Below are 260,241 nucleotides of genomic sequence, written 5' to 3' on the forward strand. Positions count from 1 at the left end.
AAAGAAGTAAGCAGCTCTGCATGTCACAAACTGCTTGACTTAGAGAGGGAAACAATACGCCCAGTCCTGCACATACAGAGGCGAGCTGTATGTCAGGGCTGAGGCTGGAAACAGGTCAGGACAAGGCACTGAAGGGTGCTGGGAAGTGTGTATATTTGGAATTTTGGGGGTGTGGATATATGCACTCCTTGCAGCAGAGAGGACAGCAGCTCAGAGCGAGGAGGCAGGGATAGACGGTGATTGCGTTTCGAAGGAGACAAAGGTGTAAAGTACCTGTCTTCCTGAGAGAAAGGAGAAGCATGTTGAGCTGCTGAGATGTTCTGGAGGCTGCTGTGCTTGTGTGGTGTGTTGCTAAAAAAGATCACACTCTGTCTCAGTATCACCTTGCCGGAGGACCGCCTCCGTATCTGAGAGCCAGCTGGATGTAGCATCATTAGAGTTTCACCCAGACAAACACAAAAAGTGTGTGCATATCAAACTGTTTTAGCTGTGTCTGCCATCACGGCTCTGTGAAGCCTCTTAGAAATACCCGGATTCATGTTCACATCTCAGCTGATAAAGGCTCGTTGTATCACAAAATCCCATTAACAGCACAAGGAACAAGCATTCTGCGGCTCAACAGCAGACCAAAAAAAAATCAAGATATTTTTCTGTCTGACTGTAAAACTAATACCCCAGTGATACAGTTCCTGCTAGCTCTGTCTATGGTCTTCTCCAATGGAGACAGACAAGTTAAGTATGACAAACCGATGGCATGGTCTCTTTCCCCCTGAGTCCCCCAGTGATGATAAATGCAGCTCCAGTGATGATAAATGCAGCTCACAGCTGCTTTTCAGGCGACTTCATGACAATGGACAGTCTAAAGGCTTTCAAGCACTGTCACAATACCACTCTTCTCTCCAGTGATTTAGTACTCAATTTGTCTCAATATTTTACTCAATAGGAGAAGATAGCAGAAGTGGGTGCCCTTCTGTACTGTTAATTCATGGTGTTAAGCTTTTCCTCAGATAGACATATATTACTGTGGGGGTTGCCCAAAGAGACAGTTCCTTCCCTCGGTGGTGGTGGTGGTGGTGGGGGTGGTGGGGGTGGCATCCTGTGCAGTCGGGGCAGTGTGGAGCAGAGCCTCCCTGTGTCCTCTATGAGCCTGTCACTCAGCTGAGCCATCACAGCTCCCTGGGTCAGGGCGGGTTAAGCAGCATCTGTCATCCAGAGAAGCGCCATTGTACTAAGGGCAGGGATGCGACAGACCCCCCCCCCCCCCCCCCCACCCCCCTTGCTCCTCCTCTCCTCCCCTGTTTGGTTGGCTCCACACCTCTTCCACCTCTCTCAGAACAACAGGAAAGACTCGGGAGAATCTCTGGGGCTGAACTTGACCCGAGCCCGGAGGATGAGGAAACACTCTTGACATCACTGCCAACCCATGAAAGCCAGAAATAACTTTCCTCTCCAAGAAAACCTGCAGCCCCTGAGCAAACCTGGCCCCAGGGGAAGGTCACATATACAAACATGGTAGGGCTGGACCAAACTGCGAGTTTAATCTTCACTGTGCCACTTCCTCTGAAAACAGAAGCTCTCACCCCAGTGTGTTGTCTTGGGGCAGGAAATGCAGCCATGTGGTGCAACAAACACTGGTACAGCTCTTTTCTGTGCAGTCTAGAGCTTTATAATCCATCTTGACACATTTAGGAATATTGCGAATTCTGCTTAGGATTTGAAGCTATGAAGCTGGCCGTTCTGGCTTTCACATCGTTTTTAGCCACGAACATCAAGTCTTTCTTCGGCAACGTGCCTGGGTGTCCTGCTGTGTCAAGTCTTGAGCCTTCCTTTGAGATTCATTTCTCCTCTTCATCTGTTGCCTCATCTATTTAAACGACAGGGGCTCACTCATGACATGTCCCTTCATCTTCTCTGCGAGCGAGACACATGGATGGATGGATACATGCCTACTGTAGACTAGTGTGAGCTGCCACTTAACAGGAGGTGTGTGGGCGAGTCTGCCCATCTCCCCTTTTAGAAACAGCATTATTTGCTTGTTCTGGGGCAGATATGACTGGTTTCCTTGCAGCAGGCACATGTGACCATTCCTCCTCGAACAATAAAAAAAGGCGGATATCTCAGCCGGCAGACTGGCGGCTCTTCCTGCTCTTTAGCACGGATTCCGCTGTTATTGTGTGACTCTTCTGACCTGCGGGTCACTGAAAGTCTAGTCCACGCTGGAGTCACCAACGACTGTGCTGCAGGAATGTTTACCTTATCCGATGTGCATTTTACAGTACAGAATTAATACTTTCAATCATCAGCCCTTCAGATGAATTCAAGCTCAAACAACATCTTCAATCAAAACCTGTTGTGTGTTACTCAAAAGACAGTGACTTATACTGAGCAGACGGTTGTTTAAAAGCTGGATTTGTTGTGAGGACCGCTATCTATGGACTTGCAGCTGCCATTAGCAACGTGGAACACAGACACATCTCTTCAGCCAATCTATAAGCACATGCACTGGTCTGGAAATACGAACGCAAATGGAGAAAACACACATTTCCCCCATCAGGCCCCTAAGTCTCCAACACACAAACTTTATTTTCAAGACAAATTTTATTTGATATTTAGATACAATATGAAGACTTAATGGCACAAAAGGACCTACAGAAAGGAAAGGCACAAAAATATCATACATTCACTACCGTGTCCCCTGAATTTCAAAAGCTGATCCGATCAGAAACGTTTAAAAGCAAGCAGGTCAGAAATTAAACAGTTGTAGATTTCATAAATTAGGATAAGACTGTACAGTTGCTTTGTGAAAACTTCCTCTCCCCTATGTCATTGTCTTGACAGATGGCAAAACATTGGTTTAAGTTATTGTCTTTAGCCGCTGGGTTCTCTTTTCAACAGACAGCAGGAATCATTAAGATAGACTTGGAAACATTGATTATACTGAAGACAATTTTTTTTCCACGCTTTTTTTCGCTCTTTGAAACATGCATACAATCCCAGTACAGCTACAAAGACCAACTGGCTGTCTCACATACTGCAATAAAATGGAGCAGACTGCATCACAACCACCACCCCATCACACTGAAACTGTAACACCATATTTTCCCACAGAAAAGGACATGGTTAGGTGAAAGGATGTCGGTGGCATAGGGCAACCAATGAGCAACAATATCTCAAAAAAAAAAAACAAAACCTTGTGTCATATTCACCTGAGAAGATTTTGTGTTTTGAAAAAAAAAAATAAAAAAAGTTGCCTCAGACATTAGCTTCCAAGTTTTCCTATTTAAAAACAGCCTACAACTGCTGAACACATGTAAACATCCATTTATGCTCTTTGGACAAGCCAATAACCCAGTACTGAGGAAGTGATCACAATCCCTCATTAGACTGACACAGATAATAAAAACATGAGAATCTTTGAACCCAGAATATTTCATCATATCAGTGTCTTAAAAATGTGGAAAACAGATCTCTAAAAACAAATCCCCACTTCCTGTTGCACAATTTAAGACACTGACGCACACAAAAACAAAACACCGTTAAAGAATCAGATGAGGAAACCACTTCTACTGTATACATATGTAACACTGGGAGTGGAGAAAGCAGAGAAAGTGCACAATGGAGTTGAAAAGTCGAGTGTCATTAAAATGGCATATCCATCACACAGCTAGTCAGAGGCGGCAATGTAAATCTGCAGCCCTTTGCAGCAACGACAGTGCACACCAAGGTTTAGCACTTGCTCAGGCACTGTGACACATCAGGAAACATGAAAGGGAATCGCATGCAACTCTACACCCTGAAGAAAACAAAGAGTCATCACAAAAGACAACTTCGTTCAAAAAGCTCTGTCTGCCACGATTTACTCCTAACAGGTAGCAGCTAATAGCTAGCGCTAACATTTAGGTGTCAGGAAAATTGCCAGTCAAAAACAAGGGAGGTAGCTAGAGCAGCAGCTGGCAGCAGAGGTATGAAAGGTATAACAGGTCTGATAGATATAAATATCTGGAGATTAAGGCAAGCAGTGTGTGGTGCTGGTGTTGACAGGACACTGATAAGGTGGTTATGAATATGTAAACACACCTAAGAATGAAGCAGAGGAAGAGATGGAGACGGTCTACCTCTGAGAACCAGATGAGTGAGATGGGCCTCTGGGGCGGGCTGGGTAAGGTGGGACGAGCAGCGCGGTGCAGTTTGGCTTGTGACAGCGGCCGGAGGGGTGTAGCACCATCTGTGGCTGTTTTTCAGTGCAGTTTTTCTCTGGGGACATCTGTTAAGGGAGGTGAATGCTGTGTTGTATGTTGTGTGTAAATGTCTTCAGAATAGGGAGTGTGCGGTTAGAGGAAAAAAAACAAAAAAACATTGAGAGCTGTAAACACTTCCAAAGTAACATCCTTTAGCTGAACAAGCTTGCATGGATCTGCCCAGCTTGAGCTTTTAAGAGATCAGTCACCGCAAAGGCATCCACACCTGCAAGTGTGTGTGTATGTGTGAGAATGGATTCACATGTTTATCCTCATGTGTGCAATGCCTATACCATATGCATGTGTGGGCTTCTATTAAATCTGTATGGGAGTGAGAGCGAATACCTGTACGGACATGATTGTCAGTGCTAATAAGATGCAGTGCTTTGGGTAAGGTGGGGTGATGGAGGGGGAGGATTACAATGGGCCAAGGCGCCAAGGGTGTTAGTAATCTCTTAATGGAGGCTGTGGCAGGAAGGAACATGAGTACGACAAACAGACAGACTCATGCCAGGGAATGTAAACCAATGAGACACAGTGTGTACAGTTAAAACCAAGGAGACAAAGAGAGGTCAGACAGGGCATCATCATCTTCAGAGGAATGATTTGGAGGGTAACATTAACAAAATGATAATAATAATAATAATAATACAGAGGAAACATTTGGTCAAACACCTGCCACTGTGCAATCAAGGAATCATACCAATGAAATTGATTTTCTTAAAAAAAAAAAAAAAAATCTCTCTCTCGCTCCCTCTCTTCCTCCCCCCTCCCCTGCAAGTAGCTCCTCTTCATAACTCTCCAGAAGGCTAGGTCTTGTCAATAACATGATGGTGATACCCAGCCTTTCTCTGGCCAGGAAATCAAAATTAGCCGGAGTCTTATCAGCTAGGATTGTGTTGGTTTCTAGAAATCAATTCCTCAATGAATAGAATATCTATGATTGGGTGAAAGTCAGGGATCTGCTCTACTGATTGCAGGTAGCAGCGCCCCCTCCTCCACAGCCGGAATCAGTTAAGGTAAAAAGTGGCACCAAAGGACCATCGCTGCCGTCATCGTGGGTGTTTGAAATCCTTTGCGTTTTCATTCGTCTGCAGCACTGGTTCCTCGTACTTCACCCTTTTTGCGAAGCTGTGGGGGATATGATATGCATTAGGTTTATGCAAGGTAAACAGGCGAGGGCAAGTTCAGCTTTCAGCAGAATCCTTAATGAATGTTTGCTACAGTGCTTTCACACATGCAACGCAACCCTGGATTTTGACATTGAACATTACCCAGAGGAGCTGTATGTGTGAACCCAAATCCCTGTATCAGTTGGACCGGATGTTAAGTGGACTTTACCCCTTCAGCTCCCTGGTATGAAGTCTGTGTAGAGCCTGTCAGTGTCCAGAGAATTCGCTTCATTTATGAAGCCAATGGGCGCATAAATGACATTTCTATCATTTCTTTCTACCTCTTGCATGATCTACCCAGGCATCACAGCTCGCTGCCACCTCTCGCCTAAACCAAACTGGGTATTTCCAGTAGGTGAGAATATGTCCGACGCAGACAATCCCCTGTTGTGTGCTACATTTGTGAAAGGGCAGCTCTGGACAATACCCAGACCAGTTTCTGTGTTCCCAGTTCTGTCCTGTCCTGAGTTCATATGAGAAAATAGAGTTAACACTATTTTCTATTCATTACACGACAAAGTTTTACTTCTTGCATCACAAACCATTAAAAATAAAACAAATTTCTTTTTACAAGCTAAAATCTTTATCCTTTCCTTTAAAAAATCTGCTCCAACAGTCCTTATCAAGCCCCTTGTTTGTCCTCCAGGTAGATAAAAGCATCACTTTCAGATTCTCCCACCCTGAGGCTGATGGCTTTGGAAAGTCAATTAGTGTTAGAATCTGATAGCCGAACACCTTAATGGAACAGTTCAAACTAACAGTGGCTCTAAACAGAGGAATAGACAGATCTGATGAAATGGCATGAGGATTCACCCTCCCACTTCTCCATCCTTTTTCCCCATCCTCCCTCCCTTTTTTCTCAATCACAGCACAGACTCCTTCTCAACTGCAGAATTCCATTTGTATGTTAATGAGGAAAAAAAGGAGCCATCTTGAAGTCACCCCCCTTTCTTGCCCTTTCTTTCTCTCATGCTTCCCCCTTCTACACCAACAGCACCAGACAAATATACACACCAAAAAAAAAAAAAACAAAAAGGCATCCAGGACTGCTGGAGCATCGTCTCCATGACCTGGAGTTTCTCTTTCACCCACTGCAGTCTTCTCTAGAACCTGAATCGGTATGGGATCGGTATGTAAGCTTTGGCCACAACCACACAGTGCCGTCCCGTACAGTGACCCTGCTAACCCTTGAGCCCAGAGGTTCAGGCGCTGTCGGCCTCCTCACCACAGCCTTCTTTGATGGCACCCGTCTGTTTACTTACTCCAAGGGAAAATGGGAAACACATGCTGAATTGGGCGAGATGTGTATGTGGGGGGGGCTAAGCACAAAATGCTGTATGTTGGTAGTAAGCCAGGAATGTTTCAGCCTGGCCCGCTTTGGCCAGTCCAGCCCGGATTCCTCCCTTTTTCTCCTTGTACGGCCAAAAACTCCCAGACTGATATTTGGAGTAGTTCCAAGAGCAAACCAGTGGTAAGGTTTTACAGAGAATGTGATTCACAGAAATTAAAGCCTGTGATTTAAACAAGGGCTGTTTTTCTTCTCTGCCTTGTATTCCTCTTTGGGGAAGCTCTGGATTGCAGGTAGTAGTCTCGAGCAGGCCTTCTGTGTATGTTTTTAGCTGCTGGTCACCTCTTAAAAAAAATCAGCATGTGTGATTGCCATAAAAGTTTGCCCACATGTCTGGATACATCCAGAGGACAAGGTACTTGCATACACAAATGTGGACACATCCACCCAACATGCACTCATGTAAAACATTTTACTGGGTCAGCAAAACGCCTAACGACCTAGCACATTCAGTATGTCATATTTCTCTGCGATCCGGTGTTATTGATTAACTAATTCAGAGTGAGCTATGGAGTTGCATGTGAAAGCATACACGCACATACAAGTGCACATGAAGACACGGTGGATTAAAAGCCCTTTCACAACACCGAAGAGTGCAGAGTGAAAGCAGCACAGGCGTGCAGCAACACAGAAACCCCACAGGAAGCAAAGAAAGCATCTAAGACACTGGCCTTTACCAGCGAGAACTTACACAACAACACTCAGACCTACACCTGGCCTGGCTACTCGTCTGCAGCCTTTGTACCTCGCACAGAGCCCTTCTTACGCATCTGGACAAAAATAAAATACAGTAGATCACAGAGAAAGGGATGAGGAAGCCTGTGGGGGCAGCTGGGACCAGGTAACAGCGGAAAAGCTTTTATAAAATGTTGAGTTCGTTTTGTTTTTCCCACTTGTTAGTTATGCATCTCAAAATATATTCTGAAATACAAAGTGGGGGTCAAGAAAGTGATGTTTGTAGTGTAAAATTATAACTGAGAAAATCATGCTAAATTGTTATGTTAAGCTTTGGGAAACCAGTGATACAGTGGATTTTTTTTTTTTTTTTTTAATGATAATGTGAATGTTCCTTTTATTCATCAAATGTGTTTGAACAAAAATCCAGAGAAAAGTGCAGAGCAGAAAGTGCAAAGCATAACACAAAAAACATCCATAAGAAATATTAGTAGTTATTATTGGCAGTATAAAAATAATAAATGCAAAGTTTTGGTTTATCACATAAATTCCAAATATTTTAGAAGGATTATAAGATTTATTTTACAGCAGACAGCAAATCATGTGCAAACACATGCAGTGATTAAAATGGCAACAGGAATATTTATTCTATAAAATGGCAAATGCATGTGCTAAGAAAGATACACAATGACTTCCAGCAGGTTTCCTGTTTCAACACACTACATTCTCCTCGTCTATGTAACTATATGTCTTCCAATATCTAGATGTTTGAGCAGATTCAGCAGGATAGAAAACCAGACTGATGTCACACGGGTTCATCTACAGATCTGGGAAAATATCAGAACGCTGATGCCAGAGCCTGCACACTCCTGAGGTTGGAGACAGTTCCTTACAAGAAGCCCAATAACGACCAATATATATAAGGTCCATCTTTAATTATGGGTATTTTTTATTCATGTACTCACCTCATCCAACTCCCTCTGCGTCTCTGCCTCCATCTGCCGGATATCATCCATAGTCAGCTCCACCCACTTATCAATCCAGCAGAAGAGTTGGCGATGAAAGTTGGTGAAGATCCTCTTCTCTTGCTGCGGGAAACAATGGTAGTCTTGGTTAGGGTTGGGTGGTATGGCTGAAATCAACATCACATTTGATAGAAATTTTGAAAGACAGTGAATGTAAAATTGCATTACAATAATCACTGATGTTTAATGCATTTAAGTTTGTTCTTCAGGCATAAATTACATACAACTAAAATGTTCAGCACAAAAAAAAAAAACTGGTAACTCATTCTGTAATTACAACTTGCTTGTGGTCATTTAACATCTGTAAAACAAAAAGACTGTACCATCATATCATCATGATACATTTGCACTGGACGTCAAATAACAAGTAACACTGTATTACCTCCCGGCAGGAGTATTCTGGAGTCAAGAGGCAGAGTATCGCTTTTGCAAAGGGGAGCTCTCAGAGCCTGAATACAACTCATGAGCCAAAATAAACGCACTGGGTGAAGTGTAAACATGTCACTCTAACCTCATGGATGAAGTTCTCCACTTTGGTCTGCAGGCCCCACCACTTGAACTTGACTGTGACCAGCTTGTAGGCACACATCCTTGGGCAGTCAGTCTTACTAACCAGCTCTTTCTGTTGGGAGAAGAAAAGACTCACAAGCCATCACTTTTTAAAGCACAGTATCAGAATAAATAACAGCAAAAACTTGACAGAAACTTTCCAATGAGAGAATAATCGTAAAAACAGCAGAAGGCTGAGAGAATATTATTTTAGACTAATCGTGGCTGCATTCAAAGCTAAAAATCATTAATACATAATGCTTTGGGTATGGAGCTTGCTGAAATAATTATCAATATGAAGATGTGCTCTGCACAGATAAAAGTACCCTAATCTACAACACACTTTCTAAATCCATCTGCTGCTTGCACTCTGCCTCCCTCTGAAGAGAAGAAAAGGAGGAGGAGGGGGGGGGGGGGGGATTCGGGCAGAGCAAAGTGGATAAACTCCAGATGAAGGGACCATTTCTCTGCCTCCGCCCTGACAGCGACACCGTTCCCGACAGGCATGCCTTTGTGGCCACGGAAGGCAGATAAAACGGTGCTCGCGAAGCGATAAGGGCGTCGCGGTGCAAAGCTGGTTACATTATTAACACCTAGGACCTGCTTGCCCCCAGAACACACATACTCTCCCTCCGAGAACACCTGTTTAATTAATCACTTCATTCTGGCTCGGCATTCCAAGAGAAAATGCCACAGACCCGCCTCAATCACCCTCATCCCACTGCCGTTTGATGCCACGATCATGGAGGAGAGCGAGTGAGGGGAAATGAGAAACATTTCTAAATTTGCAGTGGGTTTAGAAAAGTTGTCATCGCTAAAGGAGAACTTCACATGAAACGGATTCTACATCAAAACATTTACGGTGACATTTCTTCTCTCCCTCTCTGTGCCCCACTCAAAGGAGCAGAAGTTTTCAGAAATACAAAGGGTACTGATATGCAAGCATGTGTGCATGCAGAGATAGACAAGAGTTTTATTGCTCTGAGAAGCTGGCAGAAATTGTGCCTCTGTTGTCACATAACTACTTTTTTTTTTTACCTTTTCAAAAACAGTCTTTTTCCCATGTCCACAGTGGATGGGAAAGTGATCTAATTAAAAACACAAAATAAAAAGTTGTGCTTCTTTATTCATACTTTTTAAAAGCTGTTTGGCTGCCTTTGTTCTGTGAAAATTCTTGAAGCAGAGGAAAGTTTCCCATGGTGAACTTTGAGGGCTCCACTGCAGAACAGAAATTCTCAGTGCTCGAACAGTGAGCAGGACCCGTTTGTGACGCTGTGGGTTACGACAGGGTTTAGCGGGGAAAGCAACAAAACTCCTGACAAAGTTTCTCTGTGTGGATGAGCTACGTCTTATTGACTTATTTCTATCAAAACTGCATCAGTCTTTTAGGCAGAATTGCTTCTTGTCAAATTTAGAATCAATGTCCATTCACTGTCTCTTCCCCATTTCTGTCTTCATCTTCTGTCTGGCAGACAGAGCTCAGAGTAAAACCTTTATCTGACCCGGTGACTTGAAATTTCTATTACGTCCAATTAGAGCTGAGAAAGAGGTGATTTGTCTTCATCAAATTGCAGCCTTACAGTGCTGCAGACACCACTCCAGCCTTCCACCAACTCTGTGCTCTCAGAGCTATTCGGACCATTGCAGGCGATGGTGATCGTGTCTACGTGAAGACAAATCTACAATCAGACTGAAATAAATAAAAATATGAGACAGAAAATAAATAATTGTGCAAGTTCAAGTCTACAGCCTTGGGTCTATGTGAATAGGTTTGCATGAGCTTTGCACATCTGGACACTGTAATTTATCTCCTTTCTTCTTTGAATAACTGCTCAAGTTCTGTCAAGTTACATAGGGACCACAAGTGAAAAGCATTTTTCAAGTCCAGCCACAAATTCTTGATTGGATTGAGGTCTGGACTCTGACTGTGTAACTCCAGGACATGAACATTATTGTTTTTAGGCATTTCCTGAGTAGCTTTGGCTTTGTTTTTTGGGCTTGTTGTCTTGCTGGAAAATAAATCTTCTCCCAAGAAGCTGTTCTCTTGCAGACTGCAGCAGGCTTTCCTCAAGGATTTCCCTGGCGTTAGCTACATTCATTTTACCGGCTATGTACATAAACCATCCGAGGCCTGGTGCAGGGGAGCACCCCCATGGCAAGATGCTGCCACGAGCAAAAACCGCACACAAAGCTCAATTTTTGGTCTCAGACCACTGAAATTTCTTCTACTGCGTTTGAGACCTTCCCACATACCTTCTGGAGTCACTCGCCAAAATCTCCAGTTTTTTCTTTTTGTTTTCAACGGTGTGTTTTTTTCTTGATGTTGTTGTGGTTTTCTCCAACAATTGTTGTATGCATGGTGTCCCATCCCAGCCACTGAACCCTGAAGCTTTTTCAGAGTTGACTTAAGCCTCTCTGTGGGGAGGACAGTCTGCTCTGGCCAGATTTACAGATGTTCCATATCTTTCCATTTTACTATGATCAACCTTAGTTTATTCAGTGCCTTGGAAATTCTCTGTAAAGTTACACCATACTCGCTAAACTTTCAAGAACAAAGCAGCAACCATTTTTAATAATGAGGCACTGCACAGAAATATCCAAGGTCAGACCCGGGTCTTGTGTGAATGACAATGACCAGATGTACACCCTCTTCAAATAGTCCGGTATACAGGGTCAAACAGGGGTTGAATTGTGAGACATTAATTGCCATTTGTGTGTGAATGTGATAAATCTTATTTCCACAGCTCACAAGAGCATTACCTTCCAGGTGGGCCCAAGAGGTCCTCTGCCGGTCTTAACTGACTTGAACTTGGCAGGATCCTCGTCTGGCTTGTAGTCCTAAAGTGAGAACAATTTATATAATGAAACACAATTAAACACAAAGAGCATTATATTCAGCTGAAAAACTGTTGGACAAATGAATCTGATACTGATATAAATATCCATTCTCTTTTTTTTTTTTTAAACTTGGAAAAAAATCTGAAAGTTTTCAGCTTCATTTCCTCACAGCCTTCAGTAGGTCACACAATTTGTGACTCAGAACTTTGATGCCACCGGCAATATCCAGTACATCTAAGTGAATGTGCTTCCATATACCTGCATGTGTGCTGATAAGTGCTTGTGTTGCTGCACATCCAAGTATTTGTGTGTTTATAGCTGCTCTAACTGCAACAGTACACCTTATCCTATATATCAAGTACATACAGTAATGTTCTGTCAGACCCATTTTCGTGAACCAAACACTTATTCCCTATTGCACAGGAGGACCTTGATACCATGGCAAAAAGATTTTTAAAAGCATCTAGAAAAATACAGAGCGGTACTGAGCGCATCTGCCAAGTGCATGAGCAAATGACAAATATGCCAAAGTTGACTTCATAAAACAGGCAAGAGAAATAGTAATACAAATAAATGAAATGGCTTTCAAATTATCAACAGCTCAAGGGCCCAGCAATTTCAAATAAATCATGATGCGCCTGCAGCTAAAAGCTACTTTTCAGGGCTATCGGCCAACAGGAGGGTGCCCAACGTGTGGAAAGCGATAGAAACCCGCCCCTATGCACATACACACACACACAGAAACACACTAATTTGGCTGTTTTAATGCTGAGAGTTCCATCACTATAACAATACAGTGTGCTGCACTAATGAGGCCTGTGAATCGATGTGCCGTGGTAGACGAAAAGGAGCTACTCCTCAAGTAAAACAGTGTGTGTTAGAACGAGAGTGTGTTTGTGTGTTTGTCTAGTTCCGGCATACGAAGCACTGTGAGCCTTAATTACACTAACAAACTCATCTGTGCTGGCGGTACGCCCCAGGCCCTGCAGCCATGCCTGAGGCTGAGGGCTGATAGGGCCCTCAGACACAACACACTGCTCCAGCAAGGCAAACACGTCCGCCTCGTTAACTACCCACCGCAAACAAACACGTACACACACAGAAACTAATGCTCCTCAGTCAAACAGCCACACATATGCACGCAAGCACACACAGAGCTGCACTGAAATGAGGCAATGTGATGTCAAATAACAGCAATAACGTGAAACATCTTCAAATAAGATTTCAGAGATTCCAAATGGAGGACTGAAAATTCATATTTATATTTTGAAATATTATTGAGGCAATCTTCGAATGCTCAGATGGTGTATATAATTTATAAATACAGAGATTTCAAGAAGCTGAAACTTGCGTCAAATGTCGACCAAATGCTAGATAATTCACACATACTTAAAACATAATGAAATGGTTACTTATGATGTCCTGAGCAGATCCAGGGGGTCGTATTGGGCTGATCGGGACATATTTTAATGGATTACAACTGCAAGTGAACTAAGTGTTTCTTTATTTCCAAGAAATCCAACAGTCAGACCTCTTTCTAGTGAGCACAGGATGTTACTGTTGGCGTCCTCCCAACTGATCATTTCAGTGATATAAATGTAAGTATTGTGTCTGTCTCTGCAGATACCCAATATTAAAAGGACTCAAATCAGGGGCAACAAAAAACCTGAGAGTGACAACTCTAATAGTTACATCATCCTGCTCCAACCATCTCATGTGATTTTCTGTTAGAAACATGCCAGTTCCTGCCATCCACTGTTTTGATAGAGCCTGAAAGGCATGTGTTTCATTGTGCTTAATCTTCTGTTAATACAAAGACTTTACTAAAACACATTTACAGCCTTGGATTCACTAGGTCCACTTAAACAGTACCACTAGATACAGGAAATAATTAGAGGAACTCCAGTAGTTTTCAATGCATGGGTTCAAATGAGAAACTATTTTGCACTTCTAAAGTTCATTTTGGTCAGTTCTTTTTTATTTTAGTGAAGCAAAAGGGGAAACATGGGGCTGGAACAATTAGTCAGTAAAGTAAAAGCATGTTAACAATTTAGAACAATTTAAAAGTTGCAGGCTAGAAGGTACTTATCAAATAAAAATGTCAAACATTTGCAGATTCTAGTTCCTTCAGTGCGATGATTTGTAGGTTTTTCCATTTCAAATCAATGTAAAATCCCTTATTATTTTGGAAATGAAGAAATTCCCATGACTGTAAAGACAGTTATTGTTTTTAGATAAGCTCAAAGGTAAATTAAATTACTTGTCAAAAAAAAAATCCTTATGTAAGGTGGACTGGGTTTGGAATATAGATGGTAATGCTCAGGCTTGTCCACATGAAGGCGCCAAACTGTGCGTTTCTCTCGCACTGGAAATGTGCCAGAAGAGAGTTTGTACTTACAGCAGGGGACACTTGACTTCTGTCTGCGATGTCAATAGGCACAACAGTTACATTCTGCCATGTGGAATTGTCTAGTTTGTGCACCTGAAAAACCAAACAAAAAAGAAGATCAAACAAATTTAAATTTGCTGTTCAAACTGGAAACTGGCTTGATAAGAGGCAGAGGTGCTCACATTTTCTTGCGTTCCAAGGTCTGGTTTGTGCCACGTCTCAATCTTAATGAAGAAATTATCTTTCATATACTCGTTCTAGAAGGAACAGTCAGGATGTCAAAAAACTGAATGTATAATAAAAGCAGACTGAGTAATCTGAATAACCTTCAACTTAGTTACAACTAGAATATTTTGACAATTTAAGAAATGCAAATAACAAAGGCCATTTAAAGCTACTTACCGTCACAACTGGATCAAGGTTGGACATGAGGAGAAAGGGGGGAAAAAAAACAAATTACATATACATATAAAATAAAACAAACACTATAAATAGAAAATACATGGTTATAATACAAGTAATTGGTGTATTTAACCATGGAGAGGACTAAGGGTTTCAGGGTAAAGCAAAGGTAAAGTGATATGGGGAGGGGGACTCACTGGTTCTGCAGTAGGGGTAGGCATTCCAAGCTTTTTCATGGAATATCAGGGAGCCTTCAGGGGCTAACAGCTTGACAAACCCTGGGACTTTACTGTAGGGTGGGAAAAGAGGATGGGAATGGGTAAATGTAGGCAGAGAAAGGGGGAAAGGAAGACGCACTGTTTCACTTATCAGTGGTTCTAGAGGAAAGACTGGGCAGGAGGAAGGAAAAATGGCCAACTTGGAAAGTCTCACAACAAAGATTAGACAACACTGCCACTGCCTGGTAGCACAGTGCTATTACACTGAGAGGGGGGAGTTATGAGATCAAATAATCTGATCTTAAAAAGGTAAAGGTGCATACCTCTTTAAGTGGTAGATTTTATGTGTATACTGTCCTTTCTCTCCATCTTTTTCATAGGGCTCATTCTTGAGTACCTCAATGCCCTCACCACCACCCGTCTCATTTTTACTCGCTTCAGCCACAGAGAACAGCTGTCCAACTTGATACTGTAACACAAAAGTCATAGCATTAACACAAAAATACATCAGTGATTTGCTGTATGCACATAAATAAAAGCTGTTCTAAAGTAACTTGGAGATGATCCAGGTTCAATGAGGCAAACACTATGTGCTTAAACAGGGCTTAGCTATCAGCAGTATTTGCTCACCAAATTATTATTATTTTTTAAATAATACTAGCTGTATGTGGACCATGAATCATAATTGCTGTCCATGTCAACTGGCCAAGTTTTTCCTCTTCTTTGCTTTTGATCTTTGTTTTTCTGTGTTTCAGGCCAACAGTTTCCAACTTTTTTTGGCTTATGACTCCATGAAATAAAAAAGTCTCCCTCATCAGGCTACAGTCTTACTTCAAGCAGTTCAACCCATAAAAAAAAGTAAAAGAAGTAAAAGGGAAAAAAAGTAAAGTAAAAAATTTATGTAATTTTGTTTATCTGTATGGTACGTGCCTCTGGTTGGATACAAAAGCCCAGTTTGGGAACCACTATTAGGCCCTGTGCTGCCTGTTTATGTTGTTATTACAGGGACAAAGCATTTATTACTTGATTAGTGTTTTAAAATAGAGCCAAGAAACAAGCCAAAATAAACTTAGTAAGATGTTACTGTCCTGATGTCACTCCAGTGGATTGCGTATTTACATAATGTGCCAAGAAAGATTACTGCTGTCAATAGTCAAAAAAAGCTGGAAAACTGTGGCGTGGGAGCAAAGGTCTTTTTTTTTTAATTATAGTGCTGTCTTTCCAAAACAAAATACAATAAAGGGCAGATCTAATCTGGACAGTCTCTTTGCATTTCAGACTCTAAGTCTGTCACACAATGTGCAGACCAAATTAACTATGACGTTTGAACAATATACAGTGGATGTTTGCTTATATTTCATAGTTCTTATTGGTCTTTATCCCCTAAAGAGAACACTTAGTTTTCATTTATTTGGAACAAGCTTTAAAATGCATCACTCATTTCCAAGAGATTTTAATCACCATATAAGGCAGCAGAGTGAGTCTGGGATTCATGACATAAACCTCTATAAACACAGGGAACAATTGCCTGCTGATGTAAAACAATCACCAGAATTACAAATTATGCCTTTTTGGATACAAGTGTGTTGCCTTACCTTGCAACCAACAGCCAATTCACTGCCTTTTGTTCTTTGTGAGGATAAAGTAATTATTTTAAAGAAAGGTGCATTACAGAGACTTATTGAAATTCCAATTAACCACCACCCTATGACACATTTTCAACCTAAAATAAGGGATTAATTAAGGCTCCACAGCATGTCAGACTAACAGAAACAAATGAACCGGTCAGTTAATACTATAGTAGAACTGAAATTAACAGACTAGTTAAAAATCACGATTTTTGCACTCAGATTTCTTTATTCAAAAGTAGCTATAAACCAGTTTTAGGGCCACAATAAAAAAAACATGTTCCTCCTCGGCACTCTCTGGCATAGGCGGCTCCTGTCACTACACAAGATTAACGTGATGCCATTTATAATCAGGAAAAACAGTGATGTAAAGTACAACAGATTACGTAGTATGCAGAGGGTCTAAAATAAAAATAAAATCACAACATTACTCATTTTATCAATAAGACAGTAATAATCATAAGGGAGACAAAAATTGATAACTCACCTCCTCAACACTACAGGGTAAAACCACACGGCTGCAAAAAAGAAAGAAGTCTGGTATCATTCACACGTCACTGGTGTCTTACAGAGACTGTTCGATATCAAGCAATTCTGCCAGGAGCATTACAATTTTACATTTTTTCCCCAATGTGAACAACAAGCTTAAAGGTGAAATTACCATCAAAAATAGCTTCACACTCAAGGAAGGTGCAGAGAAACATAACTCAGTTCACTGTACAAAGTAATCAATACAATAAAAACACATTTATCCTGCAGATGCATAAACATTCCACATACAATAAGCAGTTTATTCATTGTCAAAATATAAAAAGTCTCCATGTCAAGAAAGATGAAACTTTGATAGGCTTTTCCATGCTTAAAGTCATCTATATGCACCAACATTTATACAGAAAATTCCTTATAAATGCCTTATATTAACTATTATATTCATAATTAATGTGGCGTATCATCTGTATCTCTCCACACAGTACAAAGCAAAAATAACCCAGTGCAAAAGAAGCGGTATTGATGCCATGTGCAGTCCTTCATGGTATTAGAAAAAAACTCCCACATCACACACAATCTTTCTCATTGCTTAGGAACAGGAAGCTGGTTGTGGTCACTCTTCCTGGGGAAAAAACTACTACTGCCCAGTCTGACACACTGCTGACTTCAGCAAAAGGAGAGGAAACCATCACCACACCAGAGTGGAAAACTTAGAGCTGAGTGATGCCAAGATTTTATATAGCTATGAGATCAAGAAAAGTTCAAATACAAGAGGCAGGCGAGGAAGAGGAGGATAGGAAGATATGTGAGTCATCTTGGACCAAAATCATTGTTTAAAAAACAACAAATATGCTGTGGCAGAAGGTGCAGCTGTTTGAACAAGTAAAACTTATATCTGAATCTTTCTTACATAAGATACTTCAAAATTTAAGTTTTTCATATATGTTATCATATACGTAAGCATTTACTCAACACACAACAAAAGTACACTACAACTTTTTCTTCATATCTAAATGTAATTCTACTTCAGGGTGTGGTACGCTACTCAAAGCAATTGCAACATTTACCCTGATGAATATGAAGCTTCTCTCTGTGACCACTAACCACACAGTGCAAGAAAAAAAAAAAAAAAAAAGACAGGCAGTGGAAGTTTGCTCAAAGCATAAATCTAAAGCAAGGCTGTGTCATACCTGACAGATAAACTTTGAGCAGCATTTTTTGTTTTCTACATTTTTGACTGCACTTTTCCAATCTATGCGATCTCTGTGGATGATGAGCTGTGACAAACCATGACAATGAGAATCTACCTTTTGTCCAGGATTAACACTACTCCATTAGCTTGTGTTAAGGTTGTTCTTCACATTGACACTCAGTGACATACATGATGTTTTACCACTCTAAGCTGCTACAACATGACCAATGACAAATGTAAAGCTAGGATTCCTAACGTGTGATGTTGACTTTCAATGAAAGGGGCACATGGGTGTATAATGATGGTGCTCAAGTTTGAACCTGGACAGGAGCATACAGAGTAAGTGTGGAGTAATGGATGCATGTAGTTTGCTGCAGCACTTTAGAGGAACACTACATGGATGTGGGTACATGTAGACACAACCTGTTGTCACTAAATTATAGTTTGTGGCCCCTTACACTAGTTATGCCAATTCCAGAAATTTCAGTGTCCTTTCCGGCATACCACAAAGGTACTTTAATGGCATTAAGTCCATGCAGTGCAGGAGTGCAAGTGTTTTTCTAAATATGTTAAAAGTAATACTGTGTAATATTTAGGAAATAAGACACTCTGGTAATATGATTTTTTACATAACACTGATTTGCTTCTTGACAGTGTTTCTGTATTTCTGTAGAATGCAGGATGAATCCCAGACTCCCCATGACAACATCCAAATGAACAACAGGGTGTGAAAAAGAAATTCATGGAAAAAAAAAAGTAAGAAATAACAGTTAGGCCTAAAACAATGTCACCTGAGAGCAAATGACTGGTTGCAATATGCAAAAATACAAGGAAAGTTTTAACTCACATGTGTAAAACACAAAAAACAAGACAAAGTACACAATGACACTACTCTAGCTGTCAAATAAAAATCTTGCTGATATGTTTAATAACGCTTATTGGTGTACATCTATATTACATTCATGTTTTCTTAGGATATTAAGTTCTGTTTGTGTTGCACTCATAAGCTCTAATTTGATTTGTTAGACTGGTGTCACGTTCCTGTTCGACGGGACTTTTTAAGTCTGACGGTAAAAGAGGGCAATTTAGTCAGATAAACATAAACACCTTTTCATCCATATAAAAAGACAAATTTGACAACTTAACAGCTGTTACGAAAAAAAATTATAACAGACTTCCTGCTTCACTGGTGGAACCAAAACTAGCAAACCTTGTATTTCCCGGACCAGCAGGCGCAAGTTTGTCAAAAGTTTTCAAAAGCGGAAAGCTAACATTACATAAACATGTTTCTCTGTGTTTCTGTGTAGGATAATGGGTCGTTTACTGCTGTGGTTTGATGATATTAGAACTAATAAAAGCTTTAATGTCAACATGAGCATCTTTTGATCCAACTTCATGACTCAGACACCTAACAGCTAAATTAGCTAACCTAACCTAAATATTACTACCGTTAGTAAGCTAGCTAATTAAAATAGCTTCGTTTAACACAAGAGGACAACAAGCGAATTATTCAGAGTCTATTATCTTGGGTAAGATTAGCTGGCGCCGGCACAGGTTTATGTGTAAATGTTGCTAAGATAACGTTAGCAGCGCTAGGTCAAATCCCATTCATGTTATACCGTTAGGTTAGCTAGCATTAGCAAATCGTGAGCTAGTTGGTAGCTCAAGTAAGATAAAGTTTTGTAGCTTGAATGCACAAATGTCAGTACTCTTATCTTTTAAATTCGTAACACAAACCATAGTCTGAAGTGTTCTAAAGCAAGTAAGATAACAGTAACTGTCACGCAGTGCCGTGCCGCTGTCAAAGCCGGTAGGCCACGGCAGCTCTTGAGCAATCCCACCCTTCCCTCGTGTGCCTGACACAGAGTCAAGATGAAAAGTTTTCACCAGAGTCCAACCACCGAGGGAAAAAAAAAAGCCCTGCCTAGGCGAATCCCTTATTAAACGACGCCGAGGTTTCAAAATTATTATGAAACACTGGACAGTTTAGGCAAAAACATCGCACTTACTACTCCTTGATGAGGACCATCGTAGCTCGCTCCTCTCGACACTACTGACGCTACCCAGCTACCGACCGCTGATTGCTGCTGACGTCATGAGCTGCTGAGAGCGGCGGCCGGTCCCTCCCTCTTGAGCGGTGATTTGCAGAAGCATGCACGGGACTGAACTCACTAATTAGTTTCAACCAATAAAGTCTCTTTCTGCTGGCTTTTAACCCGCCTGTTGTACAGCTGCTCGGATCAATCACTTATTCAGTCCATCTCATTAAAACCACTTAAGTTATTAAGGCATTATCTGGATTATTTAAGATTCATTTACGAAGCGATAGGTGCATTTCTCATCTCTCATAGCAGTGGTTCCAAATATTTTGCTTGTGACCCATTAAAACGAAGCTAGATCTACTTACGGACATACATTGTGAATAGTTTAATTAGAATTTCAATTGTGAATTGTTTCATTTGCACGGATTTTTTTTAAACATAAAGAAGTGAACAAAACTGTAGATTAGACAGAAAAAGTAAAGTTACTTCTGTGTGACTTATGTTTTTTGTTTGTTTGGTTTTTTTTTTTTTTTTTTACTAATTCTCTTGTGAACCTTTATTTATCTTGGGACCTACTGGTATATCTGTCCCAGATAGATGAACAGACAGACAGACAGACAGATAGATAATAGTAATAGAATAATGTAACCTCAGGGATACAAGAAAGCAAACATGATGTTTTTATTGAAACTGTTTACTGATAAATGACAGATGGTTGTCATGAAACTTTCATGATTAATCTCAAAAAATCATGGGCTAAAAAGTCATACATGGTACTTAACATTGAATAGCAAGAGAATCCATGCTTCAGAGCAGACAGTCAATTCACAAAGAAATCAGGCAAAATGCCCTTTTGATTTCAATAAAAAATATTAAATCTTTTTTTTCCCCCACTCTATCCATCTTTACATGGTACAGGTTTGTTCACTTTTTAATAATATAAAAACGCTTAATACTGATTGTGAAACACTGGAATTAATTTACAAAACATAATAATAATTATTATAATATTAATAACAATAACAAACAATAATAACAATAACCATTAAATTTAGAGAAAATCAGTCAAAGCTGTTGCATCTTGGCCCACACAAACAGCAACGTTTTGGGGGAAAAATACCAAATGGCATTTACATCTACCTGACACACAGTTACACACAAACACAGTATCAGGTCGTTGAGTATTTCTCATTGCCATTTACAGTGTTATGGGCACAAAGACAAGACACTCTCTAACGCATTCATGTGCCTCTGTAGGATCACGCTCACTGACCAATCAAATTCTTCTCACTGTCAGTCAAACTTGCTGGACCAACATTGGTCCTCAAAAAGTGCCCTACTCCTCCAGCACCCAGGATAGTAAATGATAGATAAAAGTATAGGAGTGTTTTAAATGTCTCAGCATTTAGAGGAAGGGAAAAATCTTCCAGGCGACAGGAACTTGTATCCATTGCCAGCAGGTAGTCGGATAGAACGAGCACCAGGGCTACTGCTTGTGGAAATAGTAGGAGATGGGGCCACTTTTCTAGGGTTGGAGCAGTGGTGTCCATTGGAAGAGTTCTTGCTGCCCCTATCCAGTGACTGCAGCCCAAGCTCCCGCAGCTCCAGGCTGTCTTGGGTATCATTAGGGGAGCAATGGCGTGGGGAGAGGTTCAGAAGGCTCAGTACATCCCTACTGGCAGAAGCAAGGGGTCCAGGAGCACCGTGGACAGCTTTGACAGGACCTAGATGTTGCTGTTGCTGGGCTGCAGCATTAGCCCAAAAGGTTTTCAAATTGTGGATAGCTTGGACTTTTTCATCAATGACCCCTCTTCTAAGCCGGTCCAAGTCTGGGGCATCAGCTGATGTAGAGCAGGTAGAACCTGTAGAGGAGTACGACAGGGCAGGAGAAGGAGCACTACCAGCCGGGGACTGATGACCAGAACTGGGAGACACATTACTCGGGGAACGAGATATGTGGCCGCTGTATGGGGAGCTTGGGTACTTCAATTTGAACTGCGCATGGCTGTCCAGAGTGGGCGAAGGATGGCTGCCCTCCTTTTGGGAAGACTCAGAGACTGCAGGACTATTATAGCCAGAGCTTATCTTCTGCAGTGAAGAGGAACGCGAGGGAGGTTTGGGTCTTGGGGAAGACTGTGCTCGGCCACTAGCACTGCTGTTAGGACGACTGAAAGCACTAGTTTCAGAGGAGCGGAAGGCGCTGCTCCGAGCTGAGGTTCCTCCAGCTGTCCCACCCTCTGCACCACCTCGCTGAAGACTCCCCACAGCCCGCAGATGGCTCTGAGTCTCCTCTAAAATCTTCTGGGCCAGCTCCTGAGGATCCAGAGGGACAGTTTTTTCTTCCTGAGACTTGACAGTGCTGTCAGTCTCGGTACTAGACTGGTCAGATTCACCTGTATCTGAACTGCTCACCTTACCCACCTTCTGGAAGGGTGAGTTTGGGCTGGGTACCAGGCATGTTTTGACAGGGGACGTGGGGGTGCTGACACTGCCCCTTGATGATACTGATACAGTGTAGCCTCTCCCTGCTCCTGTACTAGACCCACCAACAACCCCCCTGCCTCCACGGTGGTGGCGTTGGCTGTGGCCTGGAGGCAGAGGCAGAGAGTCACAGTGACTTCCCAGCGGCTCGCTGCTGATAATGGAAAAACCCTCATATTCCTCCTCATCGCCACGGGCTCCTGCCACTGCAGCAGCTGCCCCATGAGGAGAGGAGCGACTGCGGGGAACGTGAGGGTGTTTGTGGATGGAGTAGTGTGCCGTGGCCCCGCTGCGTTGCCGATGACCAAGGAAATCACACTCTGACTTGGAGGCAAAGCTCATGGAGGAGGCTACAGAGCTGAGGCTATAGACAGAGATGGCATCTGATGCCTGATTGTCCAGGCAAGGAGGAGAGAAGGGAAGGCTTGAGTATCCCATGGGCAGGGGGTTGGACACAGACTGGGCAGAAGCTAGAGACTCTAGGGAAGATGAACTGTCCAGGCTCAGACGCTTGGGCAGCTCTGTGGAGTCTGTGGAAAGAGGAGCACAGAAATGGAAAAATGAGACACTTTAGTAAAACAACAGGATCACTAAAAGGGTAAAGTGCACAATCTCAATTATTTTTATGTGAGACTATCAATATTAAGGTGAAGAGAAATGATAGAATGAACATGAGAAAAATCTGTATACTTACCAAATAGGGCCAGCAGAGACTGGAGAGCAAAGTGCAAGGTGCGACGGTTGGCTAGCTTGCCTGTCTTCAGCACCACTTCTTCTTGGCCTACCTCACATAAGTCAAATCCTGCACAAACCCAGAAAGATAACAGTTGTAACTTAGAAATTTGTCAATGTGTCATTGTGTCTGCGAGTCTACAGGGACACATGGATGCATGGTGGGTGGGAAGTTGGAAGGGACAGGAATCAGAAGTTTCTTTAGCCAACAGGTGACTCACCAAGAGCAGCCAGAAATTCATGGCATCCGGGCAGCCTCCATAGCTGCACACTAATGGACACCTGAATAGGCAGGAGGGAGAAATCCTGTTCTTTCTCTCCCGTCTGGAGTTGGACTAGCACCTGGTGGAGCTGGACAAGAAGAGGGAGAACACAAATAGGGAAAAGATGCAGTTGTTAGAAATGACAAAAATATAACAAAGTGAAGAATTCTACTGGAAATGAGAAAGTTTCTGGAGTAGGTATAAATCTGTTTGTTAACATGTCTGAGGGCTATTCATGAGTACTCAGGGCAACAGAACATCAAGCAGAGCTGAAAGGGCTTCAGCTTTTTGGGGGTTTACACGTGCCCTGTGAGCACATTTGCCTGTTTTGTTTGGGGATTAGTTGGACTGGAACAGAGACACCTTTGTCAACATGACGTAACTGTGCAGAAAGTAGAAACATGCTTCTTCACCTCACTTCACTCTTCGTGATTTTGAGAGGTTTTTACATCTTTATCCCTTCAACCACCCTGAAACATTCCCCTGACCTGCAATGAACCAGGGTTTTAAATCCTGAAATACTCAAAATCCCCAAGATCTGACTACAGGAACCAGCAATGGAAAAATAATGACGACAAACTAAATGTTTGTTCAGTTACGCGTTATGCAAGCTAAATATGCTGAACAACATGAAACCACCAAAACTGATCATTAAGTTGTCACGCAGCTTCTACACAGGATGAGGATGGTGTTCTAGAAAGACTGGCAGGACGGACAGTGGAGAGAGGAGGAACAGGGTAGAATGGGACAGAGAGCAGGTAGGTGAAGGCACACTTACCATTGCCACCATATTTTTAACAGCCTTCAGACCGCACGTTAGGGACAGGGGAGAGAGAATAAGCTTTTAGTTGCATGCATACAGGCCATTCACCAACGGTTCAAGGGTTCAGGTTAACAAGAAGGATAACAGCAACAAGTAACATACATTTTTAATACATTATAGAGTCTGATGAAATCAGCATTCATAGATTAGGTTAAGCATGCTTCCTGTTCAACACTGAGACAAGTATTTGCAGAATGAGGCAACAACTGCTAATCACCAAATAACTGGATGGCCTTTCACTTTATGCATGTGACAGCCACATGTTACACGTAAACAGGGATAAACCTCTGCAGTGTAAGATTAATTCTCAGCTGTCACGAGTCTGGGCACAAGGGAACAGGACAGGAGATTGTAGTTAAGACTTTGTACTTGAAGGACTGCTAGTTAGGCTTCCATGCAGCATTTCAATGCAGATTAAGCTGCAGCTTGAGTTGCTAGTGATTTAGTGTGTATCCATTCTTGACATAACAAAGTTATGTAATGACATATCCCTGATATTAACTTCCAGCAAGACCCTCATGGTACAAAGAGAATGTGTGAGAGACAGCCTCAGTAGTGTTTAGCATTAAATAATAACAATGGTGTTTGTGGTTTGAGCCAAAAAAAATTAAGCAGCATTTGGTCGGAGCTGCAGGGGGCCTACCCGGTTGATGAGCTGTTCTCCTGCCTCTGAAGCTGTGATGAGTTTGCACAAAGCCTGGAGAGCTGGCGGCGGCAGACCTAAGGGATGGGATCAAAGGAAGTTCTTCATTATCCATACTCAGGGCACGTTCTTTATAGCCCAGACTAGAAAGCACTGTAACTAAACAGGTGATATCATACGGAGAAATATGAAACGTGATTAGTAACAAGACTAAACTTGTTATATGTGGAAATCAGTGAAAAATGAATTGCAAAAAATCACATAAAATGAACAAATAAAATAAAATGTGATGTCTCAGGTGCATACCCAGTAGTGATTGTAAAGTGGTGCTGCACTGCTGAAGCCTGTCTCCTGGGTCAGCGGTGGGAAAAAAGACAGCAGCAGGGATACCGGTGCCTGCAGAGTCAAGACGGAAGCCCACAGCTGTCAGCAGGGCCTGCCAGCCAGGGACACCCCCCACCTTGTTCTCCACACTCTGCTGGGATGTGTACATGGAGTTCCGCTGGCCGTTCTGTATCCTCTGAAGAGACTTCTCCACCTGCAAGAAGTAATAACAGTGCAGCATCAGTATTTTTGTATTTTTGTGTGTCGCCTGGTGTGACATTTTGTATAGAAAGTAAGTCCTTGTCTGCATGTGTGTGTGTCCATGTCTCACCAGGTGGAGCAAAACTCTCAGAGCATCACGCACTCGATCTGGGTACTGCAGAATCTCTGCCAAAGCTTGGCCAATAAGGGAAGATGGGCTGTTAAGCTTCACATCGTTGCCAATCAGCATATATCCTGGACAGAAGGAAAAATACAACACATAAGATCTCCAATAAATAGTACTCTTTCTTATTGTATTTTTTTCTTATGTAGAATTAACACATAAGTGAATGATATCTCTAACCTGCCCAGTTGGAAGGGTGTGAGTACTGCTTGCTGCTCTGAACAGTCTTCATGGCATCTGCCAGTGCGGCACTAGCCTTGGTCCCATTAAGCAGGGCAGTGTAGAAGGCATGGACAAAAACCTTGGAGGCTGCGACAGGGACGGGCCACAAGGACACGAGAACACACTGAGCGCCAGCAGCCAGGAAAGCCCTGGTCAATCCCACAACACCATCTGCTGTGACCTTGCTGCTGGACTCCTGGTATGAACTGTAACCACAATGACACACACAACATGGATAATTGAATAAAAAAGCTATAAAACTTACTTACATTAACATGTAGCACTGTATACTATTAGTATCTTCCTAGCATGTGTTGTCTTATTTTTATGAATTACACTAGTGTCTTTTATAAAGTGTATAAAACCTTTCATGTCAGTTAATCAATTCTAAATCTGTATCTATAGCATGATTAATTTGATCCTAGTTTTTTACTTTTATTTTGTAAAATAAGCAATTCACTGCCACAGAACTATAATATCTTAGGACCAAAATAAAGACAGATTTAAATTAGTTCCTCCAGCCAGTCCACCTACCCGAGCACCACCAGCTTGACAGGCAATCTCAGGTCTAATATATCTGCAGCTGTAAGGAGAAACTCCTGGAGGGGCGGACTGTCACAGATACTCTCCACGTCACTGCTGTCATCCTGCATGTGGAGAGACTCTGGGATGGTGTAGCCGCTTCCGATGGATCCCTTTCTCCCTCGACCGCTGCTGCCTCTCCTTCCTCCTGCACCTCTGCCCACTGTTCCCACTCCCACACTGGCACTTGCCCCACCAGGCACACCCTCAGGGTTTGGGGTGAGCACCAGAGCTGCCAATTTCCAGGAAATGTGGGTTGCAAAGTGGGCACACTCAGCTTGTGTGAGGGCACTCATCACCCTCTCCTTGGTAGCAGAAGAGCCAGCCAGAGGTTGGCATCCCAGCAGTTCAGCCACCATCAGAGCCTCCTCCTCTGCAGAAGGCATGGGTCCCCACAGCCAGCGGTCCATCACAGGTGAGGGCAGTCGAGGGTTCCCCACCACTGCTGCCATTGATACACCACCACATGGAGCTGGGCCCGGGCGCCGAGAGTGAGCCTAAGAGCACAGCAACATGGGTTAAAATCTAATTCTATAATCTAAGAAGAGCAGTGCAGTTATTCATTGAAGGAGCTTGAAAAAGCATTTGAGGCCAGAAAAGTCTTCATCAGTTTTAATGATGAAGGAGTTCAAATAAAATTTGGAAGCTCAACCTTTGCACTGGATCCAAGGCCATGGATGGAGGGAACAGCGATGAGGCTGAAGCGCTCATACAGGTACTCATTAGAAGAGCTTCCTTTTAGCAGGGCAAAGGGGATGAGGTACAGTTCTCCCTCCAACACCATCACTAGTTGTCTGTGTCTGCCAACAGGCCCACTGGAGTGCATCAAGCCCTGCCAGATAAAAGGATTAGGATGAAAATACACATATACAAAATAGCATTCAATATGTGGTGCTTTTTGATTTCTATCTCATAACTGCATTTTGCCTTGTGATCTTCTCTCTGCCACACGACTATATCGATAGACAGGCAATGACCCATAGAGATAGTACTCACCCCCTCCATAGGTGCGATGAGCAAATCATAAAGTGCCCGGAGTGGAGGCTTGCCGAGGTTGCTGGAGCGGCGAGGCAGGGAAGAGTTCCCATCTTTGGTGGGAGACATGGTGTTACTGAAGAGGCTGGTCATACTCTGGCAACTCCTGTATAGACACAACACAAAAATAATGCATGTGAAAACAATGTCTTTTGCTCAGGCTACATTTAAGCTACAGACACAATACATTTTTAGGCAGCCACCTCATGCACTTACAGCAATAGCTCCAAAAAAAATATATGCAAGGACAACAACTCCTTTTTTTCTGTTTTAAGATACAAAATGACCTTCCATCATCCAAATGGATGCTTTTGTCCCCATTAGGCTCCTTGAGTCAATACAAGTGTCTGGTCTGCGCTAACAAACCCTAAACAGCCCTACATTCAAATTAAGAAACTGACCCCAGGATGTACAGAAGGTTGCTAACTGAAAATCCTGCATAATAATAAGTTGGAAGTAAAAAAAAAATCCCCATTGCTGAGACTACACCATATGACATTGTAATGGATTTTGTATAGCAATTTTTTTCCCTAATTGCTCAAATAAAAGCATTTCAAGTCTTGTCAATTCTAAACTAGAATCACAATATCTTAACATATTCATTGGGTTCTTTTTTCTTCCAATCATCCCATCTTTGTAAAAAAAAAAAAAAAAAATCCTGCATGTAAACAGGGATCTTCTGCATCAAACTGTCCTTTAACATCAAATCGTTCTGCTGGTCTTAATGGGCTTTCCAAATGTGCTGGGAACGTGGTTGACGAGGTCCATGTCTAACTTGCTGCATATGGTTACATCAGACATGGCTCTAGCAAGATGCAAACTCTGCCACTGTAGCTTCTGTGAGTTTGTGTGTGGTCGCAGCTCAAGACTACAGCAGAATAGAGTGATCCAACTCTCTCAATCACAGAGGCTCATCTTTCTTTTTCTGACATGTTTCCTTTCAAATCTAAGCACCAAGAAAGAGTGAGATAAAGGCAGGCCATACTGGAGCTCCATCATTATATGTTGCAATACATCTGTGAACACATATATATAATTTCACATGGCATGAGGCAATTTCACTAAGAATATTGGGTCAATATATAAAGCTCCACAAGATGGCAGTATTACACTGTGGTAGTGATGAACTTGCGCCTTCTTTACAGGGACCTACTCTACATAAAACGAAAGCCTCCAGTTGATGGAAGATGTGTTTGTGAGTGTCCTCAATGCACTGCCAATAACATCACAGTATCCTCTGTTTGTGAAACAAACCAAAAGGAGGTAACAGCCCAGTGCGTTTGAGGCATGTCTGCTGTGTGACGGGCGTGACAGCTCCCTGCTCAGGCAGAGACACACAACATACTGAGAACTGTGCTAATGGTGGCTGTGGGGTTAGAAGCCTTTGGTGCTGTAGGCACACTGGGCCAAGCTTTACGGCAGCACTTGTCACTGCTCTCCATCTGTTCCAACAGCCAGAGTTTCTTCCGGGGCCCCAACCACCAGACATCTATCCTGCCCTTCTGGTAGCCCCAGGCCACTGGCTTCCCTCCAGCCTCCCAACACTGTCTCTCTCCCAAGCCTTGGCATGAGCCTCCATGGGAAAGCAAACAATCGTTTGTTAGCCTGACATGAAGAATGAAAGAGGAGGCAAGGGATAAGCCAAGAGAAGGTGAGTGTCAAGTGTAGAAGGAAACAGTGAAAAGAAAAGACTGAGAGCAGAGAGTGTGAAAGTGAAGAAAGCTGAGGGCCTAGTTTGGTTTGCAGTTGAAAGACTTGCTTTAAGTGTGAACTGAGGGGTTATTCAGAGGTAGACAAGTTAGCCTCTATTACACACTTAATCTTTTTGTCCAGGCCTAATTTCTAGCTATGATTTAAATTATTGCTTAAGCTGGTGGTCACTCTGCTCTTTGGATGCTGGCGTCCTGTTCTATCGGTGTTCACTGCTTCTTTACTGACTGACAACTTCATCAAGATCATCAAACAATCTCATTATGCCACCATTGTGCATAAAAACGTTTTCAATTAAACACTGAGGGGATTAGACAGCGAGGAGACTTTCATTATCACCTTCTCATAGTAATCCTTCCAAGCTCCCCGGTGAAGATTAAGTCTCAGTGTTAAAACAGGGCAATCAATGATAACACCATATGATGATATCACACCATGACGCACATACCTTTTAATGCTGAGTATATTGTTCTCGTACCTATTTTGATTTAAATGTCATTCAATTAGATTTTATTATATTCCCCTCCCTTCTCTTAATTATGAGTAATCGTGGAAATACTGCAGTCCTCAAGCCACTAAACTTAACATGTTGAGCTTAAATCTCAACCTGTTGAGGAAAAATGATCGGTGGAAGTGGAGTCAAAGAGAGGCCCTGAAAAGCACATACATGTACATTATCTGAAATCAAATCCCAAGATGTATGACTCGGAATGACAATGAGTTTTTCCTTCCTTTTTGTCTTGCTTTAGCATTGTGATAGACGATAGGCTCCTAAGCATGAGAAGCGTTCTAATTCACAGTTTTTTGAGGTCCAAAAGAATGAGTGGATTACCACCAGCAACCCATTAAAGGGGCTTAATGAGCACCAAGACTCAATTAAAGCTGGAATTACCCTCTCATCAAAGAGCAGCTCAACTGTGGACGAGGACAGGGAAATATGACCCAGACACACACATATGCACACACGTGCACACGTTCCATTGGTATACATTACCAATCAGCACAATGTAAATGAATACTTTGCTCAGTACTATTAAATAATACTCTGAACAAGCCACTGGCAGACTCACTGAAATCTCCACAGTCGTAAATCTGCACAACAAACACAGACAGGGTAAACATCTTAAAACCACATGGGTCTCAATGTCTGCATTTGGCAAGAGTGCGCACACACACACACACACACACACACACACACACACACACACACACACACACACACACACACACACACACACACACACACACACACACACACACACACACACACAAGGCCCCATCAGAGTAGGCAGTTGATAGGGGCTTTAGCAGCTTGGCTCTACACAGTCTATTTAATAAGGAGGATTCACATGCTGCCTCTGCGCTGGCTAAACAATGGAGAAAAGACTCCTTTCACAGATGAGCCACAATACCAGCGAATCTCCTTACCCAAGCAGATATTTTTAATCTTTTTTTTTAAGGGGGATGGGTGAGGGGAGAATAGGTCTGAGTAGCGCTGGTTGATTAAGTCTGTCTGTGGGAACATTCATTCAGGTGTTTGCAACAATCTCCTACCTGTTGAACAGGTTGTTTCTGGACACCATGCGAAGGAAGCCTGTTGGATCAGTGACTGAGTTAAGCTTGTTGTTGAGCTCCTCAAATTGTTGGTCCAACAAATCTCCTGCCTCACTCTCTGTCTCACTGCTCGAACACCCTCTGGAATAGAGAGAGACGGAGAGACGGAGAGAGAGATGGAGTTACAGACATGCTCAGCCACTGAACTGTTGGCAAGAAAAGGGCTCTTCACCAAAGCAGACAATACACAGACTTAGATTGTTTCGCTGCAGATAAATCAACTACACACACCCCTGATCTGCCCGACATACACACTGTTCAACCCACACACACTTGGCCTAATTTTCCAGGCTTGGTCCAACACCATGATGGTAAGCAGAGTTAAATCCTTTCATTATATTGCTGGTGATGTTGATCCAGTCAGTGGGGAGTCAACCACTCCCACCCCATATTCACTACCTCACCACCACTCTCCCCCATCTCTTTCTCTTCATGCCTAAACCACTCTCCCGATGTACCCATATCATATAAGCCTTATGTCAGCTTCTTGCTCTAATGGTAGTTGAGTGTGAACTCACACCATGGGATCTCTCATCACCTTATGCTCCCACTACCTCCACCAGCATTTTCTTTTTAAATCTGTGCTGTATGTGTCTCATTGGAAATTCATTCTGCTATGGTTTTCACACTGACAGACCTATCTGGACTGAAGAAATGTTGAAACAGTACATAAAATCCATATATTATTACATACATTTCAACTGTCACCCCTCCCTCTCTATAACATCCTTTCTTTTACATGCATATATTCTCCCCATTTTTCTCCATCCCATTCATTTTCTCTCGCCCCACACATTTCAGTGTGCTGTCTCCCATTCTCTGCACACTGGAGAATGAATGGGCTGGTAAGTGGTGCCATATTGTGCCCATTCAGGCGCAATGGCGTGTGTGCAGCTTCCTATTGGAGTAGTAAATGAGCTGGTAATGGGGCAGGAGGGCCAGGCTGCTTGGGTGGCAGAGGCTAGCACTGGGCGGACCAGCTGGGCACTATGGATCAAACACCAACTAGAGAAAAGAAGCTAACGTCAAACATGGTGTAGACCCATGGGTGTCAATGGGTGATCTTCACTGTCAATATATCTCGCCCCATTTTCTGTCTTCTCCTGCAGAGTCCCTCTGGCTACGTTCCCTGTTGTCTGTTCGGTCTTTATTCATCAGCTTCTGCTTCTTAGACTTTTACCTCATTGATTTTACCACCTCATTTCAACCTTCTTCCCATCCTTGCTTAGACTCTCAGTAAACCCAATTCTCTCTTCCTTTACTTGTCAGGTTTGCTGTTTGTTAGGTGGGTTCAACTGTCTGGCTATCCAAAGAGCCATTATTCCGTCTCATTTATTCCCACTGGGGAGAGAGAGGAGTACTTTAGGCAGGTAGTGTAGGCCTGTCATCACAGGCAATGGGGCAGAATAACACTCTTTTACACACAGACTCTGAATAATAAAATAACCCTTCTTCAGCTAACTCTGGGATATAAAAGTGTCAAGTTTTGATTTAAGTGTTAATCTTTTTTCTTTGTTTGGGCTACATTTTTGATGATAAAATGTTGTTTGTTGTTTTTACAGTACCTTCTGATGATTGCTTAAGAGTACTTGTTAAACAGTGTGGTCTGTATTGCCGTTCCTTCAAATTTCTGTCAATAAACTTTATGTGTGTGCTTTTCTTTTTTTTCTTGGCAGCTATCCCTGCTCAGTAAACTGGAATTACCGCCTCGCGGCTGTATGCCTGCGCCACACAGTCAAGTTGCAGGAAATATGGTCACAGTCTCCCCTTCTGTTCCTGAGTTACGGCATTGAAAAATGGCCAGAAAGGTGCTTTGGCTGATCATTATGATGTCACTGTCAAGCTGACCTTTGACCTTTTGGATATAAAATATTGACACGTCATCATTTTATCCTATTACACATTTGTGTTGTTTTGTCTTAATTTACTAATGAAATCTTGAGTTATGGCTGAAAAGGTGTTTGAGGTCACAGTGACCTAATCAGTTCATCCTCCAGGAGTCCAAGTGAACATTTGTGCCAAATTTGAAGAAAGTCCCGCAAGCCTTTCCTGACATATCGTGTTTATGAGAATGAGACGGACGGATGGACGGACAACCCGAAAACATAATCCCTCCGGCCACGGCTGTCGCCTGCACAGAGGCATAAATGAGAGGGGGTAATTACAACAAATTCTCAATGCATGAAATAAGAAATGGGGCTTTGTAATGACTGTCCACCCCAAATTTTGCCATTTGAATAATGCTGATTTCCATCACATTACATGAGTGAGAGAGGAGGGATTGTTAAAAATCAGAGGTGACACTATTGCTTCGAAATCCTGTGTATGCTATAACATAAGTCACTTGTTTGAAAGTGATACATTTCTGTGCATGTTCTAGTAATTACTGTTACATCAGTATGTTTTGATATGGATAATGAGTTCATGAACAGCTGCAAACATCTCACCGGCTGTAATAAGACTCTACTCCGAGGGCCTCACGGGCACTGGCAATATGCTGCTCCAATGACGAGCCACTGACCACTCCACCGCCGCCTCCCTCCTGGAAGTCTGACCCTCCTTCTGATACGCCCTCGCCCAGGTACACCTCATGAAACTTCAGGATACCTGTAGAGAAAGAAGGGAATCATGGGTAAACGTGACTGGCTTTTTTCAAGTATTTATGAAATTAAAGTTCAATTTAAAAATGATACATATATATATGTGTATAATTGGAAGCATTTTCCATGCGTCTTTTTCTAATACGTTTGTATCAGTCGCTCATGATGGAGGGAATATTGGATCATTTCAGCTGAAAGCTGTGAGTGAGGCCACGTGCAGTACTGCATCTGTGGAGCAAAATGAATAAAACAAATAATGTTCAATAAAAGATAAGAGTAGGCTGCCTGTGCCATCTGCTGCTCGCCATGAGAGCTCAGCTGAGTTTCGAGCAGGAACATCAGAGGGGGGTGGGGGCGGAGAAGAGCACACCGGGGGATGGCATACAGGCTGTGTATGTGTGTTTGTGTGCATGTGGGTATGGGTGTGAGTTTGTGGGTGTATCAGTGCTGTATAAGTGTAAATGTATTCACATGTATGTTCTGTATTTAATGCATTTGAGTGGAAATTATATGCGATTCAGATTCAGGTGATTATGTGCGCGTGTTCACATTCAAGTCTATGAAATGTCACCGGATTTACACAACTGAACTAATTAAGACTTCAGTAGCCCTTTGTACTGATTGTAGGCTGGTTAGAGCAGGCCATGTTCATGTGCCAGCTGGATATCAGGGAATGCCAGGAAGTGACAGACAGACGATTAGTGAGCAAGTGGCTCCCTCTTAGCCCGGGGCAATATTCAGCGCTTTGAAGATCTTCACTGGTCCCTGTAGTGTTCCTCCCCTCCGTATGACTAGTGCTGGGGGGGTCAAGTTCATCTGGTTGCCTGGGAGCTGGATTTGATCAAATGTTCAGGCCTGGTGGCATGGGACATGGGTCACAGCGCTCATTTCCCCTCTTTACAGCAGAGAGCAGAAGAGAGCCAAAGAACAACGAACAGTGTGGTAGGAGTGGTGTGACATGCACTGTAGCTCACCCGCCGCTCTGCCTTTTCTCTTTGTGAAACTGAAATTTTAGGAGTCATATAAATAAATAGCATCTTGCTCTCTTTGTCTGTGTTGGTCTGAATGTGTCAACAAAAGAGGAAAAAAATGGAGAGTAAAGAAGTTAAAAAGTATAGCATAACCAAAAGAAAATGAAAAGCTAAGAAGCAGAGAGAAATTAGGTTTTAACTTGGTGTAACAGCAAAGTGTTTTCCTGTTGGCGTGTGTGAAGATGTTGCCTGTGTTGTTTGGCTGTGTCACTATCAATTAGCATGGTTCATTGGCAGATGCCTTCTGGGGTGAGGAGCGAGGCAGGGGGCAAATCCTAACAGTGGAGTGGCAGGTGGCACCGCCACTTGGTGTTAAAGCTGGCCTTCTTACCCCTACAGCTCAGAACAAGCTATAGCCTCTGGGCCTTTTATCCGCTTTGATTCAAACAAGAAAATTGTGTGTGTGCGTGTGTGTGTGTGAATGTACTTTCATCTTCTTAGTTGTTACGGCTTTAAACAAGAAAGCTGCGTCAATACACAGAGAAAATATTTAGCTATTTATATCCATATATTCATGTGTTAAATTCTTGTAAATATTTTGTTCCATAACTACAGTTACACAGCATTTGACTACATTTGCATCCAGCATCCAATAAGAATTTGTGTCTAATTTTGTGTCTATCTTTAAGAATTTTGAGAAAGACAAGTAGGTTCAGAAGTTCAGTAGTAGTTAATGGCAAAAGTGTAAAGTTGCCAGTCATAGTGTCCCCATATGGTCAACTGTTATAATTTATTTTTTACCAGAATAAAAGCAGAAATTTGAAACCTATCCACCAAATTTGATTGTTCAAGTACATATGGTCTCTGACAGAGGAGAAATTTCTTAAGGCAGAAAAGAATAACAAGAAGACAACCAGACATGACAATAGGACAATTCATAGTCTGAGAGTCAAATCTCACCTGCTCCTGGAGCCAGCAGCCAGCTGTACAGGTAACCAGCAGCCATGGAGAAATAAAGCACCAAGGCCCTCTGGCTGTTGACGGTGTCCAGAATGTGCTCCACCGTCACTGGGGTGTAAGGGTCTGAGTCCTGCTGGCCCGTCTGCCTCTCCACCAGGAGGTCAGCAAAGGCCCGCGTCCGACCTCGCTCTGCCACTGCCAGGGCCTCATCATGGTGGCCTGTAGTGTTCAGTGGTCAGTGATGACTAATTTGTCAGTTCTAAAATATAGTCTTTCACTGACACAAAACAAACCAGAACATGAAATAGTACAGACATGAGAAGTGTGTGTGGACATACCTAGGCTGACAAGGACCCGCTGGAGTGCCTGGTAGCAGGAAGTTTGCAGGTCGAACAGGGAAAGTTTATAGTCTGTGCTGTGCTGGGCTTCGTGGCGAATGGTCTCAAACAGTGCAGATGCTCGGTAGAGCTGAGAATAAACAACAAGATATTTTCAGATATCCTTGGCTTGTTTGTTTACACAGTAAAATTAACAAGACACTGTGACTAAGGTTTTATTATTGAGGATCAAGGGTGGGTCCTGTGTACCTCAAAAAGTAGGGAATGACACTGGCACTCTCTCTGTTATAGGTCTGATTCAAAGTGAGGTAAATCATGCTAAATTGTAATGATGCTTTAGGAAAGGTAGATAAAAATATCCACAAATGTATTTATGAATTATTATTGAACCTTTGAAGCTGGGCAATGATTTTGGCCACTAGATGGTAGCATCTCACCTCACTGGTGATCATTGATCAGACCCGCTGTCTTCCAATTATGCTTCTCTCTCAACAGAGGAAAGTATTGTAATATAGCTTGATGAATCAACATCAAACACGAGCAAACCTCTTATTTGCCTGGACGTGGGAAAGGGCAATGAGAAGCTAAACCATTACCTGGGCATCTTGGAGAGGCAGCATCCAAGGAAATAAATGCTTTGTGAACTCAATAGGCCCGTGTGTGTTATTGGACCTTTCTATTCAGTGCCAGACATTGGATTGAGAGAAGGAGAGAGACAATGGAGAGGTGGGGCGGCAGTCAGTGTTGCACATTGGCCAAGCGAAGCTGGCCAGGAGCGCTGATTCATGGGAGCCTTTATTGATTTCCTATTTCTGCACCTATGGCAGCCCGGTAGGATGACTGGGACTGCTATAGAGCCACTCTCCAGGAGTCCGGGGCCAGCACAGAGGGTAAAACACTGTGCTCATACTGCTTGACCATAGTTCATAAAAGACAAAGAACTGCAGAGGAGAAAAGGTTGCTGGTATGGATGAAAGGAATTGTATCAGCACTGTGGGTCTGCTAAGAGAAAGAAAGACAGAAAGAGTGTGGGCGCTTCTTCTGAACACATATATGCATACCATGTAGCTCGTCTCGCGTATCCCAAGGTCATGCAGGAAAAGTGTGTCAGAGAGAGTGAAGGGGGAGAGTAGAGATCAGCAGAGAATCTGTGAGCTCTGCTGCATTAGTGCTAGTAGACGGAGCTGCTAGTCTCAGGCTGATTTTGCTGATAGGGCTGTGGGCTGATTGCTGCACTGCTAGTTTAATCTGTTAGGCTTGCAGGCATCCCTTTAAGATTGAAACTAATTTCTCACAGCGCCTTTCCTTTTGGCCTGACCCCTACTGGCACAGATGAAAGGGAAACAATCCCAAATGTGCTGCGTCCGCAGTGACTTGCTTGGCAGTGGGACAGGTAAAATCTGCTACATTCTTCAGCTGCTATGAATACAGATAGCACTCTCATGTTTTACCGTCACTGACACTAACATGGCTTTTATCTGACATGTTAAGTGAATGTCAATGTCACACTGAATCGGTAACGTGAGCGGAGCTTGGTACACACATATCTCTAATGATTTTTGTAAAATAACCTCCCGGGGGAACTCTAATCCTTGGTGACAGATGATATCAGAGGTTAAAAAAAAACTTACTGCAGGGCTCAGATATTTAAGTAAACATGAATTTATCGATTAACGTTCTCCGCAGATATGAATGTGAGCTCTGCTGAAATGGCTGATTAGAATCAGGGCACGTCAGTCGGTGTGTCACGGTGAACATCAGGATCACATACAGGTTGTTAAACTACAATTGGGTTTAAATATATAGAGAATGAGGAACATGAGGTCAAGTACTCTCATTCCACATGTATGCATGCTTTATGAATTTCATTACACGCCAATATAAATGAGGTTTGAAGTGGGTGGGGGTATTTACCAAGGTCAAGTGTAGCAACAGGCCAGCTCATGCATAACCATTTGATCTATACTCTGAGGACAACAGTGTCCTTTCCCACCTCCAAATCACCCTGGGAGCTACAAGCTGACACAGGGGACAAAAAAAAACTAAACACTGCTGTGGTATATGTGGGCAAAGGCACTGGATCACTGTAAGTTGCAATAAGGACAACACAATGTTAGCACGCACTACTGAGCCCTTATGGTCAAGTGTTAAACTGGAAAGCAAACATACAGTGGAAAATATGTTGCATTGGCTTTTTAGAATAATATTTTGGTTTAATTGAACACATTCCTCAATATGACTCATGAGCCTCTGCACTAGCCACCACCTTGGTTCAGTCTTTCTCTCCCAACTCTTGTTACAGATAATTGCAAACAGACAAAGTTACTTTTTGAAAACTATGATGCAGGACCGAAAAACAAAGCTATCTGGGTCACATAGATGTACGTAGTGCGCGTGGATCATAACAGAGCTGTTTTGGACTAGATTTTGGAAATGAAAGCAGCTGAATAACATCCCTACAGACACACGTGACAGCCACTGCTGTTGGCTGACTGTTCACAGACTTGCATGTGGATATACAAGTTAAGGGAAAAAAAAAATCAAATCTTGAGCTGTGGTGTGTGGACAGATAGTAAAGAGAGATGTTAAGGGGATATTCCATGCTTGCCAGGTGGGCAGTGGACTGAAGAGGAGTGAATGTGTGTGTGATGCTGAGGCTTGGGGCTTCTGAGACCATGCACACAGATACAAAAAAAAAATCTTCAGTCATCTGTTGCCTGTCTGCTGAGATGACAGCATTCACCAGCTCAACAGACTCCCCAGCATATTGCCAGAAGCCTTGTTCAAGCTCTATAGCCACATTTTCTGTTGTTCTCTCTTCCTGTGGGCACTTTCCTTCACCGTAAGGGCATTACTAAAAACTTAAATTCCACACTTCATGTCTCTGGACATCTACTTCCCCGCTCATTTGTAATCTATGCCGACCAACAGATGTGTGCTTATTAGAGGGTCAGTTTTAACTACAAGAGGTGGATTTGCTGGAAGGAGTCCAGATGGAGAAGAGAAGAGAGGAGAAAAGAGAAGAGGAGAGGAAAGGAGAACTGAGTCAAGGTGAGTTGAGGCAAGAACGGGAAGGAACAGGAGATACTTTACCTGATGTTGGGCTTCCTCCAGATTTCCGCTGGCCCATAGAGAGAGCCCCAGACGATGGCGGATCTTCGCCTCGTCCTCACGCCGTGCCAGCTGCTCTGCAAGCCGTAGGCCTGTCAGGAGGGGAGGAAACAGGAGCAGATGAGAGAGAGAGAGGAGAGGGAGAGAAGAGTAAAAATTATTCAGAGCAGGCAGACTCTTAGGTATCTTTCAGAGTAACAGATGTAAGCATAGCGTGGTACTGATGTTCTGACAGCGAACAGGTTTGGATATTTGGCCTCAGTTGTAAGATACTGCTCACACTGGGACTAAAACACACACGCACACACACACACTTCTGCCATAGAGGGAGGCTGTTAGAGCACTAATCGGACTGCATAGTAATCAATGCTAAGGATCGACTGGCTGAGCAAACACAAACACAAGCGTAATGCTTGCATAAAAGAAGCCACACAATATCATGAGGGCGTCCACAAATATTTGCAAACACACTGATGAGCTAATAATAGACTGTATGCAAACTCACAGCACAGAGACTACTTTGTGATATTGTGTCTGAGAGACTTTCAGTGTTGTTTGAGACGCCAAGGGAGCTTGAATGTGCATGTACAAGTGTGTATGTGTGTGCATATCTAGGTGTGTATGTTCACTAAATGTGCCGGTGTCAGATCACCTGGCGAGCGTGCAGTTTTGTTTTTCACTTCCAATCCCTCAAGCAGTGAGGCGCATGTCACATCTTTGCATGTGTCCTCAGTCTGCCTGCCGAGTGCTTGGTTCTGCCCAATTACTGAGATGAAAATGCCACTCCACAGAGGACAATGATGAAAAAAAAACGAGAGCCGCTGGGCCACATATCACCCACAAGGTGCTAAATGCACAGCAAGCATTCTGCAACGTGCAATAGGCTATTCCTCACGCACGATCTCACTTAAAACGGGCTCGTCTTTACAAGTCTGTTCTCTGCACTCACTTGCGTGTTAGATGGGGTCTAAACATGCTTTTGGTCAAAGAGAGGAGGAAATGGGCCAAGCCACCCTGGTCCGAGTTTGCTTTTCTCGGCATTCCTGGAAAACAGTCTGTGGCTGGACCAGATAAGCCAAGAACAGAGAGCGTGACCCGAAACAGCCAGCCTATTCCGCAAGACCCGGCACACCACGCAACCGTAGACTTCATGGCTCCTCCATGGCCACGCTAGTCAGCAGCCTTTGAAGCTTGCAACAGTCTCCCCTCTCTCCTTATCTTTCCGCACACCCTCCCTCTGTCTGCCTGCCTGCCCTCTTCCCCCATGCATCTACTGTGCTCCTCTCTGCCTCTACCTCCCGTATTCGTTTTCTCATCTCTGCGCCTGTGTCTCCGGCCCCCCTCTGCTCTCTCTACCTGTTTCATCTTGACTGTGGTGGCACTGCTTGCAGGGACTCGGCACTGCTTAGGGCTCATTAGGCGCTGGAGAAAGAGAGAGGAAACAGATCTAAATGATCCTTTTCATTCTATGACAGCCTCACCCCTCACTCATCTCAACTCCAGCTCTGAGCCTTTCATCTGCACGTACGCACACGCACACACACGCGTGTACGCACGCGCACACACTGACTCATGTCTTTCTCTGAGCTGCTCTGTGATAGTTCTTTATGATCAAGCCTGAATGTCAACCAGCTCTATGTTTTCTTTATTCTCCAGTTGACAGTGAAATAATACATGTGAATTATGACTCATGCCGATCTCTCTTTCCCCTCCGTTCGCCTGCCATCCTCTTTCTTTCTCTCCATCCCTCCTTCCCTCCCTAACTCTCTCATTCCCTCTGTTCTCCCGCTCTGTATCATTCAGTGTCTGTCACTGTCACCACGCGTGCCTTTGGTGCGCCCCGCAGGCACAGTCACGTAGCAGCGGCTGACATGAGGATGTGGCCGTGGCTGGCTGCACCCTGAAGAGCAACTAGAGAACACTTTAAAGGCTGCTTGACAGCTGGGTGAGAGATTCTGTGCAGCCCCTGAGGCCCACGCACCTCTGCCTTCAGACACAAGCTTTACGTGCAGACAACACATACGCACGCGTTCGAACGAGGGCACGAAATCTCATGCAGTGTAGAACCGCAAGTGAGTGGTGCCACGAAAAAAAAATACCCTTGCACGTGCGCACACTTGAAACAGTGCCCTTTGATCATGACCACATGTGGAAAAGAAAAGTGTGTTGTAGACAGTAAGTGCTTACCATAAAATTTTTTGACATTTTCATGATAAAAGAAATCTTCCTCAGACCTCTGCTATATTGTGAAAATACTGAAGATGATAATAGTTGTATTGTGTTGTATATTATTGAAGAAACATCCCCGTCAACTTTAAATTCATCCTGCATAAACACATTTCTACAATGATGTGCACTGGCGCTAAGACAGTATCGACATTTGCATTGAATCGAGAACTAAATGCTATTTGTGAAAGCTGGATAAATCATTTATGAGATAATGGAAAGCTAGTCTGTTCATTTTTCAGTTTTTCAAACGTTAATCACTAAAATATATATCCTTGAGGTAAAAGAAGTAGACAAAATAAAATATACCACACTGATCCAGCTACGTATAACAGTGGCTCATTCTGCCATCAGAGCAACGCCTACTGTTTATTGTGAGGTGGATCCACATATGATGATGAAAGACAGACACTTCACACTGAGGTTCATGTCATCTAACTGCATGCAGCTTTACATGTCTCCTGAAAGGCTCCTCTAAGGCCTTTCAACGTGAATGTGTTTTATTTGAATTCCCAGCTCTATTAATGTGTTTAACATAAAGCAAGAATTTATAACATTGTAAAAAAAAAAATCATTAAGGAGTGCTTAATGTGTAAGCCACATTACAAAAACATATAAATATAGAAATGATATAATGTAAATTATTAAAAATATATGACTCTATTGAATTTCCTCCACAAAGATATATATCCATTTTATATTTTTGATTTACAACATGTTTATATAAATATGTCACCTATTTATCTCTGGTTCACATATGAGGTACATTCCTAACATACACTGTAGCATACATCCTTTGTAAGCTAATATTGCTACTCCGTTAGTTGTTCCATAAAGTAAGCGCAGAGAAGCTATAATACCTCCATTAATCGCTACAATGGCAACATTGATTTAATGACACTATTGTGTTAATTGTTGAAAAGTGCATCTTGGTGCAAAATGCCTCTTCGGTTTAAGATTGAGACATTGCTGTGCAGTGCCCTTTAATGTAAAATTACAGGCAGATAACTTTGTGTAGTGTGAACATTTGAAGTGACAGAAATTATGTCTGCTTATCGGCAGTTAATTGGTATTTCCATGTGTCTTCCACTGCAGCCTTATCATTCTTTATTACTGTGCAACACAGAATAACCATCTCATATATGAATACACATGCACTGAGCTGGAGGTCACATGTTGTCAACAATATCTACTCCAGTTTGGAGCTGCCTTTCTATCCCTCATTCCAATTAATCTTTTTCAGGAAACAAAAAAAAAAAAAGCAGTGCAGCATGAAGAATGAAAAAAACCCACAAAACTAGCAGTAGGAGGAGAAAAAATAGAAAAACTGAAGGGAAAAAACCTTGCCAACTTTTTGGTCTGGGTAGGTTGGCCAGAAATAATTGGCTGTCAACGACAGTGAAGGCACTGTTCTTTTTCACAGGCAGACCGAGGAACAATACAAGGACAGTGCAGGGGACAACAGGAGGACAGGGTGGAGACAGAATGGCCTGTCGCCTTTGTTTCCATTAAAGCTCAACAAGCAGGCCTGCAGTGGCCCATACACCCACTGCAGGCCTCGCTAACTCTAATAAAGCGGACGGGGGAGAGATAGAGGGTATATTCGTGTTCCTTTGCATTCACTCCCTGCTGGGTGAAATATACGACTGTCCTCTTACTCAAGCTGCAATCTGCTTAGATTCAAACAGGGTTTGGGTCGTAACACGGTGGGTGTGCCTGAGCAATGGCGTCTGTCATTGGGCACACGCAAGGCTGGTGGCGTGGACATCCAGCTCACTAACGTGGACGGTTCCACTTATCACTTCCTCGGTGACAAACACTTCCTACACTGTCACTGACATAATGAATTTTTGAGGGGCCAAGATGCAGGTTTTTATTTCACCATAATCTGCAGGGGACAATGAAGCGTGAGAGGCAGGAGTCTGTCAGCCACTGTGTGAAAAGATCCTTTGGCAGCTCACTGCAAAGAACCCTCTGAGAAAAGTAGATACAGAGGTGTGAAGAACAGCTAGCAGTAAACAGGAAAAAATGCCTTGGCGTGCATCCTGAGAGGTTTGCACAGACATACACACACAAATGCTGGTATACCTTTACAGCACAGAAGACAACACAGACACATAATACGCACACAAAATCCCCCTGTGCACTTATAACACATAAGCACAAAAGCCCAAACACGCACACAGGCACGCACACATGCACATAGCCTAATAAAAATGTGGCGAAGGCTTAGCAACAAATAGGCTCTGAATTTCATATTCATGAATTCACAAACTCTAAGCCTATCAGCTCAGGCAACAAAGGCAATCCTCTCTCCTGTTCCCCCTGACTCACTCACCTTCCTGCAGGTACATGACAGCCTGTGAGTAGTTTTGCAGTGCGTGGTGTGTTCTCCCCAAACTGCCATAGGCCAGTGTCTTGGCAGCCAAGTCATTAGTCTGAGCCGCCACACTTAGGTGCTGTTCTTGGAACACAACCGCCCGCTCGTAGTTTCCTAGCGACTCATAGGTAAGGCCCAAGTTGCCGTAGGCGCGTGCCTGACGTGTGGGGCTTCCCGCTTCTTCTGCAATCTCCAGGTCACTTTGATGGCATCGCAGGGCTGTCTCATACTCTCCCATAGCTTGATATACAGCACCCAGACCGCAGCTGGCATCTCCCTCCAGTAGTCTGTCCTGGGTGTCACGGGCAATGGCCAGCTGACGCTCCAGACAGGAGATAGCCTGCTCATAATTGCCCAGTTGGCTGTGGAGAGCACCCAATTCACCGTAGGCCTGAGCCTTGCCTCCACACTCCCCTAGCTCGTGAGCCACTACTAGTCGCTTCTCAAAACACACCAGTGACTGCTGTAGGTTTCCCATGGCTCTGCAAATGAAGACAGAAAACCAGTGAGTGTCAGAGTGGAGCAGGTTAGGAGTGAGATATGTGAGATAACAACAACAACAACAAGACAAGCATAAGAGAATCTGTCTTTGGCATTTTCTGTTCAGATGAACAAATACCGAGAGGTCTTTCAAGCCTACAATATTCAAAATAAATCTATTTATCTCCCTGCTTATCTCTTATCTAAAAGAAGCTACAGACACATATCTGTTCTGCCATGTTGCTGTTAAAACGGATATTGCAGGAATACATTCATTGGCAAAGCTTCAAATAATTTCAGTTTGGGTGTAAATGAAATAAAGACAGATGCCCAGCACAGTGCTGATAGATGCTGAAGTTCACAGACTGAAGTGTGTGTGGAAGGCTATATTAGAAATGCTTGAGCCGTGATATGAAATTTTAAATTTAGGCTGTTTTGGATGGGTAACGCTGTTACCAGTCCTCTAATACGAGATGGGTCATCGCTCAGAGGATCCCTGCTTCCATCCTCTTGTGTATGTGTTGACAGAACGGCATTCATCCTGTCTCGACATTTTATTTGCCTCCACAGCCTTCTGACACGTTTTATTCACAGTCTCAGGCACACCAACAATTGGCGGATGCCGGTTCAAATGGAGCATTAAAAGAATAAAAGCCTTCAGCTTAATTAATGTTGTGTGATATGTGCTTGACTAAGAGCTGTTAGAGGACGAGAAAGGTTTGTGTGTGATGTCTATTATTCCCCTCTGAACTCATGCATGGCTAATACTGCTGTGTGTGATTGCCGTGGTGCCATGCTGATGACGCACAATAAGAAGAAAATCATCTCTGGAATGAGGATTTCAACAAGCCTTTCGCGTTTTATTTTGCAGTGCAGTCTCCTAGGATGCTATCAGCTCTTTGACGCATAGGGAGAAATAGAAAGGAGAATAGACAGAAGATGTAAGAGGCTGCCTTGAAATAACTTTGCTTCCCCCCCAGTTTCAGACATCTGTGTGCCAAAGCCTCTTTGCATACAGATAAGGCCAGTGCCACTTGGCTGCTGCTGAGACAGCTAGCACCTGGCTCACATGCGAGCCTTGCTCACCAGCAAGGTGTCTCTAAACCATGGTGGTCCTTGATAGTGAGTGCAAGGAGAAGAATAATATGCCAAGTAGCATTATTGTGATTATTAGTAAATCCCAGTCAGTACAATTATCTGCTGCTGCAACAGCTGAAGGAAAGTGAAACTGATGTTACACAAAGCCTGAGAGTTCTTTTTTTAGCAACATGAAATAGTGAATTTGAAACACAATGCCAGACTCACCTGTGCCCATTGCCTAATCCTCTGTAGGCCTTCTCCTGGTCCTGCATGCGGTTGAGGCTCTGGGCCACTGAGAGATACTGGTCATAGTACTTGATGGCTTCCTCAAAGTCTCCCAGAGCCTCATAACAGTCTCCCAGGTTTCCATAGGCCCTGCCCCTGTCCATTACTGCCTCGTTGCCATTCAGCTGCTGTAAAGTGGCCAGCTGCTGCTCCAGGTAGCCAATAGCTTCCTCCATCACCCCTACATTCATTTTAGTGATGCCCATGTTTCCATACACCTGAGCTTCCACGACAGGATCTTTCAGCCGTCGACCTAGCTCCAGCTGCTCTTCATAGCTCTTGAAGGCCATGGCGTACTTCCCCAGGGCCATGTAGACGGCTGCCAGGTGACCATGGGCTTTGCACTCTCCTGATACATCGCCCAGCTCTTGGTACACCTCCAGCTCCTGGGTGTGGTAACCCAGAGCTTTGTCATATTTCTGCACAAGTCTGTAGGTGGCCCCGAGGGCAGCATAGGCACAGGCCTCCATCCTACGCTCCTTAACCTGCAACAAGAAAGAATTTCACAATATTCGCAAGAGACGCATGAGTGAATGATATCAAAATTACATTCCACGTGACATTTCCTATTTATATGATGAATTGTTCTAGTATACACATTCAATATGTGTGGCCATACCTGGTGAGCTAAGGCCAGTTGCTGCTCATAAAACTGAATGGCTCCGGCCACATCTTTTTTACAGACAAATATGTCTCCCAGGTTCCCCAAAGCTCTGAAGCGAGCCTGTGCATTGTTCAGAGACTGGGCCAGAGACAGCAGGTATTTCTGACACTCCTCTGCCTTAGTGAAGTCTCCCAGGGCCTTGAATGCCAAACCAAGGTTACAGTATGCCTTCGCCTGACTCAATTTGTCATGAAGGTCCTTGGCCAGAGCTAGGTCCTGTTCATAGTATTTGACGGCATCCTGATAGTTGCCCAGACAGTAATGGGCATAACCCAGATTGTGACAAACTTTCCCTTCACTCTCCATGTCTTGGAGGTCAGGGGACAGCCGGAGGTACTGCTCATAGTAGGGCACGGCCTGAGGGAACTCTCCTCGAGAGCAGTGGAAGTTGCCGAGGTTGCCCAGAGCCCGCGCCTCGCTCTGGACATCTCTGAGCTCACGAGCTATGTTGAGGTGGTTCTGGTAATGCTGCAGCGCACGGTCGTGGGCTCCCAGGGCTTGATAAGCCACGGCCAGGTTACCGTGGGTGGAAGCCTGAGAGGCCCGGTCATTGACCTCCATGGAGATCTGCAGCTCCTGGCGGTGGTAGCGAACTGCCTGGTCAAAGGCCCCCAGGGCATTGTAGGCATTACCCATGTTACCATAGGCCCGGCCCTGAGCAGCATAGTCATTCAGCTCCTGAGCAATGGCCAGGTGTGTTTTGTGGAGTTTCAGTGCAGTCTCATAGTCCCCCTTCATCTGATGGATGATGCCTGTGGAGAGAGGAGAGAGAGCGAGAGGATGAAGTTAAAGACCCATTGAGGGAAAAATTGTAATTGAGTAAAATTCAAGTGCCTCGTCAGCTCTTCACGTACAAAACAAGTCATTTGGTTGTTAAAATATGCTCTCTAAGCCATCTGTTCTCTGCTTACACAACACACTCTCCCACAAAATTATGGTAATTAAAATGTAGTGCCATCAAACAGACTTATTATAACACCAAAATAGAATCTTTTGAGTGTCTAAGCTGTCTTTGATGATTGTGTCTTAGAGGGATTTTACCAAAATCAACAACTTTTCCACAGGGTTGGAAATAGTTATGTGAGAACAAGAAAGAAAGACAGAGGAAGTAAAAGTGGGGGAGACTGTGAAGTGCTGATGGAAAGCTCAGCAAACAACTTTAGAAAAATGAGATAAGTGTGGAGAAACAATAAATAATGGAGAACTCCGTGCATTGAGCGTATTATCTCTGATAAAATACCATCCTCTGAAAAATAATAGCTTTACCCCACAGCCAGGCTGCCATCTGGCACACACACACACACACACTTGCACACAGACATACATACACACAACACCCAAACAAATATGCACCCACACCCACATACTCATACACACTGGCAAATACACAGCAGAGAGTAAAGAGACATCACAGCATTTCTACCATATATCTCCTGCCTCCCTCTGAGACTCACTACTAATCTCTGGGTCTCTCTTTTTGCATTGTCACCCAGCTTTCAAAGATAATAATTGCACTGATAATATTAAATCTCACTGAGAGAGAAGACAGGATGGCTGCAGGCTCGCGGATGGAGACAGAGAAACCGGCTGCAAGGCAAATAATTCAGTTCTTCCTTCACCACACAGCCAGGCCATCACTGCTTTGCTGCATCAGCATGGAGACTAATGGGCTACTAGGACTGGGGTATAGCCAGTGATGGGACACCAGGGATGGAAATGGCTCTGGAGCCAGAGTGGGTGGGAACCAGGGACGGAGAGGGGCTCTGTGGCTTGTGGTGAGTATGTGATGGTGCCGCCGGGATTAGTTACCACCATGTGTGTTTTCCCATTTATTTCATCCGAAACCTGCCACATTATGGGCCTGAACACAAGCTACATAAACAGTGGGACTAAAACTAAACAGACGGCTCAAACGACTGCAGATGTAGTACAGTGATGTGGATGTGCATTCAAATGTTGGCTCAATTAAAAGTAGAACATTATGCCAATGAGAAAGGAAAAAGCTTTGGAGTATCTACAGTATGAGCCACCGTGCTGCTTGCTGGTTTTACACATTACCAGGTATGTATAACAACATACCGAGCATACGTACTATTCTAGGTTGGTGGACATGGAAGAAATTCACGACACATGCCTGAAAAGTCAATCACCAATATTTTGTTCTATCTCAAGTCTAAATGAGGAGATTAGTTTCAGACTAAACCTGCCTGAATTGGGCATCTGAAAATTAAACACACACACAAAAAAACCCCAACAGCTTTTCTGCAGACTGATTGGATTTTGCTGGGAAAACAACATCAAAGATCCTCTGCCTACTTAATTCAGACCATGATTCAGCGTGCAGCAGAGACCTACTGACAAATCAGACCAGATTTGCTGTTTGTTTGCTTGCTTGTGTTCTCAGGTTAAAGTGATACGACCTGAACTGACCTTGTAATCATCAGGTCACTGCCCTGTGGAATTGGTATGCTAGGAGCCACACAGGGCAGAACACAGACAGAAGCAGTGCTGCTAAATAATACAGAAGGAATTCCGATTGTAAGTGACATAACTTCACAATGAAGACTTTCACGATGAGTGAAATCCATGGGGTACTTTGGACTGTGTGCAGTACAAATACAAGGAAAGTGTTATTTTCTCAAGCCAAAATAAACGAATGGGCCATAGATGATGAGGCTTTTGGGTTTTAAGGTTCCGATGGCAGAGAGGTTTCCAATACCCCTCAGCTTTGCTTTTCCTGGGAGTCTTTCATCAGTGTGGAAGCATGTTAAGATTCACAGCAGCCTAGTTGGAGTAGCAATGACAGCTCTCACCACAAAGTCACTCCCAAGGTTATGCTTTCCCCAATGGAGGCTGATCTTACTGAAGATATAATGCCTACTGATGTATTACTAGAAAACATGTTCCATGCTGCAGGATAGAAATGGATCTGGGGCTCGGCGATGGACGGAGGGGTACAGGAGCCAGCCAGGACAGAGGCTGGGGTGTATGGCTAGGTTTGAGGTTGGGTTTGGAAGCTGAAGCCAAAATTGCCATAAGCCTTAGGCTATGCCTAGAGGCACACTTGAAGTAAGAAAACATTTTCTGTGCCCCCCTCACATATGGTAAGAGGATTATGGAATCCTCTGGGAATAGTATCCAGCAGGATAGTAAATAAAACCCAACCAAACATCCTGGTAAATACTTGTGGAACAGAAACATTGGAAGTTATTGGGGGGGGGGGTGTCTAGCTGAAGAGGCCATTGTGGCATGTCGTTCAAATCAAAATGACCTCAACAAAGAATCAGTCTTGGCATTCAATTTAAACTCCAGTTTAAATTGTAAGTGCACTTGACTGTAAAGTATTAAATAATATGGCTCAATTATTTTTCTTTTGTGCACAGCTTGAGACAAAGACAGTGAAAAACCAGGATAAAGCACACACCACATCATTCAGATACTTTTATACAAGGCCCTATCCATCCAGAGCCCTATCCATCCCCCCATAACAAAAGACATTAAAAGCATGGCAATGTGTTGTCACTTTTCATTACACAGCTGGCTGTACATAGAGGGATATGCTGCAGTGATGACTTTGAGGGATGGTGCCGTGTTCTGAGTAAATCACTGTGTCATTCTTCCAGGAGCTATGGAGGTCCAGAGCGCTGCTGCCTAGAGTTAGCTAAGAGGATTTCACCAACAATGGCGCTGCTGCCACTGAGCCGGAGTGATACTAGAAATAGAGAGAGAGAGATGACTGGACTGAGCCCGAAATAATGAGTTGGGTGTGTTCCTCATTTATATTTTAGAATGAGGTCAACATTACAATTTCCAGTTATGTTTGGGAAGTAAAATCAAGAGCACGACGCTGGAATTGTGGCGATTGTGGACATTTGGATGCTAATTCGAGTCTCAACTGAAGGACACTGGCATGTGGAAAATATCAAAATAGAGAGCATCAATCTTTGAAGGACATTCCAAAAAGGTTTGACGGTATTCATAAAACATTTTATCATACCAGAGCTGAAAAAAGTAGTTCAGTACCTCTGAATGCCTTTATACGTTTTTATAGATAATATTGTCACAGTTACAAGCATTTACAAAAATGCTTGACCCAACTTTTGCTGAAGGAAATAAGGGTTATTATTAAAATGTGCCTGACTGAGAAATAATCAATACTATATCACACAACCTAATGGTGTCTCGGTGAATGGAAGTTGAAAGACTGCATTATTATATAAAGCGTCCTAACTGATTTGCATGATAGTACAATATACAATAGAATCTGTTAAGATCTGTTGGGGGTCTGCAGCAGTAGGGAAGAGGTGGAGCTGGAGGTATGGGCTGAAGGGACCAAATCCTGACTCGCAGACATAGACATCTCCTACAGTCTGACTGACAGAGAGAAAGGAAGAAGGAAAGAAGATTTTTTTAAAAAAAAAGAAGAAGCACACAGTATGGATAGATGGACGCGTGCTGCACTTGTCCTCCTGTAGCACCAGCTGAGCTGCTTTCCTCTCTGCTCCAGCTGACCCTCACCCCTCCTTCAGCTCACTAAACCAACTGTCGCTGCACTGTGCACACACACGACATCTGATTCCTCCTACCACTTAAACCAACAGTGTTCAGTCTCAATGTCTCAACTTTCTTTTTTTTTTGCACGGCACAATCGTCTCTCCATTTAGGAGCAGATCGCATTTCATGCTGAACTCGCAGATCTGCTAAAAAAACAAAAAAAAGGGGGCACGGTTCCATAATGCAGGAGACTGCCACATCTCTGCTGTTTCATTTAATAGCTCTGCAGTGGATAGAATAACTGCACACAGTGAGCTAAACTTAATTGTAAGCACAAGGACCAGGAGAGTGTTTTTCACAGGGCCTCTAGTCCAGTCTGTGGGGGCCATACTGGGGGAGGCAGGGACCGTCTGCTGCTCTTCCAAAAACCTGAAATTTGGGGCTAAGATACAAAGATTAGCTAGCTAGCAATAATCTCTCCAGGAGGGTAATGTAAGACTGCCATGCTAATAACCCCACCACCACTTCACCTCCTTTCCAACCATTGTTCCCGTTGCCCCCCTCTCTCCTTTTGTAAGCCTGCCGCTATTTACTGATGGTATTTACCCAGTAATTAATGGACAGTTGAAGATGTCACCGATCGCTGATAAATGTGCTTTTTCTGTATTTGTTCAGTTCCTTCTCTGTCTTCCTCCTTACAGCGTTCTTTCATTCATCCTGTCTGGGCCATTAGGCTCGCTAAATTCCTCTGTAAATTCAGCACTCTCCTGCTCCCCTTTCCTGGACAGACTAATAATATATCTACAATCGCTGCTGTTTCCAAAGGCTTAGGTACAAAACGGAATAATCTCTATGCATCATGGCCTCTGGCAAGTCTGGTCCCTGTCTTTAGTTTGTTCCTGCTGTGGGCAGTCTGAAAACATAAAGGGAAAACTGAAAGAATGCTGTATATATGTCAATGTAACCATTGTTGTTGTCAATAATGATGCTGTTGTGGTTAAAACGTGTCATGATCACGGATATTTATTGTATCTGCTAATTACTTAATTATTAGCCTATTTATATGCCGTTCACTTAAAAGGCTATTCTCCCATAATTCTCAGAGCTCTCAATCTCCGGGTCAGTGTTACAATACTTCCACACGACTGACGACAAACATAGGCAATTAAAAACACAATCTGGAAGCTTAATCTACTGATGTGATACTGTTACTGCCAGACATGTTATAAAACCTAGTAATCAGATGTCTGGACGAAGCAGATTTTCACAAGTGATTTTCTGGAATGTAGATTCCAGCGATCATTCTCACATGACCTGTAAATGGAAAAAAGCTGTAATCATAAAAGGTCTGGAACTAAATCAATACAGAAGTTATGGGCTGTGTTTTTTTGACACCAGTGATGAGATTTGAATTAAGAGCATCACAGTGCACACTGTCTGATTCTGTGTTGTTATGTGAACTCTTCTTCCTGTTGTTTTCCTCTTTCTGTTGCTTTACTTCTGTGAACATCAGCAGAAAGCCTTCCCTGGGGATGCTGGATAAAAAGAAGGGAGGGAAAGGAAAAAAAATGCTTAATTAGGACTTTTACCTCCAGCTCTTACAACTGATGTAGCCCACGATTCCAATGACTTCTTTGAGGCATGCGGTCAAAACGCGGAGGTGTGAATCAAACAAAAGAGAGCACAAGAACGACCAGGCTAAAACACAAACCCTTCAAAACAAACTTATTTAAAGTCTCTTTGAAGTGAAATGCAAAGGAAAATAATACAATTTGGATTCTGTTTCATGAATACCAGAAATGTGAACTACATGGGAACCTACCGCTCCAGTCCTCTCGCAGATATTAAATATTGCTGACTAGGGGGTAAGTTAGCCAATTAATGAATAATAAATGGGGCTGGAATGCAACATTCTCATATCCTTTATAGGTCAGAGTGTGCTGAGCCAGGGCTGCTGGTACCGCTGGGCATCATGGTTAGATATTAAAGCATGGTGATCTCTATACAACTGTACCTCACAGCCATGTCAGCTGCTGCTCCACCCGCACTACACGCAACATTAACAACAAGCTGAGAGGGCATAATAAAAGTTTGTTCTTTCCTGTTTCTGCAACTTTTTCTTCCCATCTCTCGCACAGTGGTTTTTGCTTTTATCGCTGCTCGTTAATCTTCACTCCATCATCCTTCCCCTCTTTGTGCACAGTGTACAAGGCAGCATTTTTTGAAGTCTTAAACAACATCCTGTTAGTTTTAGCCCATATCTTCTTCTGCTGCGCGGGCTTGGGGGAGACGGCGACGGAATAACAACGCACGACCCACGGCCGCAAACAAAAACAACAACAACAACAACAACAACAATGGGGCAATTACAGACTGATGCTTCACAACCTCCACTTCATTCCGCGTTATCTTCATTATTCAGCTCCTCTTGAATCAGCTATTAAAGGTAATTAAGCGATTCATCAAGTCAGTTTCAATTACTGGGAGCTTGACAGCTGCAGATTACAATCAGTAGGGGTGAGGGGAGAGATGGCGAGAGTGAGAGAGGGAGGCGTCAAAAAGTGAAAAAAGAGGAGAGAAAGAAAACAAGACAAGAAGTACCAACAGAGCAGGCAGCATTGAGATCGGAAGCAAAGCTCCCCTGGGTGTCGAGAGTTACTGTATCCACATGATGGTCCAGCTTGTCCGGGTAGTCTCCATGGAGCAACAGGCTTCATCGCTACCACCCCCTCATTTAGCTTCTTGGTCTGTCACCAGCTGGAGGTCTCTGACACTGCATCAGCTACACTATCATTACTCTGTCATGGTCTAGAAAACTGTACTGTCACAACTAATAATGAATAAAAGCTCTCTAGCCGTGGTAATGGAAATCAGATTACAGATAGAAATAAATTTGCTGCCTGACATATAGTGACCACTTGAAATAAAGCCCTCATGCACTGTAGCATCTTAAAATGTTCTCACCAGAGCCCTTAATTTACGACAACCAGTTACCAGCTCCCTTCAAAAATCAGGTGTGTGTTGGAGCAACACAGAAAGCGCAACCATTAGGGTGGTCAAAGGACGACTTCAATTTATGTTTGGCTGATTAACCCCACTTTCAGCCTGCACTCTTTTACACATTAGGTTAAAGAATAATTCATCTGGGAGAAACTATTATGCCTCTTAGTTGTCCATTAGAGTCAGGTTTACTACTGTCTTGATGGCCATCATAAGTCATCCAGGGTAGGTTGTAACTGCTGGACTAAATACAGGAGAATTGGCCCTACCATATATCTCATGAGGTCTTGAATATCCAGGGACAACTTTATCCCTAAGGTACCTTTTATCATTATATTAGCAGAGTCCCCAAGGTTACCTTGATAATAATTTCATTTTAGGAGGATTTGGCTGTAAAACGCTGGTTTATAAAGGGGACAATAATTACCTTTTAAGTTTCAATAAAGAGACCTGGTTGTATATTTAATTTCTCCCAGCTCGTTTTTTATTTAACTTCACGCCACTTTTCATTTCGAGATGTGATTAAGTCCAAGCCAGTGCGAAGGTGAGAAGTACAGCAGCTTAATGTGGAAATATTTCCCATGAAAAAATTAGATATTTTTTATGGGGTTTATTTACACTTTACATTTGCAGCGTCTTCTTCCATGTACTCCATGTACCGTTCATAATCTGTAGAACCTAATGCAACTCTTTATTACTGTATCTAAACATAACTTCACATAAAATAGTGTTGATAGAGTAATATACTGCTGGCCTCTGCCTAAAAGTAACAAAACTAACTGTATATATGAGAGAAAACAACCACAAGTACACAGCTCATTTAAATGAAGACAAACAAAAGAATGCAGCCAGCAGCACAGTGGAAAAAAAAACTAGCAGGAAATGGAAGTTCTTATTCTGTATCCCCAAAAATATGAAAGGGCAAGCAGGACTTTACATTTGTAGCATAACCAACCTAAGAACACACACATAGCACTGTTATTGAACCATGATATTCACTCTCATTGCCTCATTTCACCTCCCTAGTTCTGTCTTATTGTAGCAGGCTAAATCCAATGTAACTAAAATAGCACTTAAAATCCCACTGTGAAGCAAACAATCACTTTACCTACCTACAGTCTGCAAGATTTCTTACTGTCTGACCACCAGGTGCTTCCTTATCTCTGAGGATGTGCTAAGACATAGATTTATCATTTGTGCTGCTGGACACTAACCTTCACATTGTCCTCAGCCACAGGGGTCAAAGAGGGATCTCAAAGGAAGACTTACAACGACTACACACTGTAAATGCTATGAGTGGATTTCGATCCGAGGGGGCGAGATGACACCTGGGTCCATGTAGAAGGGATTACAGTATTTTGGTGGATCTCGCTAATCAATTGTGCGGGGAACACGAATACTAAATTCAAGCACGTGTCCCTGTGAGATTCACTGCAGTGATCAATGCTCACACTTAAACATAGACAGTATTGACTAACAGTGTTCAACTAACACACTAAGACCATGTTGAGACAAACAATAGAAGGCTCCAGCAACAAAACAAAACAAAACAAAAAGGGATATCAGTAAAAGAAAGTTGAACCTGGCTTAACTTTTGCCACAACACAAAGAGACACATCCAGCAAGGTGCTGGCCTTGGCACGTCAAATGTATGCAAGGTAAGATTCCTGGTAGATTACTTAGTATCATGGACGGCATAAGACTACAATTTACCTCTTTATTTTTGAGATGGATGATAAAAAGATTGTTGCTGTAATAACTTTCCAGAGCTCATGGATATTTTACTTAAACTGGACTTTTTTTGATTTCACCTAACTGGCAAATGTACTCATCTCACCTCATCATGTTGAGGTGAGTTTTATGTTTTTTCCTACGATAGACATATTCAAAAAACATGTATTTTGGATACATATTTAGAATTTATCTTAGAAACTACTTGAGATAACAATAGTTATATATTATTATTTAGCATATTATTCAGCAAACTTATGTTATAAGTCTCTTCTGATTTGGATACATACCCAGATTGGAGGAGGCCCTTCCCTCTGCGGCCCTGTCCTTCAAACCCTCAGCTATAGACAGCTGCTGTTCATGGTACTGCTTGGCCCTCTCCAAGTCCTGCATGCAGCGGGCAGCATGACCCAGTCCTGCGTAGGCTCTCATCTCAATGGATTTTTCTTCCAGCTCCTGGGCAAGCTCCAGAACATGGGTGTGGTAAGACATGGCCTTGTCAAAGTTGCGGTGGTAGTGGTAGGCACTGCCGAGGTTACTATAGGCCCGAGCTTCCTCTCGTTTATTTTCCAGGGCCTTGGCAATGCCTAGGTGCTGCTCATGGCACTGAACAGCATTGTCAAAGTCTCCCATGGCAATGTAGACGGCCCCCATGTTTCCCAGCTCGCGAGCCTCAGACAGCTGATCCTTGGACTGCTTGGCCAGCAGCACGCATTGCTTGTGGCTGGCTAGAGCGTTTGGATAGTCTCCTATGGCTGTATATACATGGCCCAAACTGCTCAGCGCCATTGAAGCAGCCTATGAAAAGAGAGACAGGGAGAAAGACAGACAGCAAGTAAGAAAACAGCAAGGTAATCAAGTGAAAAAAAAGTCAAATAGCCCCATTAATTATACCCACAATCCATCAACAGTGAGTAATTTTGTTGCCTTTGCATCATAGATTCCCCACCCACACTTTAAAGTCCCTTTAGCCAGAAGTACTGTACATCAAATGGAAAAAAAAAAGAAAAGAAAAAAATCGAAATTCCCAAATCTCTGAGGAGGCTTACAGCTCAGAGACCAAAAAACAAACGAAACCTGATTTGATTCTGTCTTTGCTAAGTAAGGAGGGGGGTAAAGTCTGATGCAGATCAACGCAGCAGCAGGCTTTCTTTAAAGCCGTCAGTTTGCCCACTGCAATCACGCTTCATGTCGAGCCACCACCAACGGAACAAAGACACTGCTGCTTAGGAGGGAGAGGAGAGGGGTTTTAGCTTCACACCAGAGCTGTGGGGGGCCAACTGGCTGACTGACTGACTGCTGGCAAGATCCTTCACGTTAAAAACATAGAGAACAATATTCTGTGTACTCTCATCCACTCTGCCTTCCATTTTTCTCGAGAAGTGTCCACCTGTGAAAATGAAACTACAGAGCGATGCCTACGACTGTGAAAGGAGAGGGTGAGCAGAGAAATGGAGAGGTCTCACAAAATGAATTCATGACCTCCTATGTGACACATTCAGTGCAGGCTTATTAACTGTTTATACAGAGGGTAAACAGCTGGGAATTGGGGTCAGCTGTCTTTCTGTGAACAGATGTTCAATTAATCATGCAGGGGCAGCTAATAAAGCATCTCCTTCCTGAGGTCCCACTCTACATCCTCCATCCAGGAAGGGTGGGGGGAGGGCGGGGAGGGGGGGGGGGGGTGTTAGGGTTGGATGAAGGCCAGAAGAGAGGACAGATACCCTGACAGTGAAGGCCACAGTGATGCCCATGTTGTCTAGCTTGGAGCCTTAGCAGCAGGAGTGACCCGGGTCATCTTGGGGGCAAAGTCAACAGTCAGCAAAGTGTGTAGTTTCACTGTAGTTTCTGCTGATGAAGATGTTCATGAAAGTAGTTTTCATAGCCATATGTTACAAAACTGGCCACTGATACTTGCATACAGCGGCATTAGCATTAGCCTCACCGTATTGAAATTTACATAGATATTATTCCACAAATACATCAAGATGTAATTTGAAGAAATGTGCCCGCAGTGAGAGGGAGATATTTTTACTTTGCTCTAGCGCCACATAATGAAAATACTGAGCCCTCTGAATAAATGAAAAGCAAAGCATGTTGTTGAGAAAAAAATCAATACAACAGAACGCTCCCACAGACGCTTATAAAGACAAACACTTTTCTTTGAATCTTTCATACATTCTTTTTCTAAACGCACACATACACACCACCTACCTATCTTTCCTTCATTTCACATAGCTGCTGATGCCTGGAACCAATTACCTGCTGACATAAGGACTTCCAGCAGTTTGCTCAAGTTTAAAGACTCGACAAGGCATTATACGGGCCCAGGGAGGCAATTACCCTCCGTCACAACTGTTGCTGTTTCATGTTCCCAGATAGCCTATCTAGGGCTGCTCAATTACATGTGCCTTTTGAAGCTTTGCTCCATCTCCCCGACTCAAACTTCCACTTTTCTGAGCAGAAAACAGAGAGGATTCCTCATCCCTGTCTGTTTTCAACAGAGTGCAGTAGGAGACATGGGGAGAGAAAGCTGGGGGGAGGGGGGAGGGGGGAGAGAACAGCGCAATCTTTCTCCAGTTGAGATGAGTTGCTCTTGTGATCAGTGTCCCTCTAAAGTGAGACTGCAACGCTGCATTTTCTCCTCAGATGGAAGCCAAGATAGGCAGATAATGAGGAGCCAGCCTTGCCAGTCACAGAGGATGCACTGTGTTTGGCTCAGGGACAGACACTGGGACCATATCTCTCTCACTTCTGACTGCAGCCCTCTCACCACCACTGCTCATTTTGACTCCCCAGCAGTATCGCAAAATAACATTCTGTCTGGGCGAGAAATAATTGCCCGAAATACATAATTTCTGCCAAATTGACTTCTTTCTAATTTGATTCCATTTCTTTTCTGCACTTATCTTTCCTCCCTCCCTGTTCTTACTCTCTCTTTCTCTCTCTCTCTCTCTCCCACTTCACTCAATCCGTCTGCAGTCAGATCTGATTGTGTTTACAGAGTCCAGCCCTTCTCCGGATGTGTGCTGATTTGATTAATCCTAATGCCGTCCTTTATAAACTGTTGATAAACCGCTGGCTCTTATCAGCAAACACATTTTGCACCAAGGGTCTCCTAATGAAAGGTAAACTAGTTCTGCCTAGGAGAGAGGAGAAAAGGCGAGGGGAGGCGGCAGGGGAGGGCTGAGATGACATGTTAATCAGAAATGCTTGGCTCCAACAACATTATTCCATCTCTTTCCTCTGACAAGGACAGTGGTTTAGGATTTCATACTGATTCTCCTCTATCAGCTTCCTCCACTAAGTATGTTTATATTCTGCAGCACATTAGAGAAATGGCTGCTTTCATAGCACATGCTAGAGGTAATGTATTGTACTTAGCATAATTAGCCCCTTATGTCATGCAGCAGAGCTGCTCTTGATGGCTGGGCTTGGTGGTGTGTGAGTTTTGTGACTCTGAGCCCCTGGTGTGTGTTTTATTTCTTGCCCTAGAACAGCAGCATGCTGCCCAGCACTTTGCTGCTGTGTTGAGCTATGTGGTTATGCCTCGCCTTGCAGCTGTGTGAATATGCCTTTTGAAAATCCTCCTTATTTCACTCCGGACTGATCAGCTGTGATCTACTCCAAACAACCGAGGCTATCATCACACACTGGCAGGGCTTATAGAACAAGCATGGTTGTCATGGAGATGTAAACACTTGGATTATGGACTACCAGGCCTCGTAGATGAGACTACCATATTATGCTCATAAACGTGGGTGTGCGTAGCCTCCTTCTGAGTGGACAGAAAAAAAGCAGACAAAGACATGGTCAAGCATCCACTGCTTAGACACCAAGCACTTTTATACAATCGTTCCTGTCTGCCAGTTCTTCAACTGCAGTTGGGGTTGAGAAAGAAAGAGAGCAATACTAGATGAGTGAGCATGGGAGAGATGGAAACAGGCTGGGTTGGAATGTGTGAGGTGTTAAAGAGCCCACAGTTTGCCCTCTGTCCAAACGGCATGTCCTGCAGGGAAGCCACCACTTCAGTAAAGTGCTGTTAATGGGATTATACAGGAGACGAGAGGAGAGGAGTCACTCTCTCTTGACAAGAGGGGATGAAGAACAGGTTTGATTCAATTACCACAGAGGTGGGAACAACCCTGTCTTCCACTGTACCAATACAGATGTTATGCTTTCAGCTTGGAAAAGGCACTGCATGCACGAATGCAGACACACGCACTGGCTAAAATCTATGAAATGCCCTTATTATCATGGTTAAAAACACAAATATTCAAGAGGCGCATTAAAATTAACCATGTGAAATTAATTTGACAGTGGCAAAAAAATGCTGACAACTTTAATTTGCTTGTTTTGTCTGACAATCTGTCTACAATCCCAAATAAATTCAATTTACCCCTGTATAAAACAGAGGAAAGCAGCAAATTGTCATTTTAAGAAGCTAGAACATGAAAATGTTTGTCAATTTTTGCTTGATAAAAAACTAAGACACTTGATCAGTTATCTACATTGTTTTTCGGTCCATCGACTAATTCATTACTCAACTGTTTTGGCATTAAACAACATCTAAATTGATAAAATATGATTTGTGTGTCCAAAAACTACACAGTGCTTTTTGAGTGTAACGCTGCTACGTAATGCTTGGAACATCAGAGCAACAAAACAGGCCACTGTGATATCAATCACTTCAAAAAGATGACTCATGTGACTGAAAACACTCCAGGCCTCTATACAAACACTGCACACACAAACACACACACACACACATACTGTCGTTGTACTCCTTCGTACACACACGCACACACAAACAGCTGTCTAATTAAAAGGCGGTGCAGAGGGAAGGTGTGGAGGACCATGCACCAGTGTTTCCCTTAACGAGCTGGGCTCAGGCAGCAACAGGAGCTGGCTGGCAGGGAACAGAACCGCACACCGGAGGGAGCTGGGTGCGGGGGCTGAGGAGGGGGTGGGGGGGCAGAGTGGGAGGAGGGGGGCAGATAAAAGGCTACGGGAGAGATTGTGTTTGAAGGATGAGAGAAGAGAACGCCGGAGACATCCCCAGGGCGAGGATGTCTTTAGATCTGAATTCACCTGCAGAGATGCATTTTGACAAAAAAGGAAACATCTCAACTGTAATAAACTGAGAGACAGAACAGACCAGTCAGAGGTGCTCTCAAAGAAACTTGAATGATGCTTTCTAAAGGTGCGTGTTCCTGTCTGTGTGTGCATGTGCAAAAAAAAAGAAACAAAAAACATCTATGTGTAAATGAGAGCAAAAAGGGGGGGAGTATAAGAGGGGGGCATGCTGGTGATGTCAGTGTGGAGGCTGGGGGCGGGGATGGATATGATAAAATATTCAGCTGGTTTTATGGGTGTATACTCCATTCTCTTTTCTCGCTCGGTGTTTGCACACAGATATGGATCCTGTGGGAGCCGGCATTAGATCGGCCAAATGACTGCCTCTCTGCCATATCAAAACCTTCTGTTTTTTTGAGCAGGCAAATGCTGTGCTCTGCCAAGCGAGGGCAGGTACAGCTGTGCCTGATTGCTCTCTTTCATACATACACACTCACGGGCATACATGAACACACACATGCACACACACACACGCATACACAAAAACACACAGAGGGATTCTGTAGTCCACTGTGTCTGATAAGCCAAGTTAAGGCCTAGTTAAATTAAACTTTGCTTTGTCTGGAGCCAAATTACAGGCCTCTTTTTCTTTACCTTTCCAAGTTTTGAAATATTATTCAATAAACTCATAACTCAGGTGTTTCCAGAATTACAAATCAATGTGAAACAGGTTGCGTCCTAAACTATACCTTACTTTGGAAGGCTATTTATGAAAAGGCTGTTTTTGTCTCAGAAGTAAACAAACACAGATACCATAAGTTACTTGGCTGTTAACCAATTTCTTTAATCAATCATCAGAGCTAATCTGATCTATTAACAGCGATGAGACACCACTGGAGCCACTTCTCTATGACCCGTATGACCTCCAGCTTGTAGGTAAATGACGCCAGAGGGCCTGTGGCTTGATAATTCCTTTAGCCTTCACAGGACACGTTCACAAAGGATTGATTGTCACTAAAGGTCAAGCTACGGGTAAGGGCACTCGTGACAGTTCCTACGCTGTCTGTCAGACTGTCTGCTGCCCAAACGGTCACACACTCACACATCCACGCATAATGTACGATCACAAACAGGCACGTAGACACATAAAAACACCCATGCAGCATCGCATGAAGTGAACTAATGATACAGACAAGCAGTGCAGGCAAATGCTTTTGCAAGTGAAAACCCCCCTTTTTTTTTTGGTCTGAGCTGTGGGTAGTCTGTGCAGTGGTGCCAGGCAAATGGTGGATCATTTGTGGTTACTCCAGAGACCTAGTGTATATCCACTCACACATCCTTACACAGAGACACAAAGAAACACACAAATATACCAAATGTATTCCAGAGCTTTGTGGGTTCTGTTTTTGTGTGTGTGTGCACTTCTGTGTGTGGCCACATTTTTGCATTTGCGTGTATTTGTGCATTTACCCTGGGGGCATCCATGCTGTAGTATGTGCTCGTGTGTTTGTTTGAGGCTATACAGAGCGAGTTGGTGGCAAATGGGCTGCCGAGAGGAAGAAACACGAGATGCACAGAGAAAAATTGGACCTGACAGTTTCTATTGGTGTTGGTGGAAAATTTGACTGTTCCCTACAAGTGGTGTGGGGGTTTTGATATTTTAAACTCCCTCTCTCTGTCAATACACTCGACAAAACCAGGTTTACAGAAGTGGTCAAATGTTAAGTGAGGAAAAGAGAGGGAGGGCAGCACGGCAACTGAGCTGCAGCTCGACTCCACCTTTCGAGACACCCCCCCCCCCCCCCCCCACACCCCAGCCTCCACCTCAGTCCCTGCGCCTGTCCCTTGTGACAGGATGTCAGCATTGTTCAAATGGAAAAACAGCCCTCCTGCCTTCTGATATAAACACATGAATCTAAAGTCTGGTTGAGGAGGAAATTGAAGAGGTGGCACACAAGGGAAGCGGGGCACTGTGAATGAATCTTAATGTACTCTAAATCAGAGCAAAGCCTTCAAGGGCTGCATGGGGCTGCTGTTTATTTCTGTACTAAAGTCAAATCTCCATGGGCATAGCTGTGTGATGCCTGCTGGTGCAGGGAATCAATTCTTGAGAGACCTTGTGGTGACAGAAGGGGAAATCACAGTGGTGTTTGAAAGTCATTCCGGGGGGGTTGAGGTAAACATCAAGGTTTGCCAATTTGCAAGGCCTCAAGTGAGGGTCAAAGCAGAAAAGAGGGAGAGGGATGCTGTCTAAAGTGGGAGACAGCATTTATTTAAACGCTAATAGCAGTTAGGGGCAGCCATAGTAACACTGTTGAATACGATCAGAAATCATTGTACTGATCCAAAACGTGCTACCTGTTGGCAGCACAAATTTTTGGGCACAATAGCAAAAACAAATCCACACCAAGACTTTAAAGTTAGATTAAAAGAGATGTGCAACATCTGATGATACAACATCATTTTCAAAGTCTATCCATTAAAAGATAATTAGCTGTTGTTATGGCTTCCTGCTGTGTCTGAGGACACAGTGCCAAATATAGCATAGCTTGCAGGGCCCCACTTGCATCTGAGAGCATTCAGCAGGAAGTCGGGCAGTCAATCCAAGGACGCAGGAGTCGAGGGTTATTCAAGGGCGTTTTAGAGGCCCAGGGATGGGAGGCACTGTCCCCTGTCAGCCCACACAGCTGGACAAATCAGGCCTGACATATAGGACGACACAGTCCAACCCTTTTCAATGGTACACAAAAAATTCCATTTGTTAGGTGGCAGAGGAGAGCAGAGGAGGAGAGGAGAGGAGAGGAGAGGAGCGATAAGAGAACACAGGTTAAGGTCTGAGGACCCAGATCAATATGAGCTTGCCAGAGCTGTTGCCTGGAGCAGCCTGACACAATGAAAGAAATAAAGAGTGACAACCAAATGTCCAGACTCTCAGCACCTCGCGGTTCTCTTTCAGAAAGAAGACAGAGCTTTTGTGCTGCTCTCCTCTGATCTATCTGTAACAGCAAGTAACTCATGCCTAATGGGTTTAGACTGCATCAGATTTCAGTGAAATAGAGGGATGCATGGCTGCTTTCAGTTGCCTGGTTTTCAAATGTTTTTTGTCTTTTGTGATATGAAAAGGTGAGATCCACAAAATTACTGTGAATCTAAAGAAGATCAACGTTGAAAGTAGTAAAGAGAAAGCATTGGAATAAAACAAGTTCTATAGTTCTTGAGTATTGAATAGTTTATCACATCTTTACAATGACCTGTTCCCATCTCATCTCAGTATCAGGTCTACAGTGGTGAAACAGAGGTGATGTTGCTTTGCTAGTTCCTGGTTAACACAATAAACTGGTAACTGCCACAGGCCCGAAGGCTTTTGCTTCAATTATGAATTAGAAACAGTTGTTCTCCTGCGAGTGCACTGAATAAAGAGTTTAACAGTCTTTGTACTCAATGTGAGAGAAGGAGACAAAATCTGCACAATATCCAACTTTCATCAAGATACCTCCAGCTGCACTAATCAGTGATCTTTATATGGATCAAGTGAATATGTGTGAAGGGCTTTGCTTGCAGTGATGAACACACACTGTTATCACCAAACTCTGCAGCTCTACAAAGCTTTTTAGCCTCTTTTAGCTTTTTTTTTGTCTTCTGGCCCAAAAAATCTGCTTTCATCAGTCCTGTTTCCAGCAGCAGCAAGTACCCATTATCAACAACTACAACCAAAAAAAACCCACTAATAAACTCACTGTATGCTACCTGCCCAGGATTTTCCAGGAATTGGTTTTGAGCATCTCAGATTTAAAAGGAGAGTGAATTTTTGACTTCTATTTGTCAGGCAGCCAGAAACACAACCCCAAGTGAATGCTAACATTGCTTTGTGTCAGATGGATGTGTCCATCCACAACTATTTGATAACACGTTCACCATAAAAAAAAATGTTATATCGTGTTTTCAGCTTCTCAAATAGGGAAACTAAATGTCATAGCCTTCATGTGGGTAGTTTACAAATATATATTCTGTATGCTGACTAAACCCAAAGGTGGCCCTGTTGAAAAATCACAGTACACTAGATGTAATGTGTGTTGTACCCCACCAACTGCAGCTTAATATTTTCTCCCATTCAATCCTCTGAACAAAAAAAGGAAAGTCAACATCTATAACAAAACAATCTCCATCTGAACAACCGCCCATCTCTCAGCTGTGAGTTAAATAGCCAGCTCAATTATGCCTTATACTGACTCTTGTCACCATACACTGAAGTGGTGGGGCGATTAAATCCACAATGACATGCAGCTGAGAGAGCGAAAGCACCTCCTTCTACCTCCAGCCCAGCACACAAACCATTTAAATCCCTTCCTCCCTCTGTGCTTTTATTCCCCAAATGTAATTACAAGCCTGGTGAGGGTGGCTACTGTGGCCTGGGCAGCCTGCAGAACACAGCATCAACACCAACACTTTGTGGGATCAAAAGAAGGGACTGTCCCTCCAAAGCAGCTCCGCACCTCACTGCTCCGTAGACTGTGGCTGCTCCGAGCTACACCAGACTAACCCCATGCTTTCAGCACCACTGGGCCTTTCGCTTTAGCCGCAGGCAGACAGAACTGCTGCACCTGATAAAGACTAAAAAGAGGATCTTGCTACTGGGCTGTATTATCAGGTCCATAAACACATTATGCGCATATGCACACATACACACACACTCAAAAACGTGTGCACATACTACCTCCCACTGTGACAGAGATTTAAGACCATAAGGATGGTAAGCTCCCTTAGTGCAGCGTGATGGAAACCAAATCCCAGGAACATTCCTTTCCATGTCCCATCCGAGACACATCTGCCTCCCGGGGAGACTGTGTCCCTATTTTGAACGTGTGTGTGTCTGTGTGTGTAAAGGCAGAGAGATCAAAACCAGAATTGCCTAATTAAGTTTCCTTAAGTCCAAAATTTCCCTGGACAGTACAGCAGAGCCGAACTGATGCCTTTCATTTGCAGGTAATATGGACTACCGACAACCAGGCAGACAGAAAGATAAAGATGACGGCAGATGAGAGATCAAGGACGTGCCAAATTGCAGCGTGCAACGTGCTGCATACGACACAGGAAGGGACGATTGGGGAAATAATCGTTGCTTTTGAGGCATGTTTTCCAGGAGATGCTGGGCCACCCGCCAGTGATGCCTCCAGCTGTGAGCACACGCCACAGGACCCTGATTGACAGGGAGGGTAAATAGTTGCTAGCAGGGGCCCTGATTGTATCTTTCACCTCTGGCAGAATAGAAGCAAGAGTGGAAGGGTGACTGGCTTTTGTTACAGCCCCTTCAGCCACAAATTAAGTTGGCATTTCAGCTGAACCAACCGAAACGCACATTTGCTTAGAGCTGATTTCTGCTTCTATAAACCCGCCCTGTGCATACAAAAACCACATATCTCTCTCTGCTACTTCAACAAAACCCTTTGGAGGAAAAAGGATCAACACATCCTAATGGACAACGAGACACAGGGAAAAGGGGTGTCCAGGGAATAAGGAGGCAGAGAGAGAAAGAGACAGAGAGCAGGGAAGGGAATATGTTTACCAAACACTCTGCAGGGACTGTGTTGGAATTTGGAGGCCTGATTTTTCTGGAATGCCTGTTGTGTTGAGGTCACGCAATGTAAGAAGTGGGGGATTTGCCAGCGTAGGAGGAACACTTGGCTCTGCTTAACTCTCCCCACTGAGGACAAGCTGAAGCTAAAAGAAGGTGCTCCAGGTGGAGGAAACTTTGTCAGAAGAGCTGAACATCGTCAACCGACTCAAAGCAGACACATAAGCACCAAATCAAATTCTACTTCCACAGGTCAAGTGCAAGAGCGATCGGAAAAACACCCGTGTAGCTTCAAACAAAGTGGATTTCTGTCTGCGTTAGACTGGCCTCTTCACACTAGAGTGATGGCGTAATCACAGGCCACCTTTGCACTGTCATTAAGTGACAGGATGCAGTCTTCGCAGCCATAACATATGCCGAACTGCTGCTTAACAAAGGCGAGCAGGCCAGTTTAGAGGACCTAAGAAAAAGAGAGCAAGGAAAGGGGGCGGAAATGAGAAAGGAGGGGTGGGAAGGAGGAGGAGGGGGGTTAGTAGTACAGCTGAGCCAACACAAACAACTATTACATGACTCATCCCACATCTGCAGCAACGAATGGCTCAGGCCTAAACCTAGGTGGACTGTAACCAGAGCCTAGCAAGAGTCCGCTGAGCAGCACAGCCAATGGACACACTACTATGTACACTGGAGATGAAATAAGACTTGACTCTTTACATAAAACTTCCCGTACAATGTATTACTCTTATACATGTTCAATAAGGCTCTGACAATGTTCTGTTTAAATTTTGTTTCTGTTCATTATAAGTCTTTTAAATTTTGAGCACAACACAAAGGCAAGCTGGTTTAATGTCACACTGACCCAGACATAAAATCCTGTTTGTGCAGTCTTCTCTGTTCAGTGTCTGCCTTAAAGTACAGCAGTGTGTATATATGGTGTGTAATAAACAAGCGGAGTACACACTAGAGACAAGCCCATACAAAACTCATCATCTCTGGAAACGCGAGATTCCGACACAGCCCGGATAACAACCGTAAAGCGATTTTTCTCTTGTGCATGTCTTCAGAGCTGCAGGCGTACATGTGCAAACACACAAACTGCACACACATACAAAGACAACACTGAAAAGGTCCCTTTTGTCTGCTCAACACTGATGAAAAGCTACCCACTGCGAACTTCAATCACATTCGAAAATGAGTTGGAGACGTGCTGTAACCCCGACAGTGTCATTAAGCCTGTCAGTCAGTCCCCTGTAGTGTGGGGAGGGGGAAACAGCCATTGGCCGTCTTCAGTGTGCCATGTAGCCCTGAACTACACCCGAAGGTACCAAGAGCCCCTCCTGTGCTAGATCTATGTCTGACATTGGCATAATGAAGCTATGTGATTACAGATTCTACTTTGTATGTCCATAAACCCCCAAATGTCACACAAGCAGACAAAGGAATCATACATATTCTAATGGTGTTCAGGATAGATGATAACAAACACTATCATGTGAGAAATGATAGCTGAAATCCCATCATATATGTTCCCACGCATTAAAACTCATCCACTGAACACACAGCCACACACACAGACACACACACAGAGACACACACAGAGACACACACACAATACATAGAGCAAGATAAGCCTCTGCATGCTGTCAGAGGCTGGTGTGTGATTGGCCTCTGTGGAGCTACTGCTTCTCTCATCATTAACTCTTCAGAGGATCACACTACTCTAATCACGCTAAGCCTTTCTGAATGGTGATGAAGTCAAAAACGTGCCCATGCACATATTCACAAATGCCCAACTCATTAGACACACGCAAGCACACGCACACGAGCACACACACACTCACAACAGCACTTTCTTCATCAGAGGCACAAAAAGTACACACACACACAAGCAGCTGTGGGCACTCTGTAGAAGCAAATTTGATAGCAAACACTGTATGAACCAATTATGGCCATTTTGCAGGAACATTACAAAACTAAGGATCACTTCAACAGTCAAGGGTATAATTTTTACTGTGTGTGAAAAGAACATGCCCCCCCCCCCCCCCCCCCCCCCCCCACACACACACACACACACACTATCTTCCCTAAATTCTATTTTTGCTATCCCACTTCTAAATTTTAGTTTAATTTACCCACTAAGATCTCTCAAACATCTCACCCAACTGTCCAGCTGCCAAAATCCACTTGATCACAATGTTTGTACTCATCTGAGTCACCTCCAGTTATTAAAATGCACTCATACCAATAAGCCTTATGAGCAGCAGTGACTAGTATGATGCTATTTTGAACAGTAATCAAAGAGAAGACAGCAAAGTGCAGTGCTCTTTGTAGTAAAGATGAAAATACATTATTTATGATAATGTATTAGGTCTCAATCAAGAAAAGTAAAGATGATTTTACAAAGAGTTAGAGCATTAATAATGCAGTGATTTACACAGAATTTTTATTTATTAGGAAACCTAAGTCCTTGTCCATGGTCAGTAAACTGCACTATTCTTCCTCCGGTTTTGCAGTATGTGTACAATTTTGCATGTGCGTGTGTGCATGTGGCACCACAACCTGTGAGGACCACACCTTACCAATAGCTACTAACTTTTCAAAATTGAGTCTGGCTACAATAAAATTCCAGAGCAGTCTTTACCTCTGGGCCCTCTACTGAATATTTTACAACCTGGATTCCACTTGGTCCCTTTCACTATCTAAGACAGCACATTCAAGAGCTCTTTCTGAGGTTGATGTGTAGCCAACTAAGGCCTGTCTCGACTGTTATTTAGAGACCATACTGTGTGTGCTGCAAGGTCAAGTATAAACAGAACCCGTAGGCCTCTGTCCCCTCCTAAGATGGAGTACTTTCATTTCACTCACTTGGGGCCTCGTATTTTCTCTCCATTTTATTGCTTTCTCTGAGCGCTTTCCACAAAGACACATTCCACCTCCTCATACAGACACAGGGCTCCTGTCCAAGAAAGAGTGGGGAAGGTCTGGATACTGTGCCACAGGGACAAGAATGCTGACACTGCTGTAACTCGGGACAAAAGCTAAAGATGAGACTGGAGAGAGACAGAGCGAAGAAGAGAAAGAGAGCAAGTCTCAGCATATAGGAGTTGTTTGGAGGCTTGAGCCAAGCCAAACTGAGGAGCTATAATCCCTGTCTTTGGCGTGATGTCAAGGAGTCTTGCAGAAGACCATTTCCTCACCCTGCAAAAATGCTGTCTCCTATATCCCAGTGTGTGCCGCGGCTATATATAATGCAAACATCAAACGCTTGTAGCTACGCTGACCTCTCACTCCCTGGTAGACCCCTTGTTCTCTCATAATACAGAAACCATTCCCCAAACACACACACACACACACACACACACACACACACACACAGACTGGTCCGAAACTCCACCGCACCATCTGAATTTCACCTTATCTCTAAGGACAAGCTCATCACTATTTTACAGATGGGTGAATGGTGAGGACTGATCTGGTTCCTATCTTTGACTTCACTCTTTAAAGATCTGACAAAGGGAAGAGCACAGAATGAGGAGGGGCATTTCTTCACAATGCATCCTCTCCCAGGGGCAAGAGAAAGACGAACAAAATATACTGCAGCATGAGAGTGAACTCATGGTTGTTCCTTTCTTTGTCTGTGTTTTTAATGTGAATATCTCATGTATTGGTTCCAGGAATCAAGATAAATGCCAACCAATTATTATTAATATAATGGCCACTCACTCAGGAAACATAGTGAAGAAGGGAAGCCATTAAATGTTGACTGTTTCAAAAACACTCCTCTTTATACCTTTTCCTTTACAGCTTCTGTTTCGGGGCCCTGCATCACTTTCATCTTTTTCTCTGTTTGGATGTCAGTGATTTCATCAGAGTACTAAGCATTATGGGTAGAGCTCCGGCTGGCTAGAGTAGGTATTTGGCTATATGCATAAATCGACAACCATTTCCACAGTCACACTGACTAATCAGGGCCAGTAATTGCTCTGGTGAGTGAAAGAAGGTTTCAGCCAGGCCACTGCCCTGAGGATATTGTTGGTCTACACTACTGGTTGCGAATAACCTCTGACCTCAGCTCCTAATCACCAATTAGCATGCAGCCTTTTCTGCATATTGACGTAAAGGCAAAGGCTATCAGCTCTGAATGCCTATTAAACAGGCTGAGAACAAACAAACTACAACATCAACAAAATCCCTTGTTAAATGTCCGCTCCAGAGGACATCTTCGAAATGCAAAAGTACACAAGTCTTTTTGATGCACGCCAATGTGTTGTTGAGGGCAGTTGTGGAGGGAGTTGCCTTGGATTTGTAACTCTCCCTTGTCACAACAATATCTTTTTACCACAGAGCTGCTGACATGATTCATGAGCCAGAGGACCTGATGTGGTGCTGGTGTGCAGGCCAGATGAAATCCCCTCAGTCCACTAATATAGGTTTCTGTGTTGGGGTGTGCTTTACAAGTTACTGTAGCTAAGGAGCCATTTCACACTGCTGAGCTAGAAATAGGTCTTACTGTAGCTAAATCAACCCAGTCCACCCCTCCTCAACCCTTGTCACTGGGGACAGCATTACACAGTACACACATAATTCTACACACACGTTCAATAAACACATACACACATTCCTTCTCTGCCTCTCTCTTTCCTTTTCTCTCTCCCTTTTCCTTCCTTCCCTCCATAACTACCTTCGTTGGCCCTCCCTTTTTCTAAGTACCTCTCTTTCCCTTGCTCCTTCTCCGTCTCCTTCATTAAAATGGACTTCCTAAAGCCTCCATTCGTCTTGCTGACAGCTCCACTATCGATCGGGCTGGAGAAAGGGATGCAGTTCCAGAGCTTTAAATGGCTCTCTGGCCAGCCTGGATGAGGGCTGGACTGGACCCGAGGCCGGAGGGAAGGAGAAGGAGGAGGGAGTGCCAGGTTTAGCCGGGAGGTCTGCCCTGAGTCTGGACTCTGATGCATTTCTGGTCACCAGTGAATAACACTTAGATTTCCCTGATGGTAGGGATCAGAATTTTAATGAAAATGAGTCACCAACTCTGTAATACGGACTGCATTGATGAGATCAGATAATGAATTAATCACACACGTTGAAAGCCAGCCTCTTTGGACCAATTGCAAGCTTTCCTGAAAGTGAGAACTATATTGGGGCCTCTCAAAACAGTGGGATGAAATGGAGGTGGGAATGTTTCCGTTCGGCCACGCAGACGTGCAATTCATTTCAATCAAAGCCATGCGAACTAACGTTCTGCTGGGTGACGTCTTCAGCTGGGCTCAATCCCTTATCATCAGCCGTTATCAAGGGAGGATGAGTTGGCACATTCCGTCTTCATCCCTCTCGCCGTGTGACATGAAGCCCCTCTGCCAAGATTAATGATTGGACGTTTGATTTTCCTAATGATTACAATCTCTATGGCGTACTCAGGGTCCCGTGGTGCAACGGGAACCCCGAGGAGCCTGCTGAACCCCCTCCTCCCTCTGATGAGAACTATCTACGTGTCAGTTGGTTGTCATCTATAATCATATAGTGCGCCACAACAGCGTATCAGAAAGCGAAGGAGTCTCCTGTGACCATGTCACTGTTTATTTGTTATCTAATCTGTCCCTCTGTATTGCCATTGATTGGAGGAGCAAGGGAGAAAAAGATAGACAAGGTGTAATATTCAAGACAAATTACTCAAATTCCCAACTGTGAGCAGTTCAATCTACACAAGGCACTGCAGTGTTTAGATTAAGGATTTGTTAGAGTAGCATTAGCAGCAGGGCTTGTGATGCTTGGAGTCCATACAGCATTCAGCTTTGTAGAGCCAATTTAAAAACCCAAGCCCCTGATGGCAAATAATCCTTTAAAACTGGATTGTGTCTGTTCTTTCTAAAAGCCACTCTCCCACAAAATATGGTGACATGGCCTGAGATTCTGTAAAAACGGAGAAAGGATAAGACAAACATGGATGGAGAGGAGAAAAATCAGATGAAGGGGGGGCGGGTGTGGAGAAGGGGTAAGGTGGGAGAGAAGAAAAGAAAGGAAGCAGAGGTGATGTGGAAGGGCAGAGGAAAGGAGAAATGGAGCATGGGGCACTGAGGAAAGAGAGAGAGAGAGAGAGAGAGAGAGAGAGAGAGAGGAGGCAGCATAGAGGCAGAGCAGTAGTCGATATAACGGCAGTCATTCATCTCCCTGACAGCCTTCCAAACGCTCCACTGGGGGAGACACAAAGCTGCGTCACCTCGAATGCAGCAAATGCACAGCGCACACACAGGTTAGCATACATGTGCATACACACACACACACAGGGGAAATACAGTGTTTTTGATCCTTTGCTGCGCATACACACACAGCTCCATGTTCTGGGTCACTGGTATGTTGCGGGACATGGTAAGCCAGTACATACACCATTACACTGCAACCTGTACAAGCACAAATCATAGCCACAGGCGTCCGTTAGACATTCACACATGCTACACACATAAGCACATCTGCTGATTTGTTAAAACGATGTGTATGTGCCGCCGCAATCAAATCAAGCGCAATAAATCTGAAGGGCAGTTCAAACAAACCTATAAGGTGGAAAACCATCTCAAATTTTACACACAGGTCTTTTACAATCCTACATTCCTCTGAGGAATGTGCTTAATATTTCTTTGCAAACACACTGAAATGTTCCAAGACAAACACATGTACATGGACATGAAACATTCACGTGATAAGGGAATTCGGGAACACAGATGTGCTCTCCCATTAACACGCACACGCACACACACACACACACACACACACACACACACACACACAAATACTTCTTTCCCAGTTCTGGTCATGGCCCATTGGCTGATGCCTGCCGTTCATCTCTCATGATTCATGGCTAAGCGAGCTGCTGTAGAGCAGTTCTAAACCACTGGGCCGAGGAGAGCCTGTGTGTCATTAAGGCACAGCGGGCTGGACATGCTGTTAGAGTCGCTGCACCATGGACAGCTCTGTGCCCCGGTCTAGCACAACAGGAGACGGGGAAGCAGGTACTCCTGTATGTGGTAGCGCTGCTCATTGTGGTTTTAGTAGAAAAGTAGCGTCAACAGCTGAGTGCACTCTCAGACTATCTTGCCCTATGAAGTGTGCACAGTGAGCAAGAGAAGTGTTGCCTTTTATTTAGTCGGACACTGTTCTCCTACTGCCCCCACCCAGCATTTCAGCTAAATTAGCCCCTCTAATCATCCTCAAATCCTCCTCCTTAATCAGCAAAGCAGTGGAGGCTAAAGAAAAGAGACAAGGGTGCCAAGTCCCGCCCTCTGCCATCCTCCATTAGCATGAGCCCCATGAAAGGCTGTGGAGGCACACGTCCATACCCTAATGACTCCTTAATGATCCCCTCCTCTGCTAGAGTGCTGACAAACACTGACAAACTCTGACCCTGACAAGAGGAACACCCACACTTAGACCTCTTCCTCACCCCTTATTTAGAGGCTCATCTCTCAGCCCTCAGCCTCATTATACCAGCTAGGGTCCAGCAGGATCCATACAGCCCCAAACTAGCAGCAAGATAAACACCCATGATGGAATAGTCTGTGTCAATTTCAGAGTGAGGGGGCAAAGTTTGAGCAAATTCCTTTCGGCAGATGGAGCGAGAGGGAGAAAGAGCATAGATAAACAAAGCCAAAGTTAAAAAGAAGAATGGCGGTAAAAGACAGAGTAGAACTGCAGAGCCTATGGAAAAAAAAACAAAACATTGTTTGTATCCTTTTTACTTTTCCCTGATCGTGATTTCCACTTCAACTTGGGGTTGGGGGAGTCAGCAGCGGAGACTCTTTTTAACATCACACAAGACATAATTACAGAGTGCACCGCTGCCAGTCCGCCTCAGTTTCTCCTAAATACTCACACCCCAAATTAGGGGTTACCTCCCTCTAGTTAAACCTACTATTTAAGATGAAAACGTCACAGACAAACAGAGGGGACAGGAAAGGGAGTATGGAGAGGAAAGTCCTAGTTTAACAGCTTTGTTTCAAAATGACAGAGAAGGCTTTCGTTAAAGATGGTTACTGGCAGGCCTCAGATAAAGCCAGGTGTGGAAACTGGGACAAAAACAAAGCCTGGAAAAGGCACACACAGCTAGAAAGACTAGAGAGAGTGTTTATGTTCTATCTGCACTACGTATGACAGCTGAAAATCTGCTAAGGATATTTCCAAAAGGCAGCGAGCTAAAGAAAAACACTAACTTCACGCTAGCCTATGACCTCACTGGTTTGGACCGCAGCTCCCAGTCCCAGTCGAGGATGACAGAGCACTCACTCTTTGAGCCTTTCCCCAACTCTGCCTTCTCTTCTGTTTTGTTTTCTTTCTTTTTTTCAGTTCTTTGTCTTTATAGACGAGTGTCCTGCTCAGATTCATGACAATTTATTAGTGTCACAGAGTCCACTGGTCAGCCACAGGCAAGGAGCCAACACTATGCCTGCCTTTTTCTTTTTTTTGCTGCGCTGTGCTGTAAAGAGAGATTATTAGCGGATGAAAAAAGATCCCATACATAGCTCCTTTACTGATATAACAGGAACCAGGTACTGTGCTGCCTCTTGATTTATGGAGAACACTCATCTCTGTTTTTTGTCTCTCTCTGCTCCTTCGTCACACATGGGCCACTGTTCACCCTGTGGTAGTGACTAGTAGCTGAACTGCTGCGGTAAACCAGAGCTTTGATTTACACTAAGGTATATGTTGCCGACTGACAAACAGTATATTATACTGGTGCCTATATATCAGTTACTCATTAACGTAATTACTGTGATCTGAAAACATGGTGACATTCAGCGAAGTCAAAACACGAGCAACCAAATCATCCTAAAATGTTAGTAACAAATCTTCATTGCAGCTATGAAAACTAAGAACAGTACAGGTCAAAGTTGAACCTGGAAGTTGGTGTGTAAAATACGATGGAGGTTTACAATAGACAGTTTGGGAAATTTAACCATTTAACTAACCCAGATGTCAGCAATTATGAAGAGTACAAGCTTAATTGAACTGATAGGAATGATGGTCTAAAAACTAAAATAAGACTAGCAATAAAATGAATTTTCTTTTAAAGGGGGCAATATTATCTAATGTGAGGCTACGGCTGACTAGGACTGGTTAAACACACACACACACACACACATACACACTGTATCAAGTTCACAGAGTTCATTTAAATGTGTCTGTTATCTTTTTCCAAGCTTTTTTACCCACACGATCAAAACGTGAAGCTCAACAGAATCAAAACCCACAACCCACGTCATATCAAAGCCACATGGTCCACCAGGTCCTTTTATTGAATCAAACATTTCACTATGTATATAATTTCATTAAAGTCTCAAGGAAATTCTCAGTAACTGCAGGGTTACTGATTACAATATCAAAGCTGTTTCAATTCACATATGGGGAGGAGTGGAATGAATGCTACTTCTTCTGTCTCAGTCTCTTCCCTGTCTTGTCCACGCTTCTGGACCGTAGGCAGCACACTGGAAATCCAGTCAGAAACAACATCCTGTCCGTGGCCTCTAGGAAGTGACCTCAGCTTCAGAAAGGCCAGATAAAAAGTCCACATCAGAAACAAAAACACCAGGCTAGCCGTAATGAGCTATCCGCCAGGCTCCAGTGTGTTCTGAAGGAGACCAGGTGGTGTGACACACATATGACTCTGATTAGGGGGCCTTCAGAGGAACAAGAGGAGACCAAGTTGGGGGGGTGGGGGTTGCAGTAGGGTGGGCCGTGCAGGGCCAATCAGGACATTTCAAATATGATGCAACTATTAGTGGTGCTCAATGACCTCCATTGGGCACTCGGATGCTTTGGCACTCAGGAGCGGTCCATTTGCCATGTGTGTGAGAGCATGGGGGTGCAGTTTGGGTACTGTTTTCCTCTAAGAAACAACATGTAAGCAGGATGAGGCCTTGGTGGCTGAAAATGCGATGTACTATGTATTACAGCAGCTTGATACTGACATACTGATACTGCTCTGAAAGGTCTTTAAATGTCATTAAGTGCAGAAAACTCATAAAAGTATTGGATATGGTAGCGGGCATGCAGTAGACACACTTGCACGCATACTCGCAAGTTAAAACATTCAATCAGACATTTGGTCGGCCAATTACTGCTCCAGCCAACCATGAGCAGAGCAGTCAAACCCTCAGAGCAGACTCTAAGGACCTTGTCTGTGTCCTCTATGTCTCTCGCCCCATCTCTCTCTCTAACCTCATTACATGACAGAGGTTTTTGGCACTGGCGTCTGTAGACTCATAATCATACTTCTGCTCTGCACATATCCTCAAACTGTGGGAGGGAGAGATGTCAAGGGGACCTCTGGCCTCATTCTTCAACTGTTAGTCTCATCCTGGTGCATTGTGCTGCGTTTGACTGGACTGTTTAAACATCTCCTGATATCAGGCAACACAAACAAGCCGGCCCGTCGGCCTGGTGGGGAGGATAAGGAATGAAGGGGAAACGGAGGCCATTCTTCTCCCTGCGTGACGGGAATTGTGTTGGAACAAGCACCTGTCACCCCCCAACAATGACCGCAGAGGTCAGGCAGAGAGAGGGGCAGAAACGTAGGAGACAGAGTGAGGGAGAGAAAGAGTGCACCAAACAGTAAGGAAAAGTGGATCAATCTGTCTAACTCATTTTTCTTCCTCTCCTTCATGTTCTTCTTTCCCTCCCACTCCTCCTTTCTCTCTCTGCCCCATATTCAAACAACTTAATCTGTGTAAATTACATTCCACAACAGGCATATGTTACAAAGCCCCAGACTTACTGCTACATGAACCAGATAAACATCTGCATAATATCTGTATAACTGGTTTGCATTGATAATAAGGTGAGCCAGATGCTAAAGGCTATCCTATTGGCCTTTCCTTCAACAGCCCCACTCTCTCTCCTCCCCCATCACCTTCATCTGTTCCCTGCACCAACTTGACGCCCATTTTTTAAATAGACAAAGAACAGCAGCATCTCTGTGTCCTTCACACTCCTCCTTCAGATACCCTCTAAACAGCCAGGACTGAAGAATGCTGGGCACAGCACAATCCCACACCTACAACATGATAAGATACACGCAAAAAGAAAAACAGAACTTTGCAACCTCAATCCATTGTCCTCTGCAACACTGAGACTGCTGTAACTGCTTTCAAATCCACCACGTGCATGCCTCTTACCTCTCTGTCCTTTAGCTTCATGGCCAGAACCAGCTGGTTGCGATGGTTGGTCAGCGCTTCACGGTAGTTTCCCTTGGAGAAGAATGCAGAGCCCAGATTCCCATGAGCACGGCATTCCCCTGTTTGGTCACCTGGAGAGGAAAAACCATAGAAGAATATTTACAGTACATGATTACAAAGCAACTGGTGTTTATTTCACATCATCCCACCGTCACTGTTGAACAGTGATGTGATGAACCACATCTATGCCACCGACATGCCACTGCACCCTTAAAAGGGAAAGTGGCCGTTATATGTTCTCCACAGTAGACCGGCTTCCCTGACAGCTGGTAGTGTTGATCTCAATGCTCCAGAGGGTGAGAGGGGAAAGCCTTATTATTTCTGCCTGACAGAGAGGCCCCACAGACAGGGCCAAAGCAAAGCACAAGTCTCTGTGCTCCACCTGAAAACCATAGCTCCTTATCTCGAGCTTCTTTGCCCAGTCATGTGTCAAACTGTGTGGGGGTGAGAAGAGTGGAGCCAGTCAGTGCTACTCTCTGTGTTCATTTTCTTCCTATATTACTTAAGTTTTTTCTTCCCTTTACTGTCTCTCTCTCAAACCTTCCCTACTCTTCTTATATTAACACCCACACAGCATATCCATATGAAGAAAAAAAAAGAGTCAACTCCTGTCAATTTCTTGCAGATTTAAACTACCCTACTGTTTGGTGCAAGGGGCAGAAATAGGGAAAAAAGTAAATAAATTAAAAATTAAATACTTTTCATTCCCTCTTACCCAGTTCAGACCTCTTACCTAAGGTCTTGGCCACCTCTAAGTCCTGCTGCATGTAGCTGGTGCTCTTCTCGGTGTTTCCCAGGGACCAGTGGGCGCTGCTGAGGGCCGAGAAGACGGAGCCGCGTAGCTTGAGGCTGCATGTGCCAATCTTCAAAGCGGCTTCCAGCACCACAACAGAGGCTGTGTGGTGGCCTGCTGTCAGCAGCTCCTGGCCAATCACAGACACCACCACAAAGGGACTTTTGTCCAGCTTCATCTTTTGCAGCTGCTGATAGGTGGGCTCGAGAGACTCTGTACAGGAAGGACATGGGTAAAATAGAGATTAAAAACAGACTCTAAAATATGCCATAAAAACAACCTTGTGCCTGACATGGTAGCTGACAACAATATCTGACGTTGATTGCGGTAACTGTGTTACGTGTTTACCAACCCTGACAAAAATGACTGCTGTCTGAATTCAGATTCTACTTTTCTCCAGTAATGAGTGTGTTTTGTCTGTCTGGATAAGCATAGCCTGTAGCTTGGCTGAGTGACGGCTTTCACTGACAATAACTCAACATATGAGCCATTTTTCTGTTCCATCCACTCTGACAGGGGTAATCTCAGGCAATTTCCAACAGCGCTGCATAAAAATGGCACAAGTTTAGACCATTGTGGGCAACTGTCTTTACAAACCACAGAGCGAAATTATATTTCTGCCTTCCCTTCGTGTCAGTTGATATGGTCGTTTCAATGAACAGAGAAGGCTGAGTGGGTTTTGAGATAAAGTTTAAAGAGTGATGGGGAAACTAATGCAGCTAATGCACAACAGTAGCAGCAAGCAGAGGAATGCAGAGTGAAGGAGACACACAAGGTGACCTTTGAAGAGGCTGAAAATGCACACAATGACATAAATCAATGGTGGGCCGCGCGGGATTCAGGATCCACAGCCCCTCCAGATTACAAAGCCCTCTGGCAGACACCAGCATCGAACAAGTGAAAGGGGGTGGGGGGGGCAAGGGAGGCACGCCCAAGTGTGTGTGTGTGTGTGTGTGTCTTTTGATGCATTTTTATGTGTCAGTATGCGTATATTTGCATTCATGTATAGGAGTGTATCTGGGGGATGCTTAATTCTCGTGGCCCTGTATTTGCAAATATTTTGAGCAGAGTTTCTACTAATTAGGTCAAAGCGCTTCACAGGAGACTGCATGGTGTTAGTGTGTCTGCACAAACTGGCTATGTGTGGCAGCGTGTGTAGTCTCCGGTTTTATCAAGAGGCCCAAGTTTTCATAAACTGTTACTTTCATTTGTTTAGACAAACATTTAGGCACATCGAGTACACAGTAACAATATCTGAACAAAAAACTCAGTAGATCTTCGAAACACACACACAGATGCTAATTCACCTAGACACACGCGTGCACAATATGAGACGCTTCCCCGCACAAGCACTCAAAAGCATAACTGATGATGCTCTTTCAAGAGCATCGCTTGTGTTCCAGCACTTGGCAGAATGTTGTGCTTACAGAGACAGTGCGTGCATATAATATCCATTCATAGCTTGTAATTGCCTTCAGAGTGACAACGAGCGCTGAGTCATAAATCAAACACTGAGAGAATGCTTTTTAAAAAAGGTGTCATGGCTGCTGCATTCATAAACAGGTAGTTATGACAACATCTGCGTGTGTTGTTTCACACTCACACACACAGAGTCTCTCACACACATACACACACACAAATGCTTTAGCTAGTGCTTACCGGGCTTTGTATCAAGAGATGAAGCAAGAATCACAACCTCTACCTCAATGACATGCATACAGCTAACAGCAAGTCATAACAGACAATCATTTCACCTCAATCTTTCTCCCCTTTTGTCTGGTAAGAGAAACTGTTTTAATGTTGCTTTCATAGCTCGGGCTACACCACACTGTAATGAATGTATACTTGTGGGCAAAAAACAAAACAAAACGTACCTGCTGCGTACTAGAGTAATTCTGCCCTTCCATTTTAATGTGAATAAAGGCATAAGTCATGCACTCTGCTTCCTGTATACAAGGACACATCATCAGTAAAACTGGTAAAGCCATGAAATACAGCAAAACATTTTCTTTAAATTGAATTTCTTGTATTTATGTTAATACTATAAAATGCCAGTGAATTTGATGAAAATTACTCTCCATCCTTATTAGGATTATTCTAAATTTCTGTAACCAGGATGGTGTGTGGTATCAGCGGTATCAGTGGTTATGATGAGATAAACACAGGATCTTTTTAAAGAGATCAGTCTGGTGATATGTTGACAATAAAAATACAGAATATAATCTTAACCTGGTCATCACACAACAATGTAAATTGATCTCTGCAGAAAAGTTTTCCACTTTTTCAATTCTCTCCAGGTAGATCAGATGTCAGGGTTACCTAGCAGCCCATATGATGTGTTTAAGAGTCAGAGGTATTTTGCTCAAAGGCACTTCAGCAGGACAGACTCTAATGAACACAGGGTCCAGATCCTCCAGCTAAAGCAGAATCTTTTCAACTGCAAATGATCCAGCCTGGGTCAATAACTGCCACACCGTGAAGCCGTCTCCTCTATGGTTTATCTGACGGGATCTTCAAGTGAAAAACCCTTTTTAGTTAGCATACGCAGAAAACAATCCAATAATTAACAGCTAATGGACCCTTTGCACTCTCTCTTTGGCCCCAAGCAGCTGAATGAAAGACAGAACCAGAGCAGGATGAATAGTAAGAATATTACCCCTGTGAATACGTACATACTAAAACACAGCTTCCGATATATAAAACTGTGAGAGACTGATTTCCCACAGCTCGTTCAATGACACAGATGGAGAATGCTGATATCGGAGGAAAAACTGCTGCCAGGATGATCGGAAGTGGCAGATGGAGAGGCACAGATACAGTAAGGAGAGGGAGGTGAGATTGCACCAGTTTCCACTTGTGTGAAAGCCCTTTGTAGTGGGGAAATACAGTATAAGTCACAGGAGAGCACAACAGCTGTTTAAATCTGCATTAATGAGAAGAAACCTTGATTTCTATGCAAGGAGGAGTGGGAGTGTGTGAGTCAGAGAGTAAGGGTTGAATTGTACATGACAAGGTAAGATTCAGGGAATAATACATTTAATATTAAATTAACCGTATAAACAAAGCAAGTTCTGATGAACTCACAACACACTGGGTCCTTGAAGACACAAACCTTGGAATTGTTCTCTCAGGTTCATTATTTGTCTGCCTCTATCTTAATTTATTTATTCTATCTATCTATTTTGGTAGGAAAGTCATCAGCTGGATCTCTTTGCTCAGTGGCAAAAAAAATAAACATAAGGTGCTTTGGGAGGACTGGAAACATCACAGTGCGTCGAGATGTTTGTGGTAAGATAAATGACTGAGATAAGTGAACACTGCAATCACAGCTAGATACAATCAGCTCTTTTATGGCAGCAGCATTGAGTTTATACACAGAAGGGAATACTGCAGTGTTTACAGAACCGGTCTAAGAGATTTAAGTGTAATTACAAAAGGATTACAGATTTTTAGTGTAATTACAATGTCTTTACAAACCTAAAACAAGCAGGTGGAAAACCCGTTTCGTGCAATGATATAATGTACACGTAGGCTTTTAATGACTCCATAAGCCACATTTTTGGTTCAAAGTGAAACCACTTGTTTCTTTGGCATTGCTTAACTCCAATTAACATTGGTGGGAGAGGTAGTCAACAAGTCCCGGGATGAGTGTGCTGGGTGGCCGATAAACACAGATGGCAGGAATGGGATGTTCTTCCGCTTTGAAGGAGAGAAAGCAACGCTCGCCTACCTTTCACTTATCAGGGGATTTTGGCTGAGTAACACTGATTATCCTCCCTGTTTGCTGGCGTAACATTGATTATCGTCCCCCTGTGCCAGCAGCCCCTCTGAGAGGATCATTGCTCTTAATCCTTTGACCTAGCTACCTCTCCTCAACACACCTTGGATTAGGTCCTCTGATGGTTGCCTGGCACGGTGGGAAATAGGGTAAACAATTAAGAGATTAAATGGCTTGGGCTAAATGTTGGTCTTCCCCTACTGAGAGGACCCATTTTGGTCCATGATGCACAGGTCTGGGCTCACACCCAAACCCTTTTCTTGTTTTGGTTCCAGTGACAGGCTTACATATGCTGTGTCGCTCAGATGGGCCTGCCATTCTTTATTTGCTTTGCAATATTTTTCTTTCTTCTTTCGCATTTGTACAAGAATATTCAGAGGAGCACTGTATTCAATCAAAGAAAAACAGATTCCTCACAGAACAAAGCCCCTCAGAGCTGCTGATCTCACTGTACAGTGCAGTAAATTTTGGATTATAAAAACAAGGGCACATTGATTCACAGGCGCAGGTTTCAGCACAGTTTGGAAAAGAGGTGATGACAAAGCAAGACAGCAGGATGACTCAGTCTACGCTGGCAGCCGCTGCCATCCAGATCTGAAGCATATTAAATCCTCCGCAGTGGTCATCTGAAGTAAAATTGTTGCCAGGTTTGTTTTGAGGCTCATTAGGCTGGCCCACACTGATTACTCACGGACAATCGGGTCACTGCAGTTGGCTGATACAACAGATAATAATGCATAACAGAAAAAAAACCCTGCACATTTTAGTAACAATGTTGGCCTGATTGTGCGACTTATAAATCCACTCAGCTTTAGGAAAAAGGCTTACACAGGGGCAGACGCAGACAATGGCATTAGTGTTGGATGCTCATTAAGATAAGGGGATATCTGTGTGTGTGATCAGCCCGACTGACAATAAGATACGCTGAAGCTGCAGGCGTCAGGCCTCAGAGTCCGGAGGTAAGTACTTGACACCAAACAGTCAGTCACGAAGACAGAAAGACAGACAGATAGAGAGATGGCCTGTCTGCCAAACGGGTAAAAAAAAAACTGACAGGTAAAGTCACCCCAACATGCTAACTGACTGACAGAGTGCGAGGATTATCTCTGGGACAGGCTTTAAGGCAGGTATAGGACAATACATGCTGAGATGGCAACGCAGAAAGACAGTGACACCCATACATACAAACGTGCTGTCACCACACAAATGCAAACGTATACAGCTTCTAACTTTCTTACCTCGTAGCGGAGATTTCATGGCGGCTTCTACCATGCCCACCAGTAGCTGTAGGCTCTTGGGGTCTTGGGCCAGCCCAGAGGCGAAGGCGGCCAGTGCGTCGGCATGGCGACCAAGGTACTGAAGGGCAACACCCTGTCGGAAGTATGCCTATAGAGGGAGAGAGGTAACAGACAGAGTCATCAGGGCTCCAGTCTAGTGCCACAGCATGGGGCTTTATGCAAACACATTACCAGACACACTCATTTCACGCCATTTGCATTTTTTCCACATGAGTAGTTTTCGGAACATGGCACCTCTCTCCTTTGTATTCCCATAATAGAGTGATCACTGGGTTTTTTGTACTTGTTAATTGGATTATAAGTTTTACATAAATGCACATGTTACACTCTGGCTGACTGCCTTCTCAGGAGCAACTATTGTTTTTCTATTCAATATATTTTTTTCTTCTTCTTCTGTTTGCTGTGGGAGTGAACTGCACACAAGTAGAGCACTGGGATTTCTCTTTGGCTGTGTTTGGAAAAAAGTAAAGAGAAAGAAAAAGGAGAATGAGAGCGAGCTACTTACTCAAGTCGGTCTGTAGCTCAATAAAAGAACACCCATAAATTCTTCAGATTGTGCATTCCCTTTGTCAGGATGCAGTTGTAAAATAATAACACAACTGGCCAGAGTCTGTTTTTGCCATATTTTTACATGAGATGTGTGCTTGTGTCATGTTTTGGATACGTGGACGGCTCTTCAAGCATAGGAGAATTAAATACATTTGTCATCCAGTCATTTATTCACAGAGCAGAGAAAGTCACATTGTTGCTGGCATAATAATTCAGTACCACTGAGACATAGACTGCATGCGACTGCTGACATACTGTATCTTTCTGTGAGAGACTAAAATGTTTTGGAACATTCTTCAAATTGAAAACTAAAACAGACGCTGTCTCTGGGATCCAAAGCTCCATCAATAAGTGTCTTTTTTTTTCTTTCTTCAGAATGTCTGTTTGGACACTCCAAAAAAAATGTTTTATCCAGGCAAGTTTGTGACTCAATATGTTTGTGTCTAAATCCTGATCAGACAATAATCCTGGTGAGTTGTTAAACCTGACTCTGGTCCAGTCTAACAACAGCAGCAAAGAGAAATGGAACTAGATCCAGCTCATTAGTCATGATCCAAACCACTAAATCCCCCCAAGAGAAAGCAAACTGTCTCTCAGAGTAGTCATATCTGGACTCGTGTGTCAGAAACACACAATTACAGCAACAAAACATGGGGAAAAAATGAGATATAAACATTGTGTGAAGTGAAGAAACAACAGACTCTGGTCTAAAATTTTAACTGTCTGTCATGTTAAGAGTCCTGACCTTTTCTACTCTGGTGGTTTTGTGTGTTTATGTTTGTGTGTGTGTGTGTGTGTGTGTTGTGTGTGTCCTGTGTGTCGCGGGGCAGTAGCAGTCCAGGCTGCCGTCTGGCCACCTCCTCACTGAGTCACTCCACTCACTGCTTCCAAAAGTGACACGAAGGCTAATTTGCCATTAGCATCTAAGAGGCCTTTTCATTAGCCTTCCCAAGCTTCTCTGTTAGCACGGCTAGGAAGTGAGAAAGGAGGGGAGGATTAGAGAAAATGAGACATGACATCGAATTTATAGAGACCAGTAATTAATTTTGCTTCCGTCCGAGCCCCCCCCCCGCTGACTACCAGTCTCTTCAGTCCTCCTGCCCTCCTCAACATTTCTACCTCCCTTCGCTTTCATCGCAACTCCATTGAAAATGACGAGGACAGAGATTAGATTCAAAGCATTAACCTTTGTTCTAACACTGTTATTATATGAGGGGAGTGCAGGCCAGGGTATCCGCTCAATAATAATTGCATCTAGTGGCGGTGGAGTTTGGGCAGGACGCACTGGCAAGAGCGGAGAGGCCCACAAACGTTTCGCCCAGGGGAACAAAAGACATTTAAAAGCATTTCTCCCTTTGATTAGATTTAGCCTACAATATGACTACTCTCCCAGAGATCTTTCTTTCATTGTCTTGACTGAGATGGCCAAGGAAAGAGGATGAGAAAAAAAGAAAAGATGAATAAAATAAGGCTCCCTTCAAACAAAAATTGGCATCTTCTTGAAGCCTTTGCTTTTACCCTATCCTGTCCTACATAAGGTTGAAAGACTAGACTGTGCGGAGAGAGTGAATTAAAATACTGCAAACACAAGCACGAGAATAAATGCATAAATGAAAGAGCCACGGCAAAAATGACAGAATCGATGTGCCGTACAACGTTATAGGATTTTTTTTTCTACCATTAATCTCCCACTGCCTTCAAAACACATCATGTGGCTGCACAAAGACATACACACACACGCGCACAATATAACCTCAGTTTTTGCATAATCCAACAAGTCAATTCAACCAGTGCTGCTCATAAAACAGAGGGTTCACTTGAATTTACGTTATAGTAGCTGAATACTAATTCAGGACAACAGTGACACTGATGAGAGGCTCAAGATAAACTGAGACTGACATATTTCAGTAAAAGCCTGTATAGCATAGTGGAGCACCAAATAGTGCATCCAGGGACTAAAAATAACCCCAACAGGTCGGCTATGCTGTTGGCATGAAGCATTTTGGGTGAAGGAAAAGCAAGATTTTACACAACATTTTCTTTTTTTTGATTCACGCTTAACAGGATCTTTTCTAAAAACACAGCAGCATCTGCTTAGAGCTGCTGCTACAGTGATTAGCACAGCCACTAGCTTAGCCACACAGAAAGAAACACTGAGAGAGAGAAAGAGATAGAGAGAGGTACAGTACAGGGGGAAAGAGACAGGGAGAAAGAGAGAGCATTACAGGGAAAGAGAGGGCTCCACAGATTAACTTTGCCCTGTCAACAAATACACAACTGGATGGTACAAGTCAGTGCTTAATCTTTCAGCCAAAAACCATCTCCCTAAACAGGATGCACATTAGAGAATAACTCCTCCGAAGGCAAAGTTCTCACTGAACACAGGCCCTCCTGATTTGTGACGCATCTGTTAGGCATCTTGTACAACATGACATCCACAAACCAAGACTTTTAATAATGTGTTTTGCCTGAAATTCTATCCGGGGTAAATTATTGAACCTTCCTGCATCTTTGCCTCCCCTGTTTAATGCAGCAATATGCTGATACCACAGAAGAGTGGATCGAGAGGGAAGGTGTGTCGTTTTTACCCGTGGGTAAATTCTGGGAGTGCTAATACGCATGCGTGTCGGCACATGTGTGTTTATGTGCGCGTGTGTGAGAGCACAAAAGAGAGGGAGCAAAAGAGAGAGGGTAGAAAAGACATAGGAATAAGAGAGAGGATAAAAGCTTTTCTTGTTTCTCAAGCATTTTAATATTTCATGAATGCTTGTTTGATGTAGTTTTAAATATTCATGTTTTTATGCTTAGGAGGAAGAGGGAAATGATGCAAAAAAAAAAAAAGTTATTCACTCTGGTACGCTGTGCTATACACTGTGGGGACCCAACACTCTCTGCACACATATGCACAAACAAGCTCATGCACAAGCACAGTTGCACACGCTCTCTTTCTCTCTAACAAGACACTTACAATGAAACATGGACAATTTTCTTCCACTGACAGCTCTGTTGTTCACAATAAGGGCCCACAGTCAGAGCAGCTGAACAGGAAGTTGACAAGATTAAGATTGGGAGTTTGGCGCAAGACCAGCTGTTGCAGGCTCCTTTCCTATTAGCAGATTAATGCTTCAGCATATGTCCTTGCCCCCTCTTCAGTACACTGTAACCCCAGGGGTGTCCTCAGCCCCTGGGAGCACGTCTGTGCTTGCACTTGTCTATCCCTGTTCAAGATCTGGGCTTAACAGGTTTAAAGGAATAATTCACTGAAAATACATTTTGACTAGATGTGCTGTTACACCAAAAGGTTAGTGAGGGACAGGACTATGATTTGGCATACAGCAATGAAGATGTGCTGTATGTCCACACTCACACAGCTTCCTGCTTGATACAACTCAATGTACAAAGTTTCTAATCTAGCATTTTATAATAGAATGAATGCTGACAAAAAAGTACTATCTCCAAACAAAAAACAAAACCTTGACTGGACAACAGGTTGTTGAATATTTTCAAGAACCTACACATGAATCCAACATCTAGGTTCATTCCTTCAGATGTATGTAGTGCTTTCAAGGCAAAATGCTTACTTAAAGACTGCAAAATCTATTTGTTTACCGTGTCCTGAATCTGTCATTTCCAGAAAGAAATCAAATTGCCAAGGAAATTTGCAAATGCTTTGTAGCAAGGGCACCAGAGCTGGAAACCCATCCATGTAGTCAGGTTATTTACAGTTGAAGCTGTTTTCTGCCACACGTTCAGTTGTAAAATCTCAACCACAATGATGTCTCTCTAAACAAACAGCATAACTCCTCGCCCACAATGCAGGCAGTCTGTCATTGAACTGACTGCTCCAGCTGTGCTCCAGTAGCTCAAGGCCTTGCGCGCGCTTGCTGTGCCCTGATCGGTGATCAGCAATAATAGAGATGCTCTCAAATGTGAAAATCAATAGAAGCAGCCTAAGCACCGTGTGGACCGTGCCACACCCTCCACTGCTATAGCGTTCTTAGGATACGCCTTCTGCAGATGGTTTCTGATCACCCACAGGGCAGTCTGTGCCAGTGCAACAACTCTGAACTGAACCCCTGCTGGCGACATAATGGAACCCAAATCAGACCATCAAACAGGGACAGCAGGCTGCAAATACACTGCACACACACACACACACACACTCACACACAAATACAAACTGAAGAAAAATACATCAATAACTCCTCAAGAAAACTGCCCATCTGTCTCCAACAAACATGTATTATTTGAAATCAGCTTTCCACACAGGCCTGGACACTGGGATCAGATTAACACTAATGGTGTGACAGAAACAAAGGAATTGCTGCCTTTCTTCCCTCTGTTTCTTGGCTCTTTAACTATAGGTGTCGTTGCCGGGTTTCCAGTGTGACCCAGAAATGTCATGTGTCGACCAGGGTTTAAGACATGCGCCTCTGCCATCCCTTGCACATCTCTGCCACTACACTTTCAAGGTGACACAGTCGATTCGGAAGGTACACAAAATGTCAACTGCTTAATTTAATATCCAGGGATAACTGTCGGCCATGACAAATTAGCTGGAAGAACAGCTAAAAAAAAAAAAGAAAAAGTGAAATGGAATGACTGCTGCTTTGGGCCTTCTGCCCTTCAACTTGACAAGCTGAAAGCCACAGAACAGCAACATAACGCCTGTACTTAATTAAATCTATTTCTGAAGCCAAATCCATGAGTTTCTATCCATCTTCCTGCGTCGTCTTGCAGGTTCAGCTCCTTCCCCCAGGACTGAAGAGGTCTGAGGTCGGTCCTCACAGGGGTAGCAGCGGGGGTATTACAGCAGTTGCCTCAGGCCAAACATAAACCTCTGGCCCCGGGGTCACAGGCATAGAATCATGACACAGCTGCCTGTCTATTACCATCTCACCAATCTAATAAGACCAAACCCTAAACCAGCAAATAACCCTGACCTACATCGATCAACTGTGAGTTTATCTGCGTGTATATATTGTGTCAGTAAGAAAAAACAGTGACATCCTCATTTTTCCTCAGAGTGAGAGAAGGATTGCTGCATTAATCAAGTTAATCAATGAAAAATGTTGCTTTTTCAGGATTTTGTTTCATCCTATGTGCTGACTTGGAGGCCTTTTCTAGAACAAGCCCGGTCAGGTGTACAGTGATTTTATGTTAACAAGAAAAAACAGTCAAAGGTGCATGTTAAGCACTTATGCAAGTCAAATTGAGGCAACTTACAATCTGCATGTAGGTAGATGCAGTAAAATATTTATGATCCATTGATGTATTCCTCCCTAAGGGCGTTGTAGACTCTGGTGATTGCTGTTCTACCCAAAGCCCTTAATTAGCCCATTAGATTAGGTGCCTTTAATGAGAGCAAATTAAACTGATCATTCTTTGTGGAGCCGGCAATTAAAGGGTAAATGTTTCATTATTCAGTGAGTGACGACAATAAGACCCAGGTAAAATCCAGGTTGCCTGGTAGAGACTTCAGTGTGATAGACGTTGTAGTACTCTCTCATGGCTGCAAGGAATCGATTAGCTGGCTCACATCAAACTGGCAGCAAGCGCAGGACTTCAGATTGGAAAAGGTCATAGTCAGGTATGTGGAATCAATGCTGATCACTCTGTATTCACTGTGTCTCGCATTATCTGACTGGGGGATGGTTTAACGTTTTCTAAAAACAATTACCAAAAGACAAAGAGAACCTTCGATAAAAAAGGTCAGGGCTCATGATCGGGGAAGTGTCGTGTGTTGCACATCCATTGTGACAGTCAGCGAAACAGAAGGGAAAAACTGATATTGCTCATTTATCACAAACAGATGAAACAGCACAATAGTGGCAAGCTGTGGGGTTGTGCAGTGACATGCTGTCACAATACACTGTTTGGCAGGGGGAATTCAATTTTCTTTCCGCTACGTGCATGTCCACCATAACTGACGTTTCTCACAAAGGAAACAGACCAATGGTAAGTGATAAACCAGCAGATAAAATGGCATTATGCCCGTAGCTCATTCCAAGCACATTAATTCCAACGTTAGAAAAACCATGTCACACTCTACTGCTATGATTTATAGCACGATTTGTCACATGGATGCAGCTAGCTTTCTCACATTCTTATTAGCATCTTAAGAGTCCTGAGATGTGAGGCTGAGAGGGTCAGGGTGCTAAACAGATTTCCGTGCCCCTCTCAACTAGATCCTTGGCTCTGCTCTGCCTGAGCATTGCGCACGCACCCTACAGCCACAGGGGCTGACTCTCAATTAAAGTAGGCATTAATTACTTAAAGGAGCTTTAATCAATCAAGGCCAGATGGTGAACCTGAAAAAGAGAGCAAACTCTAGGCTGCAGAACGGCTTTCCATCCAGACTAGACTAGAGGTGGCCATAAAAGGCTTTATTAGAAAATACCTACAAGGCTTACATTTTATAGAGTATACTTTTTGCAGCCAAAACGGATTATCAAGCAAAGAGCTGCAATCTCTGTTGGATCTTTCACGTGTTGATTGTTATAACTAAACTTTTTAACCATATATTAAAACACCTATTTAGCTCAAAGGTTCAACAAATCAACTCTCACTGGAAGTAAAACTCACTATTTATTATAAATTTTAGGTTCTGAGTATTTATAGCCAATGCCAACTGAATAAGCAGCCCGGACCATATGTGTCCCTGATGCGTGTATAGCCCCACAGTGATGACAGAAGAGGCTACTTGGCCCTGGTGCTGTACTCTCCTGGCCTGAGGCACCACATCCTCCATCTTCATTTGTACTCCCTTAATTGGCTTTGACAGTGAACTCAAGCATGGCTGAAAAATACCCTCCTCTTAGTAAACACTGGCTGAGAGACACATGTTTGCAACACAGGAAACCAAGCATCTCCATTAACCATTACTATGGGTAGTCATGTCCAACTGACCCTCTCTCAGTGCCCCGTCAAAGCATGAGACTCTGAGCTTCACGTCTCACATGTTGCTCCCATCTCAAATGATGTATTGAGTTTCTAGCAGGAGACAAAGGCTGTTAACCTGTGCAAAACGAAAAGCTGTTCAAACTGGCATGTTCTCTGTTCTGAAGTGTTTTTTGAGTGTTGGCTATCAATGCTTGCTGAGTTTGAGGATCCCAGAGACAAAGTCCACCAAGTCATTACTCCATAACACTGTCACACAGTAGGCACAGCTCCTTGTCAGTGTCAGCACTTGTGTTGGGTTCATTAGGTTGCTCTGGGCTTAGTGGGAAGTTGCTTCATCAAATAAGAGTCAGCAGCACAGGCTGCCTGACAGTGTGGCTTCTCCAGAGCTGCCCCGCAATACTTCAAAAGACGCACAGTCAGCCTTTATGGAGAGCTCTAATGAAAAGCATGGCTTGAGCCCCACTGCTTTTGATTCTGCTGGTAAGGAGTCATACATGATTGAGTAAAGGCAAGTTGAATCACAGATAAGGCGCTGAGAGGCTGAGAGGACTGAAGAGAGATGAGGACAGGGTGAGGAAAGACAATGGTAATGTAGCCAAAAGGCTTTGGCATATACTTAAAACAAGGAGTAGGTGGAAAGACAGAAGAAGAGGGTGCAAGAGAGAGAGGGAGAGAGAGATAAAGGTTAGCACATGAAGGAGACACGGAGATGCCTCTTGTTATTCCTTCCTTGTGTACTGTAAATGCCTGCTGCCATCCAGGCTATCAGAGCTCTTTATTGCATATGACCTGTTTCTCCTTCCCTTCTCCCAGTGCGGCAGCTGCATCAGTACACAGGGCCGATGCTGTGGCTGCAGTGCCACTGCTTTGCCATGCTTGTGCATGAGGAGATCTCCCCAGCGATTACCAGATAAATGCACTTTAATTCACAACACATGCGGCAGGGGTTTATATATAGACTCGCTAATTCCCCCTCGGCCACACTGCAATATGAACTCCATGCCGCACCAATTTAAGTGTGTGATGAGTCCCACGCGGACAGGCTCCTCTACTTATCATATATATGACATGCTCCAGCACATTGCTGGGGCCAGGGAGAAAATATCGCAGACTGAAAAAAAAGTAAGATTATGGGTGGACCAGTGTGGATTTTTCATTATTAATGAGGAGAGTACTTTTCAGGGCTGCTTTCCTATTGAGAATTATCGGTCAATCCTGGATGTAGTTGAGCTGAACAGTAGTACCATTTTCACGGGAGATATGTCACAGCCACAGAGGAAAAATACATGCACCGTACTGCACACTTTAACAAGCGCAGAACTGCTGATGCATATGTTAGCAACAAGTCCTCACTAAAAAACTGAAATCCTGACAGTCAACTCCCGTAATAGGGCTAATTGGCAGAGCTCTGCTGAAAGGAGGTGTCTGCCTCTGATAACACTGAGTGGTCCTGTAACACATCTGCACTGTCTCTGTGTTAGCTCATTAAACATCAAGTTCCCTTAGCGTTCTTTGTCCATCACCATGCATCATTAATTGTGTCCGCCCGCTAATCACGTTAGCTGTATTTCCGTGGCTTTGATTTTTATCTCTGTGAATGACTCAATGGCCACAGTGGCCTGTAATGAGATGGAGTGAACAGGTTTCCTCACCACCTGTGGACGGTTTATATGTTCAGAAAAAAAAAAAAAAGAAACAACTAAATATGTTAACTGAAACTCCTCTGGCAACTGGTAGCAACATAAAAGCAATCCACTCATACAAACAGGCACACACACACACACAGTAAGGCAAATAAAGACACTTGCTCAGAGCTATGAGTCATACTGTGGGTGCCAACAATCAATGGGGCTCACCGCACCCAGCTGGCTGTAGTGGCGGAATGTATTAATTTTCTCATTTAGAAACAAACATATACTACAAATAGATTAATGCTGTTTGATCAGCTTGGCAGAGCGATGCCAATTAGCATGCATGGGTAGCAAGAGGCATGATGCTTGATTTTTGTATGTGCTGTTCCTTAGCTGCTAAAAACGAGTTAAACTGGCATGACATGACAACCCATCTCACAGCTAAACTGAAAAGCACTATAGCTCCTGAGGAAAGGGTCGCATTACAAAGGAAAAAGGAAGGGGACAGTGGAGCCATGGGGGCTAAGAGAGTGCAAGCACAAGCATAGAAAATTAAAGCTATGGTTAGCCTAGGACCAGGGAGAGGTGAAAGTGGCCCTCATTTCATACTACACGGAGTTTGGCAATTACTGGTGACAGCAGCTCGCACCAAGACGGGGAAAAGATTGATCCGGACAAGCAAGACTCTGTTTGCTTTGTTAAAAGTAATTAATCACTGTGGCCACAGAGGAAAAGTGCCCTGAGTGCTGTGCAGTTCTGCTGAGTGTGTCGACATGTCCTCGTGTTTAGCCATATGTGAATATAAGTACATATGCGTGTCCCAGCATAGATTTCTGCACACGTCTGAAACAGCTGAAGCGAGAGAAAAGTATGGACCAAAGCAACAAGGAAGGAGAACTTTGGGAAAAAAAGAGGAAAAAAAAAAACAGGCAGATGGAGGAAAGAGGGAAGGAAGCGAGGGACATGCGCACACTGCGCCCATTTATTCACATGCATGCACTCAAGAGGACCAGTAGAGCAATCCATCATAAGAGTGCTATCCACACCCACTGAGCAGAGAACTACAGTAAAGGAGAAGTGTGGATAAAGGAGGTAGAAGTGTGGGGGGGGGGGGGGGTAAGGCAGAATTCTCCTTCTTTCACCTTCACTTTGCTCTCAGTGAAATGAAGGAGTTACATCTTCTGCGGCTGGTAACTTACACTTCCCTAATAAGAAACAAACAACATTTGCTCTGTTCCTTTGTCTCCCTCTCTCTAAATCACTTTTTTTCTTACTGCAAAGAGAAACTGAGTATTTTAGCAACGTCCTTAAAACTAATTTTGTATTCATCATAGCTTAATTACTCATAAAAGAGTTTTTTTTTTTGTTGAAAGACAAATCTTGGGGGTCTTGTTTTTATCACCTTCCTACTTGTGATTACAGTGATTCTATGGATTCTATGTGTAGTCACTGTTAATACCTCCTGCAGTCTCTTGTTACCTTTCTCCTGGTGGACAATGATCTACATGTCCAACCCAACACAGCCTAATTATGATTTAATTGTGTAAATTGTTGTTCTTGTAAGAAAGCTATGAGAAAAAAATTGTGCACACTGTAAATCCCTTTAGATCTCACACATACACACACATGCACACTGCCCTTAAGCTCTCAGTGCTGTGAACCACACTCCCTCCTCCCCACCCTCTACACTGCAGTGATAACAGCAGCAGGAGCCCACAACCACAGAAACACAACCCTGATCAATAACAGTGTACACACACACACACACACACACACACACACACACATACATACACTCACAGGGGAATCCAGTGATCCCGCAGTAGCTGGGGGGTCTTAGGGGAATGGGCGTCATTGGGCGGTGGGAAAATTGGATGTGAAATTGTGAGTGGAGGAGAGAGGGAAAAAAAAAAGACAGTGGGATAGGGCATGAGAATACTATGGGTGTTCCCTAGTGTCATATTTCTATCCCTAAGCTAGAGAGTTAGAAGAGCAGCAGCTGCAGCAGAGAAATGGTCATGCGTCAAGAAAGCGCTCATTGAAGTGTTGGCTGTGCAGCCGCGGGCCTGGACACTAATAGAAACAGAAGCCAGGGACCTATCTATGTCAGTGCCTCTGCTGAGCAGAATACTAAATCCTCCTCTCGTGCTAATGATTACCCCGAGCAAGGTGCAGGTCTGCAACACCACTTTGCAAATGAACATAACCAAACCTGCAAATTCAAATTAGCACACTGTCCGGACGCTGCACTCACAGCTCAGTGGTGCTATACCTGGAGGACACAGTTTGGCTAATAAGAGGAATGATTCTCTGGCTACAGCTTAACACTGAGGGGTTTGTATCTTCCCTGACACTACAATCCTTGCCTCTGTGTATTGATGCAACAGTTTGCCTGAGCACAAGCCAGTAGAGTTAGGGGGGGTTTGAGGAATACACATGGCATGATAAATGGTGAAAAGCCACTGACCCCCTGTATATAGCCAGGGTGTATGAATTACCTATCAGGCTGCCCAGGGAGTGATGACCCCAGTCGATGTAGCCAACCCTGCCGCCATCATTTACTGAGCGACTAGCCCCTGTTTGAGACCCTGCCATAACTTAAACACACACACACACACACACACACACACTCATCCTCTGGACCATTTAAGGAGGACTCACACTCATAACTTATCATTAGATGGCACTGTGTGTGAGTGATGTTCTATTACTTAACTACAATACAGATATTGAAGCATATTATATCATGCTTACTGAGGTAATTATAAAAGATGAGCCAAGGGTCCTATGCTATCACATCAGCTACATTTAATCCTCTGATTACCTGCAGTTTGTATGACCATATTACTCTTTATATGTCCACACACAACAAAAGCACAGTTTCACAGTTGTTTTTTTTGTTTGTTTTTTCTTTGCTTATATACTCTTTTCTGCAAAATCTGCTACTCCTCTGTGTGCTGGGAAATATGTTACTACATATTTCCAAACTATTTCCTAACACTATCCTTCCTGTATCATTTATCATGTTGTGGCATTAAGATAACATCCTGCACTAAGCCATCTTCTAGTGCTACTCTATGAATAAACTTTCTAATATCAGCCAGTGATGGCTCATTATGCTGGCCTATCAAGCCGGGCCTCTTTTAAAGTGTTTTCTCTCTTGGGTGAAAAAAAAAAAAAAACTCCATGCGCTACTATGCTTTTTCCATGCTGCTGGATTAAGCATCCTGTTTTAAACATTTTTCTGCAGCTTTTTCCCCAGAGCCTGTGGAGATGAAGAGAGCTTTGGAGTGTTCAGAGAGAATTTCATTCAACCTGTAGTGCTTCATGTTCCCCCAAGGGAGTTTCCTTTCCTCTGTCAGGGGTCTGAAAGCTAAATAACCCTGAGGAGAGGGCCAGGGAACCACTCATCTACTGTACAAACATGGTAAGCTCAGACATAGTGGAGCGGCAGGCTGTTTACAAGGCTAACCAAGCAGATATATCAATTCTGATCACCCTCAGAGAGTCATATAAAGATATGTTCACATGCAGCAATAACAGTGCATAGCAGATTCATAGATGCTAAGAACTTAAAGTCATACAGACAAGAATAAATGTTAGCTTGGGATCACAGCTTAAAACACTGCAATTGTGACAAATAGCTGCTTAAACATACATTACTTAACATAAAGTTTTATGTTGTTTTTTTTACTTGGTGGAAATGAAAACCAAACCATGGGTGACAGGAGGACATTAAAAATCATATCTCTGACCACTGACAGCGAACAAAACGTATCCTCTGCATCAAACACAAAAACACAAAAAGCACACAGGCATAAACAAACAAAATATATACCACAACGATCTATGTAACTTGTGGACATCATTAAGTGTGTGTGTGTGTGTGTGTGCTCCCCCTTCTATCACCGAGTCGTCTTATTACCCGTTGCCTGGAGAGACCAGAGTAATTACTCAGTCCCTCAGAACACCTTTTGGACTTTGGGCCAGATTCGATGTGCTGCTCCAAATGTCACACACCTTAGCTGGCAATTAAGCACCATTCTCCCTCATTCCCTGTTTTAATGGGCTTCCTCTCAACTAAAAATAAAAAGCTGCGAGGTATTCTCATATCATATTACAAAAAAATGAAGGGTATTGTGATTTTATAGAGCATAATTTATATTATTTGCAAGCTATTAAGTTCAACTCGAGCAGCATGATGTCTTTGTATTGCATCAGTGATAATGAAAACATTTACCAGGAGATACGATAAATGTACATTTGTAAGCTGCAGCACTTTTTGTTATTAAAAGAAAGGATTAGGTTTTGTTCTAAGTGGCCTTCATTTTATGTCATATCCAATTAATTTCACCCAGAAAAGTGATTTAATCTTTTAAATTTTATCTGGTCACATTATGAAATGGCTTAAATTTCAAAGATTTCATAAATCTTTCAAAAGGTTATTATATCGATTAGGACATTACTTTAAAATTTCCACCCCTGCTTTGCATTTCCTGTTTGTCGCCAGTGCAGAAACATTAGGTGATAATTGCCTACAGCAAATCAAAATGCAAGGTCATAGAGCAGCAACAATTAATGCCTACACAAGCCAGAGAAAAGTTTGGCACCACTCTACTGTCAATGCTCATTCAGTGAGACCGAGTCACATCCGCTGTTCTCTATCGAGGCTGTTCACCCCAGTGTCACTCTGCAATGCGTAAAGTCTAATTAATAGACCAGTATCTGTGCATGCGTGTCACAATGGCAGCTGCCGTACCCCCGCCTTCTTCTCGGGCATGGCTACAACGAGTGCTCAGTGTTTATGTCACCTCTTAATTGCATTTTTCCCCCATGGTAGAGGTATGGCTTTGTGCAGACGCCCCGAGGAAGAAAAAGAAGGTCAGGCTGCCAATTTGGAGCTGGCAGGTCGAGAGCAGCGGCAGCACTTAGTTTCGCTTGAGAAGAGAATGGAGGGCTGCTGCTCATCTATGGAAACCAGGACAAACAAAAGAGATAAGTGAAGGAGAAAGGAAGACAAAACCCCCTCCTCTCTTCTGTTTTGAGGTTCTGGGAGAGTGACACCAGGCTTACAGAGAAGCCCCAAGTTGCTCAGCTACCTGTGAATGAACAGGGACAACATGGAACAGGAGGGAAGGATTTTCAGAAGGACATTTTAATGTCTTGTACCACTGAGAATATACAAAGCAAATGCACCAGAACATCTCTAATATCTATTTACTCAAAGTGTTTGTCACAGAGGACTGCCTGTGTCTCTCCAAATATGAACACAATTAAGTCAATACACTGAATCACTACCTATAAAACCAATGAACTGTCAAAGCTCTGACCTCTTCAAACATTTAAACTGACGAACAAAAAAAGTAAAGTATCAAATGAGAGTTGGTACTAAATCACAAGCTCTTATTCTATGACCTTGACTTATCTGGGGAGGTCCTACAACTTAAATATACCTTCAAAGCCGCTTAAAAGAACAAACAGTGGAGCTGAGGTAGATCATAAAGGCACATAAAGCCTTGTGTAGCCCTGAGACATTCTGATCTGCCCCTGGTGATTAATGGATTTCAGTGATCTGTTCCTGTTCAATATGATGATGCTCTGTAACCTTCACTGGATTGTTTGCAGAGGAAATAAATTCCTCAAAAATCCCAAAGTCAGAGGGACGCTTCAAATAAACTAAAATAAGGAATAAAGAATATGAACTCAGTGCACTGGCCCTCATTGTTAGTGGGGAAGAAAGTGCTATAGTCATAAAAGACTCCGCTGCAAGCAAAAGAAATACAGTGCTTACATTGCCTAAATAACAAATGGTCTTTCAGCAAAGTTAAGAGATGTATGCCCCAGTTGCTACTATGCCTTCTCTGACTTGAACAGATATGGTTTGACAAAGAGCCAGTGAACCCTGGACTTTTTCATTTCTTTCCATCTCAGAATAATTTCCATTAAACCATCTCATTGAGGCAGTAGGGGAGGTGAGGGAGAGGGGAGGAAAGAGAGAGAGAGAGAGAGGGTGAGAGAGAATGAAAGGATAAGGGGCAAAGGTAGTTAAGAGGCAGCCGGTTTGGGACTGCATACACACAAAAGAAAGGATAAGATTAGGGCCAACAGTATATCTTTCACCACTGCACTCTGTTTGAGCACAGCCAAAAGTAGAACCTAAAAAATATATATATATGTGTGTGTGTGTGTGAAAAAAGGAAAGAAAATAATTTGCTTGTGACGACAGATCAGTTCCAGTGAAACTACATTTTGCAACATGAAAAGAAAAAAGGCACCTATCTCTTTGACCAGGCCTCTCTAGCTGGGGGTGACTTGCACACTAAAGGACCGAGGCTATTTAAAAAAGCAGGCAGTATAATCCCCCCCCACCCCGCGCCTCCTTGTTTGCATTCCAGTGTGTCTGGGTCAAACTGTCAGTCTGTCTCTCGCTCTCGCTGTCTGTCGGTCACAATCCAGAGTGTCACTGCACCAAGTCAGGAGGACATGGCAGCTCTGGTCGGGAGTTCATCATGGGTCAACAACTGGGTCCCACCCGAGGGGACGCCAGCTATTGTTTATGGAAAGAGATCTTTTCTGCAGGCAGTCAGCTATGAAGTTCTAGTCTTACTAATGCAAATATATCTGTATTACACAGGGCGGAGGTGGTGGACTAATTGCCAGCTGATACAATTAGACCATAATATTTCTTCTCTTGGGGTATACAGCGATACATCATGATCAGTGGAGAAAGAGAGTGAAGGATGGAAGAGGGAGGCGGCAGGAGAAGGGTGAGGAAGTTAGGTCACCCATCAAAAACACACCCATCACTCCAGTGGTGACCCATCTGACCTGGATAACGCGCGACCCACACCACCACACAATCACATACACACACACACACACACACACAGGCACAGTTATACAACAGCAGATGCTGCCACGCAGTTTCTGCAGCTGTCTCTACCCTTCAGTCATAAACCAACGTTTGCTGAATTCAGGCAAACAAAAATGGGTGCTTTCTGACACCCCGGTCAATTACAGAGGTATATTTATCACAGCCCCCCAGACAAACCTCACACAGAAAGGCTCAATCCAGGTGCTACACCACAGCTACTATCTCCTAGCAGCAGATGTGAATATGGCTATTACAGGCTAGTTATCCTCAAACAGCACCATCCAAAAAACCTCTCGTCCGCCTGTGACCCAAGCCACTCTCCTGACCCAGCACAGCGAAGGATACGGCCATTACTGTGAATCACCCTAAACACTTAGCTTTCAACTGGGCTGAAAACCGGAGGAGCCTTTGAACATCATGCCACATGCTGAAAGAAAGACTCAGTGCTGGCCCCTGGGGAACCCCGAGGCTTGGCCCCGCTCTCTCATGTTTTTCAAAACAGAACCATTGACACAAATGAAAAGAAAATAAATTTGAAGGAAGAAAAAAGATTACTGAGAGGAAAAGGACGTGGCAGTAAAGGGGCAAGAGATTTCAGTGCCCCACAGGACCTAAGGAAGACATCTGAGATAATTTCTCCACAGTTATAAAAGTTATTAACACAAAATGAATAAATGTCTTTTCCTGATTCGGTCTCTTAAGGGTTCCCTCCTCCCATGCAGCATTTCTTCCCTTCTGGGGGTGAATCCCTTTCAGAAGTGCTCGTTTTGATGATGCTGACTCTTCCTGGTCTCTGAGGAGCAATTACAGCTGCCCTGTCAAATACCACAATGCTCCAAAGGACCAGTTCACCGCCTGAGGGGCCCTCTCATACCCCTTGAAACCCCCAATTTCAACCTCTGTGAAAGTTGGTGCACACCAGCCCTTGAACTCTAATGAACACAGCCAAAGACAAGACCAGGACAATAATGAAAATAGCATCCTAGTCAACAGTGGGATCAACCTCCATACCTCAACCTATCAACCCCTAACCCTAACCCAGAACCCCTACAGGCACACCTTTCAAACACAACCTCTATCCATTTTAATTCCCTGGTGAAGAAATCCTTATTAGTGGGGGGAATCCAATTCTCTTTCCAAGGCGGACCTTGAGGTTCCCAGCAGCCCACCCACATCTGTGGAAGAGGCTGCCATCATTGATGACTCTATTCAATCACCTCCATGGCCGGGAGGTGAGAGAGGGCGGCGTGCTGGACGGGGGGTATCTAAACGCTTCTCATCATCACCACTGCATGTGGTTTTTTGTAGGTGTGATCATCTGGCTGGCCCTCAGCCTTAATTAATCACCTCCTGAGGTCAGAGTGGTGCAACAGCAGAGGGCCCAAACTCAGCCCACCTAACACCACATCTCCCTGAAGGAGGTGAGACGTGACAAATGTAAAGAAGGACAGCTTCCATGCTAATGGCTGTGTAAGCAGTTGGCAGGCTGCGAGACCTGAACCCTCAGCCAATTAAATGCACCCGCAGAGGGGGTGGCAGTGTAATACCAGTCGCATGAATATCACATCACCGTTGCCTGTCTGCTGCGTGTCGTTAGAGGTGATTGGCATGTGGGCCATCACCTGCCTAGCCCAGGAGTTCATGAGACAGGCTGCCTGATAACATGTGGGTGTTATAGCATCATTCCAGAAGTGATATCGTCATTCTTTTTTTTTTCTTCTTCTTTTTTTTTTGCAGCACCGCAGTGATGGAGCTAATTATCAGGGCTGAAGAAAGAGCAGGCTGGATAATGTAAATGTCAGTAGTATGGGAGAGAGGCTCTGAGCTCTCATCAGAATTGCTTTGAATCTTGCTTCAGTGATCAAAGGCATGCAGAGAGAGGAGCACAGAGCCAGGCCCTGTTAAGAGAAGGTTAGATTACTTCTTACACTGAGAGAGCTAAAACATTTATACCACCGTCATCTGCAATAATGACCTGTTGTCCAGTTTCCGCAGCTTTTTAAGACTCCGCCCCTAATTTGGGGCTCTTACACCCATGTGCCAAGCCTAAAACAGAAAATAATAAAGCCAAACAGAGATTTACCGATATGATAAATCAGCATGTCATGTACTATGAGCACAATAGATGAGGAATGTCTGTGTTGCTATTATCCCCTCTATTCTCTTTCCTTATAAATTAATAAACAGTCCTGATCAATGTCTTATAAGAAGCCAAACCCATTTTTAATGGCATCCTAATGCTTTTTTAATTGCATGCCTTGCAATTCACTCACCATATCACTGTACTTTAATGTTTCTTGGCCTTGGCAAAGCAGCTCTACACAGCAACATGTAGCTAGTTGACACACACAACGCAGCAGACCATCCTCCCACCATGATGGAAAACCCAAGTGTCTGTTTTCTGTTTCTGTTTTCAGGGATTATCTAGGAGAATATACAGGCCGAGACTAGATTTATAAAGTGTGCTTGCGGGGGGTGAGTAAATGTAGCCCCTGTGCTGTGTGTTTCAATCAGATTGAGCGGGTGCAAGCGCAGCACATTATTCTCCTCCTGCTCTGCATAGCGCTGTGCTAGGCTATGTCCTCCTGCTGTATTAGTGTGATGTATGACCCAAACGCGGTGCTGCGCCACACCACACCGCACACACTCCTCACTCGCTGCTCCAAACACCCTCTGCGGCTTTTTCATTCCACCTGTCAAACAGTTATTCATCTCTCCCTCTCTCCCCCTCTCTCAGTCCCTCCCTCCCTCACACTTGCTTTATCTTTTCACCCACCCCTACATCTCTCTGCCTTATTGTATCCATCACTTTACTTTGTCTTCATGAACAGTCCCACAGCTTTGTTTTCCTCAAAAAGAACACAGTATTGCATGTAGCTTACTGTGAATCCTGCACCTGCATCAATTTATGATATTCTAGCTGCATCAATGCCAACCAAGACTTTAAATGCACAGTATAAATTACTATTTGAGGTGAAGTGGCAGAGATGTGCAATTCAAAAGGGATCAAAGCACCAAAGGTGTTTGTCACATTTGTCCACTGTGCAGAGCTGCTGTGACAGCGAGTGACGACTTTTTCCATCAGCGGCGCTGGAGTGTATGACAACCAGTCAAAGAAATAGGAGAGAGAGCGCCTTACAAGTCCCACAAAGTAACCGTGTATCTGAATAAAGCAACTTGTCAGTTCAATGCTGTTGTGCTTGAGAGAACTGAGGCGTCCTGAGAGGAGGAAGAAACGAGGTGCAAAGGTGAGAAATGTAATCTGAGAAAGACAATTACCGTCACTTATGGTGTCTTTTGCGAAACAGGCCTGACGCTAATTTATCTCAATGGTATTTACAGAGGACCAAGAGGACGATGCTGTGGGAGGGAGAAACACAGAGAAAAGGCTGTCAAACCAATTCCCACCAACCCCGCTTTCTTCATTATCTATGGCTGTTGGCTACAGAAATACTTAATTAGGTCGCTGGTTGTATGGTACTGCTACGTATGTCTCCTTTGTTCTTTTTATGTATATATGCTTTATCATTAAAACACAATAAGATGAGAGCTGATGGCTCCTTTTATACACATGACGTGTGAATGAAAAAAAACTGGTTATTAATTCTGACTTCTATTGATGTATATGTGAAAAATACATATTGCCCATGTGAAAGATTGATGTTTTATATTATAAATTCCCTCAAAAGACAATATGAGTGTAATTACTTCATTACTCAAATGGTAGAGTCACTGGTTCAAAGACTCTTTCCATATTAAAAAGACTGAATACCAAAAGTATTTCCCTCCAAACTCTACTAAACCTGTAGCAGTCAGGTCTCACACTGAGCAGCTTTGATCATGTGTGTTTGAGCAGAGGCAGGTGCTTCAGGCATCCAGTGAGCATGGGCAAAGACCTCTCCCCTGAACTCCTCTAAACTTGGACGGCTCTGCCAAAGCTAGAGCACGAGCACAGCCCTGCGCAAGACACCCGGGCCACCAGCCCCACATTCCTAATCACACTGTGGAACTGATTCAATTCATTTGGCCTGGGAGCAGATATGGAGCCATTACGTCCTTATTAACAGAGTGCGGAGGTGGAGCCACACCTGAATGCTCTGGAAATGGGCAGAGCGCTCAGCTGATTCCGTTGCAGGAGGGACGCTGTGGAGGAGGCAGGCAGGGAGGGGAGGAGGGACGGCTATTTAAAGACGAGGGGGCTAAATTTGATTAATCCATAAACTGATTTACTGCGTCTGATAATGTGCTAGTAACACATCCACACAGGGACTGCTATGATTATATCAGTTATGGTTCATGGCCATCTAAGATAAGGTTAAGCTTGGGGCTCAGAAGAAGGAAGAGGCATAATTGAGTTAACATTAGGGCAATACCATGCTATGATTTCAACCAATGTATATAAAGTGTGACATGTAGCTTGAGGACAATTGGCAGTGGTCAGTTAGCACGTGACTGGATTTCAAAACCCAGTTAGTCCAGGAAGCCCAGTTATCATTTAATTAGCAAAAACTTGATTGTGTAATATGCTCCTTTAATTTAATGTTTTTCCTCTAGAAACTGCCATTCTTGATTTAGTCATTTTTAGTTCCTTACATCCTAGCCAGACACATTTTTCACTGTTATATTATTTGGCTTTCCAGTAAATAAAAGTCACATATTAGACCAAAACTGTTTGTTGGATATAACAAATGTTAATCTGTGCTACAATGCAAAATGTAAGAAACAGCTTACTTTGCATTTGGTGCTGGACTACCATAAAGCTATTCAGCCTCCATATTATTACATCCAGCTTTAATGAAATTGAGTGCGCCCCCCCAAAAAATAGCATCTATAATCAGAACATTTCCAAGTCAATCTTAACCGCCAGTGTCACAATACGATAAAACACTAACTGGTACTCAACTGTTCCCTCCACAGAAAGAGAAACATGGCAGCTATAAATAAGACAAGAGAAGAAAAAGTGCGAGCAGATGGATAGAGCACAACGTGCCAGCTGATCTGAGAGCTCCACGAGGGAACTGTACACACATCACTGGACCACAAGAGGAGGAGGAGCAGGAAGCCACTCCTTGGCTTGGTGGCCAAAGACGGATCGCCAGGATGGTATTTCCGGAATGTTTAACCAAAGCCTCTGGGAAGCTCGAGGGATGCTGAAACTCTACACCCCCGCTCGCAGGCTGTGTGAGTCTGCGAGTTGTTACTCACAGCTCAGAAGAATGCAATTTATGCGTCTGTTTACTAACACAAGCACTTTGTTCTAAACCCCGGGAGGGTCATGTTCTTCCATCAAGTCAGTTTCAATTCCCCATCAAGGTAAATACCGCGTGAAAGTGTTCCCACACACTGGCACAGTATGATGGAGGCTGGTTTGCGTTTTCCGGATTGATCAAAGAGAGAGTTTGAGAATGGAGGCTCTTCTGTTCCTACACTCACATGACACGTGGGGCTTCACGGTTCACGGCGCGCCACATGCTGACGTCAGAGAAGCGCAACACATGGATCAGAGGGGGACTCATAAAACAACACAGGCATTACATCAACAGCTACAGCGCAGATGCACACTCTTGGGCACATATGCAAATGTTTACCTGACTTTCAGAAGTAATACAAAACCAGGGGGACACTGTTGTGTGTTCTGTTGCATGGCAAATATTGTGGATGTGTGCAAGTCCAAAAGTCCTCTTAACTCTCAAAAATCTTTTTTAGAACTGCTTTTTATAAGAGGAACCAAAGAGAGTGAGCTTAGATTTTCAAGCAAGATCCATGCAAGCAACTAATAATTAAAAGTTGTGAGTTAAGAAGAGAGAACAAAGAGAACACAAATACATCTCAGAAAGGCAGCTACCCCACCACCATCACCACCCACCTCCCCCCCTGGGCCTCCCTCTCAGACACATGTGTCATTAGCCATCCTTTCTCTCAGGCTTGATTGATGTTCCCTCTCCTCACACAGCCATGCGTCACTAATCATTTCATATGAGACTACACGCAAAAGTGGGAAAATTGACTAACCATTAAGAAACCATTTATTGCCAAAGGACGGCATTAACTGGCTGACATTGACTGGTGCTTTCATTTAAAGTTCACCCTCATCAATGGCCAGGGAGCAATAAGAATGTTAACATGTACTCTGTTTACGTAGGAGAAGTATACAGAGATATCTCAATCTATTTCTCTCCTTGCTGCAGCTGCCTTTTCACTGCTGCCGAGCCTTTTCAGGTGCTTGACGTACTGGTGGTGAATGCATTTTCCTCCGCGTTTTGTTGCCCATACTATTCGATGTTTGGTCAACTGGCAGGCGTAACGCACGCTCGCACTAAGACAGTGCCCTCGCTTTCCAGTGGAGTTGCTGAATGTGTGGGAGAATGATAAGCTGAGACTAGGGGAATCCTGGGAAGGCTATGAGGCATTTTGTGAGTAATCTGACCCAGAGGGCAGGCTTAGGCCGAGCCATGTAGTAAAGGACAATGAGCCAGAGCAGTGGAGAAATTCATACACAGCGGCTTCCCCCCCAAATGACTTTAGACACGCTTCCGTCCGCAGAAACAGATTATTGCTGTTTATCCTCTTTTCATTCTGAATTTTTACATGTGTGAATTGGAGTCTTTGGCCTGATAATGGCAGTTCTCCACACCTCCCTCTCAGCTATCGGCGGCCCAGGCGCTCCAATGTGTACTTTTAAAAAATCAATTGCTACAGCTGTGAGATGAGAGTGTTATACTGAATACATTTTGTGTTTCCCCCTCTAATCTTCTCCCTCAACATGTCAGACAAATTGTGCTGCCTCTGCCAAATCTAATAGAACTGGTCCCCTTCTCCCCACAATGTGTGCATATATGCGCACACAAACAAGCCCAACACACACACACACACACACACACGTATATATAGAAGGGGACAGACTGGAAGTGGAGAAAGATGGAGATTGACAATGTGGTGAGTGGTAATCACAGCCAGGAGAGGATCAAATATGTATGAAAATACCGTGTTATAGAAAAAAGCGTATTCTTCCCGCCTTGGAGGATAGACCACGCATGTAATCTGTCTGCTGTCTGTCCCCCAGGCCCCTGTGTTCCTGCTCTTCAAACTCATTCACCCAGACCTGAATTATTTGTGTTTTTGTATTGAAAGATAACAACCGCCCACAATGCATTCAGGATTCAACCATTCAAAACCCTGCTTCCCCTGTGTCATGGTTAAGTCCCCTCTACCACTTCCCATCACATTTCGCATCCAGTTGCTTATCACCTCTCCCCCCTGAAATGCCTGCACTTCCCTTTTTCAGCAAAACTGCAATTCCACCACTCCACCGGATAATTTATGCAGCGATTTATCCCACCACATCTCGTGACCACCTGTCATGTGGAGATAGCATTCTTGGAACTATTAAGCCGATGCAATTACCAGACAGGGGGTCTCTGGTTCAGTCAGCATCTTAACACATAGCAGATTTCCACCTTATGACTGTGGAAGCTGATATTGTAAGCAGGTCTGCTGGAGCCCAAACCTCTGGTATAAGAGCCTGTGCTTCTGAGATGCACAGACGCAGATGTGGAGCTCGAGTGTCTCAGACAGGATCGGGGAGAAAGGGGACCAACGCTGGGGAAAATGAGCCATCATCAAAGCATGTGTGCAGGCTGCCCGTGCTGCAGACAGCCCTGGAACGGCAGAGTGTCGCCATCTTTCTAATGACAGCCAATTTAATTGAAAATCCACTTCTTTGTCTGAGAGCAAACAATCCAGTGTAGAGGAGCTGGGGCACTGCTCTGTGGCTCACTAGTTAATAGTGAAATACCAGAGAGAGAAGGAGACAAGGAGAAGAGAGGGAAAGAAAGGCTGAAAGGGGGGAGAAAAGAGAGAGAGAGAGCAGGAGGAATGAAAAGAAAGTGGAGAGGAGGAAAGCAATAAAAGTGGGCACAGATATGGAGGGAGGAAGGGGGGAATTAAAGATTGGACTGAGATAAAGAGGCAAAAGGATGTGAGGGTGTGAGAAAGAAGGGGGAGAGATAGAGGGAAAGAGTGAAGAAAAGGAGGAGGGGAAGGGGAGCCGAGCAAAATCCAAGCTCAGCAGTCTTCCTCAGGCTCAATTTCCAGGACATGATTAGTTTGGAGTGATGACATGTAATGGGTGCAATAAAAAAAAAAGCTGCTTCTCTGACTCTCCCTCCCTAACTCTCTTGTTCTCTCAAAGAATCATCCTTCCCAAAATAGAAGCCTGCACTAAAGCTTAAAAACTCTGGGGACTAGTAGCCTTCATCTCTCCTTTTGTTCCACAACTGCCATGCTTGTAAACCGCTACTAAAACAACCCACTAAGTATCTGTCAGCATCTCTGTGTCTTTCACTGCAAAGCACCCTTGGGTAGTTCCAGCCAAGTTGCTATCACTTCTTAATTCTTAACTTGAGAGCTGCTCCTTAAAAAAGCATCCTCACTGTCTGCCTTTGGCAGGAAACGCTGGCCGCTTATTTTCACCCTGCACAGCCATGTGGCTGCTGGTGGCACCAGCTCAGCGACAACCTCATGCCTCTCATTTGCTCTTTTCCACCAAGGAAAGCTAGTTCACATTGATCTGCACGGATCCTGATTAGTGATAATCACAGCAGTCTGGCTCGCCTGGTTCATTTGTTAGCATTTAGACAACAATAACAGAACTTGTTATAGTAAAGGGCAGGCTTTAGTGACAGAATACATATTTATAGCCCTCTACAGGAATAGGGATTTGCAAACAGGACAAACATTAATAACAGTGATTTTTTAAAGAAAGAAAAAATAAATAAATCAGAAAAATGGTGTAGTCACAACTTTTGCCTGGATTTTGCATCTGTAATGGTTCAAAATGCTGCATTGAAAGCATGCTGTATCCATTTTCAAAGGAAGATGTAGAGAGGAATAGATATCTGAGAAACGCAGAGAGAAAAAGAAAGATTTGGCCATTTCTGCAGGGAATGTGATGGTTGGTTGACACAAACACAAGCCTCGCCTAGCAAAACACTGCACCCAGCCCCCTGCGGAGAGCTTGGAACTGCGATAACCAAGCAAGAGAACGGAGAACAAAGAGAGACGAAAAAGCATGAATATATCAGGAAGAAAGCTAATTGACTTCAAAACACTTGCAAGGGGTTTCGGGTTCATGAGCTCCCCTCACATGCCCTCCCTCCTCTCAATGTGCTTGCTTTCTTCAACTTATAACCTCATGCTCTTCCTCTCCTTTTATGTTTTAGTCATATTCCCTTTCTTCACCTCTCCAGAGTTACATCATGGTTCAGTGTCCAACTTGTGCAGACTTCTACCTTTATCAAACGCTTAACATCAGATAGCCACTGAACCTGAAGTTTCCACTTAGTCCACCTGTGCTCCTGATCTCCTTAACCTTAGACAGACTGGACTGTGGCCCCACTCAGACCCCCTGCTGCTGCTGAAGAGTCCCAGACAGGGTGTCCTGGCTTGGCTCTACCCAAGTGAGCAACAACCTGGTCTCAGCCCTGCACACCAGATTGGCTCCGTCTGTGTTAGCACCCTGTGGCTAATGCAAATACAGTCCATCTGCTAATTTTAATCCATCCACCCTCAGCTGATGTACAGGCACAGACACACATGCATTTGCTTATGTGTGGCATAAACACAGTTCTGAGGGATGAGATCACATGTTATCTGATAGAGCACAATGCTGTAAATGTGATTAATTGATACCATCATCATCTTCTTCTGTTATGAAGCCTTTGTGCTTCCTATCACCTGATGATCAATGATAATAAAATAAATGGCAAGCTGCTGTTGCAGAATGTCTAAACATATTCTTGTCCCGCAGGGCAGACACACACAGCAACATCCTCTGAGATAACAGCATCCACAGGAATTAAAACTGCATCACAGAGCGCGCTGTGCACACACACAAACACACACACACACATACGTGCACAGGTAGACAAACGTGTAACAGTGCACGTGCACTCAGTCACCACAGTAACACACACGCTACAACGTGAACGTGCAAAAACATCCACACATGCACGCACACAGAGCCTGAGGAAAAACATGAAAAGAGATAGAGTTAAAGTGTAAACATGGAGAGGGAGGATCATGAGAACTCAGCAGTTTGGGGATGCTAGGAGATTAGCTGCGGTTAAACAGAGCAGATACATGTACTAAATATGCTGCAGAGTTGTTAAGCTAATCGCACACATCCTGGGGATTAGCCCATATACTCATGTTAGGGGAACCCTAGCAAGCCAACGCTGTAAACACATTAGTGGGCCGAAAACAGAGTCACAGACAGAGGCTGCACTGTCACCACAAAAAAGGAAAGAAAATCAGCATCTCTGTTTATGAGAATGCAGCAAAACGTGGGGGAATGAGCCCCAATGCAATGAGACCTATGACTGTGGTCCAAGTGTACATGTGTGCACATGTGCATTTGCATGTGTAAGTGTGTGTGGTTTGTTTGAATCCTTTTGTTTTGGTTTTTAACTATTTCCAAAATAGCTCACACTGCATGAGCACATGTGCAGGGAGTTTGAGTGTGTGAAACAGAGTGTAGTCGGTGTGTGCAGAGCCCCTGACTTTGCACATCTCACGCATGCTGGATGAGTTCTTTCCCTATAATCTCATTTAAATCCCCTTCACACACCATAATTCAATTCTCTCTTCTAGACAATGACCATGTCATCTTAATCTGGCAGGTAGATTATACAGCATCCCACACAAGACTGCTAATGCTGAGGAAACGGCTCTGGCTATTGTACGCTCTTTCAAGGTTGGATGGGCTGCTATAGATTGCTTTAGAGGATTGCTTCTGCCACTCATGTTTTCCACCACTGGTTCCGTGCGTTTAATCTGAAGAAGTACTTTCCCTCTTTTCACCATTTGGAAATCTTGTTTTCTGTGGGTTTGATTGGTTAAACTTCAACAACCCCAATGCTCTGAATACTTTTTAGGTTCCCGCTCATCTGTTTCCTTGCATGTAATGTAGCTTCTGAATATTCATTAGCGCCAGTGTGTGGGCCTCCCATCACAGGAAGGTATCTTGTTCTAACGCTACAACATTACACAATACAACTGACCAAAAGGCGGACCTGTCGTAAACACTTGCAGGTGCTGAGGCGGGGAGCGGTGGTGAGCGGCTGGAGATATCGAGCTGGCAGAGCTCATTTCTAGCTTACGAGCTACAGCTCCCATGAGAGGTAAGTGGGTAATTGAGCCAAAACAAAACCAACTAAAAATCTGTATTTCTACAAATCCTGCTTGATAGTGAATCAGATATAATTAGAAATTTTAATTACTGCCAGTAATCAGCTAGAACATTGAGATGAAATGGAGTGGCAGGTGTGAGCACACTGGTTGTCTGGCTGCGAGGACCTGATGCCGCCCCCATCAAGTCTCCCCAGCCTGCTCAATCAGATTATGGCTAAACCATCCAGCCATAACAGGGCCTATAAGGCCTCCTTCATACCTTAACCACTTATCCAGCCTTGATCCACCCAGCAAGATTCCCTAAACCCTGAGCCAACATCCCAAATTTTAAGAAAAATAAAGCCAACTCTGCAATGTATCACACAAAAATTAGAGAAATTAAGAGATTATTATCCTGTGTGTAAACCTCTCAGTTGTGTGGACACATTAGCATATTAACAAGCAGCCCTTGAGTGAGCCTGCTCCTGCCATTCAGTCCAGCCTGCTGCTGCTGACCTCAGTCTAAATGCTGGAACGAGAGCCTCGGGATCACAGGAACACTAATGAAATGTGATGCAGGCCAGTGTTAAGAGAAAGATACACGACAGCATTACAAGAGCCTACATGATTTTCCCCCTCCCAACCCCTCCTTAGATCATGGGTCAGAATTTCCTCATGCAGTCCAGCAAATGAGAAGCAGAGACCCAACAACATTCCTAACAAGAATGGTACAACAAACAGATACCAGTGAAAACAATGAACCACAGAATGAAAATAGCATTACTGTCCAACCACAAACCTCTGGAATATTGTAAAGAAAAGACAGTGGGTGCAGACAGTCATGAAATTTGCTTATTTTGTGCGAGACCACAACAAGTCACACTTTAAATCATTAGTTTAGCTCTCACAGAGTTCTGAAGCTTTTTTTTCTATCAACACATAAAAGCCACATCTGCTCTATGCTCGTCACAGAGTTTGGCTGGTTTGACTGTTGACATACAGCATTGAGAGCCTCTCAACTGCTCCATGAACTGGAGTTATCTGGTGAGTAATCATTTAAGGTGAGGCCAGCAAATACGAGCACCAGGCAAGCGCCACTGAAGCAGAGAGTGCTGGAGCGTGGGCCAAACGGTGATCCAAGCATCTACGTTATATCATGTGGCATTACTGAGCTGAGGCAGTGATTACATCAATAGTCTACTTTCATCCTTGGAGCGTTTGTCTCTTCTGAAGTAGATTTGACTGTGAAGCAGAAGGATCCTCCTGCCTCCAGGCTGTTCCTGTGGAGGTCTTCTCCTCCTCTGATCAATCCCCTGTGTCCCTTTGTGGGTCGTCCAACAGGCCAGCCAAGCAGACAGGCTCAGTCAGACATGCTTTTTGCTTACTTTCGTCTTCCTCTGTTGACCAGAGGGAATGCTCTCCAGCTGGACTAAGTTTGCCTCCCTTCTCTTTATCTCCCCACTTGCAGACTGCAGTTGTTTAGGGTGACACACTGTGCGAATTGTCTTCGGCGTGTGGATGTGAATATGGATGTGTGCACTGGGGAAAGCGCCAGGGTGTTCAGTACATCGTAACCTCAGAGGAATGCATCATGTCTCTCTGCAGAATATACGTGTCTGCGTTCATGTCTCCATTGTGAGCTTCTCAGAACAATGCAGCCAGTGTGAGCCAGCGCTGTAAAGAGGTCTGTGGTGCGACCAGGTGTCTCCTGAGTGGATCCCAGGGGTCTCATGTCAAGATATGCTTCTGATACCCTAACACCTCTCGATGTTTCCGAGGAAGGAGAATATGGAAAGCAGGGGACGGATCAGGCAACTCGAGAGGCCCCTGAAGATCACATCCCACCACAGGAGAATGTTCAGACACTGAAGAGACTGACATGGTCTTATGCCAGACAACATACTATTTCTGGACACATCTTCATTTATTCGAATTATCTACTGTGATTTATTCAATGGATTTGCATCAATGTACCTGTAAAGTTAATTCATTTAATGATTACAAGATTGCTCTGCTCAATCTATGACTGCAGCTTAGTGAATCTGTGTCTTGCACATGCTATTTCATGTTGTGTTCCCAATGCTAGAAAGCCTGATAGTGTAACATCACTGTAATCTCCACAGAAGAAATGAAGGCACTTGATCTACCAAGCAGTCAAAGAACTTAAAATGGATATGAATAAATTTCACATTAATTTATTTATTCACTGAAAAGTTTCTGTCAGCAACCACTATAAAGCATTTATCAGCAGCCCCCCAAAAATACTGCTGCTTTGCCAGTCTTTTCCACTTTGAGTGTGGACAAAGATGTCAGGTAAAGAGATCATGGAATTTAGTGTGCGAGCAACTCTTTTTAAGATACATCTTTGTACTTGCACCTCGCTGTTTTTTCCTGATGGAAACTGAAATAACCTCAATCTTTTTCCTTTGGAGAATTTTTACTGCAGTCAGAAACCCTTTATTTGTGTTAATGTATAGTCTATTTCGCTGTGTTCTTAAATTGGCAGCATTTGCAAGTCTCCATGAAGTTAAACCAAGAAATACAAGACTCTCAGATGTCTGCAGACATCTAAATTAGGTCTGTATGCCAGCCCAAGTTGCCAGGTTTTATCCTCGTGAGGTCTGCTGTATAGAGAGGAAACAGGGCTTTGTTTGGAAGGACACTGCTAAATATAATGTCCCCTCTCACCTCCCATTCTGTGTCTGCCACCAGTTTTACTCAGCTGAGGTCTCAGTTGCACCCTAGTCACAATCAAATAGACAGCTGGCAGTCAGTTATGTTCCCTCACTTCACACTGCGAACAGGGTCCCTAAGCACCTAGCAATGTCAAATGCACCATTCAGACACCCCTAAATATTTAATCAGGACAAGTAGAAGGCAATCTTCTACATCCACTAGCATTAAACATTTAATACCCAGCTGACATGATATCTAGTCAGCCGGGACTTAGTCGAGAGGCACATGCAACGGAGAGCTGCAGACACTTGTTCTTTCCTAGTTAAATTACTCAAAGACAAATCCAAAAGCAAAAGATACTGAACACAACACTCGTAGGTCAAAGTCATCAAAATAACACACCCACACACACACACACACACACAAAAAAAATACGCCCACATACACACACACAAACTGGAAAAGGTAAATTTCTGTACAAACATATATCATCTCTGAAAGGAGAAGCAGGTAGGAGGCTTGTGAATCCCATCAGTCATGGCTTTAGAGTAAGGTTAAAAGCAGGACGGGGCAGTCACTGTCAGTGCACACAAACCAACCAAGGACAGAGAGGGAGGTGCTGAGAGCAATATGGTGTACACAGTAAAGATGTAACATCACAAATCCACACAAGGACAGAGTTTGTTATGACGTTGCTACATTATAGACCGTGCATGGAGTTAGTCCTCCCACTTAAAAGGAAATTCCAGCAATTTGACACATCAAAGCCTGTTTACAGCTCTTGGGTAGTACTACTGCATATGTGGAAAAAAAAAAAGTTTGGTGACTCCAGAGAGAGCTACGCAAAATGGGTTGGGTCTCAAGACTAGAGGTTTGACACTGAAGAGAATCTGGGTGTCTGGAGTGAGAAAGAAGTGAGCTCACTAGACCTCTGTGGCCTGCTCCTCATTTCTGCTTGAGGCTATAGCAGCTCAAGGCTACATTAACAGCAATAGTACATCAGAATCTCTGACCAAACTGTCACTAGTCAAGTTGCATTGTGGGTAGGAACAGAATGTGTAGATTTAAAAAAAAGATATCTCTGGTTCTGCTGCATCAATTTTGAGCCATTTTTTAACTGTCCATCCACAACATGAGTCCCACACTGTTGGAAGCTGTATTTTTAATGAATGCTAAGTAAAGGATTCTAAATGAATGGATAATATTTAAATTACACCACTGTCTGCATAAAACTGAATATTGGAAACATAAATTTAGATCCAGACGAGCAGAAAATTTGAATGTGTTGCAGTGACTGTAAATTTGTCCAGCGATAGATCATCTTTCGGGAACTTGGTGAATATATCAAGCTCATCGAGTCAATGAATCACCGGGGCTCTAATTCTTAACCTGAACATGAGAGTAACATGCGAGTTTGGTTGCTGGTTCTACACGTGTCGTCAGTTTCCGGAAGAAGGTGGCGTGTGTGGTCCAAGTCAATAGTATCAAGTGGCTTCAAGTACATACACATATATACACAGTATATACTATACATACTAGCACAAACACACATACACACACGCAGATACAGATGCAGATACTGGAGGTGACCCAGCACAGTGACAGGATGGGACGTGACTTGATTAAGAATGGCGAGGTAAGAGTGATAAAGTACCACCTAAATCCACCCACATCCTGTGACCCTGCAATAAGTCAAACACCAACGACAGGCACACACACCATAAATAATCCTGTCTGAAGTCAGGCTGGAGCAGTCCTCCCTCTGCTCAAGTTTAGATTCATTGTTTGACTAAATATAAGACTAAAAGAGGAAAATTTTGCTTTCGGGAAAACAAACACAAAGCAGACGTAACCCATATAACAACTAATAAGTTGCTAAAGGCGGCTAAATCTAACTTTCTGTTCTCTATTTTCATGCTCTCCTGGGTCACACGCACAGACACTCTGGCAAACACAAATAGCACACAGTGAATTCCATCTCGTACTTGTGATAATTCATGCAATCACACCCGAACACATGAACGCATCATGTGGGGTTAATAGAGCAGGTGTCCACTGCAGAGGTCTCTCTGCACCCTTGGCTCTCGAGCTGCTATTCTGGGCTAATTTGAATAAAAAAATCTGCAAACATTTGCCGGACCATTCAGGCTAATGTTCAATCTGCTGCTCTTTGACACAGTGCCACCATGCATCTCATTTCCATTCCTAAAGCCCTACCACAAACCTGCCAGCAACTGCAGTGTCATGTGGAGGAAACAGGGAAGGGAAATTGGGGGGGGTGAGGAAAAGGAAGGAGGAAGGGCATGACGTGTTTTTAGTTGTGCAGAAGAAAACGCTCGAGTATTCAGCTTGAAAAAAATAATGTGACTCGTACACACACAAATGTGTCAGCAGAACATCATCAAGGTCAAGGTAGAAAATAGAATAGTGTTTCTGTTTTTAAACAAACCAGGACACAGGAGCAGGAAAGTGATGAAAAAAAGCACAGACATATTTGACAGAGAAATATTGGTGTGGAAAATGCATGAAATTGTAGGGAGAGTCTTGAGATTCGGGTAAACACTCACCACACGTACGGATACTGTCAAGATGCTCTTAGAGAAACACGTACACACACATAAATATATATATTTATATATTTATACATATATGTATCCATCTCAGCTGGTGTGTAAATGTCTTACATACAAACTCATAGCTCACAACCTCCCAGAACATAAAAAGTGAAACAGAGAGGCAAACTGACAACAGCAGAGTAGTCTCTTCTGGAAAATAATAAATGAGGAAAGAGGATGGAAGGCAGGAAAACATGCTCCCATGATGATATACCGCTTGCTTTTATGCATAGCAAGAGTTTCCACTCAATTTCCTCCTCTTATTTCGGCACCATCCCGAAGATAATATCTCTCTCTGTCTCTTTCTCTGTTCCAAAGGCATGATGAGGGTTGCATAAAATTAGCTGCTTGATAGGGGGGAACATGTCCAGGGGCAACATGGAGGACCTTGTTTCCAGAGAGTCTCGACACACTCCGCTCAGCCCCCCATATCCCCGAGTAACAACACAAGATCAGATAGAGAAGGGAGAGGCCTGTTTAAAATAGCACCCCACAGACACTCTTCTGAAGATTTGAACTGCCAGCAAAAAAAAAAAAAAAAAAAAAAAATACAGAGCATAAAATTATAAACTCGGCGCTGACATTTTCTACATGCTCGGTCTGTTGCGGAGGCTTCTACCATCCAAAATGATTAAGGATTAAGTGTCTGTATTGTGAATGTTGTGTTGTTTATTGTGGTCAAAAGCAAACTGAAGCTCTCGTCAAAAAACCACAGAGGTGAATCTGTCATCTCATACCCTTCATGCACTGAAAATAGACAGGTCGGAGCCTTAAATGCTTCATCTACTCTCTGGTATCCCAGTCCAATTACAACTCGTCCCACCAAGCCCTTCCTTTCCACACTCTCACGGGCTGTCAGATTCTGATATGGAGGGCATTGCAATATTGAAGGTCGGTCAGTCCGCGCACTTAACCTCATTTCCCAACACTCTGCTCTGCCTCTCCCAGAAGAGCCTTTTGATTGGTGTCCATTTGAAAAGCGGGCTTTGGGTTTGACGGGAAGGGTACGGGAGGGTGGGGTGGGGTGGTGGGGGATCAGAGCAGACTCGGCGCAGCCTGAGAAAGGAGCTTTTTTGGAGCATGACTCTTGACTGCAGTCAGTTATAATGGTTTTCAATTAACCAGGGGAAAAGACTGAAAACTAATCTGGGTTAGAACAGGAGAACCAGTCATGCAATATTCATGTACACAAACTAATGAAAGCCCAGATTAGCCTACATATTTACATGGGGTCGGTGCTGTGTTGTCCACACATTAAAAGGAGTCTGCTGCCAGAGAAGAAAAAGAAAGAGGACCAAAAGAAACAGAGAGATAAAAAAGGGAGGATGGTACATTGGGAAAAGGAATCAGAAAGAGAAGAGATAATGAAGGGTAGGAAGGAGATCAAGGGAGAAAGAAATCAAGGAGGAAAAATGAGAGGTCAACGGGACACCGGGAAGACCTTGAACGAAAAGGAAATGGGATCATGAGATAAAGAGGTGAAGAAAAGCAAGAGGAGGTACGACTCCTCAAAAGAGATTAAGGATCATCTGCATTTTGCCTTTTCATCTGCCTTTGCCGTAATCATTCCACTCTAAAGGCAGACACCAGCCGCCTGCGCCCCCCCCCCCCCCCCACTCAAAATGACACCAATCTGAATGAGTGATCTTGACAAATTGGGCTGCTGGAGAAAAGAGGGTGCTCTTTTGACTGAGGAGAGGGCTGCAGACAGTGGGGTGTCTACGGCAGGACAAAGATATAACTGTAATTGGCTGCTACACTCTCCTTCCCCTAATCTTCAACCACAGAAAGTGGCGTCTGGAAAAAAATGGGCCAGCGAGCACGAACCGATTTGCTCCAACAGCAACCACGAATTTCAATAATGCCTCAAATGTTATGTACATGCATCAGAACAATATGGGAAATTCAGCCATAATCCTTAGTAGGTCACAAAAGACTTAAAAGACTTCAAAGCGGGATTAATGTGTGTCTGGACATACCAATTCCACACTGGGTAACTTCTTACCAAGCATTAACATTGTATGTCAAACAAGAAGCTAATCATGGGTTTAGTTTGAAAATATCCTTTGACCTTTTGTAGAGGTCTCAGAATTAATTTTATGCTCCACAGATATCTAATTTTATGCTTTTACGGACTTACACATTTGCGGAATAATGGAAATGTCCTGATATTTTTCTTCACTTAGGAAAGCAGTGAGCCTGGTGTGCTGCAAAATGTTCTGTTCTAACTGTCTGCTCCTGTTTCATTTCATGACCAGTGTATAAGATGCTTGTGTACATACGCTGCCGGGTCGACAGTGAAATGCAATACCGAAAGAAACAACATTTCTGACTGATTTGAGAAAAACCCTCATCTTCTTGTTTCAAGGACCCAAGGAGTCTAATGAATTCTGTGGCTAGCAGCCCCTCCCTCCCCCAACCCCCCCACCCCTCCCTCATCTCTACCTGCCTCAACTTTTGGAAATGAAATGTGAGAAATGGGCCAATTTACAGCTAAGGGCTGTTTCTTCCTAAGAGACACCGACATAAAGATGGAGTACAGAGAATATGCGGAGGTAGATGGGGAGAAATGAGGGGTTTGAATTTAGACAGAGAGAGAAAAAAAAAGAAAGAAAAAGATGTGAGACAGGAAAGCAAGACGTTGGCACTAATATGAGTGTCATCTCTGAGGGTAGACAGAAGTGCTTGAATTGCATTTTTGGCCTTTAACTTCTCTCGTACAAAGAGACTGGAGTTGAAGAGCGCCTCTTGATCTTTCCAATCAGCTACCATGACAAGAGCTGCTCAGATATTCAACAAGCAGAAACAAAAGAGAATGTCAGCATGAAGAAGTTCACTACACTCTGAGAAGTTTGAAAGAAAGACATGAAGATGTTGGGAAAAAAGCAGGCAGAACAAAAGCGGTGGAAGGAAGGACAACAGAAACGAATATGAGAGGTCCTCCACCATCTGTTCATAATTATGTCTGGAGTCCATACTGCAGCTGAAATACTTTATGGTCCACCATTTCCTAAGGCAGTACCATAGCTCTGTTTCAATATCTAATCACAATGCTCTCATCATTCTCTTTCATAACAAAAGCTGATGCAATTCATCTTCAACTATGTGAGTGAATTGTTGCTTTAGAGACAGCAATGTAACATCTGGAGGCGTTAACAATCTGAAGACACACAGAGAAACCAGGTCGATGTTTCTTTAACACATAACTGTGTTTTTCTTTTTTCTTCTTCGAAATTTATTAAAAGATGAGACTCCTACAGCGTCTTTGACAGACATAGCGGCAGTCTCATGACACTTAGAATAACATAAGGACTGCAGAATGATGGAGACAAAGCTTTCTTATTGCCCTGACATCACATCTGTTAACTCCTCAGCACAGCTTTGAGAGGGTGAGACCAGGAGGTGGAGGAGAAGGTGGGTGGGCAGCTGGGAGGAGTATCACCCCCCCCCCCCCACACACACACCCCCTCACCCCTACCTCATGGGACCAGTTACATTTTCATTTGATAGGAACTGGAAAACCACCATCTGTAATTAGATTACACATAGATAGACGGAATGAGGAAAAAAAAAAAAATCTTAGTTAATTAACTCAAACCATATTCTAATCAGGTTTCATAACTACCCCTCCTCTCAACAACCCCCGATCTGAATCCTCTCACAAATCCCCCGGGACTCACCATCACACAAGCCAAGAAGAGACGGGCACTCAAACAAGATCATTTGACGCTAATTTCCTGAACAGGAAAGCACTTAAAGACGCACTCTGATTGAGACAACTAAGCACGTGCATCAATAGCTAATGAGAAGAAAAAACGGAAGTCACAGAATGCGTGCTCAGATGAAAGGTAGAAAAACATCTTTCTGTCTTGTGTTGTTTTGTGTACGTTTCCTGAGATGAGCAGTTCCTGTTCCAAGGAGACAGTTTCCGTCATCGCAGGAAACGAGGACAGGGAATTAAATGAGTCTCTCTTTATGGGAATGAGGACAAGTGGCTGTGATAGCAGTCAAAGAGGTGTCTCAGAAGGAGTGTCGCCCGCCACATTCGCATCGCCATTATCTGTCAACCTGCCAGTCCATCTGTCTGTTTGCCACACAGTGCTCAGAAGACTGACAAACTCCATTTACAAAGGAAACATGTGTGACATGTGCTGTGCAACGAGGAAGAGCTGCGCCCTAAATGTGGCGCGCCGATCTGCACTTTCGCTATTGTTCAACATTTTCCAGCCGTTTCTAATTGACTAATCCCAAATAGTCCTGTAGTAGAAATAAAGAATTCCAAAGTATTTTATCAAAGCTGTCTCGCAGACAGTCGTCAGACTGACAGCTCAATCACGCAGCCATTACATTTGTCTCTCACTTTGATTAGAAATCCATTTCAAATGTCAAGTCAATTTTTATTTTTCAGAACAAAGCACAACATGAACAAAAAAAAAAAAGAGAGGACAGACGCCACTGAAATAAAAAAGAGCAAGAGATTAGATGTCAAACTGTTTCTTCACTGTTACGTAGACATTAAGGGACATTAAGGTATCCAGCGCATGAAACATCTATTAATTCAGAGCTTCTTCCAATATGTTTGTACAGTTTTTGACAATATGCTTTCTTATGGAACAAAGTTATTGTGTAGCTCGCCAAAAACAATGCATCTATGCCGAGAGATGTGGTCAATATCTATTGATTAAGGCCTTGAACCATGCAATTCATCAACTGCAGCAACAGGGACAAACCAACTTATTAAATTACATTTTCAACACTGCGCCAAAAAGAAACACTTCAAAAACACCAATTGGCAGAGAAACAGCCGGCATTGTCAACAGATTTGCAGCGAACAGGATTTTACCAGATCAAAATTGTTCCTTTGGGGACCAAGAGCACGTTGGCACATGGAGGACTGCTTTAATTTCTAAACACCTGCTCACTCTCTACTTAGACCACAAAATACAACCAGCTTTTTCTCCTTTCCAACAAACAATCCTGGTCTGCCATTTCACTGAGAGTGGCACCACAGCCAACCCATCTCCCCCGAGTGTACCCATGTATGTGTGTGTGTGTGTGTGTGTCAGAAGAGCCACCATCACAGCAGCCTGCACCTGCTCTGCCTGAGGGCCTACTCTGCTAGCTAGGAGCAGCAGCACAATGCAGAGATGGAGGAATGAGGGGGTGGAGTGATAGAAAGCTGGGGAAAATAGATCTGTTGGAGTAAATGTCAACAGCTTAGCTCAAACCAACTATAGAGCATTTGAGGGCCTAATATGAATTCATATGAGTTTCAAGCTCATAGATGGTGAGCTTGTGTGATCTGCAAAGCTATAAATAATACAATGTCCCAGTTGTCTGGAGGAAAATGAAACCCAAGGCTTCCAGGTAAGAACTGTTGTGTTGCAAGTTCAGCTGTGCATACAGGGACCTGCTACAGGCAAGAGGCTTAGCCTGTTTGAAGGTTGTTGCTGCTGCTGCTGCTGCTGCTAGTGCTGCTGCTGCTGGTGCTGCCGGTCAAAGCCTGATGGACACCTGCAGTCGTGTTCACTGACAGACTCAGGCATGGATAATTTCACATGTCCAAATGCCAGCCAGCATGGCTATGTTACGATAATGTCCCCTGGGGCTCTGTTGTAAAACTGTGAACTGCCCAGCAGCAACAAATAAGAAGCACTCGGTGTCTGTGGAGTATAATATATCAATTCATTATACCACAAGGTTCAGCAGTTTGAGTCAGCACCTCAGTACCTGAGCTGCACCTTAGTTTCATCCAGTCCTAATGGGGCAGCTGAACTACACTATTCTGTCAAAGGTACTACTGCAGTGTTATGCCTGGAAAATACTAGTTTTACAGTAGTTGCAGCTTTTTCTGCAACTGGAAAAAAAAGACAACATTGTTCCTAATAAGATGAAGAGAAGAGGGCTAATACATACTCCCAAATGTAAATTGGGACAGTAATTTCACACCTGAAGCGTTTCACCAACTGTTGTGTGCCAGGTTATGGTCTTTTGTTCCAATGAGTGATTATTTATCTTTTTTTTTTTAAAGCCCTCACTGGAGCCACTGGAACGAGTGCATATGCCAGGTTTTACTGCAGGAGACAAAGTAGCATTCATTGTGCTAAATATGTTCTGTTCAGCATGATTTCAGCATGCAGAACACCCAGACAGGTGGCAAAGGGAGCAAACATATTTTACATGGCTATAAAAGCAGGCAATACCGAAAATAATCTAACGTAGACACCACAGACATTGTGTAGCGTCTGGCCGGCCCTTGTAGCAGTGTTCAGCCTCCTACGGTATATTTAAACAGCTAAGAAGCCGCTGATGCTTGAGATTTCACAGTGGTAACTGGAGCACTCTCCAGACTGCTGAACAATACGTGCTCTAATGTGGCCTCTGACCCCCAGTCACAGGAATATAGATCAAGAGAGAGGACTGGACTGGAGGAGGGGAACCACAGGCTGGAAGAGAGAAGGAGAACGTACAGTATTTCAGTATCTCTGATGGATGATAATATTTCACAGATTCCATCCATCATGTCCTATCTGACTCAAGGAAATCGCTCACCTGTCAAGGCAGCCATTTTTCCAGAGACTTCAAAGACAAGAAAACAAAAAGAAGACATTTTAACATGCACAAACACACACAGTGTGTGGGATAAACAAATTGACACATGTTTTCATGGACAGACAAACACATTTTTCACATTTTTTTTCCACAGCTCCCTTAAAGGGAAGCAGCAATGCAATTTACTGGAGCCAGAAGGGTGGGGTAGGAATTAAGGTTCAAGTCACATCCACAGACATAGTCCACAGACATCTGCAGTCACAAACAAACAAAGGACCATAAGGTTTGAGACATAGAAAACCACAAGAACATGCACAACAGGAGGTAACACTGTTGGGGTGAACACAGAGGGGGCAGAGGGAAGCCACAGGAAGGGGAGGAGGCAAAGACAGCATTTTACTGTAAGGAGCTATGGCTCTATTAGACTGCAACAGAACCCCTAGTTAAATATATAAAATCTATGAGGCATGAGATCATTTGAGACGGTGAAGCACGGGGGGTGGACCACAGACGTTTGTTCTGTGGTCCTCATTACTGAATCTATCTCAGCGTGCCTGTCAGTCACCACCTGTCTGTCTGCCTTGTTAAGGGAGCTGGAATCATGAATCTCCCTTAGGAGACAAGCCCACGGAGGATATGGAAGCGCTCCTGGCCCACATATCTTAGCAACTATAAACATATGCCTGACATAAGTATCCCTGTATAAGCCTCATATAAATAAATCCAAACTTACGAGAGGGAGCAGCAGCTAAACCGAGCCCTGAGAGACGGAGGGGGAAAAGGCTCGGTGGGTCGTACTCGGCACCATTTCTCCTTCCTTCCTGCAGGATTTTACAGCCAGCAGTAAAAAAAAACTTTCTTAGCTACCCTCACCACATTCAGCATGGCAGGAAAAGTAAGGAGAGGCAGGGCCAGATAGGCCAGAGCGACGGTGAGGGTAACTAAAACAATCTGCTCTGGGGTTGGTTGTTACTGTGACCCTTGGAGGAGCCGTCTGTGCATATGTGTTTGTGTGTGTGTGTGTGTGTGTCTGCTACACTGTTTGACTGCAAAAACACTGCACAGCACCTATTGCTTTTCAAAACCTGAATGGGGGAGAGAGGCTCAGACTAATCTTGTTTGCTTCTCTCTAGCACTACGTGCCATTTGTGCAAGTGGGCAGTACTCATGAAGATTCAGAGGTTAATTGACTCCCCCCCCCCCCCCCCCCCCCCCCACCACTCAATAATCATCAATAATCTACTCAAGAACAAGAAACTGACCACTCAGGTGCCAGACCTGAACGTCAATCCAAGGAATGGAATGTCTAGTCCTGGATACATGAAGGCTACAGCTAAGCTATGGACACACTCCTGGAAAATTGAGCCTTCAAAGAAGGGCTTATGAATCCCATCTCTGACAAAAGAAGAGATGGAATTACTGGGATTTAGGGGCGTCAGTATGAGGCAGGGTGGTATTAGTGGTGCTCTTCACACGTCTCCATCCAGGCTGCATCACAGGCTCTCTTTAGAACACACTAGCAGCAAATGTCTGTCACAACATACAGCACTGCGTTGGATGGAGACAGCTGCAAGGCCTGAAGACTGAGCTGATACTATGTCTGGCCCACTGGAACCAGTCCAGCACAGAGTTATAAAGGAATGTAGGAACTGCGGTTTTGGCAGCTGTGCTCTGATAAATGTTGTGAAACACAGAAAAGTATGCATGTTTTTCAGGCCATATGCTGAAGGGATGTGTCTCTGGTGCCATCAGCAGCCCTTATTCAAAACATGTTTTGACCAGATTATGTCTGAAACACTGGCTCTCTACAGTATATGCAAGACTGAGTACATAATACAGAAGCTTAACCAGTGAAAAGAATGAAAAGAATAGAGCTTAAGTCCTGCAGAGGACGGTTCCACCTCATAGAACAAGGAAATGTGTTCCTATTGATGTGGTCCATCAAGTCAAGTCCGCTTTATTCCCTGTGGAGACACCCAGAGGCAGGCACCCCCTGAGCCCTGAGAGCAGCTGACCACACCCCTGGAACAATGACCTCAATAAAATCCAACATAGCTCCATTTGCTCAAACAGAAGCACTGGGGGGTAGAAGGAAAGCTGTAGCAAATCAGAAATGAGTGCTGTGAGGCTTGCAAGTAAACATTACAAATGGACTCTTTTACACATAAATCAATCTTTGCATTTGCCACTTGCTATCCAAAAATCCATCTCCACATTCAGAGTGGAATGTGCAGGTCCCAGGAATGAGGATTAATGAGAGCAGGATAGCCCAGTCACCATAGTCTCCATTGTTTCTCTTGTTGTATTTTGACAGCGGGCTCCCAAGAGTGCGTTACCAGGAATATGCCTGCCGCTCGTGCATACTGCAGACCACTGCGTCACAATAAGGGAGGCCTGGCATTCCAGGAAGCTCTTCTTTCTGTCCTCCATCTCTGTCCAGCGCTCCCAATGGGAAGCAGCGGACTGGGATTAACCGAGCAAGTGCAGCACATAAATTTTAGCTGTATTTGCTGAGTCGCTGTTCCCCACGCATCCCCCCCTCCTTACCTGACCCAATCCCCCGCTCCCCCCGCCCTATCTTTTCACGCCCCAGGAGGATGGGCCAGGGGGCCGGCCATGCAGCCGCATCCCGTTCCACTCGGCATGCTGGGCCGTAAATACTGCACAGCATCAGGAACAGCAGGTGCTATCACTCCCTATCATTAATTATCCCTGCTGCATCACTCTGGGGCCTCTCACTCCTAAACTCCAAATCAACTATCTCCTGCACCATCTTATTCTCTAGCCTCCAGCCCCTCCCCATTTTCTTTCACTTTCAAATTCCAGCCATCTCAAATTTCTATCAGTGCGTACAGCTCTACAGCAATTTCATTTCTTCTCCTCAATATCCACCCACCTATCACCTTACTTCCTACAATCCTACAATCCGGCCCCCGTTCATTTGTCCCCCTGATGTGTCTCAATCTTTGTCCAGCAATCTCAGCTTCTCCCAAGTGATTACTCCTTCCCCCTACTGACAGCCTTGCCCACTTTCTTCTCTCCTCAGATGTGTGTCTTCCAGCACTTCTCTTCACATTCTGACGGGTTTTCCCCTGCTGCAAATGTATTCCAAAACTGCTATGCTGCTGCCAGCCAGGAGACGTCATAGGGACTGATGGGGTGGGGTTTGCGGGTGAGAGATAGCCCTTTCGCCCCCAACAGAGGGCTCATAAATAATACTGAATCAAAGAGGAAAAGCAGCATGAGAAACTCCCTGAGGTGAGGCCAATGAACACGGTCTGAGATGTAAGAGTGTGCCTGCTGATGGTAAAAGTCTGAGCTCCCAGTGAGACTGGCCACAGAAACATGAGCAGGGCATCCTGTCCCTCTCAGGTGAGAAGGCTTTATGTCAACTGTGTGGAACCCACAGAAACATCTGGCACAACCACAAAAACAAACAGTGGCTTCCTTCTGGCTTGGTCACACTGCCACAAGGCACGATGTGAGCTCTAAACACACAGCCTGGATTCGTAACTTGAGACCACCCAACATATTAACAGAAGAGTGAGTACTCCGGCTCAAGATAACATGGGGTGATGATGATGACTTAAAAACACATCTGGCAGCAAAAAAAGTATGGAATGTTTTTCAGCTGGAAAAACCGCCGCTGAATTCTCTGTCTGATGCACACAGGTATAAGTCACAAAGAAACTTGCCAAGCCACAGGAGTCCATAACTCATGTCCAAACCACTTTGGACTTGCACCTGTGTACACACATACACAAACACATGAAGACACACACACAAGAAAACAGTTTTTCTTTTACCTAGTGCCTTAAAACCAACAATCCCCCCCCCCAGGTTCTTCATTGTCTGAGTACAACCTGGCAGCTTTTGTTCATTTCAGTACACTTTTAGGCACGCTGCCATCTCTTACCTGAGTCACTGAGCTAGCTTTCCCCCAGGACAGGTACTGTCCATATTTCCTAATGCTTTTACCTTCCTCTAAAACACGACCAGAGAGGACCGCAGTGATCGCTGCTGTACGACCGCCCTACCCCACTTAGGCTATCAGGCAAAGGAAGAGCCATGTTAGAATTCCTAAGCCTCACAAACACAAAACATAAGAGTATCTTTACTTTAAAAGGGAAGGAGCCAGCTGCACATTGTTGTACTTGGCTTTTAAGGCCATCCAAAAAAAAAAAAAAAAGACGTGTGCAGAAAAGTTCACGGGGCTGACAGTCTTATCTAACCATTATCAGAAACCCTGGTCTGTGGCAGCCTTTAGTCACATGCATCCCCTTCCACATTTTAACATTGTGTCATAGACACTCCTTTCTAATCAGCTCAGGTGCTCAGAGTATCTCCACCAAATTGTGGGAAGAGAAAGTTAATCACCCAAATCCCCTGGAGAAAAAAACTTTACTCTCTTTCTCTCTGTTTCCAAAGCAGATAAGCTATCTGCCCGCAACAATTAAGGGAATTGCTCTCTCATCTCTTCATTGTCACAGATCTGGAATTTTGACTCATTAGTGTAATCCATTATGAAGAGGTGGACTGGACATTGGGCACAATATAATTCTCCTACATTTTCTATTGATTCCCATCAAACTACAAGTGGAGTGAAGAGGCAGATTGAGAAGCCGATAAACAAGAAGCGCGAATGGGGAAATTCAAGGACCTTTTGTGACATTATTGTGTGTGCATTTTCTAAAGAGAGCGCTGCAATCTGAAGAAATCAATTTCTTTACAAGCACAATAGCTGTTTTTTTCCTATTCCAATGTCCTGCTTGTTATTTGAAGTATCTTAGTCAGAGGACTTCCTTGGCGACGAACCACAGTTCAGGGTATACGGACAATGTCGGACACGCACACACAAAAACACATGCACACACTTATGTGGGTGGCAAGTAATTCAACACATTGAACACTGCTCATGTGGGGTCTGTGTTTTCTGCTCTAAGTGCTAGTGTTCATACATATGTATCTAGCATCCAACATCGCCAACAGGTTAATAAATCAACATCACACAAATCAGAGTAACCGTTTTGCTCCTTGATGAGAGGCCCCACTATGACTGATCTGGTTTGCTCACCTCAGTAAACCCTCTGATGGAAAGAGAATCTACACATGAAGGACAGAGTTACTTTTAGGATATTTTCAGGTTGAGCACATATGACTGCAGTGTGGCTGGGAATCAATTCCTGCAGTGAGGAAAGGCTTTTAGTCCTCAAAGGGGGGTCTCGTGGATGATTCTGGCAGATACACTGCACAGCTGTAGAAATCATTAGGCGTGCTCACAGTTTTTATTTTCTCTGTTGATAATTCGACATTAAGGAGCTTGGTTTTTGATCATTTACTTTCATCTTTCATCTTTCAGGATGAGATTATCCACATTAATGACACTTGATGTGGAACAAACGGCACACAGAAATTAATTTAGGCAAAGAGGGGCACAGGTTGCTGAAATCATGAATAATGAAGTGGGTTTTAATCTACTACCAGCACCAGTAGTTGCGGTTACACTACCTCTGGTACTGGTTATTTGTGCTGCTTATACTGGCTAGTTATAAAGACAAAACATCATCATCCTGTCTCAGCTGAGAAGGCAAAAATATGTGGGCCAGGATGAAAAAAAAATCCTGCCTTTATGCAACTGTTGAACACAGCCTTTTGGGAGAAAAAAAAGAAAGTTTAAGATGATGCAAACAGTTGATAGAGGGAAGAAAAGAGTTGAACATCCTTTCATTTTTCTTTCCTTTACTCTAGACCAGAGTGAAGCCCACTCCTGCAAAAGAAGGACTGCTCCTTGTCAGACAAGTGCCCCCTGCTGGTAAAAATCCTAACCATAGGCATTTTAGTGCTACCAATTTTTTATGGACCCCAGATGATTTTCAGATATTTTCCATGTTGTAATACTCTCATGCTCTCAAGGCTATGAAAATGGAGCAATAACAGAAACCAAAAAGAGTCACATTTAAAGAGAAAAGGTATGTGCAATCATGGAAGCAAGAAATTAAGACACTTTTTTTTCTGTCTTCTCAGAAAAACCTCTAAACCATGCAGGTATTGAAGGAGGGGTGCCAGTTCATTCTTAAAGTTTTAGCTGCAAATCTTGCCAAGGTGCAATGCTCCACTTTCTGCTTTTCATTATCAAAAGCTTATTTTCTGTTCGGTCACAGGACTCAACATTGCATTTGCTCACAGCTCCAGAGAATCACTGCAGGATACATTAATCACCGGTGTCTTGATTAGTCCAGATTAGCAACATCGGCCTGGTCTGATGTTGTAAAGAGGTGCAGAACACACAAAGCACAAGTCAGAGAATGGAAAATTTAACATAGCAACATAATTCTAAATGCCTTGGGTTTGTATTATTAATGTGCAAGCATAGTATAGGAGTACACAGTGCAGTGCACAACAGCTGATTGCTGTGTCTCCTAATCCTTTAGATGGGCTGGGAGAGAAAATGCATAAATAGCGAGAAAGATCAAAGTGGAAAGAGAACAGCAACTTGTTTATCATTATAAACTCTGCTTTGGTTACAGTTCAGTATAACAGAGTACAGTGTCACTGTGGTTATTACTACAGTATCTATAGTCTAGCCTAGCCTGTGACCGAGCCCCCTCTTTCCAACTTGGGATCTAACAGAGAACCCTTATTTATCGTCATAACTGCAAATATATATGTGTATATCAGACACACTCACCTTCTTCCGGGGCTGCCATTTCATCATATTTGTAAACCAAAATTGAACAGCATTAAGATATTATATGAGAATGGAATGTAGATTCAAAGAAATCCAGAGCGCAAGTCATGCTGCTTCTCGACTTCCCTCATTTTTGCAGCAGATTTTCTCCAAGAAGCGATGCATGATGATGTGCGAGTCTCAGCTTTGCGGCAATTTTGTGGTGGTGGGGGGAGACAGAAAGCACAGTCAACACAAATCATACACCGGTTAAATCCACAGTTGAGCTCGGAGAATAAATCAGAGACACATGGTGGTCGACTGACAGTGTTTAGGGTAAAGGTTCCTGCGCGTAAATCCAAAGTATGAGTCCGTTATGAACCCACTCCCTCCTCACTCGGCACGCAGGATCGGCGCCTCCAGGACCAATCCAGACTGTGTTAGGGAAAATTAATTCTTAAACTTTTTTTTTTCCGAAACGAAGTCGTCCCTGTTAAGTAGGCTAGACCGTTAGTGGAGCGCCGCACGGATAGACCATGTCCAGTCTGTTCTCTTCGATCCAGATGAAACGATAGGAAGGCGAAATGTGTGCCAAAATACAGGAATATTCATCACAGTGGTCAAATCCCGTTTTCCGAGCGGCCGAAACACACTTTTGTAAGTATTCGTGGAAAAAAACAGTCAAACAGAGCCCGGCGGAGACAGCGCGACAAGCAAAGGAGATTACTTTCAGGAGAGGAGGAGGGGGTACAACAACCCGGAAAAAAAAAATCCCTGGAATTTCTGTAAGGAGCTGGAAGGATATCCTGATTCCTGCAACAGCAACAAACTGGACTACAGCTCTCTGATGACTTCCTTCCCTGCGCTCCTCCAGCTTTGCAGTTTACAGACTTGGAGCTGTGGAGCTGGGAAAGGCAGGAGGTAGCAGGGTCATAGCGCCGCCGGTCACGGGTTTGCCAAAGAGTGCGCTTGACGTTTACGCACTGAGCTGACGCTGCTGTCCAGACAGGAGGCGGGCTGTGGTCTGTCTCTGGTGATCAAGGACACCTTTTCCAGGTCCTAAACCTCTGAACGTTCTCTGAAGCCAGTCCACCATCCTGTGAATGTAAGATACTAAACTATGATGAAAACTAAATGTACTTACAAACTGAAAGTTGTTTGTATACTTTAAATATAATTGTAGTTTCTACTATAAAGTGTATATTATATTGTATACTATAAGGACCTAAAATAGACCTGCTATAGTTCAAATATAATCACCCCAAGGCTTTTTTTAAATGCTCATATTTACTTGGTTTAGAGCTGTTGCCACTCACGCGTTACAAAATTCCTGTGACATCCCCTGTAACAAATGAAAGTTTTGCTAAAACTACTGTCTATTGTCCTTCTAAAATCTCTTTACAGGAACACTACAGATCTTCACTGAGGTCCATTACATCAGAAACCTATCTGACAAGAGAAATGGACAAGGTCCATTTCCTCAGTAGCTCTGTGTCAACCCTGCAATGCTACACCAGCTCATCATACTTTAAACTGGTGTAAATGACCTAAGCAGAGTGAAATAACATCACACTCCACTGCAGTCACTTTGTCAATAGAGGCTACTATCTATGATCATTTCTGTGGGAATTATAAATTGAATTCTTCCATAAAAGACACGAAGGACAGAGAGCCTTGGACGATGGAGACAAATAAAGCCCTGTTTATGTACACTTTCCCTCCTTTCCTCCTTCAGAGAGCAGCTGTCACATATAGTAAACCGTGCAATATTTTACCGCACACAGCCATCAGATGCATAACACTGCCAAAGAGTTTTCGGTTGGCATTATTTGACTGGAATGAGAAAATATATGCAGCTTTTCCATGCCTAGAAACTGACTTTTCATCATTAATTGTGGAAGTGGGCTGAATCAAATTCAAAACAGAGGACATGGTTATTCTGGCGAGAACCCACTCACCACAATCGCTGCCACAGTCACAGAATGAAAACAGTTTCAAAACAGACCAGCTATCAACAGGAAAAAAAAAATCCACACAGATCCACGGGTGTTCAACCCAGTTGCTGCAGCACAAAACCAGTGAGTATCCAATTTGTCACTGGAACACGTGACAGCATTAATACAGTAACTACATCATCGTTTATTCAGGAGGAATTAGCTCAAAGTAAAAGAAAGGTGAATTAAAAAAATGGTCGATACTGACGTGAGGTGAAATCAGTTTAAACAATACCCGGGTGATTTAAATTGGTTTAGGTAATGGACTCTATAGAGCTGTGATTTGGTCAATACGCTGGTGTGTCTTCAGGGTCAGCGGGGTGCGCAGGGTCACCTAGATAACAAAAGACAAGTAGGAGGAGGGGGGGACATGCTGACATATGGCCCTATGGACAAACTCCTGCTGTGCACAGGGAGTCCATGAGACACTTGGTAATCCACATGGATGAACATGAACAAAAATGCTCGACACTACCTCCGCAGCTGGCACCCGAGCAGAATGACACTCTGGTGGTCAAGCACTGCGATCAAAGGGCACTTTTTTAATCAAAGAAGAAGAGGTTATTGGGTGCTTATGTGTAACAGTATCTATGTTTTGTTTCACTTGATAAAAGATTACACATTGTCACTTTTTTTTTGTTTTTCCTGTGGTCACTTGACTCCTGTTGGCTCTGAGCTACGTACAGTTCTCTTTCAAGCACAAGCTCACACTCAAGACACTGAAGTCCCACCATCTAAAACAGCTTTTTTGCACAAGAGATTGTTTCATAAAAGTCACGTATGATGATCAATCAAAGGCCACCTCAGTGCGCTTGTTCAGCAACGGTCTGTTCGTAGTGAAGCCTGTCATCTGGCATCTCCATACAGAAGCAGGCTCCCTGTGCGTGCCTCTGCTTTCCCAATCAGAGCCGCACAGGAAATCGGACTCCAGCCTACAGAGGGAAACAAAAACCCCCTCTTTCGTTTTCCACAACTTGGAGCTGTTTAAAAGTTTGTGCTTCCTTTTCTTGTTCTTGCCAATCATGCCCTCAAAAATGTCCCCACTGTACGTTCTGATCAGGGGCTGGTTTCACAAAAGATAGGTTAACACAAGACTATAGAGTTAGTTTTGCTCTTAGAGGAGTTTAAGTTTTACAGCCACACAAAAATGCAGACTGAATTCTGTTGAGCCACAAGCTATCTCAGAACTAAGAGCTGTGTTTCCAGTGTTTTCAGTGTCACTGAATGTCCCTTACAACTGACAGAAAGATGAAAACATGGCTTATTTTGTGGTTTGCTATAAATACTGCAGACCAGGCAATGACAAGGGAAATAGTTTTCAGAGGTACCAGTAACGTGTTAGGAATGCTACTGCCACTGCTTCGCTTAATCGCAAAATTTCTCTGCTAAACTGTCCTTGTAACTGTTAAAATTTTCCACAAGGCACTCATTCTCCGCTGGAATGAACAGAGGTTAGTAGCTTTAACTTTCAGCTCTGTCAGCCGCACTTTCAGTTCAAAGAGTCTTAATTTGCAGACACGTAGCAAAGCGGTTCCGCTTTAGGTAGCTGAGAATTAGGACCCTTTGTGGAACCGGTGAAGTTTAATGTCTATCTAAAATCTATCTTCATAAAGCCATCCCATCTGATGCAGGCTGATGCTGTTTGGTGCACAGCTGCTCATTTACTTGCTTGTATCTGTCTGCTTGCCTGTTTATTAGCGCACATGATGTAAAAAGTGCATCACCCACATGACAGTAACGGAGGCTGTTTAGAAAAAAAAAAAAAAACGAGAACTGTCAGAAAGGCTTTGAAAAAAAAAACCCTCACAGAGGAGCTACACTCCAAAAGCTCTCCTGACTGTCTGAGGGTAATTTATTTTCACACAGACTCTCGCTCTTAAGTCACGACACTGGAGCATCTCTGTGCGCTATCTGCCCCCCCTCCCATCCCGTCTGAATAAACAGCGGCCTTTTAATTACAAGAGCTGGAGTTTCAAGGCAATAAATTCCACAGCAAGAGCACAGAGATGTGCACCCTAATGTCACTCGCACAAACACATGTACGCAGCGATGTGCAAGAACCTGTGAGAGTATACACACACACACACACACAACAGTCATCGGTCTGTCCACACATTTAAAGGTCTCAGCTCTGCATGCTCCTGTGGAAGATAGTAGACAATTAAAGAACAGATATTACAAAAACCACCACAGAAATCCAACATTCATGAAGGAGCGGACCTTTAAAACTCATTTGTTATATTTCCAGCATGTAAATTTCAAAGAATAAGAAAATAATTTGCAGCGTTTGACAGATTGCTCGCGCAGTTAGACATGGCAGATGGATGAATCGGTTTTGAAATGCTTAGGCGCGTTATAATAATAAAAGTGTTAAACAGCAATGACACCCACCCTCTCTGTTGTCCCGTACATCATTGAAAACAAATAGCCCTCATCAGCATTCATTCATTCACCTCTTTTACAGTGCTCTATTCTTGGATGATGTTGTGTCAGAATTTAGCCTGCTGTGGACTATGTGAGATGGGCGTGCACGAGGATGTGTGTGTGTGTGTGTATGTGTTTGTGTGTGTGTGTAAGTACATGCATGTGTGTGTCTTAGTTGGAGCTTGGTGTTGATTAAGTGTCTGGAGCCTGAGGGGGGATAATGAGAGCCTCTAATTAATGAGCCTGTGCATATCTCAGAGTCACAGGGTCCTATCTGCAGAGAACAACTCCACACACTCATACACACACACACACACACACAGATACACACACTCACATGCACCTCACTGCACCGTGGGGATCTTTCCCTGCACTGCACAGCATTTTCTCCAGGGAAACCCAGCTAGGAGTGTGTCACTCTGGCTGCTGTCCCTGATAAGTGTCCTCTAATCGGGATGGATGGGGGTTAGGGAGCCCCGCTATGAGAAGGTTACATGCACTGACCACCCAACGTGCCCCGAGCAAAGGCTGATGTTTACGGGCCCTGAAAACCATTCCAAATCTTGTTTGTTTGCTGGGTCCTGTCCACGGGGAGCAGAACGGTTCATCATGAGCGCAGTTTCCTGGCAGAAGAGAGTGAAGGCAAAACACTTGCTCGCTCACTCACACCAGGATGAATCAGTCGGGTCGGTGTTCAGCTGGAGGCATCACTTCTCACTATGCAGTTTAATAAACAGTTCAAACACTGTGGTGATTTGGTTTTGAATGGCAAAAAGTGTTTTCTAAAGTGTAAAGAATATACAGTATTTTTTTTCCAAATTTCTTTCTGCAGTGCGGTCAGTTCAGCCTCTGCTGGTCAGCGGGTAGCATGCTCCGCAATGTGCGCCGCAGGCAGTGTGGCATTTCAATGCCACACTGCACTCAACAACCCTGAGACTGTCTAGGAGCACATGAAGTCACATAAAGTCAGGCTGCAGTGGGGGGCACAGGAGGACCGGGGGCAAAACATTCACTCACCAACACAGGGACCTGGGTTTAGTCCTGGTGGTGCAAATACGAATGGAAGTTTTTCCTGAGTGGGAAGTTGCTGCACTAGCAATTTCTTTCTGATAGAAGATTCCCAGTAAAAGACGTGGCTGAATGTGTATCAAAGGAGGAACATGGAAAAGGTCCTCTAAAAACATACGAGGGCATCAGTCATTTTAGTAAGTGAAAAAGCCCCCTACTGGCTGGAGTAATTGTGATTTTGTTCGCTGGGACAAAGGAAAGGAAGCTGTATGATGTTGTTACAAAGCAACAAAGTCTCTAGAGAGAGTCGTTGGGGTTGGATGGATGGGTCAACAAAACGTTGGACTTGAACACGGGAAACAGCTGTTTGTTTCTTTTTTCCTACTGAGAGTGAACGTTGGTTTCTATAAGCCATGATGGCGGTTTGTTCCCTAACCTTATCCAAGTGGCTATTATTGTAACCATGACAACAAAGGTCCCCCTAACTCAAACTATAATCTTTCACTAACTCTAACCAAGATGTTTTTCTGCCTTAACCATACTGGTGTAAGATAAGAAAATAGTTTTATTCCTTAACAGTAATGTCTTCCCGACAATGGTGGCATCAGATCAGAAAGCAGCTTCTGTGTGTCATTCTGAAGAGCATGGACCAACAATATCATTTAATTTACCTGTAATCCTTGGATCCAACAGGTACCGCTCAATACTGACCACACCCACTTCCAGCAGTACAGAGTCAGGGCTATGAATTTATTGCAAAACCGTTTTCTTCCACTATTCTTATAAATTTCATTCACACACATTTCAGTCTTTGCTACATGCTTCATACTGTGACACATTCAGATTAGCCTGGCAACAAGTAAGAAGTAAAATCAAGCATTAATGGTACAAAACAAAGGGATGGTATTGTAATTGTATGAAAAATAAAAAGAAATTCATGTTTTTTGGCTCCTACAACCCTAACTGAGTGTGAATCACAGGATGAAACTGTCAGGCTTTATGTGTGAATTGCAGTTCATTTGTGATTAGCAGGTTGAGAGTATAAAAATTGCTTTCACCTACTTTTCACCAACGTCCATGCATCCGTCCAAAAATTCATAAACAATTTTACTGAGGCCCCTGGAGAGTAAATGTTTCCATTGTGTCCAGATGCATGCTAAAGCCCATGCTTAGTGCCACAGAGAAAGCATAAACACCCTTATCTGTATTCTATAAAGTGTTATAATGAAAACGCCGTTGAAAGCTCTCTTTCTTTTAAAGTATTATAGCGTTTAATCAGTAATTCTTCACACAGCATGATTAAAACATATGATTATGATCTTTTTATTGTCTTTAAGTCCCATCCCCTAATTTTCTCTTTTTTCTTTTTCTTCTCCCAATTACACTAATGAAGAAGGGCTTGTTTATCCCCTGGAGTTGCTCAACAGTAGATTTGTGTGAAGACATTATGCAAAGAGAGGGACCTTTGCTTTAGAGATGTGTTTAATAATTCAGTGGTCTTGGACATGGATGAAACAGGCTCCAGCATATTGTTTAAATCAGGCCGGCAGTTAAATCGGCGCTAGGGTTTGACGTCTGTGGCAGGATCAATAATAACAGCGTTGCCACATACTCCGACGCATGAGACAGAGATCCTGTGTGGTCCTCCACAGTCTATGTACTAAACATAGAGGTGGAGCAGGACAATGTATTCAAATGTGTTTGTGTCTATCTGCTTCCACGAATACAAACACACAAAAACATGCACGCACACACACATAAAGACACACAAAACCATGCTGCGGTCAGACCCACCCATCTCCAGTCCCTCATTTAGAAAACCCCAAAACCAAACTCATGCCTCTCTTTTTCAATTACCTTTCTTCCCACCATCGTCACCACACCAAATCTATCTACATTCTCCCACAGTCTCCTTTTTTTTTCCCTTTCCCTCTCATATCAAATGTATCCATGTGTTACCATCACAAACACACACCCACACACACATGCACACACTCAGTCACACACCACAATCTGGTAATCATAATAAGCACATTAAAGCATTAAAGCCGCAGTTTATGACTGATGATCTCTTGAACAGAGTACAATTAATTGCAAATAACTGCGCAAATATTTAACTACTTCTAAGATCCTCTGTAGCGTCTCGTTTGGTCGCTGTGGTTGCAGATACTGTGGCATTTGCTTCAACAAAACATTTTTTTTCTTCAAATGATCAGGCTATAATACCTTAATACTCAAGGATTTATTATGCCAATGGCATCTCTTACTAATCTAACCCTGTGCGAGCGCATCAAATGTGAATTAACCCTTCTGAAGTGGAGAAGGAGGAGCAATGCACAAAGGGATTCAGCCATGACTCCAACCCTTTGCAGAGTAACAAAGGTAAAAGAACACAAAGTTGTGATATTGAGCACAGTAAATACTGTAGCATGAGGCCAGCTGCTCTGTCAGGTACCTGTAGTTTCTGGTCACTGTTGTGAAGGGATTAGCCCAGTCCACTCCTTAAACCACTCTGACTTCAGATCAAAGGGGTTAAAGCAGGATTAGGATTAATCTGTCTTGGTAGAACAGGTGTTAATCCCTTAAATTAGCCATGTAGCACAAGCAGGCCTCTCTTTCATCTCAACACCTGACTTATGGGTTTGGAATACAGAGAGCTCAGTTACAGGAAAGTAGCGCTGTTGTTACTCCACCAGAATTAGTTGTCCTTCCTCACCCTGACCACTCAGATAACAGGCCCTGCTCTAATGTATCAGCAAGATTACTTCATTTGCATGCAGTTCGTGTTTTGAGAGCGGCTGAGTCAAACAGCTGTGCTCTCTTCTCCCTTTGAAACAAGGGTTACGTAAAGCACATTTTATGATTTGTGATCCTTCATTAACGGCTAGCTTACAGGATACCCTCGGGCAAGGTGCGGCGAATGCTTCATGAGAAATAAAACAGGCCTGTGCTATTGATACACGTCCTGTAGTGGCTCAGGAGCTGATGTAGTAGAGGAAAAAAAATTGTGGGGGGGGGGGGTTAACTCCACTCCAAGGACAGGAACACTCCAGTCCTTTCCTATCAAACTCTTCAACACATGCTGCCTCTCAGCCTCACCAGCTTCCTCCCCTGCTGTCAAACCTCCTTGTCATCGACGTGACTTTTCTGCTCAAATCATCTTCATCCCACTCCAGCTCAGCCTCCTGTCAGCTAAGAATCCGCAATGAAACTGTGTGAGTGCTGGGACAAAACCTACACTCGCGACAAACTGACTCCAAATCTGCAGTAAAGCTACAGCATGAAATCAGGACTGTCAGTCCACCTGTCTAAAGACGGATAATTAGCATTTCTGACCACGGGGGGAGTTACAGGGGTGGTGAAGCTGCTTCCCACAGCGCTCCTGTCTGCTGCCGCAGTCACCAGTTTGGCCAGTGGGTTTGCCCCAGTCCGAGTCTCCAGTCCCAGGCTAGACCCTGCCATCTGGCTGGTCTGGTAACAGCCGGCCCCTCTCCCCCTGCTGGCCTGCTGAAGACAGGAGAACGACCCAAGGAAGGTCAGGCCACAGTAAGATAGCCAGGAAGAGAGAGAGAGAGGGACCAGTGGATGTACTACTGAGGAGGGACGAGAAGTGACAGATAAACTAATGGATGAGAGAGAAAATAAGAGAGGGACTGTAAGAGACAGAAAGGACACGGCTTCCTTTAAGCTGCCACCCTCAGCGTGACTCAGTGACTGATGAATCCTTCTGTCTTTGCCGCCATACAGTGTGTATGTGCATGTGTGTGTGTGTGTGTGTAAGAGAAAGTGTGCGCACCGTATGTGAGCATGTGTGCACGCATGAACACAATCCCGCTTTTCTCAAACAGATCATGACAGCTCACAGCCGGAACGAAAGCTTCATTTACCCACAATTCAGCAGTAATTCGCAGATCCACAGCAGGACTTCCAGTATAGATGACCATTTGGAAGGTCATTAGAAATGCAGTTAGAAAAGCAGGCAGGAGAGGCTTCTTCTTCAGGCTACGACAGGAACGCTGCAGTAATTGTGTGTCCATTGCTATGACACTGTAAAGAATATGAATTTGTTTAATCTTGGATCATCCTCGAAATAAGGTGGAGAAAAAAATGGTGAATTAAACCACCCATGGAGTTTGTTCCATAACCAGTATGATATTATTCTCTTCATCTTGAATCCTAGTTCTCCTGCTCATTTGAGCACACCGGAGAGCACATAGAAGTTATTTGGTGCAGATAAGTACAGCTCACAAAGCAGTACTTCCTGGCTTTTTAAACTGCATATACTACATTTCCTCTGGTGTTTCTTTGCAAATAAAAGGCCCTCCCCCCAAAAAACATTATATAATGTTCAACATGTCTACACCCCAGTTCTTTGATATTTCTGCACAAAATATTTGTTATATTTTGATAGAGAACAAAGGGTTAATATGCACTGCAATACTAAAAAGAGGTCTCTGACGTAGCAAACCAAATGCACCCTTGAATCAAGTTTTAAAAATCTATAAAGAAACCACAATCTGAATGAGACATTTTGCTCAAATGGAACTAAAATTCGCCAAAACTGTATTTAAAAAAAAAAATGCTTTACTAATGTTATAAATGGTCTGCATTTACTTTTTCAAAGTGCGTCCTAACCATCTTCTTAACCACTCTTACTAATCTAATAAAGGCTTTAATGTTTTTACTCTTGTTAAATCGCAGGGCATTTCAAATCGTCACTGAAGTTCAACTAAATTTTATGGCCGGATTGATACAGTTCTGGTGGTAGTCTGGCCATGGTATTTTTATTATTAGAATAATGTGTTTTTTTTCAGTCATATGCGTCCAAATGTTTGGGGAATGTGGTCAGTGTCAGAAGAATAAAAAAGTGAAAGGTTATTAATAGTGTTAGCAGAGATTTTTGCCTTTCCAGTGTCTTCTTCATTGACATGTTGACCTTCACAGGCCTGACAGCTGAGATAGAATACTTACCTGATACACTCACCTGATATTGTCTGAGTAAATGCAAATTTAAGTGTGAAGCCACAGCACAGAGGAGCAAACATCAGCAATTTTGAGAGTCGGTTAGTCTTTCTCTGACCCTCATTCTTTCTTGACTCTCAGTCTCTCCATCTCTGTCTCACACTCTCCTTCCCCCTCCCTGGGCCGACCAGGACTTCTCTGTCCTTCATCCTCATTCTATTTCATGCCTCGTCCTTCTCTTGCTCAGTCCTCATCCATCACCACCCGCACCCTGTGCTGCAGACCCCCTCACACACACACACACACACACACCCTGCTGTATCCAGCCTGGCCAGATACAAATACAGCCTTCATTGGGGCTCACCGCTGACACACTCCTCTGTGACTCATCACTTCGTCGGACTCCATTTGGCATTCATCACATCACAACATCTCTATCACCATCCGACTGAAACGCATCAGAAAAACAGTGACTCAAATCGGCCGTATTTTATTTCATAACTATGTCATGGCCCCTTTGTCAGAACACTTAATATAAATTTGTGGCGACTCATAACTAAAGGCTACGCGCTGTTAAAATGCATGCAGTGGGGCTTAATGTGACAATGGCCTATTTGCTTTCATTAGCTGAATTGAATGACTTCGTGGGACAGGGAGTTGAATCATGATCAAGTGCTACTCAAAGTGCAAGAGTTTAACAGTGGCCATTAACATCTTAGCAGGCGTTTAGAATTTTTAACAAAAAAGCCGCGTTAAAGAAACACAAGAGGCTGCACAAAGGGCTCAGTATACTTGTAATGTATGGGGTCATAAGAAGTGTCGCCGAGCCGCGTTTAAAGGTTAAACTCGGAGACAGGCCGAAAAGCCCCGCCATCATAGCTCCTTCATTACACTACATCTGTGATCTTACACATGTGGAAAAGAGCAAGACATTTCAGGCAGTCTCTTCTTCATGGCATTCACTGTGTTGCAATAGATGATCCAACAGACATTTTGTTTGATGGCCCGAGAAGGCCTTTAGAATTATATAAAGTAAAACTGCATGATTATGCTGAAAAGTAATGTGGAACGTGTGTTTATTTGATTGGACAACTCAGTGCCCAGCAGGATGACACTGCATTGCCAAAGTCGAGCCAGCTTCAGTTGTGTTTTGTGCTACAGCCCTCTGTGTCTGGACTCCCGCTCTGCCAACACAGTGGCATCACTGAAATGAAGACGTATGCAGTATTTTTTCACGCAATGCTATTGTCAATGTGTGTTCTTATTATGTATAAATAACTGTGTCATCACTGAACATCTCTTAAACTTTATTCATCACGTCCATGTTGGATCAGATTTTGTGTTCACAGGTGCCAGAAAACATGAATGCGAGGAAGTCAGGTCTCAGGGCGTCCAAAAGCCCGGTGGAGCCCATCTACTGCCCTTCCCTGTAAACAGGCCTCGCCTCAGGACTGTTTGATGTGGTTGGAGAAAAAGGCCAACAGATGATGTAATGCTGGTGAAAGCTGAGTTTGAGAGTTGCAGAGTTTCCAAGCCGTGTCCCAACTGCAGCTTCCCACACCCCAGCACCTCTCAAAGGGGCTGGGCATCCCTCAAAACTCCCCCCTGAGGAGCACAACAGATGTGTAGATGCTCTGTGTGCATCAATCATCCATTGTCTTTCATCACGCTCACTTACACACAGTGTGTGGTCCGTGTGGAGATAAGCAAAATGATGTAATGCACAAGAGCAAACAACCATAATCCCATACTTTGTAAACTACATGCAAGCTATACATAGTGAGAACACTGTCACGCAAAAACACAAAATCATCAAGACCATTCTATCTGTGGAAGTTTCAAGTGTGTTTCCCTTATGGTAGAATACATAAATAATGAATACAACAGAAAAAAATCCATGTGATCATAAAATCTACCTCCCTAGGAAACAGACTAGATGTGATAATGCATGGGAAATTTTAGTTTCGCATCAGGATTAGAGCAACTTTGATCAATTACACTGCCTGGCTAAAACTGCCAACTTTACAACAGAGTGTGAATCACCATCTGGGCTTCACAACCCACACTGACTAAAAAAAAAAAAAAAAAAACACAGGCAAGCAGACTGCATTAAGAGTGGATTATGTGCTCATTAACATTGACACAAAATTTATTAACACTCTGGGATGAAATCGAAGGTATGATAACTGGCATCACAGCTTTAATTGAGAGGTGCGATGTTCATTTTCACCTTCCACTTACTAAGAGTGCTCCACAACAGGCTGAGCAGAAGTGGTGCTTGAGGAGCGATTACTACAGTAAATGGCATCTCAACAAGAAGTGGATTTAGGGATAAAAAAGGGGATTTTCTCATCAACTGTATTCACTACTCAGGCATTTCTGTTCACTCGGCTTTATCAGAAACCCTCTGAACTGTCGAGAAATGTGAGCTGCGTAAAGACAGAAAGAGGTGGGGGTGGGGGGAGCGGATGCTTTCACACCAACACTCAAACTGTCTGTCACACGGTGATATCTGAGAATGCAAACTTGCATTACACTTCTCAAATCTGACAAGAGAATCCTGGCTGTAAAAGCTTTCAGCGCGAAGTGTTCAGTCTTCATCAGTCCGTACCGATTAGCTGTTACTGAGGCATAAAGGGCTGCTCCTGAGCATGAAAGTTGTGACTGCTTGGATGACTCTGTGGGAACAGTCTGGACATCCTTGGCATGACTGTACTGAAGTGGTGGGCTGAAGGTGAGGAGGAAATCTGTGAGACTGCTCTTAGCTGATTAAAGGAGAAAATACTTTCTGGAGCTCAGAGTGAATGGGTAATTCATTCCCAAAAATCCTGACTGCTGGGACACTTGCAGACCATTCTGCCAGGTTACATTTGCGTCTGTGTGTGGTGTGTTGGTGTGTACGCAGGTGAAGGTGGATATATGCATGTGTACCATAACGTGGAGGAGAGCATGAATGTGACCACCTAAAGTTTGGGATAGATTCATGAGAGGTACAGTTGTATTGGAGGCTTCTTGCTATGCAGATCCGCGCAGTTCTCTCAAAGAGGATAACTGGCTTTGCAGCACTATCAGCCCATCCAGATGGTATACAGGGCAGCCTTGACAGACCAGAACAAGCTCTCCAGCTGCTCTGCCCCCCCCCCCCCCCACCACCCCCCAAAAAAATCTCCCTGACCTAAATCTCCTTCTCCCAAGCAGAGAAGAGAGCTTAAGAGTGGACACCTTCAAATTTTACATTTTACACAGGGCAATTAATTCCCTCTCTGACTGAGCCTGAACTGATGATACTGGATGATGCTATTGTGCCACGTTAGATGAATGTGTTTGATGATCAACTGACTTGTGTATTGTAAATTTTACAGATAAAACATACATGTGAAGCCTGCTAGGATAGGTGCAGCAGTATGCGAAAGCATAAGCACTGCTGGACAAATTACACATTTTCTTGATTTTTGAGCTGAAAAGGAGTAATAAATACAGCAGGCTATAAAAAATAGTTCTTCCTCAAACCTTAATGCACTGTTGCTTTTTATTTCATGAACTTCGAAAACAAAACAGTAGCTATATGTGCAAAAGTCTGGCTGCTGGGTAAAGTATCAGAACCTCATTAACTCTTTAGGCCTTAACTGACCTGTTCGGACTTGTGAGGCAGGTCAAGAATTATCATTAGGAATTTTCTGCTGAACACATTTCCAGAGTCTGATCACTTCTCTGACTCTTTAAACTCTGTGGTAACACTCAACAACCACGGGCTCCTCTTAGAGCCCTGACTAAAAATGAAGCTAACTAATGCCTACAAAGCAGGGTAGGCTACAAAGAGTCCAACCTGAAACCTCGACTGTCAGAAATGTTACTAATTAATGACAGATAATGGGAACTGTGGAAATCAAGACTAAATCTGGAAGAACAAGAAAAGTTTTAAATAAAATTGTTCATCTGGGCAGAAACATGAAACAAAACTGAACTGACTGAAAAGGAGATGCAGGAAGATTTAGCCGACACAGGACAGGTGGTGCGGTGGTCTACTGTGCAGAGCTGATACACAAACAGGGTCTAAATGGAAGAGTCATCAGAAGGAAACCTTACCTGCAACCTCATCACAAAAGTCAACACCTGAAGTCCAAGCAAAGCAACATCTGGATAAGCCAGAGTCACTTTGGAAACAAGAGCTGCAGACAGATGAAGTTAAAATCAAGCTCTTTGGCCACAGTCACCAAAAGTGTTTGATGAAAACAGCACCTTTCCAACTGTTAAGCATGAGAGTGGAAATATTATTATTTAAGGTTGTGTGGAGGCCAGTGGTACAGAAAACATTTCACAGATAGAGGGAAGAACGGATTTCACAAATATCAGCAAATTCTGGATGCAAATGTCCTGCAGACAGAGCAGGACAATGATCCAAAGCATGCTTCAAAATCCACTATGAAGTGCTTCGAGAAACACAAGCTGATGCTTTTGGAATGGCCCTCAGGGTCCTCTGACTTGAACATCACTGAAAATCTGGAGATCTTAAACATGCTGTGTGTGCAAGACAGGCTAAAAATATCTCAGACCTTGAAGTGATTATTGTTCATGCCATTAGTCGTGTGTTGCGTGTACTCTTCAAACTTTGGCTGACTTAATGTGATGGGCCAGATGTGCTTGCTGCCCTATGCAGCTGATAGGAGGCTAAATATATAGGTATGATAAACTGAGAGCAGAAATTATCAACTTTAAGTAAGTATTAAACTGAGAGAACTAATTATTAAATTGTGTCACAACTTTTTCTCTACCTGACATGTCCCAGGCTACATAATAACCGACACCATGCAATTGAAATACAAATTCTCAGAGATTAAATAACTCTTTGTACACAGTCAATGTCGAATCATCACAAATATTTTTCCAAAAGGCAAATTAACTTGTTACCTTTATTTTGTAAAGAGAAAAACGATAAAAAAATGTTTTTAAATCCTTTCAAAGACAGTATATTAACCCAAGGTAGCAAAGTTCAGGTCTGGGTAAAATGCTAATTAAATTCTTTACAGAGACCTTACACCCTGTGTAACACTACTAAATTTGTACTCAGACAGCTGCATGTTAATTTGAATGTGGATACAAATTATAATGTGCCAAGGTCTCAAAACACTACAAATGACCCAGCCAAGGAGAGTGCAGAGCGAACGTGTCAAGATGTATTAGAAGCCTCCATCTTACCAGCACTGCCATCTGACAAACACATGCCTGGCATCGAGCCCAGAGGAGAAGGAAAGACAACAGATGCCATCCAAAGCACACCATGCCTCCTCTGTGAGCCTGGCTAGGATACATCAAAAAAAAAAAAAAAAAAAAAACAAACAACAAGAGCACCCCAAGAGAACAAACCTGAACTAAGCTTCACCTAGTTAGCCACGGTTTAACCAGAGGTCTACATACACAGGCCCCAAACGCTCACTGCACACAAGGCATTTTGGTGCTCGAGTCTCATCACATACACATAGAGGTTTATGGTATTTGGTGTTTTCTGTCACCTGCCTTCTCGCCCACAGAGGCAAAAGAAGGTTTCTGAGAGCATTATTAAGAGGGACTACAAGGGAACTTCAAAGCTGTACTTCAGCACAGTTTGGTGGGTGGAGATTGTGTAAATTAAACCTTATGTTGTTGTTGTTAGGCCACTGCACAAAGTTCAAAAGGTAAAAACATACTTGTGGTTACACTTTTCGGAGCATCACTTACAAGTTTAGTCAAACAGAGGCCAATCAAACAGAGATGCATAAGATTGGGAAAAAAATCCCACTGAGAGAGATATGACACGCTGCCTTAATTGTTATTCTGCACACTTAATTAAATGGCACTTTATACGTGCTCTAATTTTTTTCATTCAAAATGTTCTGGTCTTGCAACAAAAACAGTACAATGGGATGCCAGCTTCAGCATCTCCACCAGAAAATAAGCTATTTTCAAATATAAAACAAACGTCATCTTGGCCGCTGAAAATCATTTAAACACTCATGCCCCCCTCCCCCCACCCCACACTGAAATGTGGAGTACTTTCAAATTGGAAATAGTGAAAAAGAGAACAGCTTCATTCAGCTGCCGCAATCCTGTGCAAATTAAGAGAAGTGGCGATGTGCAATTACCACCCCAATAGCCAGTTCAATAGGAACAATCGCACAGTCCTGGTTGTCACCTCTGAACAGAAGGCGCCGATGGAAGTCCACAACTGCAGAGACAGGACAGATGAAGCAAGAAGAGTCATTTTTAAAGAGCCCTGCGGGCTGACATAAGGCAGTTAATACACAGTGGGGGGATAAGAACCGCCGTTGGAGAAACCCTATTGATGTGTTTGACAGTGGCATCTGGGCTAATATTGATCAGTTATTGATTGCAGCCCCCTTTCCCACCATTTTTTTTCCACAGACATTCAAAGCACTGGTTATAATTGCACACACACAGAGGAGAAAAATACAAAGCATACTGACAACTCAAACGGAAGTGGTCTCAACAAACACACAGATCTCCACCGCAAATACAGACATTGATTAGTTAAAGCTATAGAACAAATAGTGTGCATATCTGTAGGAGGCAAATGAAAGGAGTCTATCTACAGCAGTGACAACAGCTGCAGCAGTCTTACCACTGGATCACCATCATCAATAGACCACATCAAGTAACTCATCTATGAAACCCTCTCAAGATAGATGGAGGTTTAGTAGGAACACTGTACTGCAAATAAAGTGCTTTCTCAGTGGATGGTTGAAAGCACACACACACACACACAGTGCCTCCTGCTGGGTAGCAGCTGAAACCCCTCCCTTGTGTGCCAGCCTCACAGAACAGAGAAAGACAGAGCTACCCAGGGACAAGCATTCCTTTCACATTACGATTCATATATCTTTTCTGCAAGTTAATACTGTGAACCAAGAATGAAACATAATGTATCTACAGTAGACACTGCCCCACATATCTCTCGCTCTGCCTCACTCAATCTTGTCCTTCCTTCCTCTCTCTCTCTCTCTCTCTCTCTCTCTCTCTCTCTCTCTCTCTCTCTCTCTCTCTCTCTCCATCAGGACCCTCACATACGTACACTGGAGCTTTTACACTTCGCTGTCGGTGCATTCACTGCTCACCTCTCAGGCATGAGGTTTTTCAACAGGAGACCGAGGCTCACCAAATGGCGCGTGAAATAAAATAGTGACACACGCCCCAATGAAACCTAATAAGACATCACATTACAGAGATGAGAAACTATATCATTACCATGGCAACTGTGAGGCGCACAGCCAGAGGGCTGGCTGGGTGACAAGAAAAGAAAAGGTGGAGGAGAAAAGGATGGAGAAAGGAAAACAGGAAAGAGGAGGTTTGTAAAGAAATATGTATGAATGAAGAAATGATAGAATTGTCAGAGAGGATATTGACAGAGAATCTACTCCCACTGAGTGGAAAGCGTGTAAAAGACAGCATTAGCGCACAGTCTCTTCTGTCCGTGCTGTCACATGACAACACTCCGGTTCAGTATTTCTCCTTGACACTGTCAATGCTAACCACTAATTAGCACAGAACATAATTCCACTATAAACCACTGCCATTCTCAAGCAAGCTCCTGATGAGTGGCAGGATTAATTGGCGTGCTAAGCTCAGATGACCCCCTCAATGGAGCTCTCACTGGACCAGAAGCTAGGACTTTATGTGTGCGAGCAAATGTTAAAGTGAGAGAGAAAAGTGACGGATCCTTTACATCTTATCTGTGTTTTAGTAATTGGACCATGTTCATGAGGCACTGAAACATTAAAAACCCCATCTGTGCGCCAACATTTGCTTCATTCATTATCTTATTCAAATGTGTCAAGAATAGTCTGTAAAAAAGAGCGCTGAGCAGGATCCTGGTGTGCTGAAACGGCAGTAAATGTAGTATAATTTTGTGCACGCTGCCCGTGAAGAAACGCCGACTGAGCGTCTATGAAATCCCAGCCTTTCAGCGGCAGCTGCAAGAAGTCTGGGGGAGCGAGGGGGCTGCAGTGTGGATGGCGTAATTTTGAGCATCTGGAGCAGCAGGCAGCACTACACCTCCTATGACCCAACAGATCAGAGTGGCACTGCCAACACAGAAACCACTACCCTGTTTATTTTTAAACCAGCTGGTAAAGGAACAGAAGGCGGGATAAGGTAGCCAAGTCATTCACAGGCTGAACAATAAGTGGAAAAGGGGAGGAAGGTGAGAATCTGTGTGAAATGAACAAATGAAAGAGAGTGAAAAAGGCTGTGAGTGTGGAGCCGGTAGCAAAAACACACTGGGGTCCCTCCGTCCAGTTACAGGAAGACAAAAACAATGGGGGAGTTTTTGATAGATGAGGTTCTCAGAGTGTATGTGGAGTGCAATATACTGAGACTAGAGGAGAAGGAGAAGTTTGAATAATTGATCAATGTAATACAGCCTAATATGACTAATCAAAATGCTGCAGCACTAGACAGTCTGCGGGGCAAAGAGGCCAATACATTACATCACTAACCAATCAAAATCACAAGTTGGATAATAAAAAAATCCAAAGCGCAGTTATTATTTAATTCATTGATATTTTAAATAATTAAGTAGACTTTCTGGAGCTACATCGCTCTAGGGCGGCAGCACAACGGGGGTCCCAGCACATGACACTTTAGCCTCCATGAAAGAGATGCAAAGCGCCAGCATTTAAAGCCGTTAACATGACAGACGGATGGATGCGGAGGGGCTGGCAGGCGCGTGAGGGTGTCTGTCTCCGTGTGCATTGCATTACCCCACGTCAACAGTCTCTCAGGCTAAAGCAAATATGAGGCAAATGCAAATTAAGCAAGATGCTGAAAGGGCCTGAGGTAGGCAACACGCTGTTTGGTGCAAAAGAGTTTAATATGTATGCAAAAAAATGTTTACTGTGCAGATAATGAATTTCAGATGAGGTCACAATGCATTGCTGTGAAATGCATTATTGGCAGAGTAATGGAATTCAATTAAGAATATGAATGGTACAAATGTTGAGAGTGAGAAAATGCTATTCCATCCTTTTATAAGATTCCTTTTTTACCCTGGGCTGACCTCAGTGTACACAAATAATCCCATCATCAGGTTTTTCTACAAATAATTTTACACCTAAATTCACCACTAACAAACCATGACACCTCACCAACAATAAAATACTGAGTTCGAAAATACTTACTGAATTTATTAAAGAAACATTTGAATTGTTTTGTTACTGCTTAAATCCAATATAAATAATGGTTTAAGTCACAAAAAGAGAATGAGTCAGGTACTGAACGACTCCCATCCTAAAAAAGGTGACACGATCTTCTCTCCGCTGGAGAGTGTAAAGTTATTGCTGAGACAGTTCTTATGTTGCATCATCAACTGAGCAAAATTGTAGCAGAGAATTACACTCTTACTGTACACTTCTTTCACTAAATTACACTTTGTGTTTGCATCAGCTTTTTGATCATCCTTCTCAGCATGTTGCCATCTCCTTGTGCATGATTCTGCTTCCAGCATAAAAGGGCAGGAGCTTCCAACACACATCAAGATGCTATTGGAAAAAAACAACAACAAAAAAAACCCCTCCAAGAACATCCTGTCAGAAACCCTTAAATCTGTTAAGTATCGTCAAACTGATTATGACTGGCATTTTTTTTTTTTTTTTGTGGCAGTAATTAACCTAAATTCTTACAAAAATGAGAATCATCAGACTGCTGCTGCTGAAAATCACTGCCCATTTAAGAGGGGCCACCAAGAGCAAAATTTTAAAAAAAGCAAAATATGTACATTTACTTTGTATAACTAGAAAAAGATGCAGATTCATCTAATCAATCAATCAACTGAATCAAGCAATTCACAAACCAAGGCTGAAAAAAAAAGCAAAACATGAGCTCAAGGCGAGATTTGGAATCTCTGGTGCTAGTTTCTGTGTTGTGTTAGTATTTACTTCTGCTTAGACTTTTTACAATCTGTGCTCTTTATAATGAGTGTGAGGTAGAGCTATCTGCATTTTTATTTGTGTCAAAATAAACGTCTTAGAGCTCCGTCGCAATAGGAATTGTAACGGCAACTTACCGGATAAAATTAATTTCAATATAATTGCTGCAAAGGGAGTAAACTTGCACAGAGCTTTCTCACAGAGTTGTTAGTTATTCACATGACACACTGCAAATGGTGGCTACGTCAGCTTCAAGCACCACCTATTTGAAGAGGACGTACAGGTGAATTTCACTGTGTTACTTACTACTCTAGCACCCACCGAGTCTCTGCCTGTGCACAATGAGACAGCATTTAAACGTTTTACTTACAAAGTTGTGTTTCATAGAGCTGACACCAAGTCCCTTTACTGCATTTTAATAGAACTTCTACAGAATGAAAGTTTGTGCAAACCAATTTCTGCTATGACGGCACTTATTTATCAGGTTGAGGATTTCAGGTCTCATGACAATGTAGATGCACGTCAAGTCGCAACTCCACATTTTTGTGTTACTCGCCTAAAAGCACTGTGTGTATTCCTGAGGTCCACGTTTCCCTCCTCCCACAACTGCAAAGCTGATTATTTTTTAAAAGTTTGACACCTACATTATTTACATCCATGTTTACTTGCTAGCTGTCTTCCTTCTTCCCTGCCTTTGCTGACACACTGCTACACTTCTGGGCGCATTATGCAGATGAGTGGAATAGTGTGAAGCGAGAGTGTGTATCACATCACCTGAATGCTCATGGCTGTGTAAGAGCAAACAAAATGGCCTTCGATACATAAAACATTGTTCCATAGTGCTACTGGTGGTCACAGACTCCACAGGGTGGCTTTAAGTTGAGGTCTGGTGTGTGCACACATCTGCATGCGTACTACTTCACCAGTATATTAAAATGAAATGCAACCCAATACGCAGACTCTACATGTGTGTTGGTCAGAACAGCAAGAACCAAGAAGAACCAAGTAAAATTCAGCCAAGGGCTCCAAGTTCATACACACACACAGAATCACATGCACAAACACACACACACTATCACAGTAAGGAAGCAGCCCTGCAGCTGAGAGCTTTAGGTAAAGGGAATCAAGATGGGTTTCCTGAAAAAAGGTTCTGCACTCCATCAATAATTCATAGGTTTGGTTATTTACTTTTGCTGGGCTGCTAACACCAGTTCATCGTTCCACAGAAATGTCTCCGGCTGCATTTAAAAGAAGGAAGGAAAATATAAAATGGAGAGAAGGAGGGAAAAGGCATAGGACAGTGCAAGATGAATAAGGATAAGGCAGTGACCATTTCCAAGACAAAATACTGTGTTTAATCACTCCAGAGGATCACTGAAACACTGATTCTTCTCAGCAGACTCCAGCTGCTCGCCCGTTCCCACCCTGGGGCCAAGCCACGCTTTGTAATGGCATGCTATTTTCTGAGATATATGTACTATGAAATTATGAGGTCCATATGCAGTAATGCGATGTATGATGCTGCTGCTCAGAAGACATATTGCACGTCTTGCGGAGACACATATAGCGTGTCTTCTGCTTCGCGGAAGAGAGATGTGACATGGACAGAAACCACAGCAGTATACTGAGGAGGCAGGTAGGAGAGTGAGCAGTGTTAGGCAGAGGGGGGGCGGGGGCTTCACTCCCCAGCAGGCTGAGATGCAGTAGAAAAAGCTTTTTTTTAAACACTTGACTGGAGCTGAGTGTGTTGTGCCACGTTTAAGGGTCATCTCAACCAGACCTCTTCTTTGTACATGTGTCATCACTCTCCATTTCACTCTGCCTGTCATTCTGGCATGCTGTGACTCAGTGTTTGGACAACATGGGAGCTTGTGATCTGACTGGTTGAACACGATGTCCTTGTGCATGACCGAATACACAGAAAGTCAGGGAGCTTAATGTGTGAGTAATGTGCACACGTATCTGGATGCATTTGTACTTTACATGCAGGCAAGAGAGGAACTGAGAAAGGGGTTTAAAGACATAACATTATACTATGGAGTCAGGGAGCTTTATTTCCATGCTGGCATAAAGCAAGCTGATTCCCGCCAGATGCGTTGAGAACAAGGCAATTCTTTATTGGCCTGCACCTTTGAGTGAAGTGGCACAGCTAGGGATGCATTTATGCAACGTATTTGGCAAAGTGTAACTCTGGCTTACAGTCTGACATAAAATTTTACCCACACTTCCACTCACAAAGACGTCCTCATCAAATCCTATGACCATCTATTCAAATGGATTTTTACAGTCCTAAGTACAGTTTACTTGATATAATTCCTGAATTTAACAGCCTGCTTCGTTTTGAAAAAGCCACACGTTGGTATATGACTAATGAATTTAAAGTTAATCAAAGACAATGCTGGCAGCCAGGACTACTGTCCGAAATGGATGGCCTTTAGGATATTGTGGACAATAAATGTCAAACTAAATTAAAAAGGCCATTTGAGATCTTTACACCCGGTGAGAGCTGTGCATCAGTGTCAGCAGCTCATGTGTGTTTAATGTGGGCATTGCTCCTTTTCACCTCTTCTGTTTGAGATATTTTTATAGACAAGCAGTGATGATAAAGAACTTACTTAACCAGTCAGGTTTGCTCCAACCCTCAACAATGGTTACTAGCTTTGTGTAGTGACCGAAACAATTAGATCACAGAGAAAAGCGAGACATCTGTAGGGCGGCTTGTCTAACTATACAGAAGTAGGAGCTCAGAGATTTGTGTGGGCCATTGAATTGGCCACTGTGGCTCTTCTCATTGAGAGAAGTCAGTTGAGGTGATGTGGGCACTAAGTAGAGCTGCCTCCTGGCTGCCTCCCTTTGGAGGTGTTCCCGGGCACGACTGACATGGGAGGAGGAGACCCCAGGGTAGATTCAGTACAAGCACATTTTTGGGTGTTCCCCAAAAGAAACTGGAAGAAACTGCTGGCGCTGCCCCTTTGCCACATCATCCATATCCAGGACAAGTGATTTTAAAATGGATGGGTGGACATTACCGAAATGTATACTGTTTTTCGAAATAGGCTGGAGAGGAGCCCATCCAGAGCAACAAACTGCCAGGGCTGACTGGTAATACTTTAACTTCCTTTAACAGAATGGGCAGAGAATGAGACTTCTGTCACACAGCGAAGCTCTAATCTAATCCCCGACCCTCTCTGTTTGTGCTCCACCAGAAACCTGCAGTGACGCTACATACCTCACTGTCGGCTGCAGACGTATTTCTGTCTGCCCTCCAAATAAATACATAAGAACAGAGAAAACTAATCAGACCTGACTCTGCTAAGAGGAGCTATGTCCAATGATTATTCCCATTAATTGCTACCAAAACCACTTAACAACACTGAATTAATACACAATCATGAAGTGAATGACTGTGAAGAAACAGCAGACAGGTTGTATTCACAGTAATGCATTGTACGTGCCTATGACCTAATGTGCCTTAACTACCATTCCTCTACTGTGAGGAACTTCATTATGACTGGAAACAATTAGTGGGAGCAATGTATGTAATGGGCTCTCAGCTTCCAACAGCACAGTCAATAGCCTGGAAATGGAAACTCTGCTCTAATCACTAATGAGAAAATTGTGGAGGGGCAAGACGGAGGGAGGGAGGGAGTCACTGGGGAGTGGGGATAAGACGAAAAAGCAGCTAGACAGTGGGCTGTATGATAAAGGTAGTGTAATGTTGTGTTCTATAAAATGAAATAAGAACTAAATCTCTCTTTTATCACCACAACATAGATCCAAATCATAATCTGACTCACTGCTTATCAAAAAGGTAATCATCTGACTTATTACTCTTCATCTGATCATGATGATCTCCCTGAGAATAACAGATGCATTTACTGCCTGCTTTGTAATTGATCCAAGCCTGGGGAAGGGCGTGACAGAAATCGCACTGGCAATCAGCGCGATAATGGATTAAGCCTATATCCATAACAGGGACCTAGCAGCTCCTAGCAGCGAAAATGAGCAGCCAAAAACACAAGAGGGAATGCTTCATAAAGCCCACTCAGCACCTGTGGTAGAGGCTACAAAAAGCTGCAGCTAATGTGTGCAGTTCATAGGAATTCCTCTGTGTTTCAGGCTTTAATGATAGCCTAAACTCTACCCCCCCCCCCCTCTCAACACAAATCAATGCTAAGGAAACACTCAAGTTTCCACCAAGCAATAGCAATTTCTGCCCAGACAGCTACATAGCGGAGAGGTGTTTTATGGTGGTAATGCCACTGCACCACGGGCTATGATTGGAAATTTAATAAGCAGGCCCGGGAAGTAGCCCCGTGCTCTTTTGGGCTCCCTATACCTTTCCCTTCCTCTCTCAACTGCAGGGTTTATAAAACCAGAAGCCTCAACACGCCAGTAAATTAAACTCTCTGCTTGCGGGACACAAGCTTCTTTGAAATCAATGCAATCATTAAGCATTTTTATGGGCTCAATACATTTCTATCACTGTGAAATGCTATGAAAATAAATGTCGGGGTTCGGGTCTGCTTCATTTGCACGGTGCTTGGTGAGATGTGTTATGCGTATTGGTCTTACTCCCCTATACCTTCACATCCTGTTTCCCTAGCAATACTGTTGTGAATTATTGATGTTACCACCATGTCTCCCTCCCTCCCCCAGTCCCTTACACACCAGCCCTCTGTAAGGATCTCCAAGCTTGACTGAGTCTCCTAGGAACACTCACTGCACACAATCCCAGTGACAATATCCAATAAAAAAGAGCAGGGGGAGGGGCAAGATGCACCCTGACATTTAAATCAATTGCTTTCTTACAACAACTCTATGATTTTTAATCCATCTTTATTACCATCTTCACTGCAACGCCTAAAGCAACATTCCGGTTTCTATCATAGTAGAGAGAAACAGCAACAGCTAAATGAATCTCTCCATATCTGTTGCGGTATTTCAGCCCAGATGGTGAGAATGCAGTCTTAATATTAATATAACTTAATGTGGTAATGCTCCTTGTGTTGAAATTCAAACACTGAGATCTAGCTCTGGGTGTCAGTTGTTTGTTAATGTTTCATCCCGTGATCTCTATCTGCAAACAGTGTGTTTAACAGTGTGTGCAAAAGAAAAGGCACAGATGTGTGTGAATTCCCAAGGTCTCTGAATGCATGTTTTATCACGCTGCCTCAGAGAGGTTGTGCGTGGGGGGGGGGGGGTCCTGCCACCCTGAGTACAAAACGACAGTAGCTGCTGCTTCTTCAAGTAGTGCAGAGAAAATCCACAACAAAAACATAACAACTGCATGATTCATGCCAAATATTCAACTGTAATGCATGTGTTGCAGCTACAACTGTGCTGGATTCATGAAAAATCTTTTGCATCTCATTAGTTAAGTGAAACCATGTGTTAATGGTCACCACTGTACCTGAAATCTTTCCAAAAGGAATTCAATGTCTGTATTTGACTCCAGTAGTTTTACCATGGATTACTGACACATCCACTAATCCCACCAGATCAAGTAACATAATACAGGTCTGATCTTTCACGTTGAGAAAGATTCACAAAGAGCAGCGAGGCATGAAAGACAGACTGCATCTACATTCAAAAAGAATTATGTTTCCATCTCAAACACCCTTGTTTCAGATGGATGTAAATGTCAGTTCAGTTCAGAGCAGTATTAGTAAAATCAGTCTGATTTTGAGAAATCCTGCCAAAATGTCAGTCTTAGCCCCATTCAGTATCAAACTGCTCCAACCATAGCATAGCAACTGGCTATGTTTAATGATTAAAATTCTTTAAACCATACTCGCAAGTAGGACTGGATATCATTTTCCATATTTCAATCCAGCACAATACTCTTTTGACTATCTTATTCTACATAAGCTCTCTTAAGCCCTGTTTCCATGTTGAAAGGCAACGAGAATGCTTCATCATAGGTACTGAAAGTCTTGATAAACAGCTTAGCATCACTTTTCTTGAAATACAGCCAATAGTCAGGTCACACCATGCGTGTACATGTAATCAGTGAGAGATGAAGAGTCCAGTGCAAAAATATCGTCTATCACTGTTTTCATTTATTATTCATACTTCTTGCTTTACGATGCTGTTAGTCAAGGCAGTGAACAAAACATGGCCGGCATTTACACAGAAATAACTCATGTCTGCGCTTTAATATTTGACGAAGCTGAGACAAATAGTTCCCCAGGGTGAAAACCAATAGACAACATTAAGAAGTCAGCTTAAACAAAACAAAAAAAAATGGATGGATGTGTTTTGTTAATGGTAAGTGGCAGCTGATTTATGCTGACAACTCTTGTCCGGGGTGTATCGGCATTTATTCCCAGGTGGGCCTCAGTCCCTATAACCTGTCAGGCAACCAGGCACTTAAACCAAATTGCTTAGGTAAATATCCAACAATATATATTGATCACACATAAAAAATGTGAACCAATTAAGTAACACAAGATTTCACAGAAAAAAAGGGACTATAAACAATGTTCAGTGGCCTAAAAGCCACATCAAAATGTTGCTGATACCTGATGGACCTTGTTAAGCAGAGCGCAGAACTTAATCCTGTGCTTTGCAGCACCAGACCTAGCTTACTATGTTGTCTGAGGTATCAGAAAATGCCTGGAGTGCATCACTGGCAAGATGTAGAAGCCAGTTAGCATTAAAACAGGTCAAATCAAAAGGCTTTATGTGAGGAAGGCCTCAGCCTGGAAAGAAAAAAAAATAAATGGACTTAAGGTTACAATCAGCAGGAGGGGTTTGTTCTGCAGTGACAGTCCCCCGAAAGTGAGACAAAGAGAGGAGAAGGTGAGATAAAGGAAGAGCAGAAAAGCACTAAAATGTCTGCAGCACATTAATTGTTCATGAGAAGGTGCATACAGGCAAACAAAGCTGTGATGAATGGTCTCATTTGTGCGATGAGAAAGGCCCCGCCCAGCTTGTCTGCTATCCAGCTCCAGCTCCAGCTCCAGCCCCCCCTTCCTTTGCTCAGGCTTATGCAAATATGGACCTCCATTAGCTGTGTTAACAGGTAACAGCTCAGAAGCGACCCCGATTGACCAGGACGCCACAGCGGGGTGATGGATAGTGATAGTCCACCAATACTAGTCAGTGTCACTCGGGGGCAGATGGAGGTGACTTCATCCCTCTTAAAAATATGACTAAGAATCAAGAGCTGAAACTGCACAAACACTTCGATTAATCTTTTGTCCTGTCTCACTGACTTTTACTTTCACCTTCTTTTGTAGAATTAGACACACGTAAACAAGAACACACACATAACCCCTTATAGGCAAACCAGAGCAGGATTCATGATTAAATTATGAAACATTAATGATGAAGCCCTTGTCTTTTCCCCTTTCCTCATATAGCAATTTCTCTGCAGCGCAAATTAGGGTCCCCTAATACTCCAGACCTGGTGGTTCTGCACCAGACACGACCACATTAATAAGGAGAAATTAGACAAATACAGAGAGCTGTTTATTAGGGAAAAACATGCCCCACGAGACCTCACTAGTGGTTTAATGGGACCAGGACAGTCTGCATAATCAGATGGAGAGACAGATAGAAAGGTGCTGGAGACACAGCATTATGTGCCAAAAAAAAAACCCCCAAAACATAAAGAAATGCTCAAAATTATGGTGCTTTTACTTCGTTATTCTCAGCTATTCACTCTTTTACAAAAAAGCAATTATAGAGAAAATGAAAGGTAACTGGGCGGCCAGCTGTGGCAGTGATGGCCACAGCTCTCAGCGGGAGCTTTCTAAAAATCAGTGAAAAACAGCCAGGTCCATGTCCTGCCTCTGCCTCTAGATCTGCTGATTAAAAGTGCAAAAATTCTGCCTAAACAGATAATTACAGCTAATCATGTACCAGAACGTATTTTCATTTTAGTGAACAGAAAATAATTGAATGCAGATGGGACAGACATCAGGTAAAATGGTGTCCAAATAACAACAGAAATATGGGAACGCTCCTAATCCCCAAGCATCTGTTTGCACAGCTACCTTCATGTGTACTACTACATGCCAATGCACTGCCATGGGAGGGCACTGGTCTTGTGATGGAGTGACAGTAGTAGTGTCTTGTGAGCTGATGTCACCAACGGTCAGACTGACACCTGTGTTGTGAATAATGCATGACCATGATGAGCTTTTTTTTTTTTTTTTTTTTTTTCAAATAAAAGGGCCGCCAAGGGAACTGCCAGAATGAAAAGGCCACAAAAGCTGCACAGAAGTCCTAATTAGTCCAACCCCCCATATTACTATCGTCCCCACAACAACAACAACAGCACACAGACCACAGGAAACAGGCATGGAACATGCATCACCGCCTCCACTGAGGACTGAGGTGTACAGACTACAGCATTAAAAATGTGTGTCACATAGCTATGAAGCTAGTAAGTCGTGCGTGCCCCATCTCCACCACATAATGAGACACATACAGTATGTTGCATTTAGATGTGCACAGACGCACACAAGGTTCATAAATGAACATAGGAAATCTGCCTTACTGCATAGTACTGCTGAACCAAGATTCATTTAGCTGTTTATTAGAAGGAAAATCACCCAGACAAATGTTCCTGCAGTTGTTTTATGCAGAACAATATTTTCTTATGCCTCTAGACCAAATGGATTTACTGAAAGCAATATGACAGGTTGAAATCTTTTTATAAATAAATGTGATGTGCATATTCCACAAGCAAAAAACAAACATCAACACAAAAGTCAAGCAGTAGATGACTCTAAAACAAGTGCCATGCTACCTGCCTATCACATCAACGTAAAGGCTGTCTGCTAAACGTGGTCTCTCTTAAAATACTGTCATGTTTTCACAAAAATCAAACATTAATAATAAGTGATACAGTGTCCATTGTCTGCATAAAACAGCAGAACAAGGAACGGTCTGATTTTACTCACATTTCATTGCTGTCATGTGTGAGTGATGTCTCTCTATACAATTTGATGCTTGGTCCCGTCTTTCTAATAATGTGTCATCTGAAAAATGATATTTTTCAGTGATAACAGCGCGTTATCTCTTTCATCATCACCCCTGGCCCTGCTGTTCGTCTCACATCCTTCTCAGACTCTTTCAGCACAGGAAGTGTTTCTCTGTGAGTGACAGGAACACGGCGTCGAGGCGCTGTAATCCCGGTCCAGTTCTCCCCTATGTCCCCCGAGGATTTGCGGATTCTGAGCCTGGTTCCAAAAGACGCACATCTACACTCGCACAAATCACAGACACACACACACATACAAAAAAATCCCATCCTTCCCCATCTATACTCTTCATCACCAGCTTTGACCCTTCACCTCAGCTCCAAAGTTAGATTCTTTATTAGTGTGCCACATCTAATAAAACCTATATAAGAGAAAGAAACCCACCCTCCCTTCCTCCTGCTGAAGGATCAGAGCAGAGGTTGAGACAGCTGTATCAGACATTCTTCAGCCATATCATAGCCCACGCACTGATAGGGTCACGTAACTAGCCAATCACCCAGCCAGGAACCACAGATGCTCTAACTACCCTGGAAGTAATAAACTCTCAAACACAGACAATATTTCCATGTAGTGGTAAGTCTTTTTCTGCCCGACTGGTGTATCTATGTAACAGCGTTACTGTCTCGGTAATGAAGAGGTGGATATAAAGAGATGGAGACGTTTGTATTGGCAAATACTATGCTGGCACTGAATCCTCCACAGCACCAAGAACAGTGGCAGCTCTGAGTCTGAGGCCAACATGCAACTCTTAAAAAAAAAAACATGCATGATTTAGGATTCTGGTCAGGAATTTGGGCGAGAACAGAATTAAGATGGTGACATAAATTATAAATGGAGAAATCTCTGGACATGGACAACATACAGTGCCCATGTGCCACTCAAATGCACCGTCACCAAGACACTATCAGAGCGACACCCAGTCACCTACACTGAGTGTTTATGTATGAGTAGTGCTATTTGTGTGACATTGTACAGAGAAATTTTGACCTCATGATGGTACAAGTGGAAAAGTTAAGGGATTGACAAAGTTGCTGCAATTTGTCCTGAGCATGAACGTGAGTACTGAATTTTATGGTAATCCATCCAGTATTTGTCGAGACATTTCATCGAAAATCACATGAGATCACTCAGTAGAAAAGTCACACAGGAGAGTGTATAGAGGTAAACTATGTTTCTACTCCAAAAAGAAATACATACAAATATACTTCTGCATTTATTGTATTCCACTTGAAAGTCAATCTGTTTCTTATATGTCTGCATTTTGTTCCAACATTCTCAGACTAACACAGACAGATAGCCCCCCCACACACACACTCATATACACAGAGATGGATTACATTTCACCCGTCATAATGGAACCATCTCTGTGAAATGGCACCAAATGGTCCAGGGTATTGACCATAATAGAGCAGCAGAGATAAAGATGAGAAACAGCAGAGCAATCAAACAATGAGTTACAATTCATCAAGGGAATAGATCAACAATGATCAGAATGAGAGCAAAGCGACCAGAGCCTTTATCCCTGTTATTGCCAGGGCTGGCAGCATCTTTAGCTGCAGTAAAGCCGTAATATTCAATTATATTCACATCAGTTTTCTATCAGAATATCAAAAAGACTATCACAAAAACACTTCAGCCTGACGAGCAGGTCTGAAGATGCTACTTGATTAAATATGCCAAAAAGAATGTGAGTCCTGTGGCAATGAAACTTCTAAACACTTTTTGTTTTTAAATCCAAACACACATCTACTTGTAATTATATGTCAGGTAATGTAGGGTCTGAGCAACAGGTGAAGGAGACAGGTTCATTATTGTATGGAGCAGAGAAGAGTTAAGGCAATTTTCCCACTGTATTAACGCTTCCAAATTCATACTGGTACTGTATGTACAGAGCACAGTGCGTTCTGAAGCTCTCTGTGAGGCTGTGTTGACCTCTACAGACCCATCAGTCTGCCTCATTTGGCCAAACTTGCCTATTTATTAATTAAAAATGTCAGACAAAAGAGATTTTCATTCCCCTGAGGGCTGTGCACAGCCACATGAGCATCTTCTTTAATTACGCTTTGGTGTAATATCAACTGTGCCAAGGACTTACAGAGGAATTCAAATGTCTTTTTCTTTTTCTTTTTTAATTCGTAGCCACGCAGCTAACAGCCAGGTGTGCACAAAGGCACACACACACAAATGCAGGAAAATAAAATCATATAAGACGCACATTTACACATTAGCTTTTATGTTTAATATTAACCATAGTGTTGATGTAGCAGCGTGATATATCACATTATAGAGAATGATATAGGACCTATCCCATAAATTCGTTGCCCTATTTTGCCTGAAATGAAAACTGAATGTTTGCACAAACAGACCTAAGTAATGCAACAGTGTTCTAACCACAGACTTTGTAATGGTGAAATCCCATGTGGTATGAATGAACGTGTTGTGCCATAAGTGCTGCTCGGGGAAATGAGAGCTGTGGTGGTGCCGCGGATGCAAATGTGCAATTACATGAAGTACGTAGATGAAATCGAAAAGGAGACTACATCATAAATAAACATGCCAATGCTTAGGGTAAATGCGTAATTTATTCTATTTATGAGTCAATGAAAACTGTGGAAGTAATTAGAAACATCCTGATGCGAGATGCATTTATATTTCATCATGACGCTCAGAGTTTGTGCATCTGTAAACAAACTTTGCAAAGGCTGAGACATAAACTATGGCAACAGTTTTATATTCCAGTGTGCTCACTGGATATCAGCTGTGCAATTAAACCATATTAGCCTTTAAAACAGATCAGTGTAGAATTCCTTACAGCAAGATCAGTCTTCATAATATCTCCCATAACTGAGTACTATATACATATACTCACATTATGTGCGAGTTGCAGGCTTTAAACTTGTGATTTAACAGATGTGACTAACAACTTTGTGTCCTGAAATACACACTCACTATTTCTGAGTGTGATGTTAGACGCAGCTACTTGAGCATTATAATCTATGTTTACATTAGTCTGTGTTTAGTGAAAAGTAAAAATTTCCTCAAAATGTTTTGACTTTTGCAGCTACAACCGCGACCCTGACAAACGAAAGAGGTCATTTCCGAGCTTTGTTGACAAACTTCCAAACCGGTTTCCTGTTTTCAGCTCATTGTCAGATATGAATTTTCGAAGGACTGTGTGCACTGTGAAGGCTCTGACCTCATTTTCATGTGGGTCATTTCACACGTGCTCTTTGACGCAATAGAGGAGACGATTTAATGTGCCTAAAAACAGACGCTGCACTCTATGTTACCAAACCAAAGTCCTAACAGCACAAGTGTCAGCACAGTGAGAAGGGTGTCAATGCTGCAAACATCAGACTGCTTCACCCCTGCTCCCACAAATAACTGCATCGCACTGGTTTCCTCCCAAAAACCTGATAGGTGGGTTGTCTTGCTAAGCAAGGATTTCAGCGGTTGTAACTATTTTCTGTAAGCTGCATTTACTGGAGCACAATCGGATCCCAGTTTGTTCGAAGCATCTGACTGATTCTACAGTTTAAGCGACGACAGCACACGCTGGTGACAGGGTACTGCTCCAATTACAGCTGCGCGGGGGTCTTGTGCAGCTACAAAGTCTTGAACAAGCAAATCATGTTTCTTTAATAATATTCTTTTTACAGCTCTCAGATTGTCTTTCACAAACTTACATCATTTAGCCAACATAGTTAGGTGCCAAGCACTAATTAGGAAGCATTAATCAATAATAAACAGAAACTCTGGAGCTCACCAGACCCCAATTACAGATGCAACAATTCTCCAAGCTTAATTTGACACACTTATTCCTGCAGTACTTCAAATTAAGTTGTAACAAGCTTTGAATGACTGAAATCTATACAAATCGCAACACATTCTACCTTAGTTTAAACATGACACAGTAAGAATAAAACACTCCTGATGTGCACAAACAAATGCATGCACCTGCTCACATGGCTCACATGAGAGGATTAAAATGGAAGCAGCACTTTAAAATTGATAAGAAGGGCTGTTTGGAACAGATCGAGCATACAGATGAACGGAGTCAAATTTCCTATGGACGTTTTGAGCGTTTGATATTCAATTGACAAGACTTAGGCTGGAGTGTTGCTTTAATGATGCTCTGACACTCTGCTGTGCCTGCAGGATGCCACCTGTGTGGATGTGGGTGGACTTAATTGATGTTCACATCAGCATCATTGTCCTACCCCCCCCCCCCCCCACCCCCCCTCACCTCCTCTGGATAATTGTTTTAATTTTCACAGTAATGACATAATGTGGTTTTGCAAGTAAAACAGCATCAGTGTAACATGACATTTGCTGATTGTCAATGCACTGTTGACTGTCGACTCACCACCTGCTCCAACGGCCCAATGGGGAAACACCGTAACAATCTGATGTGTGTTGATTTCCTGCAGCACAGTGATGCTCAACCTTTCATTTCTTTCAGCCATGACTAATGTAAGGTATCTGTATATCGAGTTAGACAGGGGAAACATGAACAGAATCACTAATAACTACATCACTAATTCACATTTTGGTTTTCTGGTCGGGTTTGATTCACTCTCTCTCTCTCTCTCTCTCTCTCTCTCTCTCACACACACACACAGGTAAACAAAATTAATTTCCTTTAAAATAAGTAACTCAACCTTTCTAATTAAGCAAAACAATGTAAAGTGATACACTTCACTTTATATTACTTCTGCTCGCTAATTTAAGTTTACTCATTTGCAACATAATTATTATTAGGGTTAATAATAACAGGCCAAATAATTATCTCCTGTAGAGTCGTTTTGATCTAGATTTACAGTAAATGAGGAACAGTTTGTTTTGTATTTAAGAATGCAGTAGAACATGAAAATGTTTTGCCTTCAGCCTCATTTTCTTATTTATCTATATATTTTTTAATCTATTTTGCATTGACTTTCTGAAAGACTGTCTACATTGTGCGCCTGCTGAAGCACTGACTTTTTCATTTTTTAGCTGCCCACATCAGTTAAAGAGGGGTATGGATTAAGCAATTACATTGTGTGTGTGTTTTTTGTTTGTTTTATTTTGTTTTTTAACCTTTTCTCCTTTTGATTTTTAACTTAATACTTTCACTCTCATTGGTTCAAGTGTAGATTAACAGTAACAACAGAGACAGACAATTTTCAACACAAAAAGGTGGTTGCCAACATGGGCTACCAGCTACCAGACCAAATGAGGTGGCTGACAGCGGTCCAAATGTGGTTGCCCAGGGTGACTGGGCAATCGTTAGTGATGAGGACTGAACGTAGTTATTATAGTTAAAGAACTGCTGTGACTCAGTATTACTCCAGTCCAATATACAGCTACAACACACCCTGACAACCAAGCTCCTGGATTTGCTGAATTTGTTTTCTTAGATACCAGGAGTAAGTGAGAAAGCATGTCTGGCCCTGCGGGGGCAGGGTTTTTTATTTTTCTTAATCACTTGAAAAATTAAAACCCACCCCCTGCAGTAGAAGTGACACTTACCATTTGCATATGTATCACTACATAAATAGCAACTGCAATTCTGCGCTTGCTTTGCATGTGAATGGGTTAACAAAAATGGGCTTAAATCATAATCTAGCAGAAAAGCATCATTGTGGTTTCCACGAGGACCAGGTTTGAGCACTGCTGTCATAGACCATGGATTCTAATCGTGTTCACTGGTCACAAGACCCGCCCTTACTCTGCCCTGATTGGTTCTGACCCTAATATTCTTCATCTCTGTATGTGGGTGAGGAAAAAAAAATGTAAAAGGTATGGTATGTATTTGTGAAACCACACCCTAGACCACTCCTCCTCCAGTGACATCAAAACATACCGTTAATTCAAAATGAAGAGACAAGGACTGATTGGTTTTTGGTCAAGAAAGATGCTGCGGTGCCCGTTACACCTGGCCCCAGCCCTGAAAGGCCAAGCTCAGTCCAGACATCACTGGCTGAAGTAAACGCCACCCATCTCCCATGTCTCCAGTAAGATGTCTAATCCTGACCCAAAATTTTTGGCAGAGATGACCTCATCTGATTCTGAGCCAGAGGCTTCAACATATAAAAAGTCCAAAATATACGGCTTTCCCAGAGAATGGCTTGTCCAATTTCCGTGGCTCAGACATGATAAAACGGCCAACATTATGAATTGCACTCTGATTCAGTACTGAATTCAGATTGCATAAAATACTATCTAACCCCAACCCTAATTGTAAAGCCTCAAAAGAACTGGCAGAATGTATGCTGTTTTAAAGGGCTGCATTTCTGAAGAACTATAAAATTAAGGAAACTTTTGGGTGCACCTAAATTATGTACTGGTGCATCTAGTAAAAAAGTTAGTCTGGAGCTCTGTAGAGTTGCTATGCTTCTCAAAGGTAGTAATGATAAAAACATAGAATGAAAGAGGCAGGATCCAAGACACTTCTAAACATTTGCTATGTGGAAGGAGGCTCCCGATCGATGAATGTGGGAGACATAAGGTGCAAATAATGAAGAGTCAACATCACCATGTAATGGAAGAGTACAACAGCTAGTTCCCAACAGTCTTAAACAAGGAATTCAAGAAGGATACCTGTCTTGTTCATGGTAAACTGCAGAAGGAAACATCTGTAAGATTACATGGTCTGACTAATCCCCCCTGAAACAGCCTCAACATGGTAGACCCGGGGTGAAAAGAAGAAAGAAGTTAGATGACGTAGTACAAAGAGCGACAAATCCGAGTTAAGAGGAGGTTGGGGTGGATGGATGGGTCGACAAAACAAAAGGACCTTCACACAGGAGACTGCTATTTGTTTCCTGTGTGAAACTTATAATCAGTGTTGTTTCTTTTTTCCATGACCCTTCCACAACCTTAACCGACGAAGGTTCTCTAACCTTCAGGGAGTTATTCCTTCCTGAAGGTTATTAAAACTCACATTTTCCAAAACCTAACCAAGTAGCTTTTGTACCTAAATCCTAAATCTAACCAAACCATGACCACTACATAACATTAACTGCTTGTTTATAGTTGTCACCATGACAGCAAAGGTGTACTATGCCTACAGTTAGTATGCTCCTACAGGTTGTACAGTTGTTATCATAACAACGACAGTCCACTGCACCTGACACTGTTACACTACTATGAGTTGTATCCAGACAATCGTCCTCTTTGGTCGTTTAGGTTCGGGGACGTGTTGAATTTACAGTCCACTGCAGGGAATGCAATGGTTTTGAGGGGACTGAACCTACACTGGCTTCATCATGACATGTGTCAACACTTCAGTGTCAGAGAATAAAATATGTCCATCCATGCCCATCATGTTCCCAAGATGATGTACTTGTACAGCAAAAGGTTGTCCTTGTCAACATGTGTGAGGAACATTCAGGTGAAATTATGTTGATAATCTAATCTCCACAATTCTGATATCAGGCTCATTGAACACCTTGGAGACGAATTCAGTTGAAATATCCTCTAACAGGCGAGCAAAGCACCAGTGTTTGCACAGTCAGATTTAGCACTGACTGCCTCAGCAAGGAAAGCTACAGGTGTCTTCGCCACAGCGTGTGCCAGCTAATATCAGAGCCAAATATAATAATTTTCAGCGTGCTACGGAACAGAGATTTCTGTTTTTCTGGTCACCGAGTGTATATTTGATTGTCCAGCTCATTTAAGCAGCAACACACTCGAGCTCTGTTTGAGACCATATGTGTGGGATTTTTTTTAACGCCTGACTGGAACAGCTCAGCCTCTGGTCAAATACTGAGATTATATCCATAACCACGGAAGTCGTTTGTCAGCTTCGCACGCACAAATAAAACCACCTGCATTCCATGGTTTTTTGTCTAATACATCTCCCCCGGCATTTCCATTTTGCTACTGCTGTTGTTGTTACATTTCCCTGTAAAACTCATTACGGAGAGAAAGAATTAGAGGGAAGTATCTAGGTAAGACACGACAGTGCAGGCCCTCAAACAGCTAATTGTAATAACCTGACACAAGTGAGTAATTTAGCTGCCTAAACACGAGCCCTGAGATCTAGAAGGAGCACTTTAGAGGAAGGAATTAAGCTGGAGGCCATTACACACCAAGACATTTAGACAGGAAAAGAAGATCCATCTTCTGCTGGGTTGGATTTGAATATTAAATGGTCCTGCTTATCGTCTCAGGACAAAATCTGAGATGATCACAGAAGTTAACATAATATTGTGCATATTGCACTCTTTGTTCCAGACCGCCCCCCAAACATCCATTATTTATTAGGAATCATCTATCATTAATCATATACGACATGCCAGTTAAGTCGGTAATTACAGAAAAATTGTGACCATGCAGCACTCACTTAATGGACAAAATTAGGTCATACTTAAACTAAAGCCTGATTACATTTCATGTTCTGGTTCCACATGAGCGACACTGATAAATAGTACTTTGTTTTCTCCTGATTTATAAAGTGATTGCTTCTGAACGAAACAGCGACACATTTTAAGTGACATATTATTGAACAAATGTGTTCTATTAATGTGCGCTGACATTTTACACTGGCATAAACTGTGATTTCCAAAGTAATGTGGCCTGTTTCTATTTGTAATAATGAAGAAAGATGCCTTTATCACTCATTTCACTTAAAGATACACCGTAAAGAAATGGCGCTGTAAAGAAATAGGTGGAAATAGGTTTTCACCCAAACGTGGCACAAATTTTTACCTAATCTCAAGAAATTTGAAATAAGAAAATGCTAAGCAGTGCATGTTTCTATCCACTACTGTTATGCAAACATTAGGAACTAGCTTGTCGTGATATACACCTGGTGGAGCTTATCTTAAGGTGCCATTAAAACCACTGCAGAAAAAGAAGGTGGAACAAGATGACGCAATTAAAAGAGCAACAGTCAAACCTCAGGTGGTGAAAGACAATGTAGAAAACATGATGGAAATATAGCTTTTCTCCCTCTGGGTACTGCATAAAAACAGGTGGAGAATCCACCTAATGTTGTGATCAGCAGATCAAAGTATTGTTTGTATGTCAAGTTCTACATGAACATAAGAACACACACGCACATCATGAGCACTGATTGATGTTGTAAAGATTTTTTTAACAGGTTTTGCAAATGTGTGCAGAACCATCTTTAAGGCCATAAATATGCTGCTTCCGGCAGAGCCTCAGTGCTTCTAGGAGGGCAATGGCGAATATCAAACTATAACCAAGTGGAACATAAGGATAATGGTGAATAGCAGAGAAGCAGATTGTGCTGCAGAAGTGATGCTGCTCTTCTCCATCAATGAAAAAACTACAAACGCTTTACAAGTTCAAGCCTACAGGGGTAAGTGAGTGATGTTAACGAGATATAAATCTCTTCCCTTAAAGGATATGTACAATGCATTTCACTTATTTCAGTTCAACTTAAACTGTGCAAAATTTGTGTAATCCTCAATTATGTAATCCCTGAGTATGACACTGTAATCATAGGTTTATCAAAATAACATGAATATTTATTTTGTTTGAGCCGTATTCAAATAAGACACGCAAAGCTAACTGGATTAGAGTTTAACTGTGACAACAAAAAACATGAAGCACTCAGTACAGGAGGTGAACAGAGAAGTGGCTCAGAAAAGGGTTTACCGCACAACCAAACTCAGGTCTTGACCCACTTTTTTTCATTCATTTCAAGTAAGAACTGATTTTATGCTGATTTTCTCAAACTACTGCAATGCTTCTCGCCAGAAATGCTAGTCAGCCACCTGGAAATAAAATTAGTGGCACCTTTATCCCTACCAATTTATTTCTCTGGAGGGAACCAGGGCATATGACTCATCCAGGGAAGGAGGTTACATCATGAATAGGTGCTGTATGAAACAGACCACAAGCGAAGAGAGGGACACTTTCCACTAAGAAGTGAGCACAGACCAAAGCTTGCACCTCCTTAAAGAGGTGAAAGATATAACAAGAAATATATGATATTTACTGATATATGTATCAGCAGAATAATTTCTCTTTATTCTAATCTGCGTCATAATATTGGTATGCATCTGACACGGCCGCTGGCACTGACACAGGAGAAAAATGAGAGCGTACTAGTCACCTAAAGGTTAGAGGTGAAGACGACGGTATCAGGAAGCAGATCAGAGTGGAAAAAAAAAATTAAAAATAAGGCCTGCTATTCATCTTGCCATGCTTATGCAGTGTATACTAATGGGCTCCTTGCAGGTTGCTCTCTGCTCTACCCCATTTCCCCAGTGGGAGTACTTCCTCCCTGCAGCAAAGCCAGGCTGTGCTAATTCTGGAGACATCCAGGTCTGGGGCCCGAATCTTGCCAAGCTCCCGAGTGGGAGGGGCCAGCACAATATGAGGCTGACAGCAAGATGAACCCCTGGAAGAGAGAAGAAAAAAAAAAGAGCATCTGTATAACACAAGGGGTTACGTGCTAGGAGCAGGGTGCAATTGTTTTCCTCATTTCCTCAGGCTTGTGAATCCGATCCACTATCAGCGGCAGGCTGTTATGCCACAAGCATGGCAATGAGCTTGCTTTCTCTGAGCCTTTTGACATTTCTTGCCATGTAATAGCAAGCAAAAACCTATTAAGCCCGTAATCAAATGATGTATCCGGAGGGAAAAAGCATTCTGAGGCCACAGGCATTCTTTAACATGATTGAAAGTTTCTTGTTTGAGGTGCTTACCTTGGCTTTCATGCACTTTATTTCTTTTGGGACAAACAGACCACTGTATTTAATTTTCTGAATAGCTTATCTGCAAAATGGCATTGCAGAACAAAGGAAGATTTATACAAAACTAACACATCCTAAAAGTTCAGTGCCGACCCAATTGGCCTCAGAAAAAAACAAAGAACACACACAATGAATTTGGGTCCAGTGAGTTTTTGGGAGAAGATGGTCTAAAATCACGTATCTGTGTGAGTAGGGCAGTAGGTGTTGACGGGCCTAACAGATTATAATCACGGAGACATCAGATCCCAGCTCTGACTCATCCGTGGCCCCAGGACAGTGTAGAGACAGACTGTGGGGTGAGAAGGGGGTCATCAGACACACACACATCAAACCACATTACATCATCTGACCCTGAAAACCTATTCTTTATGAACATTATAGGATCCAGCAAAGCACCATGATACAGTATATACTGTACAGAACTTATGGTTAGCGTAAAAAGAAAAAAAGAGTAAAGAGGCCAATTTTCATTTTTTTTATATGTGTGTGAGCGCCTGGTGTTTCTTGAAAGCAGATTAAATTTTACTAAACACTACAATTTGGTGGGGCGCCTGGGTGGCAGAGAGGAAAACCACTTGGCCACCATCACAGCAACCCGGATGAGCAGGATTTGAAGGCTGCCGTTCCAAATTGTAAGAGCAAAAATAAAAAAAAGAAAAAGAAAAAGAAAAGAAAGAAAGAAAAGAAAAAATATCCTGAACACATCAACGGTATTGAGTTAGCAGACTGAAAATAGCAGCACAATTCTGGATATAAATTCTATCAGTTATATTACTGGCATAATTTACGTGTCGTGCCTGAGCCGTATTACTCACTGGTAATTCATCAGACACAGAAGCAACACACTGTAGTGTAATGGTGAGGTGCTTTTGAAAGGAAATTGCATCCATCTGGTTCATAACAATACAGCAGCTCAAATAAATTTATGTTGCATATTACTGACTGCTATCACTTGGGATTCAAAACACTAATCAAAAAAGGGAATTTAAGAAAGACGCCTTTCAGCAGAATAAAGCTAACTAAAAAAACAAAAAAAAAAAACAAAGTTTGGAGCTTACGAAACAGACAAATGCAGGATTAGTTTATCTCATCTGCGTAAAGAATGACATAGCTGCCGAGGAAGTGCTGATGAAATCAAAACAGCAGACTCGTGTGTGTGTGTGTGTGTGGTCACTTTCGTGGCCCGTGCATATGTACAGCGCTGCTTAGCCGCAACGGCCTTCTAAAGGAAAAAGACAGAATTTAACTGCTCCCGCTCATTTCACAGATTTTCCAGACAAATAATTTCAGGTTTGTGCCCGCTAGCGCCAACCCTCTGTCCGTCCCGCTCTCTCTGGCCTATAATTACATGCCATTCATTTGATTTGTTCATTAGTTCAAGCCTCGGCTGGGTAGAAGAAAAACGGAACCCTCTTATTAGTGGTTCATGACTCTACTCTCTCCATGGTGAGCGCTGGAGCTACGGTGGAAAACAGCAGCGGAGCTTTGGGAGAGGGGAAACTGGCGGGAAGACCTTATTTTAACCCAGAGCACACATCTTCATGGGGAGAGACAGCAGGGAATGCACACTGTCATAATAAGAGTATTTCCATAACACATAAAAACACTGCTGTGGTGTTCAGAACATCAACAAACTCACGATCAACAAACACTAAGATTACACATAACAAAATCTGAAGGCATGAACCAACTTTTTGGCAAAGAAGAATTTATTCTGTGTCAATCATAGTTACATTTGTTCCCACCTTACGGCAGTAATTTGTATTTTTGTTTTTCTTTTGTTTTTTTGTGCAACTCCTCTGTTTCGTCAGCCTCACCACTCAACTTTAAGAGTCTGAGCTCCTCTGATAACTTCAAAGACTCATCAGTAATTACTTCTGACAGTTACAATCATGAAATATGCCCTGTCTGTGTAGCAGGAACTTGCGAGGGACGTGCAGTTGAAAATGAACTCCTGTGCCCCATTTTTCACTACAACCCAATAATTTTAGAGCAATAAAAGGCGAGAAGCAATGCATCTGATTTTAGAATTCTACCTGCTGAGCAACTTTCTCTGCACTATATCATAACGAGTCTCTGCTGTCGGTATTAGTATTCTCATGACTAACTAGAGGCATTCATATTTTAAAACTATTTATTCATAACTACAGGCAGGTATGCAGGTTGATGTCAGCTGCATTCAGTTCTTTCAAATCAAACCAGATCATGCTAAGCATAAATATGCATCAAGGGGTATTATAAATATTCAGTGATGCATAGCATGGCCCCAATATACATATGGAGTTCAGAATCGTGCATTTATTTATCTGTTCTGTCTAATTTCTATCTTATTTTATATTTATATACGGGAAATATACGGGCTCAGACTGAACCTTTGTCACTGAAATCTAAAACTGCACAGAGCAGAGAAGAGAGAAAATGAAAGACATTTTTGTTGTTTGAATGTTTCACTCCAGCAAGACTAAGTCTGCAGCCATGCCCCGCGCGGTTGGAGGGAGGGACTTCGACCTGATGTCAGCATGCTAACAAGCTCTCAATAACACTGCTAACAACGATGTTGAGCAGACACAATGTTTCACATGTTCACAATAAAAACAAACCACAGCTGAGGTTGACAGGAACATTATTAGTTTGGTTTATGACCAAATACTGGCACATTTGCACAAATGAATCAAGTCGGGGGATTACCTAAGTTGATACTATTCATCCTAAGGAGGCCAAGAATGTCATGAATGCCAGATTTCATGGCAATCCAATACATAGTTGTTGAGCTGTTTCACTCAAAATTAAAAATATCCACCTTATGGTGGTGCTAGAGGAAAGGTCAAGGGATCAGCAAAGTCAGTAGGATTCATCCTCTGGAGACCCATGAATGTCTGTGCCAAATTTCAGGGTTGTTCAGATATTTCAGACTGGACCAAAGTGGTGGAACGGACTGAAATTGCCATACACAGAAGATGGCTGGCAGCTTTAGCACTGCAAGACAATTTCAGAAAATGTAAAAGAACACAAACGCTGGGTTACAATAATACAAATGATAGAATAACTCAGTGTTATCATACTGCATTAAAACACACAGGCCACCGAATACATGTTCTCTGCTCTACAAACACAAATGCAAACAGATTTTAGCCTACTTCCTGCAGCTTCACCGGGATGTTTTCACTTCATTATTCAGCATGTATCAGAATAATAGGACAGGTCACCAAAATGTTATGAGATAAATACTTCAGATGGTGCGAATGGAAGCATTAAGAAACGTACAAAAGCTATAACCACTCTCCCCATGAGATCAAAAGACAGGCTCTTTATTCTTTACACACACCGGGATCAGATGAGAGAGCCGGTTTAACGGACTGTCATACCAACAGGGGAGCATTACTACCCAGCGATTTTCATCCACATGAAAAGCAGAGCTCTGCTGAGAGTAGCAAAGGATGAGGTCTTCAAATCACACACACACAATTATTTTCTTCCTGTTCTGCGCACAGTGACGGCCAAAGCCAGTGTCATTGTCCAACTCAGCATGAAAAAGAAGCTTTGTGCCTCTTCAGGGTGTCAGCATCAACTCCTTACACAATTACTGGATATGCTGCTGCTGTAATTAAAGTCCTCTTTCAGCACTCCACACACACCATGACCTTTTCCAAGGCAAACACTCATTGTCTCAGACCCAAGGCCCCTCCACTAGAATGTAAAAAGACATTTCTATGAGTGTGAAAAAGAAAAATATATGCAAGTAATGACATGCACTGAAAAAAAAATTAGAGATACATATGAGAAATGAGGCTTGATGGGTTTTACCCATCATTATGAGTGTGTGTCAGCAGCAACTTTGGCAATTAACACTTGAGGAGACAGAATACCCTTGATAGACACCATCATAACCTATAATCAGAAGATATGCAAATGATAGAGATGTTTCCCCTGACACTGCAGTGCCAGTTGTCATTTTGGTTCCCTGGGAACTCTCCTGTCAGCGCTCAAGCAGAAGAATGGGAGCGATAGCAGAAAGGGCTGTTTGTTTAACATGTCACCGGAACAGCCGTGTTGAGAGGGAGGGACCAGATGGAAGAGTAAAATAGACAGGGAATCCATCTAGAAAAGGTATTGTCCTCTCAGTCACTTGTAAACACCTAAAAAGCACTTGCGGCGCTGCACAGAATCACCAGATACTCACTGCAAATAGATGCTGAAATGTTTTTCATCTTGCATAAATGGCACAGACATACGCCTGTCAAAAAGCGTTAGCTACAGTTTAGGAGTTTGCCACAGTGTCACTCCTTTCATTCTTAAAAATTAACTAGACACCATCTTGCGATGGGATCCCTCCGGCTGTGCATATGCTGACGTTCGGACCACACCCATCTCGGAGCTCGGCCTTCATCTTTATCTCAGCTACACACCTGTAACTGTAAGACTGCATCTTGCACCTGCCAATGTACGCAAAACCACCTCTGTGATAGTCTGTCAGTAGGTGTAGGTGTCTCCAGACCACATTTTGCTATTCGTTATGACACACACACACACACACACTTCAGGTGAAAACAATACCAGCCACACTGTCGCGGCTGATAATCATGCACATGAAAGCTTGATTATACACCACACATTTTCTCCCTGTATCCCTCCCACACTGGCTCATAGAGACAAAATGTGAACAGACACACACAAGTGTGGCCCCTTGTCTATGAAATGACACCGTATTTTGTTCTCATTTAAGCTTTTTATATTCAGTAAGAGGGTGGGGTACAGAGGGCCTAAAGCTGTCTTGGGTCATTAAACCACACATTTTCTTTCTTCTTTCAGAATGTGTTTTCTGGCTCTTACAGCAGGGAAAGCTGACAGATTAGACAGGGGGTTCCTTCATAGGCTGGCTGTGGGCTTCAGGAGGGTGGGCTGCTCGCTGGTGCTTGGGGCAGCAAAACCATGCCTGTCACTGTTTGATGGGCCAGACTAGAAGTGCAGTCATAGGGAGGTATGATTGATGATATTATGTACTCACACAGGATCTGAATGCCAGCACACTCCTGTGATTTAATCCCTGTTCCTTCATCAAACATCCAGGCATAGCAGATGGACCATACATTGCCAAACCTTTCTTTCCCCAAGGCCAACGCTGTGAGTGTCAAGACCACTATAGCAAATCAGCTCTTTGAGGCAGCACTAACTGAATACAGTAGCTGTAGTACATATCACTATTCATTCATATCCACTGTACAAAGTGGATATGAAAATACTAAATTATTTGGTTAAAGGACCTGAATTTAATTTGGACTAAATGTGATTTTTTTTTCTTGACATATCAGAGGAAAAAAAAAAATAATGGAGGATGGATTTGTTGTGACCTTGGCCTCGACCCGAACATTTATCAAGTAGAAAACCCACCTCCCACAAAATTCTCCACGGTGGTAGCGTTGATACATGTAAAGGAACATTTCTACCATAAAGATGAAAAAAACGTCAGGTTGAACATTAAGGTTTTCTTGAACCCACCGGAAAAAAAAAAAAAGGGGGGGGGGGGGGCGGGGGTCTTGGAAATTAAAGTACTTGAATGCCTTTTTGTCCTGCTCAGACAAAAACGCTTGGAAAGTCCTTCTTGTTTGACAAGACTGACCCCTAGTGGTAATTCAAGAAACTTAATTTAAAACATGAACAACCATCTGTGTAATTGTCAATACCATAGACATATTAATCCCATTGTCTCATGTTACAGAGTAAAACACAAGGGTCAGGCTATACACCAACACCAAGTCTGCGAACACAAACTTCGGCATGAGAGTCAAAGATGTCAGGCAGTAAATCCTGGAATAAGCAGAGCTACACTGTCTAGATTAAGCCAACCATCCCCCAGTCAGACCACAAAGAGTTCATTGTACTTGGATAGCATATAAAAAAAGGAGAACAGAGAATGATTTTGGCAGTAATTTTCAGTTATAGTTTGGTCTCACTGGCCTCAAAAGTTACCGAGTGAGAAATGACGACATGGAGACTATTGTTGTAGAACTGAAAATATCAAATGACAAAGAAAAAGCATTGTACTGAAAAACATCAAAAAATCACAGCTGGACAGCTACAGTGTCTTCGTAAAGACAAAAATAATAACAACTATAGAAAACAATAAATGCTAGCAGGACTACATTTGTGACAGGTATTCATCCATTAGAGTTTTACCCTTCTTTAACTACTGAAAAGCACATATACTACGGGACAGCGCATTATCAATGTAATAAAAAGTGACAGTCTCAGTTCTCAGTTCAGAGGAGGAAACCTACCTTAGCATCTGAAGATACATGATCTCAGATCAAAGAAGAGGTGGCCACTGATGCATCATTGGTAGCGACAAATTATCATCAATACCACTCTACCACATTATCATCAATCTCTCTCTCAAAAGACAAAAGTATCTCTCCATGCTAAATCATGAAATCAATGCATTTCTATCACCAAGAGGAATTGGTCTCCTAGTGATCTCTGTGGCTGAGTAATGTGAAATCTATCGCAGGTTAGTCCACACGGCCTGGACAAGATCAAAGACAAGACCCCAGAAAATTGCATCGATCAGCAGCCACGAGAATGCAACTGAGGAGCAAACATGTGAACAGAATTGGAAACACTTTGAATTTAAAATGAATCCTCTGTTTGCAAGGGAGAAAAAAAACAATGATGCAAAATAATTTCTAGTGCAACAACAATAATACAACTATAGAGCTACCTTATTACCTTCTGTCCTATTATTCTCTATTACACTGACAAAATGTCACTTTTCCAAAAGGCCTTTTTTACTAAGCATACTTGAAATTTCAAAAAACAGCATGTCCTCATTTCAGTCTGTGCAACTAGGTCCTGATAACTGAAGTTGAAATTGGCAATGATATGGACATCAGAGCCACCAAATGAGATTTGTTTGAGATTTATAATTTATCAAGTGTTGGCGCACTAGATAAAAATCAATCATTTCTATCTTAACAGACAAAAATGTTATTATTTGCAGCATGAAAAACTCTCCCCTTCTTCCTTATGTTGTTGCCTTGCTGCAAAAATTTGAGTGTATCCATAGTTTGAGCTTTTGAGGCACACTTACCTTGGGCCACTTGGGATTAAGCTCACACGCTTTTTCAGCATCATCCAGAGCCGCTTGGTGTTGTCCCAGTTTAAGAAGAGCAGCTGAACGGTTACTGTACAAGATGCAGTTCTGCGGGTCGGCCTGCAAGGCATCGCTGTACAAAAGAACGGCCGCCTGGAAGTCACCACGCTGACACGCCTCATTGCTCTGCTGCACTTTCTCCATGAACTCTGCTTTGCTGAGACCATACCTGGTCCCGTCGTCTCCAGCAACACACCGGATGGGTCTGCCCACTGTCCGAGAACTAAAGATTGAGAACTGGAGAAACGGACAGAGACGAGTGAAAGAGCTATAATCATTACTCAAAGGCAATGTCTTGCTTTTGAGCAAGACACTGGCCAGTGGTACCTGACTGTACAGTAGTTAGAACATACAGTTGAAGTGTGAAGGAATGTTAATGTATGAATGTGAAGGGTGTTTCTGAAACAGTATATGACAAAGCATGAATGACAAACAACTAAAACATACATATTGTGATCCCACGTGCTAACTGAGATCAATAAACCTCTTTCACAGCAGAAATTTGGACTTGTCATAGCAAACAAAGCCTGGTTGTAATTATTAATATTAATAATGGCTGAATTCCATTTATTCCATTTATATGTGCCAGTTTCAGGATCCTGTTGTTGTGCATGCCAGCTCAGTGGTATGGCTGTCTGGGACAATAAACTAACAGAGCCATTGTTATTTGTTCCACCTGCAATTTTCCTGTTGTGACAAGTCAATATCACAACTGTAAAAGAACTTTCTATAATAATACAGGGATGCTATCATCTATATAACTGTATGAATGTTGCTTTAATTTGGCTCAAATCAAATTTTAAAAAGTTACAGATTAGCACACTGAGATACAGCATACAAGGTTTATATAAAACTAAATGAACAATGAATTTACCTCTTGGCCTATATTCTTCCATAAGTACAGATTTTTTAAAAAGGTCTTCAAAATAATCCATATTACAGCAGAGAAAGGTTTTGGTTGAGAATTGAGCTGATTTTGCTCATGTAATATGGTTTATTATGGCTTTGTGTACAAAGGACAGATTCATCCATCCATGTTCTATACTGCTTAATCCGTCAGGGTCACGGGGAGCTGGAGCCTATCCCAGCTGACTATGGGCGAGAGGCAGGGTGCACCCTGGACTGGTCGCCAGTCAATGGCTGACACACAAAGACAGACAACCAAACATGCACACACTCACACCTAAGGGCAATTTAGCCAATTAACCTAATGTGCATGATTGTGGGAGAACCCACGGAGGAACAGGGAGAAAATGCAAACTCCGCACAGAAGAGCGGAGTGCCACCGTGCCGCCCCGGACAGATTCATCAAAGTTTAAAATAGGGCAGGTTTTATTTTTCACCACCTATTAAAATATATCCTGTATTTATTCTTATGCTCACAGCTATTAACTTGTTATTCTTCCATACAGAGGCTTAGACACACAGCAGTAGAGTAAAGTTCAGCCTAATAAAGACATCTTGATTACACTGATAAATTTCCTACCACAACAAGATAATACCTGCCTCAGAGCAAGGTCATCTGCATTAATGTGGGGCTGAATCTATTATTCTTCCCATTCATATTCAACTTGTTACACTCCTGAACCAACTGGCAGGCAAACCGTTTGAATGTAAACCAATTATCATATCGATTCAAGTCTTACTGTTGCTGCATCCAAGGAATAAAGTCTGACTGATTAAGTAGGTGAGCGCCGTATCCATTTAACGATGACGGTTTGCTGAGTATTAGTGAATCATGAAATTCATCTCGGGTTGCATGTTTTTTGGGCGAGCTTCCATTATACCTCTTTCTCACCACACCTCCTCGGACTGAATTCTGGGATAGGGCAGGCTTGGTAATTACTTCCAGAGGCCCAGAGAGTAGAAGCAGCAGACATGAGGGCTTTAGGTATCAGATAGATTCAACATCCAGTTCCAGTGCTTTACCAATCAGCTGCTCTCTTGCACCCTTTGACCTCCACCTCTTCCACCTTTTCTTGATCTTCTCTTTGTGACAATCATTACATAATCCTTTCAGTCACATGACAACCATACAGGAAAGAATTGACTTCCTGTTTTACTTTAGTTGGACTTTTAAGTGTCCAGTGTTTTATACTGTACCTCTAACAGACCATTCAACACACACAGATTAGGAAAAGACCACCAGTGGTTAAGGTAAACGAGTGGGTGCCACCAGAAGCAACTGAGCTCTCAGAAATACACAAACAGACTGAGAGAGTGATGTCCATGCCACAACTGACAACACTGTCTCGCACACTGACATTCAAAGTTTTGCTTTAGAGAAATGTCAGAGCATGCAGGTTTACCCTTCACACAAACACTCCTCTGGATGATTTCAGCTGCTTAGCAAGGACCAGAGAGAAGGCAACAAATCAGGGTGATTCTACAGGAAGGTCCAATCTGTGTTGTCTCATCTGCTACAAAATACTGGGGGATGCCTACAATATGTGGGCAGCACTTGGCAGGAAGGGTGGAGAGAGTGAGAGATAATGAGAGCCTGGACCAATACAGAGGGCACCCTACCAACATAATCATAAGGAGACACAGAGATAGAGATTAATTCAACTCCGCAAAGGCAAACATGGTCTGGAGTGCACATATATTTATTGGGGAATACTTATGGCAATACATGCAAACCTACAGCCACTGTAGGAATTTGGCAGCACAAGCTTCTCTGTTCATGCAATAACAAAATAACTGTGGTTTGGGTTTACAGCAGCGTCTTTTGTAATCTGTGTGATCTCCTACTGACATTAAATCCCATTTAAACTGGCTATTGTCTGCGACAGGAGAGCCCACACATACTCTGTGCAGTTCAGTACAGTATGCATGACTGGAAAATCGATAGAGGTCTTTTTACGAGGTTTTCGCAGGAATGGTCATTCGGTATTTCCTGTCCAGGACGCGAGGTAAAAAAAAAAAAAAAAAAAAAAGAGGAAAAAAAATGAAGGTGTTATTCAGGAGGGGATATAATGCCAACAACTACAAAAATGGCAGCTCGCACGACAGCGAATAAAGTAGCTGTTTTTAATCTGTTTACCTTTTCTTTCAGAGTCGCTTGCTTCTCCATCCTGTCTGACTGCTTTGGTTTGTGCGACGGGTTATCGCTCTCATCCCATCACACTCCTTGTTGACTTTTTTATCGATTGTTTGCGCATCAAAACGTGTTCAAACTGTAGCCTCAAAAAAGTCCAGGTTGCGGTGCAGTGGTGTCGATAAAACTGCGAGGAAAAAATCCACAAAAACGGAGCTGTGTGGCGTTCAGGAGAAACTTTTCTCAACGAAAGTGCGCCATGTTGTCAAATCTTTTCCTTTTTTTCGTGTCTTTTTTTCCCCCTGTTGCCATAGCGGATTTCTGTGCGCTGTGCCGAGGGAGGCATGAAGGTCTGTGAGAGCCTGAGTCAGGAAAAGAAAAGTACAATTGATGAATGTAGCACTCTGTAATGCTTTGTTGTTGTGTTTAAATGTCCTGCAAGCCACTGAAAAAGTGGTACACAAAGCAAAGGTTAAATAACTTTCAGGTCTGAGGCACCTATCTTATTGGTGCCCCACCTGGACTGAGTGATGCCCCCAGACCATATAATTATCAGGAGGTCAATGGGGAAAACCATTCATTTCCGCCTTGAGTGAGAATTCCCATTTGGAAATATTATAAATTTCTGACCAAGTGCTGGAAAAACATCTATACTCTAATATTAACTCTATTAACTTTAAATCTTAGAGGAGCTCCACATAGTTGTGTGTCTGGTTTCATCAACAAACCACAAGAGTATCTAAAAGAGGCTATAAATCATGTTACAGTGGTAGCAACCATCTTGAAAAGATGCATGAATGCTCCCATTTTGCCCCCATTGCACTAATGCAGCATGATTTAGGCCAAATGTGGTCACAAACACACGCATAAACCTTAAAGCTGCATATCTTTTTACATAAACAAGGGAATACATGACTGTGTAATGTGAAAGTTACAGTCAAACAGTGACCCTCAGCTCTGAGCATTGTAGCGTCTTTTAGCTCACTGTTTTGGTTTCCAGCCCACAACATTTGTGAAGTGGCCAGAAACATGGCTCTAAATCTTAATGCTAATTTTGCCCCATGTGTTAATAAGCAACTGTGTGCTAACATGCTCTCCACAACAACAACAAGGTGTTTGCTGCATTTCAGTGTTTTTAGCTTGTTTAGCTGCTCCCAAGGGGCCAAAAAAAAATCACAATGCAATGTTAGCAGTGGGTCCTTAAGTGGTGTTTACAGAAGTTGCAATGTTTTAATTCACAGGGACTTCATTTTAACAGAAGACATATATTATATACACACACAGACAGTATTACTGATTTAGGGTGCTTGGATGTCTGGTGTCGACCAAGCAATATACATTTTTACTGCAGACATTTTTTCACGTGAAAGGAGGAGAAGTGCAAATCAGGACAAGTTAATAGCATGACTGCAGAACATTTTGGTTTACTGGTTCCAGGGCCCTGTTGTTGTAGCTATTTAGTGTGGCTTATTGGTGCATTTAAATGGAATAAAGCCAAATCTTTATAATCATATTAGTTACACCAGTGCTTTCAAAATATCAGTTTGTGTTGCAGTAATAAATAAGTACTTTGCGACATTAGGGCAAAAATGAACCATGGAAGTCTCCCTGTATTGCAGTGTAATCAGTCATGGTCTCTTCACATGGGCAAAAGTAGTTCCACTGTTGTCAAATCAACTTTGCAGCTGCATCAAGAAGGCTCCTTGTAAAATAATTTTACTGAGAATAAGATTTTGTAGATTCTTTCAAATCACATTCTTAGCTGTTCTTTTGCCTCCACGATCACAACCAGATGTTACTGAACTGCCATATCTTACAGATGACACCATTTACACAAGGAGTTCATGTGCATTGCAGGACTTTTACTCAAATTAAAACTTGGTCATTTTACAGAATCTGCTGCTGGAGGTTTGCTTGCAGATGCAGGTTTGACCGCTGACTGCAGACACATAGGAACCTTTTTTTAAATTTAGATGAATAAAGTTTTGTTCTCTTTGTAGCTTTTGAAAATACTATTTATCTATTTTGTAAAATAAAAAAAAAAACATTGAACACCCCTGCAGATATTTCAAGTCTTTTTGTTCAGTATTATTAATTGCAACTTCAATGGTAAGTTTGTATAGCTTACAAGTCAATAAAAGACTACTTTTGGCCCTGAAGACTGAGACAATAATAATAATTTGCAGAAATATTGCAGATGTTAGCACAATGACGGTCTAATAACAGTAGGAAATGAGGCAGACTGATGCAACTCCTGCTCAGAAAAAAATGTTGTGCAGCCCTTCACCAGCAGATGGTGTACCAATCCTTTACAGAGCACACTTTGGCACCAGTTGTCTTTTAAGTACTTGTAAGCAAAAAGTAACTTCTCTTGTAATAGACCTGGCAATGAGAATGCACAAAAGCATGTATGACGGCTGAACTGCATTAAGAGTTTCCTGATGCTGTGTGTGTTCTGCGTTTTGAGGGAGATGAGCAAATTGCGTGAATGATTCATGCAGCACACCACTGCGCACATTACATCAGTGATGCGCACCGCAGCGCTGCGCAATATGAGACGCACAATGAGGGCCCTTAAGCGCGAGCGAAGCAAAGGGTAATGGCAGCTGTATTCTGGCACGGCACGCCATCATGATGATTGGCAACAATCAACATCGGACCAATCAGCAGTCAGAGGCTGCAGAGATGGGTTTACCCGGGTTTTATCCCGGGTACTTCGGTTTTCTCCCACAGCCCAAAACATGCGAGGTTGTCCAAAGTGTAGCGCCTTGCCAGCTGGGATAGGCTCCAGCTGATCTTACACCCCCTCCCAGCTCTTTCGAGAATTCAGTTCAGTGCTGAATTTGGGTGTTTTGTGGACATAACTCTTTCTTTTCTTTTCTTTTTTGTTTTTCTTTAAATGGTTGTTTATACAAAGTTTAGAAAAGAAAAGAACCATTATTAATGGCTGTGCTTGAAATTAATGAAGCTAGTTTTATCAAGTTCTCATAGCCCCCCCACATGACAGACAGAGCAGCAGTAATATAAAAACCACTCAGTATCCCCATATTGGAAATCATACTCAGGTTATGTATCTTAAAGTTGAAAAAGTACTCATTCGAAGAACCCATTTATTAAGCACAAAGACTACTTATATTAATGGATTATTGTGCCTTATGCATGAACATGAAAGTAGCACTCTTAAACTTAATGTTAGTTTAATAGGTTTATAAACCGATGGGCAGTTTAATCGATGAGAGTTCATTCAATTTATAAAAATAATCACGTTTTTTTTTCATGTCAAAACTTTAATCTGCAAATTAATGGGCTATTAATGATATCTTAAAAGTAAACGCAGGCCTCATTGAATAAACTTTACAATATTTCCCTCTGGAATAAAGTGAAGAAAAGGTGAGTGGAAAGTAAAGCAGGCTTCAGCACATGTGAGTGCAGCCTGCTTCAGTAAATGTACCACCACCGCAACACGTTATCCCAGACAGAGATTTTTAAAGCACTTTATTCCTCTCCCACCGAGGCGGCGGCTCGCACCGTCGGTGCGCCGGATCATTCAGGTTTCAACCGTCCGCGCGGAGGCGGACAGAACCCGCTTTTGGTAGTTGAGGGATCGGGGCCAAAATAGTAGTGACTCTTTTGGTAATGCCAGCAGTGTGTGCAATTCCTTTAGAGGGGAGAGAACATGCGAAGGGCATCGTGTGAAAAAAATCTCATGGGTGGCCTCAGAGGAGGCGAGAAGAGGGTGAAATTATGCAATGAGTTTTCGGGAAAACAAGTCTATTACACACTTTTTGCCTGTGGTGCAAAATGATTAATATATTCCACCTTAATCGTGACAGCAAGAGGTGAAAATACATCTTGTTTTTTCTTTTTTTTTCTCATGACCGTTCAGTCATATACCAGTGCAGACTGTACCGATATCCCAGCTTGCATCAGACCCTGATACTTCCCAGTAAACTGATTGTTGCCTGAGAAAATGTAATGAAATTCATGATATGGGATGGGGGGGCAGAATTTCATTCATTGTCAGACTTCCTCATCCTCACGGCCACTGGGAGGGTCTGCTGGCAGGACACTCAACGCTGATTGGCCCGCAAGTGGCCAGGCCCACAACACAGGCAGGTATATATCTACTTTAGCTGGAGGCATGGGTTGCAAGAGGAATAGGGGAAAAAGGGCGTTTGGGTCCATCCTTTACAACATAGCTTGTTTTCCTGTCTTCCACCCGAGTCTGGTAAGTTGAAGCAAACACTGGAAAATCATCCTTGTGTCTTTTTTTTTTTTTTTTTTTTTTAGAATTTTTGATCAGTGATCTTTGACAGTCATTGAGCTTTTCTCTTGAAATAATAATAATAATAACATTTCTCTGCTTGTCTCTTTCTATAGTGAGATGAAGACCCAGCAGCCTCTTCATGTGGCCACACCAGTGAGGCAGAGCCTCGCCCTGACCAAAGTGGCCGGGACCTCTGTTTACCTCAAGCTGGATTCATCTCAGCCCACAGGATCTTTTAAGATCAGGGGAATTGGACACCTCTGCAAAACTGTGAGTGAATGTTCCTCTGTTTTGGGATGAGATGATTTTATGCTGTAGTCCAGCTTTTGATGGAGGTTTGTGTTGACGAATGTGTGGCAGAGATGAACCAGTATGGACCAGTTTAAGTGTGTCATCTCCAATCTGAACACTGGGTTCCTGTGTTTATAACCTGTGACTTTAAGTTTTTGACTCTAATGTTTCTTTTGTCTTCTTTTTGTCATGTAGTGGGCAGAGCGAGGATGTGAGCGGTTTGTCTGCTGTTCAGGTGAGCACCAAAGCAAGAAAAATAACCTTAATGTATTTAACAATTATCCTTGGCCCCGTTTGTGTTTGGGTATGTAATCGTTGACACTTTTGGTCCCAACAGGAGGAAATGCTGGAATGGCAGCAGCTTATTCTGCCCGTCAGCTCGGGGTACCTGCTACCATAGTGGTTCCAAGTGTCACACCAAACCTCACAGTGGAGAGGCTGAAGGACGAAGGTGCCACTGTGATAATTCATGGCAAGGTTAGTTTGTTTTTACATCAATGGTTTTACATTTTTTCCCCTTCTGAGTTTAAAGAATGGTGGATTCTGATTAAATTTTCGGCACATTCATTATTATTTTCTTATTTTTCATCACTCAGTTATTACATTTGGATCAGAGGGAGAATGTAAAATGAGAAGAGCAGAGCAAGCAGTTAAATTGTGGAGAGAAAAAGTGGAGAATACATTATTAGTAGGCTTCTGTGATCTTGAAATAATTTTGATTCATCAGATTAAATAAAGTTGTGTCTTGTCTTCGTCAGGCTCTAAATGAAAGTATTGAATATGGACAGCAGCTTGTGGCGAATAACCCTGGCTGGATATTCATCTCTCCGTTTGATGACCCCCTCATCTGGTAAGACAGTCTCACTCTGCCTCTCTGTAATCTGTGTGCCATCAGGGGATGGGGTGTGGGTGAAGGGGGGGTGATAAGACAGTTTCTTCTCTTCGCTAAAGGAAATTAAATTGTTTTAAAATGTGCAAACGACTGATAGTAACACCTGTCATGTCACACAGTTCACACTCATGCACACAACAGTTGCAGGGGGCCGGGTGAGGTGTTATGTCAGATACACTGTATCTTATCACAGTGTTAACTTTGAGGGGATGTCAGATAATTCATTTACACATTAGACATCACAGTTGAAGCATTGAACACAACCTTAAATTACTGACACCGTGGGCTACTTACAGTGAGATATGATCAGCATTTTATGATGCATTTGCATTTTAGAAAGAAGTACTACCTTGAAGGAGAAGGAGGCAGCATGCACAGACAAATAAATAAATAACAGTTTTCCTTCTCCACATTATACTGAAATCTATGTTGAATTTCTAGGAAACTGACAGAGCAGGCTTGTGTTTGTGTGTGCAGGGAGGGCCATACGTCTCTGGTGAAAGAGCTGGAACAAGACCTGAGGGAGAAGCCAGGAGCCATAGTGCTGTCAGTGGGAGGCGGAGGCCTGCTGAACGGAGTAGTGGAGGGACTGCGTCGTGCCGACTGGACTGACGTACCCATTGTAGCCATGGAAACCATGGGAGCACATAGCCTCAATGCAGCCATGAAGGCTGGAGAGCTGGTCACTTTACCTGCAATTACCAGGTACTGTAAACTACCTAATCATAAATGCCATTATATCCAAATAATGAAACTGCCTGACATTTACATTACTTTTTCTTCTGATGACCTGACCTTTTATTTTACTCTCCAGTGTTGCAACCACACTGGGCCTGACCCGGGTCTCTGCACAGACGATGAAACTGGTGAATGAGCACACGGTTTTCTCAGAAGTAGTCACAGACCAGGAGGCTGTAAAAGCTGTTGAACACTTTGTAGGTGAGTACGACCCACAACCGAACAGATGTACGATGGGTATGAAATGACATAAATCGGACATGAGGCTGATCTCCCCCCTGCTATGTCTGCTTTCTGCAGATGATGAGAAGGTCCTGGTGGAGCCTGCCTGCGGTGCCGCCCTGGCAGCTGTGTACAGTGGCATTATCAAAAGGCTGCAGGATGAGGGCAAGCTGGCACAGCACCTGGGCCCTGTGGTCATCGTGGTGTGCGGAGGCAATAACATCAGCATGGGGCAACTGTGGAGCCTGAAAAAACAACTTGGTATTATCTAGTGTGGCCGACTACCTCGGGTCCTTCTGACCTTTCTTCAGTTCTTCCATCAGCTGGTTTCAGTCCCTGAATCCCATTGTTCGTGTGCTCCACTAACCAAATCATTCCAGACTGTGAAAATCTCCTGAGCACTGAGACTATGAACAAATGTGAGGGTGAGAAGATGGAGAAATGTTTTTTAAAAAATCTTTTAAAAATGTTGTAATTGTGATGCTGCTCTGCTAGAGGTAGTTTGTGACCAGAGAGACCTCTATAGACTGACACATTTAGGTGGCAATTCACATTTTTATGTGTGTTTGCTTTGTAAAACTGACTGTATGTTGTTCCTCTGCTTTTGTACTTTTGACATGTATTTAAAAATTAATAAATTATATTTCTGAATATTCTGCCTAAAGAATCATTTCCCTGTCTTGACAGTTTCTTAGTCCTGGCTGCAGATGGTATATAAACTACAGATCAGACCACGTCCTCACAACATAAACTTTGACCAAGAATCATACAATATATCATGAATGGACCTCTGGTTAATGTTTGCATTGTATTTTCTTAATAAATCTCTGTGCACTGTTTTTATACTAAAGCTAGAGAGATAAATAGGCCAGGATAATCTACTGATAAAGGGATGTTAAAACAGTGCAAATATAAAGTTATTATTTGGGCTGCAGCATAATTACAGTGTCTCCCATACCATTAAATTATTCATCACACAACAATTCATTAATAACCCTGGTCTCAGTAGCTGCCTCTGTAATGAAGTTCCTCACACCTTAAGGCTTTGGTGGCCCGATCTCTGAGCAGCTGCGATCCTTTACAAATGAATGAGTAATTCACAAACTTTTAAATATGACCTCTAATTTTTAATAAAGCAGTAAGTGAATTCAGTCAGCACACAGAGAGCATGTTTCCATGAGTTGCACTGCTCCTTGAGTGAGGATTACATTACACAGCAGTGTATTCCTGCCAGGTCAAGTGGCCTCGCTGCCTTTTAGGTTTCTTAAGAAGCCGTTTGTGGGTCAGTGGCATGTAGCGTGACCACAGCAAAAGTCTCCACACCTTTTGAATACACTGAACTTCGGTGCGCTCAATTGGCCAGATTGTTAGGGGATGTGGCACATTTCCTAGCTGTACATTGGTCTGTGGGTCATTAACATAGGGGTGGAGGGCCCTTATGTCAGAAGAGAAAGAGGGGAGACAGCTGTACGTGAGGGACAGATGGCTAGTTCCTTTGAAAGCGACTAGTCAACATGCTGGAGACATTCCTAAAATTCCTCCAGGCAAATGTTGTAAAACAAGTGCGAGATGTAAGACTGGTGCTTTTTATTAACTTATCTTCTGAGAGCACATAACCATTGTGCTGGAAGCACACTGCTCTGAGAGACACACCACTCATGCTCCACAGCATAGCTCAGTTGGTGGAGCCCTATGCGTGACTCAAGTGAACTTAGTTTGAAGTGTAACAGACATATCTACCCATTACATCAGATTTTTGCTGATGAAACGGTTTAAACATTGACAACTACAAGTTGTTTTTGGTTCCCTTTGAATGGGTCACATAATGCAGCTGAAGGGATAGTGTGACTCAGTGAGGAGCAAGACTACAGATCCAGATAGAACTGGCCTGGCCCAGCACTTGCAGCTTTGAAAAGGTGTCTGGTTTACAGCCAGCGGTGACGTAACCAGAGTTGGTTCAGTTTAGGAAACATGTTTTCCCAGGTACTCTCAATGTTTATCTGAGAAAAAATTAACTGAGGGAAACACAGAAATGCAGTGTCAGGGTCAATTTACATAAAGCAGGACAGTTAAACAGTGCTTGTACATGAAGACATTTCTTTATTGTGACACAGAAATCTCAAATGCCATCTGATTCTTTACATCTGTATAATCCATTTTAGATATGTTAAGTTTCTGATGTGCAGAGGTAAGACAGTAAAAGTTAAGTTAATGCAACCATAAATAATTGTAATAAATATCAAGTAAATGTACAGCACACATTTTATCGCAACACCTCTTTGTATGGATATGTCCTTTTTCTAACCTTATCTACTCCCCTCCGGAGGAGGAGGAGGAAGTAGAAGAGAGAGAGCGTCCCAGTTAGCAGCGGTATATCACCCTTCAAAAGAACTGAACCAAAACCAAAACTCGCAAGCCATTCGACAATCCAATTCGAGTCAAATATCGATTCTGTTGTTTTTCAGTTCTATCCAAGTAAAATGGAGATTTTACTCACACAAGAAAACATGTTTCACCATGAGTAGAAGAAATTGAATCCATCTGAGTACAAGACAAAGGTGATAAGATTACTGGTATTTCCAAAATTCATAAAAAATAACAACACAACAAACTGGATATCCAACAGACATCACCTAGTTTGCTCATTTTAGAATCTTTTCTTGGAAGAATAGTGCAAACCAAAAACAAAAAAATTATAAGGTGAAATGAATTAGCAATTAATAAAAACTGCCATCAAACATAACCCCGGTCTATTTACATTTTGTTTTTCTATTTAATTTTTACAAAGCTTAAATTAATTTGGTTATGGGTGAAATAAAAACAAACAAACAAACAAAAAAAAACCCCCAGCAGAATCCTGTTTCATTAAAGAAAACTATGAAAAGGCAGAACTCAAGATAATCCACCACCCCTTCCCCGCTGTGAGTGTGTGTAGATTGTGTATGTTGGGGGAAAAAAAAAAAGGGGGGGGGGGCGGGATTTGTCACACATTCAGTAGCAGTAGCACACAAACAATGTGGGAGAGCAGCTCTTGAGAACGTTATCTCCTTTCCGTTTTCACAAAGCAAACACTGGTTTCACACGCCTGAAGTGTAAGCTCATCAGAACCAACAGGCCTCTCTTATCGTCCCATCTACCTGACCTACCATGCGTCCACAGCTACTTGGATATCGAAAAAAAATCAAAGAGCAATTTCATAAACTAATAGATTAATATGACTTTTTTTTTTTTTACATGACTTAAATACCCTCTCTCCAGAGACTTGAATAAAATGTATTCCGTTTATATAGGCATAAGTTATGTTTGTCCATTAGCAGTTCATTTTTTTTTTTTAAACAGGCAGTAAACTACATAATATCCTGTACAGCACTTGTTCACATCTTCTGCCTGCTCTTAGCTGACGTGGTCAAAAATAGGCAGCGTCACACGTTTCCTTTTATTCTGGTAGTAGTCGTACCTCCGTCTCAAACGTCAGATAATTCTGTGAAAATCATTTGGGTTTTCCTTTCACACACAACCAGCGTGGCCCTCCAGAGAGAGGCTCCTACTGTACAGCAAAGGCATGTTTTCAGAACATCACCCCCACGGAGGGGAGACAGAGGGAGGCAGCTAGGTTAAGCATTAGGAGAATGACTGTTTGTTTGTTGCCTCGACAGTATCAACTCATAGTAGAGTTAGCCTAGCTGAGACCACACTTGAGAGTTCAGCAATCATGAGTTGAACTTGTAACTGTAAAGAGCTGAAGTCATCCTGTTAAGCTGTTAAATTCACAGAACTTGACTGTACCTTCTGTTAAAGGGGAAGGGAAAAGGCGAGAGAAAAAAAAAAGTGTCACAGTTGTTTCACTCCAATGCCATCCACAAATTCAGTGCATCCAGAACAGACACTTGTTATCAGTGTCAGTGCCAATTCAGATTTTCTTCCCTGAATTTCTCAAAAAAAAAAAAAAAAAAGTATCACACGTTATCATGAAAGGTAGTACTTGTGTAAACTGCAATAAAGAAAAAAAAAATAAGCAGGGAAAAACATGCAAAGCCACCTAAAATAAAAGTTATAAATTAAAATTGTGGTTTTGTTGGCGCAGCAGAGCATAAAGGATTGTGGTCCAGGTTCCAGGAGTGTGGAGGTGAAGGCGAGGCAGGGGTTAAAAGTAAGATGGAGGGTGGTTGTCACTGGGTTGTCAAGTCTTCTTAGCCGCTGAGTGGGTCCTCGCGGTAGTGGATGGCGTATCGCAGTTTCTCCAGCATCACATCCAAAGAGGTGTACTGGGGCAGTTTCACCATGAACATACAGGTCTCCACGCGGATGTAGCGTGAGTCTGGCTGACCTGGAGAGCAGAAAAACAGGAAGGTGTGTTACAACGAAATCACCTCGTGCCGCTCTTCTATAATGGGCCTTGTTATGTATGTTTACCACTGCAGTTTTTTCATAGCTCTGCAGAAGGCCCATGAGTTGCTGTGTAGCAAGTGTTAGCGATAATAAGCTTGTCTCGGTGATAAGAGTGAGTAAGAGTGTTACGCTATCTTATCTGTAGTAAACCATAGTAGACAGATTTAAAATAGTTACTTAGGAAACTCAGATAGATCCCACTACTGCGAATGTGAAGATCACAGACAGTATCTGAAATCTAACAGTGCGTCTTCCCACATGGAACGGCTGAGAACATCTCCATAACACGCCTACTAATTAACAACAACAGTCAAGCTACGGCAAACAACATGTTCAAAGTCTGTCTGAGGTTGCAAGGCAAGATGAGCTGCTTTGATAATCACTGATAATCAGCTGTTTCTGCACCAACAGCACTGAGACGAACGTCACACAGATAGCCGCCCTCGTGTCCAATCACGGCCCAGCTGAAACCTCGTCAGCCATTACCTGCGGCTCCATCGGGAGGGGCGATCTTCATGGGGTACGGGGGAACGTGGGCAGTGTCGGGCCCCCCGTCCTTGCACGGGCAGGTGAATGGGATGCGCTCCTGGTTGCATGCGAACTTAATGAACTTGCAGAGCTCCTCCTGAGTGAACATCTCCAGGGCGGTCCAGAAGAACTCGATGTGCTGGTCTGTCTCCATCAGACCCACCTGATACATGGTGTGAGCCTGTAGAGAGAAGAGCGTAGGGTGTACTGAGATTAATGCTGATCTGTAAAAAACGAAAGGTGTTGCTGATGTAAATGTTACATTTGGAAACTTTGGTGGTGTAATATAAACAGATTTCACACAAATGTTAGCTTTACCTTGAGGAACTCCAGGTTGATGTAAGGCAACCCACAGGTGCGCAGCTCCATCTCTAGCGGGCTGAGCATGGTGAGCAGCTGCAGGGGAATGATGGAGCCCAGCCCTGCGCGCACTGCTGTCATACACTCCACGTTCTGCAGCTCCCTGAGACGAAGGCTTCTCACCGTCCGCGCATACACGTCCTTATTCTCCCAGCTTAACACACACACATGAAGAAGCATACAACAAATCCAGAATGAAGAGTAATGTTCTGGGGCTTGTGGGTGAATACAGTTTTGGAAAAAAAAAAGATGTTGTGTGAAGTTATTTCCAGAAGGCTACAGGCAACAAAGAAATGAACAAGGAGCTGAGTGGGTTTCCTGTACCTGACAGTGAGGCTGCGGCCTCCCGGACAAAGCTCCACCTCCTCACCAGTCATGGTGATGTAGGTAAAGGTGCAGCAGGGCCGGCTGGGGGAGTCCGGGCTTTCTCCAGAATGGTGCTGTGAGGTGATCTCAGCACAGAGAGCCTCCAGCTCCGTCTCATCACTCACCTGCAGGGTCAAATGAAGGTGTTACGGCAGCATTGTCTCAGCTGGGAAAAGAGTCTAACATCAACAAGTAACTTGATGTGGAAGACATAAAGTTAAAGACATGATGACATTGGGAGCAAGGTAGCGTCCCTTACATTTTCAAACTTTTTGACATAGTTGTAGGTGAGCACGTCAGCCTCCTGCAGGTCCTGCTCCGGGTCAAGGGCCTCGGCCACCAGACCCTTCCAAAAGGAGCCCAACAGGTCCAGAGGAAGTGGCACGTCAGCGCGGATGGCTATGCCCAGAAGCTGACCAAAGAAGTGCAACAACTGTTCCTCTGCATAGCTTATAGGGCATGGCGTCAGGATATACTTCCCCTGAGGAAAGTGAAAAACAACTATGACTCACACGACACCATCTGTGATTAACTCTGTTGTGCCAGATAAGACTCTTAGAAAGTCTGTATTCTTGGGATTGTGATATTAACAGAACACTCTGTAGTTCTGTCATTGTGCTCCAAAATTTCCTCACAGCTGTTTTTTCAAACTCAAAAACATTTCATAGTTAGGTTTCAAAACTGTGAGGAAGCACTGAGACTTCAGGCAGCGTAGGATAAACAGAATATGTCTTGTTTTAAAGAACAAAGGTGTCAAAAACAGGACATACAGAAAAACATTACCTTGTTACGGTTGGCTGCTGCACTGGGGCAGGGGAGCAGCAGGGAAAGAGCAGAACTCTGTAACTCCTTACACACCTGCCACAGGAAGTGCCTGAAGGAGCCACCTGGAGAGACAGATCCATCAAAGCTCCGGTTAGGTTTGGAAAAAAAAAAAAAAACCCATCTTGACAGGTAAAAGTCTGTAAAGCAGTACAGATAAAGATACAAAGGAGAAATTCTAACTTGTGCCATGAACTTCCTCTCCGGTGAAGCGGATGTTAAAGGCATAGGTCGGGTCTCCTCCGCTAGCCAGTTTCACGCAAAGTTGCGACGACGGCACGCAAGATAGCTGACGTGCTGCCTGGCAGAAATATGTGTTCTCTGACGATCTGATCTCACCTGAAGGACAAATGCCAGAGACACAGAGAGAACGTTTGCAAAGAACCAGCACAAGTGACATGAAGTTAGGATAAAAACAAACATGTGAACAAGCAAAAGGAATGTCTACCTCCCACAATCTCCAGAGGGTCCAGAGTAATCTCTGGAGCAGCGTGGTCAGCTGTTCGCTGTACTGTGGCATTTAGTACTCTGTTCATTACTGTGACCTTCGAGTCATAGAAGATTAGACCTGTAACAAATGAGAACAGAAGAAGTGGCGAGGGTGAAAAAGATTAGACTTTATCAAATTCACTTTTTTAGTTTTAATCCAGTTCAGATATTTGTACTTTAACAAAGCGAGTTTCCTAAATAGGTCAATACACTGATATAGTCACACCTCGCCAACATGGCCCACATAGTTGTCTTTGTCCCCTTAACCTTCTAGACCTGTGCTGAGATCCTGCTCACCTTTGGCCTCACATAACAGTGCTGCAATGCTGTTCTGATAGGTGTTAGTCTGCCTCAGCTCCACTAGCGGCAGGAAGAAACTCTCCAGAGTGTTGTTGAGGGACTGTAGCAGAGCAAAGCGCAATCGCAGGCTCTCCACAGGCACATCTGAAAACACACCAAAAGTTAAATATAGCTGACAAAACAAGGGAGCAAGTGTGAACTAGTACCTGAACATTACATTATACATGGCAGTATGCACACTGGAAGAGGTCTTGCGGACTTGTATGTCTTGTGAGTTAAGCGTACAGTCATGATTTACTGCACAGGCAGGTTTCTTACTGAGCAGGCAGGACACACGAGGATCAGCAGTATCACTGGGGTCCAGGTAGACTTCATGGGGGTGTAGTCTGGCTGGTGTGATAGCCAGGTGACGGCACAGCCTGTTGATGTACTGCACCAACGCCACGTCCATTTCCAAGCTCCACTTCCTACAGGCCTTCTGAGCGTGACGAGTGTCTATACAGGTGCATCTAGTAAAGAGGACAGCTGCTGTTAAACAGAGAGCTCTCACTCTTACCCACATATTTATAACCTCTAGTATGTTACGGGGTATCACATTTCAGGGAAACTGTGCTTCATTCAGATTAATCAACTGTAGTGTGTTATGTGTAGCTCCTTTTTAATTGCTGACAAGTGTGGAAATCAAGAAGACAACAATTTAAAATTGCACTGGAAATTTGATAAATCACAAGTGACTATTCTTTTAGAATGACTTCCAAACTTGATTTGATGAAGCTTTAAAGAGGACACATTTAGTCACAACAAAACAACTCTCTGAGTTTCTGGAAAGCTTGTTTATGTAAGTGACAGCGTCTGAGTTAAGGCGGTTCTTGGGGTCTGGCTCTCCCGCTCTCACCTTTCAAAGTGAAGGTCATAACCACAAGCCAAAATTGCCCTCCAGACGCTGCGGATGTCCTGCTTGGCTCGGTCAACTGCAAATTTATGGAAGCCTTCCAGTGTCAGGTACTTCTCCTCTGGGACTAGAGAAAACAAAGAGGGGCAGTGGTGAGACAGGTCACAGTTCTGAGTTTCAAAACAAAACTCAAATTTATGATAATCAAAAATGTATAATAAAAGAATCGCAGTTGGGTCTATCACAAGTCTGTGCAAAGTGATATCTTCAAATATTGCTAACTTTGCCTGACCAACAGTAAAAACATACGAAGATGCATTTAATTTCCACTTACATAAAAAAAAAGAAAGATCCTCACGTCTCTCTCAGTGGATTGATCAGTAAACTGACTAATAGTTACATTATAAAAACCCTAATTTAAATGAGGAAAGGGGAATAGAGCTTAAGCAAATTCTTAAAAAAAAATTCAGTTGATTAAACCTTTGCAGGAAACATTAGGCAAAGCCAACTGTCTGTAACCTTGAACTATCCAGCAATTATATATTCAATAATGTGCACAGTCAAAGTGAGTGTGATCACTACCAACCTTCAGTTTTTTTAGCAGGAGATTTTTCCACATCTTTCTCTTCAGGTCTGGATTTCTCAGGAGACTTTGGCTTCAGGACAGTCTTCTTCTCACTCAGTGCAGTCCTGGCAGAGGAAAGAGACCGGCAAGTTCAATTTAATTACTGTGTCAAAGTGTAAATGTATCTAAACTTGTGCTTTCCGTTTTAAAGAGCTGTGAGGGAAACGACTCACCTGACACTGTTGAGCACAGACTTTTCCTTGGTGGGAGGTTTGGTGATGGGCCTCTTGGTGCTCACGACCTTGCCCTGGTGCTGCTCTTTTCCTGCCTTGCTGTACTTGTTCTTATTGGGCTTGGGGGTGCCATACTTTCTTAGAATCTGAACAAAAAACAAATTATTGCGACACGTGAATGTACAGATGGTATAAAGTGCTGACAATGTGTTTGTGTACTCCCGCCCTCATTCGTTACTGCACGCCACTTGTTGCGTACCTGAGTAAGTTGGTCTTCAAGTACTTTCTTGGGAGGTCGAACATTGGTGAAGAAAGTATGTAGTAGGTTGCCAGGTGTCTGAGAGTTGATCTGCTCTTTGCTGAGGTAAATGTCAGACACTTTCACTGGCTTGGCCGGTGTAAGGCTGAGCATCTGCTCCGAGTGCACACAGCTCTTGAAAATATCCGTGAGGACATCTCGCGCTCCAGGCACAAGCTTGTCACCTTGAAACATGGACACAGATTTACACTGGCAGAACTAACATCGCTGTGCAAAAGCAGAAAATATCTGATCAGAGTCGAACACCAACCTCTGACTGATTTGTCCAGGAAGTAGTCTTCAAGAGCGGAGCTTCCCTGTGTGTCAAACAGGCTTTGATTCACACTGGAGGCTGTGAGGATCTCCTCATTGGTCAACTCCATTAGCTCCTCTTCACCTTCCAGACTGGACAAACCAATCAGGTCACTGCTGTTGAAAAGACTGGCACGGATTTTTTCCACTTTGGCCCGAGAACGAACCTGTAATTAACAAAACAAAGACAAACGTATTACCTCGGAACAAAACAAAAATCAAACAGCTTAGATCTATTAATGTGCTCTTAATCAACCCACCTCAATTACAGCATAGCCCTTGATGGGCCTCGCCATGACTGCGTTGCTCTCCAGTGACGTGACTGTGTGCATAGAGCCGCCATCTGAGACTGAAGGTGTCTCTGCATTGTCAAGAGGTTCCCCCAAGCTGCCGAGACTCCCCAGGCTTCCTGTGCTACACAGGGAGGTATCTAGACTCTCCTGACTAGAAACAGTCTGTGGGTCTTGGGGGCCCTGCTGCGGGTACGTAACAGCCGAACCTGCGGCAGCGGGGCCGAGAGGTTGAACAGCTAACAGCTCCTGATCCACAGAAAGTTCACTGGCAGTGCGGGAGACTCCCTGAGAGGAGCTGCATATGGAGGTCTGGCTGGTAGAAGCTGAAGCGCTCACACTCAAAGCAGGAGTCACGCTGCTGGAGCTGTCAGGACTCTCAGGACCTCCGTTGTTAGGGTAAGGGCGCTCAGGTTCAGGGCCTCCTTTTCCATCCTGAGGGCTAGAAACCCCAGCTCCAGCTTTGGGCTTCTTGGGATCCTCTTCCTGCAGGGGGATGAAGACTTCATCTTTGAAGAGTCCTCCATGTGCGTTGCAAGCCCTGCGGATGGCATTTCGAACCACGGCCTCCTCCAGGTGCGTGGGGATACCTGAGAGCACCAGCAGGCGACTGTGGGCAGTGGGGCCCACCAGGGCCTGGCAGGCATCTGTCACTGCATCACTGGTCACACTTAATCCCTGCGGGTCCTTGTTGGCAAGATGTCGTAGGATCATCAGCAGAGTGAGGCAGCGGTGGAACCACAGCATGTCCTCAGGTTTACTGCCCGCCATGTTCAGCAGGGCACTGTCACTCTCTGACAACCGTGCGCCTCCGCTTCCCCGTTTCCCAGAGACTGCTGCTGCCACTGCCGCTGCTGCTCTCTCACGCTTCATCTTCACCTTCTTACGTTTGGACAGCAGACTGGGGCTCTGTGGTGTCTGACCGGGGGAAGATGATGAGGACGAAGAAGAGTCACTGAGGTTAGGGGCGCTGGTAGAGGACAGGGCTCCCACTGCAGTACCACCAACATTGAGGGGGAGCGTCACCTCTGCGACAGCCAGACACACCTCCATCAGAGCGTGGAAGTAGGTGGAGAACCGGCTCTGCTCTGCCCCCAGGGCCAGTGCAATGCCTCCAGATGAAGACCCTCCTGCTCCAGCCCCTGCAGCAGTCCATCCCTGAGTCTCCCGGTCGTAGAGCTTTCGGAGTTCTGTCTGCAGGGCCATGAGCACTGCGAGGCAGGGGTTAAGCAGCAGAGCAATGGAGCTGGAGAGGCCAGCTGGGCTCTTGCGCTGTTCCAAGTGGTGAATCTTCCGCAAAACTTCAGCTAACAAGTGAAAGATGAGTTCTTTGATGGAGGGAGCCAGATCAGTGGTCCAAAGCAAACCACCTAAAACAATAAGAACAATGATATAAAAAAGCACTGAAAGTTGGGATTTTGGGAAAACTTTATTTATGTTTGGCATGATTTATCTTGCAAACTTTCAAAGTTCTTCTGTGACTTATGGAACTAGTGGTGAAGAAAAATGAATATGTGGGTTTAAGCAACTCACAAAGTCTGAACATTTTATAAGATTGATGTTTTATGACCTTGTAAGTATAAGGTTCTTTTTTAGTGGAGTGATGTTTTGAAAAATCGAGCAAAGACTTGAACATCCCACACTGAAAGCGGTAACATATTTTTATGTTTTTGGGTCTATGTTTATTTTAACATTTAATTCAGAGCGGTTCATTAAAAAATCACCACCTAAGTATTAAATAATATCCAAAGTCCATAAAACAAAATCAAGAACAAAACTTCTGTGCCTGTTGGGTGATTGTGGAGTAGGATTTTACTATGGTTACATTATACTCATGTATACACCAACCATACTAACAAGTTAATAAATCAGACTTGTTAAACGTGGTCTTAACAAGGGTTAAGAAGGGTTACCTACCCAGTAGTTCGACCACCTGCAGCAGCACAGATGAGGGCACTGTGTCCAGCTCATCCTCTGACCGTTCACTGCTCTCTCCCAGTTTCCACGTCAACAGCTGTTCAGCAAACGCCATGGCCAGAGGAAACTCCAAAGGCAAGGAGTGCAGCACCAGTACAGCACCAGGAGGGGGAGACACCCCTGTAATCAAGAAAATTTAATATTTCACTCTTCTTTATCCTGTAACTGATTTTTTTTTTTTTTCATGAAAAGTTGAAGCAGCCTGTGTGAATTTCCTTCTGGGAGTCAGATACTCACCCAGCTTGATGTGCACCTTATCAGTGGGTATGATAACAGAGGGGTACTGGTTGGTGGTGGGAGGGGGAGTAAGGCCTGTGTTGGTAGGTGAAGCATCCAGAGGATAGCACACAGCCTCCATCAGATTTAGCTGGCCATTTCTACGTACTTTGTGACCCAGACCATACACCATGACCCGAGCCCAGGGAGCCTTGTACAGGCTTGAGCTATTGGATTGGAAAAGGTGGGAGAGAAATTTAAAAAATGTAATAAAAAATGGATGGTAAGAAATCTAAATTCATTGTGAATTGCTGAAGAGTAATAAAGCAAAGTAGCTCACTCTTTGCGGCAGCCTAGCTGGCTCTCCTTGCAGGACACGATCACAAATGCAGCACCTGGAAAACTGACGTCCATGCTAACCTTTGACTCTGTCACAGGAAACTCCTCGGATGTAAACTGCTCCGGTGCGTTCTGTCAAAATGACCAGAATTATAAGAGAAGTTTAGCAGCTTTACAAAGTGGTATCCAGAGACAGTTTATTAAATCCAGGAGCAGTTTATTAAATCAACTAGTGATTGGCAGAGCTGACCTGTAGGAAGCAGCAGATCTGCTTCGTGAGCTCCAGTAAGCTCTCCTCTCCTTGATGCAAGGCACGGGTGATGGCCACTGTCAACCACTCCCTGATGGGCTGAGCATTGCCCTGGTAGAACAGGTCTGTGGGAGAACAGCTTTGGCCCTGGAGGTTATGAAGCACTGACTGGGCCACCAGGATTGAACTAGAGCTAATAGTGCCATCTGCAGGAGGAACAGCATCAGAGCATTCAGCACAGAAACGGAACAGAACATTTACAGAGAAATCCAGCTGTTCCCAATTTCCACTCACCAGGGAGGGGTGGAGCCAGCAGCTGATTGGACAGAAGCTGCAGGTGTTCCAAGGTGATGTCACGGATCGCAGGTATGTGGAAGAGACGAGTGAAGGTGTGGGGATTCTTGGGGGCAAAGATGTTGAGCAAGGCCATACGGCAGTATAACCGGGCCAGCGCACTCTCACAGCGAAGCAGTTCCCTGAAGCAAAGCAGTAAAATAGATGGGATCTCAAGCACAAGTGCAGGATACATATACATCCTGCTCATCATCAAGCTCAAATGTTACCTATGAATCTGAATGTTGCTGCTGTCTAGTGAGACTAAGCCGTTAGCCGCGGTCCGTCGAGATCCAGCAGGTGGGCGCTCCAGCATCTCAATGGGGTACCAGTACCTCACCAGCACCCCCTCACTGCGCAGGTAGGTCTCCACCTGTACCAGTTCATTCACCTGAACAAACACAAGTGCAAGAAACAAGTCAGTTTACAGATAAAGTTACTGTGAAGGTACTGGAGAGCCAAGTACTGTACTTACAGAGTCCACATCCAGCACCACCCCATGCAAACCAAAGGTCTTCAACATGCCCCGGATAGCAAACTTCGGCAGTGCTGTTCCCCCTGTTGTGCTGTTGGTATTGTTGCTGTCAGGACAGCGGATGACCACCGTCAAGCCTGTGTTGAAAATGCATAGTTATAGACAAGGTCAGTGAAAATGCTAAACAGTTTTAATGCAGTGCTTACGAGCTCAGGTCATTTCAGCTTATACAGTGATGTAGGTGAGTGGTACCTTTGCGAACTTTGTCAATAGTGAACTTGTTGGCCTCGTCCTTGATATCCTCAATGGTAGGGAGGTAGAGGTCACGGGGAATGCCACCATTCTCTTCATACAGGAACTCCACTGTTTGTCTTGCAATGTCCACCATGCCTGTTTTCATTGAAATGCACAACAGAGATACACAGTGTTACAGGTGTCTTTGTTTAATTTATATTCCAAGTAAAAATATCCATATGCTCAGAATGGGTATGGTTTAATCAATCATTCGTTTAATAAACAAGGCTGTTAACTTTTATCAGTTGTCCTACCTTGTTCTGATTTGTTAAAGGATAATTAATTTCGAATTACATTTGTGTGCTGCACTAATGCATCTTCATTATTAGCAATAAAGTGGAAGGTATTTCAGCCGTAGAAGCTTGATTCTGAAAGTGAAGCCAGCCAGCAGAGGAGGTGCATAATGAGTACAGAGGATGGAAACTAGGTTTTTCACCTTTCTATATTTTCAATTTCTCTTCTGTTCCATTTTTTTCCATTAAAGTCATGTTCTGACCCATTATGATTTATGTCTCAGTTTCTGATGCCAGCAAACCACTTTCATTCTGTTTGTGTTATACTGATGATTAGATTCAGATACAAAAAATCTGTTACAACCTTTTTATACAAAAACCTTGAAGTTTGTGGATCTGCTGAGCTGTTTATTTCTTGACTTGGGGAAAATACGTTGTACATACATGTTTTATGTTATGGTATTTTGCTTTGTGTTATACTACACTTTAAGTCAATGCTTTAATGACGTTCTTTCAGTCTTTACCCAGCTGCAGAGCTCCTTTGATTTGGTCCAAGCCAGATTTCCTCTCAGCCTCATTACGGAACCGCCTACGAATGGTAGGAAACACTTTGGTCTCCCATGCCTTGACCAGCAGGGCATAGTGGTCCTCCTAATGTCAAACCCAAATCAAAATTAATAATGAAGTATACAAGCATACAGCTTTTTCTGGACATTGCGTGGAGAAGAGGAGTCCTCACTCACCCGTGGGACATCGTCATCGTCCTCGTCATCACTCTCATCATCTGCGATAGGCGGAGGATGTGGGTCGGGCCCAGAGGTGACAAGGTTCTCATAGCTCAGTTCCACCTTGTAATGGCACGACAGGTCACTGTTGTACTCTGTACCAAAAGGAAAAGACAGAAGATGCAGACTTAGCACATGCAAACAACTCATAGAAAAAGTGATACAAAAACAAAAAAACTCTGAGAAATAAAAGTAAAAACATGCACATTTTTGGTTCAAACTAAGATGGAGCTGATAGACATACGTTGCTGGGCAACGGCAACAGCTGCAATCCGACATGGGGGTCCATGAGAGCCAGAGTCTGATGTCACACTTGCACCTGCATCATTATCGCTGTCTGAAGCCATAGCAAAGGGCAGTGCTTCAAAATTTGCACTTATTTCCTCTGCAAGGTCTACACACAAGTCAGCCGCATTTCTGTGTGCTTGGCCCTCTGCGTACGCAAAAGGTCGGCTTCCGAAATTGGCACGGATCTTTGAGTTCTACAAAAACATGAAACAGTGAAAAATGGAAAATTGAAAATGAACCAAACCAAGTGATGAACCAAATTTTTACAAGAGCTTACCAACAATTCAAATATAAAGCCTTAAAGGTCATTTAAGCCAGCAGAAACCCACCTTCTTTTGAATGTGAACCAGGGGCCACATTCCACCAGCTACATCCTCAAGAATGGGGCTGAGCCGCTGGCCACAGTAGGTAAAGTAGACCCTGCCTTTAGGGGCCTGACCAGGAGGTGGAGGAGTGCCCTCAGAGCGCTCCCAGCCTATTCCAGCCACGTCACCTGTGTTTATGAAAATGTAAGATCACGTCTCAGTGATGACTCAGCGTTAGCAGGTAATGACGTATTTTAAAATATGCTAACACTGGATACAGCTTCAGATAAGGAAGTTTAAAAAAAGGCTTTGTTGAAAAAGCAGCCAGTTAAGATGCAATGGTTTTAAGGAGTTTAGTTCAAATCCATGACATACATCGCTGTATGGATTTCTATTTGATTAAATCGAACAAAAGAGATGGTGGAATATATATATGGAGAAAAACACGTTTTGTCTCCTTTCTCACCAGGAAGCAGAGCCACATCCAGCCTGACACTTTTCCACTGCAGCAGACTGGAGCCATTGTAATGCACTGCCCTACCATTACTGACACACAGACAGACGGGAAAGAGACACACAGAGACGGAACAACACAAAAGAGAAGGATAGCAGTCAGCACTCAAGTCAGAGACAGAGAATAAGTGAGGGGAAAGATGGAGTCTCTCAGATTTAATAGGCAGTTGAACATACTTATGAAACAGACATGTGCCAACTGGGTTGGTCCAAGCTCCGTCTCTCTTCTCTGCCTCAGTGGCAAAACCAAAGGACACAATGGGGCCACTGTCCTCCTCAGAGTCTCCATAGGAGACAATTTCTATCTCCCAGTAAAAAGATGGTGCCTGCAGAGACAAAGACAAGTAAATGAAAGACTGTGGGCAGGCAGAAGTATCAGTGAATGCACACTAATACATGTTCAAACAAACTGAGATGGCAACTATCACTGCAGGAGTGCATTTCCACTGTGATGTGTGTACCTGAACTGGTACAGGAGAGGTGGCGTAGATGAATGTGCCTCTAGGCAGACCTCCTCCGGCACTTGGATCAGCCAAGAAGGTAACAGAGGTCAGACGGGATGAGAACATGCAGGCACGGACTGGAGGGAACACTCTGGATGGACACCAAGTGATCTCCTTGGGCTGGTGTGGCAAGAACATCAAAGACAGAAGGAGATAATTGGAGACAACAAATCAGACTGTTTAGTACATCAAAATGTCTTTGAAGATTTTTGAGCGCATGATGAGTTGAGGCTTGCAGCAATATAAGAATTTCATACTATAATTATCTTGCCTGCAGCTGTAAGTCAATTAATACATTTCCAACAGACTTTAGTGATTTAAGACTGAAGTTTGGCTTTTTCTGTCTCTGCAAACAAAAGATTCTTTTTCAACTTTCTTCCATGATAAATGTGTATTTTCTGCTGCACCTAGCCCAGATGTATTACATGTGACATGAGGGGGGATTTCTCTTGTGTTTGTTGTTGGTTACTGCAACAAAAAACATTCTAAAAACTATTCTAACTCTCACCTGGCGTCTGTCAGTCTGCAGTGGTGGAGGTGGTGGCCGAGCACAGTCCCGGTACAGCATTCTCACTCTTTCACACTGAGCCTCAACCATCCCAAGACGCTCTCCTGCACAAGACGACAGAAATCTGTCACACACACACACAGCTGCCAGTAGTGTATGGTGTTACAGACCAAATGCATTATACTGCATTTGCGAAGTTTTGTGCGCTCATATTACTTGTGTGAATAACATGCTCACCAGGGCTGCATTCCTGGGCAACGAGATTGAGAACCTCAACAGCAGCAGGACACTGCTGAATGAACTCTTCACAGAAGGAGCTATCTTCTAGGAGCTGTGCCATCACCAGGCATGCCCTGAACAAAAAAAAAAAAACACCAGCAAGAACCTTGTGATATTTGTCCAATCTATAGTTTTGCTGTGTTTCATTGCATTATTGCATCAGATTTTCAGAGTTGCAGTTTCAAAGTGCCCACATTTTAAATACAGCAGACGAAAAACAACATTGGCCCACCTTAAACCATCAGTAAATGTGGAACCGGTGAGATTTAGAATCAGATTTGCAAATTAGGAACATAATACAAAAAAACAACAGTTTTAACATGGAGTCATCAGTATCCACCACTTTGTCAAGACGCATAGAAAATTAGCCATTGAGTTTATTTATATCAGTGTTTACTAACCTGGTTCTGATTTCAGCCAACAAGCGCACTGCAGCCATTACTGGGCTGGAGCCATCTCCTGTAGCTGGTAGAGAAGTGTGAATGGAGAGACTGCCCTCCTGTGGCAGAAGCATGGACTGCACCGCTTGTACCACCTTTTCTGTGATTGAGAGCTTATACAGGGGAAGAGCCTGTTGTGGGTGGGTTAAGATAGAAAGAGAGACACAAGTGAGAATCACGCAGCTATTTTTCCATTAAAATAAAGACTGTGTTGTGTTTGATGAAGGAACTCTTACCTCAGATCTGGGAGTGCAGAGGCGTGATATAGGTACTGTCAGGATGTCTGAGGCTTTGCAAGCTCTCCTGTACTCGCAAGAAGGAAACTTGACTGTAGCGATGCCCTCCTGCTCATTTATGGACATAACTATGCCCACACTACCCAGAACTCCTTTACCTACCACCTGCAGAGTAGAGAAATCACAGGAAATATTTATTCAAATGCAAATTATAGCACACAAGTTAATATGTAAGGATAGAATTTCACTGTTTTATCTCCTTGAACTAACCTGGACCTCAGAGCCGATCTTAATAGTTTCTTTGAAGCCTCCAAGGGCGCAGAGTGCAGCCACAGCCTGTCTGCCAATGGCCTGCAGTTTAGCCAGTTTCCTACCACTGCTGCTGCCATTTTCCAGAATACTCTCAGCATACTTCCCCAGCTGAGGGATAAACATTAGAGCCCGGGAAAGAACCTACCATAGAACCCAAAGGAAAAAGCATTAGGCTGATATATTTTCAATTATATTTAATGATCAATGTCCCTGTAGTGAGAATTTGCAGCAAGTTATAACCTCAGTTAACAGAAACTCATTGCAGTGAAGGTGGAAACATGATAATCATTTACTTTTTCAGCAGTGCTTGTCCAGATCTGAGCTGTGTTGGACTCTGGAGCAGTGAGCAGACTGTGCAGCAGAGCAATAACCTCAGCAGCCATACTGTTGGCGACATGTCCACTGATGAACGGCCTGACAGGGTCCGACCTGTTCAAGGGAGGTTTTAAGAGGAACCGTTACTACCACACTCAATATTGATGCCTGTCACATAAGCATATTGACCAAAATATGCCATACTCTATCTGTGGCATTTACAATTGCAATGGGAGTGTGACCTACATGGGATACTGAAATGTTAACTTGTGTTTCTGAACCCTAAATCAAACAGTACCTGGCCAGCTCAGCATTCCTGTCCCTACAAACAGCAGTCTGAGCAGTCTTCTTCTTGTCACCAGTGGTGATGCCTCCAGCTGTCTCCTGGGCCAGAGTCTCCACAGGTGGACCAACACTCACTATCAGTCCAGACTGGGCCCACTTGTTGGCCTTCCTCAGGGCAGCAGATGCCTCCTCTGTGATCACCTCACAGCTTCCACTCTAGGGAGGAATTTGAACAGAATGGAGGTGAGCAAAGGTTAGGAAGTGCTACTATTCATACTGTCACTGAATTCAGTGTTTACTTTTGATTTTTAGTCAATATCCAAACTTTTACCTTAGTCATGTCTCTGTCCATCTTTACCACCTTTTCCATGTTTGCTCCCGTGCCAAGCCGAAAGGGACGTCCCTCTGAGCTGCTGCATTCCAAACAGGGTGGAAGAACGCTCATGTCAGAGAAGGCTAGGCTGAGCTTGCTGATGTGAAATTAAACACAACAACATTTGGGGAAATTTTACCTGAGAAGTGGTTGTAGAACCTCATGAGAAGACTGGTCCTCTCTCTTGTGGATAAAGATTGACAGCTTGCCATCAACAGCCTCTCCCTCCTCCCCAACATCCTCAGACTTCAGAGCTCCTTTGGAGCTGGCTCGGGACAGACTCGTGTCTGGCTCAGAGGAGCTGGGGGAGAGTAGGGTCTGGCAGCCTAGTAAAGAGGGAATATTGTAAATATTAAGAATTAGCAGAGCAGCTGTTTACAGGGGTCACCCCCTTCCACACACATTTATTTAATATTCCAGAGGACAAGAGACCAACCTGGTACTACATAGTCTGCCAGCTTCGCTAGCAGCAAGGCAGCAATACGTGAGGCAGGGTCACTTGCATCTTGCTGCTCAGCATCTAGTGTGTTAATAGAGTAGCTCCACGAGGGAAGGGCCACGTTACCACAGTCCTCCACACTCATGAGAGGGAGGGCAGCTCGGCAAAGCTGGAGGATGATAAGTACCAGCTTTGGAGAGGGTCTCTGATCAAGCAGCAGAGACAAAAGCTTAGAAACACAAGCTGGCTGACTCAGGATAGCTTTCCCTATGTGGCTCCTGAAACACACAAAGGAACATATACATACATTGTATTAATACACACAAATATATACACAGACGTGATATAAGTAAATACAGAATATTTATAAATAACATTATACTTTACCTAGAAAGGTCATTGAGCAGACTGAGCACATCCTGTAAGGCATCGTTGCCAGCTGCCTGATTCCCGCAGCACTCTGTGGCTCTGGCCAGGTGATTGGTCAGCAGGCTGGACACCTGCCGTGCCAGACCAGAGTGCACTGCATCTGTAGACCCACCTTTGAAGAGGAAAAACAATGATCACCAACCTATCATTACAAAGCACAACTAATGATTTCAGCTGACAGTGTGAAAAAGCCAAGAAAACATCTTTAAAGAGCCCTCATTACTGAGGACCTTTGACAGTAACACTAGTCACTGTGCGCACATAATCAGAGTGAGCAGCTACAAACTTTGCTTACCTTCTACCTTCTCCCACTCAATGCATCTGTTGGCCAGCACCTGGAAAGCAGCCCAAGCCATGGTGGCCACCTTCTGCTTTTTGGTCTGCTTCTCATTTGAGCTGCATTCCCTCTGACCACTTAGACTACACAGGCTGTCCATCAGCTGAACCAGCCCACTCCGAACTAGGCACTGCTCCTCGCTCCTATGACAACACAGACAATAAATGGGGGTGAGCAATCTGAGGGTCTGCTAACACGGGGATAGTAAAAGAGAGGTAATTCGAGATTCTCTTGCCTGGTGTAGGGGATTGTGCAAAGCAAGCCTATACTGTTGGCACAAGCAATGGGGTAGCGAGCACATAGTGACACTACGGACGTCATGGTCTCCCCGAAGGCCTCCTGCACCTGCTCTACCATTCCACCACAGGTGAGCTCCTCAATCCTGCACAGATGGCACACAGACACAGATGTGTAGAGGAAACAGACACAATGAAACAATGTTATACTGTGCCTTAAATGTTTTATACTACAAACAGCTACAATGCAAAAACATTTACATATACATTTCAACAGACATTTTTAGTAGTTACATGTATGAAGAGAGTTCCGATTGTTAGCCGTGTTTCAGCCTCTCTTCTTACCTTGGGCCGCCTTGTAGTACCATAGTGACTGGCCCCACTAAGTGGGTGACCCCACCCACTCTAACAGCAGCAGTGAGCAACTCCCTCATATGAACAAGTGCCTGCTTTCGTGTGCTGCCACGTCTCCAACGTGTCTGCGCAGCAGACAGGAAACTGCTGCTTGAAACCTACAGAATTGACAGGTACAAAATATCTCAACGTCAGGCCAGAGTTCACCTATTGATTTCCATGCAGCTATGGCACCAAACAACTCAGTACGAAAACAAAAGGGCACTGAGTGATGAGTAAGAAACTTACAGCTTGATCAGGTGTAGTCCCGATAAAGGCAAAGAGCTGTCCCAGCAGCACACTGTATGTTGGCTTGTCACGGCTGTCCTCTATGGCCAGAGACTGCAGCAGGGTAAATGAGCTGCTGCGATGACTGGTGGGGTGGTGTCGCCTCCTAAAAAAACAAACAAAAAAAACAAACACTCTGGTAAATAGGAGGAAAGGAATAACTTCAACCTCTGTTTCATTCCTCTGATTTTCCATGATTAAATCTATCAAACAAAAACAGACCTTTGGGGAGCGTGTGTAAACTCCAGGTCCTGGTTAGCAATCATCTCCAAGTCAGAGGGTGCGGACATGCTGCGCAGGAAGACTGGCTGCTTCACCAGCGGGATCACTGTCTTGGCCTCTGACACTGACTTAGAGGCTGAAGCAAATAAATAGGCGAAATTAAGTGAAAATCAAAAACTTGCCTCCCGTCTGTCTCGGGGAAACTAAATCACTTAAAAGTCATGCAGGAATTAAAAACTAACAAAAGATTCACAGAAGTAAGGGAACGAGACAACATATTTCCAGAAATTCATTAAAGTCAGACTCCCCATGTGAGTTACATAACTGTACCCATAGATTTAATAGGAACACTAGCTCAAGGACATTTCAGTAATGGGAGGGTTTGACAACATGGGGCCTGAACATCTGTCTGAAAGAACAAGTCTCTAATCAAAACATGGTTTCACTTAACAGCTAATTAGTAACATAAGCAGACATATATAAAGATTGTGTGTACCTGGACCTGGTGTACCAGCAGGTGTGGTGGTCAGGCTTCTACAATGTGGAGCGATGGTAACATGGAGCAGCAGCTCAGTGCGGTTCATCAGACTTTTCACCAGCGCCTTTGTTTTGGCGAGTGGGGTGCTACTTCTGATGTGCGTGGTGTTCACCTCCTGAAAGAACTTCTCCCTGTGGGCACAGATACATCATGTCAGAGCACTGGCTTATATTTCTGTGAATTATATAAATGAGGTCATTTTGAAGAACTTACCTCAATGCAAGGACAACGTTTTCCAAGTCACTAAAATCAAGTGGGACCTCCTTCAGGGAGCAGAGCAGTTCCAGCTCCTTAATTTTGTTCTGGTACAAAAAAACAAAGCAAATTTAAAAAAATCAATTAACTTAATAGCAAATGGTAGTGGTAATGGTATAATCTCTGTAAAATATATGTATGATGTGTACGTGTGTCGTCGAGGGCACCTCAAAGAAGTGGTAGTCGTGAAAGAAAGGAGTGTTGTTCTCCAGCTTTCCCTGCTGGGCCTCCTCTACCTCATTCTGCCACTTCTGTTCCAATTCTGCGACACTCTGAAAGCAACACGGGAGACAATCAGACACGGTCCTCCACTCTCTGTTCAAGTTAGTAGCCTGATTTACTTTACTTCTAATTTATTTAATTTACATACTGTTAAACTCTTTTTTTTTTTTTTTTTTATTTTAACCTTACTGTGTCACTTTAGCTTACCTGCAGCTGACGCTGCATAGCATTGATCTTCTTGAAGGTCTCAGCCATGATCTTACAGACCAGGTCATATTCCTCTGCGTGGTCCTCACGATACTGGTAGTTGACAAGTGACTGAAGGGCATCGACCAGGCTCAGATGTTTTATGACGCAAGATACAATAACCTCCTCCATAACGTCTGGTCTGATTACCTCTCTTACAGAGAGAAAAAAACATAGTTGAATATTAAATTTACATAATGCTTTTGACAAGAAAACAATAAGAACTTTACTTAATGATGGGTATCCAAAAACTATGGCTGCTTTGAATAGAGAGCTACAGTACAAAGAGGAAAACTAATAATTTACCATATGAGCAGAGCCTCAAGGCAAACAAAACCCTAGACTGCTGGTCCTATTTTAAAGCAAGATATATTTGCCTAATCAAAATCACAAGGTCTTCAAAGAATATTCTGATCATCTGTGGACAGTTTTGAAAAGTATTTATACTTTATATTACATAATTCACTCACAAAACTTTTTTTAAAAAGTTACACAGCCTCTTAGAAAGAAATGTTTCAAAATGGCCTGGCCTCTCTTTAGTAATCTGAAAAAAACAGAATGCCTGAATTAGCAGCATATCTGTGTTTGCCTTTTGGGGGCAGTGACTACTGCGACATCTGCATACAGTACAGACAGGACACATACATGAATACCCTCTATTACTGTGACAGCATGAACTTCTTACTTGATGCTGGGACGGAACTGCGGTCGAGCCCTTCCAGACACCTCTCGTAGCCTTCCCATGATGCCTGGGGGGAGGCGGATACGAGGCAAGTCAAAGTAGGTCCCTGGCATAAGGCCTGGGGGTGGGATGAGTACATCAGAGGGGTAGGTGAACTCCCGGTCCTCCTCGATGGTGAGTGGCAGAGGTGAAGGGCTGGGCGTGAGGGCAGGAGAGATTGCACCATTTGCTTCTACCTGCCACTGGCACCTAAAGAAAAAACAAAGCCAGTCACCAGTCTGCCATCTTGGCTGCCAGGTGTTTTGCTATGTTCAACTACATACCACTAAAGAATATGTACCAACTCTTAAATTGTACAATATTTATCACATGGGTAAACAATACGATGGAGTACTTTTTTGTGTGTCACCTTTGCAGCAGCTTTGAGCAGAGCAAATCATGGCAAGCTTCCTCCTCCCTTGTAACCTCTGGTCCGTTGTACAAAATGCGGAGCATTGAGCAGGCCAGCACTGATAGACCCAGTGCAAGGTCTGCCAGGAAGGGGAGCCCTCCAGAGACATCCTCAGATGACTCCTGAAAACAAAAACAATCAGCGTGTTCAGAATTAGCTGCTGTTCTTCATGTTCCACGCTCTCAGTATGATTAAACAATACTGAACACAGATGTTTGGGATGTGTCTGTGTTGTGTGTGTTTACCTGAGCTCTAACGGTGCAGGAGAACCCCCACATGGCTTTATCGGGGGTGTTGTGTTCACGTCCACTCCTCATCTCAAAGGAAAAGGTCACAGTGTCTCCTTCGACCTACAGCAGGGAACAGAAATTTAGCTTTTCCAGACTGTATGTGTGTCTGTGTGTTCCGTGTTTATGTTTGTACAAAACAGTTTCTTGTACCTTAACAAGGTCTTTGGGCCATCCTGTCCCCAAGACACTGCGACTGCCATATCCCAGAGTGTTTCCTCCATACTCTGTTACTTTACGACTGTTCGTGTTGGGACCAGCATAGATAACCAACTAAAATATCAGAGAACACAGTTAAAGTGAAAATCCACAAAGCAGAGATTTGCTACACTTGAGAAATGACACAAAACATATGTGACAGCTACAAAGAGTGAAGACCATGAAGGGCCTACAGCTGGTGTGACGTGGGGGTCGCTACCTTGTCATAGTCATACTGCGAAGAGCAGCGAGAATCAAAGCGAAGGTACAGGCAGCGGGCGCCTGGGATGTGTACCGTCTCCTTAAACTTGTAATTGTCCCTCACAGGGTGCACTGTCTCTACTGTTTTCCCAGCAGCCCACGGGGCTGGGATTTTCAGTCCTGTCAGGAAACCTGGCTCCTCACGCTCGTCAAGAATTCTAATATCAAGGACACAAACAAATGTCTGGTTTTGGAAATCGGAGCTTTTCACAGACACGACAGCTGGTACTTGATCATCTGCTTCTATAAACATGGTGATGTCTGCTTTTCCTCATTAAAATGCTAAATTATGCAGAACAGTGATTCAGTATATAACCAGATGCATTCGTTTGTGAATTAATTTTCGACATTCTTATGGTGGACATTTAGAAAACTTACTTGTCATCAGTGGCACATGCCTTTGCCCCCTGCCCTAGAGCACCACCCATAGGTGGAGGCTCTTCAGTGAACAGTGGAGACTGAGTCTTTAGTAAAAGGGCAGTCTGGAAAACAGACAGTGGAAATTAATATTTAAATAAGAAGAAGAACAACAAGAAAAAAAACTTTTTATTCAATGCAAGAATTGTCTTTTGGACTGGCAAGGCACCAACCTGGCTGGTATAGAGGACCAGCTGCACCAACTGAGGCATGAGGGCATCGGCGAGAGTGAGAGTCTGCAGGTTGGGGTGCATCAGAGAAGTGAGCAACACAGGCAGCAGGTGCCCAAGCATGGTAGCCTTGGTTACCTGTTCCAGGCCTTTCAACCTGAGAAAGGAGATGGCAAAAATGAAATGTTAAGATGACAGATGCTAAGCAGAAAAACCGGGGAAACAGGGAAATCTGAAGAGGTAAAACAAAGCCACTGTGATTTTAAAAGCCTGCATCCATAAATGATTTCTCATGCACTCTTTCATTCTTTTTAAAGAGGCTTCAGCATTACTCCGGTTTAGCTTAATCTTGTTTCACAGTGAAATGCAGCTTTAAACCCAACTATGAGAACATCATGTCTGGTTTTATTTTTGTGGGCTGTCGTTACGGTTTTACGGTAATACAGCTGACACCAAAGATTGACTTAAAAAGTCTGGTCATGAAATATAATAAAATAAGTTGCTGGTAGATAAGAATGATATCTATCAGACCAAAAATCAAAAGTTCTCCCACCTTGCAAAAAGACTTATGAAAAAGATGAAATTTAAAGTTCACCTTGTTTCTCTGTCAGGGATGTCGCTGTTAATCAGGGCTGTGGTCACCTGCTGCAGGGTTTCCAGTACTTCATCACATCCCACCAGGATCTTGGTTGCTAGGGACAGGATGCTGCTTTGTAGCTCCTGAGGACAACACACAGAATAGGCCCACACTTACGTAACACAGCCTCCAAGATTTTCAGTAGCTACATCTTTCATGCAATATGAAAAGTGTACACACATTATAATTTCCGTTTTATGCTTAACTCTGTATGTTAGCACAAACTGAGCTGTTGGTTTACAGATGAGACGACTTTGTGTTCACGCTTTCATCAGTAACCATGAGTAGCAGTATTTAGAAACAACACTATAGGCACGAATTGTTAAGCAGAGCCATAAATAAATATTAATTTCTCATTGATTCCATTTCACAGGTTGGTATCTCATTGACAGACACACAGAGACAGACAGACTCCACATGCACAGAGGTAGGGGTATTTAAAGGGGATGTTTACCTGTACCTTCATTGTTTCCCCTTGTAGGGAGCTGTCACTGTCATCATTATCATCCGGACGGATTAGGATGGTGTTACTGAGGAGGTGGTTCTGAACAGCCATGAGGTAGCGCAGACTAGGTGAGACCACCTACAGAGAGAGGGAAACCATCTCAAGTTAGTATGAATGCGATCTCACAAAACATGTGATCTTTGGTCAGCACACAGTGTTGCTGAGCAGATATCCATACTGGCACAGTGGAGAGCAGCTTCTGGAAGTCATCTCGGGCGACAGTCTGACATTTGGTAATGAGGAGGCAGGATTCTCGGACTACAGTCTTGAGGATATAATGCAGCAGCTCATCACTCAATCTGTAAAAGAGGGAAATTTCAATCATTTTAGACGAGTAAGTACCCACAGAGAGCTAACTTAGGTTTGTAAACTAAGACATGATGCTAATGAAACAAGGTTGCCACTTACCTGTAGTGGTCGTCTTCTTCACTCCCAAATCGATTCTTTTGCAGCTGGTCTGCCAAATTGGTGAGAATGACATCCCGAAGCTGAGACAGGCCACTGTTTCTTTCACCTGTGAATCGAACACAAACGCGTGCCATATGAGATACATTTGCCAGAAAACCAGTAATGCCTTCTACATTAAAAGAAGCATGTTTGATAGTCACCTTCAGTTAGAACAAGTTTCAGCAGTTTGCTGAGTTCAGCCTCCCCCTGATACAAAGTATTCAGGCCTGAGCTACAGAGACAGAGAGGGGGGTAAACAAAGACAGTTCATTTAAATCACTTAAACATCATTATTATCAATGAATATACAAAACAACATTATATCTGTTACATCTATACAGATAGATAGATAGATAGATAGATAGATAGATAGATAGATAGATAGATAGATAGATAGATAGATAACATACTGTATTTTATGCAGAATTTAGGACTTACCTGATGGCCAGGCACACTTCTCTCTGAATCTCTGCTCCTATCTGATCCACCGGTGCCATGAGTAGCTGCCACAAGAGTAGACCGGAACGGCGCACACTCTCCCTGTTCTGCTCTGACTGAGGATTGAAAAACCTAAACACCACCTGGAGATGACCAAACAAAAATGAACAATATTATCAACAAACTAAAAAAAAACACAGAAAATGGCTGAGTCATCTTCTGAAGAACCTGAAACTGACCTGGAACACCACCAAGATGCAGCGGATGATGCAGGTGTCTCCATTGACCATGGCCTTCTCCATAATGTCACAGATGCTGCTGAAGTGCCGGGCCTCGATGGGATGCTGTTTGCCCAGGAGGGCGTCCAGGGGCAAGCTGCTGCTGCTGGCCGCCAGCAAGTTGAGCTGGTGGATACACATAGCACCTACGTGATGAAGTAGCTGGTTGATCACCTCACCAGTGGCCACAGTTTCCTCTGTGAAAGGACAGATTTTGCAGATGATCAGATTTCAGACCTGAACTCATTAAAAGAGCAACTCGTGGTCTCAGGGCAGTTCGTGTGTTTACCTTTGGGTTCTTTGATGACATGGCTGACACCAAGCCTATGGCACACATGATGAAAGGCTTGGTTCCCAGGGTTGCACCACTGGTCTATGTAATCACTAGAGCAGGTCCATATCAAGTTGTTCAGTGCATCATAACATGCTCCTATGAAGTCAAAGATTACACAATGAAATGTCAATTACACTGGCTGTGCATGTGTTTGAAATATACCAGGAGAATGTGATGAGCTCACCTAGCCCTGCCACCTGGGCTCCCCTGCCTAGAGAACTGCCAGGAGCATCAATGAGGTCCGCGCGGCTGCTGAACTGACCATCAGCCAGGTTAAAGACCAGGCTGGAGGCCAAAACTGAGCAAAAATGAACAGTTTTGTTTAGTGAGTAAACTTATAACTGACATTGCAGTACAAACGGTGGTCCTACAACTTTTTAAGCAAAATTTTCAGAGTATTAAATGACAAAAAAATGCTATTTGTCTCACCAGAGCTTCTTACTGTCTATATCATTTTACATATAAGCAGCTAAACATGATGTAAAATGCCTGTTTTACTTTTTGACTTTTACAAAGTCTTGAAAAGGAAAGAAATGCAGTATAACTATCTGGCATTATACCAAAAAAAACCTAACACAAAGAGAGGATTTAGCGCTGCCTGTGTGTGCTCTTACTTTTGAGAGAGGACAGGCTGCTGGTACCTCCAAACAGGGAGCGTGTGGCAGAGCTCCCAGATACACCAGGAGGGGAGACCAGCATCACGAGATAGGTTCCACACACGTACATCGGGGTCTTTCTCAGAGTCTTTAGAGGGAGTCCACAGCTAGTGTTGACAGCTACATAAGAATTAAACAGAAATGTGTCACCAGAAAATCTTTTAACGTTTTCTGTGATAAAGAAAATCACATATATGATCCACACAATTTGCACATTAAAGCATTTTGCTGATGAATTACCAGACTGCTCCTCTTTGACAGTGTTGGTAATTGCAGAGCCTGTGAGAGCAGCCAATGTGGCAGAATGGGAGGCCCGGAAGCGTGACATTCGACTCAAGAGAAGTTCATTCAAGCACTTGGAAGACTCGCCTTCCTTGCGAGTAAGAATAACCCTCTCCTGCAAGATGTCTGCGACGCACAACCCTGTCTGTGTCTGCTCCATGGACAGGGGAGAGGAAACATCAAAGACGGAAAAAACATAAACATACCGAATACACCTGAAACTACTGTGTATGTTAGGGGACACAGTACTCACAGACAGGTGAAAGACATCCATGAAGACTGAGTGGCCTTTCTGCGTCTTCTCGTTGAGACTGGCTGGGGACCAGACCCAGTACAGGTAGGTTCCATCTGAGCAGAGGTGCAGCGTGGTCATGCTGCTGCCCACAGGGAAATGATGGGCTGGCATGGGCACAATCTGGCACACCTGAAAATGGCACAGTAAACATTAACCCTAGCTACGGCCATGCATATCAACTGAATTTCTAAGAATTGGTTGGATTTTAATGGCCACATTTAAGACTCGAGGCAGCTTTTATCTAGCCCCCATCTCAGTATAACAAGACTGTTATGTAGGCTCTGGAAAGACAGGCAACCGCAACGAGATTTACAAAGTCAAATACATTCAATGAGGCAACATCAAATACAAACCAATGGTGGAATATTGGAACAGTACCTGGAGGGTGAAGGGGTCGATGACCTGGCACAGCTGATGAGGCTTGGCATCAAAGGAAGAGGGACGGTGGAGGAGGCGACCGCTGCTGAACACCACCCAGCCGGGCTCCAACTCTTCATTTCGACAATACACAAAACCCCTAAACAAAACACATACAATTACTTTCTCTGGATTATTTGAATGCTTTATTTTTCTGATTGACATTTTTTTTGGTCAAAATCCCAGTTGAGATACCTGGAGTTTGATTTAAAATACCCCAGTACTTAAACAAATAATTATCTCCACACATAACAAAACAGCAAATTGTTTACAATATCTGCAAACCAATAATCTACTAAGGCGCTATGTGAAAAATTCTCAACAGTATTTAGAACTGCAATACTTTCAACAGGCTTGAACATCTGTTTACTGAGTGCTGATTATGACAACACACCAAGAAGGCATATCCAATAACAAAAGCTTAAGGTGAGATACTTTAAATCTTTTATGGTCTAGAAGTCTAGTCAGTTGCCAAGATTATAAACTGTACTTGTTGATATAGGTTATTTAATGGTGGATCCTACTGTATTAGAATTAATTTTCCCTAAAGACATGTATGTTTTCCAAGTTATTATTTCTCAGATGGAATAAACAAAACAAAGATTCTTCTAATATACAATTAACTAACTCTAGCTATTCTGCTCTGGGCCCTTTGAATTCTAAAAACACATTGTGGAAGGAAGCTGCCCTCTGCTTGCAAATTGGGCAATTTCCTAGCACAGCATGGAATTAAGATGCAGAGCACACATCACCCCTTTGTCCCTTTTAAAATCAACCAAGTCAATCAAAAGCCTTTTTCTCAAATGGGCCGCAGACAATGTCCGGAGTTGCACTTTCACACATGTAGCACACAACGGGAGATTGTCCGTGTCAGACGCATTCTCATTCTCATTCTCATTCTCTCACGGGATTTAGGCGAGGAGTGGCGCCTGTGACACCCGTGACAGTTAGGAGGGAGGATGTGAATGTGTGCTGCAGATACTGGTTTAAAAATGTCCGGGAAATAATGTAGCACCATTGTGGCCTTGGGATGGGTAAATGATAAGGGATATAGTTATTTATTTATCTTGCTGTTCTCTGAATGCTGCAGATGAAGAAAGGCAGGCAGGAAAGAGTGTCACATTACCTCAGTGTCCCATGTAAACCAGAGCCCAGCTTGCTGAGTCCTCTCCCAGAGGAGTTAGTGGTATAAAGATAGAGGCCGTCTGTGGCTAGACAGCGCCCCAGGTCAGTGTCTGCAAGACACATCAGCAGGAGGTTAATGATAGAAACCAGACAGAATAAATAGGATGCTAAACAAGGTGGAGGCATCTCTTTGCCTTGTGTAATTTCTGAATTTGAGAATGCCTATAGAAATCTGGGTAAAAAGACTCAATACTGATCTAGTGTCTGGTTAGCTTATAATATGTGAAAACTTGAGAAATATGCGACTTGCTTCGGGGCTGCTCAGGGCATACATGGATATATGCCCTGATCTGCTTCCGTCACTCTACAAGGTCAGCTGATCGATTGATGGAGAGAGAGAGACATCACTCTCCCCTCCTCTGTTTTATTCCCTGAAGCTCTCACAGTCACAACTCCTGCCTATAGTTTAGTTTCTCCACCCTTTAGTCTCGCTGGGATTTCAGACACTTCATGTATTGTATAAATAATCTGAAGGTGAATAAATAAACCAGAATGAAGAGCAGTACTATGATGGTAAGTATGACAAGTATAGCCCTCTCCACAACCTGCAAACCAGAAAACTAGATGTGTACAAGATATAATCCATCACAAACAAATAAGAGAACTGTGACCGATTATTCATACTTTTTTGGTTTTACAAATGTAGAAGCTGAGCACGCAAAAATGTTTTTAGAAGGGGTTTTACCTTTACTCTCTGCTCCTCCAGCAGAATTATCAGGTGTGGGCAGCATGTCCTCAAAACCCCAGGACACACTGTGTTTTCCCCCCAGGAGGCAGGATGGAGAGCCCGGGCCTCCCTCCAAGAGTAAAAGTCTAAAGCAGGGTAGATACAGAGAGGTTACAAGTTGGGAAAGTCACTACTAATCACCTTCCAGCTCAATCAAAGTAATGCTCCCACCTGTACAGTACATCTGACACAGGGAGCTGGCCCAGGTCGGTTTGTTTCTGCAGCAGGTGAACTGTGTGGATGAAGGTCTTCAGAGATCCCCTGGAAAATAGTTTAACAGATTAGTCAGGAGGTCTCAGCATGATACACAAGTGAAAGCTCATTGTTAAGTATTTCTGGACGTGTAAGTGGAATAATACTTGGCTTGAATTATGGAAGGGATCCGATGTAATGTGCTGGGAATTAAAATGCAATCTCTTTTGAATCTGAATAAGAGAATCTCTTCCATTAGAAGGCGAGAGAGATTATTTTACACCGCGACTCTCTGCAGGGTATAATGAGCAACCTACTTAGGTTTGTGCAGTGTTCATTTACTGCTTCTCCTCCATCCAAGACTTAACTATTAACTGAACATATTCAAGTAATTCTGTATTCAGGGAGAAGACCTATGCAAAGAGAGAGCTATTCTGGTGCTATGAAGCAAAATGCTATTCTGGCATTCTCTGGGGTTTGTCTCTGTAGCTTTGGAGAAGAGCATTAACGGGACATCAAAAGAAAAAGGAAGGACAAACGACAACATGATGATATTGATTAACGTCTATGGTGGCAACATATTTTCACAGGCAACCATATCAGATATCATCAAATGTGTGTGGCAGCAAAGGGGCTAAAAACCAAAAAATTCTGATTTGTGCCACTGAGAGACTGGAGCAATGCAGGGGAATCCTGCCCTGTGCTGTATAGGGATGTATGTTTTATTCAGTGTTCAAATATTACACAGGCAACAGACAACATAAATGAATCAACCTCATGTCAGTGTTCCCCCTTCACACCTTATTATGTAAACATCTTATCAACAGCAGATATCACAGCACATGGCTATGCAGTCTGTTTGCTTCCTTAACCCTCTCACGTCGTGAATTTACCAACCGACCTCACCAGAGGTGAGGGGGAGTAACGCTGATAGCTCTTTAATTAGCTCCCACTGTCTGTGAAAAGGCACCAGGGCTGGATGGTTCCCCACAACAAAGAGCCCTCAGCCTCAACAGAGGCTGAACAAAGAGTGGAGAGTTCTGGTTTTGACAAGTCAAGATCAGTTGTCACAAACAGAAGCCAGAGTTCAGGCACAGAAAAAAAAAAAACAAAAACAAAAAAGAACATACACATTCTGGTCTTCTGTGGGCTAGGTGACAAACACAAGAAAAATCAAACCAATTATTTACGAGTAAGAGCGTAACCTTTTGCCATTGTTGGTGATTTTTTTGAATGTGAGCAAAAGACAAGGCAAATATTGTCACCGCTTCCTGTACACATACACACACAGTGTGCAGGGCCCTGTCTCTCCACAAGGGCCCTCTGCTGCTGCCCTGTGTATTTCATAAACTGTGGTGGAGCCTACAGCAGTTCAGGACCACAGCAAGCTCCAGTTGTGGACACCAGTCTGAGGTCAGAACATCAGAGCATGGTGCTAACACTGAGCTGACACAGCCAGAAAGTCTGTTTACACCCACAAGTTTAAAGAGACTACTGGAGTGTGTTATGAACGGCACTGAATCAGGCATGATCATTCATGTTGAACGTACACTGGAGAGAGACTGAGAGGAGAAAAACACATCAGTCTGTCAGTTATTAAACTTTGGATGCCAGGAATAACTTGTAGACCTTCAAATGAAGCAACACACTACTGTTTTCACCAAGATACTTTCGGAATTGTGTTTAATCATGTAATCACATATCATTTGGACTGCTCTACCCCTTGTTGCTTACTTTAAAGCATAACAAAAGGCCTTTTATGAGTGTTTGGTTACTCTAAAAACCCTTCACTGAATGTCAGTGATTTATTACACTGTCTGCAAGAGCCAACAAATGGTTTCTAAGAATTGTGACCGTGGAACAATAAGGAAAGAATGTATGGCCTCACCTAGCACAGGCAAGTGCCACGAGTGCAGCAGCAGCGTTTTCCCTCTGTCTGTGTGTGTGGAGGATCTGCATCTGAGCCTGCCCCTGCAGCTGGCCTGACTCCTGGGCACCATCTTCCAGCCAGGAGCAGAGCAGCCCCTCCAGGCCATTGAGGCAGTCAGCGGGCTCTTTGCTGAGGCTAAGCGGCTGGCAGTCCCGGAGGCAGGCCAGCAGTACCTCTGCTGTGACACCGCAGAGCGCCGGGTCACTGCGAGTCTGGGACTGCAAAAGGGGGAAGACCAGCAGCAGACCGACACGGGAAGTGAAGGGTGCCTGCTCAGGTTGCTGGAGCAGACCTTGTCTTTTGAGCAAGGCCAAGGTCTCCTCATCAGCCCCTCCAGTCCCCTCTCGCTCCTGCTGCTCCTCCAGGGCCAGCTGCCGCTGCGCCCCCCACAGGCCGCGCAGAGCATTGAGCCGGTACTCCAGCAGGCGTGCATATGCATTGCTCTGGTTCCCACAGACGGCACGCAGACGTTCAGCTAGCTCTGCCGGGTTCTTTGTCTCAAATGTTAGAATCTGGAGTGAAGAACGGGGTTGGAGGGCAAGGAAGAAAAGAAGGAAAAGAATATACATTAAAAACACTTAGAACTGTGACAGTTTATCTGCAGCTTTACATAAGAAAAAAACAGACAACACTGTGCTTCCTGGCCTGGTCTGGCAACAGACAATTTACATTTTCCATATCAAAGGCAATGTCCATTCACAAAAAATAAATTCAGCTAGAAGAAGAAGAGCACAGTGTTGGAGAATTTAAATTACACTGACATGGATTTGAATTTAGGCTTGTGAGAGGTATCATTGTGTTCTACTTTACCTGAGTCCAGAATTTCAACCACCTGAGAATAATTTCACAGAGCATTTTACTTCATCCATAGTCTACAGTGGATGTAAAACGGCTACACAACCCTGTTATAATGGCAGGTCTTTGTGATATATAAAAACGAAACCACAATGAATTACTTCAGAACTGTTTCCACCTTTCATGTGACCTATAACCTATAAAATTCAAGTGAAAGATTTAAACTTAACAACAGGTAAGGCTGGTCTGTCTTAATAAGAATCAAAAGCAACCGGTTTGTCCACAAGATGTACCACACTGTAGGATGACTTTAGTTTAAAACTAAGCAAATCAATTCTAACATACCTCTGACTTATTGGCAGAACTACGAATATTTCTGCAGCCTAACTATGAATCATTTCATAGTCTACAGTTCTGTGGACTATAATGGTCAGAGATAGCAAAGCACATCTGGGATAGCCTATCACAAGTGAAACAATGTGCTTCATGTGCACTTAGGCAGCATTTCAGATATTGATTACACTCTGTGGCCCACGAATCATGGTCTAGAAAAAAAAATCCATTATACCATTTAGCAGGCACAATTTGTATTGATTCAATTTCAGAAATGCTACTAATGTTACAGAAACACTCCTCGACTGGAGGCTGGGCCTTCTCCACCTTGCTCTGCAAAACACTGCTGCAAGTGGATAAAAATAGTCAGCATCACAACACCTACGAAAACAGCACGGACTGACCCAGTCAGTCTTAAAGCTGGACACAGAGAGGGGCAGAAATGTAGAAAAATCTGAATATCAGCAGACAGGCCGAGGCCTAACAACAAAGGATGCTTTTTTTGGGCTATGTTTTGGTATGAGCTACTACCTACCACACACAGGAGGTTGACACCAACAAACGTGGCTACTCTACTTCTATTTGCACCTCTCCATTTCTAAAAAGCTTTCATTATGATGCCCCTCTTATGAGTCTCATCCACATACATGTTACCATTTCTTTTTCATTATCCTTGGGATCCCTGAGATATTTTCATAGGGATGATGTAACCATACTTTATATTCAATACTGTGTGCCCTAAATTCATGATATATACGGAAGTTGCAGGATTTCATTACATAAAATGTCCATATCGCTGTGGTTGGCACTGTTTTTACAAGGGTACAAGGGCAAAGATTAGCACACATGCTGCTAAACTAAACAGTGGTGCACTTAGTAATTTCTTGTGGATTTTCCCAAGTGAAAAGTTCAGCTGTCAGTTATGGTGCCTTCACCAGCATATCCACAGTGTTTTGTCTTGTTCTAGAGCAACTTAAACAAAAAGCACAATCTCAGAGGCTGTGTTGAGTTTAACAAGCTGACAAAACAAAAGGTGTCAAACCTACTCGTTCACATTTAATAATGAACCAATGGTTTGTCATCTGTCAGAGCTGCCGATAGAACATATGTACTTACATCAGCCAAAATAAACAGCATGTGGCTGATGGCTGAACAGTAAAGCTGCCATGTGCAGCTGTTGTGCTTCTAACAGTGGTACAACTAGTGCTAATACCATGATTTCTGCTTATAATGCAAATTCTAGCACCGAATATAATGTGGTATTGTGGAGAAAAACAACTAACAAACTGGTCATTTATAGCGTTAGTTAGATACTTGGTCAAGGGGCTGGAACAACAGAAGTTATGTCGTAGTAATACACAGTTGAATGCATCACACTGTTCACCGAAAAAAATAAATCAAGCAGGCAACATCTGTGAATGAGCACAAAAGCCTCACACCAATCTCAGTATAATTCGTGTGTTTAAAAAAAAATTTATATATAACATACCCTAAAATAAGCCAATGTATTGAAATATTACCACATTGTTATAAATCATTTCCTTTTGTTAAAGTTCAACTGATGAAACAACTTTTTTCATCATCAACTGGAAATCCTGAAATGGGAATGATTAATTGCAGGTGTGAAATCACATAAAGTTAAAGTTAAATACATGAGAGTCAGCTATATATAAGAATCAACTATACATATAATTTCTTAAAAATTGGTTTATATATTAATGTTAAATGCAACAGTTAGATAAAGGCACTACCAGTATTATGGCTAAAATAGTTCAAGTGGTTAAACATCAGTGTTGGTCACAGTCTAATATTCATCATTATCTACCAGCGACCAGACATAAGATACCAGCTCATGAGTATTGTGGAAAATGTACTCTACAGACTGATGGATGCTACTGGCTCTTAGTTTTTCTTTTTAAATGGCAGCGTACCGAAATATCGAGGACGTAAATATACATAGATAGCTCGAAGTTTCTATCAGCATCAGTGTAAAGTACCCACAATTTAACAACATAGACACGTCCGGTTTCGAGATGTTGGTTTCAAAATAAAAGCATGCATTCCGTATTTAAAAATAATACATATTTTGTGCATTAAAAACAAACACGCAAGTTAAAATACCTCCAGCCATGCACAAAACTAAAACTAGTCTATATCTCTAAAACTATCTATATCAGTCTATATCTACTGTTAACATCCAGCACCGGACACAATGTTGCTTATTAGTGTTTAAAGAACAAAATAGGGAGTCGTGACAGATGACAAGTATTTGTTGAATACATTAGACCTGACAGTGATTATAAAACATTTGACCTTAAGTCATGTCATTCCAGTTCCGCAATTCATAAATCACAAGAGCTTAGTCATCTGAAGTTATCACACATCTGTGTATTGATAGCCACATACATAAGCCTCCATACTGTTACATAAAACACTGGTCTCCACTCTTGCTATTTGTGCACCTAAAAGAATGTTTACAGGTTGGTGCAATTTGAGGAGTTGCCTGCATAGGAAAGCTGCTGCCCTGGCACTACTAATAAAGTTGAAGGTGTGCAACTTGACACCTGAAGCAGAGGCATAGCTTGTGTGCACCAACTCATTTCCAAGCAGCCATTTGAATACAATATAAGATTGCAAATCAAACATACCATTGCTCGAACGTGCCATAAACTGAAACAACATATGGCCACCTTTACGTTTAGACATTAAACGTTACACATTGCTCCATTTGTTATAAGATTACAGCCGATCAAGTTGCGTGGCTTATATTTTGAAGGATCGGGCCGGAAGCGAGGTGACACCGGTCTCATACTTCACAGTGGGTCAATAACAAGCAGGGCAGGAAACTTGCAAACGTTAGCGCTACCGTTATCACTGAGTGTGTGCTGCAGCAAACAGTGAAAACATATTTTTTTTTTTACATTAAAAGACACAAAAGACACTGTGATTATAGAAATGTGCGTGTGTTTCTATATATAAACCTTTGTGAGTGTGTGTGTGCGAGTGCGAGATGGCTTTCACTCACCTCTTGCTCGGTGTCCCCCTGCTCCGACACTCCAATTTCACTGGGCAGTTCGGCCAGATCTGTGACCCGAATGAGTCCGTCGTGGAGGAAAATTGTTTCCTCCTTCACCGAAAGCCACTGGGACGAATCCACAGCCCCGGAGCCCATCGCTCTCTCCTCCGACAGTGATGCCAAAGGGGTCGAACATTAAAAATTCAGTGACAAGAGTGACAGAAACGCCCTAGCTAGCCTGCTAGCGAGCTACAATAACACAACAGCCGTTACAGTCTCCGTGTTATCTGACGATGGTGTTTGACGGGGCAGACTGTAGTGCTAGGGGGCGAGCTAACAAACAACAGCCGGACAGTAAGCAGGCAGCAGCGCCCGGTCCTCTTCACATAGCATCGGTGCTCGTGTCGTGCTAACAGCGGCTGCTAGCTGTCTGGCTCGGTTAGCTGAAAGCAGAGCTAACTTACCGTACGGTATCGTTCTAACGTTACCGAGCAGAGTGGGCGTGACACCCGTACTAAATCCGTTATCGGGCTGCACCGTTAAAACGACAGCTTTTTCAGGACGAAGACTGCATCTGTAGCGAGCTCATTTCACAGTTGAAACCTGGAGGCAGACGGTCCCGCTGACGGCCCAGCCGCTGTGTCAGTGGCTGGAGAAGATAATGAAAGTCTCCCAGCTGTCAGTGCGACGCCATGTTTCCAAGGCCAACTAGATGCTCCCAGCATGCACCGCGGGCCAGAATAAAAGCTGTCAAAAATTCATGAGTTCATTCTGGTGTCTAACAGCACAACTTATTACTGCAATAATATATGTAAGAGAGGGTGTCGACTGTCATATAGTGAAGAGGTTATGTTGTATAATTTTATAACAAACTTCATGGTTGTTAGTCGCCTCCATCTTTACTATACATCAGAAATAAATCTTATGCTCAACTGTGTCACCCTTAACATTTATGTGTGTGAGATTAAGTACACCAAAGTTTTGAAGTGATGCAAGGAGCACCAAACATGTTTAAACAACACATTATAAAAAAATATATGGAACCTACAAAGTTCATAAAATTGGTAACCCTAAGTCTTGAAAACTGAACCTGGTGTTTTTTCTGGGGAGGTAAAAACCTAACAATTGTCTAGTTGAACAGGAATGGATCTTTGAATCTGATGTCAACAATTTCCATTTCTTTTATCTGGCAAATAATGTCTAAAAAACTCTGATGCAACACACTGTAAGGCACCGGGATTTGTGATATGAAAGGGCAAATGGGGCATACATTGAACAGGTTGTAGTCTTCACATGATATTTTTGGATCAGTGATGTTTTATAAATGTATTAAGGTATATGCTGTTACATTATGAGAGGTAGTGATAGATCACACCACACTAAAGTGTAATAAGTGTAGCAAGGCAATAATAAATAATTATTATTATAGCTGAAAGGTAAACAAAGAAATTGTTGTTGAACTTTTCTCATTTAGGATTATGATCAATGGAAAGCTGTAGATTGATTTGTAACGCAGTATATCTTGTATATTTTGTTTTTTTTTTCCTTACAAATCAACATGCAGGGCAGATAATAGATCCGTTTGCAAAAATACCCTTGACACACGATTTTCAAACAGAAACAAATAATAAATGATTCTAAGACATTTTCAAAGCGCAGCTGGGTGGTTTGCAGTATTGTATCACTGTTCTTTATAAATATAATAACTTTACATCTATGGCATAGTCAAAAATATTACCGTATTCAAGGGTTTGAGTCATTGACTGTTTTCATCACCCTGCCATTTTACACCATCAGAGAGAAACAGAATTTAAAGCTTATGAAATTCATTGTTGCTGCACATAGCAGCTTAGTCTGTAATCATGTGAGCTGTGCCATAATATCAGCTTCTCTTTCCAGCCTTAGGCATCTCTTATAAAGGCGAACAGGAATCCCTCTCTTTCTGTTATTGCCTGAATTTCGCATCCCAGCAGTGTCTTTTTCCTCTATCTTCTTAAGTGCTCGAAGTAGGTCAGAGGCTTTAATGAAGCCTTCAGAACAGCTAGAAAAGAAACATATAAAAATATCAAAAACAGAACCCAACTTAATAGTCTTTCATAATGGCAAACTGAGTTAATATATTAGACCAAAGACTGGAACTGCTGTAGCCAAAAGTTGTCCGAGATTAATGTGAATAAGTGTATCTGCTATTAAAACCTTTTTCTGCGGTGGCATTTTCTCTCCTTTGGCAGTTTGAAGCAGTATTGGGAGACAAAATCCATCAGCAGCGTGGGGAGAGTGCTGGGTTGCTTGAAGCTTTTGATCTGAACAGCCAGGCTGTAAAATTGACAAAAAGACAAACAGAGGCTATTTATTTACAACCTCACATAAAGAAATAAAGAGAGAAACAAGCCAGGAATGAAACAGTAATAGCGGGATATGCATTTGTGTGTGACTCCGACAGAGACACAGACAAAGAAAGAGAAAGCCGCCTGTGGGCGCAGGCCTTCCTCATTGTTTATAACATACTGTAAATAGGAACAGGGAATAATAGTCTTGCCATACATGCTCTGCCGTGAGTGCTACATGCAGCAGTAGGAGGCATAATCCATCAAATCAAATGAAATCCGTCAAATATAAATAACAAAAATTTTCAATTATAGGATTGTAACCTGCCATCACCAGCACAATTTTTCTTCCCATGGCAGACATGTTGACTAGTCAGTCAATAACAATAATGATGACTCTGTTCTATTAAGTGTGGCAGTCAGTCTGCATGTACTGTTGGCCTTTTTCAAGGAAGACATTTTGGCACGTTACAGCAGGAAAAAAGTGAAAATAATAAAATTATGAACATCTGAATTCCATTTGCTGTGTCACTGTCACTGTTAATGTTATTAGTTATACCTGTGACAAAATGTCTGCTGTAAAAAAAATGGAACAGCCAGGGTTCCAACATTTCCTGACAAGACCTCTCAAAATGTTTGCTGTGAAAAAGGTGTTTGATGGGTCTTTAAATAGGTGCAACCGGACAACAACTACATCTAAGTTATAAGTGGTGAAATTATTTAAAAAACAGAACTGCTGTTACAGTTTTGCCAGAGATGTATATTGCAGTGTGCCTCCATCATCACTGTAGAGAACACAGACACTGTGCTTGAAACAGCTTTGCAATTATTTCCAAAGGTGCCATGTTCTTTCAACAAAAACTAAATCCTGTGCTTCAATTAGACCTCCCACATGACTTCTCATTTCGCTCAGACTTGCCATGGTTACTTCATCTCACTGTGACCTGCAGGTGGAACATGGAAGTATCTCAGGAATGCAAAATACAGTCACACTGGATTTATTGGGGTAATAGATTTTAGCTGGGGACTGGTTCAAAAGCTGTGTAAGGCTATGTTGTAAAGCTGCTCCCAGGGGTGAGGGTAGCATTATGCTGAACTATTGATGTTGTGGCCAAAACACACAAGAGAACACAACACAAGAAGTCCCAAGCTGTGCAGTTGGAACTTTCATTAAATGCCCTGACATGGTCAAAAAAACTATTTTATTTATATATATTTATATCTACCCCTGTGCTACAGCAGGAAGACACAGCAGTGGAACAGAGGCCTGTCTAATGAAGGAGGATTACAATGTTGTAAGAACAGTTTGGCTGAGAAATAGTCAGAGACCCCTTTAATCTAAAACGGTGACTGAGGTAAAAACATATCTTCCAGGCTTTACTCAGTGCAGTTACCCAGGTATTCCTCCTTTGTGAAACAGGCCCCTGGCACATATTTCAGTGATTATAAATTCAGGGGAAAAAATATTTCATCTTTGATGCTCTTGCACAGTTGCACATGTAAATATACAAATAAGGGGAAGAAAATGACAAAAATGCAGAAATGCTGTAATGTTACCGGTTGGTGCAATCACAGTGGTAGGCTGTCTTTGACTCCATGTTCTGCAGATCATACTTCTTCTCCAAAGGAGGGATTTGGTATTTACATTCATCCAGATGTTTGAGGCTTGCACACACAAGCTGATTGTCTGCAGGAGCAAAACACAGGTTATGACACAAAATAAGTGTACCACCATTTCTTGCCTGCTGTTGTGGTTATGCTCTAAAAAAAAAAGCTTAACACTCTTATTTTACCTTTAAGTTGTTTTTTTTTTTTTTGTAAGCTATCATCAGTGGTGAAAATTAGTATTACCTGTAGGGGTAGCTCTGGCTCTCTGAAAAAAATAATGCCCTAGGCCTCCTTTTTAAATACAATAATCCCACTGGAATTTTTATGTGCTCTTTCAGGCTTTGGGCCCTTATCACCACCTTTCTATTGTAGTAGCACATTACATTACTCACATTGGAATACTAATACAAATATATTGTTTTAACAGTGATATTTCACACTTTCCTAATCCTAATCCTTATTTCACATGCTCAGTCACTCATAAAATGTTTGTAATTCATTAGTGCAAGTATTAAAAATGCAAAATTTAAATCCTTCATTTCATTTTGACAGATTCAGAAGTTACCAGCTCAAAATGTTACTGATGACAGACGACTGTAACTGATTTTACTGGCCCTGAGTGACATAACGTTTAGATAAGTTACACTGATGAGAAGCCCTGAGCAAGTAGTGCACCTCACTGCCTGTTGACTCATAGCAACTGTATCTCTGGTATTATCATAACCACTTATTAATATGCCCGTTTGTGAGCTGTGAGCAGGAGCCTCTTATGCTCTAGAAGGCCTCAGCAGAAGTGATGGATGCATGCACTCACCTGTCACATTAAGTAATCCATTATTTTGTTTTAAGCTTCTTTCTTCATGGGTACTTGCTATGGTACTACCCATGGGCTCCTGGCTTGTATTATTCTCCAGTAAATGGGAGTCCATCTGCTTTGGTGCGCTGCCATCCTTATGAAGAGAGGCTGCTGCCTTTAGTTTTGTTGTGGTGGGCGTTTCAAATGTAGTTGTATTCCAGGGTATTTTCAAAGTGTCTTGTTTGGGTGTTTCTGTTGTCTTTTTAAGCTGCATCGTTGGAGGTGTTGTCACTTTGACTGGAAGTCCATTTGTAGTTGTTGCAGCTGTAACAGTTGGCATGTGAGATGCCGTTTCTTGTTCCAGGCAACTTTTACAGTGTGGTAAAAAAGTGTCCCCCCTTACAGACATCCTGGATCCACAACAGCGACTTTGCTTTGGAGCTTTTTTGTGACTTTTTGTGGTTTTGGTCAGTGTTGTGGCTGTTTGTAGATGCAGCTGAAGTTTTTTCCTCTGTGTTGAAGGTGGAGTGCTTTGTGTCGTAGATGATGTTTGCGGATAAGAGTCTCTGGTCCCCTGCTGTGGAACCCGGCTTGTCTTTGTGGGGTAAGCTAACCGGTCCTTTCTTTTGCTCTCTTTTCCGGCTCTTTTTTTACTTGGCATCAATGAGCTACTTTTAGATGCGTTTAAATGACCCATATTCATTGAAGGAGTAGTGGCATGTGCCCTTGATACTGGGGGCATTTGGGAGGCTGCGACTGTAGACAGTTTGCTGTGTTTTTTACATCCTTTCCCTTTTGTCCTTCTGCGGTAGAAAGTGTCTCCTCTGGGTGGGTCTCTAGAGCCACATCTATGTGCACCTTTGGGAGACTTCCTGTGTGGGCTGGTGACAGGGCTTTCAGTTACATGCTGTCCCTCACTACTTGTTAAATTGTTGTTGTCAGCGTTGTTCCCATATTTGCTTGTAACATCAGAGGTCTTGTATGGGAGGGGGCTTTTGAAGACGGCATATGGAGCCTTTTTGGCTACTTTGCACCTATAGACAGTAAACATCCATGTTAAAACCACCAAAAAATCTTTTTTAAAACTGTAAATACTGTATCTTCAACCTACATAGACCAAATTCCTTGCATATTTATTTAATTAAGAAGAGGTACACTTATTGCTGTTTGGGATATGATCTGTAATTTTATGCACCTGTAATTTGTGTTTTCCATGGAAGACAAACACATAAATCTTAAACTACAATCATTATAGTAAAGTTTGTCAGTCTAATTTACCTGACATAAAGTTAATCTTTAATCATTTATTGTTTGTGAGATTATTTGTCAGTAACCTGATAGATAAAGTTGTGGAAACAGCAGAGGAATGGCACAGTGCCCTTCATGAATTTATGAGGTTTGGCAGATAGACATGTTACTACAAGCTTCAGAGATACATCTGCTGCTTTACCTTCCCATGTGAATTATTTTCCACTGAACAACTGTCCTGCACTCAGAGTAGTCTCTAATAAAAATGCAGTTAAAGCTTCAACAACATCAGTGTCTCTCTTACATTCCCCACCAGTACATCTTGGTGCATCGCTTCTGCTCCTTGAGCTCAAAGCAGGACACCTGCAGGATGTTGAAAAAGCTGTAGCCCACCATGTTGGAAATGGTATCATTCACTTCAAGTAGGCACTGTCGAAACCTGGTGAGAGGCAATAAAAGAACAAGCCAAGATCGAGCAACAGCCCAGTCAAAATGAACACACACACGTGGTGGGTAAATATCCATGGACGCTGCCACATTTTGTCCACATCCTCTGGGTAGTCCAAACAGCTTACAGTGATAGATAACATTTTAGCTGGGAGGTGAATTCTTAAAATGTGTGTCAGCTACTCGTAGATAAACACCAGAAATTTTGAGGGCAAATGTAATACACATGCACCTGTCAGCACCAGATGTGAAGTGAGAATAAAACAGGCATCTCTGTGGGTTTAAATAATAGATTGAGAAGGAGGAATGGAATGCCCAGCAATTACCAAAAAAAAAAAAAAGCGGGCAACGTGTTTGGTCTTGACATCAAAAGTTTACCCAAAGGTCTGATTCCAGTAATGTTTTTATTACTCCTTGATGAATAGTAGAATATCACATGGCCCCGGGTTCTTCCACTCAAATCGCTTTAAATTTATTGGCATAGAGACTAAATAATTGTATACCCGCATCCTAAAGAAAAGCACTCTTCTGTTAGTGAGAAGTGTGAGGTATAAAATGCACCACTACACTTATAAATTCAGCCTCTGAGCAGCTCTGTCCTTACTTGACCGCCCATGACAGCATTATGGGAATAAGTCAGGGGGAGATGTGATTTATGAGTTTCCCTGGAGGCGATGAAAACTTAGAATCCCCACTCAGTATTCAGTGCCTGTGGTGTGCATTATGCGGCTCACCTTTGGTCACAGTCACAGCCTGAGACGGTGTAGAAGTTGGGGTTGAAGACTCCGTATTTCACAGTGAAAGCCGGGATGACATGCAAGCAGTGGTCATGCTCGCGGCAGCATCTATCTGTACTCTCAAACATTCCTGTGCACGAGAGCAAGATTTGAATTCATTCACACATCAAAGATTTCTTTGCATCAAAGCAAGTTGCATGCAGAGATCTATTACCTGGTTTAAAATCAGAAAGCTTCAAAGACTGTGGCTCAAAAATTTAAAATGTATGGGTTGTTAAAAAAAAAAAAAAGAAAAACAAGATCTTTAATTAAAAAATCCCACTGAGGCACATCTTTTTGACGTGCCTATCATATAAATACCCAGCAGACTTTCTAATTACTCTCCCTATAATGTAAGTTAACCTTCATGCTCATCTCTCTTAAATTTTGTGCAATAAGTGCACCGATGAAATTTAATTAAACTTTGAATTTTTTGAACATTTTGAGGCATGCTTTCTAAGTCCAAATTACTAACAACATTAAACATCAATTCAGTTCAGTTCAGCTTAATTAAATTCACTAAAAACGTGTCAATAACAGTTATCTTTGTATATTTTTATTATTTTTAATTTTCTCTTCAAATAGATCAGTTTATGTTGTTTTATCTAATGTAAAATTCCAGTGACTAACATGCTTACAGGGACCTCAATATTATACTCAACATACTGAATATTATAGGTACTGTTATCATTTTATTTCCCGTGATATTAATCTAGAGTATGAGAGGGGCAAACACCTGGAGGGGGGATTCTGTGGGTCTGTATTTAACATTCTTTCAGAGGACCCAGACTATCTATGGCTGTTAGCATATACTCACCATATGGAAGTGTCACGTTTGTACCTATTAACCATAACTCCCATATCTACCCTGTCCGATAATATCCCCCTACACCCAATAGACCTACACATCAAAGACTATTGAAATCAAAGTTCAGCATCCTCACCTAACTGTTCGTATCTGACTGCTTCGTTTCCCTTGCCGCACCACAGGGTCCCCGGGACTATCCATGCGCGTTTCCTCCGAGCTTTTGCCTCCGTCCCATCTCTTCTTGCGCGCCTTGCAAACTTCGGCGCGCTGGAGGAAACGAGCGCGCAGGGAGCACCCAGAGCCGCCAGCATACTGATATTAAATCTCTGGGTGATTTCTTGCGCTTGGGTGGCGCTTCTGTCGCAGATTGCGCGGTATCTTTCCGTGGCGAGCGGATTTCTATTTTCTGCGCATGCCACCGGCTGCCTGTCTTCGGACCACAGGGTGAGGTACAAGGTGCGCACACCGGCCGCGTCCTCCCGCAGAAACGTGACGCGCGTCTGTCCGTTTTCTGCAGGACTGGACAGGAGACAGGAGGGACCCGATCCGGTCCCATGTTGAGCTTTTGATAAAATGAGTAATGAGAAGCACAAAATAACTTGTTGCAAGAATCTGCTTTGCATCTCAGTGTGAAATGGGCGTGTAATCAGTCCAGTTTCTGGCCAGTTGAGGTGTTAAATAAATTTCTGCGAGGAGGAAATATTCCGCATTAACTGCAGCATCAGTATAATTCTGTGTTTGAGGAAGGCGTGTGAGCCTTCGGGATAAACGCTGTTCGTCTCCTTATTGGTCTGCGGATGTGCAGGCTCGTCAGAAATATGATACACCTGTACACTAACCAGGGACCGCAGCTCTCAGACTGATGCATATCTGATCCTATGAATTTTATCACCCTGTAAACTAAGGAAATTACATACAAAGGAGTGGCAAAATAAAATGTAGACATTTTTGACTTAATATATTGTCTATATTGTCTGTTGGCTATATTAACATTTCCAAACATTCATGAGAACATATTCTAACTTCTGTATATTTTTTCATGCACATTTTTTTGTGAATTTAATCCCTACTTTCTAACTTAAATCAAATTGACCACAGTATATGTGGCTCCTTTTTCCTCTGATTCCATCTTTTGTGATCATCTTCACTGATTACACACACAGATGCTTGCAATTTTTCATTAGATTTTATTGATCTGTGTAAACTCTCTGCAAAATCTTTACATGCAAAGTTATTTGTAAACATACATAAGTCCAGTGCATGCACTATCTATTTACAAATACAGAGATAACCCAAGAAACATTCCACTGAACTGGCTGAATCAAGTAGAAGACAGTTATAGGTTTAGCTCAGATAGAAGCCTGTTTAAAAACAAACAAAAAAACCTATTGATTATAATTTATGCTGACCACCATCTGATGATCACTGTAGCTGAAGTAGCACAACACAGGACAGCGTGGGATGCTACTGGTGGTTGTTTCAGTCCCTGCCACAGAGGGCCAGAGTGGCTGTACAGAGAAAACAAGACACTGGAGGGATTTGAACGTGTGTGTACGGAAAGTCTCATTCAAAGAATGAGAACGGTGTCAGTGTCTGCTACCGATAGAGCTGGATGAAGTCTCATCTTTTGTTAATGTGCTCAGTTTATTATAAGTCTATCCGGTGGGTGCTATCAGACCAGATTATTCAAATTACACCGATAGTCATCATAGTCATGCAGCATATGGCCTCTGGTATTTAAAGTATTAACAGGAATGTAATGGGGAAGAAGTGTAAACATTAATGGAATTACAATAGCATTAATTTCTTACAAAGTATATATATATATATCCTGAACCACAAGACATTTCATGCATAGGTTTTTTTGTTTTCATCTTTGTTTTGACATTGGAATAACTTGCAAACAGCTGTATAAATTGAGGTCATTCCACTTTGTAAGGTGTGCTTTCCTTGGTTTGCTGTGATTAGTGAACAAACACACACTAAAGCCTTGAGTAATTGGGGATGTGGCAGAGGGGAAAGCGCCCCTCTTTGTGCAAAGGGTGCGCTGATGTAAAAGCGGGCCAGGACTGCCCCAGGCACACGAGAGTCACGAGCACAGTGCATGCAGGTAAAGCTGCACATACTTATGACATAACCTGTTCTGCCTCTTCTCCTTGTTAAGCAGAGCAGCCAAATTTGTTAGGGAAACCTGTGAGAAACTTGACCGTGTGCATTCAGTGTAAACACTGCAGTAGAAAAAACAAAAAAAAACCTCTGAGGTGTCAGAGCGAACCACGAGCTTCAGATGAGATAGAGGCAGCAGCAAGAGGATCCTTTTTCCTGCTAATTCTAACTACAACTAAGAAATAACCTGAAAAACAAAACACTTTTCAGTTTCTCTAATCACACAGTTAATACTTCCCACTAACTCGAAAGTCACATCTTGAATAACCGTACATTAAAAAACTCCTAATGTTCGACTAGGTGTGCTATAATTTTAAATCACAAATTAACAGCAACTGATGAACGAGTCATCTAGCTCATGGTCCACTGACTTATGAATCATCTGTATACCAGATGTCTATCCTAACCTGAGCAATGTATCAGTATGTAAACATTTCTTCATGGAAATATACACTATGTTCAGGACAGGGGGCACAGTTGAGATATTTTAAGGTGCTGCAGCTGTGTGTTTTCTTATGTCTGTGGCCTGGCATGCTTATACAGTTCAAGTGTTATACTAAGCATGACATAAAATCACATGAAAAATCAAAACTAATACCCTAACGGTCTAATGAATTTCAGGCATGAGCTCAATTTAGGCTTTTATGAGCCTGAAAACTGCTTTTGATCTCAGACTCCATAACATATTGCTTTTCTTGTTCTGTGCCAGTGCAATCCAAATTTTATTTCCTGTTAGCGAAGAATGTGTCAAGTTCATCACACTATATAACATCACTGACAGGCATGATGGTCTTTATGCAGCTGTTCGTTGACAGATGTTGCGGTTACATTAATGAAATCTCCAATTCGTTTATACCGTGATTTGTCCCAGAGGCAGATTAAGTATCAGCAACAGGCAGAGAAATTGTTAAGAAGAAGACAGGAAAGAAGAATATACTACATCAGGGGAAAAAGGGGCAAATGCGAGCAGCGCCCGTGTGATGGTCAGGTAGTGAGAGAATAGATAAACACAACAAAACGGGGGGAGTGCTTTAGGAGGTGAATGCAAACCAAGTAGGGAGGATAGGTTTTAGCTCATGCTCTACTGGGTTGGGGCAAGTGGTTAATCGCTAGCGACGTGATTCTCGTTCAGCAAAGTATGCCAGCGCTCAATCTTCTTGTCCTTGTTCTTCAGACACTCATACCAGTGCTTCAGCCTCTCTCCTTTGGCAGTGATACCCAGCTGACACCCACCTGTCGGGAAGAAAGCGGGGTGTGAAAAGCGGGCGGAGAGCAGGTGAGAATTTCATTTCGATTGCATCAAAGCAGTGTTCAAATATTTACCGATGTAGTCGTTGGACTTCCCGATATCATAATCCCACACAGAGATGTCTAAAGTCTTCTTAGCCAGCTCACTGTGTTTGATGTCATAGCCGAATTCCTGGAATTGGATCGAAACATTAATTCATCATCACTTCACAACATTCTTCATTGAAAAGATATGAACAGTGATTTGATAATAACTTGGGAATGAGCTATTATTTATTAATTGCTGTCTTTCACCTTGAACCCTCTTACAAACCTCATTAAACTCTGGGTTTAAAGTCCTCTTTTTGATTTGTGTTTTGCACTTGCCCTTCTTTCCCATGTCAGGTTTCAGGCATCTGTAAATTATATACAGGTATAGAATTTCATTTATGCTATTTTAAGGGTCAAACATTTGCAGTGTGAATGCACTTCTCATCCTGCTTTACTTACATTTTGACATATGGGTCAGAGTAGCCATTGGCATCCATGGCAGCCAGGTGAACGCAGCGCACAACACCCACAATGAGGCGGTTCTGCTGGGAGCTGTACATGAGGGAGATCAGGATCCGACCACGCTCTTCTACGTCTCCACCATCTTTCCCCGGCTAAGATAGAGCAGAGGTGTAAAAAAGACATAGTTCAGCGGGAGTCTTGATAGGATTTGCATCTACGTCTGGTGGAATCTGCCAAGTTTAGACATGCTCGGAAATGAATGCATTGCCTCATCTTCATAGAGAGCGATGCCTCTGGCTGCCCCGGCTGTTGCAGTCCTCTTCGTCTGTGGAGGGAGGGGGAGGCAAGTTTATAGCGTGTCAATGAGAAATTCAGACAAGGAGAACAAAGCGTTGTTTGACTGTAACTGAGTTTCACTCACGGGGACGACTCTCTCGAGACACACATTAAAGTTTTTCTTCTGGTTCATCTTCAGTTTCTTCAGCGCCACTCGGGTTTCCCCAATAAACTCGTTATGCCCAAACTTGTCTTCATCACAGACAGAGAGCCTGTGATGGAAATCAAAAGGAGAGATGTAATCATAAAGAGCTGTTACACCTGTCAACAAGTCAACTAAGGGTAGATGAGGTTTGAGACACTAATACGGAGCTGTAGCTGTGGGTGTCTGAGGTACAGTATCCACCTGAGGGTCTTACGCTGCATGTCCTCATCTGTCAGGCCGTGGTAGGTGAGCGTCTCATTCCACACAGGGTTGCGGGTGTTTCTCAAGGTCTTTGTGCGCAGCTTGTTAGACTGTTTGATGTGGGGTAGATAAGGACAAGGAAATGGAAACGTCTCCTCATTGGCAAGTTACCACTAAACATCTTACACATCTGTGGTTTGTGCTGTTTTATCGCAGCGAGTATCTACATGGGGTAGCCTCCAATCAAAAGAATTCATTCCAAGACCTGCCCCGATCTTCTCTACAATGCAGTGTAATTACAAGCCACAAATCATGTACCAGCAATACAACATTCACTTCATTTACAATGTCTCCATATCTATTTCTAGATATAACCCGCATGTCAATTTTTTTATTAATTTTGTCAACCACAAGGTGTCAGGCTTGAGCTGGCAGAAAGGCCTCTCACCACCCACCGCGGTCTAAAATCACCACCCTTCCTTTTCTTTTGCTTAACAGGATATTAGGGTAATAAATCTTTTAAAAGAAGTAAAAGCTTAACAAAGGAAAGGTGCGTCTTCTACCTTACTAGCTCCTGGCAGAAGATGAAGCTTGATGTAAGGATCTGCCAGTCCATTTGAGTCCATGGGCTTCAGTCCCTGAGGAGACACACAGTACAGTGTCCATCACATCATCATGAACAGCAGAGAGCAATTAAGGTAAAGTGCCATTCAGGAGCTTTTTAACATAAACCACTTGATTGTAATTGTCCCTTTGTGTGAGAGAATGAGGAGAACAGAGGTACCTTCGCTTTGAGGATGCTACAGTGGAGGCTGTTGCTTTCCTGTTCATAGAGCAGACTGAACTCTAGAGAGCCCAGAGTGGCTGAAAGAGACCCAGACCAGTTATCACATTAGACAGACAGAGAGACAGCAAGTCTGCACTTGAATAATTAAAGGTATAAATGAAAAGGGATTAAAAGAAAAATAAAGAGGAAGATGCTCTCGTAATTAAACAAATGGTCAACTTGTTAACAGAAGCCAGAATAAGCATCTGCCCAGAAAGACAGAAAAAACAGGCAGTGAATTCTATGGATAGGTCTTCAACTTCACGCATGAAACATTCACAGCCTTCTATTTACATTAGGTAAACAGCTGAAAAATCTCATTTCAAAGCAGGGGCACATGATGCAAAAGAAGTCAAATAAACACTCTTTGTCTCAAAGGAAGACATTCAGAAAATAAGGTTCTGGGTAAGTAAAAAAAAAAAAAATACTGAAGTGCTGCCCACACAGATTTTCTTTGGAGGAGTTTCAATTCCTAGCATAGCTGTTGGGGGGGGATAAAATAATCAAATGTCATTTGTTAATTTTTCTTATATAACTTAACTTTTCTGGGCTGAGATTCACCACAAAACTTAAGACGTTATAACCAGCTGAGCTACTGAAACCAGTCAAGCACCACAGGTCTTAACTGTTCTCACCATCACAATTCACAGCCATCTGAAACCATTGCTATTTCTTCTATTATTGCTCCCAACTCAAGGGACTGGGTCAAACACAAGGGGAATCTATATCCTGTTAGCCCCGTTGTATCTCAAATTATTTGCACAGCTCCATATTCCCAGGCCTCAATAAAATAAATTAACGCCCAATCCCCCAGAGAGAGAATAAAGGCCATTTGAAGCTGCAGGCACAGAACATGAATGACATGGCACCGTTCTCATCATTAAAATGGGATAAAAAAAAAAAAGTGTACGATTACATAGCTTACATATCACTATTGATTTAGTGATTCACTTCCTGATACACATCTTCCTCTGCTTTAGTTCCTTGGATATTGATTCTCATGCTTCGATAACATATGGTGCTTAACATTTGTTATTTGCTACCCAGCTCAATAGATGCTGACAGATAGATACTTGCTGTTTGCTGGGACAATTGGGCAATTTATAGATATGAATTATAACCAGCAGAGCAAAAGGCACAAATCAAGCATCAACACAGAATGACTCAGAATCCCTAAGGGGGACAGAAATGCTGTCAAATTGAGGATCAATGCCCAATACTGTGTGCTGCATGACAATATGTGTTGCTTTATTTAAAAAACGCCCCATCTGGTGCTGTTCACCTGAAATGAGCGGAAAGAAATCATTAATGTCAAACCGAACATGAGGTGAAATTAAACTAAACACATCAGCCACACTACTCTGTGAGAAGAGTGAGCAGATGGTGGACTCACTGGCTTCATCAGAGTCATAGTCGTTGGCCTCCTCCTCCTCCTCAGCTGGGGGAGGTTGCTGTCGGACGGGTGCAGCACCGTAGGCAGCGGGCTGCCTTCTGTCCTCTCTTACAGCAGGAGGCGCTCTCTGCTCTGGGGGAACTGCGCCAGAGGAGTAGGCACCTCCATCTCCTGACACTGGACCTACAACCGCATTCAATCATGTGAGACTGCACAAAAAGACACTAATGGGGATGCAATATTTGGCTAATGCTTGGGACTCTTCGTAAGAACGTGAGCAAAGGATTGTGTCTCTCACCCTGCTGGGCCATGGCAACAGCAGGCTGTGGTCTGGAGCTCTGGACGGGAACCATCTTCTTCATCACCACTGGGCTGCCCTGTCCCACCTCTTGAGGACCAGCCCCGCCTGTAGCCATGCGCACAGCTGATGGTTTGGGGGCCACGGGTGGGTAACCAGCACGGCCCTGTGGCTCTGGTCCTAAACATAAGCATGAATAACATAATAAAATAAACACACAGATGCACACACTACACGTAAGGGAGACATGCATAATCACACCACTTCAGGCTCCTACTGCAGTGGAATCTATAATACTCACTAGTCTCTCTGGATACTTTTGATGTTGCAGCTTTTTTCATTGACCTACATACATTACAACAAGCTGTGGCAGCCAACCACTGTACATGCAGCAGCTATATAGTCCACCTGTCTGCTCCAGCTACCCCTCTATTTTATGGGGAAAATCACATTGCACAGGTAATCATGCTGAAAGTGTGAAACGGTACAATGTGACCCATCGTGCCAGCACCACCTGGAGGCTCATCCCATGTCACAGCATGCACCTTCCGACAGCTTAATTGAGCTCTTCATCCCGCTTCTCCGCAACAGTGGGCGGTGCTGCCAAATTTGGGAAGCTGAGAAAAGGTTTGATGGCTGGGAAAAGAGCAATGAGAGGCGGGATTGCGAGAAGGCTCGCATACAGATGCTGATCTAATGAGACTGAAGAGGCGGCCCTTTGAGAAACAGTTTAAAGTCGGACTGAAATCAAATCTCATTTCATTATCCCCTTCTGAAAAAGGATGCACAATAGCTGTAGAATTTAGTTTATTTCCTCACACAAAAAAGTTAGGGGAATAAAAATATCAGTTCAACTTTAAATAACAACAGGCAGCACTGCTGAGAAATGGAAATCTCACATGCAGTTTGGGTAGTTTTGGCAAATACCTCTTTAAAGATTTCTGGATATTAAAAACTTGCCTGAATTTTGCTGCTCAGAGGCAGGGGCCTGACTCTGACTGTGACCTAAGAGAGACATAATGTAAACCAACCTGACAGATCAACCAAAAATGGTGATAAGCACCTGCTAGCTGCCTGCAGACTAAAGCTGAAGGGACAAACAATGGATGTTTCTACCTGTAGGCTGTGGTTGGGTTACTGCCTCCCTGGGTTCAGAGGCTGGAGGCCCCTGGGGCTCTGTCACCTCCTGGGCACCTGTCTCTTTTGCTTTAGATAAAGGCATGGGTGATGGCAGAAAATGCTTAGGAAAACCTTTAAAGAACCAGGCACCAGACCTCTTCCACACCTGAGAAAAAACAGAAGAAATGTATATATTTATGTGCCCAGCAAACAATTTAATTCTTTTGTTTGTCCACTGGTGTAAAACACTCACCTCTCGCTGTTCTCTGCATATCTTGCAAAGCCACACGGCACGTGGCCGACTGCTACACTGTGTACCACACTTGGTACACATGTTCTACATGACAGGAGAAAATGAAGATTTCCAACTGCTCGCCGCTTACAGTGTTGTTACAAATACACAGCTCACATAGCGTGACCTATTGTGTTTTCTCAACTTTTGTGTGAAATGCAGCAGAGGAGTGTGATAGTTTTTGACGTGTAATAATTGGCTAACTCATTACCTACCTTTTTGCAGTCCTCACACACCACTGAGCTGACCCCAGGTGAGCCCAGCTGCTCCCCACACACCAAACAGCGGGACACTCCATCCCCACACACAGTCTTCTTCATGTCGTCCAGGCGGTTTATCAAGCGCCTGCAGCAGCACAGGGTGAGATCTTACTGCCAAAATGTCACTGTTAATTATACCAGGTCAAAATGTGAGCACGTCGTCGGCCTCAACAGGTGATTTTGTTTTTATATACACACACATCGGAGAAACCACTGCATGTTTTACAATCTCTTACCCAATTCTCTCCTGCTCCATGGCCTCCATTTTCTCTGCACGGGCGATCACACCGTTTATAATCTCTTTCTCTTCATCTGTCAGGTCTGGACCAGGACCAGGGCCTGGCTGCATGGTCCAGTTGCCCCTGTTAGTCAACATATTCTCCAGTTGAGATTACACTACCTCTGTGATTGAATTAAATCTCCAATCGCACATTTGTATGCACACTTCACACTCAGTGTTTGAACAAACAGAGCAAACATAGTGTATGAATGAACATGCATTTACAGCACCAACACACTGCACCGCTCTCTGAACAGATACAATGAGGATAGGAGAGGTGGATCAGGAGCTTATCTACTTACTGCTCTTTTTCGCTGTGATAGATCACACATCGGAGAGATGCAGGTGAAACAAAAGGAAGGGACAGTTTAGTGTTGATGTCTCCATCAGAAATGGTTGACAAAACAACATTGTGACAATCATGTTTACCTAGCATGCATGTTCCTCTGCCTGTCGTTGGACATCCAGCGATCCGAGCTGCTGCTCATCACCGTGTCTGTCATGCTGCACTACCGCAGTCTGCAGGTGGACAGAAAGAAAGACAAAGATGAAAAAATTTGCGAGTCAAACTGATGTGAGGCTAAATGAAAAGGTAGCTAACGATGACCTCACACCGGTGACTATCATGAACTGAGCAGCCACAACAAATAACCAGAAACCAATAATAGTTTCCAGAAAAGTAATAATCACCTTTTCCCCCTTCAGCTTCTTGCTTCCCATGAATTTACATACCAAGACTGAAATAGCAACAAAATATCAGCTACCAGTGGAAATGCAAGCACATTTCCTTGTGCCAATTTTACAGCCTAATCAGTACATCTCCTCTTGCCAAGCCTGTTTTATCAAATTCTTTCCACAGACATATTCAACCAGGGGAAAAATTGCCAAGCTGTAACACAAACACGATGGATCTGTAAAATAAAAGCCTGAGCTCTGCTGACATACAGATGGAGTCGCTCGCTGTTAGTATGGCAATGGGGGAGGGAAGATCATGGCAAAGCAAGCCCTCATGTACATTAGTGACCACAGTGAAAGTGAGTGGTCCGGGTTATTTAAACTTAGGTGCGTTTTCCACGTAAGGGCTGAGGAGACGAGGCTGCACAAATTGGGGGTGGCAAAGCCAATTATTTTTGCAGCTGCAAGTGAAGCTATGAGGACCTGCTTCCAGTTTGTGAGACATTTCAAAGAAACGGATGGTTCCATATAGCAGGAGTGGTTAATTATTATATTCAGGAGGAGGAGGAGGTGAGCTTTTACCGACAAGGGTGACTAAGAGTCTGTGTCTCCAGCGCTTCTGATTGTTCACAGGGCGCTGGTTGAAGCTGAGGTTTTTATCCAACGTGATGTCTCTGCATTTACAGTTCACAGCAATTTATACTCTTTCTCCAGGGATGCTGGTTGGACTGGCTGTGTGGTCAGGTGTTTATGGGAAGGCTGGTGAGCAGCTCATAAGATCTGGAGGAAGTTATCATCACTCCATTCGGTGAAATCAAGACTGGATTTTTTTTTTTGCAGTCCAGAAGAGAGTCACTGTTGCTGAGGAGGAGTCTAAGAAAGGCTGTGTCATCGGAGTATTTAAAGCTTTTGCAGTCGTTTGTGTACATGGTGCGAAAAACAGGCTGATAACACAACCCAGTGCTAATGATGACGGTGGGGAAACAGTTGTTTGAAGTTCTCAAAGCCCTTATTCACATGATACGCCAGCAATGTAATTTAATCTCAGAGTGACATGGAAAAGATGATACAAAGATGTCAACAGAAACCACTGAGGCGAGTGCCTGTGGGCAAGTCTCCTGAGTGTGTGGGTGCCCCTGTGCAAGTGACTTAGAGCTGCTCTAAGTATCTGACAGGCAATACATGGAGGGTAGTGTATGCCCTGAGGAGAAAGTACCAGCAGCCAGAGAAGACCAGCGGGCTCCGATAAGGAGCAGCAAGAGGAACAAAAAGCCTCTCTAGAGCCTCAAATATCGAGAGCTGTGATGGTGTAGGGTGAGGAAAATGCAGGTACCGTGTTGGAGAGATACAGTAAGGAATACACTGGTAACAGTAAAAGGAAAATCAATAGGTTTCACTTGTCTTCAGCTTTTCACAGCTGTAAAACCAAGCCCTATAGAACCTTAGAGAAAGTGAAAGATGGAGTGAAAGGGAAGGGCACACCACCGCCTCCCTCATTCAGCTGCTCGTATTATGCTGCGTAACGTCGGGCTCCATACCTTTTGAGCTCTAATCTGTTGCTGCACTGCCTGCAGGATTCACAGAATAACAACAAATTCGCTGTGCTATCAATAGACACTCTGGGTGTGGGCTTTTCCCTCTGATGCTGCTGCTGCTGCATCCAGCCAACAGTGGCAAAACACAGTCTTCAGGGAGCATTTGTCTCCCCCCCCCACTTTTCAGCAGCAGTCTGGCGGCTCAGACCTTACTCTGACTGTACAGTATGCATTGTATACACTGAGGCTCTTGAGCGTGGCCCTCCCTCACTTGCCAAAATAAATTATCCCACTTTTGTCTAACACGATTGTCCTGGAGAGGTGGATGGAGAGAGACAGATGGGAGGGGGCATTCAGACTTGGGCTGTAGGAGTATTCACTGACTCAGACAAGTCGGAGCTCTCTGGTGCTGGGGATAGATGCTACTGCATCACAGAAGTGGACTCTTTGCTGAGGTGACAATCCAATTAGCATTCAGGAGAGATAGTCTGAAGGATCATTTCCACACTTCTCTCACAAAAGAGCTGTCAGCACAGGCTTTGATGCCTCAGACATAGAAAAGTACTGCTTGGTTTCATCTATTGTGCAGTCAGAGACGGTTTACATCTCAAAGGGTTTCAATTGTACATATTCAAAAATGTAACTAAGGCCAATTATAATGGACTGTCTTGCCCAAAATGTCATATTGATGCTTGTTATCTTGCAGATATGATACCACTGTGACCCTCACACTCATCCTCTGTGCTGTTGAGGTTATAAATGCTACTAATCTGCGTCATCTGTGACTTGCTGCGACAGTCATCTTGTACGTGTTTTCTTCCCATTTAAGATGATTCAGTCAGGTGGTGGGTTTTCTCTGGAGAGCAGCAGATATTCTCCGGAGTTTTTTTTTTTTTTTTGAAGCCAACAAAGTGACGTGTCGGTCTACAAAGTGGTGCCTGGGAACTGTGCAAGCAACCACACAATAGTGTCTACAAATACACCAGGCATGACTAGTAACAGATCATGTGTGAGATGACAACAGGATAGACCAGAGGGAGAGCATCGACTCAAGTCAAGTCATCTGTCTGATCATCATAAGTCATCCAACCAGCAGGATCTCTCCCGGACAGAATTTCATATGGGGGTGGTGAGGACCAATTTAGAAACCTGGGTCTCCTCCTCAGGGCCTGAGAGGATAGTCAATGCAAATCTGCATCTGTACATCTTCAGGGATGCATGCATACACAACTCCCAGAGCACACCCTACACATTTTACTTCCATTTTTAGAAACACAGCCATGGATTCTCCTTGGATACTTGAAGTGAGTGCTCAGCATGAGTAACTAGCTTTAAGTCTTATCAGGCACCTACACAGATTCATGTTGTTATGTGGCCTTCAATAGCAGGTGTGTGACTCATGTCTGCAAAACATATGACCGGAAAAAAAAAAATAGGAGACTGGAATAAGAAGGCCTTGTTATGGCCAGCAGCCTGACATATTTTTTTCAGGATTTTGCTACTTGTTTGTGGAAACAAGAACTAAAGGGAGCAGGCAAAGTGACAGCAAGGCAGCAAGGCATTGATGTTTTGATCCAACATGGATCATTATGGCTACAGCACTGGGAGCTTTACAGGGGATGGGTACAGGGGAAAGAGAGTTAACTCCCTTGAACTGAGATGAGCAAAAAAAAAAAAAAAACGTTTAAAAGCAAAAAAACTGTGTAAAAGCAATGTTTTACTCCACTGTTTTCATATCATTATCAAGCTCTTTGTCCTGTAACAACAAGTTGTAAATTGATGTCTGGATTTGCTGCTTTTCATGTCTTTGGTGTTTTTTCATAATCATATATTGAATATTTTTGGGTTTTGGGGCGTTGGTCAAAAACAACAAGCAATCTGAAGACGTCCCCTTGGGCTCTGGAAAACCGTGATTGCCATTTGTCACTATTCTCTGACATTTTATTGACATAATGATTATTCAAATCTTAAAAGAGCAGAGAGCAGAATGAGTAATGAAAATAATTGTTAAATGTAGCTTTTAAAATAATTTTTATTGTATTCAACACTCGAGGGATAATCCTGATTCAGATGATCTTTGACCGCATTTGTACATAATAACATATTTAAACAGAACTACAACAGCTGTGCCATTCGTTTGATCTTTTTTTTCTCTAAACACCCTGTGATGTGCCCTATTTGTAGATGTACTGAGTATAATAACACTACATGGTGCTTCACCTGAATTCCAGGGCAACAATTCCCTCGCCATCCTCCAAAGGGGCCATTTCTAAAATGGGTTAATGAGAATTGGAGATCAATGACTGCGAAGTCCCACAATTGGTTTCACTTTAATTTATCTTTCATCAGGCCTGCATTCGTATTTCGATGCCTCGGGCTAAAACTTACTTAGGTATAATGGAGGTCGCCTGAAAGCTCTGCTGTAGCCACCACCCAATCGTTCACCAATCCTCACCACGGGCCATTGCAGAGTCCCTGTGGGCTCAGATCAGCACTTTCCTCCAAACCATTTACCAATGTGCTGATGCTAAGTAGATGCCACAGTTGATATTCATATCTAGCACAGCATAACCACCCTACCAATGATTTAATAACCCTGGTGAAACCATACACATTTTTATTCAGGTTGCTGTGACTATGAATGTTTCATCAGCTATAACACACTGTGCTTTTATTTTTCTATTAAAGACCCAATAATCTTTCAAAGCATTCACAATGACATTCTTCAAACTTAGCCATTGCTAGGCTTATACTGCTTTCTGTGACTTTCTATTCATAATTTATCACGTCATGAAACTATGAACAACACGGTTACACTACGCAACACTATAAAAGATTCATGTATCCAAAAATAATTATTGTTAATGATGGATATTTGGCATAAAGTTAATGTGATACTATTCTATTCTTTCTACCATAGTGTTAACTATTAAAAAATTATGAAATAGAAAATAGAAAAAAGAAATACTGCAAATACATTGTCAGCATAAATGTGGAAAAAATTTAAATCTGAAATAGCTGGGTTATAGAATAGAAGGAAAATAACATATTTTATTTCATTCTAATTTTTCTTCCTCTACCATCTGGCCTGGCGGTAACTCAGATTGTTTCATGTATTATGAAACAGAACACAGCCTGAGATCCTCAGACAGGAGAGTCTTGGCTGGTCTACAGTTTCAACTCAAGTCCTGTGGTGATCTGGAACATCATGCCTAAGCAGGGAAGACTGAAAAACGTCTTTTTTTTTTTTTAATCCCTTCTTCATCATTCACATCTAAAAATACAGAGCCAATCAGAAGTCAAATTTGCCAATATAAAAACCTTTTGGACAGAGGGAGGGCGGTCTTAAATCAGTCAGGAGTCTTAAAGCTATATTTTACAAATATACAGGTGGGTTTGCTGTTTGTGCATGAGAGCTATTTCAATCATGCTACTACCTCAATTTAGAAATTAACACCTTATTCATAATTGTTGCCAAATTAAAAAAAAAAAAAAAAATCTTGCATTTGCTTGATGAGTGTAAAAATGAAGCCCATTAATGAGTATTGCTGATGTTACTGTTGAATTATGAGTCATCTACAGACCCTCACTGAAATGTTCAAAATAAACATGGACAAGTTGACAATACCTTGACTCACACGCAGGCTACATGTCATCAGAAAGTACAACCAGCTAATCCTCCACATTCTGAGCTGACGCATGTGGGCTGCTGGTTGGTGGTTCTAATGTCAAAAACAAATTCAAGGCCTGGGCAGGCAGTTTTCACCGACAGTAAAATGTCCAACCTTAAAAACCGACACCGCCACGCAGCTGACCAGGCCATAAACACAACAGGTATACTATGGATAATTGGAGTATACCCAACTAAAATTGTAACTGGTAAACAACCTTCCAGTTAAAAAAATAAAAATACTAACAAGGCAAGAATTTATGCATGAAGTCTAACATACTGTAGCACTTGAAGGACTGTGGATGACAAGAAATGCCAAATAATGAGGAAGCTAAAATACAGTGTTTTAAGTGCTAAAATCACTCTCATCACTCCCATGTTAGCTTTATCATTGTGAGCATATTATCATGGTGAACTAAGCAGTTAGACTGATGCATGGCTGTAGACTCCCGTTCAAATTTAAAACCAACACCCAAGTTATTTTTTAAGTTGTGTCCTGCATATGCTAGAATTAATGGCATCATTCATTTCTCAGATTTGATCAACAGAAAGAAATCATGATAGATTATTCAGTGCTAAATAATTAATTTACATTCCCCCATCTCGATCATTTGGTCTAAGTCCTTACAGTATTGAGCTGCTCATGCTCACACACCAGCCCTGCAGGGTGAGTAGGGAGACAGGGTAGGAAGGACCATAAAACACGAGGTAGCCACCCACTCCCAGTTGCATGGCACAACTCCATCCATCCCCCATAGGAGGACTGTGAGATGCCAACACACTGAGGCTTGGACCTGGGCAAGATTGTAAAGCACTGCACCAAGAAGTCCTCCACTGCAGGAGGAAAACATCACTCAGCATTTCTTAATTATTTACAACTCCCACCCCCATTGCCTTTCTCTCTTTAGGGCATTAGTGCACACTGTACTCGCACCTCTATCAGATATCATGTACAGATCAGAGGATTTGGGGGCGGAAAAAAAAAAGATCACAGAGGGTCAGACAGATAGAGAAATTATTGAACTCTATTTTGGGAAACAGTGCGGATGTTTGTTGGTCTTTTAGGTCTATGGCATCGACAAATTACCCATGTTTTCACTCAAACAATGGCGTTGACAGGGACCATCTGTGGAGCCATCTGTGAGGACTCTTCACCTCTCAAATGTGAGAGTGTTGAACCGTCTCAAATACACATAACTACATCCTCTAGGCAGGCATGGCTCCAGAGGTCCCGCATTGCTGGGGAACAAACAGGAAAGATCATCCAGTGACCAACAAGCTACCGTGCTGTTATCCCGCTATCATGGTTGGCGCTGTCCAGCAGACCTAAAGAGGCTGGGCACGGTGATCTTCATTACTGAATGAACACAATGCACACTGAATGAGCGGGCCACATTCTGTAAGTCTCATTTCCAGTAATCATTCTCAAATTTATCAGAAAAATGTCTGCTGACCCACATTTTCTCAGACATTTTGATGTCATTCAGAGACTTCCTTTGTCCAGACCTTAATATAGAACTATAAAAGTAAACAGCTATCGGACGCAGAGCACTCAATTAACTGCACTCCAGCAAGAGCCTGCAGTTAGTCTCAGATTTGCTAGGCTGATGGTGATTCATCCTTGTATGCCCCAGTGGTAAGAGGTGGGACTTTGAAAACTGGCTGCTGATGCATTGGCCAGTCATGCTTCTTCAATTTCCTCCCATCTTATCTCAGGGAAACAAGTACTACCAGACAGGGCCATTAAATCAGTGCAGTAAAGGTCTGTTGTATAGACACTATGCATTTATTTCCTACTAACTAAAAGTAACCTACAGCTGGGGGTCTGTTGAGATAAACTCCTTGGTTCCTGACGTATAAAGAAACAAGTCAGTCCCTCAGTGTGATAGCCGTGATTCTGTCTCTTTGTTGCTCTGCTTTGTAGATCTGGCACAGTTCAGCTGCTGGATATCTGACCCTCTCACTTGTTCCCCCAGCAAACCAGCAGGTACAATACCCCTGGGTGTTTTTAGTGGATCTCTGTCGGCAAACGAGAGCCGGTTCTAGTCTGGAAACACTGCAACATGTAAAATTAGCTTTGGCCTAACTTTTGAGACAAGAAAAAAAAGCCCTGTTGGGAAGTTTGGCTATGTGACTTGAAATGCAAAGTTTGTTCTTTCAGACGTCACTGAGCCTCTGGGACAAGAGCATCACTGCAGCAACAACATATGCAGAGACGTGATTGTAATCTATTAAATATAAGTGTCTGAGATTGCAAGTAGTAGTGGGAAGGTAGGAAATGTTGCTTACAGATATGCTGGTGTTTACAGATTTCTTTTGGATTTTTAACTCCTTGCTCTCCTGGGGGAACTTTGTTTAAAGGCCACATTAATTACATCTGTCTTTTCCGATATGCCACAGCGTTTAGGCAGACCTAATCACCAGTTTCGGTCAGGACGGTGAGTCGATTCTCAACCACCGCTCTGATGAGAATTTTAAGATGAAGCCACTCCCTCCTGAAGCTCGCCCACAAATGGCAGAAAAATGTCTCCCCTGCAACAATTTTTAATAAAAATGCTCAAAAACAGTGCACAGAAACCAACGATTTTTAGAGCACATCTGATTTGGGTTCTAAGCTCCATATATGGATTGTGAAGAGCACACAGGAACATAGAGTCATGCACCTTTACCAACTGTGGCCATGGTAACAGCAAGATCAGAAGATGAGAATCAGAATGATTAAACGCTGTGTGTGTGCATGTGTGTCCACCAGTCTATGTGTTTGTAGTAGACTGTACCTGTGCCAAATTTCAAAGCCTGTGCAGAGCAAGTCATTACTGCAGTAACAGTGTCAGTGGAACATCAAGAAACGTGGTTGCACTTTGTCAGAAATGATTCATCTGTCTTGGATGGCTCTTAACAGTCACAGTTGAAAAGACAGCATGGTTAGAGAGGAAGACAACCTGAGGACATGGGATTATGGGTACGGTCGCCTTGTATTCTTCAGCTTTAAATAATGCAGTTAGCGCGCAGAGCACTTACTTCATTCCTCCATCTTTTTTCACCTTTTCCCTAAACACCCGTGTTTCGTAGCGCTCTGCATGTCTTGTTTTCTCTTGTTTTATATGAAATGACCCAACAAACAATTTTCCTCTTTTCTCTCTTGCTTAATTCCATTCTTCCTCTGCACAGAGAGCAGTGTGGGGCTGGCAAACAGACGGAGAAATACAGAGAGAGATAAGTAAGGGTGTCGTCCAATCATTACTGTGGTTGCTCATGTGAAAGGAGGCAGCTGCAGATATCTCTCAGACCCGTTCATTCAGTCTTTTCTCCCCTCCCCCATTTAATCCCCATGCTTCAGGTCTGTAGGAGGAGTTGGAGATGGTGGAACTGGGGGGCGGATTCCCAGCTTCATTTTTTTTCTGTCCTACTTCTGTACGAACACTAGCAGCAATGAACTGGACAGGTCCAGTAAGTGTCTTCACAAAAAACACACTGCTCTGACCATCCAAGGGTACCAGCCCACCGGTGCAAGATGAGACAACATCACAACAAGTAGGCAACTGAGTCACCTGTCCTGTGCCACAGCTGGAGTTGAGAGCTGCCCTGCCCAGATCAGCATTTGAAGGCATCACTGATGTTTTTTCCTTTAAGTCTGCAGGCACATCAGTGTGTGCTCCTAAAAAAAAAAATCCTGCAGCAACGCCCAGGGACTGCAACCACACAATCTCCCACATGACTTAGCCTACCATGTCTGTTTTCTTATATCAGATCTGCAACAAGGAAGCACCCAGGTTGCAGTAGCGCAGCCAGCCACCACTCTAGTTTTAATTAATCTTGAAGGGGATTAATGCCAGCTACACCAAGAGGTATATTTACCAGCCATTCATGAATAAACTGAGTACATGAGCATAACACCAAAGCATGCTGTAGTAAATCAGTGCAACTATTCAAAATAAGAGGGTGATCAGCCCCATCAACGCCTCTGCGTGAATGACAGGAGCTTTCTGCTGCAGAGCAATGTTTTCACTAAGACATGTTTTTTCCTAAAACAAAGGAATCAATCAAATGTTCATTTACATAACTGGTACCTCACATAGGTTAATTAGCAGCAGCTTCATGCATACTGAGTGCGCTGCACACATTCACAAATCTGCCCTCTTCATTCAAATGACTCAGTGAAAGTCACAGGCTCATAAAGACAATGAAAACGCGTTCCACCAAATTAATAAATACAAGCAATAAAATTTGTTCCCTCGCAAGAGATCATTTCCAGCTCCTCTCTCTCTCTCTCGTGAATGAAACGCTGCATCCATTCAACTTGTAAATGAGAAATTCTAACGCACTGAGTCACCGGCCAAACGCAGTAACCTCACAGTAATTTTAGGTTGAGGATGCAATGTCTCAAAAATGCTTCGAAGGAGATCGTAAAGCTTACCTGAGAATCCAGTTCTGTCTCTTGTCTCCCCCCTCTCTCTCCCTCTCCCTCTTTCTCTCTCAGGGAGCTGTCAGGGAATGATGCGGACTAAATTTCTGTGCAGCGCTTGGATCCGACCATAGAGTCAGTCATTGCGCATGGTGCCTGTCACCAAAACCCGTGCTTTTATTTATTTATTTATTTTTCTTTTTTTGCCGCGAGGAGTAGTCTCTTACTGGAGGCACAGCGGATCTCCACAATGCGTGGGAACTCGTCTTCTATCCTGCGTGGATGGAAAGCCCTTGGTACCCTGGGAAGGAAACCCCTGGATCTGAAGTGATAACACTGATCCTTAAGTGGACAGTCATCACCTGGTCCAATTGTCCCTGAGTGGCTAAATTTGTCTTATCATCCAGGCAGCTCTATTGAGAAATCACAATCAGTTTTATAAGGGTATGAATTGATTGTGGTTATTTTAAACTGCGCTTTATGATATTTTAACACATTCAACAAATATGATATGACTGTTCAAAGTTTCGTTGACATTTGAATGCAAAGGGTTTTAATAGAATTTAGTTACTATCCTATTTCTATCTGAAGAGTCCTTTTGCTTTTTATTTTGCGTTTATTTTTAGCCTCCATTACCATGCACCCTCAGACACCGTCCTGTTTCCTGATGATACAAATTTACTGGAACTTCCTTTCCAGTCATTTGAGTTGGGTTAATATATTGGTTTACAGCAACAACCTAATCCCCAAGAAACAACCACTGAAATCCTAACATCAGCGTCTCAATTATAAGAGCGTACCTCCACTTTGATTCTTACTGTGGAGACATAGTGCCATCTAGCGGCTCAAGTATTAATTACACCAAAGAATGGGTGAATTGCGCTTCCTTTGCCTTACTTCATGATACATTTCTGTGTAACACGAGCGGAACCGGCACAGAACAATGCAAAACACACTCGCTGTGAAAGTAATTCAGATTTACAATGTTAGGTGCGTCTTTTTAGCGGCAATGGTTATTGTTTGCCACACCTACACACTGGAAAAGACTACAGGAGAGGCAAGAGGTTACATCCTTCGTACTTCCGTGTTCGTGTCCCGCATTGAGAAGCCTCAAAACGAGAAAGTGTTTACGGCGCTATCTGAGGTCCACGCAGTAATGTTAAAAACATTTCAATCCACCGATGGCCTCGGTAATATGAGACCCACACTTTCCTCAAAAGCACTTTTCGTGAAGTTGCTAAACAACTTGAGTAAAAGTACCCATTACGCATGCGTGACAGGAATTAGACGCTGCAAGCGCTGGTTGATAGCTATCGTGTTAGCTAGTTATTGTTGTTTGTATTATTTTAGACGGTTGTAAGGTAGTGCATACTGACGAACGTAAAGTATACATAGGCAGGAGGCATTTAAGTAACCAGCTGCATATTTTATAGTCTCCAGGTTGTATTATCTATTATTTGAACTTCCTCAATATTATGTCTTAGTTGGTCACGTGATTGTGTAGTACATCTGCGATCACCTGACTAGCTGTGTCGCTAATAAGGAAAAATGGCTGCTCACTTATCGTACGGTAGAGTCAATTTAAACATTTTGAGAGAAGCAGCACGAAAAGAGCTCAGAGAGTTTTTGGACAAGTGTGCGGGGAGCAAGGTGATGAACAGACAAACATGTAAAACAGCGGCGGTTAAGCTAGTATCTTCAGCCTCAGCGTTAACATTGTCATGCAGTTGTCATGGGGTTGACAAAATTCATAACGTTGCAGGTCTTGCGTATAAACTGTGTGTCCCTTTTCTCTTTAGGCTATTGTCTGGGATGAATATCTGACGGGACCTTTTGGACTGATAGCTCAGTACTCTCTACTGAAGGTAAGTGCATTCTGTGCACAGTTTTTGTGTTGGAAAGTGGTCCAGCAGACAAGGCCCAGATAAAGTATATGCTTGTACATACCAAACAAATGTTGTGTGTCTGTCATTGTGTTTTTAGGAACATGAAGTGGAAAAGATGTTCACCCTCAAGAGCGGCAGGCTCCCCTCTGCTGATGTCAAAAACATCATCTTCTTTGTCCGTCCCAGACTCGAGCTTATGGACATCATTGCTGAGAATGTGTGCAGGTTTGTTTATGTGCCTCATCTTTTTTTTATCCAGCACTAAAAGGCAATTTCACAACGTCAGACAGATCAAGTATTTTAATATCCTCACTGTATTTAACACTTTTGTCCTGCGTTGTGCACCTTTAGTGAGGATAAGCTACATTCGTCTCGAGACTTCCACATTTTGTTTGTGCCTCGGCGGAGCATGCTGTGTGAACAGCGGCTGAAGGAGCAGGGTGTGCTTGGCTCGTTCATCAATATTGATGAGTACATCCTGGACCTGATTCCCTATGATGGTGACCTGCTCTCCATGGAGTATGAAAGTGCTTTCCGGGTGTGTTCAACTTGCACCTGACATACACCACTCAGTCTGCTGCTCTTCAAATGAAGTATTTACAGCATGTGTTATTATAAAATGAAGATTAGATTTCAATTCAACAGCAAGTCAGCCAGTATTTTACAATAATAATAATAATATATTGGCATAATGATTATCATTGTTCATTTTTGTCAGAAATCTAGAGGGAAATATTTTTGTATTCCACGTGTCATCCAGATTTGTAGCTGTTGTCAATTTCTGATTTGTCTCTTTCAGGAGTGCTACCTGGAAAATGACCAAACAAGCCTGTATCACACAGCCAAAGGCCTCATGACCTTACAGGCACTGTATGGCACCATTCCACAGATATATGGGAAAGGAGAGTGTGCACGGGTGAGTGTAGTGTGAGGTGGAATCATTTTGTATGAAATTTGATGATAATATTAATTGCCATTGGGTGCTCAGCAGCAGCCAGATGAATACATTCTCTGCTCGTTCTCAGCATGTTGCCAACATGATGCTGAGGATGAAGAGGGAGTTTGCCGGCAGTCAGAATCAGATCCTGCCCGTGTTTGATACTCTGCTCCTCCTGGACCGTAATGTTGATCTGCTCACCCCTCTGGCCACACAGCTCACCTACGAGGGTCTCATTGACGAGATCTATGGAATAACTAATGGTCAGAAAAAAACTTTTTTGGTTTCTTTGTAGTTCTCAAATGCTCAGTTATATTTACAGTGTCTGATGTCTGTAAATCCTCCTGTGTTTCCTGGATGTCGGCTCGTTTTTATATACAATATTTTACGTATTGATGGTACAATAGTCTGTTTTGTTGACAGTTGCAGTCAAGTCATACTTTGTTGGAGGGTTTGGCTGCAACCATGTTCATGTGATGGCTTTGTTGTTAGCAGCCAAGAGTAACATATGTGCATCCTTAGGCATGAGTTTGTCTCGGGTTTTGCTCAGGTTGACAAAATATGACAAAATATTATAATATGACAAAAAAAGCAATCAACTTATAATGTAGATATTATATTTTTAGCCTGCTCTTTACAAAAAATCCCCACTTCTGTTTGTTTATTCCCTCCTGCCTTACAGGTTATGTCAAGTTGCCTCCTGAGAAGTTTGCACAGAAAAAGCAAGGTGAAGGAAGTAAAGATTTACCCACAGAACCCAAGAAGTTACAGCTCAACTCAGCGGAGGAACTGTACGCAGAAATCCGGGACAAAAATTTTAATGCTGTTGGAGCAGCGCTCAGCAAGAAGGCCAAAATTATTTCTGCTGCCTTTGAGGTTGGTCTTGCTTCAACGTAGCCTCTCCTGGCATATTAGCCTGCTGTAATACAATTAAAATGTTCCTTCATCACATAATGTTAAAAAATGTAGTTACAATGCCTGGCACTTCCAGACATCCTAGCTGATCAGATCTGATTGTAATCTCTGTGGCATTTTAGAACAAAGGTCATAACAGAAAATCTGTGAGGTCAAGGAAGTGATGACAATCACACTTTCCATTAGAAAGGTTTTCAGGAGCGTAATTGATTGATTGTGTGTGTATTGTCATTGTTTGGTCTGAAGGGAATTTGTGTGGATAGATACCAAACTAACATAGTTAATTGTGTCTTTTGGGGGAGTTGAAGTTTGTTTCCCAACCTTGTTTTTGGGACATTTTAATTGTGTCATGGCCACACCTGTTTTACATCTCATTTCATTTACTGATGCGGCACATGATTGACCTTTTGGGAGAATTAAATTAGTTTCATCGTTTGAATGCTTTTTTTGAGCTGCACTATCAAATGTATGAACAGCTCAGCAAGTAAAGTGGTTTGTTTTTGTTTTTTTGTTTTTTGTCTTGTCTCACAGGAACGCCACAATGCCAAAACCGTAGGAGAAATAAAGCAGTTTGTATCTCAGTTGCCTCATATGCAGGCAGCACGGAGCTCACTGGCTAACCATACTTCAATAGCTGAGCTGATCAAGGACATCACCAGTGCGTAAAGAACTCTGTATTTTCCTTATTCATCACATCTAACACCATCTTTTTCATTGCACTTTGGACAAATTCTTTTATTCTTCATATTTCATAATTACAAAATAAAGTCTCATGGTTTGTAAAAACTTGCTGATAGCCCCATACCCTTCTAAAGTCTTATATATATTATATTAGTGTCATATATTATATTAGTGTCATTTATCATTTTCAATCTCCCAGCTGTTAGCATTACAGCAGTCCATTTTTTCCTTTACTTTTATTTATTTAATAATTTATCATTCTAAGACAAAACTAAATTAAGTCTTCTGTTCTAGCATCAGAGGCCTTCTTCGATAATCTAACAGTGGAGCAGGAGTTTATGACTGGAGTCGACACAGACAAGGTATTAATCTGTTTATCATTTCTACAAAGCTAATCTGTCATACAGTTTATTATTATTATTATTATTTACATAGATAAACCATGTTTCATATAATTTCACTCAAGTTTACTATGTTTTAACAATACACCTAATCCTAATACACTAATACACCTAAAAGAAATCTTCAAAATTATAAAACAAATGTATGGCATTTGTTTCTCAGCTCACTTTGGGGTATTTAGTATAAATTAAAAAAAAAAAATTCTGTAATGTTATTTCATTATCCAGGTGAACACATATATAGAAGACTGCATTGCCCAAAAAGATCCACTGATCAAGATTCTGCGTCTGGTGTGTATGCAGTCAGTCTGCAACAACGGCCTTAAGCAGAAGGTGTTTGACTACTACAAGAGGGAGATTCTACAGGTAGAGTCGTAGATATAATGATTTGTTTTTGTTGGTGGTGTCTTGCCTGTGCACATAAATTCCTGCTGCATCAACAAAGAAAATAAGTGGAGAACTGTTTTGTTTTTTTTTGTTGAGAATTACTCAATTGTGTTATATGAATAATTGAAACTGGTAGGTAACTGATTTCTTTGTTTTCTTTTTTGTTTTCTTTTTTGTGAAGACCTATGGTTATGAACACATACTAACACTGAACAACCTAGAGAAGACGGGGCTTTTGAAGCCACAGACAAGTTCAAGGAATAACTACCCCACTATTAGGAAAACCCTCAAACTGTGGATGGAGGATGCCAATGAACAGGTACGACATTTAGCATGAAAGAAAGAAATACATTTGAAGATAAAAACACATGCACCTTTGGGGGTTTGAAGAGGTCTTTCACAGTTTGTTTTTTTTTTTTTTTTTTCTAATTCCCTCAGAACCCCAACGACATCTCCTACGTGTACAGTGGCTACGCTCCACTAAGCATCCGACTGACCCAGGTCTTGGCCAGGCCCGGATGGCGTAGCATCGAAGAGGTGCTGAAGATGCTTCCGGGCCCACACTTTGAGGAGAGACAACAGCTGCCTGCTGGGCTTCATAAGAAACGTAAGGACCATCACAAACGAGGTCTGCTGTTTGCCCCTGCCGCTCACTAAACACAATACAAATACACAACCTGCTTCCTGGTACATGTAGATAAGACCCAGGCTTTGTTTCCGTGGAGGCAGCAGATTGATGGCAAGAATGCGACAATACCACAGAACCATTGTCAGTGTTTGTTTGTCTGTGCTGAGGAGAAGGCTCGATAAAAACATACTGTGCTTGATTTGACAGTGACCACCATCGCTTTCCTCCATCTTTTCATATTGGCAGCATTAGGTGCTACACTGATGTGAATAATGAATTAAATTATACACTCAATATGAAATGTGCTAATTAGAACAGTGAGTTTGGGCATTAGACAGTTGACTTGTTTCCACATGCCTGCCTTGCACTGGATTGTAAAAGGTGATAATAGAGGACTCTAATCTAGGGGGAGGGTGACGGCTAAATTAGTGTTTTCACATTTCAAAATTTGGTGCTTTAGCAGAAGGAACTTGGCCCTCTTTTACATTCAGCTGTTTTGTTGAAGTGAGCAATGGCAGAAATTGAATGGATTTACCATGTCACAGAAAAAGGAAAATCTTTGTGAAATTAAAATCTACATTATGCGCACAAGTTCTCTTTTTATTTAATTTAGCTTTTACATTTTGTTTGAGTGACACGTCTCTTTTTACTGTTGCACAGGCCAACAGGGGGAGAATCGGACGACGCTGGTGTTCTTCCTCGGTGGAGTGACGTACGCAGAAATAGCCGCTCTGCGTTTCCTCTCTCAGATGGAAGACAGCGGGATGGAGTACATTATAGCCACCACCAAACTCATAAACGGCACAACCTGGATCAAATCCCTCATGGACCGGCCTGAATCTCAGACCCCCTGAGCCACCTGCACATACACCTGGCCACATCAAACACCCCATCCACCATAAAACCTCAGCTGCAGTTTTTATGTCCATATCAGTGTCCTGCAGGTGTTTCATTGATGTCTGTGCTGGATAAACAGCAATAGGCTCTTTACATGTGCCCTGTGGAGTTTTTTTTTTTTTTTTTTTTGTACTTTTCTTTTTGAAATCAAAGTTATGTTTGCATTTAATGTTACTGACTAAAACACATTGTGTGTGTTTTTTAAGGCCTTGCAAACACGTTGAACGCATTTCTGTCTTCATAACATTTGTAAAGCTTTTCACACACACACACATATTCTATTTTTTGTTTTTGTTTTAAATCCTGCATTGTTACACCCGTGTTTCTCATGCATGTTCATGATAAAAAAACAAAATGCTTACTCATTTGTAAAAACACTGCTCTGTAGTGTTAGTTGTGGCCGTAAACTCCACTGTGTACCTTTAATTTTTCTGGTCAGATCATATATAATATAAAGCTGGTTTAATCCTACCGTTTATCGTACATCCCTTTGTCCTCTGGTTATCTACTATGGAGCTACTGTACATATGTATGTATGACTAAAATCTTTTGGATGTTTAAGATGATTAATGATGCCCTTTGATTTGCATTTTGAAGGTTTTTGTAGGCAGTTTTCTGTTTTGTGTGGCGCTTGCTGGGATAAAAATAGGTAAATAAAAGTCTTAACTGTCTAAAATTAGTCTTGTGTTTCTTGGTCACATGTGAAGCCATTTTGACTGTTGTTTAATAGATAATTTTTGGAAAGCCAAGCTTATCTTGATCAGTGAGAGCAGATGAAAGGCAGGGATGGGAGTGTATCCGTCAGCAGTGGTCCAGCTCTCTGAAGGAGCAATTAGCGCAGTAACAGGCCTCCCGATCAGCCGATAATGGCCCTGTGCTGTCTGGAGAGCTCAGCCCACGGCAGCCCATGATTTGACAGCGCAGGACACTGATTGAATTAGGAGGCCATTTGCTCCATGTTCCGGTAGAGGATAACTGTGCTGCATGAGGGTGTTTGATCTCTGTTTCAGTCAATACCATCTCCGTGCCTTACACTGTGAGCAGAAGGAGACCTGCTGACAGCACTCAGATATTTTGGTGAACTCTGCTTAGGTAAATCTGTGTCAATTTCCTCCATTTTTATAGGCTGAAAAGAAAATACTTATATCTGTAAATGGTGCTTGATCGCCAAAATCTTCCTGCATAATTTCTTTGTTTGAGGAGCAGGTGCACTGAAGACTTAAACTCCCATTAGATCACTCCCAGGGGATTCAGATCCTTGTGATCAGTTATTGCTTTTGGCTCCTCCTCTGCCATAAGGGCTTGAAACGCTCAAGGCAGCACACACCAACTTGGACTTCGGGGCTGGAAGCACAGGAGCCCCCTTTCTGATCAGCTCCTGCCCTGCTCCAATAGCACAAAGGTATGATTGGTTTTTGATCTTTTTTATGATTGATGCATGTTTGAATTTTTTTTTTGGTTTTGTTTCAGTCTGCCAAACCTTTACCAGGACAAGATATTAATACATTTTTAAACAAGACAGCCAATTACATTATACTAACATTTTCTATAACAAAATTGAATATTTATATCAGCATAATTTTGCCCGACTCCACTAACCTGGTTAAAATGTGAGCATTTCTGTAACTTCTGGATCCTGACGAATAACTACTTTGAAGGAAACACGGATGAACATTTTCACTGTTACTCAGCAAGTCGGATACTCCACAGCTTCAGCACGTCTCCCCGAAAATATTGTTTGTGACTGTACACAAACAAAGCAGATCAATACTGAAACCACTTACTGTAATTTACAGATAAATTATTAACAATGGTCTTCTGACAATGCAGCCTCCTCAGCTCCTACAAGGCTAGGGACAAATCAATTTGCATGTCTAATACAAATAAACATATAAACCTCTAAGAATAATGTAATTTCTACTTAAGTAAGAATGGAAACAAAGAACATGTATGAGATGTAATTTATAGAGGTGCCATGACTATTTTCAGAGTATGTTAAGCTTTCTTGTCTTCATTTTTGTTTATTTAATTGCTTAGCATATTCAGTCAGTGTTGTTATAAACTTTCAGATGGGCCACCTTGGTGGACATTAAAGTTGTTAACTATTCCATTGTGTCCTATGCTGAAATTTGACAAATGTGTGTGTTTGCAGAATGGGTCGAGGTGGGAATATGGGACACCTAAGTCAACCTGGTCGCAGGCAGAAGACACAGCAGGAGCCTCTGGATGTGGAGCCCTTGTTTATCCGCTTCCTCCGGACATTCAAGGAAATCCTCAAATTTGTTCTCTTCAGTTACACGGTGCTGTTTGGTGCTTTGCTCCTTGCCAGATGGACCACTTACTTTATGGTGGGAAAATAAAAAAACAGACTGTTGAAGAATGAACCTGTTCTCGCACTTAGAGCTCATTAATGAAGCTGATCAGGCAGACCTTCTTCAGATTTGTGGTCTATGCACTTCCTGTGAATTATAAATGTCTCCATACTCTGCCGGAGTGGTCATGTTTGTTTTGTTCTGTGATTCACACTCTGCATTAGAGCCTTTAGAGCTCACGGCTTTTGTGCAATTTTTCTTTTTTTTATTTCTTTAATAATCTAAGCAGGGTTTTGAAGGCATACAATGCAACTCTACAGTGAAACTCATTTTAAACTAGCCACGCTGCATCAGTTGTGTCTAAGTGTGCAATCTAGAAACTGTGATATCTGTTGAGCTGCAAACTTACCACAATGAAACTATAAAGCATGTTTTTATGGTTGTGTAGCACACAAAAGCAGTATTGTGTATTCTTGCATGCTTTAAAACAGTTTTTTTCTTTTTTCTTGGGAAGCACATATAAAGTCTGGCAAAAAGACGTATAAGCAGTGGCAATGTGAGTGGGGGACTCTGTTGTGATGCTAATTTCTACCAAATGAATTAGTGAAACAAAGCTGTCCTTCTGATGAGATCTTGTGTGTCTGGGAAAGCTGAATCACCACGCCGTTGTAGTGGGTAACTGCCTCAGAAGGCCTGAAGTCTTTATGAACATTAATTTGCGGTAACATACTTAATTGCAAATTTACTGTATACACCACCAAAGCACAACAGAAACATAAATAATTTTTTAAAATTTCAATCTATATTGTGCTTACAAGGTGCATATTTCTAAATAAATCAAATCAGTCACATTCCAAAAACTGGGGTGTGGCTTAGGGGCAAAC

General features: G+C 43.0%; 6 protein-coding genes across 7 annotated transcripts; 2 read left to right on the forward strand and 4 right to left on the reverse strand.

Annotated features, from left to right (window-relative positions):
- Positions 1-3,234: 3,234 nt before the first annotated feature.
- On the reverse strand, positions 3,235-20,234 carry LOC121184437 (phosphatidylinositol transfer protein beta isoform). Its single transcript, XM_041042088.1, has 11 exons — positions 20,173-20,234; positions 16,970-17,000; positions 15,178-15,323; positions 14,834-14,925; positions 14,637-14,644; positions 14,417-14,491; positions 14,244-14,327; positions 11,768-11,845; positions 8,970-9,080; positions 8,399-8,521; positions 3,235-5,369 (listed from the first exon to the last, which is right to left on the reverse strand). The coding sequence occupies exons 1-11, from the start codon at positions 20,190-20,192 to the stop codon at positions 5,322-5,324; spliced, it is 816 nt and encodes a 271-aa protein (XP_040898022.1). The 5' UTR covers positions 20,193-20,234; the 3' UTR covers positions 3,235-5,321.
- A 637-nt stretch (positions 20,235-20,871) lies between these two features.
- LOC121185057 (tetratricopeptide repeat protein 28-like) lies at positions 20,872-179,081 on the reverse strand. Of its 2 annotated transcripts, XM_041043027.1 has the most exons (25): positions 178,918-179,081; positions 175,812-176,111; positions 83,019-83,166; positions 77,943-78,215; positions 77,150-77,280; positions 55,630-56,137; positions 46,070-46,866; positions 45,391-45,935; positions 43,564-44,087; positions 38,982-39,091; positions 35,889-36,018; positions 35,551-35,769; positions 33,467-33,626; positions 30,960-31,100; positions 27,657-27,801; positions 27,313-27,492; positions 26,613-27,157; positions 26,037-26,284; positions 25,803-25,927; positions 25,454-25,685; positions 25,148-25,224; positions 24,460-24,483; positions 23,640-23,769; positions 23,381-23,488; positions 20,872-23,216 (listed from the first exon to the last, which is right to left on the reverse strand). In XM_041043027.1, exons 1-25 carry the CDS (start codon positions 178,945-178,947, stop codon positions 21,604-21,606), a joined length of 7,443 nt encoding a protein of 2,480 aa, XP_040898961.1. In that variant the 5' UTR covers positions 178,948-179,081; the 3' UTR covers positions 20,872-21,603. The 2 variants fall into 2 exon arrangements, with proteins under 2 accessions (XP_040898961.1, XP_040898962.1); XM_041043028.1 differs by lacking the exons at positions 24,460-24,483; positions 175,812-176,111; positions 178,918-179,081 and adding an exon at positions 128,736-128,784.
- A 3,992-nt stretch (positions 179,082-183,073) lies between these two features.
- Positions 183,074-185,593, forward strand: LOC121184805 (L-serine dehydratase/L-threonine deaminase-like). Its single transcript, XM_041042687.1, has 8 exons — positions 183,074-183,139; positions 183,292-183,448; positions 183,665-183,704; positions 183,807-183,946; positions 184,228-184,319; positions 184,839-185,066; positions 185,176-185,300; positions 185,400-185,593. Exons 2-8 carry the CDS (start codon positions 183,296-183,298, stop codon positions 185,591-185,593), a joined length of 972 nt encoding a protein of 323 aa, XP_040898621.1. The 5' UTR covers positions 183,074-183,139; positions 183,292-183,295.
- Positions 185,594-187,407: 1,814 nt separating this feature from the next.
- On the reverse strand, positions 187,408-223,382 carry LOC121184468 (probable E3 ubiquitin-protein ligase HECTD4). Its single transcript, XM_041042133.1, has 76 exons — positions 222,972-223,382; positions 218,777-219,330; positions 216,868-216,957; positions 216,655-216,782; positions 215,911-216,019; positions 214,746-214,884; positions 214,326-214,496; positions 214,031-214,223; positions 213,749-213,910; positions 213,319-213,432; positions 213,090-213,230; positions 212,762-212,997; positions 212,523-212,665; positions 212,246-212,316; positions 212,046-212,151; positions 211,816-211,936; positions 211,587-211,715; positions 211,091-211,215; positions 210,499-210,652; positions 210,287-210,390; positions 209,868-210,066; positions 209,603-209,722; positions 209,408-209,512; positions 209,121-209,284; positions 208,715-208,960; positions 207,991-208,183; positions 207,729-207,833; positions 207,520-207,608; positions 207,265-207,437; positions 206,769-206,904; positions 206,508-206,652; positions 206,211-206,377; positions 205,865-206,011; positions 205,588-205,772; positions 205,251-205,404; positions 204,861-205,141; positions 204,564-204,750; positions 204,383-204,464; positions 204,065-204,267; positions 203,745-203,880; positions 203,410-203,592; positions 203,140-203,304; positions 202,865-203,034; positions 202,422-202,537; positions 202,185-202,288; positions 201,635-201,796; positions 201,351-201,499; positions 201,127-201,206; positions 200,685-200,848; positions 200,312-200,549; positions 200,026-200,162; positions 199,807-199,933; positions 199,008-199,145; positions 198,756-198,892; positions 198,511-198,671; positions 198,242-198,423; positions 197,948-198,153; positions 197,699-197,829; positions 197,380-197,585; positions 197,083-197,262; positions 195,136-196,535; positions 194,835-195,042; positions 194,525-194,748; positions 194,266-194,411; positions 194,054-194,157; positions 193,471-193,594; positions 192,894-193,084; positions 192,573-192,719; positions 192,235-192,354; positions 191,970-192,125; positions 191,748-191,851; positions 191,224-191,445; positions 190,923-191,089; positions 190,557-190,752; positions 190,197-190,419; positions 187,408-189,648 (listed from the first exon to the last, which is right to left on the reverse strand). Exons 1-76 carry the CDS (start codon positions 223,116-223,118, stop codon positions 189,512-189,514), a joined length of 13,359 nt encoding a protein of 4,452 aa, XP_040898067.1. The 5' UTR covers positions 223,119-223,382; the 3' UTR covers positions 187,408-189,511.
- Positions 223,383-233,999: 10,617 nt separating this feature from the next.
- Positions 234,000-240,531, reverse strand: rph3ab (rabphilin 3A homolog (mouse), b). Its single transcript, XM_041042364.1, has 18 exons — positions 240,458-240,531; positions 240,331-240,342; positions 239,985-240,110; positions 239,704-239,833; positions 239,450-239,533; positions 239,194-239,362; positions 239,038-239,082; positions 238,078-238,257; positions 237,780-237,962; positions 236,345-236,424; positions 236,124-236,198; positions 235,561-235,670; positions 235,300-235,426; positions 235,147-235,203; positions 234,876-235,030; positions 234,700-234,781; positions 234,462-234,558; positions 234,000-234,371 (listed from the first exon to the last, which is right to left on the reverse strand). Exons 1-18 carry the CDS (start codon positions 240,529-240,531, stop codon positions 234,241-234,243), a joined length of 1,917 nt encoding a protein of 638 aa, XP_040898298.1. The 3' UTR covers positions 234,000-234,240.
- An 11,081-nt stretch (positions 240,532-251,612) lies between these two features.
- On the forward strand, positions 251,613-257,716 carry vps33a (VPS33A core subunit of CORVET and HOPS complexes). The gene is made up of 13 exons (XM_041043281.1): positions 251,613-251,963; positions 252,113-252,178; positions 252,297-252,424; positions 252,551-252,737; positions 252,999-253,115; positions 253,225-253,399; positions 253,819-254,012; positions 254,583-254,709; positions 255,027-255,094; positions 255,362-255,499; positions 255,702-255,839; positions 255,959-256,127; positions 256,809-257,716. The coding sequence occupies exons 1-13, from the start codon at positions 251,862-251,864 to the stop codon at positions 257,000-257,002; spliced, it is 1,803 nt and encodes a 600-aa protein (XP_040899215.1). The 5' UTR covers positions 251,613-251,861; the 3' UTR covers positions 257,003-257,716.
- Positions 257,717-260,241: the final 2,525 nt, after the last annotated feature.

The sequence above is a fragment of the Toxotes jaculatrix genome, chromosome 7 (assembly GCF_017976425.1).
Source record: "Toxotes jaculatrix isolate fToxJac2 chromosome 7, fToxJac2.pri, whole genome shotgun sequence".
NCBI lineage: Eukaryota > Metazoa > Chordata > Actinopteri > Toxotidae > Toxotes > Toxotes jaculatrix.

What these genes read in the sequence shown, in the direction of transcription:
- LOC121184437 (XM_041042088.1), bottom strand. Translation starts at nt 20,192, where the DNA reads ATGGTCCTCATCAAGGAGTA. An exon ending in GAAGTCAAGTGTCCCCTGCT is followed by an intron (nt 11,846 to 14,243) that starts GTAAGTACAAAC and finishes TTCTCACTTTAG; the next exon opens with GACTACAAGCCAGACGAGGA. An exon ending in TGGAGAACTTCATCCATGAG is followed by an intron (nt 8,522 to 8,969) that starts GTTAGAGTGACA and finishes TGTTTCCCGCAG; the next exon opens with CAAGAGAAGAGGATCTTCAC.
- LOC121185057 (XM_041043027.1), bottom strand. Translation starts at nt 178,947, where the DNA reads ATGGAGAAGCAAGCGACTCTGAAAGAAAAG. An exon ending in TGTCATGTACCTGCAGGAAG is followed by an intron (nt 39,092 to 43,563) that starts GTGAGTGAGTCA and finishes CCCTCCTGACAG; the next exon opens with GCCTACGGCTTGCAGAGCAG. An exon ending in GTAGAGTCTTATTACAGCCG is followed by an intron (nt 31,101 to 33,466) that starts GTGAGATGTTTG and finishes TCTCTATTCCAG; the next exon opens with AGGGTGTTCGAGCAGTGAGA.
- LOC121184805 (XM_041042687.1), top strand. Translation starts at nt 183,296, where the DNA reads ATGAAGACCCAGCAGCCTCTTCATGTGGCCACACCAGTGAGGCAGAGC. An exon ending in GCGGTTTGTCTGCTGTTCAG is followed by an intron (nt 183,705 to 183,806) that starts GTGAGCACCAAA and finishes TGGTCCCAACAG; the next exon opens with GAGGAAATGCTGGAATGGCA. An exon ending in CTGTGATAATTCATGGCAAG is followed by an intron (nt 183,947 to 184,227) that starts GTTAGTTTGTTT and finishes TGTCTTCGTCAG; the next exon opens with GCTCTAAATGAAAGTATTGA.
- LOC121184468 (XM_041042133.1), bottom strand. Translation starts at nt 223,118, where the DNA reads ATGGGCTCCGGGGCTGTGGATTCGTCCCAGTGGCTTTCGGTGAAGGAG. An exon ending in TGCTGGTACACCAGGTCCAG is followed by an intron (nt 206,905 to 207,264) that starts GTACACACAATC and finishes TATTTGCTTCAG; the next exon opens with CCTCTAAGTCAGTGTCAGAG. An exon ending in TTGGCTGAAATCAGAACCAG is followed by an intron (nt 202,538 to 202,864) that starts GTTAGTAAACAC and finishes TTTTTTGTTCAG; the next exon opens with GGCATGCCTGGTGATGGCAC.
- rph3ab (XM_041042364.1), bottom strand. Translation starts at nt 240,531, where the DNA reads ATGACAGACACGGTGATGAGCAGCAGCTCGGATCGCTGGATGTCCAAC. An exon ending in AACCCAACCACAGCCTACAG is followed by an intron (nt 239,083 to 239,193) that starts GTAGAAACATCC and finishes TGTCTCTCTTAG; the next exon opens with GTCACAGTCAGAGTCAGGCC. An exon ending in GAAGTCCAACGACTACATCG is followed by an intron (nt 234,372 to 234,461) that starts GTAAATATTTGA and finishes TCTTCCCGACAG; the next exon opens with GTGGGTGTCAGCTGGGTATC.
- vps33a (XM_041043281.1), top strand. Translation starts at nt 251,862, where the DNA reads ATGGCTGCTCACTTATCGTACGGTAGAGTCAATTTAAACATTTTGAGA. An exon ending in GCTGATCAAGGACATCACCA is followed by an intron (nt 254,710 to 255,026) that starts GTGCGTAAAGAA and finishes CTTCTGTTCTAG; the next exon opens with CATCAGAGGCCTTCTTCGAT. An exon ending in ACAAGAGGGAGATTCTACAG is followed by an intron (nt 255,500 to 255,701) that starts GTAGAGTCGTAG and finishes TTTTTTGTGAAG; the next exon opens with ACCTATGGTTATGAACACAT.